Source organism: Ptiloglossa arizonensis, chromosome 8 (genome assembly GCF_051014685.1).
Source record: "Ptiloglossa arizonensis isolate GNS036 chromosome 8, iyPtiAriz1_principal, whole genome shotgun sequence".
Taxonomy (NCBI): Eukaryota; Metazoa; Arthropoda; class Insecta; order Hymenoptera; family Colletidae; genus Ptiloglossa; species Ptiloglossa arizonensis.
Window position 1 is genome coordinate 1482540 of NC_135055.1, and position 256633 is coordinate 1739172.

At 39.1% G+C, this 256633-nt stretch overlaps 6 protein-coding genes and 3 long non-coding RNA genes across 15 annotated transcripts; 8 read left to right on the forward strand and 1 right to left on the reverse strand.

The window, feature by feature from the left end:
- Positions 1–45458: 45458 nt before the first annotated feature.
- Spn-f (C2H2-type zinc binding domain-containing protein spindle-F) lies at positions 45459–47698 on the forward strand. Its single transcript, XM_076318268.1, has 5 exons — positions 45459–46397; positions 46480–46717; positions 46800–46891; positions 46969–47158; positions 47227–47698. The coding sequence occupies exons 1-5, from the start codon at positions 46167–46169 to the stop codon at positions 47526–47528; spliced, it is 1053 nt and encodes a 350-aa protein (XP_076174383.1). The 5' UTR covers positions 45459–46166; the 3' UTR covers positions 47529–47698.
- Positions 47699–47725: 27 nt separating this feature from the next.
- On the reverse strand, positions 47726–48974 carry Mrpl32 (mitochondrial ribosomal protein L32). The gene is made up of 5 exons (XM_076318269.1): positions 48881–48974; positions 48450–48704; positions 48217–48359; positions 47967–48117; positions 47726–47875 (listed from the first exon to the last, which is right to left on the reverse strand). The coding sequence occupies exons 1-4, from the start codon at positions 48969–48971 to the stop codon at positions 47998–48000; spliced, it is 609 nt and encodes a 202-aa protein (XP_076174384.1). The 5' UTR covers positions 48972–48974; the 3' UTR covers positions 47726–47875; positions 47967–47997.
- Positions 48975–49430: 456 nt separating this feature from the next.
- On the forward strand, positions 49431–112132 carry Qless (decaprenyl diphosphate synthase subunit 1 qless). 5 transcript variants are annotated; one of them, XM_076318263.1, is made up of 9 exons: positions 49431–49739; positions 76626–76687; positions 89235–89382; positions 94850–94983; positions 97654–97795; positions 107797–107886; positions 109001–109132; positions 109196–109390; positions 109874–112132. In XM_076318263.1, exons 1-9 carry the CDS (start codon positions 49434–49436, stop codon positions 110093–110095), a joined length of 1431 nt encoding a protein of 476 aa, XP_076174378.1. In that variant the 5' UTR covers positions 49431–49433; the 3' UTR covers positions 110096–112132. The 5 variants fall into 5 exon arrangements, with proteins under 5 accessions (XP_076174378.1, XP_076174380.1, XP_076174379.1 ...); XM_076318265.1 differs by having other exon boundaries at positions 109196–109437; positions 109874–110007; XM_076318266.1 differs by having other exon boundaries at positions 49683–49739; positions 89230–89382; positions 109874–111771.
- Positions 112133–113716: 1584 nt separating this feature from the next.
- Positions 113717–124027, forward strand: LOC143150052 (dnaJ homolog subfamily C member 9). The gene is made up of 4 exons (XM_076318052.1): positions 113717–113883; positions 114022–114336; positions 114424–114590; positions 123542–124027. The coding sequence occupies exons 1-4, from the start codon at positions 113790–113792 to the stop codon at positions 123788–123790; spliced, it is 825 nt and encodes a 274-aa protein (XP_076174167.1). The 5' UTR covers positions 113717–113789; the 3' UTR covers positions 123791–124027.
- On the forward strand, positions 115261–117383 carry LOC143150051 (uncharacterized). Its single transcript, XM_076318051.1, has one exon. The coding sequence runs from the start codon at positions 115468–115470 to the stop codon at positions 117124–117126; it is 1659 nt and encodes a 552-aa protein (XP_076174166.1). The 5' UTR covers positions 115261–115467; the 3' UTR covers positions 117127–117383.
- Positions 117409–120321, forward strand: LOC143150055 (uncharacterized). Of its 2 annotated transcripts, none has more exons than XR_012992930.1 (2): positions 117409–119166; positions 119879–120321. It is a non-coding gene; the product is annotated as an uncharacterized LOC143150055 (long non-coding RNA). The 2 variants fall into 2 exon arrangements; XR_012992931.1 differs by having other exon boundaries at positions 117419–119398; positions 119879–120320.
- LOC143150054 (uncharacterized) lies at positions 120491–123037 on the forward strand. The gene is made up of 2 exons (XR_012992929.1): positions 120491–121312; positions 122438–123037. It is a non-coding gene; the product is annotated as an uncharacterized LOC143150054 (long non-coding RNA).
- Positions 124020–126102, forward strand: LOC143150053 (uncharacterized). 2 transcript variants are annotated; one of them, XR_012992927.1, is made up of 3 exons: positions 124020–124093; positions 124238–124297; positions 124380–126102. It is a non-coding gene; the product is annotated as an uncharacterized LOC143150053 (long non-coding RNA). The 2 variants fall into 2 exon arrangements; XR_012992928.1 differs by lacking the exon at positions 124020–124093 and having other exon boundaries at positions 124172–124297; positions 124380–124620; positions 124695–126102.
- An 18647-nt stretch (positions 126103–144749) lies between these two features.
- Hh (hedgehog signaling protein) lies at positions 144750–235038 on the forward strand. The gene is made up of 3 exons (XM_076317890.1): positions 144750–145133; positions 227875–228136; positions 232315–235038. The coding sequence occupies exons 1-3, from the start codon at positions 144750–144752 to the stop codon at positions 232995–232997; spliced, it is 1329 nt and encodes a 442-aa protein (XP_076174005.1). The 3' UTR covers positions 232998–235038.
- Positions 235039–256633: the final 21595 nt, after the last annotated feature.

Sequence of the window (256633 nt, forward strand, 5' to 3'; positions counted from 1 at the left end):
CGGATTCGTCAATCCGTTCGCCAGATATGTGAGTTTGGAGTTAAGAAATGGTTGCGAAACGATCAAAATTTTTGCAGTTCTGATGCTCGAAACGAATATCTAGAATGGCCTAGGGGAAAAGTACACATACCGTTGTAATCGGGCGAGTTTCTGCTTTCAGATGCAACAGAAATTTTGCGGATTCGCAATCCGTTCGCCAGATATGGGAGTTTGCAGTTAAGAAATGGTTGAGAAGCTATCAAAATTTTCGCAGTTCTGATGCTAGAAACGAATAACAAGAATGGCCTAGGGGAAAAGTACACATACCGTTGTAATCGGGCGAGTTTCTACTTTCAGATGCAACAGAAATTTTTCGGATTCGTCAATCCGTTCGCCACATATGGGACTTTGGATTTAAGAAATGTTTGAGAAACTATCAAAATTTTCGCAGTCCTCATGCTCGAAACGAATAACTAGAATGGCCTAGGGGAAAAGTACACATACCGTTGTAATCGGGCGAGTTTCTGCTTTCAGATGCAACACAAATTTTGCGGATTCGTCAAACCGTTCGTGAGATATGGCAGTTTGGAGCTAAGAAACGGTTGAGGAACTAGCAAAATTTTCGCAGTGCTCATGCTCGAAACGAATAACTAGAATGGCCTAGGGGAAAAGTAAACATACCGATGTAATCGGGCGAGTTTCTACTTTCAGATGCAACAGAAATTTTTCGGATTCGTTAATCCGTTCGCCAGATATGGGAGTTTGGAGTTAAGAAATGGTTAAGAAACCATCAAGTTTTTCGCAGTTCTGATGCTCGAAACGAGTAACTACATTGACCTAGGGGAAATGTACACATACCCTTGTAATCGGGCGAGTTTCTACTTTCAGATGCAACAGAAATTTCTGCGGATTCGTCAATCCGTTCGCCAGATATGGGAGTTTGGAGTTAAGAAATGGTTGAGAAACTATCAAAATGTTCACAGTTCTGATGCTCGAAGCGAATAACTACAATGGCCTAGAGGAAAAGTACACATACGGTTGTAATCGGGCGAGTTTCTACTTTCAGATGCAACAGAAATTTTTCGGATTCGTCATTCCGTTCGCCAGATATGGGAGTTTGGATTTAAGAATGGTTGAGAAACTAGCACAATTTTCGCAGTGCTCATGCTCGAAACGAATAACTAGAATGGCCTAGGGGAAAAGTAAACATACCGATGTAATCGGGCGTGTTTCTACTTTCAGATGCAACAGAAATTTTGCGGATTCGTCAATCCGTTCGCCAGATATGTGAGTTTGGAGTTAAGAAATGGTTGCGAAACCATCAAAATTTTTGCAGTTCTGATGCTCGAAACGAATAACTAGAATGGCCTACGGGAAAAGTACACATACCGTTGTAATCGGGCGAGTTTCTACTTTCAGATGCAACAGAAATTTTGCGGATTCGCAATCCGTTCGCCAGATATGGGAGTTTGCAGTTGAGAAATGGTTGAGAAACTATCAAAATTTTCGCAGTTCTGATGCTCGAAACGAATAACTAGAATGGCCTAGGGGAAAAGTACACATACCTTTGTAATCGGGCGAGTTTCTACTTTCAGATGCAAATAAAACCTTGAGGATTCGTCAATCCGTTCGCGAGATATGGGAGTTTGGACTTAAGAAGTGGTTGAGAAGCCATCAAAATTTTGGCAATTCTGATTCTAGAAACTAATAACTAAAATGGCCTAGGGGAAAAGTACACATACCGTTGTAAGCGGGCGAGTTTCGACTTTCAGATGCAACAGAAATTTTTCGGACTCGTCAATCCGTTCGCCAGATATGGGAGTTTGGATTTAAGAATTGTTTGAGAAACTATCAAAATTTTCGCAGTCCTCATGCTCGAAACGAGTAACTAGAATGGCCTAGGGGAAAAGTACACATACCGATGTAATCGGGCGAGTTTCTATTTTCAGATGCAACAGAAATTTTTCCGATTCGTCAATCCGTTCGCCAGATATGGGAGTTTGGATTTAAGAATTGTTTGAGAAAGTATCAAAATTTTCGCAGTTCTGATGCTCGAAACGAATAACTAGAATGAGCTAGGGGAAAAGTACACATACCGTTGTAAGCGGGCGAGTTTCGACTTTCAGATGCAACAGAAATTTTGCGGATTCGTCAATCCGTTCGCCAGATATGTGAGTTTGGAGTTAAGAAATGGTTGCGAAACGATCAAAATTTTTGCAGTTCTGATGCTCGAAACGAATATCTAGAATGGCCTAGGGGAAAAGTACACATACCGTTGTAATCGGGCGAGTTTCTGCTTTCAGATGCAACAGAAATTTTGCGGATTCGCAATCCGTTCGCCAGATATGGGAGTTTGCAGTTAAGAAATGGTTGAGAAGCTATCAAAATTTTCGCAGTTCTGATGCTAGAAACGAATAACAAGAATGGCCTAGGGGAAAAGTACACATACCGTTGTAATCGGGCGAGTTTCTACTTTCAGATGCAACAGAAATTTTTCGGATTCGTCAATCCGTTCGCCACATATGGGACTTTGGATTTAAGAAATGTTTGAGAAACTATCAAAATTTTCGCAGTCCTCATGCTCGAAACGAATAACTAGAATGGCCTAGGGGAAAAGTACACATACCGTTGTAATCGGGCGAGTTTCTGCTTTCAGATGCAACACAAATTTTGCGGATTCGTCAAACCGTTCGTGAGATATGGCAGTTTGGAGCTAAGAAACGGTTGAGGAACTAGCAAAATTTTCGCAGTGCTCATGCTCGAAACGAATAACTAGAATGGCCTAGGGGAAAAGTAAACATACCGATGTAATCGGGCGAGTTTCTACTTTCAGATGCAACAGAAATTTTTCGGATTCGTTAATCCGTTCGCCAGATATGGGAGTTTGGAGTTAAGAAATGGTTAAGAAACCATCAAGTTTTTCGCAGTCCTCATGCTCGAAACGAGTAACTACATTGACCTAGGGGAAATGTACACATACCGTTGTAATCGGGCGAGTCTCTACTTTCAGATGCAACAGAAACATTTCGGATTCGTAAATCCGGTCGCGAGATATGGGAGTTTGGCGTTAAGAAATGGTTGAGAAACTAACAAATTTTTCGCAGTTCTGATGCTCGAAACGAATAACTAGAATTGCCTAAGGCAAAAGTACACATACCGTTATAATCGGGCAAGATTCTACTTGAAGGTGCAACAGAAAGTTTTCGGATTCGGCAATCAGTTCGCCAGATATGTGAGTTTGTAGTTAAGAATTGGTGGAGGAACTATCAAAATTTTGGCAATTCTGATGCTCGAAACGAATAACTACAATGGCCTAGGGGAAAAGTACACATACCGTTGTAGTCGGACGAATTTCTACTTTCAGATGTAATAGAAATTTTTCGGATTCGTCAATCCGTTCGCCAGATATGGGAGTTCGGAGTTAAGAAAAGGTTGAGAAGCTATCAAAATTTTCGCAGTTCTGATGCTGAAAACGAATAACTAGAATGGCCTATGGCAAAAGTACACATACCCTTGTAATCGGGCGAGTTTCTGCTTTCAGATGCAACAGAAATTTTTCGGATTCGTCAATCCGTTCGCCAGATATGGGAGTTTGGAGTTAAGAAACGGTTGAGAAACTATCAAAATTTTCGCAGTTCTGATGCTCAAAACGAATAACTAGAATGGCCTAGGGGAAAAGTACACATACCTTTGTAATCGGGTGAGTCTCTACTTTCAGATGCAACCAAAACTTTTCGGATTCGTCAATCCGTTCGCGAGATATGGCAGTTTGGAGTTAAGAAATGGTTGAGAAACCATCAAAATTTTTGCAGTTCTGATGCTCGAAACGAATAACTAGAATGAGCTAGGGGAAAAGTACACATACCGTTGTAATCGTACGAGTTTCTACTTTCAGATGCAAATAAAACCTTCAGGATTCGTCAATCCGTTCGCGAAATATGGCAGTTTGGAGCTAAGAAACGGTTGAGAAAGTATCAAAATTTTCGCAGTTCTGATGCTCGAAACGAATAACTAGAATGGCCTAGGGGAAAAGTAAACATACCGATGTAATCGGGCGAGTTTCTACTTTCAGATGCAACAGAAATTTTCCGGATTCGTCAATCCGTTCGCCAGAAATGGGAGTTTGGATTTAAGAATTGTTTGAGAAACTATCAAAATTTTCGCAGTTCTGATGCTCGAAACGAATAACTAGAATGGCCTAGGGGAAAAGTACATATACCGTTGCAATCGGGCGAGTTTCTACTTTCAGATGCAACAGAAATTTTTCGGATTCGTTAATCCGTTCGCCAGATATGGGAGTTTGGAGTTAAGAAATGGTTGAGAAGCTATCAAAATTTTCGCAGTTCTGATGCTCGAAACGAATAACTAGAATGGCCTAGGGGAAAAGTACAGATACCGTTGTAATCGTGCGAGTTTCTACTTTCAGATGCAAATAAAACCTTCAGGATTCGTCAATCCGTTCGCGAAATATGGCAGTTTGGAGCTAAGAAACGGTTGAGAAAGTATCAAAATTTTCGCAGTTCTGATGCTCGAAACGAATAACTAGAATGGCCTAGGGGAAAAGTAAACATACCGATGTAATCGGGCGAGTTCCTACTTTCAGATGCAACAGAAATTTTCCGGATTCGTCAATTCGTTCGCCAGAAATGGGAGTTTGGATTTAAGAATTGTTTGAGAAACTATCAAAATTTTCGCAGTTCTGATGCTCGAAACGAATAACTAGAATGGCCTAGGGGAAAAGTACACATACCGTTATAATCGTGCGAGTTTCTACTTTCAGATGCAACCAAAACTTTTCGGATTCGTCAATCCGTTCGCGAGATACTATATGGGGGTTTGGAGTTAAGAAATGGTTAAGAAACCACCAAGTTTTTCGCAGTTCTGATGCTCGAAACGAGTAACTACAATGACCTACGGGAAATGTACACATACCGTTGTAAGCGGGCGAGTTTCGACTTTCAGATGCAACGGAAATTTTGCGGATTCGCAATCCGTTCGCCAGATATGGGAGTTTGCAGTTAAGAAATGGTTGAGAAGCTATCAAAATTTTCGCAGTTCTGATGCTAGAAACGAATAACAAGAATGGCCTAGGGGAAAAGTACACATACCGTTGTAATCGGGCGAGTTTCGACTTTCAGATGCAACGGAAATTTTTCGGACTCGTCAATCCGTTCGCCAGATATGGGAGTTTGGATTTAAGAATTGTTTGAGAAACTATCAAAATTTTCGCAGTCCTCATGCTCGAAACGAATAACTAGAATGGCCTAGGGGAAAAGTACACATACCGATGTAATCGGGCGAGTTTCTATTTTCAGATGCAACAGAAATTTTGCGGATTCGCAATCCGTTCGCCAGATATGGGAGTTTGGATTTAAGAATTGTTTGAGAAACTATCAAAATTTTCGCAGTTCTGATGCTCGAAACGAATAACTAGAATGGCCTAGGGGAAAAGTACACATACCGTTGTAATCGGGCGAGTTTCTACTTTCAGATGCAACAGAAATTTTTCGGATTCGTCAATCCGTTCGCCACATATGGGACTTTGGATTTAAGAAATGTTTGAGAAACTATCAAAATTTTCGCAGTCCTCATGCTCGAAACGAATAACTAGAATGGCCTAGGGGAAAAGTACACATACCGTTGTAATCGGGCGAGTTTCTGCTTTCAGATGCAACACAAATTTTGCGGATTCGTCAAACCGTTCGTGAGATATGGCAGTTTGGAGCTAAGAAACGGTTGAGGAACTAGCAAAATTTTCGCAGTGCTCATGCTCGAAACGAATAACTAGAATGGCCTAGGGGAAAAGTAAACATACCGATGTAATCGGGCGAGTTTCTACTTTCAGATGCAACAGAAATTTTTCGGATTCGTTAATCCGTTCGCCAGATATGGGAGTTTGGAGTTAAGAAATGGTTAAGAAACCATCAAGTTTTTCGCAGTCCTCATGCTCGAAACGAGTAACTACATTGACCTAGGGGAAATGTACACATACCGTTGTAATCGGGCGAGTCTCTACTTTCAGATGCAACAGAAACATTTCGGATTCGTAAATCCGGTCGCGAGATATGGGAGTTTGGCGTTAAGAAATGGTTGAGAAACTAACAAATTTTTCGCAGTTCTGATGCTCGAAACGAATAACTAGAATGAGCTAGGGGAAAAGTACACATACCGTTGTAATCGTGCGAGTTTCTACTTTCAGATGCAAATAAAACCTTCAGGATTCGTCAATCCGTTCGCGAAATATGGCAGTTTGGAGCTAAGAAACGGTTGAGAAAGTATCAAAATTTTCGCAGTTCTGATGCTCGAAACGAATAACTAGAATGGCCTAGGGGAAAAGTAAACATACCGATGTAATCGGGCGAGTTTCTACTTTCAGATGCAACAGAAATTTTCCGGATTCGTCAATCCGTTCGCCAGAAATGGGAGTTTGGATTTAAGAATTGTTTGAGAAACTATCAAAATTTTCGCAGTTCTGATGCTCGAAACGAATAACTAGAATGGCCTAGGGGAAAAGTACAGATACCGTTGTAATCGTGCGAGTTTCTACTTTCAGATGCAAATAAAACCTTCAGGATTCGTCAATCCGTTCGCGAAATATGGCAGTTTGGAGCTAAGAAACGGTTGAGAAAGTATCAAAATTTTCGCTGTTCTGATGCTCGAAACGAATAACTAGAATGGCCTAGGGGAAAAGTAAACATACCGATGTAATCGGGCGAGTTTCTACTTTCAGATGCAACAGAAATTTTCCGGATTCGTCAATTCGTTCGCGAGAAATGGGAGTTTGGATTTAAGAATTGTTTGAGAAACTATCAAAATTTTCGCAGTTCTGATGCTCGAAACGAATACCTAGAATGGCCTAGGGGAAAAGTACACATACCGTTGTAATCGTGCGAGTTTCTACTTGAAGGTGCAACAGAAAGTTTTCGGATTCGGCAATCCGTTCGCCAGATATGTGAGTTTGGAGTTAAGAAATGGTTGAGAAACTATCAAAATGTTCACAGTTCTGATGCTCGAAACGGATAAGTAGAATGGCCTAGGGGAAAAGTACACATACCGTTGTAATCGGGCGAGTTTCTACTTTCAGATGCAACAGAAATTTTGCGGATTCGTCAATCCGTTCGCGAGATATGGCAGTTTGAAGATAAGAAACGGTTGAGAAACTATCAAAATTTTCGCAGTTCTGATGCTAGAAAGGAATAACAAGAATGGCCTAGGGGAAAAGTACACATACCGTTGTAAGCGGGCGAGATTCGACTTTCAGATGCAACGGAAATTTTTCGGACTCGTCAATCCGTTCGCCAGATATGGGAGTTTGGATTTAAGAATTGTTTGAGAAACTATCAAAATTTTCGCAGTCCTCATGCTCGAAACGAATAACTAGAATGGCCTAGGGGAAAAGTACACATACCGATGTAATCGGGCGAGTTTCTATTTTCAGATGCAACAGAAATTTTTCCGATTCGTCAATCCGTTCGCCAGATATGGGAGTTTGGATTTAAGAATTGTTTGAGAAACTATCAAAATTTTCGCAGTTCTGATGCTCGAAACGAATAACTAGAATGGCCTAGGGGAAAAGTACACATACCTTTGTAATCGGGCGAGTTTCTACTTTCAGATGCAAATAAAACCTTGAGGATTCGTCAATCCGTTCGCGAGATATGGGAGTTTGGACTTAAGAAGTGGTTGAGAAACCATCAAAATTTTGGCAATTCTGATGCTAGAAACTAATAACTAAAATGGCCTAGGGGAAAAGTACACATACCGTTGTAAGCGGGCGAGTTTCGACTTTCAGATGCAACAGAAATTTTTCGGACTCGTCAATCCGTTCGCCAGATATGGGAGTTTGGATTTAAGAATTGTTTGAGAAACTATCAAAATTTTCGCAGTCCTCATGCTCGAAACGAGTAACTAGAATGGCCTAGGGGAAAAGTAAACATACCGATGTAATCGGGCGAGTTCCTACTTTCAGATGCAACAGAAATTTTCCGGATTCGTCAATCCGTTCGCCACATATGGGACTTTGGATTTAAGAAATGTTTGAGAAACTATCAAAATTTTCGCAGTCCTCATGCTCGAAACGAATAACTAGAATGGCCTAGGGGAAAAGTACACATACCGTTGTAATCGGGCGAGTTTCTGCTTTCAGATGCAACACAAATTTTGCGGATTCGTCAAACCGTTCGTGAGATATGGCAGTTTGGAGCTAAGAAACGGTTGAGGAACTAGCAAAATTTTCGCAGTGCTCATGCTCGAAACGAATAACTAGAATGGCCTAGGGGAAAAGTAAACATACCGATGTAATCGGGCGAGTTTCTACTTTCAGATGCAACAGAAATTTTTCGGATTCGTTAATCCGTTCGCCAGATATGGGAGTTTGGAGTTAAGAAATGGTTAAGAAACCATCAAGTTTTTCGCAGTCCTCATGCTCGAAACGAGTACCTACATTGACCTAGGGGAAATGTACACATACCGTTGTAATCGGGCGAGTCTCTACTTTCAGATGCAACAGAAACATTTCGGATTCGTAAATCCGGTCGCGAGATATGGGAGTTTGGCGTTAAGAAATGGTTGAGAAACTAACAAATTTTTCGCAGTTCTGATGCTCGAAACGAATAACTAGAATGAGCTAGGGGAAAAGTACACATACCGTTGTAATCGTGCGAGTTTCTACTTTCAGATGCAAATAAAACCTTCAGAATTCGTCAATCCGTTCGCGAAATATGGCAGTTTGGAGCTAAGAAACGGTTGAGAAAGTATCAAAATTTTCGCAGTTCTGATGCTCGAAACGAATAACTAGAATGGCCTAGGGGAAAAGTAAACATACCGATGTAATCGGGCGAGTTTCTACTTTCAGATGCAAAAGAAATTTTCCGGATTCGTCAATCCGTTCGCCAGAAATGGGAGTTTGGATTTAAGAATTGTTTGAGAAACTATCAAAATTTTCGCAGTTCTGATGCTCGAAACGAATAACTAGAATGGCCTAGGGGAAAAGTACACATACCGTTGTAATCGGGCGGGTTTCTACTTTCAGATGCAACAGAAATTTTTCGGATTCGTTAATCCGTTCGCCAGATATGGGAGTTTGGAGTTAAGAAATGGTTGAGAAGCTATCAAAATTTTCGCAGTTCTGATGCTCGAAACGAATAACTAGAATGGCCTAGGGGAAAAGTACAGATACCGTTGTAATCGTGCGAGTTTCTACTTTCAGATGCAAATAAAACCTTCAGGATTCGTCAATCCGTTCGGGAAATATGGCAGTTTGGAGCTAAGAAACGGTTGAGAAAGTATCAAAATTTTCGCAGTTCTGATGCTCGAAACGAATAACTAGAATGGCCTAGGGGAAAAGTAAACATACCGATGTAATCGGGCGAGTTTCTACTTTCAGATGCAACAGAAATTTTCCGGATTCGTCAATTCGTTCGCCAGAAATGGGAGTTTGGATTTAAGAATTGTTTGAGAAACTATCAAAATTTTCGCAGTTCTGATGCTCGAAACGAATAACTAGAATGGCCTAGGGGAAAAGTACACATACCGTTGTAATCGTGCGAGTTTCTACTTGAAGGTGCAACAGAAAGTTTTCGGATTCGGCAATCCGTTCGCCAGATATGTGAGTTTGGAGTTAAGAAATGGTTGAGAAACTATCAAAATGTTCACAGTTCTGATGCTCGAAACGGATAAGTAGAATGGCCTAGGGGAAAAGTACAGATACCGTTGTAATCGGGCGAGTTTCTACTTTCAGATGCAATAGAAATTTTGCGGATTCGTCAATCCGTTCGCGAGATATGGCAGTTTGAAGATAAGAAACGGTTGAGAAACTATCAAAATTTTCGCAGTTCTGATGCTAGAAAGGAATAACAAGAATGGCCTAGGGGAAAAGTACACATACCGTTGTAAGCGGGCGAGTTTCGACTTTCAGATGCAACGGAAATTTTTCGGACTCGTCAATCCGTTCGCCAGATATGGGAGTTTGGATTTAAGAATTGTTTGAGAAACTATCAAAATTTTCGCAGTCCTCATGCTCGAAACGAATAACTAGAATGGCCTAGGGGAAAAGTACACACACCGATGTAATCGGGCGAGTTTCTATTTTCAGATGCAACAGAAATTTTTCCGATTCGTCAATCCGTTCGCCAGATATGGGAGTTTGGATTTAAGAATTGTTTGAGAAAGTATCAAAATTTTCGCAGTTCTGATGCTCGAAACGAATAACTAGAATGAGCTAGGGGAAAAGTACACATACCGATGTAATCGGGCGAGTTTCTACTTTCAGATGCAAATAAAACCTTGAGGATTCGTCAATCCGTTCGCGAGATATGGGAGTTTGGACTTAAGAAGTGGTTGAGAAACCATCAAAATTTTGGCAATTCTGATGCTAGAAACTAATAACTAAAATGGCCTAGGGGAAAAGTACACATACCGTTGTAAGCGGGCGAGTTTCGACTTTCAGATGCAACAGAAATTTTTCGGACTCGTCAATCCGTTCGCCAGATATGGGAGTTTGGATTTAAGAATTGTTTGAGAAACTATCAAAATTTTCGCAGTCCTCATGCTCGAAACGAGTAACTAGAATGGCCTAGGGGAAAAGTACACATACCGATGTAATCGGGCGAGTTTCTATTTTCAGATGCAACAGAAATTTTTCCGATTCGTCAATCCGTTCGCCAGATATGGGAGTTTGGATTTAAGAATTGTTTGAGAAAGTATCAAAATTTTCGCAGTTCTGATGCTCGAAACGAATAACTAGAATGAGCTAGGGGAAAAGTACACATACCGTTGTAATCGAGCGTGTTTCTACTTTCAGATGCAACAGAAATTTTGCGGATTCGTCAATCCGTTCGCCAGATATGTGAGTTTGGAGTTAAGAAATGGTTGCGAAACGATCAAAATTTTTGCAGTTCTGATGCTCGAAACGAATATCTAGAATGGCCTAGGGGAAAAGTACACATACCGATGTAATCGGGCGAGTTTCTACTTTCAGATGCAAATAAAACCTTGAGGATTCGTCAATCCGTTCGCGAAATATGGCAGTTTGGAGCTAAGAAACGGTTGAGAAAGTATCAAAATTTTCGCAGTTCTGATGCTCGAAACGAATAACTAGAATGGCCTAGGGGAAAAGTAAACATACCGATGTAATCGGGCGAGTTTCTACTTTCAGATGCAACAGAAATTTTCCGGATTCGTCAATCCGTTCGCCAGAAATGGGAGTTTGGATTTAAGAATTGTTTGAGAAACTATCAAAATTTTCGCAGTTCTGATGCTCGAAACGAATAACTAGAATGGCCTAGGGGAAAAGTACATATACCGTTGCAATCGGGCGAGTTTCTACTTTCAGATGCAACAGAAATTTTTCGGATTCGTTAATCCGTTCGCCAGATATGGGAGTTTGGAGTTAAGAAATGGTTGAGAAGCTATCAAAATTTTCGCAGTTCTGATGCTCGAAACGAATAACTAGAATGGCCTAGGGGAAAAGTACAGATACCGTTGTAATCGTGCGAGTTTCTACTTTCAGATGCAAATAAAACCTTCAGGATTCGTCAATCCGTTCGCGAAATATGGCAGTTTGGAGCTAAGAAACGGTTGAGAAAGTATCAAAATTTTCGCAGTTCTAATGCTCGAAACGAATAACTAGAATGGCCTAGGGGAAAAGTAAACATACCGATGTAATCGGGCGAGTTCCTACTTTCAGATGCAACAGAAATTTTCCGGATTCGTCAATTCGTTCGCCAGAAATGGGAGTTTGGATTTAAGAATTGTTTGAGAAACTATCAAAATTTTCGCAGTTCTGATGCTCGAAACGAATAACTAGAATGGCCTAGGGGAAAAGTACACATACCGTTGTAATCGGGCGAGTTTCTACTTTCAGATGCAACAGAAATTTTTCGGATTCGTCAATCCGTTCGCCACATATGGGACTTTGGATTTAAGAAATGTTTGAGAAACTATCAAAATTTTCGCAGTCCTCATGCTCGAAACGAATAACTAGAATGGCCTAGGGGAAAAGTACACATACCGTTGTAATCGGGCGAGTTTCTGCTTTCAGATGCAACACAAATTTTGCGGATTCGTCAAACCGTTCGTGAGATATGGCAGTTTGGAGCTAAGAAACGGTTGAGGAACTAGCAAAATTTTCGCAGTGCTCATGCTCGAAACGAATAACTAGAATGGCCTAGGGGAAAAGTAAACATACCGATGTAATCGGGCGAGTTTCTACTTTCAGATGCAACAGAAATTTTTCGGATTCGTTAATCCGTTCGCCAGATATGGGAGTTTGGAGTTAAGAAATGGTTAAGAAACCATCAAGTTTTTCGCAGTCCTCATGCTCGAAACGAGTAACTACATTGACCTAGGGGAAATGTACACATACCGTTGTAATCGGGCGAGTCTCTACTTTCAGATGCAACAGAAACATTTCGGATTCGTAAATCCGGTCGCGAGATATGGGAGTTTGGCGTTAAGAAATGGTTGAGAAACTAACAAATTTTTCGCAGTTCTGATGCTCGAAACGAATAACTAGAATGAGCTAGGGGAAAAGTACACATACCGTTGTAATCGTGCGAGTTTCTACTTTCAGATGCAAATAAAACCTTCAGGATTCGTCAATCCGTTCGCGAAATATGGCAGTTTGGAGCTAAGAAACGGTTGAGAAAGTATCAAAATTTTCGCAGTTCTGATGCTCGAAACGAATAACTAGAATGGCCTAGGGGAAAAGTAAACATACCGATGTAATCGGGCGAGTTTCTACTTTCAGATGCAACAGAAATTTTCCGGATTCGTCAATCCGTTCGCCAGAAATGGGAGTTTGGATTTAAGAATTGTTTGAGAAACTATCAAAATTTTCGCAGTTGTGATGCTCGAAACGAATAACTAGAATGGCCTAGGGGAAAAGTACACATACCGTTGTAATCGGGCGAGTTTCTACTTTCAGATGCAACAGAAATTTTTCGGATTCGTTAATCCGTTCGCCAGATATGGGAGTTTGGAGTTAAGAAATGGTTGAGAAGCTATCAAAATTTTCGCAGTTCTGATGCTCGAAACGAATAACTAGAATGGCCTAGGGGAAAAGTACAGATACCGTTGTAATCGTGCGAGTTTCTACTTTCAGATGCAAATAAAACCTTCAGGATTCGTCAATCCGTTCGCGAAATATGGCAGTTTGGAGCTAAGAAACGGTTGAGAAAGTATCAAAATTTTCGCTGTTCTGATGCTCGAAACGAATAACTAGAATGGCCTAGGGGAAAAGTACACATACCGTTGTAATCGTGCGAGTTTCTACTTGAAGGTGCAACAGAAAGTTTTCGGATTCGGCAATCCGTTCGCCAGATATGGGAGTTTGGATTTAAGAATTGTTTGAGAAACTATCAAAATTTTCGCAGTCCTCATGCTCGAAACGAGTAACTAGAATGGCCTAGGGGAAAAGTAAACATACCGATGTAATCGGGCGAGTTCCTACTTTCAGATGCAACAGAAATTTTCCGGATTCGTCAATCCGTTCGCCACATATGGGACTTTGGATTTAAGAAATGTTTGAGAAACTATCAAAATTTTCGCAGTCCTCATGCTCGAAACGAATAACTAGAATGGCCTAGGGGAAAAGTACACATACCGTTGTAATCGGGCGTGTTTCTACTTTCAGATGCAACAGAAATTTTGCGGATTCGTCAATCCGTTCGCCAGATATGTGAGTTTGGAGTTAAGAAATGGTTGCGAAACGATCAAAATTTTTGCAGTTCTGATGCTCGAAACGAATATCTAGAATGGCCTAGGGGAAAAGTACACATACCGTTGTAATCGGGCGAGTTTCTGCTTTCAGATGCAACAGAAATTTTGCGGATTCGCAATCCGTTCGCCAGATATGGGAGTTTGCAGTTAAGAAATGGTTGAGAAGCTATCAAAATTTTCGCAGTTCTGATGCTAGAAACGAATAACAAGAATGGCCTAGGGGAAAAGTACACATACCGTTGTAATCGGGCGAGTTTCTACTTTCAGATGCAACAGAAATTTTTCGGATTCGTCAATCCGTTCGCCACATATGGGACTTTGGATTTAAGAAATGTTTGAGAAACTATCAAAATTTTCGCAGTCCTCATGCTCGAAACGAATAACTAGAATGGCCTAGGGGAAAAGTACACATACCGTTGTAATCGGGCGAGTTTCTGCTTTCAGATGCAACACAAATTTTGCGGATTCGTCAAACCGTTCGTGAGATATGGCAGTTTGGAGCTAAGAAACGGTTGAGGAACTAGCAAAATTTTCGCAGTGCTCATGCTCGAAACGAATAACTAGAATGGCCTAGGGGAAAAGTAAACATACCGATGTAATCGGGCGAGTTTCTACTTTCAGATGCAACAGAAATTTTTCGGATTCGTTAATCCGTTCGCCAGATATGGGAGTTTGGAGTTAAGAAATGGTTAAGAAACCATCAAGTTTTTCGCAGTTCTGATGCTCGAAACGAGTAACTACATTGACCTAGGGGAAATGTACACATACCCTTGTAATCGGGCGAGTTTCTACTTTCAGATGCAACAGAAATTTCTGCGGATTCGTCAATCCGTTCGCCAGATATGGGAGTTTGGAGTTAAGAAATGGTTGAGAAACTATCAAAATGTTCACAGTTCTGATGCTCGAAGCGAATAACTACAATGGCCTAGAGGAAAAGTACACATACGGTTGTAATCGGGCGAGTTTCTACTTTCAGATGCAACAGAAATTTTTCGGATTCGTCATTCCGTTCGCCAGATATGGGAGTTTGGATTTAAGAATGGTTGAGAAACTAGCACAATTTTCGCAGTGCTCATGCTCGAAACGAATAACTAGAATGGCCTAGGGGAAAAGTAAACATACCGATGTAATCGGGCGTGTTTCTACTTTCAGATGCAACAGAAATTTTGCGGATTCGTCAATCCGTTCGCCAGATATGTGAGTTTGGAGTTAAGAAATGGTTGCGAAACCATCAAAATTTTTGCAGTTCTGATGCTCGAAACGAATAACTAGAATGGCCTACGGGAAAAGTACACATACCGTTGTAATCGGGCGAGTTTCTACTTTCAGATGCAACAGAAATTTTGCGGATTCGCAATCCGTTCGCCAGATATGGGAGTTTGCAGTTGAGAAATGGTTGAGAAACTATCAAAATTTTCGCAGTTCTGATGCTCGAAACGAATAACTAGAATGGCCTAGGGGAAAAGTACACATACCTTTGTAATCGGGCGAGTTTCTACTTTCAGATGCAAATAAAACCTTGAGGATTCGTCAATCCGTTCGCGAGATATGGGAGTTTGGACTTAAGAAGTGGTTGAGAAGCCATCAAAATTTTGGCAATTCTGATTCTAGAAACTAATAACTAAAATGGCCTAGGGGAAAAGTACACATACCGTTGTAAGCGGGCGAGTTTCGACTTTCAGATGCAACAGAAATTTTTCGGACTCGTCAATCCGTTCGCCAGATATGGGAGTTTGGATTTAAGAATTGTTTGAGAAACTATCAAAATTTTCGCAGTCCTCATGCTCGAAACGAGTAACTAGAATGGCCTAGGGGAAAAGTACACATACCGATGTAATCGGGCGAGTTTCTATTTTCAGATGCAACAGAAATTTTTCCGATTCGTCAATCCGTTCGCCAGATATGGGAGTTTGGATTTAAGAATTGTTTGAGAAAGTATCAAAATTTTCGCAGTTCTGATGCTCGAAACGAATAACTAGAATGAGCTAGGGGAAAAGTACACATACCGTTGTAATCGGGCGTGTTTCTACTTTCAGATGCAACAGAAATTTTGCGGATTCGTCAATCCGTTCGCCAGATATGTGAGTTTGGAGTTAAGAAATGGTTGCGAAACGATCAAAATTTTTGCAGTTCTGATGCTCGAAACGAATATCTAGAATGGCCTAGGGGAAAAGTACACATACCGTTGTAATCGGGCGAGTTTCTGCTTTCAGATGCAACAGAAATTTTGCGGATTCGCAATCCGTTCGCCAGATATGGGAGTTTGCAGTTAAGAAATGGTTGAGAAACTATCAAAATTTTCGCAGTCCTCATGCTCGAAACGAATAACTAGAATGGCCTAGGGGAAAAGTACACATACCGTTGTAATCGGGCGAGTTTCTGCTTTCAGATGCAACACAAATTTTGCGGATTCGTCAAACCGTTCGTGAGATATGGCAGTTTGGAGCTAAGAAACGGTTGAGGAACTAGCAAAATTTTCGCAGTGCTCATGCTCGAAACGAATAACTAGAATGGCCTAGGGGAAAAGTAAACATACCGATGTAATCGGGCGAGTTTCTACTTTCAGATGCAACAGAAATTTTTCGGATTCGTTAATCCGTTCGCCAGATATGGGAGTTTGGAGTTAAGAAATGGTTAAGAAACCATCAAGTTTTTCGCAGTCCTCATGCTCGAAACGAGTAACTACATTGACCTAGGGGAAATGTACACATACCGTTGTAATCGGGCGAGTCTCTACTTTCAGATGCAACAGAAACATTTCGGATTCGTAAATCCGGTCGCGAGATATGGGAGTTTGGCGTTAAGAAATGGTTGAGAAACTAACAAATTTTTCGCAGTTCTGATGCTCGAAACGAATAACTAGAATTGCCTAAGGCAAAAGTACACATACCGTTATAATCGGGCAAGATTCTACTTGAAGGTGCAACAGAAAGTTTTCGGATTCGGCAATCAGTTCGCCAGATATGTGAGTTTGTAGTTAAGAATTGGAGGAGGAACTATCAAAATTTTGGCAATTCTGATGCTCGAAACGAATAACTACAATGGCCTAGGGGAAAAGTACACATACCGTTGTAGTCGGACGAATTTCTACTTTCAGATGTAATAGAAATTTTTCGGATTCGTCAATCCGTTCGCCAGATATGGGAGTTCGGAGTTAAGAAAAGGTTGAGAAGCTATCAAAATTTTCGCAGTTCTGATGCTGAAAACGAATAACTAGAATGGCCTATGGCAAAAGTACACATACCCTTGTAATCGGGCGAGTTTCTGCTTTCAGATGCAACAGAAATTTTTCGGATTCGTCAATCCGTTCGCCAGATATGGGAGTTTGGAGTTAAGAAACGGTTGAGAAACTATCAAAATTTTCGCAGTTCTGATGCTCAAAACGAATAACTAGAATGGCCTAGGGGAAAAGTACACATACCTTTGTAATCGGGTGAGTCTCTACTTTCAGATGCAACCAAAACTTTTCGGATTCGTCAATCCGTTCGCGAGATATGGCAGTTTGGAGTTAAGAAATGGTTGAGAAACCATCAAAATTTTTGCAGTTCTGATGCTCGAAACGAATAACTAGAATGAGCTAGGGGAAAAGTACACATACCGTTGTAATCGTGCGAGTTTCTACTTTCAGATGCAAATAAAACCTTCAGGATTCGTCAATCCGTTCGCGAAATATGGCAGTTTGGAGCTAAGAAACGGTTGAGAAAGTATCAAAATTTTCGCAGTTCTGATGCTCGAAACGAATAACTAGAATGGCCTAGGGGAAAAGTAAACATACCGATGTAATCGGGCGAGTTTCTACTTTCAGATGCAACAGAAATTTTCCGGATTCGTCAATCCGTTCGCCAGAAATGGGAGTTTGGATTTAAGAATTGTTTGAGAAACTATCAAAATTTTCGCAGTTCTGATGCTCGAAACGAATAACTAGAATGGCCTAGGGGAAAAGTACATATACCGTTGCAATCGGGCGAGTTTCTACTTTCAGATGCAACAGAAATTTTTCGGATTCGTTAATCCGTTCGCCAGATATGGGAGTTTGGAGTTAAGAAATGGTTGAGAAGCTATCAAAATTTTCGCAGTTCTGATGCTCGAAACGAATAACTAGAATGGCCTAGGGGAAAAGTACAGATACCGTTGTAATCGTGCGAGTTTCTACTTTCAGATGCAAATAAAACCTTCAGGATTCGTCAATCCGTTCGCGAAATATGGCAGTTTGGAGCTAAGAAACGGTTGAGAAAGTATCAAAATTTTCGCAGTTCTGATGCTCGAAACGAATAACTAGAATGGCCTAGGGGAAAAGTAAACATACCGATGTAATCGGGCGAGTTCCTACTTTCAGATGCAACAGAAATTTTCCGGATTCGTCAATTCGTTCGCCAGAAATGGGAGTTTGGATTTAAGAATTGTTTGAGAAACTATCAAAATTTTCGCAGTTCTGATGCTCGAAACGAATAACTAGAATGGCCTAGGGGAAAAGTACACATACCGTTATAATCGTGCGAGTTTCTACTTTCAGATGCAACCAAAACTTTTCGGATTCGTCAATCCGTTCGCGAGATACTATATGGGGGTTTGGAGTTAAGAAATGGTTAAGAAACCACCAAGTTTTTCGCAGTTCTGATGCTCGAAACGAGTAACTACAATGACCTACGGGAAATGTACACATACCGTTGTAAGCGGGCGAGTTTCGACTTTCAGATGCAACAGAAATTTTTCGGATTCGTCAATCCGTTCGCCACATATGGGACTTTGGATTTAAGAAATGTTTGAGAAACTATCAAAATTTTCGCAGTCCTCATGCTCGAAACGAATAACTAGAATGGCCTAGGGGAAAAGTACACATACCGTTGTAATCGGGCGAGTTTCTGCTTTCAGATGCAACACAAATTTTGCGGATTCGTCAAACCGTTCGTGAGATATGGCAGTTTGGAGCTAAGAAACGGTTGAGGAACTAGCAAAATTTTCGCAGTGCTCATGCTCGAAACGAATAACTAGAATGGCCTAGGGGAAAAGTAAACATACCGATGTAATCGGGCGAGTTTCTACTTTCAGATGCAACAGAAATTTTTCGGATTCGTTAATCCGTTCGCCAGATATGGGAGTTTGGAGTTAAGAAATGGTTAAGAAACCATCAAGTTTTTCGCAGTCCTCATGCTCGAAACGAGTAACTACATTGACCTAGGGGAAATGTACACATACCGTTGTAATCGGGCGAGTCTCTACTTTCAGATGCAACAGAAACATTTCGGATTCGTAAATCCGGTCGCGAGATATGGGAGTTTGGCGTTAAGAAATGGTTGAGAAACTAACAAATTTTTCGCAGTTCTGATGCTCGAAACGAATAACTAGAATGAGCTAGGGGAAAAGTACACATACCGTTGTAATCGTGCGAGTTTCTACTTTCAGATGCAAATAAAACCTTCAGGATTCGTCAATCCGTTCGCGAAATATGGCAGTTTGGAGCTAAGAAACGGTTGAGAAAGTATCAAAATTTTCGCAGTTCTGATGCTCGAAACGAATAACTAGAATGGCCTAGGGGAAAAGTAAACATACCGATGTAATCGGGCGAGTTTCTACTTTCAGATGCAACAGAAATTTTCCGGATTCGTCAATCCGTTCGCCAGAAATGGGAGTTTGGATTTAAGAATTGTTTGAGAAACTATCAAAATTTTCGCAGTTCTGATGCTCGAAACGAATAACTAGAATGGCCTAGGGGAAAAGTACAGATACCGTTGTAATCGTGCGAGTTTCTACTTTCAGATGCAAATAAAACCTTCAGGATTCGTCAATCCGTTCGCGAAATATGGCAGTTTGGAGCTAAGAAACGGTTGAGAAAGTATCAAAATTTTCGCTGTTCTGATGCTCGAAACGAATAACTAGAATGGCCTAGGGGAAAAGTAAACATACCGATGTAATCGGGCGAGTTTCTACTTTCAGATGCAACAGAAATTTTCCGGATTCGTCAATTCGTTCGCGAGAAATGGGAGTTTGGATTTAAGAATTGTTTGAGAAACTATCAAAATTTTCGCAGTTCTGATGCTCGAAACGAATACCTAGAATGGCCTAGGGGAAAAGTACACATACCGTTGTAATCGTGCGAGTTTCTACTTGAAGGTGCAACAGAAAGTTTTCGGATTCGGCAATCCGTTCGCCAGATATGTGAGTTTGGAGTTAAGAAATGGTTGAGAAACTATCAAAATGTTCACAGTTCTGATGCTCGAAACGGATAAGTAGAATGGCCTAGGGGAAAAGTACACATACCGTTGTAATCGGGCGAGTTTCTACTTTCAGATGCAACAGAAATTTTGCGGATTCGTCAATCCGTTCGCGAGATATGGCAGTTTGAAGATAAGAAACGGTTGAGAAACTATCAAAATTTTCGCAGTTCTGATGCTAGAAAGGAATAACAAGAATGGCCTAGGGGAAAAGTACACATACCGTTGTAAGCGGGCGAGATTCGACTTTCAGATGCAACGGAAATTTTTCGGACTCGTCAATCCGTTCGCCAGATATGGGAGTTTGGATTTAAGAATTGTTTGAGAAACTATCAAAATTTTCGCAGTCCTCATGCTCGAAACGAATAACTAGAATGGCCTAGGGGAAAAGTACACATACCGATGTAATCGGGCGAGTTTCTATTTTCAGATGCAACAGAAATTTTTCCGATTCGTCAATCCGTTCGCCAGATATGGGAGTTTGGATTTAAGAATTGTTTGAGAAACTATCAAAATTTTCGCAGTTCTGATGCTCGAAACGAATAACTAGAATGGCCTAGGGGAAAAGTACACATACCTTTGTAATCGGGCGAGTTTCTACTTTCAGATGCAAATAAAACCTTGAGGATTCGTCAATCCGTTCGCGAGATATGGGAGTTTGGACTTAAGAAGTGGTTGAGAAACCATCAAAATTTTGGCAATTCTGATGCTAGAAACTAATAACTAAAATGGCCTAGGGGAAAAGTACACATACCGTTGTAAGCGGGCGAGTTTCGACTTTCAGATGCAACAGAAATTTTTCGGACTCGTCAATCCGTTCGCCAGATATGGGAGTTTGGATTTAAGAATTGTTTGAGAAACTATCAAAATTTTCGCAGTCCTCATGCTCGAAACGAGTAACTAGAATGGCCTAGGGGAAAAGTAAACATACCGATGTAATCGGGCGAGTTCCTACTTTCAGATGCAACAGAAATTTTCCGGATTCGTCAATCCGTTCGCCACATATGGGACTTTGGATTTAAGAAATGTTTGAGAAACTATCAAAATTTTCGCAGTCCTCATGCTCGAAACGAATAACTAGAATGGCCTAGGGGAAAAGTACACATACCGTTGTAATCGGGCGAGTTTCTGCTTTCAGATGCAACACAAATTTTGCGGATTCGTCAAACCGTTCGTGAGATATGGCAGTTTGGAGCTAAGAAACGGTTGAGGAACTAGCAAAATTTTCGCAGTGCTCATGCTCGAAACGAATAACTAGAATGGCCTAGGGGAAAAGTAAACATACCGATGTAATCGGGCGAGTTTCTACTTTCAGATGCAACAGAAATTTTTCGGATTCGTTAATCCGTTCGCCAGATATGGGAGTTTGGAGTTAAGAAATGGTTAAGAAACCATCAAGTTTTTCGCAGTCCTCATGCTCGAAACGAGTACCTACATTGACCTAGGGGAAATGTACACATACCGTTGTAATCGGGCGAGTCTCTACTTTCAGATGCAACAGAAACATTTCGGATTCGTAAATCCGGTCGCGAGATATGGGAGTTTGGCGTTAAGAAATGGTTGAGAAACTAACAAATTTTTCGCAGTTCTGATGCTCGAAACGAATAACTAGAATGAGCTAGGGGAAAAGTACACATACCGTTGTAATCGTGCGAGTTTCTACTTTCAGATGCAAATAAAACCTTCAGAATTCGTCAATCCGTTCGCGAAATATGGCAGTTTGGAGCTAAGAAACGGTTGAGAAAGTATCAAAATTTTCGCAGTTCTGATGCTCGAAACGAATAACTAGAATGGCCTAGGGGAAAAGTAAACATACCGATGTAATCGGGCGAGTTTCTACTTTCAGATGCAAAAGAAATTTTCCGGATTCGTCAATCCGTTCGCCAGAAATGGGAGTTTGGATTTAAGAATTGTTTGAGAAACTATCAAAATTTTCGCAGTTCTGATGCTCGAAACGAATAACTAGAATGGCCTAGGGGAAAAGTACACATACCGTTGTAATCGGGCGGGTTTCTACTTTCAGATGCAACAGAAATTTTTCGGATTCGTTAATCCGTTCGCCAGATATGGGAGTTTGGAGTTAAGAAATGGTTGAGAAGCTATCAAAATTTTCGCAGTTCTGATGCTCGAAACGAATAACTAGAATGGCCTAGGGGAAAAGTACAGATACCGTTGTAATCGTGCGAGTTTCTACTTTCAGATGCAAATAAAACCTTCAGGATTCGTCAATCCGTTCGGGAAATATGGCAGTTTGGAGCTAAGAAACGGTTGAGAAAGTATCAAAATTTTCGCAGTTCTGATGCTCGAAACGAATAACTAGAATGGCCTAGGGGAAAAGTAAACATACCGATGTAATCGGGCGAGTTTCTACTTTCAGATGCAACAGAAATTTTCCGGATTCGTCAATTCGTTCGCCAGAAATGGGAGTTTGGATTTAAGAATTGTTTGAGAAACTATCAAAATTTTCGCAGTTCTGATGCTCGAAACGAATAACTAGAATGGCCTAGGGGAAAAGTACACATACCGTTGTAATCGTGCGAGTTTCTACTTGAAGGTGCAACAGAAAGTTTTCGGATTCGGCAATCCGTTCGCCAGATATGTGAGTTTGGAGTTAAGAAATGGTTGAGAAACTATCAAAATGTTCACAGTTCTGATGCTCGAAACGGATAAGTAGAATGGCCTAGGGGAAAAGTACAGATACCGTTGTAATCGGGCGAGTTTCTACTTTCAGATGCAACAGAAATTTTGCGGATTCGTCAATCCGTTCGCGAGATATGGCAGTTTGAAGATAAGAAACGGTTGAGAAACTATCAAAATTTTCGCAGTTCTGATGCTAGAAAGGAATAACAAGAATGGCCTAGGGGAAAAGTACACATACCGTTGTAAGCGGGCGAGTTTCGACTTTCAGATGCAACGGAAATTTTTCGGACTCGTCAATCCGTTCGCCAGATATGGGAGTTTGGATTTAAGAATTGTTTGAGAAACTATCAAAATTTTCGCAGTCCTCATGCTCGAAACGAATAACTAGAATGGCCTAGGGGAAAAGTACACATACCGATGTAATCGGGCGAGTTTCTATTTTCAGATGCAACAGAAATTTTTCCGATTCGTCAATCCGTTCGCCAGATATGGGAGTTTGGATTTAAGAATTGTTTGAGAAAGTATCAAAATTTTCGCAGTTCTGATGCTCGAAACGAATAACTAGAATGAGCTAGGGGAAAAGTACACATACCGTTGTAATCGTGCGAGTTTCTACTTTCAGATGCAAATAAAACCTTCAGAATTCGTCAATCCGTTCGCGAAATATGGCAGTTTGGAGCTAAGAAACGGTTGAGAAAGTATCAAAATTTTCGCAGTTCTGATGCTCGAAACGAATAACTAGAATGGCCTAGGGGAAAAGTAAACATACCGATGTAATCGGGCGAGTTTCTACTTTCAGATGCAAAAGAAATTTTCCGGATTCGTCAATCCGTTCGCCAGAAATGGGAGTTTGGATTTAAGAATTGTTTGAGAAACTATCAAAATTTTCGCAGTTCTGATGCTCGAAACGAATAACTAGAATGGCCTAGGGGAAAAGTACACATACCGTTGTAATCGGGCGGGTTTCTGCTTTCAGATGCAACAGAAATTTTTCGGATTCGTTAATCCGTTCGCCAGATATGGGAGTTTGGAGTTAAGAAATGGTTGAGAAGCTATCAAAATTTTCGCAGTTCTGATGCTCGAAACGAATAACTAGAATGGCCTAGGGGAAAAGTACAGATACCGTTGTAATCGTGCGAGTTTCTACTTTCAGATGCAAATAAAACCTTCAGGATTCGTCAATCCGTTCGGGAAATATGGCAGTTTGGAGCTAAGAAACGGTTGAGAAAGTATCAAAATTTTCGCAGTTCTGATGCTCGAAACGAATAACTAGAATGGCCTAGGGGAAAAGTAAACATACCGATGTAATCGGGCGAGTTTCTACTTTCAGATGCAACAGAAATTTTCCGGATTCGTCAATTCGTTCGCCAGAAATGGGAGTTTGGATTTAAGAATTGTTTGAGAAACTATCAAAATTTTCGCAGTTCTGATGCTCGAAACGAATAACTAGAATGGCCTAGGGGAAAAGTACACATACCGTTGTAATCGTGCGAGTTTCTACTTGAAGGTGCAACAGAAAGTTTTCGGATTCGGCAATCCGTTCGCCAGATATGTGAGTTTGGAGTTAAGAAATGGTTGAGAAACTATCAAAATGTTCACAGTTCTGATGCTCGAAACGGATAAGTAGAATGGCCTAGGGGAAAAGTACAGATACCGTTGTAATCGGGCGAGTTTCTACTTTCAGATGCAACAGAAATTTTGCGGATTCGTCAATCCGTTCGCGAGATATGGCAGTTTGAAGATAAGAAACGGTTGAGAAACTATCAAAATTTTCGCAGTTCTGATGCTAGAAAGGAATAACAAGAATGGCCTAGGGGAAAAGTACACATACCGTTGTAAGCGGGCGAGTTTCGACTTTCAGATGCAACGGAAATTTTTCGGACTCGTCAATCCGTTCGCCAGATATGGGAGTTTGGATTTAAGAATTGTTTGAGAAACTATCAAAATTTTCGCAGTCCTCATGCTCGAAACGAATAACTAGAATGGCCTAGGGGAAAAGTACACACACCGATGTAATCGGGCGAGTTTCTATTTTCAGATGCAACAGAAATTTTTCCGATTCGTCAATCCGTTCGCCAGATATGGGAGTTTGGATTTAAGAATTGTTTGAGAAAGTATCAAAATTTTCGCAGTTCTGATGCTCGAAACGAATAACTAGAATGAGCTAGGGGAAAAGTACACATACCGATGTAATCGGGCGAGTTTCTACTTTCAGATGCAAATAAAACCTTGAGGATTCGTCAATCCGTTCGCGAGATATGGGAGTTTGGACTTAAGAAGTGGTTGAGAAACCATCAAAATTTTGGCAATTCTGATGCTAGAAACTAATAACTAAAATGGCCTAGGGGAAAAGTACACATACCGTTGTAAGCGGGCGAGTTTCGACTTTCAGATGCAACAGAAATTTTTCGGACTCGTCAATCCGTTCGCCAGATATGGGAGTTTGGATTTAAGAATTGTTTGAGAAACTATCAAAATTTTCGCAGTCCTCATGCTCGAAACGAGTAACTAGAATGGCCTAGGGGAAAAGTACACATACCGATGTAATCGGGCGAGTTTCTATTTTCAGATGCAACAGAAATTTTTCCGATTCGTCAATCCGTTCGCCAGATATGGGAGTTTGGATTTAAGAATTGTTTGAGAAAGTATCAAAATTTTCGCAGTTCTGATGCTCGAAACGAATAACTAGAATGAGCTAGGGGAAAAGTACACATACCGTTGTAATCGAGCGTGTTTCTACTTTCAGATGCAACAGAAATTTTGCGGATTCGTCAATCCGTTCGCCAGATATGTGAGTTTGGAGTTAAGAAATGGTTGCGAAACGATCAAAATTTTTGCAGTTCTGATGCTCGAAACGAATATCTAGAATGGCCTAGGGGAAAAGTACACATACCGATGTAATCGGGCGAGTTTCTACTTTCAGATGCAAATAAAACCTTGAGGATTCGTCAATCCGTTCGCGAAATATGGCAGTTTGGAGCTAAGAAACGGTTGAGAAAGTATCAAAATTTTCGCAGTTCTGATGCTCGAAACGAATAACTAGAATGGCCTAGGGGAAAAGTAAACATACCGATGTAATCGGGCGAGTTTCTACTTTCAGATGCAACAGAAATTTTCCGGATTCGTCAATCCGTTCGCCAGAAATGGGAGTTTGGATTTAAGAATTGTTTGAGAAACTATCAAAATTTTCGCAGTTCTGATGCTCGAAACGAATAACTAGAATGGCCTAGGGGAAAAGTACATATACCGTTGCAATCGGGCGAGTTTCTACTTTCAGATGCAACAGAAATTTTTCGGATTCGTTAATCCGTTCGCCAGATATGGGAGTTTGGAGTTAAGAAATGGTTGAGAAGCTATCAAAATTTTCGCAGTTCTGATGCTCGAAACGAATAACTAGAATGGCCTAGGGGAAAAGTACAGATACCGTTGTAATCGTGCGAGTTTCTACTTTCAGATGCAAATAAAACCTTCAGGATTCGTCAATCCGTTCGCGAAATATGGCAGTTTGGAGCTAAGAAACGGTTGAGAAAGTATCAAAATTTTCGCAGTTCTAATGCTCGAAACGAATAACTAGAATGGCCTAGGGGAAAAGTAAACATACCGATGTAATCGGGCGAGTTCCTACTTTCAGATGCAACAGAAATTTTCCGGATTCGTCAATTCGTTCGCCAGAAATGGGAGTTTGGATTTAAGAATTGTTTGAGAAACTATCAAAATTTTCGCAGTTCTGATGCTCGAAACGAATAACTAGAATGGCCTAGGGGAAAAGTACACATACCGTTGTAATCGGGCGAGTTTCTACTTTCAGATGCAACAGAAATTTTTCGGATTCGTCAATCCGTTCGCCACATATGGGACTTTGGATTTAAGAAATGTTTGAGAAACTATCAAAATTTTCGCAGTCCTCATGCTCGAAACGAATAACTAGAATGGCCTAGGGGAAAAGTACACATACCGTTGTAATCGGGCGAGTTTCTGCTTTCAGATGCAACACAAATTTTGCGGATTCGTCAAACCGTTCGTGAGATATGGCAGTTTGGAGCTAAGAAACGGTTGAGGAACTAGCAAAATTTTCGCAGTGCTCATGCTCGAAACGAATAACTAGAATGGCCTAGGGGAAAAGTAAACATACCGATGTAATCGGGCGAGTTTCTACTTTCAGATGCAACAGAAATTTTTCGGATTCGTTAATCCGTTCGCCAGATATGGGAGTTTGGAGTTAAGAAATGGTTAAGAAACCATCAAGTTTTTCGCAGTCCTCATGCTCGAAACGAGTAACTACATTGACCTAGGGGAAATGTACACATACCGTTGTAATCGGGCGAGTCTCTACTTTCAGATGCAACAGAAACATTTCGGATTCGTAAATCCGGTCGCGAGATATGGGAGTTTGGCGTTAAGAAATGGTTGAGAAACTAACAAATTTTTCGCAGTTCTGATGCTCGAAACGAATAACTAGAATGAGCTAGGGGAAAAGTACACATACCGTTGTAATCGTGCGAGTTTCTACTTTCAGATGCAAATAAAACCTTCAGGATTCGTCAATCCGTTCGCGAAATATGGCAGTTTGGAGCTAAGAAACGGTTGAGAAAGTATCAAAATTTTCGCAGTTCTGATGCTCGAAACGAATAACTAGAATGGCCTAGGGGAAAAGTAAACATACCGATGTAATCGGGCGAGTTTCTACTTTCAGATGCAACAGAAATTTTCCGGATTCGTCAATCCGTTCGCCAGAAATGGGAGTTTGGATTTAAGAATTGTTTGAGAAACTATCAAAATTTTCGCAGTTGTGATGCTCGAAACGAATAACTAGAATGGCCTAGGGGAAAAGTACACATACCGTTGTAATCGGGCGAGTTTCTACTTTCAGATGCAACAGAAATTTTTCGGATTCGTTAATCCGTTCGCCAGATATGGGAGTTTGGAGTTAAGAAATGGTTGAGAAGCTATCAAAATTTTCGCAGTTCTGATGCTCGAAACGAATAACTAGAATGGCCTAGGGGAAAAGTACAGATACCGTTGTAATCGTGCGAGTTTCTACTTTCAGATGCAAATAAAACCTTCAGGATTCGTCAATCCGTTCGCGAAATATGGCAGTTTGGAGCTAAGAAACGGTTGAGAAAGTATCAAAATTTTCGCTGTTCTGATGCTCGAAACGAATAACTAGAATGGCCTAGGGGAAAAGTACACATACCGTTGTAATCGTGCGAGTTTCTACTTGAAGGTGCAACAGAAAGTTTTCGGATTCGGCAATCCGTTCGCCAGATATGGGAGTTTGGATTTAAGAATTGTTTGAGAAACTATCAAAATTTTCGCAGTCCTCATGCTCGAAACGAGTAACTAGAATGGCCTAGGGGAAAAGTAAACATACCGATGTAATCGGGCGAGTTCCTACTTTCAGATGCAACAGAAATTTTCCGGATTCGTCAATCCGTTCGCCACATATGGGACTTTGGATTTAAGAAATGTTTGAGAAACTATCAAAATTTTCGCAGTCCTCATGCTCGAAACGAATAACTAGAATGGCCTAGGGGAAAAGTACACATACCGTTGTAATCGGGCGTGTTTCTACTTTCAGATGCAACAGAAATTTTGCGGATTCGTCAATCCGTTCGCCAGATATGTGAGTTTGGAGTTAAGAAATGGTTGCGAAACGATCAAAATTTTTGCAGTTCTGATGCTCGAAACGAATATCTAGAATGGCCTAGGGGAAAAGTACACATACCGTTGTAATCGGGCGAGTTTCTGCTTTCAGATGCAACAGAAATTTTGCGGATTCGCAATCCGTTCGCCAGATATGGGAGTTTGCAGTTAAGAAATGGTTGAGAAGCTATCAAAATTTTCGCAGTTCTGATGCTAGAAACGAATAACAAGAATGGCCTAGGGGAAAAGTACACATACCGTTGTAATCGGGCGAGTTTCTACTTTCAGATGCAACAGAAATTTTTCGGATTCGTCAATCCGTTCGCCACATATGGGACTTTGGATTTAAGAAATGTTTGAGAAACTATCAAAATTTTCGCAGTCCTCATGCTCGAAACGAATAACTAGAATGGCCTAGGGGAAAAGTACACATACCGTTGTAATCGGGCGAGTTTCTGCTTTCAGATGCAACACAAATTTTGCGGATTCGTCAAACCGTTCGTGAGATATGGCAGTTTGGAGCTAAGAAACGGTTGAGGAACTAGCAAAATTTTCGCAGTGCTCATGCTCGAAACGAATAACTAGAATGGCCTAGGGGAAAAGTAAACATACCGATGTAATCGGGCGAGTTTCTACTTTCAGATGCAACAGAAATTTTTCGGATTCGTTAATCCGTTCGCCAGATATGGGAGTTTGGAGTTAAGAAATGGTTAAGAAACCATCAAGTTTTTCGCAGTTCTGATGCTCGAAACGAGTAACTACATTGACCTAGGGGAAATGTACACATACCCTTGTAATCGGGCGAGTTTCTACTTTCAGATGCAACAGAAATTTCTGCGGATTCGTCAATCCGTTCGCCAGATATGGGAGTTTGGAGTTAAGAAATGGTTGAGAAACTATCAAAATGTTCACAGTTCTGATGCTCGAAGCGAATAACTACAATGGCCTAGAGGAAAAGTACACATACGGTTGTAATCGGGCGAGTTTCTACTTTCAGATGCAACAGAAATTTTTCGGATTCGTCATTCCGTTCGCCAGATATGGGAGTTTGGATTTAAGAATGGTTGAGAAACTAGCACAATTTTCGCAGTGCTCATGCTCGAAACGAATAACTAGAATGGCCTAGGGGAAAAGTAAACATACCGATGTAATCGGGCGTGTTTCTACTTTCAGATGCAACAGAAATTTTGCGGATTCGTCAATCCGTTCGCCAGATATGTGAGTTTGGAGTTAAGAAATGGTTGCGAAACCATCAAAATTTTTGCAGTTCTGATGCTCGAAACGAATAACTAGAATGGCCTACGGGAAAAGTACACATACCGTTGTAATCGGGCGAGTTTCTACTTTCAGATGCAACAGAAATTTTGCGGATTCGCAATCCGTTCGCCAGATATGGGAGTTTGCAGTTGAGAAATGGTTGAGAAACTATCAAAATTTTCGCAGTTCTGATGCTCGAAACGAATAACTAGAATGGCCTAGGGGAAAAGTACACATACCTTTGTAATCGGGCGAGTTTCTACTTTCAGATGCAAATAAAACCTTGAGGATTCGTCAATCCGTTCGCGAGATATGGGAGTTTGGACTTAAGAAGTGGTTGAGAAGCCATCAAAATTTTGGCAATTCTGATTCTAGAAACTAATAACTAAAATGGCCTAGGGGAAAAGTACACATACCGTTGTAAGCGGGCGAGTTTCGACTTTCAGATGCAACAGAAATTTTTCGGACTCGTCAATCCGTTCGCCAGATATGGGAGTTTGGATTTAAGAATTGTTTGAGAAACTATCAAAATTTTCGCAGTCCTCATGCTCGAAACGAGTAACTAGAATGGCCTAGGGGAAAAGTACACATACCGATGTAATCGGGCGAGTTTCTATTTTCAGATGCAACAGAAATTTTTCCGATTCGTCAATCCGTTCGCCAGATATGGGAGTTTGGATTTAAGAATTGTTTGAGAAAGTATCAAAATTTTCGCAGTTCTGATGCTCGAAACGAATAACTAGAATGAGCTAGGGGAAAAGTACACATACCGTTGTAATCGGGCGTGTTTCTACTTTCAGATGCAACAGAAATTTTGCGGATTCGTCAATCCGTTCGCCAGATATGTGAGTTTGGAGTTAAGAAATGGTTGCGAAACGATCAAAATTTTTGCAGTTCTGATGCTCGAAACGAATATCTAGAATGGCCTAGGGGAAAAGTACACATACCGTTGTAATCGGGCGAGTTTCTGCTTTCAGATGCAACAGAAATTTTGCGGATTCGCAATCCGTTCGCCAGATATGGGAGTTTGCAGTTAAGAAATGGTTGAGAAACTATCAAAATTTTCGCAGTCCTCATGCTCGAAACGAATAACTAGAATGGCCTAGGGGAAAAGTACACATACCGTTGTAATCGGGCGAGTTTCTGCTTTCAGATGCAACACAAATTTTGCGGATTCGTCAAACCGTTCGTGAGATATGGCAGTTTGGAGCTAAGAAACGGTTGAGGAACTAGCAAAATTTTCGCAGTGCTCATGCTCGAAACGAATAACTAGAATGGCCTAGGGGAAAAGTAAACATACCGATGTAATCGGGCGAGTTTCTACTTTCAGATGCAACAGAAATTTTTCGGATTCGTTAATCCGTTCGCCAGATATGGGAGTTTGGAGTTAAGAAATGGTTAAGAAACCATCAAGTTTTTCGCAGTCCTCATGCTCGAAACGAGTAACTACATTGACCTAGGGGAAATGTACACATACCGTTGTAATCGGGCGAGTCTCTACTTTCAGATGCAACAGAAACATTTCGGATTCGTAAATCCGGTCGCGAGATATGGGAGTTTGGCGTTAAGAAATGGTTGAGAAACTAACAAATTTTTCGCAGTTCTGATGCTCGAAACGAATAACTAGAATTGCCTAAGGCAAAAGTACACATACCGTTATAATCGGGCAAGATTCTACTTGAAGGTGCAACAGAAAGTTTTCGGATTCGGCAATCAGTTCGCCAGATATGTGAGTTTGTAGTTAAGAATTGGAGGAGGAACTATCAAAATTTTGGCAATTCTGATGCTCGAAACGAATAACTACAATGGCCTAGGGGAAAAGTACACATACCGTTGTAGTCGGACGAATTTCTACTTTCAGATGTAATAGAAATTTTTCGGATTCGTCAATCCGTTCGCCAGATATGGGAGTTCGGAGTTAAGAAAAGGTTGAGAAGCTATCAAAATTTTCGCAGTTCTGATGCTGAAAACGAATAACTAGAATGGCCTATGGCAAAAGTACACATACCCTTGTAATCGGGCGAGTTTCTGCTTTCAGATGCAACAGAAATTTTTCGGATTCGTCAATCCGTTCGCCAGATATGGGAGTTTGGAGTTAAGAAACGGTTGAGAAACTATCAAAATTTTCGCAGTTCTGATGCTCAAAACGAATAACTAGAATGGCCTAGGGGAAAAGTACACATACCTTTGTAATCGGGTGAGTCTCTACTTTCAGATGCAACCAAAACTTTTCGGATTCGTCAATCCGTTCGCGAGATATGGCAGTTTGGAGTTAAGAAATGGTTGAGAAACCATCAAAATTTTTGCAGTTCTGATGCTCGAAACGAATAACTAGAATGAGCTAGGGGAAAAGTACACATACCGTTGTAATCGTGCGAGTTTCTACTTTCAGATGCAAATAAAACCTTCAGGATTCGTCAATCCGTTCGCGAAATATGGCAGTTTGGAGCTAAGAAACGGTTGAGAAAGTATCAAAATTTTCGCAGTTCTGATGCTCGAAACGAATAACTAGAATGGCCTAGGGGAAAAGTAAACATACCGATGTAATCGGGCGAGTTTCTACTTTCAGATGCAACAGAAATTTTCCGGATTCGTCAATCCGTTCGCCAGAAATGGGAGTTTGGATTTAAGAATTGTTTGAGAAACTATCAAAATTTTCGCAGTTCTGATGCTCGAAACGAATAACTAGAATGGCCTAGGGGAAAAGTACATATACCGTTGCAATCGGGCGAGTTTCTACTTTCAGATGCAACAGAAATTTTTCGGATTCGTTAATCCGTTCGCCAGATATGGGAGTTTGGAGTTAAGAAATGGTTGAGAAGCTATCAAAATTTTCGCAGTTCTGATGCTCGAAACGAATAACTAGAATGGCCTAGGGGAAAAGTACAGATACCGTTGTAATCGTGCGAGTTTCTACTTTCAGATGCAAATAAAACCTTCAGGATTCGTCAATCCGTTCGCGAAATATGGCAGTTTGGAGCTAAGAAACGGTTGAGAAAGTATCAAAATTTTCGCAGTTCTGATGCTCGAAACGAATAACTAGAATGGCCTAGGGGAAAAGTAAACATACCGATGTAATCGGGCGAGTTCCTACTTTCAGATGCAACAGAAATTTTCCGGATTCGTCAATTCGTTCGCCAGAAATGGGAGTTTGGATTTAAGAATTGTTTGAGAAACTATCAAAATTTTCGCAGTTCTGATGCTCGAAACGAATAACTAGAATGGCCTAGGGGAAAAGTACACATACCGTTATAATCGTGCGAGTTTCTACTTTCAGATGCAACCAAAACTTTTCGGATTCGTCAATCCGTTCGCGAGATACTATATGGGGGTTTGGAGTTAAGAAATGGTTAAGAAACCACCAAGTTTTTCGCAGTTCTGATGCTCGAAACGAGTAACTACAATGACCTACGGGAAATGTACACATACCGTTGTAAGCGGGCGAGTTTCGACTTTCAGATGCAACAGAAATTTTTCGGATTCGTCAATCCGTTCGCCACATATGGGACTTTGGATTTAAGAAATGTTTGAGAAACTATCAAAATTTTCGCAGTCCTCATGCTCGAAACGAATAACTAGAATGGCCTAGGGGAAAAGTACACATACCGTTGTAATCGGGCGAGTTTCTGCTTTCAGATGCAACACAAATTTTGCGGATTCGTCAAACCGTTCGTGAGATATGGCAGTTTGGAGCTAAGAAACGGTTGAGGAACTAGCAAAATTTTCGCAGTGCTCATGCTCGAAACGAATAACTAGAATGGCCTAGGGGAAAAGTAAACATACCGATGTAATCGGGCGAGTTTCTACTTTCAGATGCAACAGAAATTTTTCGGATTCGTTAATCCGTTCGCCAGATATGGGAGTTTGGAGTTAAGAAATGGTTAAGAAACCATCAAGTTTTTCGCAGTCCTCATGCTCGAAACGAGTAACTACATTGACCTAGGGGAAATGTACACATACCGTTGTAATCGGGCGAGTCTCTACTTTCAGATGCAACAGAAACATTTCGGATTCGTAAATCCGGTCGCGAGATATGGGAGTTTGGCGTTAAGAAATGGTTGAGAAACTAACAAATTTTTCGCAGTTCTGATGCTCGAAACGAATAACTAGAATGAGCTAGGGGAAAAGTACACATACCGTTGTAATCGTGCGAGTTTCTACTTTCAGATGCAAATAAAACCTTCAGGATTCGTCAATCCGTTCGCGAAATATGGCAGTTTGGAGCTAAGAAACGGTTGAGAAAGTATCAAAATTTTCGCAGTTCTGATGCTCGAAACGAATAACTAGAATGGCCTAGGGGAAAAGTAAACATACCGATGTAATCGGGCGAGTTTCTACTTTCAGATGCAACAGAAATTTTCCGGATTCGTCAATCCGTTCGCCAGAAATGGGAGTTTGGATTTAAGAATTGTTTGAGAAACTATCAAAATTTTCGCAGTTCTGATGCTCGAAACGAATAACTAGAATGGCCTAGGGGAAAAGTACAGATACCGTTGTAATCGTGCGAGTTTCTACTTTCAGATGCAAATAAAACCTTCAGGATTCGTCAATCCGTTCGCGAAATATGGCAGTTTGGAGCTAAGAAACGGTTGAGAAAGTATCAAAATTTTCGCTGTTCTGATGCTCGAAACGAATAACTAGAATGGCCTAGGGGAAAAGTAAACATACCGATGTAATCGGGCGAGTTTCTACTTTCAGATGCAACAGAAATTTTCCGGATTCGTCAATTCGTTCGCGAGAAATGGGAGTTTGGATTTAAGAATTGTTTGAGAAACTATCAAAATTTTCGCAGTTCTGATGCTCGAAACGAATACCTAGAATGGCCTAGGGGAAAAGTACACATACCGTTGTAATCGTGCGAGTTTCTACTTGAAGGTGCAACAGAAAGTTTTCGGATTCGGCAATCCGTTCGCCAGATATGTGAGTTTGGAGTTAAGAAATGGTTGAGAAACTATCAAAATGTTCACAGTTCTGATGCTCGAAACGGATAAGTAGAATGGCCTAGGGGAAAAGTACACATACCGTTGTAATCGGGCGAGTTTCTACTTTCAGATGCAACAGAAATTTTGCGGATTCGTCAATCCGTTCGCGAGATATGGCAGTTTGAAGATAAGAAACGGTTGAGAAACTATCAAAATTTTCGCAGTTCTGATGCTAGAAAGGAATAACAAGAATGGCCTAGGGGAAAAGTACACATACCGTTGTAAGCGGGCGAGATTCGACTTTCAGATGCAACGGAAATTTTTCGGACTCGTCAATCCGTTCGCCAGATATGGGAGTTTGGATTTAAGAATTGTTTGAGAAACTATCAAAATTTTCGCAGTCCTCATGCTCGAAACGAATAACTAGAATGGCCTAGGGGAAAAGTACACATACCGATGTAATCGGGCGAGTTTCTATTTTCAGATGCAACAGAAATTTTTCCGATTCGTCAATCCGTTCGCCAGATATGGGAGTTTGGATTTAAGAATTGTTTGAGAAACTATCAAAATTTTCGCAGTTCTGATGCTCGAAACGAATAACTAGAATGGCCTAGGGGAAAAGTACACATACCTTTGTAATCGGGCGAGTTTCTACTTTCAGATGCAAATAAAACCTTGAGGATTCGTCAATCCGTTCGCGAGATATGGGAGTTTGGACTTAAGAAGTGGTTGAGAAACCATCAAAATTTTGGCAATTCTGATGCTAGAAACTAATAACTAAAATGGCCTAGGGGAAAAGTACACATACCGTTGTAAGCGGGCGAGTTTCGACTTTCAGATGCAACAGAAATTTTTCGGACTCGTCAATCCGTTCGCCAGATATGGGAGTTTGGATTTAAGAATTGTTTGAGAAACTATCAAAATTTTCGCAGTCCTCATGCTCGAAACGAGTAACTAGAATGGCCTAGGGGAAAAGTAAACATACCGATGTAATCGGGCGAGTTCCTACTTTCAGATGCAACAGAAATTTTCCGGATTCGTCAATCCGTTCGCCACATATGGGACTTTGGATTTAAGAAATGTTTGAGAAACTATCAAAATTTTCGCAGTCCTCATGCTCGAAACGAATAACTAGAATGGCCTAGGGGAAAAGTACACATACCGTTGTAATCGGGCGAGTTTCTGCTTTCAGATGCAACACAAATTTTGCGGATTCGTCAAACCGTTCGTGAGATATGGCAGTTTGGAGCTAAGAAACGGTTGAGGAACTAGCAAAATTTTCGCAGTGCTCATGCTCGAAACGAATAACTAGAATGGCCTAGGGGAAAAGTAAACATACCGATGTAATCGGGCGAGTTTCTACTTTCAGATGCAACAGAAATTTTTCGGATTCGTTAATCCGTTCGCCAGATATGGGAGTTTGGAGTTAAGAAATGGTTAAGAAACCATCAAGTTTTTCGCAGTCCTCATGCTCGAAACGAGTACCTACATTGACCTAGGGGAAATGTACACATACCGTTGTAATCGGGCGAGTCTCTACTTTCAGATGCAACAGAAACATTTCGGATTCGTAAATCCGGTCGCGAGATATGGGAGTTTGGCGTTAAGAAATGGTTGAGAAACTAACAAATTTTTCGCAGTTCTGATGCTCGAAACGAATAACTAGAATGAGCTAGGGGAAAAGTACACATACCGTTGTAATCGTGCGAGTTTCTACTTTCAGATGCAAATAAAACCTTCAGAATTCGTCAATCCGTTCGCGAAATATGGCAGTTTGGAGCTAAGAAACGGTTGAGAAAGTATCAAAATTTTCGCAGTTCTGATGCTCGAAACGAATAACTAGAATGGCCTAGGGGAAAAGTAAACATACCGATGTAATCGGGCGAGTTTCTACTTTCAGATGCAAAAGAAATTTTCCGGATTCGTCAATCCGTTCGCCAGAAATGGGAGTTTGGATTTAAGAATTGTTTGAGAAACTATCAAAATTTTCGCAGTTCTGATGCTCGAAACGAATAACTAGAATGGCCTAGGGGAAAAGTACACATACCGTTGTAATCGGGCGGGTTTCTACTTTCAGATGCAACAGAAATTTTTCGGATTCGTTAATCCGTTCGCCAGATATGGGAGTTTGGAGTTAAGAAATGGTTGAGAAGCTATCAAAATTTTCGCAGTTCTGATGCTCGAAACGAATAACTAGAATGGCCTAGGGGAAAAGTACAGATACCGTTGTAATCGTGCGAGTTTCTACTTTCAGATGCAAATAAAACCTTCAGGATTCGTCAATCCGTTCGGGAAATATGGCAGTTTGGAGCTAAGAAACGGTTGAGAAAGTATCAAAATTTTCGCAGTTCTGATGCTCGAAACGAATAACTAGAATGGCCTAGGGGAAAAGTAAACATACCGATGTAATCGGGCGAGTTTCTACTTTCAGATGCAACAGAAATTTTCCGGATTCGTCAATTCGTTCGCCAGAAATGGGAGTTTGGATTTAAGAATTGTTTGAGAAACTATCAAAATTTTCGCAGTTCTGATGCTCGAAACGAATAACTAGAATGGCCTAGGGGAAAAGTACACATACCGTTGTAATCGTGCGAGTTTCTACTTGAAGGTGCAACAGAAAGTTTTCGGATTCGGCAATCCGTTCGCCAGATATGTGAGTTTGGAGTTAAGAAATGGTTGAGAAACTATCAAAATGTTCACAGTTCTGATGCTCGAAACGGATAAGTAGAATGGCCTAGGGGAAAAGTACAGATACCGTTGTAATCGGGCGAGTTTCTACTTTCAGATGCAACAGAAATTTTGCGGATTCGTCAATCCGTTCGCGAGATATGGCAGTTTGAAGATAAGAAACGGTTGAGAAACTATCAAAATTTTCGCAGTTCTGATGCTAGAAAGGAATAACAAGAATGGCCTAGGGGAAAAGTACACATACCGTTGTAAGCGGGCGAGTTTCGACTTTCAGATGCAACGGAAATTTTTCGGACTCGTCAATCCGTTCGCCAGATATGGGAGTTTGGATTTAAGAATTGTTTGAGAAACTATCAAAATTTTCGCAGTCCTCATGCTCGAAACGAATAACTAGAATGGCCTAGGGGAAAAGTACACATACCGATGTAATCGGGCGAGTTTCTATTTTCAGATGCAACAGAAATTTTTCCGATTCGTCAATCCGTTCGCCAGATATGGGAGTTTGGATTTAAGAATTGTTTGAGAAAGTATCAAAATTTTCGCAGTTCTGATGCTCGAAACGAATAACTAGAATGAGCTAGGGGAAAAGTACACATACCGTTGTAATCGTGCGAGTTTCTACTTTCAGATGCAAATAAAACCTTCAGAATTCGTCAATCCGTTCGCGAAATATGGCAGTTTGGAGCTAAGAAACGGTTGAGAAAGTATCAAAATTTTCGCAGTTCTGATGCTCGAAACGAATAACTAGAATGGCCTAGGGGAAAAGTAAACATACCGATGTAATCGGGCGAGTTTCTACTTTCAGATGCAAAAGAAATTTTCCGGATTCGTCAATCCGTTCGCCAGAAATGGGAGTTTGGATTTAAGAATTGTTTGAGAAACTATCAAAATTTTCGCAGTTCTGATGCTCGAAACGAATAACTAGAATGGCCTAGGGGAAAAGTACACATACCGTTGTAATCGGGCGGGTTTCTACTTTCAGATGCAACAGAAATTTTTCGGATTCGTTAATCCGTTCGCCAGATATGGGAGTTTGGAGTTAAGAAATGGTTGAGAAGCTATCAAAATTTTCGCAGTTCTGATGCTCGAAACGAATAACTAGAATGGCCTAGGGGAAAAGTACAGATACCGTTGTAATCGTGCGAGTTTCTACTTTCAGATGCAAATAAAACCTTCAGGATTCGTCAATCCGTTCGGGAAATATGGCAGTTTGGAGCTAAGAAACGGTTGAGAAAGTATCAAAATTTTCGCAGTTCTGATGCTCGAAACGAATAACTAGAATGGCCTAGGGGAAAAGTAAACATACCGATGTAATCGGGCGAGTTTCTACTTTCAGATGCAACAGAAATTTTCCGGATTCGTCAATTCGTTCGCCAGAAATGGGAGTTTGGATTTAAGAATTGTTTGAGAAACTATCAAAATTTTCGCAGTTCTGATGCTCGAAACGAATAACTAGAATGGCCTAGGGGAAAAGTACACATACCGTTGTAATCGTGCGAGTTTCTACTTGAAGGTGCAACAGAAAGTTTTCGGATTCGGCAATCCGTTCGCCAGATATGTGAGTTTGGAGTTAAGAAATGGTTGAGAAACTATCAAAATGTTCACAGTTCTGATGCTCGAAACGGATAAGTAGAATGGCCTAGGGGAAAAGTACAGATACCGTTGTAATCGGGCGAGTTTCTACTTTCAGATGCAACAGAAATTTTGCGGATTCGTCAATCCGTTCGCGAGATATGGCAGTTTGAAGATAAGAAACGGTTGAGAAACTATCAAAATTTTCGCAGTTCTGATGCTAGAAAGGAATAACAAGAATGGCCTAGGGGAAAAGTACACATACCGTTGTAAGCGGGCGAGTTTCGACTTTCAGATGCAACGGAAATTTTTCGGACTCGTCAATCCGTTCGCCAGATATGGGAGTTTGGATTTAAGAATTGTTTGAGAAACTATCAAAATTTTCGCAGTCCTCATGCTCGAAACGAATAACTAGAATGGCCTAGGGGAAAAGTACACATACCGATGTAATCGGGCGAGTTTCTATTTTCAGATGCAACAGAAATTTTTCCGATTCGTCAATCCGTTCGCCAGATATGGGAGTTTGGATTTAAGAATTGTTTGAGAAACTATCAAAATTTTCGCAGTTCTGATGCTCGAAACGAATAACTAGAATGAGCTAGGGGAAAAGTACACATACCGATGTAATCGGGCGAGTTTCTACTTTCAGATGCAAATAAAACCTTGAGGATTCGTCAATCCGTTCGCGAGATATGGGAGTTTGGACTTAAGAAGTGGTTGAGAAACCATCAAAATTTTGGCAATTCTGATGCTAGAAACTAATAACTAAAATGGCCTAGGGGAAAAGTACACATACCGTTGTAAGCGGGCGAGTTTCGACTTTCAGATGCAACAGAAATTTTTCGGACTCGTCAATCCGTTCGCCAGATATGGGAGTTTGGATTTAAGAATTGTTTGAGAAACTATCAAAATTTTCGCAGTCCTCATACTCGAAACGAGTAACTAGAATGGCCTAGGGGAAAAGTACACATACCGATGTAATCGGGCGAGTTTCTATTTTCAGATGCAACAGAAATTTTTCCGATTCGTCAATTCGTTCGCCAGATATGGGAGTTTGGATTTAAGAATTGTTTGAGAAACTATCAAAATTTTCGCAGTTCTGATGCTCGAAACGAATAACTAGAATGGCCTAGGGGAAAAGTACACATACCTTTGTAATCGGGCGAGTTTCTACTTTCAGATGCAAATAAAACCTTGAGGATTCGTCAATCCGTTCGCGAGATATGGGAGTTTGGACTTAAGAAGTGGTTGAGAAACCATCAAAATTTTGGCAATTCTGATGCTAGAAACTAATAACTAAAATGGCCTAGGGGAAAAGTACACATACCGTTGTAAGCGGGCGAGTTTCGACTTTCAGATGCAACAGAAATTTTTCGGACTCGTCAATCCGTTCGCCAGATATGGGAGTTTGGATTTAAGAATTGTTTGAGAAACTATCAAAATTTTCGCAGTCCTCATGCTCGAAACGAGTAACTAGAATGGCCTAGGGGAGAAGTACACATACCGATGTAATCGGGCGAGTTTCTACTTTCAGATGCAACAGAAATTTTTCCGATTCGTCAATCCGTTCGCCAGATATGGGAGTTTGGATTTAAGAATTGTTTGAGAAACTATCAAAATTTTCGCAGTTCTGATGCTCGAAACGAATAACTAGAATGAGCTAGGGGAAAAGTACACATACCGTTGTAATCGGGCGAGTTTCTACTTTCAGATACAACAGAAATTTTGCGGATTCGTCAAGCCGTTCGCGTGATATGCGATTTTGGAGCGACGAAATGGTTGAGATGGCATCAAATTCTTCGCATCAATTTTAATGTATAGTATTCCCGCTTTAATCCTTCCTCGATTGCAATAGAAATATATTTCCTTCTTTGTACATTTGCTTTAAATATGTCTCTTATTTTTGTTACAGTTGCTGATTTTAATTTGAAAGGAGTTCGTAGCAGTTGACAGGACAAGACGTGTCGAGAGACGCGCGAGCATAGAAGTAATTGAGCATTAATTTTCTAACATTTAATCGTGTCCAATCGTTCCTAATACTCTCGTTACTTCTTATCGGTGTTTCGTCTAATATTCATACACTTTTAATTATAAATTCAATCAATACGAGCGAAACAAATCGTTTTTGTGTTTGTTCTATTCATTATAAAGTCCGGATCTATATAAATCAAATCGTATCTCGAATTAAATTGTAATTCTCGGGAAAATATTTCGATTTCACTTATTCCTTAATTATAATACAACAATATTTATTTCGATAAACTTGTTTTACATTTATAGTTCTTTTTGTTGCAGATTACCAATTGTTGCGATTGTGTCGTACTACAGATGAACGCTGCGATATTTAAGGATCAGCTAGAGTGGAATTCATGGATTGTTGGTAAAATTTTCCAAGTAATAAGAATGACAGATTATATTCCTCTTTATTCATTGCATATTTATAACATGTATATGTACATTTGATTGTCATTGTTTGTCACTTGAGTGTCGTTTATCGCGAGCATATGTGATTTGCAGAAATCAAATAAGAATAGATTAATTCGAATCTAATTTCGATAGTTGTATCTATTTGATAAGTACATGTACGCAATGGTCGCCAGCCATTGTCAGACAATTTCAGGAACTTGGTATATACCCTTAGAGTGTGCACGTTTGATAAGCTCGGGTGTCGGAGGCGTCCCGGGGACGCCTCCCTAGATTAGGCTCATTGCACCCGGGCGTTATGAATGAGAACCGTGGAGTGATTGTGTTTGAGAGAATGCGTTTTGCCATTTTTTAAATATAGGGCCAGGTAGGTTAGGTGACTTACCTTCTGGTATGTGTGCTAAGAACGGTTAGGTAGGGCCAGGACAGGTCGTCACATTCTCAATTTGAGTAGGCGCATTTTCGCGTGACGTACCTGCACCTGTAGGACAATTCGAAGAATTGATGGCGAAGCTAGTGCAAACGATGAATGTCGTTTGCATCTGGCGTTGCTCTCTATTCTTCGGGTTTCTCTGCTTTATTTGTTCGCGGACGCGGTCGCGTCGATTAGGGCCTCGAAACGAACGTTACGCTCGAAATTCCTTTTCACGCGTGCATTGCACGACCAACGGTTTTCAGAATCGTTTGCACGGTCGCACGCGTGTTGTATAGTACGCGGTTTTCGCGAAACGTAGGGTTTCAGATCGGGCAATGCCGCCCGAAGAGAGAAGAGGCTGTAAGCCGAAGGGGCCCTGGACAAATTCTCTCAAGAGTGGGCTGCAACGAATGGCTATCCATCTTCGGATATATCTATCCGAGGATGAAAAGTCATTACTATTACTATTTTGTCACTGTACTCGCACATAGTTTTGTAGTAGTTAGTTTCTTTGGCACGGGTACACTCGTGTGTACCACACGTGCCGTGGCACCTCATCCCCCAATGATATCGGGCAATTCGCGGTTCAAATTAGCGTTGCGAACAAAAAACGATCACGGTTCGAATTAACGTTGCGAATGAGGAAAAATCGTGACTGCAATTAGATATACGGACGAGGAATTGTCACGATTTTAATTAGGTTTGCGAACAAACGATGATCGCAATTTGAGTTAGCGTTGCGAATGAGAAAGAATCGCGTTTGAATTAGTGTTGTGAACAAATACCAATCGCGATTGCAATTAGCTGTACGGACGATAAATCGTCACGATTTGTATTAGTGTTGCGAACAAATACCAATCGCGATTGAAATTAGCTATACAAATATAGTAATTATAGTTTACATTAGTGTTGCGAACGAATATCGAGCGCGTTTGCTTTCGATTTTGCAAGATCTGAATGTAGATTGCATCTATTTCCAGAATAGCGTTGCGTTCGATGAGTACTTACCGATCGCGATTGCCTTTAGTGTTGCGAACAATGAATATTTAACGCGGTTGTATTTCTATATTCAATTAGCGTTGCGAACGGTTCGCGGCCTTTATTCAATTAGTGTTGTGAATCACTGTTGGAATCACGAAACAGCTGAATCAGCTGTCCAACGTGTGATTCCCCGCAGTCAGGAATGACTGCACTCGACTATTAAAGTTAGCGTTGCGTATTATTTAACACACATAGGTGCACGGTATTCAGTTAACGTTGCGAATCATAAAGCGCCCTAATGTGGTTTCTTTCGGGAGTTTTTTCATTTTCAATTTTACATATATACATATATATATATATATATATATATATATATATATGTTGCGAATAACGAAGCACTTCGCGCGATTTTTATTGAGAATTTTTTTCATATTTTGATCAGTTAACTTCGCGAATATGAAAGCAACCTATTTGGTTGCTCTCGGGAGTATCTTTTTTTTTCATTATTATGTATTTAATAAAGTAGCGTTGCGAGAAAAGAACGGTCCACTCACGGGTTTCTTTGCATATTTGCCAGTGGACCATATTGCAATGAAATTGCAATCGTCGCGTCGCAAGTCGAGCGTTTGTAACAGAAAATATTGCTGAAACGTAGAATCGTATCTGAAATGTAATTTCTACGAATTATACATATTTATTACACATTTGGCGTATTTGTATAATAATTCTGGTACGGTGCCAGTAAAACGACGATGATGATAAATTTGACGTATTATTGTAACTTCTACAATAGAGGGTATTCGTTGTTAGGTTTGCTACGGGATGTACTATTTTTGCAAGCGCAGTTGATTTACAGAAAAATTGGTGTAACAAAGTAGTGTATTTATTTTATAAATATTCGAAGCTCTTTCAATTGATCAAAGTCGACTCGCGATCGTTGCGTAATTTAATGAACAATTGAGAGACTCGTACCGAAAAAATACGCAAGCTGCAATTCGATAGTTTCTATTGATAATAAATTTTCAATTAGAGATTACTTTTTCAAAAGTAATTTAGATTCAATCCAGTAAAATATGATTATTCCAACATCAATAACGTGAAAAATATTTTTAAATTGGTGTATTCTCGTAAAATAATATATAAAATAAAATTGAACGAATGAAAATGAAATGTGTAGATTGTTCGGTCGTAAATAGTACGCGCAATGAAATTTGTAGTAACTTTCGTTTATGTAATATTCGTGTTGTGCATCTCGTAAATTCAATTTCTATGTAACGAAGAAAAAATTACAGTTTTACTTTTTTATGTTATCATGTTTAATACGAAATACCTATTTTGACTGTGCATAATTTTGTTTTCTGTCTACTAACAAATTTTATTTTCAGCTTTTTTATTTTTTTTTTTATTTCTATGTCTACTAATCCATGAAATAGGTTTTGTTTTAGGGTATGTGTGTGTGTGTGCATATTTTGAATTGGGACTATAGATAAGCGCAAAGAAGAATGACAAATGTAAAGAAATCGAAAATGGAATGTGAGAAATTCGGAATGGAACCTAATATAGCCAGGAGGAAAAAATGGTAAAACTTGTAACATTGTGTCTAATATCTTTCAATTTATGTTTCAGGACAATCTTCGTGGCACCGATCACCAAAACAAAAAGGAAACATACAATGTTTCCTTGTATTTTTCTAGATATTTTTATTAGGTTGGATGCGAATGAAATTAAATGTTTAGTTAGGTAGGATGTGAATGAAATTAGATATTTAGTTAGGTAGGATGTCAATCAAATTAGATATTTAGTTAGTTAGGCTCTACTGGTAATTTAACATTAGCTTTTATATAGGGAGGATATTACTATTAAGCGCAATTACTAGGTTAGGTAGGAATAATTAGAATTTAATTAGGTAGGTTTGTGTTCCATTTTGCATCAACTTGTGCTCCATTTTGCATCGACTTGTGTCATAGTTAGCCTTTTCAAGGCAGATTCTTCTGAAAACTGTAACGGTTGTTGGTTCTTCAAACAACGATCCAAACACGATTATTGCTGAATCGTAAAATTCTGTGTAAATGGTAGGGTTAGAGCGGGTTTCCAAAAGCAGCAACCTCCACGTGGTGAAACCTGGGCAATGATATTGTTTTTTTATGTAATTAATCATCGCATTATGAGTAACATCGTGATGCAATAATTAATTACATAGCAAATAATATTAGCGAATAGGCTGCTATCGTACTTGTATTGTTTATTGTTTGATGAACTCGTTTGTAGCATATGTAGGGTAGGCTACGTTTTATTCATTTTATTAGATTATGAAGAAGTATGTGCACAGGTTTCGTGGAAGGTGTGATATGTATTTTTAAAATGCCCGTTAAATCGATCTCGGTTTTAACTATTTTTGAATAGGTATTAATCGGCTTGTTTAGGTTTAATTTTTATACATTTCTGGGTTCAAATTTCACACATTTATGAGTCAATTATGATGGACGCGACACTGAAATGGCAAAGGGACACCAAAACTTCCTAACACGAAAAAGCATTACCTGCAATATCTGATTCATATATTGTGACTAGAACATATTTCTGAACACAGTGCGTTACAAATCATTGATTCTATTGATGTCGGTATAATAGGTAGTATGATCTGAAATAGTACATGTAGCGCTATTTGTGGCTACTCGCCTAAGTTTGTCGAGGAATAATTGCTGTTTTAGTCGCTAGATGCCGACACAAGAACTTTATTCACTTTCCAGTAGTTTTAAATCGCATTTTTTGAAATATATAAATAATTAAAGTACGTCCGACGTTAAGGATGAATCACGTTCTATAGAATTACTAGTAATTCAATTATTTCCATAATCGAACATGAATTCTTCTATTACATTAAAAATTTATTCGACGTTAAGCTATTTGTCTTATTCTTTTGTGTAAATTATGTAATATTTAAATATAGTAATATTAATGCTTCAGAGCTGAAAGACAAAATGTCTTGAACTCTTATTCTGAATATGTTTAACCATACATTAAACAGAAAATAACCAAAAAATTGAACAAAATTATTTTACTTTTATTTTACCGCAATAAATAGGGATATTTAAAGCATTCTATATAATGTAAAACGGTGCTCTGATTATCTTATGTGATATCATTTAAAAATAACTGTCAGTTTCATGTCGATAAAATACTCGTAATACTCGTCGGCATGTTTATTTGTTTCCTAAATATGAACAAAAAAGTGAAAGTGTATTACTGAATAGTAATTATGCGTCGTATGCTCTTCAACTATTACGATACAATTTCTCAACAAGGGGATTCACCAAAAATACGTTGTTCTATTTGAAGTGTATTGTTGTTGATTATTGTCTAATTTATTGTTAATTGTAACAAACACACAAGACAGTTGCATAAGTCAAAATTTGTATACTAAATGTAGTGAAATATGTCATTTATATCAAATTACTGAAATGCGTAGCGACTTAACCTATGTAATTCAAACATCTTGTGATAATCATTAATCTGATTATTATCCATTGTGGAACTTTTTTACACTTCATGTGTAATGTTTTCTTCGTTGAAATGTAGATAAACAATATCGACATTTATTTTCTACAGGTTGTTTATGTTTCTTATGCAAAGCATCAAAATTCCAATTATAATTTCAGTGACTAATAAATTGTGAAATTGTGTTTTTACTATTTCCAACTATATTTATTTATTATGAGTGACATGGATCAATCAGAGAGTCCGAACAATGATAAACAGGGTTCATATTATGCATTATTAGTTGCATTAAAAACCATGAATGAACGTTGTCGACAATTAGAAACAAGATTAAATACTGTTGAAGAGGAAAATATGTGTTTACGACTTGAATGTGGCAAAGATGAGTCTACAGCAATTATGAAAATTAATGATAATAATGAAAAAACTATTGTACAAACTTTAAAGGTTTATATATTTATTTGAATGTAGTAAAATTCTTGTATTTTATATTTTTATGTATTATATTTTAATATAATTTTGTTAACAGGAAAAAGTAGAAGAGCTTACAAAACAAAAGTCCCAACTTACTCATCAAATTTTTATGGTAGCAGCAGAAAATCGTCAATTATGGACAAGATTAACAAAATTAACAAGAACTAATAAATCATTAGGAAGCCATTTAACAAAAATCTCTGATACACTTAAACAACATTCTCCATCGCAACCGTCGGATATTGTGGCTTATAATTTTCAAGACATTTCCTATTCTGCTAAACAGGAAGATGGTAATAAACAATTAATAATAAATAATGGTTTGTATTCAATTATAAAAGCATACCACACTTTAAATTGTACATGCACTTTTAGGGGAAAGGAAACAAAGTTTAGAGGAAATATCATTAAGGCTTATAAATAGCATTATGTTAGAAAAATCTGATCTTGAACAACAATATGCAGAAGTAAGCAAACCATATTATAATAAGCATATTATATTTCGTAAGTTATAACTATTTATATTTTATAATTACATACATAGATGGTTGAATTGCAAAATAATACTGAATTGAATTTGCAAAATGTTGGTTTCACTTACCCAGAGGATTCAGATATAGAATTAGAATTACTAAAACAACACGATACTAGATTGACACAAATGAGAAATACTTTATTAGCACAACAAACTAAATTAAAGAGAGCAGTGCAGCATTTTAAAAAGATGAAAGAAGGTAAATAGTAATACTTGATAGGTATAACAACACTTTAAAGACCTTAATTTTATATATTAATTTCACAGGAGCAATGTGTAATATTTGTCGTGTGAATGCAAACAAAAAAATGTGTCAAGCAGGTACACAATTTGATTCCGATGAAAGTTTTAAAGAACATGGTGCAACTCAAACCAGCCTGCAAACTTTAAGCCTGTGTTTAGACAAGAGTTCAAATTTGACAGATAGTGTAGAACGGGATAATAAAATTTGTCCATTATGTGGATCTTTTTATGGAAAAGCTACTTCCTTTGCAGATTTTCATGAACATGTTTTAAATCATTTTAGTACAGAAGCATCTGAAGAGGGATTTGAAGTCGTTTACAAATAACTATTTGAAATACAGGTAATGGTTGTGATTTTACAAGTTTGATTAGGAAATTGTTATGTATCTGTTGTTTTGGAAACAGAGAGGAAATGTAAATAGTACGTATATTGTCTAAAAGTGTATTAACCTTAATAGAATTGAAAGTGATTTTGATTATTGAATTTTTTAAACCATTCTAGATAAAATCTAATGGTAGCAATTATTATACATAAAAATGCAATACAAATAAAAAGATTTGATTTATCATACAAATAATGAATGTGATTGTAGCACGTATTTATTTTTATAAGTTATGAAGATACAGGAGAGTTACAATATTGCAAAATTACCTGCAATTGTAACAACAGATTCTAGAAATAAAACAAGAAACATTTTATTTTTTATATCTGTGATTTTCAGTTTATTTTGTCCTTTTAAACCTATTTAATATAAACAAAATACCTTGTTAATGCAAATTAATCTTGATCTTTATTTAAGATATGTTGTTAGGTTTCACATCTTTCTTGTCAGATGGTTCTTGTGTCGATGACTGAAGTAAATTTTGATTAAACCACTCAGGCCTCTTTTTGGGTATTTCAACAACTTTTTGGTTCTGTAAAAAAGTAATCGATTGTACATTATAGATAAAACATACATATTAGTTTTTGTGTTATATACACAATATGATTGATAACATAAATAAATTGAGTACCTTCCAAAACTCATGGGACTTTTCTTCTTTTTCTCCATCATATAGTATTACAACATCTTGCTCTACAGGAGATAATTGTAATTCTTTTTGTATTATTGTTTGTATTTCTTTTGTTTCTACTTTTATTATTTCGTAGCAATAACCTATAAAAGTTTGAAAAAGTTTAATATGTCAAAATTAAATCACACAACAAAAACCTAAATTAATATTTTCAAACATATTAAACATTTTACCACAAAGTACACCAGCTTCATGATTATGACCACATTTTCTACACATTAAAATATTAGTTTTAGGAACATGTGGTTTCCAATTAAGCTCAGGGATACCAAATCTTCTACACAATCGTTTTTCTAACGATCGTCTTTTCTTAGGTACAGCCCATAAAAATGCATCATTCATAATGTCTTTCAAAGAAGATTGTCCAGGCCAATTAATAGGCTGTGCTTGATTCATAACATGGTTACATTCAATTACACAGAGTCCTCCTAATTAAATATAAATAATACTCGTTGACATTGGAATTTTAAATCACTTTTAAATAATTACAATTTTGTATACTTTTTAAGAGGTTAAGAAAAGTTGAACACGTAAAACATTTTAGTTTCAATGTGTTATTACACAATCATGTGCAAGCGTAGCATAAAAACATTTTTGCCTTTACCTGAAGGAAAACCCCGACCAAAAATAATGTCAATTGCTTGCTCAAATGCTTGAAAAGCACGAGATAATTTACACAACAGACCATTCGCCATATTTAAAATTTACCATAGAATAATGTGTTTGCAACAAGTCGAACTCAGGGCCGATACGTGAGTTTAAGGATCATTTTCATTAAGTAGAAATTTATAGAAAATATTGTGTTATTTATTTAAGCTATAATTGCACATATGTACGTTAGTTGTGATTGTAACAATAATCATAAATATTTCACAAATTAATTTTGATTACAACATTGAAATAAAATTATCACAAATTTCTTGATTAAGTAAGGTTAATATTAAAACGGTTTTCAATAATAAATACTTATATATAGTTAAAGTTTATTCTAAATTATGAAGAAGTAGATAAACAAAAATTTTGTTGCAGATTCCAAAGAAAAAGAGGTCACTACAAGCGTTCGATTTGACATTTCTTCGAGAGTCTATCCATATTTTCTTCGGAAATACTCAATGACTGAAGTCATTTATATTTTGTAGTACGTATTGTTCGGATTAATGCTGTGCACAGCAAGTGTATTTACGAGTGAAGAAGGGAAAAGGAAAAGTAGGTGGGGGAGTGATTTTGAAGTATTGGTGGGGACTAGTGGAACTCGAAAGTCTCCACGAGTCGTACGTCGTACGACTCGTCTCACTACAGTTTTCGCTATGGCGTGTATAGGGTCGAGTAGGCTCTGTGCTCGTGCAGAGAAATTGTGCCAGTTCGGACATTTCGCCCAATTACGAAGGAAAGTTTCAACGACATGTGTCAAGTCACGACCCAGAATCGACCAGCAGACCAGTACTTTGATTCAACATTGTCAGGTACGTTGATTTCGCTTTTCGGTGTTGCCACAATGCACGAAAAATCTTAATTGTGGTCAACTTAGGTTTGGTGCTAAATTTGCAAATTTCTTCTACGCTTGCATAGCATCAGTATTATGCGATACACTCATATATTCCTCCTATTTCATTCATTTTTAATCGAATATTACAAGCAATTCACGTGTTGTTACCGACATAACCTATTCTCGCTTCAAATTTAAGAAACATTTTACACCATTATTCGTGGTATCATTTGGTGTGCCACGTGTAGTTCCCGCAGACATTTAGAGAGAAAAATATAAGATAATCGCCAATATTAACGAAACATTCGGCACGGACAATTAAATTCATTTTTCTGGTCTGTACAAATTACATAATGCTCGTAAAATGTGTCGGTAAATCGGCGTCACAGTATTGGAAAAATTAAGTCTTGAAAAGTAAATAACTGTTTTCCGTATGTTTATTTGTGCATTGGTATTCTAATGATAGATCCCCGTGTATGTCAGTGGAATGTCATTTATATAGATTATTTACTTTAAAATTTGTAAAGCATGTTTTTGTCCGGCTGAGCTGTCAGCTGTTCCCAGCAGACGACCTAGTTGGCGTCTGCTGCGGACGTAGTTCATATTAACACCATAAAACATTATTACCGTACAAATGTTAATAATTTCTCGAGAAGAGGATTTTCTAAAATAAACCTCCAATTATGAGTCGCTGTTTTTGTCATAATATTGCCTAATTGTGTTTACAATGTCATTTAATCTTTCTATTGACTGATTGAGCGACGCTCGACCATTGAACGCATGCGCGGAAAACAAATATGAACGTATTCCATACACTGTGTACAGCACGTGCAAATACTGGAATATAAAATTTCATTAAATTGACATCGTAGCAGCGAAAGAGAAATAAATTAATTGTTCGAAATAATAAATAACTATTCGTTATTATCCATTCGGTTATAGAATATTAACTTCTCGCCAACAATTTCTAATTCCATCTGAATTTCTAAGCACCTTAATGGCTTCTAACGAAAGTTTTCCATAAATTGTTCGGCGAACATCCAAACGAATTGCAGGACTTTCACTGCTGGAAAGTGACACAGAGACCGGATTTTGAAATCTTCTTTCAATAGCTCGCAATTCGTAGACACTGGTTCGGCACATCGGCAACGGCTAATCGTCGTTACTTATTACGCAAGACTTAGGTAAACGATGACTCGTTGGTCGGGCGTTGCTCGACCAGAGATTCTTTTTCTCTATTTCAAGACGATGGGTGGTTAATATTATCGAAATCAGCGAGAACCGGTCGCGGGGACAACGCGACGAATTTCAAGTCTCGCTTCTCGTAAGTAGGCTAACTGGCCCGTGAGATATCCTTCTTCGAGCATGGTTAACCCATGGTATCCACGCTCTTGACTTTCTCGGCTTGTTCAGCTGTGCTCTGCGTGTATAGATCTCCGCTCTTACTCACTGAATCACCTACGAATCGAGAGTTATTATAAAGCCTATACGTTTTCTACGGTTTTCTATCAATTTCTACAATTTAAACAGTACTACAGAGTATTTGTAACAAATAAATAGCACAAAGTGTTGTTTTTAATTTTTGTCGCTCACACTGTCGTTTATTATCGAGAAATTTATATTTTTGTTAAAATTTATCAGACGTAGTAAGACGATTTATGTGTAGTTTGTACGCGTCATTTTATCAATTCGTTGTTACAATTCATTGTCAAAAGATACGTCAAATATCGCAACCTAAGCATTTGTCCGAAGACAATTGTCTAGTACTGTAATTTGAAACTTTTTCGTATGTTTCTTCGTTTTGGAGAAATTAAAATTTGAAAACTCAGTCAAGCGTACGTGCACACATTCGTTACCTATATAATTTATCATATCTATCTCTGTGTTCTGTTATATAGCGGTATAATTTCTTTTCTACCATTACTGTCTTTCTGAATTTTCATATTTCTCAACTCATTAGAATATTACGATTAAATATTGGGTGAAACTATTTCCGATGATTGGGAAAAGCAACTTCGATCACTTTCTCTCGGATTATTTTCAGTATAAAAGAATCGAAATGCTCGCATCAACAAATCGTAAATCATTTTATTAACGACGTAGCTATTTTTATTTCATAAAATCGTGGACACGAACATTTATACGAACACCGTTCGAGCAAAATTTCAATGCATGATAGTGGTATCATCGCTGGTCTCGGAGCGTTAACTCGAATAAAATGGACATCGAAGGAATATTATAGCGTTGTAAAGCTCTTCTTTGCTATAATGAATTGTTCTATACGTTAATAAACGTCAGTCTGGGATTCTAATCGCTCAGTGCGTGTTAAAAACACGACGATGAAGGTAGTGTCAAACTCGTGACGAAGAACGTTTAACATTGATTTATTAACAGCTCGTAAAATTAAGTTTGCTATTATTGTTAATGTAAATTAAGGTCATCAACACTGATTTGCAAGTTCTGTTTCATAGCCGTCACTCTCCATAACTCGCATACTGTAAGGAAGATTTCCTTCATTGACGCACAGCGTTTGTGCTTTTGGTATGTCAATCCTGTGAACGTTCTACGTGTGTACGCACGCATAGGAATGCGTGAATAGTTTTACAATGTGATTATTATTAAATTACTGCGTACTGTATCCGATGAGGCGGCTCCGTGAATTAACATAGAAGCCCCGCGTTGGCGTTTCTGAAACACTCAGTACAGTTTTACTTTAGAGACCATTGAAAGCTAACCAGCGATGTCGAATTATTCCTTACATTGAATGCAGTTAGTTGCACCATTATATCGAACGAAACTCATTTTCATAGTGTTCAGAATTGTTGGTACAGATTTGAACGGCGAATAAAGTTTATGAAAATAAAATCAATAATTGTCAGTATAGTTTCGAGAAGTTATTTCTTTGGTATAAAGCGCAAGTTATCGAGGAAGTAATAAAGTTTATGAAAATAAAATCAATTATTGTCAGCATAGTTTCGAGAAGTTATTTCTTTGGTATGAAGCACAAATTATCGAGGAAGTAATAATTGTTAATATATTTGTGTCAAGTTATTTGTTCGATTGTAAATAATATAATAGACGTTTTGCATAAGGAAGTGATGTCTTCTGTGATCAAAATTTTCGATAGAATATTTTTATATAATTTTCAGCGTGTTCTAACTATTTATTTCCCATTGGTTTATAACAGTTACTAGGTCATACATTAGCTGTGTCACGTTGAGGTCTCTAGACGTTGAACATTGTACAGTATACCCGTAGTATATACGGAATTGTTTTCATTTCTTACGTAAAATGTGGAAAAAAAAAGGTATACATTATTGTTCCATTTTAATGTCACTATTCAAAAGTACAAATCTTCGAATATCATTCCAGTTATAGAAAATGGAGAAAATGGTACCCTATTGTATTGCTTTATTAAAATACTTAAAAAAAATTCTGTTATCTTCAACAATTTTTTTTATAGAAACTCGCTGACACTTTACGCGACTTACCTGGTGTGTTATCTGCACCGTAGTCGCGAAGCAAAAAATTGAATACCTCTGTAATGATTGATCTTCATTTACATATTTATGAAGACTTTTTGTTCACTTCTGTGATTTTTATTAGCCAGATGAGTCTCCGTAGCTATAATTCTGATACACTTTGTACAATCAGGTGAAACATTCACATTGCTCCGACAGTCACCTAGCCACTTTTTTTAGTATCGTATCCGGTTACTGGCTTCTGACGTTTCATCGAACACACCGTGCTCTCAATGCCATTGCAATTAGGGTTATATTTATTTCTCAAGGATATTTATTTAGTATTTTCTCGTCCGAAATACTTTCTCCGGTAAACGGTTGTATCGTTCTCCAGGTCATCCATTTCAAATGACCACGAACATGTACTCGTGACATTTACGAACCTTCACTTCGACGTGAATTTTTTCTTTGCAAGTTAACCTTTGACTACTTTTATACGTAATTTTTATGCATAATACGGCGCCAATTCAATCGTTGCCTTCCTTTGACCTTAATTTATATATATTTATGGCATTACATTAAATAAATAATTATATTTTAGCAACACACGTGCAGTGGTTACAATGTAAAGATCGTGTCATATTATTACATATTTCAAATTATTTGCTTTGGTCGTCGCGAGAAATCTTTAAGATGATGTGGATATTCTACCACTTTACATTATAACCGTTAAGAATCCAAAAGTAGGATTTTTGAAAGAAAAATTTTCCTGTTTCTTTTTTGGTTTAAATCGATTGTTCGAGTAGACGTCATTCCTACACGTGTTTAAGCTCATCGGCCAATAGAGACAATTTGGTGTTCAATGAGACGTAGTGTTGAAATTGAGAAACTAGAAGGGAAAAATATTGGTAAAAAAAACTCCTAAAATAGGAAAAGAAAAGATAAATTAGCCATTTCAGAGAATGCAAGTAGGTTGTTAAAAATGTGTGCAATCAAAGAGATTGAACGGTTACGGATTTTTCGGAGCGCTTAAATCTTCATCCGCGTTCTCCTCACGAGCGCGTAACTGGCGCTGAAAGAACGGAAATCCGTTACGATTTTAGAGACCGCGCGAGGTATTTGAAACACAAGGTAAAATTGTTCCGTTGTGGGAGAACCGGTCTCGCGTGTCCGATTTCCACCGGTTTCTTTTTCTCTCGTGTGCGAGCAGTAGTTCATACGAGAAAAAAGAATCGTGGCTTATCGATAGGCTGAAATTAACGCCACGCGTTAGGCGAAAGAGATTTGCGTTACGTGGCGTTGATTTTCCACCCAACCTCGTAGCGTGGAAAATTTGTAACGCGTGTTGTTGCCCAATGGAGATTAATAACTGTCCACGCCAACGACTAATTAGCAGGGCACTCGCCAATTACCATACGAGCGGAAATATATAATTTAACTCGCACGTGTCGTTAAGTATCGATAAATAGATGTGTTTTGTTTGTATCCAATGGGCACGGTTTTTGTGCCCATTGACGAGGTAGGAAACGGGGGGAGGGAATCGATCAGAGATCACCCAGAGGCTACCGACACGCTTCAACCTACATTCTACATTTTTATACTCCTCTTCACGGCGATCGTTCCTGGAAGAAGTCGAGTAGACAAAGAAAAAGTTCGTGCAAGCTTACATTCGAAACATCTGTACGAAATAGTTACAAACATTCGTACAATTACAGACAGAATTGTCGATTAAAAAAAATTCAAAAATCGTAGGTCAACGATGGATCGAATCAACCAGTTCTGGATCTGAACCAGTTTCATTCTGCTTCAGAAACTATTAATGGATCTGTCATTTCTTTCCACGATATTCATGGGTGACATTCTTTCCATGGTATTCATTCGTCAATTTTTGATGAGCGTGTCTATAGGAATCGTAAAAAACTTAATAGAAATTGAAAAATTATTTTTTTTTATCCCTACAGACTTTTAGATTAACAATCTTATTCGTAATTTTTGCAAAACGATTTTTCCGTCTGTTTGGAGCAGCGGACAAAACTCTCTGCTCGAGATGAGGAGGGATTCGATCAGAGATCACCCAGAGGCTGCCGACACACTTAAACCTACATTCCGCAGTTTTATGTTCCTCGATCGTTTCTAGATCCACGAGGCTGCTCTCGAGAGCCTATGGCGAATAAAATGATCGACGTACATCGTGAACGGTGGATCGTTTCGCAAGCGCGACAAATTATTGCGCGATGGTGCTGCCGAACCATAATGCCGGTTTATTCAGGAGAAGATCGCGTTTCTTCAGCTCGTTCTTGCGACAGGAGGATTACCTCTTCACCTGGCAGCGCCATCAATGTATATACACACTGTCCCTCAAAAATCTTGAGACACATGCTTGTTTTCGAGAAAACTCGTCCCGTGGAGTGGATTATGAATTTTAAACTATATTTATTGCCTAATAGAATACGTTCATTGTTATTCGTTTAGTACAGGAATGATCGGTTTAATAATTGAATCATAATATGAGGGTAACTTGATCGATCGAGGAGTAACTTGAACTTTTTGAAAAAAGTTTTTTTTTTCGAATTTTTGAATTCCCCTTATTCTTGTCGTATTTAAACACATGGAAAATGAGAATTTCCAAAAGTACCTTGTATTTCATCCGGTTGGGTGTATATCACCCTAACCTCCTAATCCCAATACGCGATATAGAGATTAATATCTCTATAAAGCTCTCTCGATCGTTTCCTTAATTTATGTAACGGTTAACGCAACTGAAGGAATTTTTTTTTCAGTGCACACAGAATCATATTTCTCGAGCTATTTCCTTTCGCCTCGTGCACACACCGACGTCATCGGCGAACGTCTATCTAGTTCACACATTGTCGAATAGTACGGTTACCAAATATCGCGAAAACCGAACGAAAACAACGTAATCGCCGAACAATTCAGAAAAATATTATTCTACTTGTTGTATGTGTACATTAAACTATAAATTTACAAAATTTTATTTTCCTTCTTGGAAAGAAAGAAAGAAAGGCAATATTTTGTATTGTTTAACGGTTGCATGCAGAAACAACATTCTCCTTCAACCTCAATTTTTTCTTGAATAAATTCTCGGAAGAACATCATTAAAGGAATTATCGAAAACCGGTCAGACAGAATTGAAAACGTCAAGTGTACTTAATTAGCAGTTTCTAAGGATACAGAGCACTGTCAAGTACAGAAATCCTGTTGTTAGTATTTATTTAGTTATTGTTAGCACTGTGGTCATAAATACTCATCAAGTGTCAATTATAAGAATTCTTTATTTCGAACGATGTATTTTTAGTTACGGAAGAAGAAAAAGATTATTACCCAAGAGTTGTTTTACAATCAAAACGACGAGTTAAGAATAGTACAAGTCCAAAATTAGCCATTTTTAAATCTCGAATTTACATATAAATGCGTAAAACTGCACACTGGTATCAAGAACAGTCTAAAAGAAATACCCGTGTTTAACGAGTGCAAAAATGTTGTTTCTTCAAATGTCTTAAAATTACTTTTAGGTACTGTTTTTCAAATCATCGATTCAATTTAAACAAAAACTAGAATTTATGGAGAACTGTTTCAAGGTCCACTAAATACTGAATAAAGCATTTTCGTAAATGTGTAATAAGGAGATTGAGAATAGTAGATATTCGGGTGTAAAATATTTGTGATTCATCTAGACAATACGTATAGTCGTTTGGTATAGTCATTTTGGAACGTGGTGCATCAGATTACCATTCTTCTGCGAAAAGAAAACATAGCGTGTTTACATTTTCTCCCCTCCCACGGTCCATCGCCGCTTGTACGATCGCAAGCAAGGATCCTCATTGGTCGAGCCATTGGGTCGGGGGAGTGGCAACGAATACGGAGGAGCGAAAATGTAAACACGCTGTGCCTTCTTTTCGCAACCGAATGCTACTTTTCCACTTCGCCGCTTATATAACACGGTTGTTGTCGCTGAGCGTGAAATTCGTAGGATTGCAATAATGTACATAACGGTGCACAATATAAAATGTAAGTCATCGATTTACCAGGCCTGATACTTTTGCACCGTTTAACACACCTTTCACTCCTTGTTTTTACGCGAACAGAGGAGCGGTTAGACGACAACGAGATCAATGTCCACCGCGTCTGCGAGCACGAGTGATGTCTGCGACGACCGCTTAGATAACAGGGGAATGGACGATATCAGGTTGCTCATCAAATTACGCAATAATATATGTGCTTCTTTGTGAAATAATTGACGTGACAAGTCTTCGTTCCAAAGTTTTGCAGTAAACTATCAGCGACTATTAATTCTGAAAATTCTACTAACAATTTAACGATTAGGTATCAATTATCTTGGCTATACAATATTTGGATTTTGGAGATACAAGCAGTAACGACTTGTAATACATTTTTGAATCTGTACGTTTTTGAAGTTAGAATTAGTAATATCATCGAAGTTTACGTGTACTTACTAATTAATCTTTAAATGAATATGGTTGTAAAACTAGAATATATTTATTCTTTGTGTACATAAACGTTAGTAGGTGCTAGCGTCGTGTTGTGAATTTTCACAACATATTGTTATTAATTTTCATTTATTTCCCAGCCAATAACTGTCCATTGCACCGAGTAAAATAATTTCTTCTCAATTTTATTTGTAACTTTGGAAAAATGTATGCATTTAGGATTTAATCCGTAAAGGATTAAACAGTGTAGGAGTCGAACATTATTTTCTTAGAATCGAGTAATACCTGTAAAAGTTAACGATAGGAATGGTTATGTATAAAAGTTGAATTTTATAGTAAGTATCGAGTTTCCAGGAAATAATATTTGAACCTTTCTAAACTACGGAAACCATAGAATGTAGATCCGGTTGAAGAAACTCAGTTCTCGAAGTATTCATACAGACTAGACAAACTGCGTACAGGTGTACAAAAATATTGCAGTAAAAATTTCACAAGTTTTGAAAATATTCTACCGTTTACTGCATTCCATTATTTAAATATTAATTACTTTTAAATATAGGCATATACAAGTAAACACGAAACGTATTGATAGTGACATAGTTTTACCTTGCGCGTGTATAGGCGACTCATTACACTGCAGACGTTGAATTTACTTGCAAACGTTCTCGTATGTTCGAAATTCGATCGTTACTTCGTAATCTCATGCATTTAAAATGTATCTTCTATATTTATATTCAAGGTAAATTCAATTTATTGTCAAATATCGACATGCTGGATTATTTATCGATTCTAGTTATTAGATTCATGCATACAAAACGTCATCTTCTCAATCATTAATGACGGAAATAATCTGCGCGTGATTTTTGTTTACTTTTTTCAACGATAGCTTCATTATTTTTCCAAGAATTCATTTCGTGAAGAATAATCTAAATGCTTAAACCAATAAGGAGTATGTTGTCACACAACAAGATTTAATATAACAAAGATCTAATTGGAAACCACAAAGAAAGAGCATTCAAAGGTGCGAATTACGCAAATTGTGTATCTGATTGTGTTGTACAACGAATGTAGAATTTTTTTTGAAAGTTATGGAACTTTTTTCGTTTTTAAATCAACGTCTAACAATTGTCGATGAAATGTAATTTAATATTCTATTATATTCAGCCATTTAACACACACGTTTACCTTGACTCACCATAACTTATAGCTCAAAGTTCATGGTGAAAAATTGTTCGAAGGACACTTTATCGCGTAACTAGGCGATTATGTGATCAATAATCTATCTAACGACGAGTAATTACGTGAATAGTTTGAATGATGAAATATACCGTTATTAACCTAATACTTCCGATTAACTTATCCAGTCTTGTGTTGCATGCGTCCGAGTGAAAAGTTTTTTTTAGCTTGGCAATCATTTGATCGGTAATCTACATAATGACGATTAATTACGTAGACACTATAAATGGAGAATCTCGGTATATGCATAGGAAATAACCTATGGGATATGTGTGATTGAAGACAGAGTAAAATCTACCTAATAAAATTCCAATTAGGTGAACAACCAGGTGCAAGAGAATTGCTCGGCGAGGCCATCAGAGAAATGTTGACTAGCGAGCATCATTTCCTGCAGATCGTCATTATCGCGGTGTAATTTACAAATACGTAAGCTTTGAGGTCGGCCTTTAGGTAGAGACATAATTGAAGAGAACGGCCGCGATGTGCAGAGGAACGTGACACTGCTGTTCTAGGTATCTACGAGAAACCGGTATTAATGGTACACTAATCGAGTTAAAGAATCTGCTCCAGTTGCAATTATGGTTCGATCAATGCCTCTACTCGGATAGCTTTATCTAGATCCCATGAGAAAACTTTTGAGAACTGATACGAGATTATAGAACTAGTTGAGTAATTAGCGGTTGGTAGCTCCTGATTAATTTTATTTCATATTTCCTAATCTTTGAATGAGTCGGCAACTCATAGCGTAGTCACATTTCCTGTAGGATTTTTCAGATAAATATTCAGATGGAAAGAGTACATTGATTCGGTGAAATCTTGTTCATTAAGAGCAATTTCTGGAAAATAAAGTATAACGTCGCGGTTAAATTAGCGACAATTGTTTTCATTTTAATAAATAATATTTTCCCGAAGAAAAATTGTTCTTAACCCGGAGAAAGTAACTCTTGACGATCAAAGATTAAAGAAATCCATTTCGATAATATTCGTAGGATTGTTAAGAGCAAAAATTTAGGATTAATTGTGCTGATTAAAATGCAATATCGAGTCCAGAATGAAGAATTGGCCAAGTTTGCAAAACGAGTATAGATGTATTTTACCCGTGTCTTGAAGTTTAATTTTATCACGTACATCTCACTATTTGGAACGAGACACTTCTACATGTTCTCTTAAATTCTGATACGCACAACCGTTGGAAATTAACAGTTATCGAGAGAGAGAGAGATAGATAGATAGATAGATAGATAGATAGATAGATAGATAGATATATAGATAGAGAGAGAGAGAGAGAGAGAGAGAGAGAGAGAGAGAGAGAGAGAGAGAGAGAGAGAGAGAGAGAGAGAGAGAGAGAGAGAGAGAGAGAGAATAATAAGAGTCCCTCGAAGCAACAGGTTCTAACCGTCGAAAAATTTGACGGGGCTACCGTTATCAGGATCACTGTCGAAAGGAGATCGGTACGTGATAGATTCTCCATTCAGGGAGTGTTTGTGATTCATCCACGGCTCAGTGTGCGTCAATTGAAACGCTGCCTGCATGAATGAACGCGGATCGTCTGAATTCGTTGGTTGTCGCGCGTCGCGAACGAAGGAGCTATCTCACGCGTAACACCCGCATATCAATCAGACACGCACAGCATCGTGATGATTGCTGAATACTGTTATGGAATGCGGTCTATCTCTCCGCGGATCGTTTAACCACGCGATTTTTACATAACGCGCGCGATGCAGCTGCTTACCCTATCCGTGTGCATTACTATTCATTGTACGAATCATTCGAGGTTTTTTTTTTTTTACTTAAGAAATCGACCAAGCGTCCCGTTGTGGCGACACACTTCTTGTCGAGTCAGTTCGTGCAGCTATCTCTGCAGTCATAGGAATTTCTGAATAATTCTTCTATGCACATATTACTCATCAATATGACACCCTAGTTACGTGATGTGTTCAACGCGTAAGCGGTTTTTTTTTTGTCCACTTAACCGTACCCATCGTATCATTGTAATATACCGATTGTGACTAGTTAAAGCTATTATAATAAATACAGTATTGCATTTCCTTAATCGGTTCATTCTATTGTAAAGTTGAAAACACATTTTTTGTCCAAAGAGACTTTGAGCGTACACTCGAAAAGAAGAATGTTTTAAAGTTAAGTGTATTTTTTTAGTTGACAATGTTTGAAACATTCTCCGTGGAAATTGTCTAGTCTCGTTTAATAGAATCCTAACCATGTTGCCTAGTATATAGACAACTCCAGGAATCTTTAAACATCTGAAGAAGATTCAATGAGATACGATACTTAAGGCTTTCACGGTTCCTGCTCTTGCAGTTAGGTTTGTTAAAGGCGTCCAAGTGTTAATCTTGTCCTTTTGAAGAAGGATGGACCGATGCCAACGTCTGTTTTATGGTTGTTCGTCTACCCAGGTCATCTGTGTTCATATGACGGATGATCGATCATCGACTATACTGTTTAATTGGTCAGTAGATTAATTGGGTGCTCAGTTGATAGCTCAATGGAAAGTGAGTTCTTCGGATGTTATTAAGTTCTCCAATTTCTTTGTTTTATTCGTACAAAAATTTTTAATTTACTCTATCTCGCTTACCATTGCTTTTACAGCGAAAAAGCACGTAAGAAAAGTTGTTAAAAATTTCGAAGCTTTTTCATCCTACACAAATTTTCGATAGGATCAATAACAGCCGAGAGATCGACCTTAATTTTCCTCCCTCTAATATATATTATACTTTATAAAAAGATTGAAAATATATTAAAACAATATTTTAGCCAGTTAATATATATAAATAGAGTTTGGGGTCTTGTATTGAACGAATGGAAGTCTACCTTGTTGCAGCAAGTAAAGCTTTCGAACATTTATTATAACCGTCGTAACAATTGATAATAATCTCTGAACGTTTGTAACATTTCGATGAAACACTTTTGGATGTAAGTTTATGTGAACTATTTTTTATTTACATGACCTCGTTAACGTATCCCTGACCTTTCCGGACACCCTGTATATCGCTGCCATATTTAAATATTATACACACCTTCTTTTCGATGTCCTTCCGCGCTTCCTGGAGCTCGCGATACTCAAGCGAATAATTTCATTTCCAAGAAATTCTCGAATTCTTCCGTTACGGTCTCCTTCCTCGCAAAAAAATTCATCAGTCGCGAAGAATTTTATCGCGAATAACGAGCAACCAGTCGCTCGTTGGATTTTCTAAACGGTTTTTTTCACGACAGGTGGCGGTCATTCATTCCAATCTTACGCAACCGTATCGCGGGCTGGAATTCGGCACTCATCTTGATTCCTAAATGTCCCATGGACATAACGGGACGATAATGGCACGGTCGTGTCGGGATTACGAAGGGTCGTCTGTGTTCAGCAATCGATTGAATTTTTTCAAATCGTACGATTAGAATATTCGAATCAACGACGTTGATTCAATGGATACAATCTCTCATTCACCGTGCGATGATGGTCAATGAATGCTCCTTTAACTTTACGAACGCTATTCAATCGATGCTAAAATTGCACAGATTTTTTTGTATGTGCGGCTCGTGCTGAAAGTTGAAAGATCAACAAACGAGAGAGGAATGAAGGAAGACAAGTGGGATAAAAAGAATGAAAAGCTATCTGTTGAAAATTATTTATCTTTATTGCATGGAAATAAAGTATTATAAATTAATGATAAGTAATGATTAAGAAAAATTTATGATCGATACTAATGCCAATGAATTGTAATGACACACTGGTTAAGGTACGAAAGAAACAGTATTCGTTCGTTACAATCGTTGTAAAAATTATTATTGCTTCAATAATTTTTTTATTCCCTCCGATGGACAAAATTATCGTAAGTGTAATGGGGTTTTTTAAATCATTATCTACCATTCATCTGTTTCACTTTATTTTCTTTCTTTTTTTTTCTTCCATCCCCTATTTCTTGACCTCTTAAGGTCAGACTAGCTTTCAGTAACATTTTTAATTTATATTTTCATAATTTTTGTAACATTTACTTTCGAGCTGCGTAAAAAGATTTGCGCGATTTTAACATTAATTGATTAGTGTTTCTTGTTTGTTTATTCCTCGGGTTTAAGGAATAGTTTTTTGTCTCCTCGCGCTCTCACATTGTATTAATTTTTTATAATTAAGTCTGTAATAATAGATGCGGTTTGATGCTCTGGTATTCCTTCAGTCATGCTATAAAATTAGAAACCATCGTACTAATAGTTTCATATATTTGAAACACTTTTGTTTGTACAGTCGAATGGAAAAACGCTTTAAAATTAATTGTTTTTGATCCTTTGTGATTCATTTATTTGCACGTAAGAAGCTGCGGTCGTATACCTGGTGCACACGTGTTCGGAAACCAGAATTCTAAACATCGTTTTGTTTGCCGTGGGCTAAATATATGCGCACAAAAAATTAATACCGTCTATTTATATACGCGTATTAATCATGCGCGTTGTTTATTTTTTAACCGTGTAGAACGTGATTTCAATCTCCGGTTATGTACGAAAGAAACCCAATATAAATTTTACCGCGATTTAGATAGCCTAAGATACCTGGAGATTCCTCAAACAAAAAAAGGTTCCTAAAAATTCAGGTGGAGTTCAAATAATAGAAACAAAAAAAGGATTATTCATCTTTATCGAACGTTTTGGCGCGGTGTTGGTGTACATATGCGTTCTTTTAATCTAATCTCTACTTCCGGCTACATTCACGTTCTACTACATCATTGGAACAGAGTAGGTTAGCACTTAGCACTCGTCACGATTCTAACGCTTCTATTCCTTGGAAGAATTCCTTCACTATTCTCGGCTATGAGAAATCGTCTGTGTTGGTCTATTTTAAGTAGTACGGGGACTACTTGTCGAATTTTTTCTATATTCGAATACTCGAATACTTTGGACATTCAGGTTATCGGCAAATATAATTCGAATACTACTTGAATACTTGAAAATTCAAATATTTTATGCACTGATCAAGCATTTGAATACTGCCATATGGATTACAAATCAAATAGTCTTGGTTCAAGTATACGAACACTTCTTTGTTTGAATAATGGTAAAATATTCGAAAGACGATAAATTGATTATTCGAAGTTAATTCGTAATATTGAAATACTCAATTACTCGAAGTTATTTCTTTTGAAATGAATAAAAATTCAGTCTGATATTGATTCGTAAGATCCATCGATTTTGTGAGATCGAATACACATAAAGATAAGATGTAACTAAAGTAAATATGTGCGTAAGTTACGTAGTTACGTTTTTAGTAGTTACGTAGTATGTATACGCAAATTATAAGATATTAGCGACAGGAACAGGTAGCATTGGAGAAATAATTCAGATTTAACGTTTCAGAAATTTTCCATTTTCATTGTTGTATTATTAAAACGGGCATAAATCTTATTTGAACTTTACAAACAAAATAAGGTCGTAAGAAATATTTACGGTGTTGGTATAGTGACACTTTGTAATAATAAAGTTTTCTCGACTAGTTTAACTTATTTTATTCTAACTTTTGGGCTATTTAAATATTTTGTATATTACACCCATTTGACAGTATACTAAACGAAGGCAAAAAAATCAAACAATCTTGAATATTCAAAATTACTCGAAAACGTAGACACGTGCGATAGATACGTCATTTATTTCACGCTCACGGACAGTGTCCTCTAATAGCATAAGCTGCAATACAAATTACAAAGGTAAACAGGAAACAGGCTCTGTTAAAGCAATAGTACCTGCAAGATGCAGGTGCGAAAATCCATGAGAAGATAAACGTTATATACAAAGAGAAAGCATATATAACTTAAGTAACAAAAATAAAGTAATAACAATGGAAATAAAAGTACAAATAATAATAGTACGCACTAGTATCCCCGAATAGGTTAACGGAGAGTCATCGAGATCCTCGCGGGTGTCCTCCACATTGATCGTTCTCCTTTGTTCGATTTAATGTTTGAAACTCATGTCCACGTGGTTAAAAAAAAAAAAAGAAAAAATAAGAATCAACCCGCCTCGATTCCACGTTCGTACCCTGCCAAACTCTTCCGCATTTTTTTTTTTTTTACAAAATGCAAATAGTCGCGAGTGATCTGTGCGACGAGTTATCTGGTAGGCGTTGAAGGAGACCTTGCGTCGCGCATACGCGATCGTTCGCGAAATCTCATTCGTAGTCGTACAGTGACTCGCCATCCAAGGTCCAAGGAGTTCTCTGTCACGTCCTGTCTCGTCAATTTGTGCGGTATGTCCAGAAATACATTCCTTTAGGGGCTGCGCGGAGGGACGGGTGAAAAGTGAACTCCTTGAGCGAAGTCGTTTGCTCGAAAGATCTCAAGGTTTGCTTTCGGTTTCGCTCGATTTGCTATTAGCTTGTCTGGGAACCATTACCGCCTTTAGCACCGGACAAACAGGGTCCTCTTGCCCTGGGCCTGGTACTCAAGGGGCCTCGCGCTTGTTAGTTACTTCTATACTTTATAAGAAATAAATGAACGATATTGTACCAGCTGAGGCATCTATTTTCTTTTTTAACGTTCTTTTAGAACAATTATATATTATTATTGGAATAAATTTGAGTTAGGAATTAAAGCGACAGGATTGACACGTAAAATGTAGTTTCTTGAAAAATGTAGGTTTTTGAAGTAATTATTACTGTACACTAAAGGAATCAATGCTTAAAAATTTGTTAATTATATTAGAATAAGAATTGTGGGCCCTGCGATCTCTAGTTGCCTCGGGCCCCAGAATCTCAAGGGGCGACACTGGTCGAGACGATGCACACGCTGGATGCGTTTCCTGACGCGATTTAGCCTGGTTTTTCCCCGACGAGTAGCTGCGTGAAACGTGTTGATATTTCGATGGTATCCTTTTTGTTAGCATACTCCTCATCGCCCGCGATACAAAGAGCCGTTGCTGAAATAAGAACGAGACTCCCTATCACATGATCACCAGCAGAATGTTTATTATCGTAACTTCTTTGTTACACACTTAAAAGGATGTGTACCTATTTTTAGCTACGTGACGCGTACTATGATAGTACAAAATCTGGATACAATCGACTTATTTTCATCAGGAAACGAAATTAGTTATCAGTGAATTATCAGTATCATCGAGTGTGGCGATCTATTTAGAAATTATTTGCATCGGTAATCTAAATGTGCCTCGAACTATCCATGATATCGATATTCGGTCGTCAATTGGCTTTGTTGACAATATCAAATTTTCGAAATTCAAATGGGTTAATGACACAAAGGGACAAGTTCTTTGGATGGAAGGTCGTGTCTTCGAAATTTGGTAAAAATTCCAATGGATTATTTGTTATTAAATTCGGAGCAATTTATGTAAGAGGTTGGAAAAGAATTAAAAGCAGTCTAGATAAATGTAAAAAATATATGTAAAAAGTATAGATTCCTGATGATGGCGCACTAATTAAAGAAGAAATAGGTTCTTAAGTATTATGAAAACAAGATACAATTAATGATACAAAATAGCAATAATAATAATACGTTGGTTTTCTTTTTTTATATACATATGCGACACGTTTCTGGACTAACTTTGTATGTGTAACACTTATATTTTTATTACACATACTCTTTCAACTTCTTTCTTCTCTTCCTACTTTCTCCTTCTTGTCGAATACATTCAAAAGTTGTCGAGCGAAACAAAAATACAAGAATATTTTATGTCACACACCCGAACAACTTTCAAATATCTTAAGAATAATTTTGTTTCGTCGAATATATCGATACTATCTATTGATTCTCGAGAACCGAAGACGGGGTAAACTCGCCATTTTTAATTTCAAAAAGAGACTCTGTTAGGAAACTTTCAACATAATTCAAATTTTTAGGTTACCAAACCCTCCTTCGTCGAACGTTCGCGAATCGATTTCATGTCATCGTGCCAGCAATTATTTAACATTGTTGTGTAATTAGGTTAGTCGTTTGTCCAATCCTGAAATAGGACTTTTAGACTTTAGAGGAAAAAAGGAACTGATCGCCATGATTGCTTTCGGCCATGTTGTAAAATGCAACAAGTCCATCAGACGAGTAGCGTTTCATTCTTCTTCCCGTCGACACAACATGGCGGTTTCACCGACACGGGAACGGTGTGCAGGTGCCCTCGATACCCAAATCTGAATCGCGGTAAAAGTTGAACGTGATTACGTGCTATGTACTTACATTTGAGCGTCTAACAGTACGCGTTCTTGTCTGCTCTCTTTCCTCGCGTTATTCTTTGGCTGGAAATTGGTGATCGTTGTCTCGAAAATCAACGAATTCTTACCTTGAAATGCGATAAGTGAAAATTATCAGTATACTCCCCAACCGATGACTACTTGTCGCTTTCTCTCAATATTTGGCGTCGCTTTTATGTTCGATCGGTGTCACAAGAACGGACGATTGTCGGGACACCTTGGGAACCAGTTAGAGACGCTAATTTCTGATACTAATTCCTACGCTAACAGTCCTGGACCCTCTTGAACGACAAATTTTTATTGCTCATTAAATGATCGACTAAGATGTGTCGTGTAAGAATAGTGTTTTTTTTTTTTTAAGTTTTTTAAGCAATAAATACGAAAAATAATAAATTTTATTTTCTCTCCTCAAAAATTATAAAATAGAAAATTGACCTGTTCCTAAAAAAAGAATGCAAGTTGTATATTTTATTTAAAACGTTGAAGCACGAGAATTAATAACATCATCAAAGACATAATGGTCATAATTGATCATCCTCAGAAAAAAATATGTAACGAGTAAAAATGACGTTCAATTATACGATCTTATACTCCCATACCTCGAATAAAATTTCGAGTTAAAAATGTTTACAATAAAATCAAATTTATAGTTTATGAGGGAATAAATTCTACAATTTGCAATTTTCGTGTATAAATTTCATTTATTCGTAGGAAAAAAAATCTCGAACTATCAATTTTCAAAGAATTCATTTCATTTTCGATTCAGTTTGGGACACACCCGTGTATTTTTGACAAAGAATAATGGAGACGTCAGGTAATTCGTGAAACGATGAAACTGAATTCCCATCGTGTTCGTGTATATGTATTAGTTACGTACGAGAATGAATTAAATTTGCACGTTTTGAATATTGAATTCGAATTTGTGTCCGAAAACCGTCGCGACGGAAAGGTGGGTACGATTATTTCCTGCCGCCTCTTCCTTCGACCGTCTTTCGTGAAAGGGGATTTCTGATATGCCAAGGTCGTCGAAGCTTATTCATTGCCATGTATGTGTGTGTGTCAATTTCGGCACGTACGCCACTTTCTCATAGCAATGAGTCGCGTCGCGCCGTATCATTTGCAAATGTGTACGAAGTATCGCGGAAGTAGTAGAATCCGATAAAGATCAGACATCTGTCAGTTTACTAGAACTACTTGCATCTTTCGTTCGCACGCGCTGATTAAACAGATTAGTGTCTTCGCTTTGAATATTCACAACATTATTTAAAAGCGATACCAGGATGGGTAATTGAGCTTGTAGTTACACGGAAAATATTTATTCAATTTCTTGATAACCGTGCTTTCGAAACGCAGTCGTGTGCTATTCGGTTACGAAAATGATTGTGTATTCGAGATAATCAAACTATGAAAGGAACATTATAAGTTTCGACACGAAATATTTGAGTAATACGTTACTATGATGGTTTCGCATTATATAATGATCGAGACGTTAACTTTCAGCTATCAGTTATCTAGAGCATTTTTTCTTTATTCATATCGTTGAAGTTACCGAACAAACGAAACTTTTTCTTCCAACGAGGTAATTTTATCGATTACAATATCAGAATGGACTTAAAATTCTGATATGTACTGCGTCCATTATTTTTATTATGCACGCTACTTGTAATTGCACGATTTTATTAATTTATGGTTTATTGAAACTTTTGGTTAATATTAACCCTTATTTCGTGTTACTAAATACGAAATATGGGTCTCAGGTTTATTATTAGAAAATGTAGTACTTTGAAATGGTGTGTATAGATTTGCTCTTGATACTTATTGTGCACGTATGTTGCTAATAAATTGTTTTTTGTTCGGTTATGAAGTCTTTCACTGTTTTATTACTTCTATTACATCCTGTATAAGGCGTTCCTATCATTTGACAGAAATTATGCTGAAAGCTAATAACGTGTTAATGTATCATCGGTTATACGATTTCTAACGCTTTAGATTATTTTTAGAAACAAAAACTTGTTTTATAGCTTATAAATTAAACGTTTATGAACTCGTGAAATATCTTTTATCAGTTTAATGTTACCAGTCTGTCTCTAAGAAAATATTTTCTTGTCTCATAAAGTAACACTGTTTGAAGTGGTAAATTATAATGGAATATTAAGTAATAATCTGTCCCAATCGTTCTTTCTTTAGTTTACTTTCAGAACGTATAGTGAAATTCTATACCATGAATTCCGAATATGCTATCAATTCACGAGTTGGCATATGGAGTGAATTTTTTGAAAAAAATACTAAGAGTTTTTATATCCTGAAAAACAACAATCGAAAACGTCTAATAAATTGCTTCTATCGATTAAACGATTAGATTATTTTTCGAAAAAGTTATTAACCATAAAAAAAAACTTGTCAGATTTATTTCCATTTTTTTTTTTTTTCAGAAAAAAAAAAAGATTTGTTGGAAACTTTTATTTTGGTCATATTTACGACAAATTTTCGACTTTTGAAGCGAAAGTTCTATATTTCACTCCGCTGGCTTCGAGTTTGTTAAATTTGGCATCGGATTAAGAGTCGAATCAAACCCGGCGTTACGGATACAAATAAACGTGGACATCATTGTAACGCAAGTTACCATTTATTTTTGCGTCGTATCAGTTTTTCATAATTTAAAGAAAGACTCGTTCGATATTTGTTCATCGAAATAACATTTCCTTTTTTTTTTTTTGTACAAATACCTACTGAAAGAGTTTCTTGAAGACGCTCCTCGGATTCCTCTCGAGCGCTCGGTGCCATTTATCATTCTCCCCCCCTTGGAACCGCACGAAACTTTCTTTGAACCTGTTCACCAGCCCCCCCACCATGGTACACGATCGTCGAATCGTTGAACGCCAAATATCGACTCCCTAATATACATACCTACATCCGGTCAAAGACCTTCGTGCCCTTCGTGTCGCTCGAAAAATCAGGGTCAAGGATGCCCTTACGTTGGAACACCTGTGTCCCCTTTTGTCGCGCGACGTTATTTCACTTTCCTTCGTTAGCCTATCGCCTCGAAATCTGTGTCAAACGATATTATCCTTACGTACGATTCGTCTGGTACAACCGATCTGGAAAATCGGTCAGAAATCGTGAGAGAAAAAATTGATTAACATATTCCCGATATTTAAAGTTACCCGTATACCTGGCGCGCACTTTTTGTCCCCGATGTTCCGTTTCCTGGATCCTCGACGAGGTTGTTGTCCTCGTTCAAAAATGGAAACTCATTGCCAATCGAAAGGTGCACATGAAAGACACAAAGACCCCTGAAGGACACTTTACAATCTCTGTTCGTAACCCTGAAAGCTCGTTCTGGGTAAACACAATCCGCTCGTAAATGTCTGTAGGTGCAAAAACCTCGTTAAAGTCGCTGAACTCCCGTTTGGCGAGCAACGAATACGTAGAGGTGGTTCAGTTCTTCCTGGACCATTAAACGGCCAAAATAATGACACCTGGATTTTCGTGAGGGCTTACGAAGAACTATCGGGTTTCGATGGTTGCACCCTTTGGGCTCAACGGAGACCATTGCACGCGAAATGAGAAAGTGGCTCGTTTTCGAGCATCCTGCGCGGAAAATAAAAAGAAATTTAATGGTACCATCCTAGTGGTCATCCGTGTACGCTTTTTTCCCGTCCATTCATCGTCGTCGTCGTGCTACTTGTTGGTCGGTCTGTTCGGAGAAGGAAAAGTGGACGACGACGATTGTTGGCTACGATAAAATGCTCGTGGAAAGTTGTCGAGGAATGCACGTTGACCTTGATTATTCGAGCAGTTCGCGGTGTTATCCGTGGCACAGCTGGTCAATGGTCTTCCGAGCGTCATCGATCCTCTATTAGTTCACTGTTGATAGTTCGTTCCATTTGGAGCTGTGGCAACACACTGGGACTAAATCCTTCAAACAAGTGGTCGAGATATATATCATTGTGAAATTTATTGGACCAAAATCGAAGATAACATATATATTTCTCGTTTAAGATTACTTAAAACAAGAGTCGATAATCGATAACTATATTTCTTCTTCTTTGATGGAGAACATAATTTGTCACTGGGAGCATTGCTTAGGGTAATACCAACGTAATCGTTACTGGATATTAAATATACATAATTTAAAACAAATCATGATCCGATGTCAGTAGAGTAAAATAAACAGATAGTAATTAATTACGTTAATTATGTGGTTAATTGATGCTAAGTATGTAGTTAAATCAAATGCTAATTGTGTAATGAAATTAAATATCTAAAACCATGCAGTAAAGACTTGAAATGCAATTGATAGTAACATTTATTATCAGATAAATTTGTTTATCTCTGAGTTGCAGCTCTTAGAGTTGAGAGATTAATTAACTGTTGTGAGAGTACCAAACGATATCTGAAAGATATAATTTTATTCAACTACTCATTCATTAGTCTGCCATTGTATTACATATTAACCGTGTAAGGAAGTCGAAAAGAAAGGTTTGAAATATTACCGTTGAAATTTCACTCTGAAAACTTCAAGCAGATACAAACGAGAATCTGTTCAACATGCTTCTTATTTCGTCATACTCTATTATAAATGATTTACATCTTCCTCCGCGTCGCATGAAAAATAGCTTTCCACGGAAGCTTCTCCTCTGGTGAACGTTATGTACATAAACGATGTTTGGGTGAACCGTTGACAAATGTTTGAAGATACAGGTCAATACTCGAGACTGAAAGATAAAGATATTCAAATTGTTGGCCAAATGCCAGCATATCTGACAGTTTGACGCAACAAACAGAACAATGAATTGTGTAAATGATAATTATGCAACGAAAAGTATTGCACTGTGTAAATAATATTAAAGAAACGCTTCTTGACATTATTCTGAGAACGAGCATTTTGGTCCCCCCGTTTGAAACAATATATAATTAAAAAAACACAATCTTAATAAATTAATCTCCGTTTTTCAAATCATCGAGTGCAAAATTATTAGCAGAACAAAAATAAATGTTTATCAAACGGTGCATAATTATCGTTGATATTATCAAATTTCTATAAATTAATATCAATAATCGTGTCGTGTGTATTTATTGATTCGTTTTGCTAACGATTAATAATACGTTTATCATTCGGTATTAAATTATTGTAATAGCAATAGTCGTTGATAAATAATAATTATTAGAAAATGAGATTTATCTAATCTCGATTCATTTTATCTTCGCTGTTGGAATTGAACGTCGAACTTCGGTAGACGCACGAAAATACTCGGATACTGTCGTGAGAGCGACCTTGATTCCCTCGGTCAGATTTATTTCGCTTAGCCGCTAGAGTACAGCTGGAAACGTTCACCGACGGTCATCAGCATCCATGAACGTGGCGAGTGATTCCAAAATGTGGGTCGTTCGGAGTCTTCGGAGAAAGTGTATTTTCCCACTCCCGTGCCTCCTGGCATTCGATATCGTTGTTCGAGAACGCGTAGCCACGTTGATCGGTGCAGTTGTACCCGCTGTTCACATGGAGGTCCTGCCCTAACGTCGAGGAACACGATATTCGATAGAATAGATTAAACGTTGATAATTATTCGACGATAGTGAATTTATCGTAAACCGATTTCACCATTTCTTTCATCCACGAAACTTGAATACTCGATCGCTACGAAATTATTCAAACGGGATAGAAACTATTGAAAAATAGAATTGTGCTCGGGAGTCCTGGTTTTTTCTCTGCCGTATTTTTCTTTCGTACAGCGCACATTTTTCTTTTCACAATCGCGATCAATCTTGCCGTGAAAGTTTCAGTAATCTGTAATGCGCGAACGAAAACTTCCAGGATAGAAAATTGTTGTTTATCTGCAGGGCATTTTAGAATTGTTGGTTTCGTTTCGTGACTTTTTCTTCGGTAATGGTGAGAATACATGGAAATTTACTCGGTGAGATATCCATTTCCTCGGCCACGTTATTAGATCTTGATGTACGGGACCCTCTGGGTGTTGGGTGTTTTACAGTATGGTGTATGTGTTCACCAGGGGGGCCTAGTTTAATCTATCCGTGTGTATATTTTGGACAGAACAATAAACTGATAAGAATTGCGTTCACGAGGATACAGAGTTTCGAGGGAGACTACTGTGCGCGCTAAGAGACAGGTGACTGAGTGGAGGAGTCAAGGTCATTTCAAGGTCACTGACGTTTTTTTTAACGGTACAAGTTATATATTACGACAATTGTTAAAATGATAAATTTTATTATAATGAAATAATAGTAATTTTTCAATTTTACGATTATAAAACTATTGTGACCAACAACAAGTTACAGAGACAATAAATCTAAATATGAACAATGCTCTATAATATATACATTTAAAAGTAAATGGCTTATATGATTGAAGAAGATAACTATAAGAAACGTATTGAACTACATATAAACGTGTAAAAAGAACATATACTGTAGTCTATTGAAAAAATCTTAGGGACCTTGAAATGACCTTGACGTTTCCATCTAGTTACTTTTCTCTTAAACCATTCAGGTACTTCCCTCAAAGCTCTCTATCTTCACGAAAGTAGTTTTTGTCAATTTATCTTGATTTTTTAAATAAATGTATTTGTAGATTTCACGGGTCCCCCTGTACAATCACAGAAATTCACAGATTAATAAAACGATTAATTTTCGAACTTGTATTTCTCAATAGTTTTTTATTCCTTTTGGCGACCTCTATCCCTAATCAAGCAAATTTCCTGGAAATATAACCTTATTTAAAAAAAAAAGTGACATTCGTTTTCTCATAAATATTGAATTTTATACAATATCGTTAAGAATTTGTCAATCGATAAAAAATTTACCAAACTTCTGCCGATTGACCAACTTCGTTTTTGAAAGATGAGGCTTCTGGTAGTTTCTTCGAAGATTATTTTTATTATTAATGAGAACTTTATTATTGGTAGAGGAGTCGAAATGCCACATTATTTGCATCACGTAGTATTTTGGGATTAGATTTTTTGAAGTACTTAATATTGATACTTCTAGATGATAAGTGAAAGAATTTCTATTACTTTTTCAATTGAGTATCATTGGGTTTACGAATGTTCTGACTCTAAAATTTTAAACAATAAAAATTAGAAAATGTACCTAGTACTAAAATGTTCAATCCTTTCTTTTATTTTCAATTTTTAATCCGTGTTATCGCCACGAGATAGCCATTATTTTTTCCATTTTTTGTCATCGAACTTGATGTTGTTCTACAATTTGATTCGTTGTTCCACGCCACTATAATTGTGCTGCATCTCTTCTGTTATTTTGAATCAGTAATAAGCAAAATTTTGAAAATGACTAACTTCTGTTAGCCATCTAAATCTTTTAGACGTTCCGTAAACAGAAGTTGGAAGATACCTAATCGTGATGAAAGTTGCAAATGTTGCATTCAATGGAAGTTTGTCCAACTATAGCAGTAACGAGGTAAAAGGCAAAGGTCTACGGAATGAGAATATCAAGTCGACTAATCGTAGTCGTGACATCCATGCATGATGATACGCATCACTGGGAACGTTCCGTAGATTTTGCGCATATCGTAAAAATCCTACTGGGTTTCACAACCCATGATTTATAAGATGTATTTGCATTTTAAGATGCGCTCGTACGTCCGTTTCTTGATGTTTCTAAAACGTCGATTGTTCAATGCTATGGAGGACAGACATTTCGTCCTTTATTCTAAAGATGGCGAACAATATGGCGGAATTCAATATGACAGAAGCGTCCGCGATTGTTTTCTCGAATCACGATTAGGTAATTGGAAATCGGACGACAAAGTTGAATTTTACGTTTTTGTTCGGGACGGTTTATCCGTGTTTCTTGGAGACATTCTTCTGTAAAGGAGTGAAAGTGTTTCTGCTAAGCAAACAGGCGCGACTGCTTGTATTCTGAAGATTTGGCAACGACACGGTTCAAGTGTCGAAGACTGCTTGCTCTTCGCGGCTTGGTAAAAAAGAATTTCCCTCCTTGTGCTCCCTGAACCGTTTCTTACCGTAAACTTTTTCGATCATTCTTTACTTTACAAATCACGATCGCTTTACGAAGGATATAATAATTCGAAAAACCATGTATACTCGTACAATTTTCTTTCTTAACATTATACTTCGTGTAATTCGTTTCAGTTACTCTAACACTTCTACTTCAAAGTCTTATCAACTTAACTGAACGACTAAAATTACATTGAATGGCTAAAACAAATATTACGTGGTTCAAAGATGACCTATAATGCAACTTTTGCTGGTTCGTTTTAACTATCTCTTAGCTTTCAAGATATTAAGATTATTTGCAATAATGTCACATCGTTCAATCTTTCTTCAGTCTTCGGAGAAAGGGTACAGAAATGTATTAAGGTTAGGTTTAAGTTAGGAACAATATTTTTCTTTAACAAAGACTGTAGATGCCAGACAGGCAACTTTGGATTGTGTTTAAAAATACGATATTATTTCATTTGTTATCATTCTTCGAAGACAAAATACGGAAATGCATTGAGAAAGGTGAAGGTGACCTTGATATTTCTAAATGCAACTTTCTAACATGTTTTATTCATTTATAGCCGTATCGTAATACTTTGTGCGCAGGTTGATGAAAAGAGTCGATTTGTATGAAAAATTATATACGACTCTATTTTGAAAATCTTCGTTGTTAAGTTCGAACTTGTCATTATCTTAAAGTGCATGTGCTCTCTAACTAGATTTAACGTTTAACAATGTGCACGAAAATTAGTTGGCGCATCGACTGTTCAGCCCTCGAGTGAGTATCATCGAAAATACAATATAATGTAATGCAGTTGAGCATGCAGCCTGTTTGCAAGGTTAACTACTTACCTGGTTCAATGAAACGGATCCTATATTTGGAGGCCACAGGGATGTTGGTACATTATAGTTTCCACGTGATTGTCATTATGATCTTTTTCCCTGTAATTACACAAGAAAAAATTTCCCGTATTTAAATATTTTATCTGATTCTTAAATTTGATAAAAACACGAAAGAAAATAATTACAGTAGAGTTTTGAAACATTTGTCCTTTGCCAATTTGAACCAAATTCAATTTTCATTCAATCGTATAGAAAATAAAGTTTCTGTGTGCATTATCGTGGAGGATATTTTTTAATGCTTTTATAATATAATGACAATATTGAAATTGTCAAATTTCTTTCGATAACAATAACAATACGATCCCAATAAAACGTTCGTACGGACTATATTTTCCCTGTACCTAGATTCCTGTAGTCCACTGTAGAATTTCTTTGCGAAATGTAACTTTTCTGTAAACAAGTACCCGGTAATAACTGTAGAAAATTGACGAATGACAATTAAAGAAAGATTAAACGTACTCGAAAGTATGAACTTAACCTTGGCGAGACGTTTTTCGTTCCACTGAAAGTTAACGCACGGCACTGCTTCTTGCTCGAGTTAAGGCTTGCTTTCAGTTTACTAAATTTTCGACGTAATGCTTCCTTAAACATCGCTGTGGCTCATACCCCTTTTCGTTGCAGAATAAACCGCGAATAAAATCTCATTTGAAGCTCTGCGTTGGCCTGGTCGCATGGACCATCAGGTAAATTTGAAAATAAAATTCAACCTTACTGAGCACTTCGTTAAACTGCGTTTCCATGTGCAACGTTTACCTCGATCGATTGCTGCGCATATGGTGCAATTGCATCATGTTTAATTAATCACGATTCCTTGCGAATAAAAGACGTACTGTTCCATCAGGTGTTTCGTTCAAACGGAGAGAAGAATGTGTCGCAATGATAATCTTTCGCGTGTACGGGAAAAAGCAAATGCACGCGCGTGACAATAAATATGTGACATCCATTTGAAAACGGGATTGCAGCGATTGCGGTGAAAATTAATTTCTAACGGTGCGTTTACTTTGGCTGGTCAGGGAATATTTATGAACTTTGAGGCACTCGTGGGTTTCGTTTCTAGGTAAATATGCACTTCGATCACCGTTGCATGTTTCTTGCATCCTTATTTTCCATAATTTTCTGTTAACAGAATATTCGATTATTCACTTGGGTAATTTCTGGTTAATCGACACACTTGTTACTCATTCATTCCGGCAAGTTTTTTTTATTATTAAATACACTATAGAACATTTTTATCAATTTTCGTTTTCAATCGTTTTGTAGTTATAAGTTTTGTAAGTATATTTTGGACTAGGACAAAATTTTAGGAAGAAATGTAACTTAACTGATAAACATTTAAAATGTTTACCGAATAATTCACTTTCAAAGTGGAAAACTGTATAGACAAAGTTGAATGGTAAATTGGGATCGATTATGATATTTCTTGAGTGTTAGACGTGTTACTTTTTAGTCACATCCGACAAATGATTACGACTCGCACCACCATTAAACGTGAATTTGACGTATTTATGTGTGAAGTAAAATAGTCAAGTTTATTTCAAACTTTCTGTTACAATGTGGCAATAAACGTAAATCTCGCGAGCAACGCGTATAGTTCTGTTGCAAAGTTATACCAGTTAAAATGTATAGAGAATGAACTAAATATGAAAAGTAGAAAGGACTATACACACAGTAGAATTTTTTGCCGAAACATTCATTACTGTAACATAAGTGACTTTCAGTATTCCAGTCACCTCATTCTATTAGTCCTTGAGATTGTGCGACTTAATACCTAATTATACGCAACATTACGTAAAATAATTAATAGTCTCATAAAAGGTATCGATCAGAAAGGAGAACTTGTAAAAAATAACATATAAATAACTTCTTTATAACTTAATAGAAGTGGAACATTCAGAAGTTCAATAATAGAATATATAGAATGTGTATATTGTAAACATCATGTTTACACTCAGTAAGAAGTCACTGGATTTCGGAATTTTTACTTATAAAAAATTCAAACTTGTAAACTGCTTCTACCCGTATTATATACCACTTCGTTTATCTCAAAAAAGATTCTGGAAAATTAGAGATGAGAAAATCTCGTCTTAAAATTTGTATCGATTTGAATTTATTCTTAATGAAAACTGAATGTCTCTCGACATTCTGTAAGAAACTCTTCGATCTCATTCCGATCGAGAAATTTCCATATTTCGTTATATCTCATAGTTGTAGGATATCGTATGTAATACATTCGAGGCTTGTGCAACATTTTTGTTATCCGAAACGCACTATTTGGTATTCATATTTCACCTGGAATAAAAGGATCAAAGCGTGATCATGGGATACCCGCAGCTCCCCCCGGATAGTTGTCACAACTATACTTGGCCAAGTTTACACCACTGTCGATCAGCTTTGGGTTGCTACAACCCACCTTGCTGTGTCGAACAGTCTGGCCATGTAACCTCACTTTCTCCTTTTACAGAAAGGCCGAACTGGCCACATATATTCGATTTAAGACGATCCCGCTCCGCCCAGCCCCGCGTTCAGTTTATAATCGCGTAACGCAAAATCATGAGTGATGCAATTTCACCAACGTGGACAGTTCGAAGTGTTATTTAGCAGGTGGTTGTATTGTGTGGATTCACGCGCGGTTGAAAGTGAAATTTTTTGTAGATCGCGAAGTTGAGATAATCCTCGGTCGGTTATCCGTACTCTGTTTTACATTTTTTTTTCGATGAAAGTACTGTTCAAGCGGGATAGGAAAAACTAAACGCTATATACCCCTGTTATTTTTCGTTCTAGTCCGTTAATATTTTTATGGTATATTTTTTTTTTTCTTCAATTTTTAGATCATGTACGATAACGAAAATGGTAACTCGTGAGAAGTGGTAGAGAGGATTTGAAGAAGAATGACTATTCATTGAGTTGTAACATAAATTCTTCTTTAGTTTAAGCATCGTGTTTCTTTTCTAAAAATCGATTGTTTATCTTACTATTACGAAATCTAACTGCGATAATGGTGATTCTAGGACTGTTATTTATCAAAATTTCGACAAAGTATTTGTATACTGAATTTACTTTTGTTTTTACGCTATATAATTATGGGTAATTTAAATTATTATAAATTCTATATTCTAAGTTTCCTGAAGAAAAGGAATGTTCATATGGAAGAAATATAGGAATTAATGGATACATATTTATTAAATATATATGACAGTATGGTCATTCACACTCTGTTTACAGAAAGATATTTATCAGATACTATTGCTATTAATAAAGCGGATTGCTACGCGTAAAATGATATCTATTTCTTGGCAGCACAAGAAATTCAGGTTTTTATCTCTGATACTAGTTTGTGTTACACGCGAACGATACTACATTTAATAAATATAGAGATAAATATTCATAATGTCATTGAAATGGAGCACCGCTTATACGTCAAAGGTGTATCGAAGGTTCTTATTTCAATTTTTATATTTCTAACGACGAAGCGATTTCCTAAGCAACGTGGGTACAGCTGACATATTAATAAGAGAATTGATCGTATCGGTCGCAGATACGATTGATTAGGTTTCCATTTAAATATATTTTTACGACTGGGTATAATTTTGTAATACTTTCGATTCGCGTTACTTAAGTCAACAAAGTTACCGTACCTCAAGTTTTCACTAAAGTGCGTGCAATTTACCACATTGACGATGTATACCAAATTACATTTATCATCACTGACTTTAAACCTATATTTTTTTTTTCTGGCTAATCTCTGTTTGGTCGATTGTCTTTTCACTTTTTCTGCAAATATCCTTTTCACTTCCTTTCTTTGTTTCACGATACAATAATCAATTCAATCAAAATACATTTTCGTTGATCGATCGATTTCTAATTTTTTCTACGAATATAATTTTCCTCTCTTTCTTTTCTCAATGGTCCAATCTTTGTAATCTTTCGGTCAAGGTAGAGACATTTTCGTCAATGCTATTTACGAACATTCTTCGAGTTCCTAAGGGCATTCCAGTAACTTGTATGATTTTTTCGCGCTTCTTATAGTTCCGTACGTACAGTAATCGCGAGATACCAGTCAAGAACGATCTTGCGACAGCAGCACTTCCACGAGAAACATGCAATCTTACGCCATCCATCGTAGACATTTCTTCAGATCATCGCCGCAAGAAGTTCTTGTTCGTTAAAAAAAAAAGCAAACCGTTAAAAAATATTTCTTAAACGGTTTCACCATCGTACGTGTACTTGAAATAGGCTCCCCCTTTTTTTTTACCCGTGTAATCGAATATAGTAACTATATTAAGAACAGTAACTATTCTCAATGCAAGTATTAATGTTCGCGCAAGAAGATGGGACAAGGTGAAGCATTATGAAGTATTCATCGGAACAAAAAAGATTTAACACCTTGCATCTTCGCACAGCTATCGTAGATTTGAACGCATCCTTATCTTATCTGTTGTCGTAACTTTTAGTAAGAGTAATTCAGTTTTTATCATAGACTTCTACATATATATTTTCAATTTTGCCGCTAATCTTGCTGGAAACTAGGTCACCAAAATATTAAAGAGCATAGGTCAGGAAATTATTCGTTTTAAAATCATGGGACATTTACATAATGTAAACAACGTACAGTGTGGTTTAAAAGGTTTGGCTAAGATTTGAAGGAATATTTATGCTTTATTTAATAATGGTAGGGTAATATTGGCATAGGCAGCGAGGAATTAAAATCTTTTGTCGTTATTAAGACGCTATTTTATCGGTATTGTTATTCATTTATTTTCCAGTTACAATCAAATGTTGATATTATTTCTTTGTCTCAAAAGATTCTTCTTTCGATTCTTTCGATTCTTAAATCGAGTACGTTCACCTTCATAAGCAAACGAGAACATGGTCGTTTAATTATGAAAACTTTTCTAAAAATTTTCTCTGTCGTTAACATTCATTTCCGATCGATATCGGTTAAGCGACGGTCGATAAAAATTTCTCGTGCCTCAATCTTGATTTTATCTTACTTGAGGCGCATTTCGATCCTGTAGCAACGCGGCTGCTAATTGTAATTAACGTCTCGTTCCTTCCCCGAAACAACGATGAATATTGAGGAATGTTAATCATGTCCGTTCGGTATAAAATTAACAGCGTCAAGGTTCGATATTATTCTTAAATTGCATCAACAATACCATCGTAAACATGTGTTTGAATCCTAAAAAATATAGTAACAGGGAAAAAGTACGATACTTTTGTGTATATTGGTACGTTACGCAAGTTCTCTTCGATTTTGAATTGTTCAACTCTAATGAAACGTAACACTAGTCGTAATAGAGATTTCTAATCTATAGTGTCGTATTCGAGTTACGTATTCATTAACGCGTTACGTTTGAATTAATTATCATTACTTAGAATAATTAATCGGTTGATCAGTGCACTGCATGCGGCAAACGCTTGCAGGCGTTCTGCGAGTATACATAGTGAATGCAACTACGAGATTTTCGCACACGGTATGTCGCGAGTGTAATAGAAATTACAAAAGCAGCATAATTTTCAAGAAAATCGAACTCCGTTTACCGACGAAATTCTACATTAATTAAAATCGAAACGTTTTTCATCGTACTAGAATTATAATATAATTACGTGGAAATTACGAAAAAATGAAAACATTCGGGACTGAGAAGCATATAAATAGTTATTTCATGATGCAATCAATGAAATAAAAATGGAAACTATTTAAATTATACTTGAACCTGTGGAAGGAATAATACATAAGCTAAAAATACGTAAATCCTATTACGAAATATTAATTTCTTTCTATAGAATTCTTCATTAAAATGAAAGGAAATTCCATTTATGAAATTCTAAATAAGTTTAAAAAATAACCTGATCATTGTCATTCGCAGAAATCGAACGAAAAACGTATTTCGTGTCCCATTATGTCATCGTATTTGGTTACGAAAGATGTAACACTATGTGTTCATCGATCATCGTTCTTTGAATAATAAGCCACACTTGTGGCGTTAGAGAAATACACGTAACACCTGGTTGATTTTATATCTTCAGTTGACTTCTTCACGATCCCTTATATTTATTAATACATAACGTACAACATGAAAACTACGTTACGAAATTAAAATTGTGGTTATCAAGTGTATTCGTAATGTACAGTTGCAAGTTTTCCGGGATCGTAATTAAGAAAATGAAGTAATGAAAATCCGTAGGTCATTAGCCGAAATCATCGAAGCGGAGTCGCGAAATTACATTTGTACCACGTGTTACCCAAGGTGTGTCTTCGTTTCTATTCTCGAAATTCCGAACACGTGGCTGATCCTTGACTTTTACACCGAATAAATTATCTATAAGCAGTGGACGGGCCAAGCGAAGAATTCAATGGGCCGTTTTTACCGTATCCAGTTTCTTCGAGCTATATTTCCTCGCCAATAACGGTAATTATGAAACAACACCAGCGTTTATAGGACAAGGAAGAAAGTGGAAAAACTAATTACTAATTACTGAAAGAGATCCAGTAACCGTTTGAACTAGAATGTCATCTGGAGATCAGAAACTATTCGTCATATACTTTAGAGTTCTAACTAAATCGGTTTCTATTAGAATCTCAAGTCACGAGACGAAAAACTAAATTCAGGGAAACTTCTGTTCGGCACTGTGAGCAGTCTTTTGAACAGTCCATTTTCAGGAGACCTGTTCCAGCGAGTAATAAATAAATTAAAAGGAATGTCTCGTACGAACTTTCGCTGACGTAAGGTTGGGCGACTATACGGATGAACGAGCGAATTTCATTTTAAAAATCGTATTAACGATCCATTAATTACTAAATTATATTTAAAATTCTTTTTCTTTCTTTCTTTTTTTTTTTCTTTTGAGAATTGATTATTACCTATAACAATTTTTCATTAAGTTAAATTTCCCATTCCTTAAAAATTTGTCGCTCTGCGTACGGAAAAAAAGAAAGGACTGTTCTTAGAAACCATTAGGATTTAACTGGAATTCGATTTGAATACCAGTATGGCTAAACCGATGTTAATTTGCATGAAAGTTTCCCATTTGGAATTGACAGGAATTTTATTAAAAAATTTTGCGAAAGTTCCGACGAATGAGAGAGAGGTTCATTACCATTGGCTCAAGAGTTGTGCGAGTTGAACGTTACGCACGTGATGTGCCTCGTTCCAGGGGGGATTTCATAACTGTTTCACCACCCTTGACGATGGCCAACTTTTACTTCGTTTAGTTCATGGGTTGCTCTTCTTCCAAAAAATTGCTCGATCCGCAACAACGAAAAGTGACCTGAACATCGAATTTCGCGAACGGAAACACGCAGTATACGTCACTGGTGACATGATTATCGGGATTACATGGATACGTTATTGGTGGCACGTGATAGCACCTCGAAACGATTCACGTACTTTCACATTCTTCGAGTTCATCCCACTCTTCGTGACCAGGAGACGAGATATCGATTCGTCCAATGTATCGTATCGCTATTAGCAAAATTACTTTGTACGAGATTCTTTGACACATTCGGTTCCGCCTTGGAAAAGGAGTCCGAGCAACTCGAGGAACTTGATTCGAGGGAATACTAATCTTTCGTGAAAGCTCATTAGCATACGTCCTTGCCAGCTACACGGCGATAATTAGAAATTAGAAGAAAAGTATATATAAAGAACGTGTGTGAAATTTTCAGCCGGTTTATAAAAAGAATTGTTGAATAAAATATAACGCGACGTAAATCCAATGTCTACGGATACATACACGGACTTGACGCGCAATATCGATCACTTGTTTACACGGAAAGAGATTGAATACGAATTCACTAGACACGGAGATTCGTTTCACCGCGTGTTCGATTATCTATCAGCGCCGTATATCTTCTTCATCTAAGGAAAAACTATTTTACCGTGTTTGTATCGAACGGGAAAAATTAATTACATCATAACTAATGGGTGAAAGGTTTAAAGTCGAGCTGAGATTACATTGATTTATAGTCTACATTGGCACTATTCGAAGGTTACAAGTATTCGGACACCCGATCGATGCATAAAATTATTTAAGTAGTCGAACAGTTTTTCAAATATTCAATATTCGAACAATCGGGACAATCGCCTCATGGCATTCAATTAGAACTCATATAATCAAACATTCGAATAATGTTCAAATAGACTAGCATTCAAATACTCGAGTATACGAATAGCATTCAAATATTCGAGTATTCGAATAGTATTCACATAATAATAAATTTTAATAATACTCAAATAGTCGCACATTCGAATAGTAATCAAGTAATTATATATTTGAATAGTATTCGAACATTCGAATTGTATACACCGAATATTCAAATACAGAAGAGTTCGTCAAATAGTCCCAACTCTATCTCGAAGTATAATATAATTATTGATGCAGTTTACATCCTAGACTGTCGTAGATTCGAAGACCCACATCAACTCGATACTTTTTGTCCATTTTGACGAGTACTAAATATCAGTAACTTATTCGACCTTATTTTTAGATCGCCCAGTATAATTAAGGAAAACCGTTTTCCCGTCGATTAACAACGAGAAATGAACCGTTGCGAGCAAAACAAACATATTCCACGGTGCTCTGCAAGACTGTCTAATATAGTGCTTCATCTTGCACAAGTGAATTATAATGACACGTACGGTTTGTGCGCTTGGAATACAAATATGTGACGGGAAAACGGAAATCGGGCACCGATGCGCTCAACGTTGCTTTTCGATCTTGTTGTTCGATGCGTTATTTTCTTGATCGCTGACCTTGAGTAACAGAGCAATATGCGTGAGGTAAAAGTGGGGTAGTGAACTTGCCTATTGCCACTAAACTAGTTATCCAAGAATGTAATAAGCGGACACCGGAGCCGTGGAAATCGCATGACACGCATGGACACACATCGAACACGGTCATTGCTCAATGTTGCATGTCCTCCTATAAACATACTGACCGTTTCGTTTTGAGCTGACCTGCCGGCACACGTCACTGCTATTAAGCGGACGTTGATCGCCCCTAGATCTCGATGATCCCTCGCAGCCTTATACACGCGTTTCAGCGTGTTGTGTTCAAAGCTTGTTTTTATGGGTAATTACACTCTAACGGGGAAAAAAGAAGGCGACTGTAATTACGAAGAGTGAGTAATTTCGATGTTGCACGAGAATGCTCTCACACCTATAACCGGTGGTGGATTTCAAACCGTTTGGAACAACCTCGAGTCTAGTAGCGAAACTCTTAGAGGTCTCGAGACTGTTTTGCACACTGTTACAATTGAAAGTCTTGCAAATTCTTGGGAGACATGAAAGTCTCGAATACCTTGAAACTGCTAAAGGTGTTAGTTAAACGGTAAGAAAAAAAAAGAAGAAGGTGAGAAATATTTATCGAGAATGTGAGAATTATTTTCAGTAAATTAATCAGTGTCTTTGTTTGCGTCTAGTTAGATGAAGATGGTAATTCCAAATGTATTTCGCTCCTCATTGTTACTGTCCCTTTGTATCTATGTAAAACGTGATTGCACACATAGTCTCTAGAAGAATCGTAAACAAAGCCTCTGGACGATTGTTTCGTCTTTTCACTTTTTAAGAATCACAACTTTATCTTGAGAAACAAATAACGCGGAGAGTGGCGTTTCGTCCTAGATCAAGTAGGACTTACCGAGTAATAGTTTAACTATTCCGTAATGATTCATGGTGCTAATTTTAAATCTTGTAGTGATCGATGAAAACCTTTTAACAAACACTATTGGATGGTAATTGGCACCAATCCCGCGGTTTTTAATGAGCAACCACTTCTAATTGTCCATACGAATCAATTGCTACATCTGGTTGCGTTTGAGTCATTGTTTGTTTTGGATAAGTCTCACTGATAAGTCCTAGGAAACACTATTCTTTTTTTTTCAGGAGACATTACAATTTAAAACTTCATAGTTGCATAAGTATATAGGTCCAGGTCATAATTTAAATTTTATGTAACAGACTGAAACACTGACGCTAGTTTCTGATATCAGATAAGAAATGACTGGTTATTTAGTTTATTGTTGTATGGAGAAATATTCAATTTTCTACAGCACACTGAATTTTCTTTTTCTTTCAAACTCCCACTATTAATTATTTTCTGCTGGTTGGTGGTCAGTGCCAGGTAATGAGGTACGAGTTAACTCGTTCTTGCTTGCCAGCGCGTTAAATCACCGTTTGAACTATTTCACAATTGCAGACTATTTGAATGTTGAAATTTTCTGTCAGCGTAGGTTTTTCAATGTTTGTAACTCGTAGATAATGCATTTGCTGTGTTCCTAAGACATTTCTTCAATACGATTACCAGAACATGGTTAAGTTTGATCGAACATCTTAAAAATACATATTAAGGCCATTAATGAATGCTTAGTCTCAAATATTCAGTCGATGTAGCTCAATAATAATACGTTTCTTAAGTGTGGTTGCCACAATGTTAGGGATTCACGGTGTCCCAGGTGTTGAAAATCTTCATCTCCTTCTTGACAACGTCTTAAAAACATCTTAACGTAATATAAAATTTATTCGGATATCTTCCGTTGACATCTTAAGGTCGAGTATACAAAAACTTATGTCCAATCTTACATAAAAATTTAATTCATTGATTTTACTTCAACTTGGTTGCATAAATAATCTTCAGATTCTTATCTATCAACTGATTCTCAGTTTCTTCTCTACTCGTATTCATAATCAAAAGATACTCGTATCGTCTAAGATATTTATACAAGCGATATTTATACATTCTTTCACAAAACCTATTATTTGTAACAATCGCGAACAATCACACCTTCGATCTTTACGTGCAAACTTTCAAACTTGTTCGTAATTGTTTCAATACGATGAAAAGGACCAGCCAGGGTAAAATTTTACTCGTTCAGAGGTCAGTGTTCGAAAATGGTTCTTTCGCGGACAGGTATATATTTCTACATTGTACGGTGAACGACGCCTGATGACGCTCGCGCGTTCATCGTGGCTAACGTCTCTACCAAGTCGCGGCATTATTTACTTGCCGTGACCTCAATTAATCCGCCGTCAAAGAGGCGAACTTGTGAAACGACGTTAGTGCCATTTACTGCATCCTGACATGCCCAATCCACCGGTGCTGATCTCACATACTCGTGGTCAGCAACAAACCGTGACTGGCAAGCGTTCGCGCGTCGCGGTGAATGCTAAGAAATCGCTGGGAATCAGAATCAAGTTTCGATGACGAAAGTGAGGATCGGCGCGCACCAGCCACGAGGGGAAGGAATGTCGTCTTGGCACTGGGAGCCAGCCTGAAGTGCCGACAACTGGGAAAGAGACGCGTGGTTGAACGTCGACCAGCCATTACGTGCCCGCGAAACATAAACGGTCATACGAATGATAGATTTTGTAAATAACTGTTACCACTTTGTGAAACGTCTCATTGGGTATTCCGAGTGTACCTCGCTTATCGATACGAAATCACGACGCGACGGTTTCCATGGAAACGCAGACTGAATCGAAGAATGTACCTGAGGGGGATGTACCTGAACTGTTTGGTCAAACTTTGGCGTACTGTATCGAACATTCAGCTACGGTCTCACGTGATAGGAACTCGCGCGTGGATCATTACAAATGCGCCACTGCTGCGAGCTATACTGTCCTTCAAGTTGTCACGTGGTATCTACGCTGGGACTTCCTGGGACTGTAAGCTCTTGTGTCTTTTTCTGAGAAGAATTATAATATTCCTGTTTTTTTTTCTCGTTTTTATTGCTTCTGAGATATATTATAGTTTTCGATTCTTCGAGTATTTGTATATATAGTTATCTTAAACGATTTTTAAATCTTTCAATAAGTTGTAGCTGAGTCCCATGGTACTGTATCGAGTCGAATTACTAAGGTGCATATAATTCCATAAACTTTTGAGTCTTCTTTGGAAAATAAATATATCAATATCTAGAAATAAAAATAGAAAGTAAAGAATTAAAGAGACAGAATTGTAACTATAAAGTAATCGTATACTTGAAATATAAAGTACGTATTATAGAATGTTCGTTCACGCTAATGTTATTTCGAGAATTTGTAATAATACTTTACTCTAGTACTACGTATTGATTCTGAAATTAGACTGTTACGCAATCTTACGTGAAATTTTTAAGTAGTTAACGACAAATTCGATCGTAATTTATTCCGAAACGATCTTCACATGAATGAAACATTTCTGAAATACCAACTTTCACATTGCTCGTGAAATAAAAACACGAATACTCATTCCGTGCATTTCCTGCAAGTAGTAAACTCGATAATACGTCAGCCGTAACGTAACGGGGAAGTAGTGGGCGACAGTATATGACCAGACTAAATCAGTAGTAAGTGACGGGTTATTGTCAGACGGTATGTTCAGTAGATACATTCAACACGTTCGTAAAGTAAATAATACCACCGTTTACTTTACTCGAGGTACTTTATTTCCAGTGATTAGTTATAATAATAGTTGCATACTTATCGATCGACGTCATTCTAAATCGAATAAATATCATTCTCTTGAGTTATCGGCAATATAAGATAAAAATTATGAGAAATTTGCAAACGTAGTTTTATCTCGTGTGAAACTTTAAATTACAAAAGAATTTTAATGAACCGAATCCCTAATTATGAGATCAAAAAGCTACTATTCTGCGAAATGTTTGATTAGGATAAATAGCAATGAATACCAAAATCCAATTCTACAACTTTGTAGCAAGAATTCAAAATTATTATAATCAATCACAATTAAGTCAAATCTATATTATACTCAAATTTCGATTGAACTTTACTTCACTTCAAAATGAACATAAAAGAATATTACAATGGTGATTGACTAAAATTAAATAATTCAGATTTGAGTAATAATTTTCCATCTTAACAGGTAGTTTCAATCATAGGTAGTATAATTATAGATTCAATTAATTACCCTATACTCGTTTAATCGTAAATTAAATACAAATAAAGGATTAATTTATAGCAATTCGCAGTTATTTCGATTTTACATTCGACTGCAAGATTTCGAAATTAATATTAATTTATTCAGCATCTCGAAAGTGGTATTGAAACTGAACAAAGATTAACGTGTTAGCTCAACAGTCGTCAAAGTTTGAAGGAAGAATTTCACATAAACATATTAATTTATTAAGTTATACTGATATCTCCTTCGTATCAAAGTCACACTTTCTACATCGCGTATTTCTTCCTTTCCATTAATAATGAAGTCTTCTTTTTCCTTGCAGAGTAGAACGAGCACGCTGGACTACAGGACGAATGTCACAAGGATGATGAGTTCTATGCAAACACAGCTACCCGGATCCTTGTACGATTACCAAGTCGATCCTTACCGGCTCCTAGAGGATGACCTCAAGGACATCTACGAAGACATACGAGAGGTCAGTCTACTATACTTATCCACGATGAAATAATCTTCGCGAGTCACACGATAACGTCATCGTTTCACCTCGGAAGCGTTTCGTTCCTTTTAACGAAATGAACTGTCCCACACGTTTCGCTAGTTCACTTTCTACAAAGCAATGCGTATATCTGCGCGTAAGGACCAGTTCAATTACGTGGAAAAATCTAGAAGTCGAATTCCGTAAATAGAAGTATCGTGTGTCTTTTTACAGTTCCGTACCAGGAACTATCGAAGAGAGTCACGTGTCGAAAAGGTCGCGCCAACAGAAAGCGATGTAAAAGATAGCAATGAACATTTAATCAGGAATGCTACGCGAATCTCGTACATTCTGCTATGAAAATTAAAGCAATATTCGGTATTAAAGCCAGAAACTAATTTCGATTTCTATATAAAATAGATCAAAAGGTGTTTGATTTAAGTCAATCGGTATTCAAATTAAAATATTTAAATTCATCGATTAATGATTAGATTTTAATATACATACTAATTAAAAATAAAGTTAAGAAATCAAAACCGTGCTGAAGTTACTCGAAGATTATCAATTGAGCCATTTCTCTTGCTTTTTCTAAACGTGGACATAGAAACGTATCCGTTTCTTGCTGAAAGCTACAATCATTAGTCATTTCATCGCCTTAAACAACTGTTTACGTGACAGCATTCGTTGTGATAGTTTTCAGCGGCATTTAGGCGATCTTTCAATAAAAATAAAAGAAATATCTCTTTTCCTAAGTTTCGACTGTACAATCGTATAATTAAATATTTTGACATTAAAAATCAAGTAACAGTAGACTTTGACTCGTAGAAATCAGCAAAGAAAGTTACATTCTCTAGCAGAATCAAATTTCAAGCAATTTTCTAATCTTACCGAAGACTTTCAACACGGGATAGCATCCTTGATAAACAATCCTGCGTTAATTGCAAGAGTAACACCTCGATACATTTTATAAACAAAAATTGTATTAAACCCTTACGAAATGTGTTATTCTTTCCAATCGGGTGGGAGGGAGGGGGGGGGTGAAACGGGTTGCGAATCCCGCAACAATTACAAGAGTAACACCTCGATAGATTTGAAACAAAAATGGTGAACTATGTTGAGCGCGCGTGCCGTTATAAGGTTGCTTCGGGGCGAAATCAATTTCCTGCTGCCGTTTTCGGTGCAACGCGCACCGATTCGAATCGCCAAGTACTTCCGTCAGGTAGTTTCAACAGGAAGAGGTGGACCAGATCCGGAAGGAAAGACGCGCAACGTCACGGTGTAATCCCCATTGAAAGCGGCACAATCGAAATTCATCGATTTGCGTCATCGTTGCTTTCGTGATTACGAGACATCGCGTAGACTTCTGGTCGCCACTGAATTCCTTCGTTTTTTTTTCTCTTTTTTCTTTCTTTCTTTCTTCTTCTTCTTCGTTCGTTCGTCTTATTCTTTCTTGGCTACCGTCTTGTTCACGGCGCGTAATTGTAAATATTTATGGCGAGGAATGCCGTTTTCACGACGAGGCGCCTCCGCTTAAGGTGGCTCGCGCGCCTTAGCGAAAGCAGCCCGCGACTTCACGGTCTGCATATATGGCCAAGAGTAGAACTTTTACTCACGGTCGCGTACCAACTACAATTGTATTTGCGTATGCGCGTGCAAACGCGTTTAGAAAGCACTTTTCTCGTTGCACCATGGAACGCGATAACGCGGATCGTCACGCGCATTACGTGTCATCGGTGCCCGCGTGTTCGTCCTCGGTTAATTAGCTCGAGAATGGTGCCGAGTCGTTGGTGGAGGAAGGACGCTCACGTGGATACATCGTTTTTCTATGGTTATGACAAGACGTGTCATTTCAAGGGGAAAACGATGGAAGAATTTTTCAAATTGAGCGACACGACCTCCACGGGGGTGTTTAGAATTCAAGGAGGACGTAGTAGAAGGTTTTCAACGTGGACGACTTAGGGTAGGAATAACACTTTATATATTACTTGCTTAATAAATTCTTCCCTGGACGTAATAGAAGATTTTCAACGTGGACGACTTAGAGGAGGAATAACACTTTAAATACTACTTGCTTAATAAATCCCTGGACGTAGTAGAAGATTTTCAACGTGAACGACTTAGGGGAGGAATAACACTTACTTAATAAATCCGTCCCTTCAGTTTTAGTTGGAGACAATTAAGCACGCACGTTTTCGAATTTTGTCACATTTCTTTGCGAAACATAGTACAGTGTATACCATTTGAGTTTTGTCTGATCATTGTATATGGTGCGGTAAATATCATTTATTTATTAACACGAGAGTTTTAGATTTGATCCAGGGGTTTTTCTAGATAATTCTTCCTGTTCAATGGGTAAAAGATTCGATCTGGATTTCGAATTAATTAGAATGAATATAATAATAAATTTTTGTCTGTAGATCTCGAGCGCAAAAATTTTCTTCTCGTGTGAAGGAGACACCTTCTAAAAAAGAGGCCACTGTTTTACAGGATTGTGTTTTTCTTGAAGGAAGAATGACTGTGATGGTAATTATGAAAGTGTCCTAAGTAAGAAATCTGGAGAAATTGATATTATCGCTTATTTTGCCAGTGTTTCTCAAACGATGATCTGCGAGCTGTTACAAGAAAAAAGAATCATATTACAATGAAATTGTTATACGAACAAATCTGTTCTTTGTTAATTTTATCAGAGTTTGTTTCACAAAAATTTACAAGAATTTTACGAATACTTTGTATGAAATTTTCACCAAGAAACGAAGAACAGAATATCTATCGACTAATATCAGTTTTTAAAAAAGTAAAAACACATCGAGACACTGAACGAACAATTTGCATGATAAATTAGCATATATAAATAAACAAAAGAGATTGACCGATGATCTGTCAGGTCGACACCCTAATAATACCAAGTGTCAATAAATTGTAAAAAAATTATAATTTAAAAAACGCTTCTGAAAGAGTTACATTATCCAGTGCTAATTTGTTCTTGCAATAAAAAAGACAAGACATCGATATGTTAAGAACACGAAAATGAGTAAGTATTATGAAAGCATTTTGAAGTATAAGCTCGTGATTATTTACTGTGACAACAAACACGAGTATTAAATCAGAGAAAATAAAGGAAGGAATTGTTATCTTCGTTCTAGGTGTCGTTATTTTAGAAAATTTTCTCGTTCTATAAGATGGTGACATTCGCAATTAAGATTATTGATTATGTATATCGTGTAAGGACAATTTTGAAAACAAATTTGAACGTTTTATCTTTTTTGAAAATTGTGTTCTAAGAGAAGGAATATAATTAATTTCACAGTTGTAGATCCTCTAATTCTGACGCGTCAAAAGAATGCGACTTTTCGTTTCGCTCTACTTTTCTCGGGCTATTCTACAGAGATATTAGATTCAGTATTTCGAACTATCACTCCGTAAGTACCCATTAAAAAGTAAACGTCACAGTTGGGGACCTTTGCTAGTTAGTACAGTACGTGGAACTTTTTACACACAAAATACCTTCGCTGAGCGATAAAATCGTTTGAGCGATCCTCTAATCTTGAAATTTCTAATATTTCTCTAAAATTATCAAATAAATGTCCATAGCAACCCAATTTATGTTAAATAAGAGAAAAAGAAATGAAAGAAGTCTCATATGGTATACAATATGAACAAAAATATAATATAATAATATGTAATATAAACAAAAATATAATATAGTAGTATATAATATGAACAAAAATATAATATAATAGTATGTAATATGAACAAAAAAAAATGATAACCAATTATAATTAATCATGATATCAGACTAAGAACAAAAGTGTCACATAATTTTGAATGTAATACGAACAGTTAGGACGACGACGTTGGTTCCAATCGGTCCCAAGTGCAACGGTCTCGTTACTTCCGATCACGTGGTTGAAACAACTATACGGAAAGTGTCCCTGACGTAAGCTCACGGGCCAAGTTACTAACGGGCGTTCCTTTAGACTTTGGCCAAATTCCAGAACGAACTTTCAGAAGGTGTCGCGGCTAGAATTCAAAGCGTCCACGTCGACGTCGCTTTTGCTTCTATCGCGCTTGCAACCGACACCCATTCGTCACGTACGCTAATCATCATCATCACTTTATGGACACCTATTGTCTGTGCGTGAGCAACCAGCGTGTGATAAATCGGTTTAGAATAAAATATGTAACGCCTGCATTGAATTGAAATAATACGTCGGTTGATCTAATTTGTACGAATGTAACGGGTAGAACGGTACTTTGAATACTATAGTTAACGCGCGACCGTATTCTCCTCGGTGACGACAAGCAAGCTATAAAAGAAGGACGAAATTTTGGAGCGGTAAGAGAGTATGAAAAAATTTTATGTAGAATCACGCCTACTAACGCAACCTTTTCGTATATGGAATGGTTTATTTAAAGTTTTATGAACCGAGAGATTAGTAAGAATTAACATAAATATTTTTTTAATATATTATTATAATTATTATTATTATCGTCATCGTCATCATCATCATCATCATCATCATCATCATCATCATCATTATTATTATTATTATTGAGTTGTTCGAAGTCATTTCGTTTTCCAAAATGGAGAATATATAATTTAATAAAATGTTTATACAATCTAAAAAAATCTTGTTTCATTTTAACCAAAAAGAAACGAAACGACTTTCCGAAAAAGCTAATATCATTGCTTTATTATGGGAGAGCCTATTCAGTTTTTTTTTCTTAAATTGAATAACTTAACGTAATAAATACATACTTAAAAGTTCAATAATAATTGCAAAAATTAGAACGATTGTAAAATCACTTCATAAATATTTTTAAACTTGTGTTTTAATATAATTCAGTTGGCTCGTTTTATACAATTATTTAACTCGTAAAATTTATATAGTAGGTGATCGAAGTAACCGATCGAATTATTTCAATTGTCTATTGTCACTACTCCTTTTTCTTTTCGCTTTCAATTTCCTCGTTGCTAAGTGATCATCCCTTCCACCTCTAGCTACACTTGTCGCAAAGTAATTACTTTTTCCACTTGACAATACTACGTAATAAACGAAATTCTTGTGCGTTCATCGGAATAGCATTTATCGAGGTTCTACTCCATTTTAATAAAACCATAATTTGATTAACGTACAAATCGGACGAATTAAATCACGAATCGAAACATAAGTTTCAGAAATATTTGCCCAACATTTGGACCGATTGAACAAATACCACCGATCAATTTACCACCGAGTAAAGTTCCAAATCATCCCCCTTAGTGTTCGTAGCGTGTGAAACTGTACGCGAAATTAACGTTCTATGGAAATCGTACGAAATGTTCAATGAAGAGATTACACCATAACGAACGTACGCTGATTTTATTCGATATAAGATGATGCACGAGCACGTCGCGCTTTTCCTAATAATAATGAGAATTCCGTTTCACCGCTCGAAGTCAAGGTTACGTTTGCCATTGTTCCAGGTACTCATCAGAAACACCACGCAGAACGAGCTGCAAACTATAGCTACGTACTACTTCGACGGCAAGGGAAAGGCAGTACGGCCGATGGTAGCAATTCTCATGGCACGGGCTATCAATTACCACAAGGAAAGAAAGTGAGTTGTGAGAGGCACGCCTGTACGGATTCTTTCAAGTTCGCCGTCGATAAACTTTTACGCTTTGTCACGATTAAGGAGTTATTGTCCATTCGAATGCTCCCTTCGTTCTGATCGCGTTTGCGTCACGGGGAAACGAGCCCGTGCACCGTGTCGATGAAGCATGTAGCAATTAACAGTTTAGAAAGGCCTGGGGGACGAGACTGTTTATAACAAGGAATATTTAATAAATGCGTGAGACAACTGGTCGAGCATTCGCGATACGTGTCTAGTGGGTCGTTGGTGATTTACGACAGTCGCTTCGTCCAGGTTTATACTTTGATTATTATCAATCGTTGAATGGTCCGGAGTGATAGATCATCGATGACTCGGGGGAAATGTATGTTATAAATTTATGTTTTGATCGTTATGAGACAATCATTAATTGTTTTGTATAGCGGGTTATTCGTTGGTGATACAAGGAGAATGTACCCTATGAATTTATATTTTGACTATTACTAAACAATTGTTAAATATTTTTTCGTAGCGAGTCGAAGAGACCCATGGAGGATGTATCTTGCGCGTTTGTATTTTGACTATTGCGAGACTATCGTTGGAGTAAAAATGAAAGCAATGTTGTCGCATTGTGGGTCACCGATTACCCACAGAGTATCCTTCGTTTCATCGGACTTCAATATTTTTTTATACTAGGATCTGCCGTTTGTTTTGAGAAAAAACACACGAGACAAAATTTCAATCTAGCTAAATAATTAATATTTCTTCTGAACTTTAGATACAATGGAGCAAATTTATTTATTGTTCTTGTAATGCACGAATACAAATCTACGGAAACGCTGTTGTATCGTGTCACTAAATTACATAAAAAATTCAATAATTCTATTTTTGTTCTTGAAAACCTACGGAAACGCTGTTGTATCTTGCCACTAAATTGCATACAAAATTCAATAATTCTATTTTTGTTCTTGAAAACATTACGCGATAGAACGTTGTAAGTATCGCGCATACACGCGCATGATTTCCTTATTTTAGGCATTGAGGACATTCGATGTTAGTGGGATCGGGATAACAATCACGACGATACGAAGAAATCTTTTATTTTCTCTCCGAACCCATCCGTCTTTTGAAATACAGATTTTGTAGAGGAAGGTTCAAGGTATAAGATGGTATTTTTTTATTATCGTTTAAATTATTTTTATCTGCTCGTAATTGTCCGATATTCCGCGATTCAATTTGTACGAAAGGTAATCCAATCATAATTACAACGCGGTAAGACGAAGGTGATCGTTGATTCGCTGTTAGACGCGAGGAAAGGACAGCTTTGTAATATTTAGAAAGCAAGGTCCGTTTCAAATTCACCGATCGCTTTAAGTACAATTATCCGATGAATATGAATGAGAATGTTCAGTGAATGAGAACTAGTGTACGTTGTGTCGTATATGCTCGGCGAATTGTAAATAGTAGTAAGCTTGACGTCACGATTCGAAGAGCGATGGAGATAATCCTCCGGTGACAAAGAACCGTCAAATATCTGTCAACGACCATGCAAGGTGCCAAATTCCTCGATTAGTTCCTTGATCTTCGCTTGGCCAACACAGACACGCATTGAGCAAACAATCGAGAAAGGAACGTTTATTCATTGCAACGAATGTCGTTTAATCACTTGCATCTAACGATGGAATCGAGACGCGTTTCCGACACTATCGATTAATTTGCATTTAAAATTGATATTCTCGCAAGTTGGCAACGAATGTCCTTAAAAGATTAGAGACTTATCAAGGCACGCGACTATCGTACCGATACTTATCGATTGTATCGATTTAATATCCGTTTGATCACAGTTTGAACTCGTCGTAAATAAAAGAAGCGATGAGCAACACTCGGTCATCGGTAAATATAAACGAACGACAAATACAATTAGTAACTTTTTCAAGATAATGTAACGTAGGGACCAAGGCTTAATTCGTATATCCAATATCATGCTTGACACGTCATAAACGATAAGTATAATACGAATTTTGCGAAAAAAATTTCTCTCCGAACGGTGATTAGTCCTCGTAACTAGATACGCATAGATATTGTTATTACTTTAAAATATAACTACTCTTTTATTGCTATTTTTTACTTCATTTTTCATCAACGATGCTCTGAGTTACCATCGAAACAAAATTGGGGGATTGGTTTTCGATGCTAAAAAATCGCAAATATATGTGAAAAATATTCGATTGTTTAGATAAAAATTGATTCAAAGTTGCCCGATAGATACATCGTTGTCTCGAGATCTCGATGGCGTTACAAGGATTGACATACCGAGTACTTCTTACAAAATCAACGATCACTTATTTCACTATTTGTTTCGATAACGTAATACTTGGGAATCGACGCGTATCGGTACTAATGAGTATGTCGATAAATTCATTGCCAACCGTAACTGTAAACTGAATCTTATCACATTTTTCCGCAGCGTTCGTGATCGATAAGTCGCGTCTAGATCCCAGTGAAATCTACATACACACGTGCGTCAATCACCGCAGCCATTATATTATATTTATTGCGTCTTTTATTTCCATGTTTCTCCTACGTGTCCTTTCTCTTCCAATCGTGAATCAACGACCGTTCACACCCAACAAATGCACGATTGGCGATTAATCGATAGAAATCGTTCCGTTTCAGTGATCTCTTGGCATCGCAGCGACAGGTGGCGATGATCTCCGAGATGATCCACAACGCCTCGTTAGTGCACGACGACGTAATCGACCAACCCGACTTCCGCCGTGGAAAACCTTCGGTGAACGTCGTCTGGAGCCAAAAGAAGGTAAGGACCGCCTCGTTTCTGGTCAAAGTCCGCGGCATCCGAGGTTCAATAAATTTCAAATGTCGCCGAATCGTATAACGATCGACGTCGATGACTAAGTTGTTCTTCGGAACTGGTATACCTTGAGAGATCCAAAAATAAGAAAGAGAAAAGGTATTCACGGTGCGTCCACGCTTCCGCGTACGCTAACGTCAGAAAATGTATATGGACAGTTGGTGAAATTTAATCGAGACGATTGAGAGATTGTCATCGTTGTAATATAATTGACACCAATCGATGTTATCGATATTGTATGTAACCGAAGATACGTTGCATAAGATGTTCGATTTTAATTTATAAATGCGAATTACAGTCGCACTTCGATTATCCGATCTAACAGGGATAAAAGATTGGGTAATCGAAAGGATCGGAAAATCGGAGGATTTATTTTTTAGAACAACTGGTAGGTGTATATAAATACATACTAGGTTGTTCGATAAGTTTTGTCGTTTTTTCCAATGTAAAAAGATACTATGACACTTCAACTTTGGACAACTGTGAATATACGAACGAGTCGATGGATCTACATGAAACTTCACACATATTCATCGAACAGTAATATCGTCTTTAGAAAAATAAAACAACGAATCTAATAGCTCCATTTTTTATCGAACGACAAAACTTATTTAGCAATTTATTACATCGGCATAATATTATACATACCGTTTCTCAGGTATAATATTATACATGCTTTGTTTAATGTACATTTATTGGGTTGTTCGGAAAGCCATTTCGTTTTCCAAAATGGAGAATATATAATTTAATAAACTGAGATACAGTTATACACTCTAAAAAAATCGTGTTTCATTTTCACAAAAAAAAAAAAAAAAAGAAATGACTTTCCGAACAACCTGATACATAACAAATCTCACGAATATTTATCGAGTTGAATTTTGTTTAGAAATATAAATAGGAAAATAACGACATAAACATTATTTATTTATCGCAATAATGTCATAATCCCGATTTACAACCACAAAGCAAGTTGATAAACAGTTCAAATTTACAAGTTGTGTATTTTTAACTTGTATTGCTACTGCAGCTAATGAGTTTTTTGTTTTACGTTCGGGTGGTCGGAATTCAATTCCTGCCTGAACCACTTTTTATACAGCGAGTAGTTTACCAGTAATTCGCATTTATAGATTACAATCGAACATCCTGTATAGTTAAAGTCTTACTGCAGTATTTTAAGTTTATTATTCTCCTCCAATTGTTTCAAATAGGCCTGACACACTTTTACAGAGTATTTGAGATCGTTGTCTTGCATAAAAATGAGGATTTCTCCTGTAAGTATTTTCCCTGATTACACTGCATATCGTTGTAGGTTACTCATACTATTCTTTTTGAAATATTCTATCTGTATTCACTAAATACGCTTTATATTTCGCACTAGAACTATCTTCGTGTTCAACCATGGGTGTAAGATATTGACATACGGTAATTCCCGCTTTCAAGTGACTATTTTTATATCAGATTCAAGTGATGGGAGACGATTCCATCACTTGTTAGTCAGCATAGAAAATTAAAATTTATATACTTTTCACTACGACAATATTATCAACGGATCGGTGAGAGTTTCCCGGTGAAAACGAGTACAAACACGATCATATTTCGATTACATTTAATCACGCATAAAAAAAATTACTTCCTCATTTTGAAAATACGTTCACCATCGAATGAGATATTGTATTAGGTTGTTCGGAAAGTCATTTCGTTTTCCAAAATAGAGAATATATAATTTAATAAAACGTTTATACACTCTAGAAAAATCGTGTTTCGTTGTCACCCCCCCCCCCTCCCAAAAAAAAAAAAACGAAATTACTTTCCGAACAACCCAGTATTTGGACTCGACTAACCAGGAAAACCTTGCCAATTCATCGAATGGCTATAACATGGTAATAATATAATACTTTGACAAATACACGACAAAAAGTATAAAAATTTTCATTTTACATTGCGCGATCAACACACTCAAGTTTCGTCAACACACGACATCTAATGCGAGAATTGCTCGTTGTTGCTCTATCGTTCGCTATAAAACTCGCCACCTACCCCGCTTTCGAGCCAACTGTAGCCCCGTCGCTCGAAACCGAGGGGATCCTCGATTAACTTTTCTCGTACATTTCAACGCACAAAAACATGACATTTGCTCCCGAACACATCGAATACCGATTCATCTGGCCACGGTACTTTCTCCCGATCGGATATTGTTCAATCTTTACGTTGTCCATCGAGGTCCCTCTCTACTTTACTTCCTGGCGTGTTAAAAGTGGTATTTCAGGTTACGTTTCGAGTTATTACTCGCAACGCGTTCCGTGCATCACCCGTATCCACTAGTAGCCGAATATCAACGCACATCGGGTAATTCTCAAGGTGAAATTGACGATCGATTGTCGAATAACGATGTTTCCTACCCTATTCCTGTTTCTCTGTTTAATAAACGTTCGTAATCCTCATTCGCCTCAGCGTCGAGGCGCTCATGTTTAATCGATCGCCGGGCATCATCGACATCTCGGATTTCTTTCACCCGATGCACCGTGAATTTCGATACAGTCTCGATCGTCCGGCGCGTCGATCGACGAAGACTGAAAACTCTCTCTGAAATACCGAAGGAGGAAGGAGGCTAATGCGATTCACGAGCCGCGCGGCGCTGACCGTGCACGCTTTCTTGGCTTGGAACCGGAAACGGGCAACCGGCGTTCGGTCTTGCCGCGCTGTGTCACGCTTCGCGTGTTTTCGAAAAAGGGAATCACTGAAACGGCCTCACCGTCTCGGCTTAGCTAGAAAATCAGTTTGCACTGATTAACGGTGCGTTAGAACGAACGAGCGGCATGAAATTGCCTCGAAAGTTGATGATTCTGCCAATTAGATTTCTCGGTACAACATTTCTCGAAGACAAGGCGCCACGGACCGAATCACGTAACGATCGTTTGTTTCAAAACAGTGTCGAACTTGTTCCCCGTTTGAAAATCGTGGTGAAATTTGACAGATCGTTCGAAATTCAAATACGAAACACCGAGACACGGGGATTGAACGTTATTCTATTGCTACATCGTGTGATTAGGCAATTGTCGCGTGAGAGTTTCCGGCCAAAAGAGAAAATGTGGACTAAGATCTGTAAAAAGTAGTTTTATGAATGGAAATCACGTAACAGATGTTTCAGTCCATAAACCTGGATTTGGTATTAATAATGTCTCGGTAGAAGATGCGTGCTGTCTGTTACATGCAGTCGAGATGAAATTGAGATTTAATTGGCTCGAGCGAGATGAATTTCGTGATACGTTTGGAAACAAATCCGAAGAACATAGATCTTTTATCGTTTATGAATTATCTGTGCTTTATTCGTTCTACTTTAAACGATGTTGATGCGTTATTTAAGACAAAAGTAGAATATTATTTATTGTTTTATTACTTTGTTACTTTTTTGTTTTTCACATTTAACGGGACCAAATGAAATGAAATCTGATAATTTTATCAAACTCTTTCGGTACACATAGAAATTATGGTTTTGTAAATTTGTGAAAATTTGTCAGAAACTTTTCTGTTACATCATATTTCTTCTGTTGCGTCATATTTGCTCCTTTGAGAAATAAAGGAAAACAGAAGGTTTCGTATTGTTGGAAATCTTTTGAAATGGAACATAAATTTAGTAAAAATTGCTTAAAAACTATGTTTATTAGGGAGGGTTAACTTTCCCTGTGACGTTAAGGTAATTTTTTTACGAAACTCGTGCATAGCTTCTTGTTTCGCTACCAGCGAAACTCGATGTCTAAAAATTTCTGAGCACACATATCCTGCTAAGAATGTAACATTACGTGTGATTATGGGTTGTTGCAAAATATGTGAACGGAAAAAGGTCGCCACTCGAGACGCCCTTGAGCGTTAACAATACAAATTACTACATTTCCATGATGTAAATTTTAAAAACTGTACACTTACACCGGTACATCTAATATTGTTATTTCAACATTCTTATCAGCTAATGTAGTAAATAAGGTCATGCTTGAGTTTCGCTCACAATAATTATAAATATTGGAAATAATCGATTTTGCGTTTTAGAAATTTGGTCTTCATTTACCATATGTTTTATTGCTTATAAATTATTATTTTTATGAATCGTGTAATCAAATATCTCCAAATAAACTCCAAAAAATGTTATTCTACATTTTCGACCTACTTTTTCTACAGCATATACTCTTCGTTCTCATTAGCATACACGATCAGTGTTCTTCAACGATTAATTTCGTGTAAGGATATTTCTATTATTGATGGATTTCAGATTTCCATTTCTAAATAATCATTTAAACACCACAAGTGTCCTGTCTATCGGGTTATTTTATAAATCTTTGGTCATTTTACAAACCGTACTTAATTCACTTCTTTTTAAAAAGCAAAAACAGACAGTAGTCTGAACTACTTGCACTACTTACACATATTGAAATTGACATTTCACGAAATAATTCAGAGACAAGTAGAAATAATACAAGAAAATGACATTTCTATGAGCAATCAAGGTTGTTTTGTGTACACGTGAATGATTCCTTTGGGTACAATTGACCGAAAGGAAAATGTGGGAAGATTTATAAAACGACTCGATGGTTATATTCTGTGTAATTTGTGTTTCTCGGAGGATTGCAAAGTGAAATGATTTGAAATTAATTGGTCGAGGTTTGAACACATTCTCGATACAAACGTGTGCTTCTGATGTAGTACACGTGATTCGCAGAAAGGCTTGAAAAGTGTGACGGCCTTGAGGAACAAATTAGCGAGTTACAAAGAAATGGAAAGCCGACAAATAGCCACGAAAGTCTCGCGTCAAAGATTGGAGGGAGCACTGGGCTAACCAATTGTGTAACAGCACCGTATTAACGCGACACTAATTGAGCGAACTCTTGCTTATGTATATATAATAGTTATCGTTGGGTTACGCGCAAATAACAAGGCCGTGAACGAGCTAGGACGTAACTGGAAATTCCTCTTTATCGAACGATCACCTGTTAAAAGAGCTGAGATCATATTTGATTGTACAAAGTGTTTCTAAATTAAAGGACCAAACTGTCCAAATATATTTCGCAAATAGAAATCGGGGGAAAATGTTATATAAACATAGAACCAAAAATCCTTTATTAACAAACTATATTATTAGAAATATACTTTCTACGAACTATTGGTTTATTCATTGAACAACCAATGAATATACTTGATAAATCAAACGAGTGAATAATAAAATTATTTGTCCTATACTTATAGATTTATGGTGCACTTATTTGGTAACGAAACCATTAAACACGAATAAAGTAATTTCAAGCTGGCTGTTGATATATTATGTCGTAAGATTAGGTTGACAATATTTATTTTATGTTTTTATGTGAATTTTGTTTACTTTATATCGTTAAAGACGATTAATATAATTTCTATTCATCGCTTATGCGCTTATCAATTCGAGGTTGACTTTGTTAAAAAATTGAATCGCCTCTTTCTTTTGTTATAACTTTTTAAAATAGTAATTTTCGAACCTATATAACACATGTTATTCATCTTTGCTTACAGAATACATTATCACAGTCTGATATTTAAATCTAAAAGCAGCCTGTATGTAAAAGCAATTACGATCGATGATTTCGCACGGAATTCTTTTTGAACACTTTTTTGTCGTTTACAATAATCGCTCAAATAATAGAGAGAATACAAAAAAAAAAAAAAAAAAAGGAAATCGTCTTTAGAAAATCGTTAGGATTTATGTTACACGGAAGCGAAATCAATTACTCAACTGATTATCTGTTCGTAAAATTTCCAAGTACATTCGAAAGATTTGATTCGTAATTGAATCGCTAATGCCTTCCTGAATATTGTTATTGTTTATTTTTGAGCTTACCGTTCCTAACATCCTATTTTCCCTTTTGTTAATATCCTACTCGTCTATCGTAAACTCGTATCGGTTTCAAGAAAACGTCTTGTTGTAACACGGTAAATTCTAATTACAAAATGTAATAATTTAATTCGTTGTTGTTTTAGAAACAGCACTTTAATCGTGTCTTGCCTCTCTTGCACAATTATCAACATGTATCACTTGTTTATCTTACATCTACACTTTTACACATACGTGAAATAAAATACAAATTTAAATCATAAATATTTAGTTTGAATTTTAATAGTTAACTTTGTCCTACAGTAATAAAAATTAACTAACACTGTCGTGTGTTAATTGATCTGTGGTCCAGGTACGCGTACCTTGCCATAAAAATTCCATGGTCGCGATAAACCTTCTCGTCACTTCGATCCGTATCATTGATCGGAAGTTATTTTTCAAAGGCGATCATGCTCTGCTCGTGCGTAATCATGCTTTTCGCCGATCGGAGCTGCACCCTGTTTGCTTGCCGCGCTGATTCACACGCGTTTTGCGAAACCTGGATCTTTCGTAACGTCGCCGCCAATTTCAATAAAGTATCGTGGCTACGAAAACGACGTTTTCGAAAGGAAATCACAGTAGCGCGTCGTTGCACTTAACGCGCGTGAAAACGAGACGGTCGACGATACCGGATGTGAAACTCGAAATGATGAGCAGCCAGTTGTCGCGCGAGACAACGAAACGACGCTTCCAAGCGTGTTCTTAAGCAATAAACGAAACAAGTGAATTTTTACCGCGGCCAGCCTTGAACGACGAATTTCACCTGCGAAGTTTCTTCCATTTTCCGCGATGAAAAATGGTGTAACGAAAGGTATCGAAATTATTTACGGTTAACTTCATTTCGAGCGATGAAAAGTTTGACGTTTTTTCTTTTAACGGTGCCCATTGTTTTTAAATGGAAAAGAGGAAACTTTTTCAATCAAAATTTTTGGACGTTTGACTTCGTTAGTTGAAAAATAAGTTACGTTCGTGTATTTTCTCGAAGTTGAATTTCAAAATGGGGGCGTTTATTGAACGAGATACGCGATATATATAAATATACATATATAATAGAAACTTATAAAAGACACTGGTACATACGTGTACCTAGGCTTATTTTGCCAATTGTTTTAAGTAGTCTAATACCTAATCCTTATAATTGAAAATAAATATTCATAATTAATTTCTCGATGTTAAAATACCTACTTTTGGTTTTATCTGGGTTATCTATATTTTTCTATAGGAAATATTTTAAAAGTCTTCCCCTCTCCTCCATGTAGAGCAATGGAGTACTCCGTTTGGGCAAAACGTTTCGTAAATGTATTTACCTTAAGATTTACACCTTGTAGTGAATGGACTTGGAGCAATGGTGCTTGGGATAATTTGCATTTCACCTACTCGAACAAGACGACCAATATTCTGAAGATTATTCATTCCATATAAAATTAATCATTTATATGCTATTATATTAATCCATATAGAAAACGGATTAAATTAATACGATTTGAAGGAAAGATATTAAACAAATTTCTCGGAATCACTTTTAATATTTTAATTTAGTGATCAAAGTTTAATTTTTATAAATCAGAAAGTAAGAAAATGTAGTAGCTTTCGATGAAAGTTAATGTAACACAAGGGAATTTTGTTAATTTCAATGTGTGAAATTCATCTGATAAACCAACTTAAATTAACAATCATAACGTGCAATGGATAGTTGATGAAATGATATATTAGATCATTAGTACTTTCCAACGGACGGTTACCGATTTCGATCGCACAGTGTTTGGTGTGTTTAATTCAATCAGATCACAATGTTTGTGAAATTCTATTATCGCAACAATTATGACAGTTACAAAGATACTTGTTACGATCGCTAATCGTAATATAGTAGAGCAATGTAACTGTCAGTCATCAATATTCGGTAGAGCACAGTTGTTGTATACTTGACTTGCTTTTTACTGGTTTCCGGCTTCATAACATGAATCGAAATAGCCAATTCTTCGGTGTTTGAATTTCATCCTTTTACCTTAAAGTTTCACAATTCACGAAAAAGCGAGACGAGAGTTCATTAGTTATGCCGGAACTGGATGGTGTGGGAACATCTCTCCTAAAATAGATTCGAAACTATAATGTCACTGTATAAAATATTCGACGCGTGTCATTTTTACACGAGGAAATTCTCGAACTTTGAACATCATCGAATGATAAAACACACTGAAATTATCACCAAACATCAACTTCACCGTTCAAGTTAAACTAATTAAACAATTAATAAAGCATATTTTTCAAATTTTACATTTCTCCTGAAAAACCTACAGTAATGCAAATTATTTTTCATCTTGTATCTCTCTTACCTTACACGAGCAACATATCAATAAATAGAAAGAAATCAATAAATTAATATTTAAGGTTACAATATATTATTAGACGAATGCTACAACGATCTATATTAAATCATGGTTGAACAAAATTTTTAATTTATCTCTCGAAGAATTTTTACATTTTATTTGTTTATGTCATGTATATATGAATAAAAGACAACGACAAAGTGTAAAATAAATTGCCTATCGAATATAGAAATAAAAATGGAGACCATGAGCCTGGTGCAGTCGATGTTGATTACGTATTAAAGGAACTGTTTAACGTATTTGGGATATGAGATTCAGTGACACTTGGAAATCATCGTCAGAGACGGTAGCACGACGACGTTAAAAAGCCATTAAGAAATTGTGGTTTCAGCGTGTTACACCTTGCGTGCAATGTGCTCATGAAATGCATCAAATTGCCGTTCTAACGCCAGAAAACCGCAAGCACATGCGTCGAAACTGAATGGCTGATAGTCGTGAAGCCTTTGACGATCTATTCTCCTTTGCAATATAGTCGCGGTTACTTAACTCGTTCCCATCAGTCTAACCCCTATTTGCATGTGCAGTAACTTTCTAACAATACTGCTTTGCATTGCCAATCGGACTAAATTACTATAAAATTCGCATAATGAATTAGAAAAAGTGTGTTCAATTTTTGTGTTCTTTCATTTGAATCAATACGTTAAGTAAATAAGCTGCTTTTAAATAACAATGTTTATCTTCGGATTCGAGTGACAGGTCATTGTATTCTCACTGTCATTCGCTGAGAGTATTACCAATGAATTGATGAGATTCTCCCAATGAAAATGAGTTCAAACACAACCTTCTTTAAATTATTTTTAATTGTATGTAATTAACTTTTTTGAAAATGTGACTCGAATATTGTGTATTTCGAAATAGGCTGAGTGTGATCGTGTTTGGACTCATTTTCATGGAGAAGATTTTGTCAATCCAATGACAATGTTTTCATATGGATATGCAGTTGAACAACGATTATCAGAAATAATAGGGAGATCGAATAGAATTTTCTATAAACGAATTTTCCTATAATCGATCAATAAAGACATTTGAGCAGGTATAATTTATGTTACCGAATATAATTGTAATATTGTATTAGTACGTACAATATTATGCTAATGCTGAGACTCGACTGGAGATCAAAATCGCTACCTACCTCGGTTTCAAGTAAACCGATAGTCCCCATTTGGTCACTAGAGAGTGGGAATGACTACTATATAACGCGATATAACTGCTCTGAAAAGTAATACAAACGTTTCAAGTTTTAAAAAATTCGCATGAAATGTATACTGTTTTGCTTTTTTTTTATATCATAGTATTCTCTTCTCTGTCGAGAAAATATCGACAGTTTGGAATAAAATCAAACAGCCCGAAGATTGTTATCGTAATCGGTTAATTAACGTGTAAACACCATCTCGTACACAAGAATGTCTAGTACCTCCTATTTAGAAAAAAAAAAAAAAGGATGAAAGAACGACTATTTGCTTGCTTTAAGTTCATCGGTTCTATTTCGAAAGATGCACGGTGAAAGGTAACGTGTATCTTAACTGTACGTAGTCATTTTACCTTTCCTCGTCAATGACTTCGAACGAGCACTACAATTTCATTATCGATAAAATTACCGACCTCCGTTGAACAATTATTTATCGATATTTCCAATGTTCTCAAACACTCGTATTTCCTGTTTTCAGAACACGATGGCGGGAGATTATATTCTGGCAGTCGCGTCGATTATGATTGCTCAGCTTCGAAACGACAACGTCACCCTTACCCTCAGTCAGGTAAAGTTCACGAGTTTATTACCGAACAGGATTGTCACCTAACTTGACTGCTTTAAATTACTTAATAACTATTGCAAAGAAAAATGCTGTCTTTCTCTTTTTTGTAATTGTGAATATTGTAATTGAAATTTTTCTTTCAATATAGTTTCTATATTCTAAAAAGAGTCCATACAAAAGTGTCGAAGTGTATTTTACTTAAGATGACTATTCAGGATCTATCCTTTTAAGTTAAGAACCATTTCTTAGAAATGTTCACTAAACTTATTAGTTTGAAAGTCCTAGTCTTATTTTTAAATATGTAATTTGATTGAAGTAAAATAATTTTCCATGTTAACATTTCTGTTGATCGAAGCTATATTTTTTAATTGAAGATCACCTCAAAGTCGTTGAAATATGGTGCCATAAATATTTTTTGCTATTTTTAATATTCAAATTTGTAACTGATCAAAAACTGACTAACTTTTATCGAAAATTTTTCTTCGATAGATTGAAAATGGTGGTCAGATTTAAAGTATGCACCCTGTATATGCGTAAAAAACCTGTTCAGTGAAAAGTCGATATACAGGTTGGAATATAATTCATGACACAATTAAAATGCAGATGCTTCTTGGTTCCAAGAGCTCGTGTGTCACCTTTAATACAACTTTCCATAATAAATTGATTCCAAAGCTTGTATCCAGTGAGGGAAAAAATTTCAATTTTCTTTGCAAAAATTAATGAGAAAGGAGGGAAACATGAAATATAAATGCAACATTTAGTTGAAACAAAAGTTACTTATCATATCGAATAAATTAGAATTCAAACAAGCAGTTTACAAGTAAGGTGAATCATCCTGTTTCTTTTAGCAATACATGATTTCCACTATTAAATTTCTGAATATCATTGGAGTAAATATCAGTAAAGGAATTTTCATTTTTACTCCAGTGATAATATAAATAGAAGCTTTGTCTTTATTAATGTATTATTTCCTATTATATCTATACGTTACATGAATGTCTGCGTTTTTTTTTCCCATTATTATTATTAATTCCACGCGCGCGCAAAACTATCCACGCGCTCTAGGATCCTGATATAATCCTGATGATAAGTATTGACCAGTCCAGGTGCTTTCCAGGTCGTGACGGACCTGGTGCAGGGTGAATTTATGCAGCTCGGCTCTAAAGAAACGGAGAATGAGAGATTCACGCACTACCTCACGAAAACGTATCGCAAGACAGCCAGTTTGATCGCCAATTCGTTGAAATCTGTAAGTAGACGATAATCTTCATTTTTTATCTTATTTAAACTTGTATTGATAAATTTTCCGTAGGTGGCCATGTTAGGAGGTGCTGACGATCAACTGGTAGAATTATCTTTCCAATATGGTAAAAATATTGGCTTGGCGTTTCAATTAGTTGATGATCTTTTGGATTTCGTGTCATCTTTGGCCGCAATGGGCAAACCTACTGCAGCTGATCTTAAACTTGGTCTTGCAACTGCTCCAGTTCTTTTCGCGTGTGAGCGGGTAAGGATACAGTAACTGGCATAGGACATAGGAAATGCAAATGAAATGTTAGTAAATATTTAGATATGCCAGAAAGAATATATTCAATAACACATTAAGAGTAAAATGACAAAGGAAATACAAAAATATACTGTATCATCAATATGACAATCACACATAAAATCTTACTGTTAAGAAAACGAATATGATATAAATAAATATAATGCTAGATCTGCATAATTAAACGTCAATTGTTATTGTAATTACATACGTATATATATTCATAAAACATTTGAAATATTCAATCACATTACTGATACAATCAATACCTTCTTTGCTATCATTCTTAGAGGTAAATATTAATACCAACAAGTATCATTTTGGAATCACAAAATGAGTAAATATTGTATTAATTTCATCGCCCAACAATGCCTTAAAAGAATAAACAGGAATACTATTCACTTACTAAATTTGATTATAATTGTGTTTCTTCGTTTATTGCAGTATCCAGAATTAAATGCAATGATCATGCGCCGGTTTCAAGAACCAGGGGACGTTGAAAAAGCTTTCGAACTTGTACACAAATCACAAGGTCTTGATCAGACGAGATTTTTAGCTCGAAAACATTGCGTAGAAGCTGTTAAACTCGCGCAATCGTTAGCCGAAAGCCCATACCAAAAAGGTCTGCAAGTAGTCTGCGATTTAGTACTGAATCGCATGAAATAACGACGTGAGATATTATTTCCATGTATGAAAGAAACACGAATGATGTAGTCGTGAAGAATTACTATTGGCAGTGGTTGTAACTAATGCCAATAAAAATTTCATTAAACGAAATGTAATGTACCTCCGTTACAACAGATTATACTAGTTAAAAAGTAGGACGAACATTCAGAGAGATCAAGGTATTTTTTTTTTAAACACTTTGCATGCATTCAAAACTCGTAGTAAATTGTGTTTGATTATTATCATCGAAAGTACTTGAGGTTCTGTTTTAAATTAAATGTTTGTAATATAGAAGTTTTAGATGTTTATCACTACAGGTTGGAAAAGAGTTTATTCGATAGAAACGAGAGATCGGCATCGAAATAATTTTTATAAATATGGTAACGCAAAGAGAATCGCATCGTTTTATGATGATCATTGTCTTTAAGACAGCATTGAAGTGTGAAGAATGTTGTTATGAAATATTCGAACTTAATGACTTCGATACTTTTTGAATATACTTCCATGTTGGCAATCTGAATTCGAGTTTTAATGAATAAATTATATAAGCGAACAATCGCTGACCAAATGTCTAACTTTACCTTGCAAGAGAGAGAAGCACCATATAAAAAATGTAAAAAAAACGAGCGGTAATGTTTACTTCGCTCCATAGCACACATATTACCTGATTTTTATCGATACTGTCAATTGTAAGTGTAAATAAAATAACGTGTAGAGTAGTTATATTATATTAGAATTGGTAACTCTTCCTGATTGTTCTCTTAACAATTTTTATAATGAATCATAATTCAATAAATAAATAAAGTTTCTGGTATAACGATATTACAACTACATAACTTGATTAATTCTAATCCTAAAAATTACATAGTTCAAGATTAAAATAAATATGTGCTTTTCGTTTAAAACGTGCATATTACAATTAATTACTATTGTTATTAATTATACATAACTACTTGTTAAATCTATGAGTATTTCTGACACATTTAACATTCTCAAGAACAACAATCGCAAGGGTACCAGTACTAATTGACAGCATAATTTAATATTTTGTTTAAAATGTGCGAAGAATACCTACCAAAGAAGACTTTATGGTCTTGATTCTTCCACTTACGTTGTGAAAATTAATTTTGGTTTGTCGAATTTAATAAAAATTATCAAAAATTGGAGTGTTATATACAATTGGATAATAACATTTTGATATTTTCATCAAATTATTCATATTATTTTTATTTGAAAGGTGTCTAATAAAGTGGAATACCATCTTCCATAATCTATTATATTCATGTTGAATAGAAAATCTGCTCAAAATATTATTTGCTACATAACTGAACATATAGATATAAATGTATAATAACTTATATTTATAACATGAATTAATGTATATAATTACTCTGTAAGGTAACACAAATCACCGCTGTAAGATTATTAATAAAAAAAATGCAAACATGTAATTACGATCAAATGTATATTTATGTTAGGGTAAGAATATTCAATTGGTTCAGAAAAAAAAAGATAAATGAAGCTCTCGATCTCCTGCACATGTTCAAACTATTATAAACTATTATTTATAAGTACAACAGAATTACACTATTCATTTGATCTATGTATATTTTATCAAGAATTGAATTGTTGCAAACTGTAACTGAAAAACAGCTCATATACATAATTTATTTATAACTTTGGTTTCTGAAGTAACAAATTAATTTAACAATTATTCGTAAATTTAAATAGATTTGACAATTGTCCTATAAACGCGTTGTCATGTATAAATGCACTGGCATTAATTAGAACAATGGAATATTCTTTATATGTAAACATGCGATTGTAAATATGCGATTCTTTATAAGTACATCCTATATGCATAACTTCCAATGTTGATAAAAGAGAAGAATTACAGAATTGTAATATCAAAATCAAATATCTCTAACTTAGATTGATTAGCTTCATTATTATTAAATTGTAAACCATAAGGTTTAGTATCTTATTTGTTGTGTTGGGATCACTAAATTCATGTTATATAATTCCTTTTTAATATAAACGTTATATTAAAATTCAAAAACCGACTTACTTCTTTTAAACTTATTATGAGATATTACATTCAGAAATACTTATTACAAGTTTTTACTTTTTAATATTTTCCTACAGAACAAACAATATACTATTTGAAGATTTTTTAGAAATAAATGTTATTGAAAATCTAACCCATAATTATAGCTACATATTTGTTTAATGGCAAAAGAAAATGTTACTAACTAACAAAGTACAACAGAATTACAGATTTGTATTTAAATCATAAAAATTAAACTAACTACCCTAACACCTAACTAATAATTCGTCCAAAATTCGTCTATTACTAGATTCTACTTAACAGTATCTTGTACTTTAAGAGAGAAAAGTTTAATCTTTCTTTGCTTCATAATTTAAGATCGTATAAAGAAAATGAAAGTAAAATGGAGAAAGAAAGAAAAGCTATTTGTATTACAAAAGTTTGATGTTTATGTATTTTTCAAACTTTAATGTCACAGTATGCATGTTATTTACGTATTACAAATTAATAATTAGCCTATTTAAATATATTTTAATTCAGTTTTGAAGTAGAAAAATAGTTACTAAAAATCTTAAAATATGGAAAATAATATTTATTATGTTCTACACATTAGTATGACATTTCTTTAATTATTTTAATTTGCATAGTATATATGAGACTTACAATTTCCACATCAAATTTCATTTCTCTTGTAAGAACATAGTCTTTCTCTTAGACAGATAAATTAATTTCAAAGACATATTTTACAAGAATATTTAAAAAATTTACATTTTCGTTTTGTGTAAAAGAGTTAAAATCAAGATTTAATTTCTTTTTTTTTTTTAACAGAAAAGTCATTGCCAATAACAATTCGAGTCGATTATCGATCGGAAAATTTCTGTGTGTTATATAAAACGTATAATAAATACGAAGCATTTAATTTTTATTCATGCATCATCTAAATAAAAAAAAATTATTAATGTGAAGGACATTTTTTAACATTTGAAGCAAAATGTAGCTTTGTTTGAATATTTAAGAAACACTTTCGCAAAATTTTCATTTACTTTAATTAGACTATTAACTGGAAAAGAGCTGTAATTTTCTTTTAGTGCTTGCATCACCTGTTTCGAAAATTATAGTAATCATGCCAAAGTTTTCTTCCTGAATTTTTATTTAATTTGAACCGATGTTAATCGGAATATAGAGTAATGATCGTTAAAAAAAAAAGAGAGTGACAAGGATATTATGCGAGTAGAGTAAAAAGTAATAAGTTTATTGTTCATTGAACATGAACATGAAAATATGTTCATTATACCTCGATATTAACAAGAATATAGAATGATAGTAAAGGTTGTTTAAAACGAAGATAGTAATTGCTTAAAGCAAATAGTGTATAGTTGTGTTTATTTAATTAAATTGGTCCTTCGATTTATGGTTAAGATTTTAAAAGCAATAATTCTTTCAACAATATACATTTTATAATTTATTGAACATTGATAATGTAGATATTTCTCTACGCTTGAGAGCACTTGTAGATGTCGCTCTCTGTTCATTTCAGGTTCATTGGAACCTAAATAAAAATAAGCGCCAAAACATACAACATCTCGTTCTGTCATTCCGGCTTCTCACCAACAAAACTTATCGGTATTTAGTTAAAAGATTGAAATTATGGCAAGTTTATTAGATCTTTGTGAACAGTACTTTGGAGCACGTGATTTTTATGAAGTTTTAAATATTCCAAGAACTGCAAATGACAAACAAGGTAAGTGTACATAACCTGTACTTAAGAATTCGGTCTTTTATTGTCTATAATTTTCATATGTTACATCGAATAAAAATATTTATTACTTACAAACTCTACAGTGAATATTAAATAATAGTTCTATTTATGTTTTATTAGTAAAAAAAGCATATCATCAACTATCTCTACTTGTTCATCCGGATCGTGTTGAAGAAGACATTAAGGTAGAAGCAACAGAAAAGTTTAAAGTTCTTGGACGAATTCATTCAATTCTCAGTGACAATGAGAAAAGGAAAATTTATGATCAGTCTGGTCAATATGACGAAGAAAGTGAAGAAGTTATGATGCGAAATTGGGCTGATTATTGGAAAACTCTGTTTAAGAAAATAACAGTTGAAGATATTAATAATTATGAAAAGGTTTACAAAGGGTCTGAAATAGAAATCAAAGATTTAAAACGTGCTTATATGGACAGTAAGTAAATTTATTTCTTTTTTGCAATTGTTCGTAATATTTATTCATCGAATAAGGCAAACATATGGTTTTAAATGGTTTTTATAGGCAAAGGAGATATGGATTATATCTTAGAAACTGTTCCATTTACGAGCTGTGATGATGAACCAAGATTACATAGTATTATTCAAAATCTCATAGAGAAGGGTGAAGTACCAGAATATACTGCCTTTACACAGGAAAGTGATAAAAAGAAACAACGTAGAAAGCGTAAGGTAAGTGACAATCAAAAGGAAATAATAAAAATATTTGAAAAATATTTATATTCATAAGGTTTATAACTCTACCCTTAAATACTACTTTTCGATATTCTGAATTTGTTTACATTGTGTTTGTGAAACTGTTTTTTATTAAAAAATTTTAGATTTGATAATTATTATATAAATTTTAGAGGAAACTATATATAAAAACAATAAAGTATAATGGACATAAAAAAATCTTTAATGATGTAGAATAAAATTAACAAATGTAACAGAACATGGAGAAGCGTACGAATGTAACAGTTTCTAGTCAGTACTGTGAAGTTCGATAAAATTATGATTCCTTATATATTTTTAGATGTATATTTAACAATTTGACATTTGCACATTCTTAGCACGCATTTCGTTTCCTTATAACATTGCAATATTGAACGGGAAATGTATCGGACGCGCGTAAGCGATGATGCACTCATAAATTTGAGCGTGATTTCTTCCTTCCCCTTGTTTCTGTTACACATCACCTCACAGATCTCGCGAACAAGTGAGCAGCGTGCTATTTTCAAGCTTCTCTATTTTTATCAATAGATAGTACTGCTTCATGATTGGAAGTAGTAGTAGGAGGCGGACTAGTAGTACGAGGAATAGAGGAGGGGGAATACTAGTAAATAAGTAAAGAGGGAACGCAAGAGCGGATTCAGTCCACAGAACAATTAGACCGGGTCTAACCCACTTCTAGATGCACGGTAATTTTTAGCTAAAATCCCTACCATAATGACCATTGAGCCATTGAAAATGTACGCGCAATAATGATACGGGTCCTCTGTTACGGCCGTATCGTAATTAATAAATTGCACAATCGTTGCGACGATTTTACAAATAATTGAACGATCTAATGATTAAAATGGGTGCTACTGCTGGGCTGTTACTGTTGACTCTTCTGTGTGTCAGTGTCGGTGGAGTGCGAGGCGAGTGTAGACATGTGGACAACGACGACATGATCGAATACTATTGCATAGGCGGTGATCCATCCGATTTGAACTATCTCCCAGAATCGACCGGAATGATTCGTATCGAAAATATGCCAATTCCTCGGATAACCAGAACCACATTCTCAAGGTTCGGCCCGGATCTCTGGGTCCTCGGTTGCTCCCACTGTGGAATAGTAGACATAGAACCGGATGCTTTTCGACATCTTGAAAATCTCCAACAGTTGCGCCTAGACAACAACTACTTGACCGCCATCGAGGAATCGTGGTTCAGAGGTTTGAATTATTTAACGTATCTGGATCTGAATTATAACAACATACGTATCATCGAGAACGGTGTGTTTAAAAATTTACCCAGCCTCGTGGAATTAAGGCTTTCCGGTAACCGGCTGGAATGTTTGGATCTCGAGGCTATGTTGCAATTGAAGGATCTGAAAAGAATGCTACTCAGCGAGAACTCAGAGTTCAAGTGTCCCAACGCTGTTAGCGCCTTTCTCGAGTTCCGCGGGGTGAGTTTCGAAAGAGACCCAGAATGGGACAAAATTCCCACCGATTTGATCACGGTAGAACTGCCATACGAGTACGAGATCGAGTACGAGGATGAAATCACTTCGGTACCAACAACACCGATACCAATAACACCAACGACACCGGTACCAACGACACCGGTACCAACAACACCTATACCAACGACACCAGTACTAACAGCACAGGTACTGACAACACCGTTGCCTACTTATCGTGAAAGACTACATCTCGCATCATCGACTTCACATTCCCCTATGGAATCAACGTCGTATTATACACCACCACGGTTCTATACAACCGAGGAAGTCGTCTATCGCCCAATGTACGTTACACCAGATTCGGCCACTTCGACGGTTATTCCACCTGTTTACACGACAACGGATTCGTCGTACGTCACGAGACAGTTCGACAACTTGGACGAAACGTCCTTGAGAACTTGGCTAAGATTCCCAGAATCTATCAGCGCCAGGCCCGAATCGCCGCTTTATACACACCATGAGAACGAGGACAGTCGTTACGAACAACCGTATCACTCGAGCGAAGCCACTAGCCCGTCCTCTTTGGCATCTGGCCCGGGTGATCGACACGAAATGCCAACTTTTGTGGAATCCGTTGTTGATCAGACCACCGGTACTCACGAGATCACCTGGACAGAGAACACCGTGGCTTGGGAACTCCCACCTGTCGTCAACAATAGACCCCCGGAGTACAGAGTCCCGCCAACGGTCCCACCAACGGTTCCAACTCACGTTGTTCAAACTTTGCCGCCAACATCGCCGGCACTGATTCAACCAGGTTTGCCAGGTGGTTACGGGGTGCCATATTACGAGCACCCCGTTACCGTTCACTCGCCTCCGAGCTATCCACCGGACCAGGGAGTAGCTATCACGGTTGCCACACCAATTTTAACAACCACCGAGAAACCGTTACCCAATTGCTCACATAATCAATCCTCGTTGATGGAGCGATCGTTTGCTGTACTCATCGTCTCGCTTCTCCTTGTTTTCATGGGGGACGTCTTTGTGGAGGGATTTTAGCTAAAAGTTTATTAAATCAACGTTAACGGTATCTCGTTAACGCGAACCTGTGCGGGCATTTACGTCTAGCGTTGTAATACGAATCGCGGAGCTAATGGAATATAGACTGACGCCTATTGAAACGATTAATCGCGGCAGGGATCGGAAGTGGGTGATTGAAGTGCAGCTGGTTTCACCGTTTTCTCTTTGATCGTGAACCAATCTCCAACCACTGAGTAGATGATTGGTTCTTCGTATACCACAGAGCCTGCAGTATTCATAGCGTACGTATACGTAATTAATGGGATGCGGGAGGGGTGCCGATCTGGACGAGCGCTGTCTAGAGAGTTGACTGAAAATATACACTTTGCTCGGGATAAATAAGTATTGGGATATTAGCTATCGATAGTCGATCATTATTATGAAAAATGTTTTTCAATATTTATGTCTACTTAACTTGAGTAATATGCGACTCGTTTCGATTCGTCACGATAGTTTTTACTCCTGACGTACTTACTCGGTATCGACATCACGAAGTATCTGGACTCGGCTTCGAATCCTGCAGAAGGGAGGATTAGTAAGTAAATGGGAAATAAAATTTGACAATGTAAGGGATGATGGAAGAATTCAAATTTTTTTAACGAACTCACTACTATATATTTCAAATTCGATTAATACGATATCTGTGCAATTTCTTACAATACGGAATAAAAGACGCTTTCCCTTTTTCTACGGATAGTCAAATCGTTCTTGAACTACATTTTAAACTAAAGTGTGTATAATGAGTGTGTTACATATGCCGAAGTAAATTTGGAAAATCGGTCCAAGGTTAACGACAGATGTACCGCCGATGTGAATAACTTATTGTACATGTAAATCTGTAAGAGTTCTATAAATATAACTGCTCGTTATACATATCGTGAATAATAATCGTATATAAATAGTAATCGTACAGAAATAGAAATAAATGACTATACTGTAAACAATCGTATAGAAATAGTATTATCAACTTCCAAATCCAATTTCTATCATATTTAAGTACTACAAATTGAAAATTATAAAATTATTTAAAAGAAAAGAAATCAAATTCCCGTTGTATAGGGTTCGAACCCCAGCTTCCCAGTTGGTAGTCCAAGTTCCTCGCACCTTATCGTAGCGGTAAAAAATCAGTGAATTACTCGGCGAGGTTAAGTAGACACAAATGTTTAAAGTCGTTTTTAACAAAATCGATGGCTAATAAGATCTAAGCTTCGTTCTGTTCAAAACGTGCGCGTCTTGGTTGTGACCCACGTCGGTTCGATGTTCAAATCGGTAACTGCATCAGCAGTCCGTTCGTAAATTCATGATCGGCGATAAGAATGCCGCCTGTGTTTCTGCAACATTGTTTGCGAAAGCGAGAAACACCGAATAGGATTTCTGTGACCATGCGATGCTGAATATCAATTGAAAGTAACAAGCAATGAGGGCCACGATGTATCCGGTGTGATAATGAAATAATTACTAATGTCGTCCAATCTAATGCTGGGTGTTATGTAACGACCTTGACCAGCGCATCTGATCCAGATACACTGGTTTCTGTGATATTATGGTTTGTCGGCATCGCTGGACGACGGATGCTCTTGTTACACGCGCAACGAAGCTGTCGCCGTCTGATGTCAAGTTCGCGAGGCTCCCTGCACTTCCACTCGCAACAGGTGCACTGTTTCACTGCTCCGGTCGATCGGCGGCGCTCGTGCCAACGATAAATAACGGACAAGAATTCGAGCGACTCTGCGGCGGAGTCACGAAGTGCATCGATTGAAAGGGTTTCATTGTGAACGAAAGACGTAACGTCGCTTATCCGCGGATCTCGTCGCGCGTGTCCTTAACGCGTATAATGGAGTACCGCGCGGGTTAATTTGCGCGAAATTCCACGGCGATGACACGGTATGGAGAGAATTCGTTGCGCAACGACCGCCTCGAACCCAATGGACTGTTTCAATTATTTCGTGATTCGGATGATTTCCGGAGCGTCAGGCTCGCCGCCAGATGTGTCGCTCGGTCTGGCCACCGAAAGACGAAGTAATTCAAGGTTGCGGAAGCGCATCGCTCCGTCGTCGCGCGAGTATGTTACACACGGGCACACGTGTGTGCATACCAGTTGAGCGTAGATATTTTGGCACGGCTCTGATTCGTAAATAGCCCGCCTTATAGAAGACAATGCACGTAACATTATAAGGGGGACGAGATGGAATCTGAAACGAATGATAAATATAACGGAATTAGACGTACCGAGGGTCGAATAGTTGCAAGGGTACGGAGAACGACTTGCAACATTGTCAAATAAGTAAAATAAGTAAAATAAGTTGGGGTCGAAACGTATTTGCACATCGTAGATATATGAGGTTATAGTATGCGTATATTCGAATATGAATGGCGATATAACAAGAATAGATGTTTATTTCTCCTTTATAGAAAATATATCGATAATTTTGCATTTGAGCAAAGTACGAATTAGTAAAATTTAAATTACGTGTAATAGTATTATATTAAAATGTATTCGATAATATAAGGTGTAATTCAATTAGAATTTCTTAATATCCGATTACTACTAATAAGTATTATCTAGTATATCTCATCTGAACAACAATTTATTGTAGGTTAAAAAGTAAACTAAGTTCAAAATATTTTTATCTTAAAATTCGTTTCTTTTATTTACTACATATAATTTAAAGTTTAACGCTATCTTTTCTTATGCATATGTAATTGTTGTCACATATTTATTTATTTTTAGTTTGCTTTCTTGGAAAGTGCCTTGGACAAATACTGAAACGTTGAATTTTGAAACCGATGGAAAACATACATTCAGTCACCCAGGTTGGAGTGTCACAAGAAAGAAACTGAATAATAAATGATTTTTCAGTTTTTTTTTTCTACTATTAATGTGCTGCACACCTCTTCTATCGAATTAATTCTGTTAGAATCGTCAAGTCTCTTTGACATAACTGTGTCTCCATTTTTATGCAAGTATTTAATCTTTCATAAGAAGTAATTTCTCAACGTAAAGCTAATTATTTTCTTTATTTGTGCATCAATTTGTATACACATGCTTCATGTATTTGAGACATAGTTTAGTTTATTTTGGCAATGAAATGATATTAGTAATTAATGCTTTTGTACTTAGAATTTACAATCTCTAAAATTAAAATTTATATGTCACTAATAAATGAATGACAACAGTCGTTTATCATTACTATTACTTTCATTGATTGATTACAAAAATAACTATAAAATAATCAACCTCTGTCCAATTCTGGTACGGAGTTCACACGATACAGGTTCTAAATATTCCTTCTATCTTTGGAAAATGAATCAAACTCTTCTGCATTATACGTTAAAGAAACAATTTTCAGATGTGACATGTTAAATGTTCTCCAACAAACGATTCTTACCATCATTCCCTTGCCTTAAGAATCCCCTGTATAGTTAGGGTATTTGAACGCTTCCATGTTGAAGGGTTAATAATAGTTTCACTGGTGCTTGACATTTGAATCGTGTAGATCATACAAATAGATAAACGACCATATAATTGACCGTCTATTTTACATTTTTTAATTGCAATCGAGATTTTGAAAATACCAATGTTATCCTTCAAAATTAATCATTATAGGTAATACAAATAGGTGAACGATCGCATAATTTATTGTTTGTATTATATTTTCGAATTGCAATCGAGATTTGGAAAATATCAATGTTTCCTTTAAGACTCATCGTTATGCATCATATTTATAGATCAAAGGCTAGACCGCGTTAACTCACGCTTGCCCGACGAAATGGGCGAGTATCCCTCACCGCAAAATACCACGTATCTATTTAACGAGGAATATTGCTTTGCATGTTTGTTTCAAAATAATAATGATGTCAACACAACGAGAATAAATTTCGCGTCGGGCTGGCCGTTCTTGAGGGCAGGTGCCATCCAGGTTCGAAAGTTGATAAATCACAAAGGACAAACGAGAACACGGTCAAGCGAAAGGTATCGATCCCTCGACATCGAAAAAGCTGGTTGGCTTTCTGTCATCGTGTCTCGGTCGGAATCGTGATTCTAATAACCGGGTGCATTCAGGATTTCGCGAAGCGTTGTGCAACAACCTAACATTAGGATACCTCTTAGACGTACTTGCCAGAAATTATAAATAACGGAATTTCCTCAGCGCCGAATTATGGAGTAGGTCACTAGGAATATGGAACATAATCATTCTAGGAGTATATTTTTCTTGTATAATTTTAACCTCCTCAGGGACGAGTAATTCCGTAGAATGTAAATTAAATTTCTAACCGATATTGACCGGTAAATTTAAATATAAACATTTTATTCGCAACCGTGGCGTTCATCTTCGCGCCGCGATATATTAAAATAACTTGGAAACCGAATTTTCGTGTACACGTCAGTACATCAACTCGATATTTGTTTTCGTCTCGCGTCATTTCGGAAGACTTACTGCATTTCTGTTAGATAATACATTTTGATATCAATAATCCTCGGTCTCTTAATTTTTAACGTAACGTAAGTCACGTATCGGCGAGATGTTTGTAATTAAACGAAACAATAATTTTCAAAAGCAAAATAAGCTATAAATAACTTCTAGAAATGTCTGGGGTCACCTGAGACCCCAAGAAGTCCTAGGGTCTAGATATCATGGTCCTTTTTGTTTTTAAATTCATCCATATTTTTTTTTTTTTTTTTTTTTTTTTTGTAAATTACTCGAATAAACTTTTGCTAATCTCAAATGTGTAGAGATCTCCGTAGGTCGTGTGTCGAACGATTTTCACGGGCATTGAAATAGAATCCGCTGAATCATGAAACCGAGCCTCTATCGTATTTCATTTTAGATTGTAAAATCATACTGCTGGCACGTTGCCTTTGTTTCTTTAAACAATACGTTGAGAAAGCATCGAGCGAATATACGGTGGTGTCGAACGTCTATGGAATCCACGACCCCCTCGTTAAAATTAACTTCTCTTAAACGATCTGCAGCGAGTTAGTAGCGTCTGATAATCTGGAGGATTGGCGCATGGCTATCGACGAAAATAGAGTTACGCGTGTCACGAAATGATAGTAATTAATTACATTAATAAGAGTGTACGTGAGCTGCAGCCCCCTCAACTTCAGATTTATTGATCTCTTCATGTTATCTACTACGGCTAATGATCGAATTCCTCCTTCATGTAGGTCAAGTGTGTGTAGTACTAACAACTCGGATGGAAAACAGTCTGCAGAAGTTGTTGCACTTTATAATGCACTTTCAATAGCGGGAGCCATAGATGTAACGTTTGTTTCTTTTTTTTATAGAACAATTTGTTACAATTATCGTTCACACTACTGCTCGAAGGATATATTTTGAGGCGATCATCTTCGATTCATAAGAAAAGAGTACACGAGACGTTCTTTAAAAAAAAAATTATGATCTAAGTGACCAAAGGGAGCAGACATTGTGTATTTTTTGTACGTGATTAATTAGAGCTTTAATAAAACTTGTAAAATAAATAAATGAAGTTAAACGCTTCGCAAGAAGGGTATATAAACTGTTAAAAAGTACAGCTGGTTATTTTACGTATGACTCATCGTAGAATAAATCTAGGGATCATAAACGTTTATGGTCCCTATAACTTGTCGTTAAAAGGCCATATTTTTACCACGATAAAAACTGGCTTCGCAAGATTGAATTTCATCCAATAATGTAAATTGAAATCTTTATATTTCTCATTGCATATTCATGAGTCGATTGCCAATGAATTGGCGAAGTTTATTTGTTAAAAATAAGCTCGCGCACGGCGTTAATTTAGAGTATTTTTAGTTGAAAGTTTTTCAAAAATGTTTCCTATAACGTGTAATTAAATCGAGTTGAATTGAGATCGTGTTCAGACTAAGTTTCGTTGAACAAACCGTAGGGAATCCACTGTTAACAAATAATACTGCAAGAATTTCTCACTCTTGTTGTTAAACCAATGTTTTCCTATTTTTACATTCAGAATTTCTAAAAATTAAAATTTAGACGTTATTCCTGAATGAATGTCACGGTACTCAATTGATATATCAATCATTCGTCAAACGAATAAAATGGTTTCAAATAATTGCCCAATAATTTTACTTCGTTTCTTCTTTACGGATGTTAACATCTCCGGGGCTGTTAGCATATGCGTGTACTCTTAGTTTTAAAGTTCTTTTAAATGAATTTATTTCAATTGTTATAGCATGAAAATAATCGTTAAAAATGTGAATAAATATTCCGATGGTAGAACAGGAAATAGCGTCACAAAATTGATAGATACGAAACAATGTCATTCTCCATATTTATGTATTTCAAACAAAACAGTTTGTTGCTGCAAAGGTTGATACAAAGTATCAGTTTAACGTCTAATAGTTAAATAAACGATATTTTCTTCTTCTTTGCAGTGGGCGAAAGAAGCACAAGAGGCTGAACGTCTGGAAAAAATGAGAAAAATCGAAAACGAGGAAAACGCAGCTGCCAACAATCTTGCACTGGCGATTCAGAGTCGCAACGAGGCTCGAGCGAGTCAGTCGGATAAGTTCTTCGATTCTTTGATCAACAAATACGCGAAGAAGGCAGAGAAGGCAACGAAGAAGAAATCCATGCCCCCAAGAGCTGCGAAAACCACGAAAAAAACAAAAAAGAAGGCGTAGAATAGTGCAATTTATACAGGACTCTCCCTCCACATCAGAATGTTCTCACAATTTTTGTAACTTAATTATTAATTATCATGAAACGCGTATCATCGTACTGTATACTTATTTTTATGAGAAAATGGCCATATTTAAGATTTGTAAATTCATCGTTACGTAAATCAATAGTTAAATTCTTTGTATTTACGTAGTTACATCACGTTCAAATATAATTCTCGAATATACAGGTTTATTTGGTACGTGAGTTTCATTGCGTGATACTCTCTTCATCGAACGAATGAGGAGAAGTAAATCGTATCGAAGGTTAGTAATATATTACACAAATTTATAAAGCCGAAGAAAATTTCTATTTCTTAATGTTCGAACAATTTTATTTCGAGACAACTGTTTTTATTCCAACAATCGATATACAAAATGTTTCTAACCATTTAATGATAACATTTTCAGGGTGTCTCTGCCTTACCTACTAAATCAAAACAACGATTCCTGCAGTACCATGTGCACATGGTAAAATATTTTCAGTAATTTTCATTTGTCTGTTTAAAATTGTTTGTAAATTAAATTTTCACGCGTAATCGTCGATTTGCAGATAACGAAGTTGCGTCAAGATACAAGAAAAGAAAGAGTCAAACAGCCATTATTACTATTATTAACTAATTTACTAATAGATATTAAAAGGTACAAGGTTACCGATTGTGATATAAACAATTGCTATTGGAATAACGGTTACGCTTTCAACAGTGTCTTAACACTGTTCGTGTGTCACAGAGTTAGTCCCATCATTAGTCATTTGATCACTTACCATAGAATCGAAAAACAGCTAGGAAAAGGTAAGCACGAAAATCGAAAGAACAAATAATGGATACAAGAGGGCGCTAGTCTATATTCTTTCGCTCCTTTCAAGCTCAAACTTGATAAGTCAGATTAGTGATGGCAGCAAAGATGGTGTTGGCGTTTTCAATCGGTGTTGGTAGACATGGTGTAAATCGGGCACCATAAGTGGCCACCTCGTACGGTCAGTCTCGTGTTACGTCTGGGCTGACTTGAAGAACAACACACCACACATCGGGTGACACAGTTTTAGGTAAACGGTACATCGTTATTTTTCGTAACGCAATACCAAATTCTCGAAGAGGTTCGAAATTTTAACCAGTGTTATTAACATCGAAAAATCAACACCCACCATTACGTATCCGTTGCAACGATATGCACGACATATCGATAGATAACCACGAGGCGATGAAAGTAACTTCGAAACAATCTGTAAATAGTAGAAAGAGAAATAGGTTTTCAAAATGTATGGAAATTTACAGGAAATTATCTTGAAAGGAAGTAAGGTAAATACCAAGGGCTCTTTAATTAAACTACTAAAAGGCGATTGACATGCATAATATTAATTTATTGCAAAGTATATTACTTAGCATTTTCACATACAGGAATCGTATAAACAGACACTGAAAATTGCAAGATGAAACAAAACGGTAATAAATTTTCGAAATTTATAAAAGCCTGTAGAAATGTTCATAGTGACAATTGAAACACGTTACGGAACATTAATGTGAATAACCTCCGAAAAAGCACGAATGTATCTGCATATTTTCTTTCATTCTGTTTTATGCTTTCTCAGAGATTATTCACAAAGTATTGAAATCTGTATTATTTTAGAGTGGAAAAAAATTGATCAACGGTCGAATATTTATTTAAATTGTCGTGCGAGAAGGTGATCCATAATTGCAATTGATCCTCGAGCAAGTTGTTTCGACGCGAATTTTGAACGCGTCACCCGTTGTACACGTGATCGACGCACAGTGTCGCGCAATCACGCGTGAGCGACCATCTTATTACGGTCGCGCGGTGCAAACATGGGTAGCAAAGTGTAAACTACCATCATTATTAACAAGACGTGTAATAGGAGGCCGGGCCCAGGTTCGAGAAGGAGTTGGAACACAATGGGGCATTCGCAGCACGGCTTGGAACAATATTTTTCAACGGTCGGCTAAATAGCAATTAGATCCAACCCCAATGTTGTACTTACAAAAGCCGAGCAATTCGCTGGACAGCCGATTGTGTTCATTGGCGTCGTACTGTGGAAAATTTAATTCGATTACCTGGACGAAATCGAGATTGTTAAGTAATTGGACTAACACTGGAATAAAAGTAAAAAATAAAATGATAAAATAACTAACTCGATTAAAAGTAAGAAATTAAAACATTGTAAAGTAACGAACTAGAGTAAAATTGATGTAAAAACAAAAAAATGAAAATATTAAGTTAATTAACTGAAGTAAAATTAGTTTAAAAATGAAAAATAAAAGAAGAAGAAGTAAGAAATGAAAACGTTACAAAGTAAATAACTGGAATAAAATCACTTGCATTTACCAAGATAAATCTGTCTTGAAATTTTTTTAAATTTATTATGAAACATTTATTTATATTTAATTATTATGCCAATGTATAATACTAAGAAAAATAATTAAAAGCACAGAGTAATATATAAGTAGCTTAAAGCACATCTTTCATTTTTTTTTAGGGACAAACCTGTAGATTTTCTTTCCTGTCATATATGTAGCAGGTATTAACTTGATATCAACAAGCTATAACATGACATTCAAATTACCTCGAATGCAAAGTAAATAAATAAGTAATTTTACTTCGGATGGTACATCTGATATATTTTTCGTAATTTTATATCAATCTCCTAAAAAATTACGCAATCGTTAATATTCCATTCGTTGTAATATTTACATTTCTCAAATGCTACAATCATCGTGAATTTCAAGAAAAAAAAAAAAAATTAAACTGTAGGAGAACTATTTAAAAATATTCTGTTTTTAATTTTGTCCGTCTAGATTCCTACAACTGATCATTGTGGCGATTCGATCTCAATGAAATTGCAAAGCGAATCAGGAATGTTCGCGGCATGCGCAAAACATCTTGCAGGGAATGGTCAACGGAGCAGAAAATAAAACATTGTTCATGGTACTAATTCGCGGGAAGTTAATCAAAGACGGATTTAACAGTTTCGACACCATGTAGAATTGGACGTTCCGGATGAAAGCGTAAAGACAGGTCAAGTGGTTACATTGTGGTAGCCGATTGTGTGAAATTGTTTCAAAGTGCTTAATTTTTGTAGCACCGTCTTCGTTCTTTATGTTATTAGCAAACGTTCAGACCCAACAATTACAAAATCGAAACATAGAAATTCTATTAAAAAAAAATCTTTGAAATTCAAATAATTCGCGCAAGGGTATTACGTTGCTCTTTAGGAACAAATTAAAAGAATATGAAATTTTTTCAGGTAGGAGAACATTCGAATCTAAGAGTTCTGATGTAACGTATTGTCATTGTTGCTTGCAATCTGTGAGTACGGTGGTTGTGTACCCCTTGGCTTCGAATTTGTTGAAAGATATTTTAACCACACAAATAACCACCGTATGCAATAAATGTACGGTAGCAAAACAGGTACCGATGTTCGTCAATGAGAGAACAGTGACAAAATTATGTCAGGATCGGCTAAGAAGTTTTTGTCATGTAAAGTGATGTAATCAGCGAGCTATAAAGAATTCATGGTCGTAAACCATTGTGCGTGTCTCACTCAACGTTTAACTCTCCTGTGATTCGCGCGTAGTTTCTTGTTTATGGATCAATAAATCTGGCGTCGCGGAGAGGAATGGAGGGATAAATGAAATCTAACATCGGCCCTGACATTTAGTGAAGTCGCGCATTAGAGGCTATCGGTACAATTATAACGTTTTTTTTTGCGTCACTTTAACTGACTCTTCTGCTGGAGTTTATTTTACACGCGGAGCAAAGGACTCAATTTGCGATCCGGAACTACACATTTCGAGGGATTGTAAAAATATACCGAAAGGGAAATAAGTAAACGAGAAGGTACGAAGGTAAATTTCAAAAAACGTTTGAAAATATATCCTAAAAGTTAACTCTAGGACGCATATTGCACCATTGTATACAGGTGTGGCAAAAAATAACAAAATAATATGAATTTTAAGAGATTTGGTGTAAGGATAACAGTATCGTCAAAAAGTACACAAATGGAAATAAAAATAATTTGCAACGAATTGAAAAAGGGATATAAATAATTTTTAATCGATATAAAACGCCTATGTTGCTGAGTCCAGTTTGATATAATGATATATACTGTACGCAATTGTATATAAAATTATCATTTTATATAACTGCTTGGATAAATGTCATACTTTTAAATTCCGTATATGATGGCTGCACGCAGTGTATTCTATTTCTTATAAAAATATCTAGACGTTAGTCGACTCTGTGAGATTTGTTTACAGGTGACATCCTCACCTATATTTCGCAAGTCCGTAAATAGCGAACTCCCCTTGTAAGAACAAGATGGTTCTCCGTGTACACCGACCAAATAATGCCAGTGAATGCATTGAATCAGAGGTTCTCAACCTTTTAACCACGACACGAAATTACAAAATATATTGCTATTCTTACATTTACACACAGACGAAATATTTGATAAAACGTGAAATTCGGAAAAGGAGACAGTACTTTCAAAAATGTTCCGTCTCGTTACGAGAAATACCATCTTCGACACCTTGAAAAAAAGAAGAAAAACTAGTCCTCCTCGGTAACCAGAATTTTCATAATTTCCTTTCGAGCGAGACGATCGTCCCAACGATCGTTTACCACATATCTCACGACCCAGCGTGTTGGCAACCCGTGTATCGAACGACAGATCGAGTGCAACAACGAATGTAAACGAGGATCGCAACGAGAAGTGCGTGCCCGGCAATTCCCAGACCGTGGCACCGAAAGATCTGGCCAAAAGGAGGCGCAGGGATAGCAACAATGCTTAGCCCAGGATCAACGCGCCAATATTTTAAACCCCGGGCCTTAACTTCGCAGGTCCTCCTTTTCCCATATGCACTCCTAATCACGAGTCGCATCGGCAGATATAGCGTGTACCACGATGCACCCCGTTAAATCTCGGGAGGGAATCGAGAGGGAGAGCGAGGGAGAGACGACAGAAAGTGGGAGGAGAAGGACGGATGCTCGGGAGCCCGGGGTTGCAGCGATGCGTTAGAGGGAGAGAGGACACCGGGGAGAGCCCGAGGAGAAACGCCGTGGCAACGTAAGAGGAGGTGGCGGGTCGTATCGGAGAAGGTGGAGGAGGAGATGGTGAAGGAGCAGAACAGAAGGAGAAGGGGAGAGCGACATTCCAGAAGGCGGCGGCGGCGGCGGTGGTTCTCGTGGGAAACCAAAGAGAGAGAGAGGAGAGAGATCTCGTCTCAAGGAGAGGTTGCGAGCCTTAAGGCACCGTTCTCATCTACCAACGCGCGACAAGACCGCGGAGACTTCTAGTTCAGGTGCTGCCGACAGTCCTCGCATTTATGAATTCGCGAGGACAATTGGTAACCGGCGAGCGTTCGTGTCCTGTTAGTGCGAGGACCCACGGAAAGATTGGGAAACACTCGGCGAGATCAGGGAACACACTTGGGGAGATCCTCGTGGATCTGGACCACGCTTTCGGGTTCGAATCCTTATCTACCTACTTCCCCCAGGGTAATAGGATTTTGCGCAGGACCCTCGTGTCACCTAGCTGTGAAAACGCTGGCAGAAAGGAAATTGGACACCGCGTCGTGTTATATCCAACCGCTGCCGAACGCTTTTATGTATATTCGATACGTATATATCAACAGCAACAAACGATAAGGTACACTACGTTTTCGTTCGCGTCGCAAACCTTTTTTCGCTTACGCTCGTGGCATCGACCGTTGCATTGTTCTTCATCGATAAAGCCACAACAATGCATCGGGTCAGTGTAACCCGAATCTCCTCAAGAAAAATCGATAGGTGGCGATTCTGATAAACAGACACGATTCCGTTGACACCGCATGCGACTTGGAAACTCGAACGATGGCCAAGTGGATGAAACTTTTTTGGAACGTGACATCGTGACACGTAGGGTGACCGTTAGGATTCTACGTGGGACAATTCCTACTGGAAAATAAGGGCAGATTGCCTCTGTTCCTGGAGGCGGGTGTGTTCTTTCAACAAGCGTGGTCGAATTAGGCGAATCGTCGTGCAGGATCTCATCGTGGAACTTGGCAGGATCTCCTCCCGGATGCTTTGTGAATCGGCCCTTAGGGTGAATCTTCACGAAGCTAGGGACAAGTGATTTCAAGCCCAACGAACACACGAGAAGAGGATGATGTTAAGCCCACGAGGTTTTGGATCATCGCGAATGATTAAAGCTGACTTGTCTCCGCACGTTGGAAACTAGTGTCACACCTCTTCGGTGTCCTCCTTTTTCACGGAAGATGGTAATTAATTAAATTGGATGCAATGGGACGGGAAAAATTGTCGCGGAAAGTGAACGTAATTCGTACAACCGTGTGTACAGCCGGGTAATTAATGGGAAACGATAACGGAGCAAGCAACCGGGACTTTTTGACCGATAATCTTCTTATCTTTCGCTCGGTTGCTCGCAACGCCAACGAACAGCGCCAATGACAATGGCTTGTCGTCGTTGTCGTCGTCGTCGGATGGTATATGATGGCAATAAAGTGTCTCATTATGATTATTACCATCGTAAGTCAGCACGGGCGTCCGAATGCGCGCAGTTATAACACGATAATCGCTCAGTGTGCACCGGTATCGGCAACGACGTACACGCACTTGGTTACGCAAAAGGATAACGTCCAATTAAACGGCGCTCAGAAATTCAACACCGATTCACCACCCAAGTATATCCATTTCTCTGACCGCTGACGACGCACTACCGTACTTCGAGCCTTGATCCTTACTCTCGGCCACGGATCGCTCGAATTTCCATGGGAGATTTGCCAGTGGTGTCCTTACATTTGGCATGCGGTTAATCTAGAATGCCAACAACTTCGCGTACCCGAGTTTCAAAGGCCTCGTTAAACCATAAAACGAAAGGAAGATTTAAAACGTTAAATACTGAAATATTAATCTCGCAGCTCGTAGAACGTTCAACGGCCAACACGGTCTGTCCAATGAAGTGTTGTACAAGGATTCGCTCGAGGTGTCTCTAGATTTAGCACGTGGATAACCTAAAATATCGAGAAGCCCGGGCCCGTGAGTCTCGAAGACTTATTAAACCATAAACGAAAGGAAGATTTAAAACGTTGAACGTTGAAGTATTAATCTCGCGGGTCGTAGAGTGTTGTTCAACGGTCACAGTTTGTACCCAGGAATTCCTTAAGGGTGTCTTTGCGTATGGTTAATTCAAAATACTGTGGAGTCTACAAGTTTCAAAGACACTACAAACCATCAATGAAGCGACATTAAAGGAGGAACCGACTACTTCGAAAAATAAAATATTCATCTCTGTGTCAGAAAATCGATTAAAGATAGCAATCGTGTGGCCTTTCATCGAACCGTGATTGGAACGACGAGAAAAGAAAATTGAATTACAGAAAAGTCCAAGTATGAATCGTCCACGAGGAATAATGTTCAACGATCGTGTTCCCCGCGAATGGTCCACGACACCCCGTGAACGTTAGGCACCGAACAGATCGCCAGTGGGACATTTCACCGAGACAAAGGTGTGTCGGTGATCGCGCGATGAAAATTTTCGGCGGTGCACGTCGTATGCACGCGCGTCCGGAGGAACACCCTGTATAAGGCAGGGGGCAGAGGCACGCCGGTTCGCGAGATGAGAAGAAGAAGGAGGGAAGAAGGTGGAGAGTTAATTGAATCCGAGCAGCGTATAAGTGGAATGGCCTATTCCTCCTCCGGTTCGCTCTTCTTATTCTTCTTTCTTCCCGCGTGCCTTTTCTCCTCCCATGCTCTCTTCCTCTTCTACCGTGTCTCCCTTGCCTTGCCTCGCGCCGTCCTTCGTAGCTCCTTGTACCCCCTTCGAACGGGGTACCGAGGTGGATCGGTAGGTGGAAGGACGCCGGAGGATTGGAGGGAGTAAGCATTCCTTTGTCTCTGCGCGCACGGACCTAGATCACATAGTATATAATGTGTATAATGTGCATGCGGATGTGCGACTACGCGTACAGGAACAGGGGATCGGTACATTACGCGTGCCTCTTTGCATTAGAAGGATAGAGAAACGACCGAATCGTTCTGACAAGCCACGAGAGTTTCGACTTTGGACTTAGTTAACGCGTTAGGAAGTTACAGCTCGACGAGTTTCATAAGATCCCCGAGGTAGTGGCTTTAGCCTGGAGAAACGAGTAAGGAAGAGACTGGACGATTATCGCCTAGGCCCGTAGCGTTATCCGTTTAAAGGAATACTGTGGAAAGATGACAGTGACCAACGTCGTACCGTCCAGTCCGAGGGATTTTATTCGACTCTTTGAGATCTACCTCTGGCTTGGTCGACCAGCTGCTCAACCGACGTTAAACAATGCGCTTGGACGAAATTAGTTAGTTAACGTTCGTTAGAATTCCGGAGATACGACGGTAAGACACATCGGTATCGCCAAGTGGCGAGTGCACGGCACCGAGAATCCCAGTGGTGCGCACGTGCGCATGCGTAGGCATTAAAGCTGTCCTGTCGCGATGTACCCTTGACGGGAACCCCGTGGAAGTCCTGTGGCCCGCTCCGGCGCAAGATTCGATTCGATTCCGTGGTTCGTTCGGACCACGGGGTATCCGAAATCCTCGTTTCTTCGGTAACCAGACGCGAGATGATTTTCGCCGATGACAGTCGGTTGGGTTCTCACCGCGGGTGCGCTCACCGGGCACCCCTCCGCACACACGACTCCGCGTATTTGCGTACCCCGAAATAGCTGTACTCTCCCTCCCTCCCTCCTTTCCGCGTGAGACGGCGGGAGGACAAGGATGAGGATGGTGAAAACGAAGACGAAGGGACGTGGAGGGCTCAGGGGTGGGGGAGGGGGAGGGAGGGCGAACGGAGCATGTATACCGCAAAACCAGTTCGCTGGTGAGTAAACAAAAAACGAGAAGGAGCCAACGCCGCGGCGCGGCCTCGTTGTCCGTTGCGAGGGGAAGAGAATCGCTGCTTTATTGCTAATTCGAAGACATTCGCCCGGCAGAAATGAAACTTTATAGTCCCCGTGCCGAAGATCCGCGCGGAGGGGGTGGGCGGGTGGGAGCGTAGCAGGCGGAGGGGGGGAGGTACGGGGTGGGCCTAACCGCGCGCGTCACCGAACATACGTCGAGGCCCGATACAACAGGCGCCCGAACCCTCGGATACGCTCCTGCCCCGGGACAAATGCCTGCGTGGATCACTTTGGAGAATCCTTCGGGTTTCGAACCACCAACAGCGGGGCTCGCCAGTTTTCGCGTATGTACTGGCACGTGAACGTTTCGACGGTCTCCTGGGGTACCGGGTTATTACGGCAGTGACAGTGTTCGGCCGAGTTTTCAATTTCCCCACACCGAGGCCGTTCCTCCGTACCGGGGATTATCGAAATCGTCACGGTCCGGCACGAATTTTGCGTGTCGCGACGCCGGGCCGTGACCGAGGGACCCGGGGAATCTTCGAATTACTCTTGGGTTAGGGGAGGTCGGGGGGTTGGCCGATTACCGAGAAATCCGGCGATTATTTTCTCCGAAATGGTTCTCGGTTTCCAGCGCGCTCTCCGGTGGAGGGGTAGGGGGGGTAGAAGGAGGAGGAGGAGCGTGGAGAGCCAGCGGGTGGCTCGCGTCACGAGAATGCAGCTCGCAGGCGGCTCATTACGGTGGTGTGCGCGCAAGAATTTCGTACACGCGATGTAATTCGCGACAGTGAAACTGACCGCGGTGAATCACGCGTGGTCGGCGTTACCCGGTCGTGAGAATCCATCGCGGGGTCGTTTCCACTCGGGAAACTTCGGATCGTACGTACTGTGCAAATTGTACATCCGAGAGTACGAGAAACGAAACGAGGGAGAAAATAAAATGAAGAAAGAAAAAAAAAAAAATAGAAAAAAAAATTTATTTCGACAAAAAGACGAAGAAGAAAAAAAAACGGCACGACCGCATCGATAAAAGGAACGCCGCTGTGTCTCGAGCGTCGTGGAAAGAACGGGCGTGCGCGTTTGAATCGCGGCGAGAAGATCGCACGGAGATTACGTCGCGTACGGCAGCCGCTCAAGTGTCGCAGTTGCACGTCGTTAATGTGAGGCAGGTGCTAACGCGGAGAGAAAGAGAAGACACGGAGAAGGTGGCGGTGAAGGAGAAGAGAGAAGATGCGCCCGGATCCCGTCCTCCCCCTAATTGACAAATTGGAATCTTATTAGAAGCTCGTGATGCCGGAGGTACCCGAGGCAGGAGGAGCCTCGAGGGTCTCTCGACTCGGGCGAGAGAAAGACAGAGAGAGAGACAGGTAGCAAGAGTAGCCGTGAAAGACGAGGAGAGAACGAGGGGCATAATGCGCGGATGGTACGACACTAACAGGTTGTACGGCCCACGGTGGAACGGAGAGAAGAAATACCTTACGCTTAGCCTGCCGGCCGGCAGGCGAATGCCACCCAGGAAGCGTTCGCGCGTGCGCGATCTGTGTGGCCTCGGCTGGACTCGACCACCGGGCCCAGCCGAGGACGCACGAGCTGGCCCGACTCGGCGCGAGGACGCCCGAAGCCGACGTGTGCTGGCCCACCCGGTAGAGCGCGCGCGTGCCGCGTCCTGTGTGGTCTTACGCTCGCTTCTTCGCTCTTCCTATTCTCCCTTACTGCTCTTCTGTTCCCTTTCTTCTCTCGCTCCGTCCTTTTCTTCTCTCGTCTTATGCACGTCCATTCCCTCCGTCCTTCTTCCATCCGCGCTTCTTTTTCTACGGAGCATTTATTCCTCGTTTTTTCTTTCGTACCTTTCTCCCATCCCCCCACCCGATCGATTTTCCAGATGTTTCCCGCTGCGAGTGAATCGCGTTTTCCTCTCTCTCTCTCTCTCTCTCTATCTCTCTCTCGGATTCTCCACCTGCTCGTCGAAACTTTCTCAGCTTTGCTACGTATCCTCGGCGAGTCCAATCTACGGAGATTCTCGGCTACGTATCTCTCCTTTCTCCCGGTTGGAGCGCAGTTTCCTCCTCCCTGCAACACGGTCCGCGCCGTCTCCTTGCCTCTGTCCGGGCCGCGAAGATGAGGTGGCCCAAAGACGAACAGCAGAAGGTGGAGGTGCTGACAGTGGCGTAAGTAACGAAGGATCGTGTAGATCGCGCGATATTGCCGCCGACAGGACCGCGAAATGGAATTCTAATTAGGCGACTGTTACGGGCATAAAACGGGAGGGAGAGAGGGAGGGAGGGACGGCTCTCCGGCTTGGGAATCCGTAAAGGCCGAGAGCAATTTGTACGCGATACTCGAGGCCCGTGCTGTTTCACGGATTCCCTCTATGTATAAAACGGTTCGTCGATAATGGAAGCCTCTTTTGTTGTTCGTCGGGTCTCTCGGTCCCGGTTGGTACGGTTTGCTCTAAGGTGGTTTTATCGGCGACCAAAACGATCCACGCCAGACGGTCGCTTCAAAGGGCCCCAATGCCTCTGACCATTATTACTATTCGTCACGAAAACAGTCTCCGGGTGTCACGTTCACGAGGGCCACGTAGAATTTTATCTACGTCAGTGACCAAAGAAAGGAGATGAGGTGGTAAGCCCACTCGACCCGTTTCACCTCTCCTTTCCCGCTTCTCGGTTTCCTTCGCACGGCTTGACTCGACCACGTGCTAACTTACGAGCTACGATCTCTGTACCCTTCCACTTTTCTTTCTTCATCGCTCGTCCCCTCCCTCCCTCCCTACGGGTTTCCAACTCCACCATCGTCCACCGTCCATTCTCTCTCGCTCGCTCTTCAACTCGCGTCGTTTCTTTTCTTCTTTTTATACCCGGTTGTCCTTTTCTGTCTCCTACGGTCTCTCCTTAGCCCGATTCGGCGCTGCATCGTCTCGCTTTTTCGCTTCCCCTCGAGTTCTCCTCGGATTATTAATCCACCGACGGGAGAGGATCCGTGGCGTTCGCGGAGATTACGGGCCGAGAGCACGGTCAAGGTGCTGCTACGTTAACAAGCATCGATAGGCTTACGGAGGGGGTGACGGAGGAGGGATCACGGGGACTGTGATTCCGAAGATAAAAGATCGCGCTTTGCTGCTCCTCTCTTATTTGCGCGACATCTACGATGGAATCGAACCGCGGGACCAGAATTTCGGCGACTCGGGGAAACTGATTAGGATCCCGTCGAACCTGTACCAAGATACCACAAAGTGGAAATCCTTGGCGGCTTCAAAGACACCGATTTTTCTAAGCGGTCCTCGGATATTGATCTCGTAACGGAATCTAGCCGAGCAAGCACACTTTCTTTCCAATCGCGGAATTCGAACGGATGGGGATCTGAACTGGGGCTGAGGCTACTCGAGTATTTCGTTGGGTATTCGAACAGGACGAACAAACTTGAAATACTTCGAATACGCGAACAGTAGGAATTCCATAAGTAGTGTATTCGAGTAAGAACATGGAATCTAATACACTTCGAATGTTTGGGTATTTGAATACGATTATTCGAGCTCGAACTTGGTTGCAATGAGCACAGAAATAAAGACATTGTGGCTATAGTGAGCAAAAATATACTTATAAATATTATAGGGATAAACATAGGTAGTACAAATTTTCTACAAATTACGAAGCTCCTTTCCAATACACGACATTCTTGTTCTCTCCTAGTTTAGAAACTTTAATAAAAATATTGTATAGAATACCGTTAGTAAAATATCTTTACTGAAGAGACAGTTTAAAAAAGAACAAGTAACTTTCAATAGTTTGTTTACAGTTCATCTCGCACTGTTCAGATGACACAAATATCCAAATATTTGAACATTGTACAAAGTGTTCGAACAGTATTCGAATAATCGCGTTTCAATTCGAGTAGGTATTCCATAACTCAAGTATTCAAATAGGTATTCGATTATTCAAATATTCGTGTAGGTATTCGATAACTAGAGTGTTCGAGTCGACATTCGATAACTCAAGTATTTAGGTAGCTAATCGATAATCCAGTTATTGTACTAGGTATGCAATGATTCAAGCGTTCGAGCGGATATTCGATTACTCAAGTATTCGAATGATAGGGTAGGTAATCGATTATTCATCGAGTATCAACAAAATTGAGTAGTTATTCAAATAGTCAAGTAGAATTACCGAAGGATTCGAAAGTCGTTCGATTACTCGCGAGTGTTCGACTATTCAAGTGGTATTCCCGAGGTGTTCGGATACTCGCGTATTCGATTACTCGGATATTCGAGTAGCGTTCGATCGACGTTCGCCGAATATTCGAATTGCCGTCGCGTCCAAGTACCCGAGTACCGAAAAATTCGCCAAGTAGTCCCCAACCCTGATCTAAACGCCCGTGGATAGGAACAGATACATCCCCGGGATGCCGGGGGCGATCGGTGCGGCGCGATCGCGCATTTATCTCAATCGCGAAAACACCGTGCGCGTGTGACGTGAAACTGTCGGGTGGGGGCGCGATGATTGGGGCCCGCTGTCCGTAAAGCGTATTTTCGCATGTAAAATGTAAATGGCGCGGCGCACCGTGTTCCTGAGGCCGGCCAGTTTCCCGTCGCGTACGTGTGCGTGCGCGAGGAGGACGGGATCGAGGAAAGGAGAGGAAAAAGGAAAGAGAGAAGCGAGCAGGGTTCAAAGAGCCGACAGTGGTTAAAGAGCCTTCTTCCTCTCTCCACTTCGACACGCACAAGTACGAGGCGCAACCTTTCGAGCTACCCAGAAGAGTATCATCCTTCTGACTTGTCTCTCTCGCTCTCTTACACGCTGTCCATCTCCGTCGTTGCCTCTCCGTCTACCCGGCACCTCGATCCTCCTCGTTCCATACTCCGCCGGCAGAGCAAATTTATTTCACGTTCCTGCCTTTTCTGGACCTTTCACAATATTTGGCCGTGCTTTGGCATCCAGCACCGGCCGCGGCGGGCACCGGTCACCAGAAGATACGGCTTTGAGCCCTCGGTGATGGATGGTTCGCTCTCCAGCCCGCCACGAATTGCTGCTTCTACTCTTTTGTCCCTCTCGTTCCCACTTTACGCTCTTTTTCCATCTAACCGTGGTTCTCCTCTCTCGCTCGCTCGTCTCGCCCCTTTGCCGGGTCCTCTTCTCCCTGTAGAGGATGCTAGACTACTGCTGATGGGGCCCAGGGCCGGTCAGTCCCAAGGTATACACACGCGAGGTTCCTACGTCGAGATCGGGCCGATTTAGCCAGGCGCCGAATGTTTCGGATATCTTGCCAGGGATGTTTACGCTCGGTTCGTCGTCCTTTGGGATCGAATACGAGTCACCGAGAATGACCACGCGCGTTCGCGTGTCCAAGGGCCTACTCAGCGATCGCGTAATCCGTCGGGGACCGAATTTCTGCTGGATGTTAGCTTCCACGAGTACCGATCGCGGCGGGCACGCGGAGACGAAGAAGAACTCGAATCCTCGGAAGAATGACCCCGGCGTTCGGGTATCGCAGAGAGCCGTCCCTGGGTCCGTGGACCCGCAGCCCCGGGACCGTTCCACTGAGTTCGTGCAGGTATATAAATTCTGGTGCTATTATTGGGGTTTGTGCCTTCTCACAGAGCCCTCTGGGGCCCGCGGCGGCCCCTTTGAGCTACTCGTTCTGCCTCTCTCGTCTTCCCCGGCATTTCTCTCTCTCTCTCTTTCTCTCTCTCTCTCGTTTCGTAGCCTCCACTGTTTCTACTCTCTCGACTCCCTGTCCTCTCTCCACCTCGACCTTATCCTACTCACCGCCTCCTTCCCCTTGTTCTTCTCATCCTCCTCCACCCCCACCTCTGCCTCACCCTTTGACTCCTCCGCCCTCCCCCCGCCCTTCGTCCCATTCTCCACCTCGGCGGCGATTCTACACCGCCCCTGACTTGTTTGTTTTCCCTCGCGTCGTCTTCCGTTTGCTAAACGCACCTTAAATTACGCGGCCGATGATAAATATTTGAGCCGTCCATTACGCGAAAGGGTCCCCCGAACCCCCTTCCCCTGGCCGCTTGTCCCCCTCCTGCCACCCCACCAGGGGACCCCTGTCCGACCGGCGTTACCTCCTTGAGCCGACGCGGGTTCCTCGTTGGATCGTGTTACTTCGAAAAAGGGACACCCGGAGGTGAGCTACACCGAGAAATGGTGGCCACTGCACCCGGGGATTTTCTTGGACGATCACCGCGGGAGAGAGAGAGAGAGAGAGAAAGAGGATCCTTCCCTTACCGTCTTAGCGCCTTCTACTCTCTGTTCGTTCGTCGCGACCGTCTAGCGCGAAATCGGGGTCCACGGGTCTGGGAATAGGACTGGAACTACTTGTCGAATTTTTCTGTATTCAAAGATTCGAATATTCGGCGAATGTAATTCGATGATGATCGAGTACTCGAATATGTTGGTCACCGATCAAATGTGTTCCGAGTATTCGAGTGATATGGCTCGACAAGTGTATCGGGGAGATGGAGAGATTGTCTCTAGGTGAAATTGACGACTTGAATTTTTTGAAAAGGTCACTACGCTGGTAGGATTTGGTGTCGCGTGAATTAACGATCAATGGCATCGGTATCGCGGTGAATTCAATTTATTAGCTAAAGGAGGGATTTCTATCACATCGTGAGGATCGCACAGGGATACTTGAGAACTCCCAGTCCTTATAGAAGTAGGATCAATTCGTCGGTAGTCGATCAAATAAATACGACAGTTCGAGGGAGTTATATGAGACGGAGGAGGTATGTACTTCGTGAACGAAGAATGTTCAATTTTTAGCACTCTTTGATCGCGTAAATTGAGTAGTTGGAGGTACAATCAAGTTGTAGTAGATGGACATTTGCGAAAGATGAAACATTCCGAAGAATGATATTTGAATAGCGATATTCGAATATTTTAATATACAAGCACTGTCATTCGAATAGTCCAATATACATACGAATGCTATCATTCAAGTAGTCCAATATTCGAATACTATTATTCAAATGCTCTAATATTCGAATACTACCGTTCAAATACTCCAATATTCGAATACTCCGATTCAAGAACTCAAACATTTGAATGCTATCATTCAATATTCAAATACTGCCATTCAAGTACTCCAATATTCGAATACTCCCATTCAAGAACTCAAACATTTGAATGCTATCGTTCAATATTCAAATACTACCCCTCAAATACTTTAATATTCGAATACTACTGCTCGAATACTCCAATACTCAAACAGTTCCCAACCTTATCCCGAAGTGAACGCAGTCCACGGTGTTCCGAGCAGTTTAACAATCGGCCGATCGGGAGGACGATCCTAAGTAGATCGTTCCACATGGTATCCGATCAGTGTCGACCGATAATCGATAAGCAACGAATCTCGCGTTTCAAGCGTGGCTCTCCGTACAGACGCGACCGGCGTTACACGGTACGGCAACGCCGCGCTATTACTTGCACCTCGATAGCGGAGTTTTATTTCCGCTCCGCGCCGCCGCAGTCGCCACAAAAGTCAGAGTGCCTCGTAACAGGATTATGAAATGTTCCGGAGTAGCGTTCCGCGGATGTTTACAGCCCGCGAATACTCGTTATCTTTTACTGCCACGGGTGTTTCAGCGATTCTGGCATCGGCTTCGTTAACGAGCGACGTTTATTCGCTCATTGGTTCGTAACTCTACCCCCACCGCCGACATTTCGCGTATCCCGCACGCACCGATCGTAATGTAACCATTGTTTTTCCCGCGCCGAATCTTGCGCCTCGGGATAGGTTACCACGGTCTCCGTCGATTCACCGATTCGCTGGTCGCGCCGCGGACGCGCGAGTCGTACCGAAGCCAACGCTCCGAAGCGGTGTTCAAGCAGTCGGCGGGGTTTTGTTTGGGGAACGCCGTTTTTATCTCCGCAGGTCAGCAAGACTAATCTCTGATTTTTCTGCTCGCTTGGCCTTTGGTTGCCACATCGCTCGGGACATTCGAGAATCACAGTGGTTGAAAATTTTACGTCTCGATGAGAATCTGCTTTTCTCTTCGGCGACTCTGTTCGACTCTGGTGGATTCCTCGGGTCCCTCTCGATCCATCGTCTTCCGACGGTGTACCGTTTCTTTGTAATTAAAATTATTGTAATAGACGCGACCGAATTGTACTTCCTCTTGTATTTCCGTAGGAAGGATAAGAGGTGTACGCGTTTGGGACATTTTTTTTTTACGAAAGACTGTCTGAGTGCGTGGAAAAACGCTTTAAGGTTAACCCTTCTGCTGAAATTGCAGAACTACCCTTTTCAAGGGAACTTGAATTAAATTGACTCGATTGGTGAGTACTTGAATGTAACGTATTAGGAAAAGTTAATTCATTATTCAATTTTTTACATTATTGTAGGATACTTGAAGCTTTTTATGTATAGATTTTATTGAAAAATAGCAAAAACATTGGTTGAAAGAATGATGACGAGAATCTGTATTCTCTTCTACACTTTTTTGATAGCTTCGAAGATGACTACATAAAGGATTGGTTAAAAATCAGAAAGAAAAATAATCAGCTTTATTTATAATAATGTAATTTTTGAAATTTTTATCTAAAGTATTCCTGGCTTAATGAAAATTCAATAAATTTAAAATGAACCGTGTTTGACAGAGAATTTGCTAGTCAATGTATCCAGTAATTGGATATGTCTAATACTTTATGACAAATTAAACAAATTAACAAATATTTAACAAGACTGATGGTAAAGAACACCGTTTCATTTATGTTTGCATGTTCGGTTAGCAATCAGCTGATTAAACATACCCGTTTTTGTTGTTTCATTAATGCAACGCATTGTCTCTAAACTTTTCCGATCATCGCCTGGTATATCAAAGAACGATGCATAAATACAACGACAGAGCTGTGCATTATTGTTACACAGTCTCGTACTTTCAAAAGAATGCCTCCGTAATAAATCATTATTCTTAACAATGTCATCTAAACCGATCTCGTAAGGTAGCGATCAAAGTTACACGAACAATAATAAAGCACTGACAAACTAACGAGTTGAGATCTAACGAAACGAAATTACATACACCAAAGAATCAACAACACTTTATTTTAACAGTCTACGATAATGTTCCCTTGTGTTCCCTTATCTATTACATTATTTTCACTCGAATTGGATAAAACAATATCTCAATATCCGCAGTGGGGTTAATCGTTAATTATCTAACCGATACGTATCGCAGAACCGTCTAGCCATTAAAATTCATTCTCCTTCGCAAAAGTAATTTCCGTCTCTCTCTCTCTCTCTCTCTCTCTCTCTCTCTCTCTCTCTCTCTCTCTCTCTCTCTCTCTCTCTCTCTCTCTCTCTCTCTCTCTCTCTCTCTCTCTCTCTCTCTCTTTTTTTCCGTTAACGTTCCATTACCTGCTACACTATTTCCACGTAATCCTCCGTCCCAATATCTCAATATCCGTGGAGGGTTTAATTGCTATTCAACGTTCATTTATTACCCCAGCAGGTAGCAAATGCTTTGAGCAACGTCGTCGTCAGGCGCGTTGCGCGAGCAAAAACAGGGCGAGTATACGCTCCGATACCGTTCGCAGAAACGAAGCGAGAGAGAGAGAGAGAGAGAGAGAAAGAAAAATGTTTTCCTTAGCGCCGTAAAGTTCGAATTGTTCCCGGAATTCCAAGGACCCCGACTTTGTTTATACCGTGTAAATCGGGATGCGTCAATGATAGATTGCCCGCGGCCGCACGGTCGGAGAGGGTGGGAGGGGGCGGGGGGCGGGGGCGGGGGGCCAGCCACGCATTCACAAAAGATGTTTATTATCAGTAAACCGAACACTTCGGTAGGCAGCTCTTCGGTCCTCCCCTCCTCGTCCTTGGTTAGGCTTCGACTTTCGTATCAGTTGGCCCGTAGCTGCGACTGGTGACGTTTCCATCGTGTGCCGCTACTCGTGTCGCGTTCCTCGCAGCAGAAATTCCCCAGACGGTCTCTCGCGGTGGTGTAATTATATATCGTGGACGATCGCGTCGAGTAATCGGCGGCCCGATAAACGTAGCGCCACTTATAAATAACGATCGACGTCTACCGAGGTGGGTCGATCGCGATCAATTGCGCGCGCATTCGCGCCGCGTGAAACCGTCTCCCCTTCTCCCTGTTCCTCACCGCGCTCGGTGGTAAACCTCCGACGCGAGGCCGGACGAAAATCATGGGAAAACTGGAAAACTGGTGTCCGCGTATGCTCGACGTGGAGTTCGGTGGCGTCCCGAGACGTTTCGCTTAATAAAATCCAGCGGTACTCCCGACACGGTGCAGGAATGCGATAAAAGTGGGTAATCGGGGAGCGGGGTTTCGCAGAAAAAGCAAAATCGTAAAGAAGAGCGAAACTTGACGGCTGCCGAAGTCAAGGTCGGCTCACCCCACCGTTCAGGCCTAGGGTACGTGCGCACGGCTCGGGGGTAGACGGTCATTGAGAATCTTCTCGCAAACTGCTGGCCGGGTACTCGGCGTAAGGATCACGGGCGAACGAGGGAACCTCGCCCGCGTGAGGAGGAGACGCGAGGGACGGGGGAGGGAGGCCAGCAGCAACAAGGTAAAACGTTGTAACGACGACAACGAAAACGACGAAGAGGAAGGATCAATCGGCAGCGAGGTGGGGACCCCCGGGTGGACGCGTAAAAGGAAGAGGGTACGCGTAGACGGGGCGAGGAGCGTAGACGAGGGAGACGGAACGATACCAGAGGGGAGAGAGAGAGAGGCCCCGAGCCCCGATCGAACCGAATCGAACGAGGAGAAAGCTAAAAAGGTTTTTATCCTCTCTCCCTACCGCCCTCTTTCGTCTTTCTTCGCGAGCGTCTCCGTTCCGCGTCGCGCACCTGTCCTCGTTCACCCAGCGCACGCCCCGCCCCGACCAATGGAGTCTCGTCGGGCCCGGTGACGTCAGCGCCGCGTACCAGCGCGGGCCGTAGCGGTGGGGGACAAGATCGTCCACCACCACCTTCGGAGGCCGTGAGAGCCCCACGGGGGCCAGCAGCTTGGCTGCAACCAGCGCCAGCAGCCCGGCCGGCCGTTTGGCCACGTTGGTGGGGGCAGGAAGAGGGGCACCCTGGACCCAGACCCAGGCCAAAGGGAACAACGCAGGGTACCCACCGAAACCCATCACGCATTTCCCACCACCGACTCGTCCGGAAAACGTGCACTAGAGAGCTTCCGGACCACAGCGCTCGCAATATCGAGTTCAGTCAAGTGAGTCGGTTCGATCGGGCATACCTTCCTCCGAAACAGTCCACCGGCCACTGATACGCGGGCCACGAGTTCGACGAGGTGCGCGGGGGCCCCCCTCGGTTCTAACGATCGTACGGAGACGACGTCACGGTACAACGATAGTAATCCCGACCGTTTCTCGACGGATAAAGCCGGTTCGAGGTCGTAACAACGTGACCGATCTCCGGTGACCACTCGTTAATACCTAGATCGTCCGCTATGTAGGGCAAACACGTCGATCAGGGGGGAAAACGAGCTTCGATTACGTTCGAGAAAATCGCGAGGACCGTGTTGGTCGTCCCGTGATACGTGTTATTCGAACGATTCCCGTAAGACACGAACGAGATATATAATCCCGGAATCTTGGGTGACCCAAGAGGCGCCGATCGGTTTACCGGTTCGTTCCCGCCGATCGTCGTCGATCTCGATAAGAGAGTGCACCTACTCTCGTCGTATCGTTTTTGGGGCTTCCGCGGGTGGCGTACAACTCCGACGCAGCCTACGACGGATCGCAACGGTGATAAGAGTGCGTGCAGGGGGGGTGTGTGATGCCCTGGTTATGGTTAAGCGTGAGTGAGGTCAGTGGCAAGAGGAGGAGAAGAAGGACCGGCAGGGGCAGCACGTCGTCCAAGTCGTCGTCGTCTGGGTCATCGTCGTTCTGTCAACCGGGGAGGAGGAGGATCGCCGGCGGCGGTGGTGGTGGCGAATACACGCTGGTACCGTCGACGTGCTCGACGTGTTCGACGACGGTTGAGGCAACGCGCGCGAGGATCGCCGACCAGTGACCAGAGCGGGGTCGTCCTCGTGCAAGAGCCGCGTGATTATGGTGCACCATCATCATCGTCGTCGCGGCCTCCAGGCGAGCCATCACTGCGTCCTCAGGAGGCGAGGCGCGACACCCTCGCTACTCCAGGTGTTGTTGCTTATACTCGGTCTTTGGCTACCGGTGCTGGACAACGGTGGCCTGGTACTCGCCTGCGGACCGGGCAGGGGCGGTGGACGCCGACCGATCCTCAGGAAGCTCACGCCGTTGGTGTTCAAGCAGCATGTGCCGAACGTCAGCGAGAACACGCTGCCGGCCAGCGGGCTCAGCGAGGGACGCGTGTCCAGGCACGACTCCAGGTTCCGGGACCTCGTGCCCAACTACAACGCCGATATCATCTTCAAGGACGAGGAGGGCACCGGCGCCGATCGTCTTATGACACAGGTGAACCGATAACCAAATATTTCGAGCCTCCTTGGCTTCTTACTCTTTTTTTTTTTTACCATAGTCACGATCCAGGCTACCGTCACTTACTCGCGAGATTGTTCACGTGCAATTAGCGCGTTATCATTTCTTCAACAGTTGTAACGTAGAAGACGATTCGTTGTTCCATTCCAATTTCATCCGCGGACCATTTGTCACATTCCTCGAGAGTGGGTTCTCGTGGTTTCAGAGCGATATCGTTTCGTCGATTCTTGTAGTGTAGACCTTTACTGTTCCATTGTAACCTCGTCTACGGAGGATCTGTAAATCGTGGATTTTCGTGGATTCTGTTCTTCGTTACCATTTTTACCATAGACACGGTGTAGACCTTTACTGTTCCATTGTAACCTCATCTACGGAGGATCTGTCGTGGATTCTGTTCTTAGTTACCATTTTTACCGTAGTCACGGTGCAGACCTCCTTCTTTACTATTCCATTGTAAACTCATCCGTGGAGGATCTGTCGTAAATTTTCGTGAATCCTGTTCGTTACCATTTCTACCATAGTCACGATGTAGACTTTCTTCTCAAGATCGTAATTTCGTCCATGGAGTATTTTCGCGGATTTTGTCTCCTCGACGTCCTTTTCAAAAGCTGCTCTCCAGAGAGAGTATTTTACCAGACGCAGCTCCTCGTTACCATTTCCTCAGCAGTCGCGGTGTAGAACTGTCTCGTTAATTCTTCCATAATTTCGTCCACGGAGGATTCGTCATTGCTCGCGGGGGTGTTTTGGCGCAATGTCCGACCTAAGAGATAAAAACGGTCGTCCTTGAAGTCATTGGTGAATCATCGCGATATTTCACCGACCTGGTGTCCGGGTATCGTGATCTCTCACGATCTCTCGATCCTAAGAGTCGAGCGTCTCGGAACACGATTTCGCGTAGCGGTAAGGAACGCGAGCAAAGAATGCTAGAAAGAGTGCAGTCAGTGACCTTTACATCCGATTCCGATAATAGTAGCGGTGATTCACGCGCGAACAATATACCCAGAACCATCAGGTTTGTGTACACGCGTAACGCGCGCCGGGATCGAACGTTTCTACGTCACGAAGTTTGGTTACTCTGCGGAGTGATACACGGCGGGTTTTATTCGAGGAAGTACACCGTGCAACGAGTTCCAATCGGAGTACAGGGGATCTCGATTCGGTTTATCGCGTAACACGATTGTTACGGCTAAGTCGTTGATTGACTCGTGTCGATAAGAAAGCGAATTTCATGACTCGTTTAATACCGTTGCGCAATACCGTGTTCGCTTCGTATAGAGTCTTACGTTAGCCACGAGCCATTCATCGACGGTATACCTCGATAAAAATCAACGACCGTAGAAATGTCGGGCGAGATTCATTGACAGAGACCGGCTCTTAGCTTTTAAATAGACATCGTGTTTGTTGTTCCAACGTGGTAGATATTACACGCTGATTGTTGCTTTTACGTGGTTTTAGATCGATTCCACGGTTCGCCAGTTTCTCTTCACGATACTTCCGATGTTAGAACGAGCACGAGTGGGGTGATACACGGGATTCTCGATTCCGAGGAGATTGATTGCGTTTCGCGTTTAAAGTACAGCCTGACGGGCGCGTTAACCGCGGCGACGCGTGTTATTGCTTCAACGCATGTCACTGTGCTCCGCGGCCGTATGACAAATTAGCTACTGCATGTCGTTAAACGTCGTCGGATGATTCACGCGAAATACTATCCGCCCGATAAGAGGCCCCGATCGCTCCTGAATACGTTTCGCGTGCGCAGGGCCGACACTTGAAACCCGAACAGGTCGTAGGATTTCTCGGGAAACTGTCGCGGTCTGTCTATCTTATCCGTTCGACGTTGATCGTCAATGACGATGCAGAAACGATCGAAGAATTTTTTCAATTCGTTGTCGAGCGATTTTGCGCGAAAACCACCCGCGTGTCCTCATAACGAGGAGGATCGTTGTTCGTGGTTCTCGCGATTCGACTCGGGGGCAGAGTGTTTTTTTTTTTTTCAAGTAAATTTTAAAGAATCTGGTGTACGTAATCGATAATTTGTTGCAAAGTGGAGCTTGAATGGTGTCGTCGAGAGATATCGTTGTACGCGGTTCTCGCGTTTCGATTTAGGATAGTAGAAGGATTTTGTTTTTTAAATATGTTTCACAGGATGTAATTGATAATTATGGTTGAGTTTACCACTTTGTGAACGGAATATTGTTAGGTGTATGGCGACAATGCTGTTGTGAGATCGAATCTCGATTCGCGATGAAATTTATGAAGTTTAGCGTCAATTTGTGAGAGATTGATCAAACCTAACATTAGTTCGAGATAGAACTGGTCAAAGTTAATTTTAATTTATAGTAGAATTAATTAAACTTAATCTTAATTTGTGATAGAATCGAGTAATGTATTATTTTGGCTCTGTTGCGATCTATCAGTTAGTTGCACGTGCGATAGTATTTCTGACTATTCGCAGTAGAATAATTTGTTCCTTATTTCTTCGTTAGAAGAATAATCGCAATTTTAAAAAATAATTCACCTTTTTGAATCATTTTTCCGTTATTGTTACGAGATTTCAGGGTATGTGTAGAGACTCGTGTGGTACATGCTGATTCTATTTCGTCGTTGTCAGTATTACGTTAACACACGATGACTGGCCACGTCACTCGCACTTGAGTGACTCAGCCACGGAGCTAAAACACGAACCCTTAAGGTGAGATGTGAAATAAAATAAATACAGCTAGGATCCGTGAATTTCAACGAGCTTAAAGTGGTACATACCCGTGTCGAGTTATAGAGTTTTCAATTTACAGAGGACTGAGTTTCGTCTCAGTGAGAAATTTCTCGAATGTTGATCTAGCGATCAACGGGTTAAAAATTTAGATTCGTGAAAACAAAAGTTCTAAAGCAAAATATATAAATACTATTCAATCAGTATCAGTTTCAATTTTTCCATTGATTCTACAACAGAAAGTAGAGACCATTCGAATATTTCGTAGGTATATTCGAGTAATCGAGTATCCCAACATCGTAATTCAAATATTCTTATTCGAATGCTACGACTAATCAGAGTATTCAATCGATGCGCCAAATACTCGAACAATATTTGTCTAAAATTCCATCGGTAAGAGTTAGTGTTCGGGGTACTCTTGTTAGAACTTTTCGAATATTTCGTAAGTATTCGAATCCTACGAAGAAACCGACTTGTTCCGCAACGTTCGTTCGAAATTCCCCAAATAACCGAACGTACCAAATCTTCTTAGCAAAAGAGAAAACTCGCGTAATATCCTCCTGGTACTCGTAAATCGAAAAATTGCACAGGTTTCGTGGCCCGCTCCGCGGCCTCCATTTTGGAGCGCGCCAGAAGAGCTCCACCAATCGCTCTCGACGGGCAAATCGAGGGATTAGGAGGCAAGGAGGAATAAAAAGGAATGGAAAACAGTGATCTTCTGTTGTCGCCACCTGTACCGGTCTATAGTCGTTCAGGGTACTCCTCGATGTTTATTCCCTGTCCATAGAGCGTCCATTAGTGCTTTATTCATGCAGTTTTTATCGGTGTTTGCCTTCCACTTGGCGCCTCCGCGATGCGTGAAACGATTCTCCTAACTCCGGGCCCGTTGTATTCCAATTTGTAAGTCCCACGTTCGTGGGACGCGGCGAACAAAGGGGCTGCGCGCGGCGCCGGTTTCCGCTCGTAAACCATCCCCGGTGAAGGATCGCCAGCCGGCGCGGCGGGTATCCCTCCGTTGGGCCGCGTGTTTACTCGCGTTTCGCAAAACCTGGTGGTAGGGGCAGGGAGGGCCCACTTTTATCGATACACGTGGCCCCATAGATGAACGTTGAACCGGCGCCGATTCTCTATCGTCCCCGTTGATGGGTTTCGCTCGTTCAAATATTGTTCCAAGATCTGCCCGTTTAAGATAAAGGTGTCGTCTTTTCGCGGTTATCCAATGGACGAGCTTGATTATTGCACCAAGTTACTTCAGTCTTCCACGAAGAAAGTATTTCTGAGCTAACTGTCGCGCTAGATTCGCAAAATTAAATCTTCACGGATGTAGGAAAATAAATCGCGAGCTTTCGCGGTTATCCAATGGGCGAGCTTGATTATTGCACCAAGTTTTTTCAATCTTCCACGAAGAAAGTATTACTGAGCTAACTGTTGCGCTAGATTTGCAAAATTAAATATTGACGGATGTAGGAAAATAAATCGCGAGCTTTCGCGGTTATTCAATGGGCATGTTCATTTATGGCACCAAGTTCCTTCAGTCTTCCGTAGAAAGTAAAAATTAAATCAGTATGAACGAGTGGGAGTCATTAGGGTGTAATTAATGGAAATATTGAGAGATTTCGTAAGTCTTTCCAGGTGTCGGGTGTTACCCTGTGTAATCGTTAAATGTTACTGATTACAGTTGTAATCGATAAGTGTGATTGCCATTAATTACATTTACAATTACGGTTCAAAGATTTTGAATGTTCAAAAATGCAGTATTATTAACAGTTACTATTACAAATCCAATTATTAATTCCATTAGAAAATTACCCTGTGTAATCGTTAAGTGTTACCGATTGCAATTGCAATCGATAAATGTAATCCCTATTAACAACGCTTACAATTACGGTTCAAAGATTTCGAGTGTTCAAAAATGTAGTATTATTAACCGTTACAATGATAAACCCAATTGTTAATTCCATGAGAAAATTACCCACCGTAATCGTTAAGTGTTACCGATTGCAATTGCAATCGATAAATGTAATCCTTATTAACTGCGTTTACAATTGCATTTCAAAAATTTCAAGTTCAAGATCAAAAGGGAAGTACGGTTAAGCTTAAGTTCGTTAATTTTTATCGAATAAATTTCGATAGCTGGGGTAAAAATGTTTCCAAGTGTCCTATCGCTGGTAATGGATCAACGTTGATTACGAAACTGAAAGTGGTCGGGGAAAATAGAATGGAACGAGTTGTAATTTACGAGCCGAGACGCGGTTTTAGCTCGCTGGACGTATCGATCGGCTTCGGCTGGTGTGTTCGCTTGTTGTGGCGCGTCGTCCAGGCGTCGATGTCTCCCGAGCGGAGGGATCCGTCGCTGACTTGCCGGCGCGCTCGTTAACGCCGTGTTTTGCGAGCATGAATCTCGTGTCAGACGAGAGTACGGTTCATCCGCGCGATCGTAAAGCGACGGTACCCCTCGGCCAATTAGCGGGGAGCTCGGTCACAAATTTAAGCGCAACGAGTAGCGCAACGTTTTTGCAACTTTCGCAAAAACATCCTCGGCGAACGGTCGTCGAGCGCAAACGACGCGCAGCTCTGGAAATCGGACGCGTTTAGATGAGTACTCCCGTTGATTTACGATCGATTCATCGCGGAAAATTCATTGTTATCGAGAGCAGAAGATTCAGAGAGCACGTGCGACGATTACTCGCTAAGAGTTGAGAAATAACAATTAATTCGTGTCGGTGATTATTGTTTCAATTAAATTTCGTATACAGCGCGAACGCAGTCTCGTGTATCGATAATTGCACCCCTGAGATACTCATTAGAGGAATTAACAAGGGTTAGTTGGAATCCTTCGGAGTAGGATAATGCAGAAATACGATTATGGAATTACGGGGTAGTGCTTCGAATAGGATTGTTGGGTAATGGCAATTCGTGTGTTTCGTATGAAATTGGTATTAGAGACATAGGGTCGTGAATATATACGGATCACATTATCGAGTAATGTTGAGAAAATTGAGAAGATGAAATTAAATCGACGTTATTTTTATAAACGGGATTTCGACTTTTTCAGACTGGAAAATTGTATCGGTGTAAACTCCTTATATCTATGCAAAGTATTCAATTTATACGTTTTAATCTTTAAATGCGTACGGTTAAAGAGCTCTGAAACATAATTATTTTTCGTTTATATAGATCTTGTTCGAAGACTTTTCTTGCACTTCTATTAGATATTTTCGTCAATTTTAATTTAGGTTCCAGACAATGTTTAATATTCAAAGTATAGTATTTTCAATTTTTCAAATTCCACCTCTTCTCAGGTTAATGCCATTAAAACTCGAGGCTTCGCGAAAAAGTAAAACAGAGATCGACGTATTTAAATATTCGAACTAGAGTACGATACAAAGTCCTATAATATTGTCAATCATTTGAATTTCACTGGGAGCTTAAGACTGGAAACATTAATCTCAAAGTGTCTTTGATATTGAATATTCTCAGAATATTTTTATATATAAGAATTTATAAATATTCTTATATATAAGAATATATAAGAGAGTATATAAATATTCTTATATACAAATATTCAAATATTATAGAATATATAAATATTCTCATATATAAGGGAATACATAAGAATATAAAAATATTCGAAAATATTCGGTATATTAAGAGGTTTATTCCGAATATTTTTCGGAAATATTCCGAATATTTTTTAATTATTATAATACAGCGAGAGGATCAAAGTAATCACAGGAGCATTCAGTCGTGTCTGTTGCAATAGCTTAATTAAACGAACAATGTATTGCAAGGACGAGATGGGTCGAGAAAGACACAAGGAACTTGCCAGAATTTAAGAAAACGTAACGAAAGAAATCGGCTTTCTTAAATTCTCGAACTAGGCAAACCTCTCGAGTGATATCAAAGACGTCGTTGAAAACATCCCGCAAGAAACCAGCACCGGTAGCAAATTGCCCCCAGCTCCTCAGGTTTGGTATTTTCGTCCTCTTCTCCATCGTGCTGCTGTCCTCGTAATCGCGGCACGAGTAGCGCAGGTCGCGCGGAATAAATAGGGGAAAAAGCGCGTACCGCGCGCCAGCTCTAAGTGATTGTGGGTAGGTTTATGGCGGCCATAACCGGTGTTTGGTTTGGCGCGTTAAAGCTCCCCCAATTACGGCAAATAAACCTAATGGCTGTGCTTCTCGTTCTTCCACCCCCTCTCCATCTCGTTCTCTCTACCACGACGACGAAACCCCCCCGCGCTCGCGGAAACTCGAAAAAACGTAATTCTCGATATCGATCGATCTGTCGTCGAAATCGATCTTCCCCGTTGCTCGTTTTTTACCGTGAGAAAGTTCACCCGTGGATCCCCGGAGTGATGAATGAAACGATCGCGCTCGGACGATCAATCAGAATTCAATATACACGGCGTCATCTATCAATTATATCCATCTGTTGTACCATAACGAGTTAATTGTCCGTAATTAAGATTTACTCCCGATTGGCGCGTGACGGAGGCGTCGGATGAGCGATCAACGCTGACCGAAAATATCGGTTCAGTGTATTCGAGCGCGTGTATTAACCGAAAATATCGGTTCAGTGTATTCGAAACGTCTTTCGATTGTGTTTGTGAAATTTACAAAAATGACACGCACCGATGTGAATCGATACGTCAGTTTAGCGAACACGAATGTAGGTCTTTCAATTGGGTTTTTGCAAACGTTAAGTGACAGAATTAAGAGATTTTGCAAAATGGTACTTATTTACGATATGGCTCGAGCAGTGAGTAAGGAGAGAGACTTTGGGTGACTAATAAACTTCGTAGACATTCATCGACAGATACGTTCGTATCTGTGCGTAGACTTCCTCGTGTTCTAAACGTTTATTTAGGTCTTGGATATTTACCCAAAATATCAAAATATTTATGATTTGTTTGGTATAACAAAACATCGAAGCAATAAAATAAGATATTACACGTACACGAGATGTTGGAAATTTGCAAGAAAATACTTTAAGGTTTATACTTACGTGGATTTCAATATGGTGGATAGATATAGCGAAAGTCTTGATCTTTGTTGATAAAACTCTTGAATTTTAATATTTCAAATTCATTTTCTATTGAAGAAAATTCTCCGTTTCGTTTTAAAACCGATTGGTTTTCGATCAATGACGTCGTTATTTTCTCCAATCTGAGCCTCGTAATTCGTAAACTGTACGAATAGCGTTCGTTTAGGGGTGCGGAGCTACAGAGCTGTGAACTTCTTTATTCGTACGCTACCGTTGCTCAATAACGTTATTTTTCCGAATTTTCCGTTAATTGTTTAGTCTCGTATAAATGACACAATTTCCATAGAAAGCCTTGCGACATAGTACTCCTTCGTAGCGCTCGAGGCGTCCTGCCCGATGACTACTCCCTTCGAACGACTGCCTGAGGAAAAGAACAGCTCCTTCATTTCCATTGAATAGTCTTCAGCCCGTGACACGTCGCGCTTCAACAGTTGTAATCGAGCGGCTCGATGACCGAGACGATCGCAACGAGATAAGGAATAGCGCACGGGGGCAGATCGAGGTTGCAGCCGGTCGCAGTGACTTACAACGGGTGTCCGATGACGGGCAATGACCAACCGGATAACCCGATAAGCGCACGTGGCGCCACGTGATACGTTTCTGACCCCGCAGAATTAACCGGCAATCGCGTCGTCGACGGCGTTATCATTTCCGTCGACGTATCTGGAAACAATAGAAGCAAAGTCAAGGTAAACGACGTGGGGAATCCGAAACGCGAGTAGTTGCTTTGTCGATGATTGCACGTAGGGCTGCACAACTAGGTGGTCGTCAAATACTAGGTACTCGAATATTCGACCACTTCGGTAATTTAAGTATTAAACGAATTTAATTCGAATACCATTTGAATATCATTTGAACACTTTAGTATTTCGATATTATTTGAATGTCTTTCAATTGACTATTGACTATTCGAATAATATTCAAGTAGTTTTTCATTGTTCGACTATTCGAATACGGGTTGACCATTTGATTATTCGAATAGCATTCGAATACAAGTTGAACATTTGACTATTATAATAGCATTCGAATACAAATTGAATATTTAACTGTTCGAATAGCATTCGAATACGAGTTGAACATTTGACTATTCGAATAGCATTTGAATATAAAAATCAAGTCTTTGAAAATATTTGAAATAAGAATTTTAATAATATTCATTCAATTTCTTGAAAGAAAAATTGAAGTAAAACTTTTTGCACGATACATACATTTTTTAAGTATATTTCTCGCGTTTTTTTCTATATTTTATTTACGACTCGTTGATATTAGGTTCGCGTAATTACTTTATTTAAATGAAATATCTCTCACGATAATTCGACCGATTATTTGATCATCATTTTTAAATAGGAGCTAATTGCGCAAAGATTATGCGGTAGATACATATATTTTTTAACGTGCTCCTCGCGTTTTTTTTTTTTTTATATTTTATTTACGTCTCGTTGATATTAGATTTACGTAACTGCTTTATTTATATACCTACTACTGGTTTTTTTCTAGGCATAATATAGTCTTATCAGCAGCTCTTTTTATATCTGATGATGACCTGGTTAATGGTCGAAAGCGTTTACATCCGTATTGCGCAAACACGTTCTATTTGGAGATGAAGATTAAACGTTTGCTTAAATTGCCAAGAAAAAAACCTTCATTCAAGTTCCTTGAATTTTTTGTTCTTCAATACTTATTTGTATTTAATATTCGAAAAGTCAAATACTCAATTTTTTGCTACCTTCTATCATCCTCGAATAATGTCTAGCTCACCAGGGGTTTGTGAAATACAGAAGTTTCTTATCTACCATGAGTATCTATAATTATAGAAAAACAACGTTTTACGAGGATCCCCGAAAAAACGTCTCGAGGAACGCATCACGATTAAAAAAAGTGCTTTTTAAAATATTTCCTCGAATTTCACAAACTAAAATTTTTTGCCACTTTTACGACCCATCAAAAAATGTCTGGCATACCAGGGGATTGAGAACTCATGTTTTATAGCATACGATTCTTTAGAGATATTTTTGAATGTTTTGATTTTAAAGAGAAAAATACTAGTAAAAAAGTGGAAATAAAAAGGATCAGCAAACAAAAGGTGTTCGTTATACGCGGTAAATTTGCTATTTTTGAATAATCCAAAATACGATTAATTACGTGATATACTTCCAACAAAGAAACAGAATTCTTAAACATTTAAATAAATCCCCTTCCGTTTCTATTCGAATAGCGAAATTTACGATGTCAACAAAAGGAAGAGGAAAGAAGGAAAAAATAATAATATGGGACAAATAATAGAAACATTGTTAAAAATTATTTATCTCTATTACCCAAGAATAAACTACATTATTACATAAAAAGATATAAGTAACAATAGTGCATAAAGTACATAAAGTACATAAATAACAATAATGAAATCATAAGTGAGGTTAATTGTGCATTACATATGAAACAATCTCGTCGATCAAAAGGACTAAATAACCACGATCATTAATTTCCACGATCGTGCAACTAAATCATGGGACTAAATAACCTACGATCATAATTTCATCGTAGGACCAACTTCCATTACATCGATTCACATTATCGTAATCTTTGAAATCCGTTTCTTTCGAAATCGTTTGAAAAATTGATGAAATCTTTCCACCGATACGACCACGTTCCTCGTTGTTACACAACCACAACAACGTGCACACGAATCCCAACATCGGAACGATCACTTGAACGTTCAAACGGCAAGTTTATCGGTCGTTCGTCGTCGAACTCTAGCGCCGTTTTGTCGCAATTTAATTCGACAACGGCTTATTAATCGCGAACGGGTGTCCCCGATCCACTGGTACCGTGACAGCCGATGAATCATTCCATGCACTCGTGGAAAAACGAGCACCAAGGAAAACTAAGCGTGGCATCACGTCGCCATAGAGGCTCAGACGTTTCGCGGCTCGCGCGACAATTTATTACGCGCATTTAATACAACCGATTGCACGTTACGACTATTTATTTTCCCAACCGGCGGATAGGTGTACCTACGCTGTCCGCTGGACAATCGCGTAACGATTTATCAGCGAAATAGTGGCGTAACGCAATCGTTATGGCGTACGCGAGCGCGAGATTTCTCGCGCCTCGGAAGAAACGGCGGAGAGGAGGGGTGCCTCTCTCCTCTGTCTCGAGATCGACATAATCTTGATGGATGGTAGTCCAGAACATAAACGATATATTTCGCGCCCGTTAGACGTGTCAACCGGCCCCGAGCGATTGGGAAATATTATTACCCCTATTTCGCGGATCGGTTTCTACGTTGCATCGTGAGTCGTTGCCGGCATTGAGTTATGGCCAGAAATATCGCAACGCGGGCGCCAAATGGCGGCAGTTAATACTCTAAGTGGGTACGATTCTGTTCTGGAAATTTAATCCGACGAGTGGTTCCGTAATGTCTTTTGAAATATTGTACTTACCGCTTAGTACACCGCGGCGCGGTGTTGCGCGAAACGAGGATAACTTGAATGACATTTAACGAGGCAATTTTGAGCAAACGGTTTCGATTCTACGCTTTCGGGGTGCTCAATGGTCGGATTTGAGTATTTAACGTGCAGGTGCGTACGAAAATGTACAGCTACCAACGTATTGGGTTATTCGGAAAGTCATTTCGTTTTCCAAAATGGAGAATGTATAATTTCATAATTAAATATAATTTAACATTTAATGTTTATACACTCTAAAAAAATCGTGTTTCATTTTCACCAAAAGAACCAAATGACTTTCTAAACAACTTAATATGTACTTTCTTCTATTCTCGAATCAATGTTTTCTAAATTAAATAGAGGCGTCTCAAAATACACCTTAAGAAGAAAAATCAGAGGCACTATAGTCGTTTAGTTACACGCTGAAAAATTTTCTTAGACAACAAAAACCATCGGTAAATTATCGGTAAATTATCAAATTACTGTCACGGTATTTTTGCAAACGCGTCGAAATTATTAGCATTAATTTGTTTAGAATTTTTGGAGAGCCGAGAATAGGAGAGGGAGGTAGGAAGAGAATATTTTTAATCCATGAAGATGTAGATAACCGAATACATTTTTTTATAAATACATCGATCATCGAGATACAATTCCAAATTGAATGAAGTATATTTTTCCGATAGTAAATTACCAGACGATAAGTGATTCTTTTTAATGTATAAAAATAACAGATAAACGAACTAAATATTCAAACCTAATTCGATACATTCGATTCTACGTAACGAAACTATCGATGGAAGTAATATGATTAAAATATCGATTTTGTACGATCTAACTGAATTTTCTACCTTTCTGTGTGTATAATTGTATTAGAGTCGATTGAAAATTGAATTATTTAACCAGTGAACGATTGGACTGGGTTAAGTAAATGTACGTTGGCACGTTGTTTCCAGTTCTGGCACAAACAAATGACGACGTACTTGCATAGCGCGTCGTTCCAGCGCAAGTGGTTGAGCGACCGTCTTTAAAGAATCGTGGCCCGGAACGCTCTTACCCTGCGATTTCTCTTTATCTGGTGATCGATCAGGCGAACCGGTCCACGGGTGAAAAGTCGATACTCGATAAATATCAAAGAGGATCCTGAAAACGCGGTGGCTCGACGATGTTTGACGGTTAACATATTGCCCGCCATCCGTGCCACGGTTTACTAATGCCCGTGCGGGATTAGCGTTCGCCTTCGAATCCATTGCGTGGAAATTTCTGTGCCGGAAGGGTTTAAATGCGAGTGTGCCTTTATTATGCTTCATTTTATGGAAATAATCGTACAGTGGTACTGAAAACTGAACTAGACTGTACCTAATGGATGAAAATTGAGAAATTTTCTCTCTAAACCGTAACACCGAATAGTTTAAACTTTTTAAAAAAGTGTAAAGAAAGAGGAAGAAACAATTTCTTGACTCGTGAAATAAGACCAGGTGTAACCTCTTCAAGGTTGAATCATTCTGTCCGAAACGAATAAAGATACAGACCGATGTCGAGCCGTGTTGGCGCATTATATCAATGACAAATTTTATTGTGCAAATTTACTCGCTATTTTAGCGATTACTCTCGGTGTTACGATACTTTAAATAACTTGAAGAGTAAACGGACGACCCGTCAGGATTCTTGCATAATTGCATAATTCATTTTTTGGTCGGAAATCGAGAGTCGGTAGCTGAATTGTGATAAATATTGACTGCACCGATCGCTCCAGTTACAAAAACGTATCATACATTGTTAGGAAATTTCGTATGGACGAAATGAGAAGACCTCTCACGAGGATGAAAACGTCCTTACATTCTTTTCGAGGAAAAATATTGCATATGTATTTAGCAATTTCAAGTATTCATTGTTTCGTTGACTGACCTATTGCCCATTACTCACGGAGCATTTTTAACTGTCATACGCGGGATTAACGTTCCCCTTAAAGTGCCCGCGCAACCGCAGTTGCTTATTCCACTTCGACGCGCCATTATCTTCCAAGCTCTAACCTCGAAATACTCTCGTTGCTTAATAACTAAATATACTTAAAAAAATCTATATATAGTATACTATCTATATAAAGTATACTTCAAAAAATCAATTTTTCGATTTAGAGAAAGAACTTCTAAATTTCTCAACGGTGGCATAATTAATTTTTAAGTTAGAAATCGATCCTTTATTTTTAGGATTACAAATCGATCCTTAATATTTAGGTTAGATATCGATCTATGATTTTTAGGTTAGTTATCGATCTTTGATTTTTAGATTAGAAATCGATCCTTCATTTCTAAGTTAAAAATCGATCCTTAATTTCTAGGTTAGAAGTCCTTCCTTTATCTATAGAGTTGCAAATCGATCCTTAATATTTAGATATCGATCCTTAATATTTAGGTTAGATATCGATCTTTGATTTTTAGGTTAGAAATCGATCTTTCATTTTTAGGTTACAAATCGATTCTTGATATTTAGATCAGAAAAATCGATCCCTAATTTCTATTTTAGATTTATCAACTTCTATTCGAAGACTCTCGTGTCCTGGGTGTTCGTGTTTCTATTGTGCGTAACTTTTGCAATCGGGAGCGCTACGAGAGGGAATCCTCGAAGCGCAGTGGCCGATGTTTCGACGGTTAACTTATTGCCCGCCGTTCATGCCGCGTTTTTAACGCGCACGCGCGGGATTAGCGTTCGCCTTAAAGCCCCCTTGGCTTCTTCTTCCTCTTGCCGGCGCGCCGTTATCTTCGAAGCCGTAACCTCGTAAATCCACGGGCATTTGTTTCCTGCGCCCGGACGTCGGGGTTACCTCCGTTAACCCCGATGCGATCGTTCATGCGTTTACAGCGACAAATCGCTGCCTCTTTCTCGTTTCTTCTCTTCGAGAGGACTTCTCTCGGCTCCTCTCACCTTCACTCCTCTTTGTCTTTCGTTCCTACGGGAAAGTCGGTTCACGCCGCTGTTCTTGAAGAGATCTTCGACTTCATCAACGCGACACGAGCCATCGGCGATGTTTCGAATTTCAGAAGATTTCGTAGAATTAATAGAATGCTCGATAATCTCGTTCGATAACGAAATTGTCGATAATAAACTGCCCGATACCATTAGGGAGATTAAAGAGCGTTAAGTTTTGTCGATTTCGTACGGAGCTAGTCCAGGTTACGTAAAGTCGTTGAAATGTCGATTCCTTTGGAGTGTTTTTCCAATTCTTTTGTCTTCGCTTGTTTTCTATGTTGTCGTTCGATTCACATTTTGGTAACTTTTTCATTGATTTAATTACTGCTTCGTTTCGAATGGGAAGATTACAAACAGGTGTCTCGAGGGTTTTGAGAGGCTCGATAGATTGGGGATCATTTGGGTTCAAAATATTTACACGATTGCGTGTGCGTGGGATTTAAATAATACACGCATCAATGCATTAAAGTTTTTACAAGTAAAACGATATAGTGAAAAATGAAATAAATGTTTACTTGATTGTTTTCAATGGTCGCTTAGAATCTTCAATTTACCATCGCGTTTCTACAACACATTTCAGCCAAATTTAGCTCGTTCGAGAGAGTATCTACTCGAGTCGAGTGTTTTTTTTTTTCAATTTTATTTGTGATTTTCGAAAAAGAAAAACATCTATTTAACGATCGATACCGAGGCGGAGTACTTTACATACCCTAGTACACCAGGTTACTCCGCAGAAACCTACAAACGAGGTATTGCACCCCAGAGCCAGGGGTACGTTCGGTCCCCGGACGATGAGTCATCATCGCGTATCGAAGAAACAAATTCGTATCTCCATAACCGTGTACCGTCGCGATTTCTCGCTGTTAGTCATCAGCCAAATCCAGAGGTGTCTCGGTGCAAGGTATGCCTATCTCGATGTGCACGGTGCTTAAAGTAGAAACCGCAGACCAGGATGCGTATAGACACCAAAGGAGCACGAAGCGAAAGCCTTCGGTATCCTTGCCTTTCTTTCTCCTCGCCTCTTTCACTGCCTCTCTCTCTCTCTCTCTCTCTCTCTCTTTTTCTTTATCTTTCTTTCTTTCTCTCTTCCTTCGCGGCATGTTCGATTATATGTGGGATAATACGGGTGAGAACAAGAGAGACAAAGAGGTCCACGGGCGAGGAAGAGCCTGATGGAAAAGGGACGGAGCGAGGGCAGAGAGCAAGTGAAAAGGGGAGAGAGAAAGAGAGGGACGTAATCTGGTTGGTCCACCGAGTTTCAACGGGGAAAGGATGAAGGAAGGGCCGAGGGCCCCCGAGGCGGCCGCCATAATGCATCGTGAGAAGTGTGCATGGGGTCAAACGGGTCAAAAGAACGTCATGGCGCTGCTCGTTCCTATGGCGGAGCCCGCTTCCACGCGTTGAAACCCTCGTCGATGTTCGCTTAACGTCGAACCCCACGAGTACGTGACGCCGGGACGACTTCATCGCGATTACGCCGGACCTTGAATCGTAAAAATGGTCGACTGTTCAGCGAGTAGGTACTCTGACCTTGCATCGTGGTAACACCCTTCGCGTGTACCATGGTAACACCTTTGAATCGTATCACGCGGCCACGATGGACGTCTGGAACACTGTTAGCGTTGCACAGTCGAAGGATGTGCGTCTCTATATAGAGAGGGAAGGAACGAGGGAGAGGATTGCCTTAATTGGATCACGGTCCAACAAGAACCGGTAGATCTAACATTCTCGAGATTTAGATTCATTTGAGATGACTTTCGGCGGCCATTGTTCCCCGATGTCTAACGAAATCTGAACGGAGTGAATAGTAAGAGCATGTGGTTATTGACTCTCGTTGTTTGCCAGCTGGTATACACTATGTAATGTAGCAATTTTCAGTGTGCAAATATTTGATCTATTAACAGTGGTTCTGCGGAGAGGATGTAGGTAGATAAAGAGTATTTACAGTATTGCGTGTACGGATTCCAATGAGGAAACGTAATATTGAGTGTGTGACATTTGTGCCGTGTTTCTGGACCAAATGTATGATAATATGGGAACGTGTGTATTGTCGATGGTTTGCAAACATTTAAGGGACAAGTATTGGCGATCTCTTTCAGGAGGCAATATTAACCGAGGATATTCGTTGCGTAGTGGAAAAAGGGCCATTTTGAATATCAAGGGAGATTAGAGAGAAAAAGTACCATTTTGAATATTAAGGAAGCTGATCGTTTTCATAAGTCGATAATTTTCAATCGTATTAATCGTTTGGAGTGGCATTAATTTATAACCGGTGAAATATGATTGTCGGTATTAGGTTAGATCGATGACAGTATACAAACGTACTTTTACCTTTTTATCGTAAAATATTTATTTTTGCATATTATTTTTCTTATTTAATATCCGAACTAATATCTGAGAGTAGCGTACATATTTGAACGAGTACGTTTTAAAGTACAATATAGTTATATAGGTTATAGGCACAATATTTAGAAAAAAAAGTATAACAATAATTTAATAATATTCTTCGTTCTTCATTATTTCTATTACAATATTATATTCAGTACAGGGTTATTTTCAGAAACATATTTTTCTTCATTTTTGTCCGAAACACTTCTGGTTTATTCTTAAATATCACCAATGAACGCTTTTTAACTTGCTTGTATAATTCTATAATAGTTTTACAGATAATTATACGATACGATTAAAGATAATTATGCAAGTAGGTTAAAGAGCACTATGGTCGGTGATCTTTAAATATATCGGAACTTACGAGACTCCGAAGACTTCGTTCTTTTTAAAGTAGCACCTTTGCTTTCTATGACTTTTGAAAACACAAATCCTACACAGTTTTATCGAACGCTCGAATATTTTCTATGTTCCTAATTCATGGAAAAAATAAATCAATAATTTCATTAGGATGTTTCAATATAGGTACGTGCATCCGTGTCACTAAATTTGTTTCATTCTCTAGATCCATGTTTTTTAAAGTAGAACCATTGATCATTAAGATTCAACAACTGTAGGAGTAAGTACATATATTGTTAAACCTACTAGAAGACACCAACAATTTTAATTTCTTTTTAACCTTCTCCGAAAAACACTTTGAAAACTACTGCTTTGGATAAAAAAGAGACAACGAAAGAAAGTTCGTAATGTAGAAAAACGTGTATGACACACATAACCAAACACCATTCTGTACATACAAGAACCTTCATACATTGATCATTAAGATTAAACAACTGTAGGGGGATATAAATTTTCCAGCCCACTTTCCAAAGAAAATTTAAAAACCACTGCTTTAGATAAAAAAGAGACAACGAAAGAAAGTTCATAATGCAGAAAAACGTGTGTGACACACATAACTAAACACCTTGTTCTACATTCAGGTACCTACATACATTGATCATCAAGACTCGACAACTGTTTCGTATACATTGTGAAAGCCGTTACGGGGCGCCAGAAATATCGAGACGTCCCCTCCGGCGAGAATGAAAATTTCGAAACCACCGCTTTGTATGAAAAACACGGCGATTGTGAACGACGACCGCGTCGAGGATACTTCCGCGATAATGGCCAGACGAGACGAACGGTACGTATTTCCATGGCAGACGGGTTAAAACCGATCCGTGGGGAGACGGTGTAACCGCGAAATTTCCGCGCGGGGCGCGAAGAGGGAACGCGCGCGGCCCCCCCTGACGATTTGTCGTACGCGTCGAGGGACAGCGTTCCAGACGTTCCTCGTATGTACTCGGTGATCGCGTCGCGCGCTGCATCGTCGTAGTCGTAGTTGTCGTCGTCGTCGTCGTCGTCGTCATGGTCGTCGTCGCGATGAGGACGAGGTCGTTGCCGTGAATGGGGTAGGCCGACGCGGAGAAGAAAGTTTTGCAAAATATGGGACGGTCTTCGTTGTAAAATGATCTTCCCGACCACTTCCTTCCTCCCGTTGCGACCGGGGATCCGATGACCAGTTTGAGGTCGGCGATGACCGACGTGGGAAAGGATCGTCACTGCCTGGTCTTCCTTTCGGGCCCTCGTGCTCTTACTTCTTCCTTTTTCTTTTCTTTTTTCTTTTCTTTCCTTTTTCCTTTTTTTCCCCTTTCTTCTTCTTCTTTTTTTATTCTCCCTTTTTTTTTTCCTTTTTCTTTCTTATTCCCCTTTTTCATCCTTCTTATTGTTTCTCCTCGCTCGCTCGTCCACCTCTACCACCGCAGCCTTTGCTCGGTGATCGTCTTCTCGGTTACACCGTCCCCTCGTATAACTTATCAATTCCTTGTCATTATCGCCCTCGGGGGAGGGCGGCATACCTTTGTTAATTTTGCAAATTCGTTGCACCGTGAGTCGGTGACGCCGGTGGTGGTATACCTCGATCATTTTGTAATTTGCTCCCCGTCTACCACCGACGAGGGAAAAGCTCCCTGGATCGGTTCCTGGATTGATATTTATATTTATAACGCTATTACACGCGTCCCATAAAAATCGTCGTTCTTGTTTGGTTATCAGCGCGGCGATCAGCTCCGCGACGCTGTAATGCCCGTGGAAAAAAAGAATCATTTAAAACGAGCGTCGACGGAGGGCGGGACGTTAAGTGTAGTGTTTGGAGAGAAGGTAATAGAATGTTTCAAGCGGAAGGATCGATGCGGCGATCAACGTTTTTGACGCTCGCGTGTAATAATGGGCTATAAAAGCTCCGCCGTAAAAATTGATTATGAAACAGAATTCCGCGGAATTTCGTGTACGTTCGTTCGTCGTCGATCGTTTAGCGTACAGACGAGTGCCCCATCGGTGAAAAATGATTAACAAGAACCGCTCCCGGAACGCCGAACAAATTATCGGGGAAAGTCTCTCTCGTTCGCTCTTGGGCTTCATTCATCTTTTTTTTTCCATTCTTTCTCGTTCGTTCCTTTTTCATCCCCGTTGGCTCGACACTCGCAAATTGCGCCTCGCGGTCGCGCTATCGAATTTGAAATTCATGCGTGTTGCCAGAAGTGGCCGAGCGACACCTCTTATTTCTTCCGCTCGTCGTTTGCCGCGCCGATGACGTTCCACGGGGTTCGCATCGCAAAAAAAATCCACACCGAAACAATTTACACTCGGGGCGTCCTCGACGACATTCTTGCAGAATATGTAATCTCCGTTTACATCAAAATAATTTACGATAAATTACCGCGCACCGGCGACCTTTAATTTGGTCGCTGCCATCTTACCCCGTCGACGGGAGTGTTTTGGGAATCGCGGGTGAAAAAGACGCTTTTTCTTTTTTATAATGTAATACGAATACGCTATTCCTTATATAAGTATACAACGAATCTAAGGAATGGTTGTACAAGGAATTTTTGATATTTCGTTGCGAGCAATTTTGTTACATCGAAGAGGAATCGGGGGAAATTTCTTTTTTTCGACAAACGTTTCGGTTTCGTATTATTTTGTATTGTATCGATTTATTTCGGGGATTAAAATCGGTAAATCAAACGGAGACTACGAGCAAATATTCAGTTCAATTTTTAAGATAAAGTACGTTAGTCTTGAAAAAAAGACTTTTAAAATACTAGTATTTTTAATATACTTTCTTAAGACAGTATTTGTAGATGTATTTAATTATAGGGTTCTACCAGGAACTTTGTTAATTTGATTTATTTTTAGAGCTGTGTGAAGTGTCAGTGTGCATTTTGTCGGTACACTTTTTCACAAAATTGTTTCTACATTTTGACAACAAAGTATGTAAAGTTTGCGCGTAACTAGCGATTGGAAGACAAACTGTCTACAAGGCGATCTAAAGAAAGTGGTTTAAGAATGTATAGATACATTCTACTTGTAAAACATATTCGGTCAACGTGGATCTTCCACTTGTAGAAAAAGCAGATAACAGACATATTTATTATTATTAATTTTATACGTATTTATGAAAACAAATTGTATACAAATTACGATAATTGCTCGACACGTTCAATCTTATCAATATAATTCTAATTCCCTGCTACAGAGATGTTAAGTCTGCGTTAAAATGGAAGCTACACACACGGAGCTCCTTTCTGAAAAGTGGAAGCAAAACTTGAAATAACCTTTTTTTTTTTTATATTCCTCAAGCTCGATACTCATATTCATCGAACACTATATTTAAGATCACTCTGTGCCCCTAGATAACCCCCCCTCTCTTTTTAAATCGCCCTGTAGCGGTACCGATAGTTTTACATCGCGGCAATAGCGTTCGAACTAATGGATTCTTTTTAGTAGGACAAAGCGCGACCCGTCGGTTAATAAATAAACAAATAACTGTATAATACACGGTACAAGCCTATTGTGCATTGTACAGAAGGCAGTTCTACTCGCCGAAGCAAGGGCCCTTACAGTAACACAATGTCCTATCTGTTGCAATGCATTATGGCCGAGGGGCCCAATGCACTGGCCCAAGTATGCGTATTACACGTAGCGCTACAGGTACGCACAGAATTATTTGCATTATGCGATCGTTATACAACGCGCACAGGAGTAGAGTATTCGTTGGACGAAGAACGGTTTTCTAACCGTTTCTCTTCGGCTAACTCCGACAGCGATATTACAAGAAACATATTATCCTGTTCAAGTAGGAAAACGAAGTCAAATTCCAGATTTTGCCATAATTTAGCCACGATCTATCGATAAGTTACTTCTACGTTACAATATGTAAAGTAACTTTCGAAATTAGACACACACATATAGATAGCAGCATTCCTCAAGAGGTTGTAGAGGTCAATCGAGTCGCTAAATATCTCGTAAATTACTTAGAGGTTAGATCGACTGTACTTCAGTTCCCAATGCATCTACGAAGTTTATTAACCTCTTCGAGAATACTATCTTTTAGCTATTTTGTATATTACCGCGTAGAAGTAATCATTAAAAATTGGGAATAAATATTGAAGAATAAGTTTCCCAATTATGGAGCAACATCGTTATTAGATTGTTGGATGTCATGGATCGATATCAGTTTGAAGTTTTGTGTATTTTAAATAATAGGCTCTTGAAGAACTCAATATTAGTAGACATCACATTGTCCAGGAGTCTATGCATTACATTAAATAATTCACGTGATACGAGATTAATAATTGTGTTCTGGATGCTTCTATAATTCCTCGTAATTTTCACAATTGTCCTTCTATTTGTTACACTAACCTCTCGTTACATGTGCAACACGAGGACCGAAGCACCGAGTTGGGACGAGATAAATTGGCCGCTCAAGGTCACCGAAACGCTACACCGTATCTATAACAAAGATACGTAGCCATCGAGTCTGCAATACACCGTATACTTCTAAAAGAAATATAAGAAACATACTCCAAAAAAGAATAACTTATTTCAAACAAGTTTATACGTTCAAAAAACACTTAGCCAAGAACACAGTGTATTGTAAGGCGCAACATCTCCGTCTCTTTTTCTCCTTCACTTCCAATATAAATTACGTCCAGTAACAATCGTTCTACTGTTTGAAGTTAGATTTAGAAACAATACTTCACTTTCACCACTTCTCATTTTTTCACGTGTCTAGTCTACCACAATAAACGAACGTTCACCCCGTTAATATTCATCCATCTTCCGGGCGAGTCTCGTTATTTCAAGAACTCGTTTTAGTCCTCGAAGTGACTTTTAACACTAGATTCGGCAACCAGTTGAAATGACTGGTCCTAATTGCTTTTACAAAGAAATTTACTTTTAATTCCATTTTTCAAAAGACGTTATGATTTTTTCTATTCTACACATGTACAATCAATTTCATAAATTTTTCCTTTTTTTAGATCATCGATTTTCCTGAAAGAGATACAAATAACACACAGCATATTTTCAAAAAACATGATTTTTTCTATTTTACACATGTACAATCAATTTCATGAGTTCCTCCTTTTCCTCGATCATCGATTTTCCTGGAAGACGTACGAAGTACACCTTAATACACCGAAATCGTCGGTAGTTGTAGCGTTGATCGCCTCGCGTTTCAGTTTCAAGGGTTTCAACGTGCCCCACTCGGGTCCACTTGGACCATCCTGTAGAAGTTCGATCACAGTCTCGGTTTATGGCGCGCACGCGTGTTCGGCGTAGGTGGGCAAGTAGGAACAAGCGGCGAACAACGCGCTTATTCAAATACATTCAATTAATTTCCATAGGAAGACAACAATGGCTTCCACGCCGTGTAATCGTCCTCGCCGATATGGCTCGGCTGGTATATGCCTACGTTTCGTGGGACCGTACCTAACGGCATTAAATCTTCACCGTCTTACTTATCTCGAATCTGTTCGCGAAATATTATCCCCCCGCTCGCGTCAATAAACCACCGACCCGCGTCGTTTGTAACTTTGTATGACACGAACGCTGGGAGAACGGATATTTTCAATTTTATCGCCGCGCGCATCGCACGCGGAATTTGCTTCCAGCGGATTGCGTCGTATTGTTTTTAATCGCGTCGCGGAGGATATGCAACCACCGCTGGGAGAGTTTCGTCGTGCAATGTTCATTGTAATTTTTCGGTGAAATTTTACCTTTCACCGTGTACATCTCGTGAAATATTACACACGACGCGACTATTATCGCTGTAGCGGTTCTTCTTTTTGAAAAGAATTATGTTTTCTTGTTTTTTTTGTTTTATATAGTTTATGTTACATTTATGTAACATCGATTCTGCTTAAATGTATTTGTTGGGATCTATTGTTGGGTCGTTGGAGAGATTTTCGAAAACTTTATTCGACACTCCAGATATTTTCTTCGGAAGGTTAGTATGGAGGAAACAAAAATTTAACGTTTTTTTTAAATGAAAATATAGAAAAAACAGTGCTATTGATGTACAAGTTTTTAACTTTAACTGTATGTGTGTGTGTGTTTTTTTACATTTTTATGATATTCACCATTGTTAAGTATTATTTTCTCACATAATGCGTTCTGCTCCAAAATTTCCAAAATTTCCAAAATCGAAGAGACGAAAGAATCTCTACCTAACCTACGACTTAAACATTACTATCCCACTACTATTAGACGCGAGTTCGATGAATAATTGAACAACACGTTTATCGATGTCCTATCCACGTGTTACGTGCAGCAATTACGCGAAAAGTACCATATACCGTTTTACTCGACGATTTTATAAAATACCCAACTGCAAACGATACGATAGGTACCATTCGGGATGTAAAAATGGCGGACGAGGTGAGCCTCTCCTTCACCCTGTTACAAGTTAACTTCGCCGACCAATGGAAAGCGATTAATTCTTTGAAACGATCGACAAAATTCTAAAACGAAATACAAGAGATCGCCCGTGTAAAAAGATCGTAAATGTTTCGATATCGGGGTGGGTGACAATAAGCGCGGTGCTAAAGGAAGCCGCGAACAAGATTCGACAGCCAACGGGTCGGGTGTCCCGGTTTACAGTCGACACGCCGATTAGCCGCGTAATTGTAGGTAATTCGTAATTAACTCCGTTTTTCTCTGGTCCGGCCGTTCGATATAATTAATCGCTCGTTGGAAGTATCCCGAAGGTATTCCACGGTACATCGGGACGGTAAAAGGAGAAAAGCAGAGGCGAGGACAGAGAGAAAGAGGGGGAGAGATATCGGCGTAGCAAGCTGTGAATGGCTGCGCCCTTGATGGAACGGAAGAGGAGCAACGGGAGGGGAAGTACAAGAGGGGCGGTTAATTAATGGGGCGGCAACCGACCACTTCCCTTGTGCGTTTTCTCCTTCTACCTCTTTCCGGCTAGCTCTCACCTTTTCCTTCTGATTAGCTCTCTCCCGGCGTCTTGGATTTTCGCGCTCTCCACTTCGTCTTTTTACCTTTTGCGCTCTCTCGAACCCGCGTGCACGTATCGTGAAAATATCGATGATTATTTTTATTCTTTTCTTTTCTTTTTTTTCGTTTTTAAATTTCACCTATCTGTACAAACTGTGAACCTCGCCGTTACAGTAGAAAAGTAGTCAGTTTGCAAGTAATCTTCAGTAATGTTTAATTTTCAATTTAGTTGTTCATTTCTTACCTTTTCCCGACTAGCTCTCTCCTGGCGTGCACGTATCGTGAAAATGATTAAAATAATCGATGATTATTTTTATTCTTTTTTTTTTTCGTTTTTAAATTTCACCTATCTGTACAAACTGTGAACCTCGCCGTTACAGTAGAAAAGTAGTCAGTTTGCAAGTAATCTTCAGTGATAATTTTCAATTTAGTTGTTGATTTTTTGCATTGCTTCGTGTCTTCGAATTTAATTCAGTAGTAGATTTATTCTATCAGGTTGTTCGGAAAGTCATTTCGTTCTTGTTTTTTTTTTTTTTTGGAAAATCAAACACGATTTTTTTAGAGTGTATAAACATCTTATTAAATTATATATTCTCCATTTTGGAATATGAAATGACTCCGAACAACCTAATAGTATAATTCTACAATGGAACTCCACGAAAGGAGACGGTTCGATTCAATCGTGCGTATTCATTTATTTAACCGGGCAACTTTGTAAGGCGTACAATAATATAGCAATAATCGTTACGCTGCAATACACATATCCGATAAATTGGGTAAAGTAAATACACACTTATGTGGCGTGTGTGGCGGACATTAGCGATACTTCGAACGAGTACAGTGATTCGCTAAAGAAGTTGAAATTGCAACAGAACTCGTTTGTAAAATTATACGTTCTCGTCGCTGATTGTGCCCGAGTTTCGAAGCGTATAACTTTGCAAGAAAATAAGGATTTCATTTTTACCTTGCTCATTTACCTTCCGAGGTATACAAGTCCCTTATAATTGATTACATCGCCAGCACATCGGTAGTCATTCCGCTTCGGAACGTGTCAACTTTCCATTTTAAATAATTAATTTTTTTAAAAAAGAAAAGTAAATCCAACGAACACAAGAGCTTCTTTAATGTACTTCTTTAACATACTTCTAATTTAATTCCTGGTATCGCTCGTGTAGTTTATACTTAATTAACAATACGTAGTTATACACCAAAGAATTCGAATGTTGTATTATTCTAACAATCTCCAATCAGAAGTTGGCCAGTTACGAAATCGATTTTCTCGTGAATTCTTCAGAAAACATATTTATCCCACTTTTTCGATTTATTTTTGCATCTAGAATTACATCCCTTTTCTCTTGCACCACTCATTGCAAGACACCCTATAATATAGGGTCTATATAATGCTGTATGGTTCGTGATGGTTTCAAGGTAAGATCGTGGCAACAGTCGATGATTAAGAGTATTAAATCTCTCCGGTACCGCCTCCTGTTTTTTCCGTCACTTTCGAACCTCTTCTTCTTCTTCGTGAGTCTACTACCCTCGAAGGTGACGCCTACGCTGACGCTGCCGCGTCGTTATTTGTCTTCGAAGATACACCGATTACTCATCGAGGACAAACGATATTAAATCGAAGGACTTTTCTTTCGCTTTATGCCCCACTCTACCACCGACAGATACTCTGGCGTTAGTTTCGTTTGATCGTCCCCGGTAATTTAAAATTGAAAATTATCCAACGTGAATGTTTCGATACTTTGGAATCTTGATCTCCGGTAATTGCAATCATTCATTTTTTTCCTCTATTTTGTTTATTCAGAACAGTCCAGAAACATGGTAATCTACCGTATTAAATAATCTCGGTTGCATGAGTTTTTTTTTTACAATTTTATTAGTACGAGTGACGTATGTTATTTGATAGAATTGAAGCTGCCAACAGATTAGGCAGACTGGGTTTCTTTAATATTCACGATCACCGTTAGATAGGTCGATATAATACGGCGCTTTCTCGTAAAATGTATCAAAAATACATTTCCCACGTGATACCTAACCCAAGAATGCTTCTATCCGGTATCATCGGACTCCTCTAGATCCTCGATAACGCTCGAGGAATCCAATGCACGGTAATTTGTTTCAAGATGACTTCGAAGTCCATCGTTCTCGGTTACCAAACTCATCCGCGACGACCCTCCGGAATCTTTCGAATTTACATTCTTTCGAGCAAACGGACGCGTCCATCGAGACGGTCGAAAATTTAATAAACAGTTTTCCAGGAGGTTTTATTAACTGTTTTTTTGAATCCTCGTGAATCGATGGCAAATATTGACGTTCGAGCTGGAAACTTCCTCCGCTCTGGTCGTATTTTACTTCCGATAACCGCGAAACCAAGAGATAAGAATTTAGCCAAGTTCTTTGAAATCGGGAGTCTATTGTTCAATATTCCATGAAAACGTCTCTGTTTATTTCAGCGGCGTGCAGCATTGTCTAGCATTACTCGGAGATAATACTTTTCGCTCGAATGGAAGTTTATTTTATTGTTAATTTATACTCGGTATCGTCGATTTTTCATGAGAAAGATACACAATTATTATATTCGACGTAAATTTGAAAACAATAAGATTTTATAGATAAGATGTTCCTGGAACGTACAAAAACCTAAATTTTCACAGGAGAAGCAAACATTAAATTGTTTTCAATTTCTATGTATTTAGAAGCGATGTACTTTTCACGACAAATTTTTTAAAATAAATTTCTTTTCTTATTACGCGTCCGTGGTGCAGATGTTTCGATATTAATAGACGAAAAAGCGAAGAAATGGGACAATTGCGCCAAAATTGGGACGGCTACTTCAACCTAACCTTGCAAGCTATTAGATAGCGTCTTTCAAAGAGAAAGACATCTTGTAATCCAAAGGGTGCCAAACCTAACTTCGTAATAAAATCAATACAGATATTTTTATCGCGAGAACCGTCAATTTATAAAACCCAAAAATTATTCCAACATTCTAACCTCACATTATTTACGCACGCTCTCACTCATTGTTTACACTCGTAGAAAATTTTCAATCTCGAGAGCAATCAATTTATTCGTATTGTACAATCAAATGATTATATTTAAAAAACATTCGATAAATAAATACCAATCGTATACATTCTAACCTCATTTTATTCATTCGTTTATCGATGTACAGTGTCCACGATTCATTCGAAATAAAAATTCGTTCTCTAACCTCACTTTATTCATTCGTTTATCGATGTACAGTGTCCATGATTCATTCGAAATAAAAATTCGTCCTTTAACCTCACTTTATTCATTTGCTCATCGATGCACAATATTCATGAGGCATTCGAAATGAAAATTTGTCCTCTAACCTCACTTTATTTATTCGCTCATCGATGTACAATGTCCACGATGCATTCGAGATGAAAATTCGTCCTCTAACCTCACTTTATTCATTCGCTCATCGATGCACAATATTCATGAGACATTCGAAATAAAAATTTGTCCTCTAACCTCACTCTATTTATTCGCTCATCGATGTACAATGTCCACGATGCATTCGAGATGAAAATTCGTCCTCTAACCTCACTTTATTTATTCGCTCATCGATGCACAGAGTGTTCACGGTGCATCGTTCGAGATGAAAATTCGTCGTCGATCGTCGATCGTTCCCCAAAAATTTTCACCCTCGAGGACGCTTCTTGCGGTCGTCCATCGACAGTCGATGTCGTCGGGGGTCCAAGGAAAAATCACCGCGGTCCCAGAGAGCCGCGCGTTCTCCAAGTTTCTGGTCCGCGAATTCTCGGCGCGCTTTCTAAAAACCGGCCGTATTTTTCGCGGTACAGGCGCGGTACACCGAGCCGGGGGACGGCCTGGAATTCCACGATGCGAAGCCGCCAGGCCCCGTGGGGCGGTTTTTCCCCGTTCACCGGGGGCCCCTTTATTCGTGTTGTCCTAATTCGAAGCGAGTCATCGGAGCGCGGAGGGCACTGGAATGCTCGCTGGCATGCGGTGCCACTCGTTCTGCTCCGGTCCCTTCTCCTTTCTGGCGCTGGGCCTCCTGCTCCCTCCAGCTGGATACACCGCTCGGAACCCCGGTAATTAATTTAACTTCTTGCCCCGACGATGGCGGCTGCTAATGGTTTTCTTGTACCCTGTGCGAAACTCTCCGCGTCGTCTCGCCTTCGCCTTGCTCGGCCACCAGCCGCTTGCGACAACTTGAAATATTCTTCGCGGTTGTCCTCGGTTTTCGGTGCTCCGTTGATGTTTCGCTCTTTTTTTACACTTTCGCATGGCCAAGACGCCCTCTTTTACCGAGGAAACTCTAACGTTTGGAACTTGGTTCTTCCGTTGGGGTTGGTACCTCGCGATGAAGTGCAGGATACCCTATGAACGGAAGAGACATCTTCGGGTGGGAAGTGATATCGAAATACAATGATACGATAGGTAGATTCTTCTCGTTTTATTACGTTCTTATAATTATGAAGGTTTTACCACCTGGAGCTTACGGTGGAGCGTAGAATCTAGCTTATTTCGAGACTCCCCTACGAAAGGAAGGGATATGGTCTTTGGATGGAAAGTGATATCGAAATACGACAATACGATAGGTAGATTGTTCTTATTTTATTGTATTCTTTTGATTATGTGGAAGGATCTCTGTTTGGAATTAGGAGAATAGAGAGGCCTGTTTTGAAAATCTTGTCCGACATTGCTTGTTACGATGTTTTATCACCTGGGACTTAGAATGGACTGCAAAATTTGAGTTACTTCGGTGAAGGATCTCAGGTGGAAAATAATTGAAATTTAAACTGTACCAGCGTTATTGTGTTCAATGAATCATTGAGGTAAAAAATTACTTAAAAGGAACAATTAGAAGCTGAAGAGAACGACTCTGAAAAAAATGTGAGTGTTATTGGTTAGATATTTTACTACTTCAAAGACCTGCTTAGTGTATATTGGCTGACATTCAAGAACGTAATAGGCTGACATAAAGACATAAATAGAATATTTTATGAATAGGACACTGTATTTCTTTTTTTGGTAGTAGAATATACTACTGAAATTTGACTAAACAGTTCAGGAACATTATACGAGCTATTGTTAAGAACTCGAGAGATTTATCCCTAGGTTTACCACGAAGTAACTGCTTCTCGACTCTACCTGGCGACTTCCTTATGTCTACCTTAGTAGTTATCAGTTAGAAAAGAATCCAACTTCAACATAGACCAATAGATTTCTCTTAGCAGGTGTCGTTTAACAATAGCTAGCCACACACGAATACTCTTTTTGCGAGGAAGATGCAGCATCTTTCCTTTGGTAAAGTTCAAGGAATTATCCTCACGTTATCATTTACTGACTCGAAAACTTTCCTGTCATCTTTTCTCGTATTTTCTCATCTCTATACGAAAGAAGAACTTATGTTTGACTTATGATGAATTTATGATGAACTTATAATGAACTTAGATATTATTATCTAGCATTATTTTCATACAGAATCCATTTTCCCCACAGAAGGAATGCCAATGTGTGCACGAGGGGTAGCTATTGTCTCGACGCGTGAAAGTTTCGTTTCACTGTATTTCGTAGGGTATTTTCGATCGGATCGATCAACAACACTACTGAGAGTGATATTATCATTGAATACCAGGTAATACTATTAAACGATACACACTTGTACTGTGAAATTTATTTTACAATCCACAATTTGATCCACGGATAATTTCTCAACCGTGTCAATTATCATCACTGTCGCGAGTGACATTATTACATAACAATAGACAATATCGTTAAATTATACATATTTATTTATTACATGGCAAGTCAACGATGTCCCAAGAAGGATTTTCCATTTCGTAAGCTCATTTTCTCCATTGACGATCATAGTCTAAAGCAATACTTCACGCTACCAAGAAATTTGCACACACTGTATCATATTATGGATCATTAGTGACCTACGAAGGATTTTTCTTATTAGGTCCATATCATTCCAGTTAAGTCGATTATCGCGTTAAGAACAATATAATAGGTGTTCAATATGTTTGTCGTTCGATAAAACTTATTGAACAGTACTACACTGAACAGTACTGCATTGAATAGTACTATACTGAACAGTACTGCATTGAACAATACTATATTGAATAGTACTACATTAAACAGTACTATTGGGTTGTTCGAAAAGTCATTTCGTTTTTTGTTGGTGAAAATGAAACACGATTTTTTTAGAGTGTATAAACATTCTATTAAATTATATATTCTCCATTTTGGAAAACGAAATGATTTTCCGAACAACCTAATACATTGAACAGTACTATATGGAACAGTAATAAATTGAACAGTACTGCATTGAATAGTACTACACTGAACAGTACTACATTGAATAATACTACATTGAATAGTACATACATTGAACAGTATTACATTGAACAGTACTGTTATCGAACGACAAAGCTCATTGAATAACCTAGTAGATAACACCTCTGTAACGAAGGTGGAGTTAAACGTTTCTCCCCAATGGGAGCAGAATTCCTTTCCAGTGAGTTCTCTCGGACTCGTACGAGTACATTTGTCTCGATCGTGCGATCGCGTGCCCCGATAAGTGGTCTTCCACGCGCGGCAGCGGACATCGGGGAAAGCCTGGAGCGATCTGTAACGAAACGCGTGAAATATTTTCCAACGGTTGGAGAAAACCATCTCCGTATCGCGGTTTTCCCTCGGAACTATTCTCTCGGTGTTCCTCCGCGTCCGGAGACCTTCACCTTCGAACGGGGGGAGGGGGCCAAAGGCGGCCGGTAAATAGCTGTGTGTGCAACGTCCGCTCTGGCCGCGAGGCGTTAACGAGGCGGGCAAACACGAAGAGGACGAGGCAGCACCGGAGAGGGTGGCAAGAGGCGCGCAGGAGGATGGACGAAGGAATCGGCGGAGTGTGGAGAGGCGAAGCGAAGCGAAAGGGAGCGGAGAACGCGAGGTGGAAGGAGATCGTGTAGCATGTGGGAACAAGGATCGAAGAGGGAACCGCGAGATGGGAAGAGACGCGAGGAACGGAGAAGGAGACAGGAATGGAACAGGGCACGAAGGCGCCTTTTCAAGGCGAGGTGTGAACTCTGCCGCCCTTCGGATCCCTCTATCGGTCTCCTCTTCGTGCATCCACCGGCACGAAAGCGCCTCTTTCCACCTTATTAAGACCCCCGACCCTGCCAGCGTACAACAACCGGACTCTCTCACGACTCCTCGCTCTCTCGCGTTTTCTCTCGCGCCGCTTCTGGCCTCTAACTTCGTGGCTCCTTCCACCACCTCGCTAGGCCTCCTTTTCTTCTTCTTCTTCTTCTTCTTCTTCTTCTTCTGCTTCTTCTTCTTCTTCTTCTTCTTCTTCTTCCTTCTGTCTAGTTCGCGTTCCTTTGAAGTTACACGTGCGCCGACCGATGTACGTACCGATGTAACCGCCGGGATTTGTTTCTCAACTCTCGCAGACGGTCGATGGTTAACCTCGATCAGATTACCATTTTGGGATTCTAATAGGTTGATTCGATAAGTTTTGTCGTTCGATAAGAAATGGATCTATTAGGTTCGTCACTTTATTTTTTTGAAGATGATACTATCGTTTGGATGAACATGCGCGAAGTTTCCATGTAGATCCGTCGACTCGTTCGTTCGACGCTGTTCAAAGCTGAAGTGTCATAGTAATTTTTATTTTATAATGGAGAGAACGACAAAATGTATCGAACAACCTAGTATAATTAATGTTGTCGTGGACGATAGCTTCTCGAAGAATCTACAAAGTAAAATTTGAGTTTTTTTAAGTTCTCGATGATGTTTGAAAATTGAATTGTGTTGGGGTTCCGATCGACGAGTGAATTGAGCGACGCTACGATTCAAACGATGCAAATCCTTCCGTCGGTTAAACATTTGATACGATTTATCAACGGAATGGAATCTTCGCTTTTGGTTCATCGATCTTTGCTTTGATTCGTCAATTCTTTCGTCTTTGCTGATTTTTCCAAGCATCGTCAATCGAGGATAGCCATTAGAGCCTCTAGTAAGAGAAGGTTGGGAGAGACCGTTGTCTCGAAATTTGAATGTTTATTTTTGACAGGTTTCGCCTCCAGGTTTCGTTCTTGCCGTGGATCCCATTTAATAATGTACAGGGTGTCCCAGAAGGAACGCTAAGAGCTTCACCGATGTATTTGGTAGGTAGTTCTGTATGGAAAAGATTACTGCGCGCACTACGGGTCTTGGTTCGATTTTTGAGAAACGAACCAAGTTTCTTAATTGTTTATTTTACCCAATTATCGCGCAAAATGCGAGCCAAGAACGAGTAATAGATTCTTGCAGGAAACGTAAAAAACTGTTACTGTATTCCTGTTATATAGTTACACCGTAGAATCTATTTTTTCTAATGAATCAAGTGACTCAAAATCCATAGTGTATGTGTCCTTTTCTATTCAAAAGGACCTACCAAGTGTACTGGTAAATAGTTTGGAATCAATTTTTACACAAAAGTCTGTATTTGTGACCAATCAACCTCAGATCGTTGTTTTAAACGAAAATTAACATTAATTAAAAACACATTAACCAGTTTTCCTGTATAACAGGAAAATAAATTTAAAACCGAGAGTACAAGCTACTATGCAAACCAGAAGCGATTAGAAATTACGTACCAGTATGAAAACAAGAAAAGTGCCCATGAAATTGTATGAATATCTCAACGATCTTGCTATCGTAGACTACCTCGTAATAACATCGTAAATTGATGGTTATTACAGACACCAGATTGCGATTGACAATGAATAATTATACCTGTAACGACCAACCCCTGGCGACAACCAGCCTCAATCTCTTTTACATAAGAATCATCTCTTTGAAAGATGATTCAGAGAGGGAAGAAGAGTATAATTTTATTACGTACGTAAAATACAATGTAATAGGTGTTCGAAACAGTATATTTTTATTTTTTACCAACTCCGTTCGGAATTGTAGTTTCCTTTTAAAAAATGGTTCTTATAATACCACATGTAGACAAGAAAAAAACTTTCATCGTAGGAACTCTCTTGAGAACTACTTTTGTGCAAAATATTTTGTAACTCTTATACTAGAAATTCTACAGAAAACGGTTTGTTTAACTTTTCTATCTCTGATATAAATAGTAAGCATAAAATCGTGGATGAAGTTACACCGGGTATACTTTTACATAAGTATTCTCAATATTTCGTTGTTTCTTTTCAAAAGGAGTGTATTTCTTCTACTATGAGTGAAAAGTAAGAGTAGTGTAACCTTACCCCACGATCCCGTTGTGTGCGACGGAAGAGAACCGCGCACGATCCACCTCGAACACCGGAAATTTCTGTTGGCTCTTTCTTATCTTCGCGGTCCGTTTAAATAGGCGTCTACGGAATGTTCCCCGTTTTCATCGCGCGACGTTTCATAGACGCCGAGATTTCTCCTTTTCTTCTCACCTGTTCTTTTTCTATTTGGCCACGCGGTGGAATGGAGCCGGATGAAAGGACACGGGGCTTTCACGAGTAAACGTTATTTATTGAAATAAGAGAAAAGTTTCGTGACCGTTCGTCATGGTACGGCGGACTAATTCTTTCGCGGAAAATTCGAGTCGAGTTTCAATACGTTCCAAAACGTAAAGGTTTTATCGTTCGTTAAATTTTGCTTCGAAAATTGAAAAAGAAACTGAACTCCGTTACCGCTGTTATTTATTGAAACAAGAAAGATTCACGTTTGTCATAGCACGGCGGATAAATTCTCTTGTGCCAAATTCGAATCCAATTTACAGTAAAAAATTTGTTAAAGAATACTTTCGCTCATATTGTCGCTTATCATTGAAATATCTATATAGTTGTTAAAAATTAATCGAACCTACCAAGACGGTTTATTTATACATCGTTTTATCGATTTAGCGACAGAGTTCAATTTGAAATATCATATAATGTTATCAATGATACCTATGTAAAAGAAATTCGACAATCATAATTTTTGGCGCGAATTTCACTCCATTATGAAGTTTTGAGGTTATTGTCCCTGACGCAATCAGCATCTGCTATTTCCTTTATTTATTGTAAAACGAGAAAACTCGTATTTCATTAATCCTATTCGTAACAGTATACTACCTCACCTGTACCAAGTTGTTAATTACTGCAAAAATTAATTTATCGATGTAGTGGTAAAATTCGATACTTCGAGCTTAACAATGGCAGAATATGGAAATTCAACAAAATTATCGCTATAATAATCTTTGCACCAAAAGATTATTTATTCAAGCAACCTCCATTCGTGTTCAATTCTTTTTACAGTATATAACACTTTTTACGAACTTACAGAAATGATTCCACAACAGTTAATAATTTCGTTCTTATGCAAATGGCACTTCCTACGAACTTACAGAAATAATTCCTCGAGAGTTTATAATTTTGTTTTTATGCAAATGGCACTTCCTACGAACTTACAGAAATAATTCCACGACAGTTGATAATTTCGTTTGTACGCAAATAGCACTTTCTACGAACTTACAGAAACAATTCCACAACAGTTAATAATTCCGTTTTTATGCAAATGGCACTTCCTACGAACTTAGACAAATAATTCCACAACAGTTTATAATTTCGTTTGCACGTAAATGGCACCTCTTACGAACTTACAGAAATAAATAGTTTATAATTTCGTTTTGTACACAACAGAAATAATTCTACAACAGTTAATAATTTCGTTTTTATGCAAACGGCACTTCCTACGAACTTAGACAAATAATTCCACAACAGTTTATAATTTCGTTTTACACGCGAATGGCACTTCCTACGAACGTACAGTACACTAAAATGATTCCGCAACAGTTGATAATTTCGTTCGTATGGAAACGGTTCGGGGACTTTTCGTTCTTTGGTTTCCAGAGTCACGACGTTTAATCGGAACGATCGGTCCGCGCAGGGAAATCATTTGTCTCGGCAGGTAGACGAAATAAAAATTCAATCGATCCGGTTGTTGTCGCGTGAAGCGAACACGCGGGGATGGAAATAAAATGAAAGGAAGCGGGTAGAGGGTACGAGAAGCGGTGAGAGCAGCACCTTGTTTATTTTAATCGGGTCTCAACGTGCCTTCGAGATTGTTTCGTCTCGCGGCACCACGATGTTTAGCTCGCCGTTTAATCGCCGTTAACGAGCGGTTATCGTTCACCAACTGGAAACACGACGATGCTAACGAGGCGATCGGCCGGAAGCACGAGCCCTTTCGCGTTCACTCGCCACGCAGGATTCTTCTTCCTTTTTCTCGCTCGTTCCTCCACCTTTTTCCCCCCCTCTGCATCCGTATTCTTATCGCGTATTTCAACGTGCGTTGGGACTCGATTCTTTTCACCCTTGAAAATTGCTATTTTATACCGTAACTCCGAGGTTCGATGGATTCTACGATCGTATTCGATTCGAAAAAGTAGAATATATCGCTTTTTGTAAATTAATCCCGTCTCGGGGCGAGTAATCGATTTTCGTGGAATTTTCCAATTTATGGGATCGGGAATTTTAATCCCCTCCTCGACGGCCAGATGGTCGATTTTTAGCGAATTTTTCAATCGAGGAATTTTCCCAAGCTTTGGACGAAATTTTATAATAGAGGAGGAAACTTTAACAATTTAATAACGTTTAAAGGGGGCCGATTTCGTGTTGGGTTGAATGGAAAGGAGAGTCGATTTATTTATTATGATGTAACATATTTCAGCACAGAGGGCTATTAACAGCGCAGCAATTAACATGTGCTTGAGTCGAGTGTGATCATTTTATAATTATGACGATTAGTAGATATTTTATTTTTGAGAATAATAAGTAGCTTGTTCCTTAGCTTAGTGATTTCAATGCGTGGATACTCGATTCCGTGGTACAGGAACCTTTCAATATTTCTTGGTACGCTTCCTATTAATCGAAACAATTTTCTAATATATATTTTTATTAAACCTACAAAAGAATACGAACCTAAATTCAATTAGAAATTAAACTATCACTGTCGTACGGGAATAAATTTAACGTTCAGTTTTACGTGGAGTTGTCAAAGAATACTGACAACTACACTGTTAATCAAGAAACAAGAACAGTGTCGATCGAGGTGAAACGTAATACGTCGAACATAAAATTGAAAGTAGACACTCGATAAGTTTTGGTTAAAAATCGAGAGGACGGGGAGAAACGTGTATTATTGTTTTTTCAAGGTGCAGGTACGTCCCTTGTCAAAAATTCCTTTTAAAAATAACCTTCGGTCTTCGAGTGTGCACATCGCGGACAGCTGACCGATATTTGAAGGTCGTTTTTGTGCCCTTTCTCTTTCAAGGTTTCCAGTAGTCGACCAGTCCTCCGTTTGCAAAACAGAATTCGCGTCACTTCGTAACAGAAAGGGGCGCCAGGTCTGGCTCCCGTTTCAACTGGATTTTCACTCGGTTGTTGGTCCCTCTGTCGAAACATACGTCGTAAATCACGGAAAGTGACTGTTTGGGGCGATTTGTTACGGAAAACAGTGGCAGTATTGCCGGCAATAAATGTGGCACGGTTGTAAGATCAGCAGGGGTGAGAAAGGAAAGGTATTTCGAACGAAACATCTATGCAAATTCTCTTTAAAATTTCTTTATTGCACTCGTAATTTTCTCGTTTACTTTCTATCTAAAATAGTTACTTCTAACTCGAATAGAACAGCGGGTAATAGTCTGTGAGGTTCTGACAACTTCGTGCTCGATGTTTCGTCGAGCAAACAATTTTTCATAGGAATTTTATAATGACAGAATTTGTTAAATTCCATGGTTGGTAGACAACGGTAGATTTGTTTTACGGTTACGTAAAGAATATAGATTATAATATTTAGGGATGCAAAGCTGGTTTCAATTTTTACAAAAATTGTTCTCCGTTCGTAGTTAACCTCCTCAGAAATATTAACGCTTATGTACACCTTTAATTTCAATGGTAGTGGAATGACTAAAATTGTGACTAAATATTTTAAATTAATTTTAGTAACGAGTACGACAACATTGTGAATTTTTCTTCATTTCTTAACAAAATGATTCGCCTCTCAAGAGGTTGAGAACGTTTAACTTTCAAATTAATACGCAACAAAAGTATCGCACGATTCTTCTGATTCAAAAACGTGTAAAATTACGAGAACGAAGTAACGTGAATTGTCCTCGACTAATGTCTTCATTACGCTCGTTACAGCGACGTCATTGGTCTAACATCCTTATTATTATTATTATTATTACACACCGTGCCATTCTTCCGCGACACCCTGCAAACAATACGCCCCATAAAAAAAGGACAAACGAGTTTCTCCGATGCGAAACAAAACTTGAAAGAACAAAGGTAATGGGACAAATTCATCCTTCATCGACGAATCATAAAATTATACAATTCCCGTATACCGGGGGAACCGAAATTTACGACTCAATCTGTCAAAAGCGGAATGTCCTTATTGTTCCTACGGGAAGTATTCTATTTTCCATCGAGTTTTTATTCGTCACTTATTTACCGAGTCGTGAACAATGGTCCCCTTTCCCTCGTGGAGAACAAAAAAATCTCACGGAAAAATCGCGACGCCGTGACCGACGCGGCCGGTCACGGGGCCTTTTTCACGGTCCCCTTGCGTGCAGTTTCCGCCGGAGTCGGGGTGGTGGGGGTACGCGATTCTTCTTCCTCTTTGGCCAGGAAACGTTCCGCGTTCGTTTCACTCGGACGCGCGACTAATCGGGCCGCACAAATATTTAGGGCGACCCAACGTAGGTCCCCGCTTCTGTTTACCGTTCGAGGAGGCCCCGGTCGCACAGTTGGGCCGTTTCACCCTCGACGGGGCCCGTAACCGTGGAGAATCGCGAATCTGATTGCGCCCACTACGTCGGGACACCCTTTTGAGGCCCGTGACGACTTCCCAATAAATCTGCCTGCTCGGAACCAACCGCTTCCGTCCTGCTGCCGGAATCCACGGATTCGTCTCACCGCCACGCCAAAAGATTCCTCCACATTCTGGGCCTTGAAGACCCTTTGTCGAATGTTTCGATTCTCTGTGCGAATCGACCTTCGTTTTTCTACGGGGAGGGGTTGTGAAAGTGTTCGATGTACGATTTCTCTGTGTCGAGGTCAGAGAAGTAGAAGAAACGAAGGTTATTTACAAAATTGGGGAAAGGTGTTGATCAATCGGTTATTAAAAAAAAGGTATTCACATAGATTTGTCCTTTAAACTATAGATTGTAGATCATGAGTAAAAATACTTTAGAAAATCGTATTTGGAATACGGTTTCTCCAAGTCAAGGACGCAGAAGTATGAAATCTTGAAGCAAGGTAATTTTCAAAATTGGGGAAAGGTGTTAATCACTCGGTTATTAAGCAAAAGGTAGACGTGTCCTCGAAACTGTAGATTTTAGATCACGAGTAACGATACTTTGGGAAAAGTTAGTCGCGTAAGTTTAAGATGGAGGGGTTGTGAAAGTGTTCAATGTACGATTTCTCAGTGTCGAGAAGTATGAAATCTTGAAGGTTATTTTCAAAATTGGGGAACGGTGTTAATCTGTCGATCTTGACCTTTCGAGTATTTCTTTGTTCTTCGTTGTTACGAAAGGCGAAGGAAAACTTTAGAATGGTTGAATTTATACTATCTTATTTTGTGTAAAAGTATGTAGAAAGCTTCTTTCAATCTATTGCCAAATACAAATTTTTTTATTTCGATATTACTTTGCGTATCCTGATATCTGACTAATCGAAGAATATTTACAATGAAATTGTGAAATACACAAAATGGTTCGAAGAAATAGATAATAGAAATATTACTTTTTATCGTACATTTCATACTTGCCAAATTGCTCCTTGATAAAGATTGAAACTAATACTCCATTAAGAAACAAACACTAACGTATCTGCACGTATCTAGAAATTAACCACGAATACAATTAACCACGTTAGAGGACGTTGTATTTCGAGTAATCCAAGTCACGTAACGTACTCTATCAAACCAGGACTCCAAGACTCTAGAATTCTAGAATTTTCGGACTCTGGAATTCTAGAATTTCAGGACGCTAGAGATCCTAGTTACTTAGTCGTATAATCGCGGACGAAGCTCCAGTTACTCCCCGCTTTCAAGAACAAAAAGTGTTCCTTTCAACGGTCAAGTGGCCCCCGGTCTCTCTGGGCGCCAGAAAAAAAATAAACATTTATATTTATCTTCGTCCTTGGTAATATTTGTCCGAGAGACACGTTCGTGAGTAGATCTCGAGCCTAACCAGGCTGAATTTACAGAGACCCCGGGCGCAACCGTTGAAGAGAGGTCCCCGTGGTCTTTGCCAAGCTGTCCAGCCAACAATAAAGCCCCGGGCCCCGTTATGACCGCTGTAAAACCTTATGGCGATCATAACGCGATCATGATGTGCATAACAGCCTCACCCATTTCGATCCTTTTCCTCCTTGATCCTGTTTAGAGCCATTATCCTTTGTATCGTTGTTAATCGACGACGTACCCGAGACCGTAACGATCAGGTGACAGTCGCGTCTTGATTAATCATTAAAAGTGTTACATCGGCGACCGAATCGAATTCACATCTCAATGAAACGACCCGTATATCCTCCTCCTCCTCCTCCTCCTCCCCTCTCCCGTGTATACACACACGTGGACACATATCCAGCTCGTAAAGCAGGGAGCACTAATCTGTTCCCGCCTTTCGCGTAAATCAAATCACGCGATAAAATCGACCTCAAGTTCCCGGGACTGATTTGTGGATTCGCGTGAAAGGAAAAGTGGGGGATCGAGAGACACGGAGAGGGGGAAGCGTTCTTTGATGCCACAAGCATAACCTTTCGTCCATTGCGATGTTGACTGTTGAAGAAGTACAGAAGCGAAGGGACAAGCGGAGTAATTCTGGATACTTGAATAAGAAACGGTATAAAATTTGAACTCGTTACATAGTTGTTGGTTTCTTTTCATGCCTGACGATAGCTCCAAGTGTCTAATTCGTGCTAGTTTAACCTAGAAAACATGTATTTAAATCTGCAAGAAAATTGAATCCATAGTGACACCGAAACAAATCATTTAGCTGATTCTTGGCCACCTTACTGAAAGGAGGTTGAAAAAATTACTTTGAAACTTCGATTAATTATCACCGACACAATGCTTCGAACAGTATTTGAGGGTCGATGACATCAATGGAGGGTTGCAAAATTAGTTGCAAAATTAGTGTATTTCTTCCTCGATCGAACGAAACGTTATTGAACTTTGATCAATTAATACCGGCGCGAAGACGATCGATTTTTCAGAGATTTGAGATTCGACGACGTAACGGGGGAGGAGTGTTGCAACTTTGTGTAATAGTTCGCGTATTTCCTCTCCGATTGAGAGAGCGAGAGAGCAATTGAACGAATGAAAATCACAGGTGAAACGACACCGTGCAAACATGGCGCGACGACAGTCAATTTTTCAAGCAAGAATCTGAGGGGTTCGACGACGACAACGACGAAGGGATTGGAAGCTTCGGGGTACGACGAATTTCTCCCGTGGTCGTCGATCCGGCCACACGACCGTCATTTTTTTATTTACACGTACGTCACAATGGTCCGGGCTGGCAGGCATGATAAATCCCGGTAATGGTTGGTCATCAATCTGGCAGGAATTACGCGCACCGCACGTTCTCTTCGACAATGGGCCCACACCGAGCTAGTACGAGAATGGGCACCCGGTCCGACAATGGGCCCTATTAATAAACCGCCATTATTAACAAACAAACATGGCCCGCCGGTTATTAAACGCCCTGAGAGCGTCTGCCACGTTCCACGACACTATCGATCTCTCATTGATTTGTCCGACCTTTCTTCGAGGTCTTAATCCGTTTCGTGGCAACGATCGACGTCGCTAGACATTAATCTTCGGATTCGCTGAAACGGAACCGAGGATTTCGGTGTTCCAGTCGAATGTGTCGATCCTCTCGTTTACGAAATTCGATTTTTCGTGGGGTGTCATCCCTGAGAGCTGATGGAATCTTTAGGAGAGACGTTATAAGTTACACGATCAGCTCTGTACGTTGATTTATAAGTTACAAGTATTACGATAGGGATTTTCACCACCCTGGAATTACACGAGTAATTGACGTCTTTTTAAATTTTTAATTTAACTTTGCACGGTTAGAAACGAAAAGCAGGGTCGAAAGATTTAACGGAATAAGACTGTGCTTTGATTTTTAATTTTGTGGTATTATTGTACAGGATTATGCTGGAATGAACCTACCTGTTCATCTTGAGGACGAAAGAAACGTCGTGCGAACATTGTAGAAACTTTTCGTAACTTTGGTTCAATTTTTTAAGGTTACTCGAGATTGACAGAATGTCGAAAATTAACTTACCTTACCGTCTTGGCTCAATTCTTCAAATTAATTCACTTTCTTCAGTCATTTCAGTTGCTTAAATTAGCTCGATTCTCTTAAGTTAACTCACTTGTAGCAACTTAATTGCCTGAGCAGACTAAGAATCTTGAACTTAATTCCTTAAAGTAATTCAATTCCCTAAATTAACTCAACCCTCCATTGCATATGTCCGTTTAAGAAACCGATTCGCTTATAATCTCTCCTTAGGACAATATTTAATGTATCCGAAGGTCTGTCCATTCGTTATTTATCTCGACTGTTAATCAACCCACAGACACATAACCAACAAACAAATACCTCTTTCCAAACACAAAATAAATCTCACACAATAGACGGTCTAGTCTATCGCAATTTGATTCTCAAATTTGACTCAATTCCTTGAATACCTACGCGTTATATCGCACCGTTTAAACGTACCCTAACTCACCGAATCGATCAATCTCGAGCACCCATTTAGATTTCGAAAGTCCCGCCGTTACTCGTCGCTCCACGGAAAAATCTCAGCTCTGTCTAAACGCCTGTCTCGATAAGAGGCTCTTTCGCATCCTCCGCGCCGGCTGTTCCCGAAACCGAACGAATTCCTCGACTCGTAGCCTCCGCGTCGAATTCCCCTAATCGGAGCCAGTCCACGTGTGCGTGAGTCGTTGGCGCGTTTTTCGCGACGCTATTGGCAGTCGATCGATCCCGGGCTTTACCGGTGCCGAATGGTAGCCCAAGGTAGGAAGCTTGAGGCGAGCAAGGGACGAGAGCGGCGGGTATAGAAGCAGGTTGCAACAGGGGAGAAGAAGCATTGGCCTGGCAAAGTGTTTAAGAGCGTTATCTTCCCGGCTATTAGTCTTTCTTGGTGTGTGGCCTCCGGTCTCATCGGTCCTCCTGGCCACGGAGAGCACGAGCTCGAGCAAGGGTTAAGTTTAAGTAGCCCCCCTATCTTGGCTCACCATCTACACCCCGAGAGATTCATGGAGAGGATCGAGGAGGCCCCGGAGAGAATGGACGGGACGAGGCGCGAAGATCGACGTGAATTCCGTCGCGGTCTCCCGTGCCGGGGATGCCTTTGGGTTCGATGAAAATTCGCGGATCGCGGTACCCTGCGTGCGGAATGCTCCCGGGTGAGAAATTATTGGCCTATTCGGGACCACGTTCTCGGGTTGCTCAAGTGCCGGGTCATTTCATAAGTCTCGGTGTATTTAACACGTTCTTTTTCGGGAGAGAAAACATTTTTGCCTCGAAAATAATCGACACTTTTTACATTTACGTTTGACGTAGTTGGAGCCAGTTTGACGAACATTTTTCGGGGCATTTTATACAACTTTGCGCACTTAGCGCGTTTCTTCCAGGAGAGAATGTATTTTTTCCTTTGAAGTAATTGATACTTTTTACATTTACGTTTGACGTAGTTGGAGCCAGTTTGACGAACATTTTTCGGGGCATTTTGTATAACTTTGCGCACTTAGAACGTTCCTTCCAGGAGAGAATATATTTCTTCCTTGGAAATAATTGATACTTTTCATATTTACGTTTGAATCAGTTTGACGAACATTTTTCGTCGAAAAAATATTTTTTTCTTGGATTTATAACAGTCTGGATCTAGATTCGCGTTTGATATAGTTGGAGCCAGTTTATTGAAAAGTTTCTGCGTATTTCAGTTCGTTTCAGAAGAGAAAATAGTTTTGTGTTAAATTGATATTCTTTATATTTAAATTTAACGTTGTCGAGTTCTGAAAAAGAATGGGTCTCGGAAAGTAAATACTACCTTGATCAAAAAGTTCTAGGACTGTCCCCCGTGTGTCGCTGTCAATCACCCGATTGTTTCTTTTTTTTTTTTGTTAGGTTACCATATCTGTCATTAACACTTCCTTCCAATTTCAGCATCATAGCTTGATATTTGTAAAAGTTACGTTGTACTGAGCACATCTCCTTTGTTCGTGTCTTCGATTTTGAAAATGGCATCATTTGAGCATCAACGAGTTTGCATTAAATTTTGTGTAAAAAACGGATTTAACGGTCCGCAGACCTTGGATATGTTGGAGAAGTGTTTCGGCAACGATACTCTTTCGAGATCAAATGTTTTTCGATGGCACGAACGCTTCAGAAGTGGTCGTGAGTCGGTCGAGGATGACAAACGCAGTGGCAGGCCGACAACGTCGAAAACCGATGAAAACATCGATAAAATTCAAGAAATGTTGTCCGAAAACCGCAAATTGACCATCAGAGAGCTGGCAGAGGACTTGAACATTGCTTATGGATCCGTTCAAGACGTTTTGGTTAGTGAATTCGTCAAAAAAGGCCAGATTTGTGGGCAAACAACTCGTGGATTTTGCACCACGATAACGCACCGGCGCACAATGCGATCCTTATCCGCGAGTTTTTGACGAAAAACAACACGAACACTATCTAGCAGTCTTCAAATTCACCAGATCTGGCTCCCTGCGACTTTTTTCTGTTCAACCGAATTAAAAAACCGCTTCGCGGAACGCGTTACAGTACCCGAGAGGAGGTCATGACAAAATCGAAGACGGCTCTGATGGACATACCGAAAATTGAGTACCAGCGGTGTTTCGAGGATTGGATCAAGCGCTGGCGCAAGTGCATTGCAGTCAATGGGGACTACTTTGAAGGGGACCATATCCATTTGGACGAATAAATTTGTATTTTTGATTTTATGAATAAAGTCCTAAAACTTTTTGATCAAGGTAGTAGATCCCCACCATAAGGCCAAGAAATGGGTAGCGGTAATCGTGTAGCCAGCAAAGTAAATGTACTTCCAAAGAGGAGGACCTGTTGGAAGCAAGGAAGTCAATTTACTTCCTCAGTAACGAACGTGTTAACTGTGCGAAATCTTGGCTCCATGTAAGCACACTTAAACGTAGTTCTATCAACGCAAGACGTACGTATATGCTTGGTATACAATCCTTCATTGAAATAGGTTTCATCAAAATGATTGATATTTGCAGTTAAAAATAAACCTATGCAAAATTCATATTCGATTTATGTTTGTTTTCCAAATTTGATAAAAGAGAAAATACGATGTAGATTGATACGACTTAGCACATTTAAACAAAATTCTTTTCTTAAATAACATTATTTAATTTCCTTAAAACTACTTGACATCGTTTTGAAGCTACTGGAACTTCACGTTTTTTGTGCAATCTTGAACGAATGTTATTTACAAAATTGAAGAAAGGTGTTAATCTTCTAATCTGCGTATTGACCTTTCGAGTGTTTTGTTGGTCTTCGTTATTAAAAAAAGTTATTCACGCGGATGTGTCTTTCGAAACATAGGTAGTATATGAAATACTTTACATAATAAAACAGAAATAAATAATGAAAAGGTCAGGCGCATCAGTTTAAAAGAAGAAATAAATAACTTGGTTTAATGCATTCGTATGAAAAAACAACGTTTTTACGCGTTGTGTCAATGCGAGGTTAAACATCCATTATGTCATTAGACGCTATTATGTGAATTGACTATTAACGTTAGATAGAATCTTTTCGTAAAAATTTTCGGACACAATACTCGAAGAATTATTTCTCACGTTTGCTTTTGTTCGAAATTCTTTCAATCGTGACAATTTTCGTTTCTGTTTATACACGAATGTATCGTTACACTTATTCGATCAAACTTTCTTCAAATAAGAAAGATTAAGAAGTAAAACGTATCCGCCATATTGTAGTACTCCGATAAAAGAAATTCCTCTAATCATGGAATCAGTGGACACATCAACTTCTTTGTACAATATTTTCCTATACATTTTTTATGTATGCATTTTTCATCTATACATTCTTTATGTATGCATTTTTCATCTATACATCTTTTATGTATACAATTTTTATCTATAAATTTGTTATCAATTCGCCATAATCGTCTCAAGTCGTTAGACAAGTTGCCAACAATTTGAAATTTAATCATTGTTGTCGGTGATGTAAGTTGTCCAACGTCTCGTGCGGTCAAATCACACGGACTTTCTATTGGCTTTCGTTTACTGAAATTATCCTCAGGTTATTTACACGTTAACGATGCAATTACGTGCATATCGGTTTTACACCACTCGAAAGACGTTATCATCGTGACTGTCGCTTACATCGAATTACGCAGTTGTGTTTGCGTTCTCAATTGGCGCGGTACTTTTAATTACGATATCGGGAAGAATGGCAGGAATTTCGGTGCACAAACATTGGTCCCACTGTTTCTGCATATTCTAATTGGCCACGGCGTGCCAATGCAATTAGCGCCGTCACTGGAAACGTTTAAATGAAATCGATAAATAGTCAAGTTTACAGGCACGATACAGCTACCGTGCACGGTTTACTGCATCGTTCGGGCTCTTACACGGTAGCTTATTGATCGCATCAATTAACGTTGTTTTTGAAAGTAAATCTCGAGTCCATTAATGATCCACGGACTAACCGTGGAATCCACCAGCACCGCTAAAGCGATAAGTAACGTTCGACTAAATAGTACAAGCGTGAATGTGGCATATGTGAACTTTATCTGACATTTCGTGCCATCCGTTGCCCCCGATGAAAAGGCTTAATTAATAAACTGACGATCGAATAGCGTGAAATTCCGATGTAATTGAATTTATTCGTTTACTTTTGAACTTTTCACCGTTAAAATTCTATTCGAAATACGAATATCATCTCGTTCGAATACGAATATTAGATAATTGAAAATAGCATTTGACGTTATATTTTTTATTCAAAATAAGTTTCTTCGGAGAAAGAAAATGAACAAAGTTTTGGATTAGATTGACTCCGCATCACCTTGAACAGAATAATGTCAATGAGTGGTATAAATACCACTCGGATACCTGATATTCGATCAATTTGAACGGTTAGTGTTGTATTTCGAGGTAGAAGAACCGTTGAAAAATTCTCAGCGATGTAATTCACGGTACTATAATTACATATCCGTGCTCCATTGAATTGGAGCGTACACTCCATAAATAGAACGTGCAATCAAATCCCAAATTGCTAACAAGGTCTCGACTACGCCCTTTGAAGCATCCCCGACAAATTCGTTTCGCTCGTACGTTAATTCGACCTTTCGCAACATCGACAGTTCGCGCTGAAGGGGAGCTTCGTTATAATTCCGTGGAGCTCCGTGCGAGCAGCATTAATTCAATTCTTCACACTTGTACAAGCAGGCAGGTAGCCGCACGTCTTGTCACGGGGAATTAAGATTAACATTCAGAAGTACCGTGTACCGGAGGTCGTTAGCGATATTTACAAGTACGTACGACCGAGCAATAAACTCGTTGCTACAGTTATCCCGGGCAACTGTAAAGCAATAATCGAGTCGTTATCCCGGTTGTAGGTGAGTACCACAACCTCGTCTTGACGTAAATGTGCTACTATCGATTAACGACTAGGGCTCGAGCTACTTGAATAACTCAGTATTAGAATATTTTGCCGGTACTCGAATATTCAACTGTTCGAATATCATTATTTCAATATTAAATACTATTCAAATATCGTTATTCGAATATTATACAGGTATTCGATTATTTGAACGTTAGAGTATCATTATACAAGTATTGAGTACTATTCAAATATCGTTATTCAAATATTATATAGCTATTCGATTATTTGAGTATTGGAGTATCGTTATATAAATATTGGGTACTACTCAAATATCGTATCGTTCGATTATTCGAGCGTTAGAATATCATTATATAAGTATTGGGTACTACTCAAATATCGTTATTCGAATATTTTATAGGTTAACAAATATTTGAGTATACGAATATTATTATTTGAATATTAGGTAGTGTTCGATTATCGTTGTTCGTATATTATCGGAAACATCTTTTACGCGTCAAGATTCCATTCTTATTATTAGTCGCTCACAAAGGCTAGTGCTTCAAATCGGTCCTTACGTCATTCATCTATACGTAGGTTGGCTTCTGAGAAAAGAAATGAAAATAAACTCTCCATTTCTATCGAATCGGGAAACATTTACACGCCTACTTTGATATCTCCTTCAAAGAGTTATTCCCATCTGGAATTAAAAAGCAATGTAACGCGATTTAACGATAATTGTTTCTTTAGTTAACATCTTTCAATCGGAAAGAAATTTAACGTTAAAATTACACATGTCTGACCAATCCGATCTTATTTTAGACTCGGCCACGATTAACGGGAAGCTTAAATTTATTTCCAGGAATTGTTTCCACCCTCTATTTACGAAACTTGACACGTTTCTTTCCAACTCGACCATTAGGCTCGCCAATACGACCAACTTAGCACACTTTGATCTCATACCCAATTAGGTTGTGCATCTACGCGAACAACCAACCAACCGAATAAATTTAAGACTCTCGTGTTGGAATAAATTTGTTTCTTTTTTTTTTTTTTTTTTTCTCAAATTCGAAGTGAATCACAGCTACCACGAGGTAGCTCCTCGTGGTTGTTGTACTGAAGTACCCTCACAAATCTGTGAGTCACCGTGTGTATCACTTGTAACCGTGCATTGTGAGGAACACCGAGAACAAAGATGGCTATCAGAGCCACGAGTGAAACCACGTTTCGTTTCAACCGTAGCGACATCGTCCTTACTGTACAAATACAAAAGCAACAGGTGGTGAGTGGCTTTGGGTTTAGGTTACCGGTTCAGCTATTCAGTTTTATTCATGACTTCAGAGACAGAGAGTGAGAGGAGGGTGGGGAGCCGGGGCTATGGGGTAGAGAGAAGGAGAAGAGGTCGTACATACAAATCCACATCCGTGGGCCAGTCGACCCCTCGAATTCCTTCCTTGGTCGACCTTCGAGGTCTCTTCGCAGGTTGTGCACCCCGTTGTAGTCCCTTCACAATGGAGTTAACGATGGACTTACGGTGTGGAGTGCGGTTGACATTACGCGAAACTCGTGTGAGCAATCGATACCAAGTGACGAAACCAGAATTTCAGTGTCGTTGGAATAAACGTAAACCACGAATGGTACCAAAAGTTGAATCCACCGTGACGAGAATTGCTTCTAGAAGGGTTAGTCCGGCTCTAAAATGAGGAGTTGTAAATTAATTTTGGAAATTTTCTTCCCGAGTATGGTATGCAATTTTGTGAAATATTCATTATTTAAAGTGTCGTTAAATTGCACAACTTTCCAAAGTTTTTATAATCTATATAAATTCATCAAGGTTTCACACAAATCGGACATTTCTATCAATTGTGTACTATCGCTTCTATTTGTAAAATTGCTATTTATCAATTTGTACAGAAGTTCGTTACCAAGAGGGCTCACGAAATATTGTTGTAACGATGAATACACTATTCTCAACGACTAAAAATACAAACTCTTCCTGAATACTAAATAAAATATTAATTCCTTAAATACCGAACAAACTCCGTATTACTATAGATCAGTCACGTGTTCACAGCGACACCGATTCTTTTCCTTTTTCGATCCCACTTCCTCGTTCAGCGTATCGATGAAAATTGACAAAGCCAGAATCAAACTGCAGGAAACATTCTCCATAACTAAGGTGAAAGGACGATGTTCAGCGAATACGACCGCCCCCGTATTGTAACTTAACCCAAGAGATTGCAATATCGTCGCAAAGACAGAAACATCGACAATCTCTATCCTAATGAACATAAAACTCTCCATGGTTCCCCCATGGTTTCAATACGATATCCACCGCCCTAAGAAAAAGACACATTCAGAAACCGATCCTCGATGATCCGTCGAAAACGGTCCAGAAAAGTTCCAACAGATTTTTCACGTTAGGGCCGTCCCCAGTGGCCGTGAAGTAACATGATCACGGTCCCGACATAATTAAAGTCCTCCATCATCGCTATCTCCGTGCATCGGGAGGGGGGGTTGGTAGTAAGGTGGTACCTTTTCGTTTTCGTAAATTTTCGATCCACCGATCCATCCAGCAGCCCGTTGTTCATTTTCACCGCGAAATTACCGATTCGGTCGTGTCTTCGACCATGGTCCAACACAGAGAAATGAATTCATCGTAATTACACGGGCTGGAATTTTATGCCCGGGATTAACATATTTATGCGGTGTTCCATTCACGCGACCGTGCTGGGCAATTACGAATGCATATTTATTGTTACAATAATAGTCGTACCGTTAACCGAGGAAACGCGCGCATTATAATTTAATCCTTCGTTATAACTGCACCGTGAATAATGGCCGACATCACAATGAGCCATAAAATACATCGGGAACTATACGCTGGAGAAATGCCCGATACACTCTAACGTACGACTGAAATCGTCCCCGCTGTTCAGAGACAGGGGTGCACAACTGAAGTTCCGTCACGGTTCAATCGCGATCGTAATTGAATTTATGACTAATACTGAGCCGCGCACCTCGTGGTTCAATTGTCCAGGTACCCAGTCGATTCGAGTCCGTTGATTTCGAGATTGCCGGACTACATTTAAACTATTTTTACATTACGTTGCAAAGAGTCTTATCGTGATCCCGAGTATTGAAATTTCACCTGCATAGGTTTCCATTGCGTTTTAATTCGAGCGAATCGTTCCACGTTGGTTCGACCCTTAATTGCACATTTTATCGTAGATATTTTATCGTAGATATTTTATCGTAGCTTCTGACGATGATCGATACTTTCTCGACATTGTTCAGGACATGGAATTTTTGAATTTGGAATTTTTGGACATGGAATTTTTGAATATGTAATTTTTGGACATGGAATTTTCCAAAGTAAGTAAATAGAAGAATCATTGTTGAACATAACGAATACTCGAAACACGTATCGATTGATTCTCGATTCGAGTCATCTCGTTGGGGTCAACCCTTATCTGGGAATATTTTATCGTAATTTGATAATAATCGATAGTTTTTTGGTAAGAAATTTAAAGAGGGATAAAATCAAAAAGAAGATACTATTATTCGGATTTTTATGAACAATTATTGTTAAACTTAAAAAATTCTTAATGATATACGTTTTCATTGTTTTTTGCCTCGAGTCCTTTGTTATATCAACCTTTCCTCATTATGTCAACCCCTAGTCGGGAATATTTTATCGCAGTTTTTGACGATAATCGATACTTTTTCGTTACTTTCCAATCGATACTTTCAATCGAAATTTTCCGAACAAGTAAAACAATTGTTAAACAAAAATAATCCTCCAGTAACATAATCAAGCTTTTTTTTCGTCTATGTTCCTGTTTTTATATTTTTCATTATTTTCTTTTCATTATTATAATTATTCTCACTTTGTTGAAGTAACACATTTCTCTGTGCGTTTTGCACAAAATAGTATTTTCTTCTTCTATAGTGTTACAAAGACATAATTATTACGCTTACCATTGCTCCGAATATCAAAATTCAATTTCGGTACAACTTTGTAAGAAAAATAGCCCCCTTTCGTTGTTAACTCGATTCAAGACTATTGTTTTTGAAAAAGATCAACGATTCGAGTTTATCTTTAAATACATACGCCCTAAGAGTATTTGTTAGCTCACAGAAACTAATGCTAATTAGCTCGACCAGGAAGAATCAACGATACTTTCCTTCTTAACAGCGACGTAGAACGTATTAACCAACATTGCAAAATAGTAATATTCTTTTTACCACCAGTGTGTTCCACATTGACTGGAAAGAATATTAAACAATTTAAACGACGAAATTAACGTGTCTTCTCACCTCGGTTCCTCAATGATCAATTTCATCGTTAAACCTACCTAGATTGAATCGAAAAACTATTATTAGATATTTACAAGAGGCAAACCTCAGATTTAATATTCTACTATTCCGTGTTGCGTCATGCAGCTCGGTATCGAGGTCGTTTCCTGCGATTCAAATCGTGTAAATAAACAACGATAGCCGATACGTGACGGAATTCAAAATAACGAGGAGATTCAATCGGTCCTTATCTAGAATCGATTTGAAGAGTTCTCGTATAAACTTTCGGCTAATGCTCGTTAGCAAACTCGATTAGAGTTGAGAACGGTGCACAGACCGACCAATGGAACAACTCGCGTACACGAGATTACTCGAACGATCGAGAGACTGACTGCTGGATCTGTACTTACCACTGTTTAGCAGGTAGATTACATGCTCGATTAGAGGCACTCGCTGTCTTCGTTCGTTTCGCGCGCGATCGCGATAGACTTATCTTCGATCTCGATGATCGATCGAGACGGAATAACAAAGAATAAAAGAAAAAAAATACATGGGAATTGGACGACGTGGAAGAGTTCGGTGCTTTTGATCTAAAAATATATCGATTCGTTGCGTCAAGTGTACATTAAAGGTTACCGAGGGAGTAATTGGCGTTGCTCCATCCAGAAGATGGGATTGGGTTTTTCCAGATCGCGTATCTCCACGAATTATACCCTCACGTGTCTGTCGTTTGTTCAATTTTTATAGGTATACGAAGAACAATTTACCGTTCTTCGAAACTGTCGTTGGTGTCGATGTTATCTTTAATTTTGCGGAGAATGTACTATATATCAGAGCAGAGTAGGCTGTTAATTGGCAATTTGTTAGTAGAAAGAATTTACTGTCGAGACTTCGTTACGAAATTCATTATTACTTCAAGTGTTTAGTTAGATATAGTTGTTTGTGGTATATTTAGCAAAGGACTCGATTTTAAATTGTAATTTGCGTGGTCTATCGATTTTTAGCAACTATTTTTAAAGAATCACGAGAATGTTAGATCACTTGGTTAATATTTATCTACTTCGTTGCATCTCACCTTCAACGCTACATTTTCTGGAAATCGAATTTGCACTTTTCTAATTTAGAAAATATACGTACATCTGTACAGTAAACAAGTCGAGCTGAAAATCTCACTAAATCACAGATGGTGCCACTGCATCCGATCGAAACACCGATTCTCAAATTCTACTATTTTTCTAAAATTAAAGCTTTTACAAAATATGCAACTGAGTGCTCCGGTATTTCCTTAGTCACGTAACCGTTTTACAAAATTAGAAACCCAAGTTTCACTCATTTCCTGTCCTCGAGACTCTACGAGTATAGTCGAACGAAGGAACACTTTGAGGTTAAGTTTTAGTTACTTTAGCTGAAACTGTGATCTCCCTAAGTCCTCTAGAGTCAGTTCTTCGAAAATCTCACCAAATCACAGATGACGCCACTGCATCCGATCGAAACACCGATTCTCAAATTATACTATTTTCTAAAATTAAAGCTTTTACAAAATTAGAAACCCAAATTTCGCTCATTTCCTGTCCTCGAGACTCTACGAGTATAGTCGAACGAAGGAACACTTTGAGGTTAAGTTTTAGTTACTTTAGCCGAAACTGTGATCTCCCCAGGTCCTCTAGAGTCAGTTTTTCGACCTACGATGAGAAACGACGTTACTCACGCGATGACCTGATATTTTTCTTCCCCAACGTCTGAGAGAGCAAAGGAGTTTCCCGGAGCAAGCGGCCAACAAATCACACGGGGGTTTATAGTTGCCAGTGGAATATGCGCGTCGTAGGCGGACGATTATTTATCTTGTCGTTCCTGTAATTACTTCGTGGCTATGGCCCCGTGCTTCCAAACCAAGTGACTGTGAATCACGCTGGTTTCTTCCTTGGAGTCAGGATCGACGCGAGTAGGGGAGCGGCGAGCACGGGAATCGTGAGTTCGAGTGTCATATCCGAAGCAGACCCACGTCCACTAAATCAATCAGCCGTCTCACGGCTCGGCCATGCTAATTAACGCTAATTGACCGCTGGTCGAGGCTAGGTCTTGAATTCCGCCCGCCGCAGCCGTGCCGCCTCGCTGGGTTATTTTCACTTCCTGTTGCTGTATCCCGAACGTTCGGGCGATACATGCCATTGGCTCCGTGAACGAGCCTACGTCGCCGTTTCTGTCGAGTAAAAATAATTACCGTGCAATGGATAGGTAGCCTGCAAGAGTTTAACACATCGTGAACAGAGGTTTAGAGAAGACGGAGATCATCTTTTAACGCCCAACCGCTCGAAATAGTTGTGCAACGCACGGAGACAGTTGTTGCGCGAACGAATGATCCACGATCGGTAACGAAGATTCAGAAAATGAAGCGGGTATCGAACCAAGTGATCAATTTAGGGTCTAGATGCTGTAGGTTCTAAGGATTTTGAAGTAGGTGCGAAGGTGGTAAGATGGGACAGGGTTTAAGATGTGTGTCTTTTATAGTTGTTGGTTCTAAGGATTTTTGAACAAGGATGTGAAAGTGATAGGACAGAGGAAGGTTTAGGACATAGTCTTTCGGAGCCTGAATCAGGATTTCTTGGTGTAGGATTCAAATCAGTTAAAACTTGGGTAATGTAGGAAAGGGATCATTTGGAGTAGTAAATTATCTGGATAATTTGGAGGATTTTGAAGTAGGTGCAAAGGTGGTAAGATGGGACAGGGTTTAAGATGTGTGTCTTTTATAGTTGTTAGACTCTAAGGATTTTGGAACAAGGATGTGAAAGTGGTAGGACAGAGGAAGGTTTAGGACATAGTCTTTCGGAGCTTGAATCAGGATTTCTTGGTGTAGGATTCAAATCAGTTAAAACTTGGGTAGTGTAGGAAAGGGATCATTTGGAGTAGTATCATCCTGGAAGAGGTTGTAACGAAATATAAGAACATCAATTGGGTGACGTAATAATAGAATAAATAATCTAGACAAGAATTAACGATTTAGAATCTAAACGTCCATTATGCAATTGTTTAGAGTTCCATAGATCAAAGGGTCGTATCCCTGAATTGTGTTAAATCCCAGCAGTAAAAATGACCCAAGAGTAAAACATAGTTGCAACCGCAATCTGTGGTCGTCTATACCCATTCTCGATGATTCGAATACGATGAGAGGTCCAGTTATTTTGAGCCAAACCCCCTCTACCAGAGGTGACTATTAGAGGGTAGATATTTTTAGTTTGTAATATTCGACCAATGAGATCAAAACCAAAGTGACCTAGATACTCGTAGGTTCTACTGTGTGGAATTTAAAAAAAAAAGAGGATACAGATCAAGCAGAGTTTCAGAACGTATTCTCTCGTATCACGAACCAGAATCTAGTCGATTTTGTGGCACCTGTTTGCAGTTTTAAGGATTGCAGCATAGAGCTAATAGATTAAAGGAAGTTTGGGGATAGATTCCCTTCTACTTTGAACATGATCACAATTCGGTTAACGTAGGATTCGGATACCATAGAAATACCTCGGGTAATGGAATATTTCGCTAACAGGGTCGTCAAGGTACAAGTGCATTTACTTAATAATTATTATAATTACGTTTACGCGCAAAACGTTCGCCTGAAGATTGCCTTCAGCTACGTACCCCAAGAAACTCGGTTAATGGTGCCGATTAAGTTCAGCGAATGGTCCGTTGTATCATCAAGTAAACGACTGCATTAAACGCAGTCGGTGTTCCCGGTTGTTACACGGCATCGTTTATTCGCGCGAACAAGAGTCGCTCCTGGCAATTAAGACGTCAACCATATTGCAGGGACAGTTACGGTCCTTGTATCGGCTCTGCACACCGACACGACTAATTGGCTGGCTACCAATTAATCGTTTGGATTAATCGGTCGTTAATTCCCACGTTAAATCGCGCGCTTAAGATAACCGTTCGCGCGACACCGGCGAGTTTTCGAGGAAAATCCGTAACGGGTATCCATCAAGCAGGTTTCTGTTCTACTACGGTTCGACCGGAGGATGACGTTGATCGAAGGTGCAATCCGTCCTCATGGAATTTTCATAGTCTGTGATACTCTGGTTCTCTATATCAGACTCCTTCGATGTTTCTCCGTCAGTGTTGTTCCAATTGTTACGAAAGGGTAAATGAGCAAACGAACAAAGAGCTCTAACTATAACTCTTGTGGCTACCTAGACTACTTAGCCTCAAGGATCCCCTGATGGAATTGTTCGTCGAACTTCAACATCCTCCATCAATATTGTTCCAATTGTAACGAAAGTGTAAGTGAACAAACGAACAAAGAGCTCTAACCACAACTCTTGTGGGTACCTAGGCTATTTAGCCTCAAGAATCCCCTGATGGAATTGTTCGTCGAACTTCAGCATCCTCCATCAATATTGTTCCAATTGTAACGAAAGTATCAGTGAACAAACGACCAAAGAGCTCCATCCATAAATCTTGTGGGTACGTTGGCTACTTAGCCTCAAAGATTGCTTGATGGAATTGTTCGTCGAACTTCAACAGCCTCCATCAATATGGTTCCAATTGTAACAAAATTGTAAGTGAACAAACGAACAAAGAGCTCTAACCATAACTCTTGTGGGTACCTGGCCTCAAGGATCCCCTGATGGAATTGTTCGTTGAACTTCAACATCGAGAATGACTCACGAGTGAACATCCTTCCAACTGCTGGAAACTAGAGTCCAGGTTCTTCCGTACTCTAGAGAAGTCTAATTAATCTGGGTCAAATCTGCTAGGAGACTGGTTGTTTCTATAGTTTGAAATCTTTGATCAATGAGATTATAAGGGAAAGTTTTGGTACCCGAGACTGTTATTTGGCTGTATCGAGAGCTACCTTGTCCTCAACTCCATTGATCGAAGATCACGAACTATGTACATCTACCCTATGGTAGCCATTTCTATTAAAGGGTGTTTGAGTTAGTTATTCTAATTGATGGCTAAAAATATCTACACCTTAGTATCCATCTCTACTAACCGAGATTTAAATTAGTTATTTTAAAGTTGAGACTCTGGTCTCCAGCAGTTGTAAAGATGTTTTGCTGTTGGGTGATCTTTGCTGCAAAAGTTTAACATCGCTCCACTTGGAATATGACCCAGTTGTAACGAGGGTAGCAGAATAAGCATCAGTGATTCAGGTCGGTGCTTCACGCGACAGAACGTCAAAGGATATAAGTGTATCATGTGAAATCCCTATTTGTGAATATCTTCGTAGATAAGTACCAAAGAAAAATGTTTCCAGGGAAGATTGTACTAAACGAACCAAAGCCAGCGACAAACGTACGAACCCAATTCGAATACGTTCAAATCTGTCGAAGCTTCATATTAATTAGTGTTTTCGCCTATAGTGTTCTTACAGATATGTAGAATTTCGAATTCAGTGGAAACTATGCATTGTTTTTATTCGTCGTCGTTTATTCGACCGAAATGTTCGAAACTCTGTTTTACACTATCGTATTGTTAGATATGATCAGAGTATCGTTTCGTAGTAATTTGTGCAATTGGTCACATTGGGTTAAGTATTTTTCTGCGCATCTCTACTACGCAGCTCTCAAGCGCCTTGGCGCGCGATACGAAGGAGAAAAGTATCGCGAACTGAGCTACTTACCTATACAATTAGGAATTAATTCGTATCGCCAGGTGTACAGTCTCGGTTACAATCGTAATACCTTCTACAATACCTAATAAAAGATCTCACGAGTGAAAACGAAACGTAAATAAACGTCACTGTTCGCGAATGTGCAATCACAGCCGACGGGTCAGCGATCTCGAAATACCTCGCAGTTGATGGACGACGTCGACTAAGCGTCGATTATTTTCTCAGTCCATGTGAGCATCGAATTCCGCCACTCTAAATTTGACTGTTAGATAAGCAAACAGTGCCATCCGCCGTGAACGAGGCGCATAAATACAGCAGAACTGACCTTCGTTCGTCGAGTCGAAGGCGATGAACGAAACCGAACGCTGACTTTGACCTTCCACGAAAAAGAACCTCGTGGCCATTGATCAAATCGCGCATTTAGAACACGCCATTGTTCGGTATCTGATTCTGAATACTGCTTTTTATACGATCTCGTGCTCCTTCTACCTCGCGATCTCGAGCAATAGGTTCCTTTCGATTATTTATCAGAAAATCAATGCCTGTTACTATGATTATATTTGGTCTAATCAGGTATCTACAGGGTTTCTGATACGGTGAGATATCTTACGAAGAATCGAAGGTAAGAAGAATTGTTTGGAATGGATCGATTTTTCCATCCTGTTCCTGTTAAATAACATTTACAAGGACATTTTTTGTTATATCATCGGTTGCTCGTTGCTATCTACACAGAAGACACCTTGTGTAGATAATTCTGTTGTGTGATGTTTTTTTACTTATTTTTCCATTTCTATCTTCCAAGAAATATTTTTTCGTGAATTTTCCGCTGGTACGAATCGAAGAAATTGCAACGCGAGTATTCGATCAGGGTTGGGACTTTTGAATAATTTAGTAGTCGAACGTGTAGTAGATATTCGATTACTCTGTTCTTTGTATTTATTTTCTACTTTTTCTATATAATTGTTCGTAGTAGATATTCGATTACTATATTCTTTATATTTATTCTCTACTTTCTCTATATAATTATTCAAATACGAAACTCCTCATATACTTGCAGTTATGCTGGGACTACTTGTTGAATCATCCTATTTACATACCACGAATTCAGATACTATCATTCATACACAAAGTATTCGAATACTTAACTGCTCCAATACTCAAATATTCAAACGGTACTTGAGTACTTAAACATTCAAATGCTATTTGAGTACTCGAATCTTTGAATAGTACTTGAATACAGTAAAACCTTCGTTACGTGAACACACATTCAACCGATACAAAAATTTGTGATACATAGTACTGATTTCGTTAAAAATAAGGATCGAACCATATTGTTTCTTTATGATTTTGTATTCTATGTAAAAAATTATCTACAAACAAATTATACATATTTCGTTTAATTTTCTCTCAAGTATTAAATAAACTCGAGGACTAATCGTTTGTCGTTCCATTACACGAACACTTTCCACCCACAATTACTTCATACAACAAAGGTTCTACCGGTGTATTCGAGTACTCAGGTATTCGAATGGTGTTCGAATTATATTCCCCGAATCACCGAACCGTCCGAATATTTGAATAGGAAGGAAATTCAAAAATTCGTACGTACGAGCTAGCAGAGGAGGAAGCAGTCACGATTCGTCGCGCGTCGTTCCCATTATGACACCCACGACGAATTCGCATTATAAATCGAGGCTCACGGTGGCGTTTATGTGAAGCGTCCCTATAAAATTTCGTAATCCGCGCGACGTTTGCGAATACCCGTTCGAACCACTCACCTCCCCCTCACCCGACGCGTTTTCGCGCGCTTTCTTTTTTTTACGGGCAACTCGAAAGCGACCGAATTTCACGTTCGTCTCGTAATTTGCGTTAGGACGACGGCGCGCTTTTACAGCAATTAATAACAATCATCGCGTCGCTCGACAAGGAGAAAACACGCCGGTACACGCCGGTACACGCCACTTGTACGCCGCTTGTAATTCGATTAAATCGTCGCGGTACGTGCATGTAATTGCTCGGTGAGTTTTATCGTTCTGATTTGTGGAACGATTATCCTGTTAGGATACTCGATGTAAACGGCACCAGTTTTCTTTTTTTTTTTCTTTTTTTTTCTTTTTTCTTGTTGCCGCCACGAAGCACTCGATTAAATAACCAGTCAATGCGGAGTCCCGGTCGATATATCAACAGGTAAGACTGTTACTTTCACTGGAACATTGATTTTCTCTGCACAACCAGCTCGCGGTTTAAATGCCATCACGAGAGTAATTTGCAACCTTGCTCTGTTATTTCCATGTTTTGCACATGGGAGATACATCGGCGTAATTTATAGAAAATATTGATATATACGGGGTGAGTCACGCAGCTCGTGAGGATTATAGTTTTTGCACGGTTGACGCGGAGGGGGAGGGGGGAGTGACAGACGAAGAGATTGCACCGCACGAGGATATTTATCTTCGATCGTACTCTTTTATCGAGTGCAAGGATGGATGCATTGTAAAAGTGCAATTGCACTTTTTTCTTGTAAGGACACCGACATCGTTCTTCGATAAATCGTACTTCATTTTTATTTTTATTACAAGTATCGTTTCATTAAACTGTCTAGTTACTGGACCGTGTTTTATCTAGCACCGAAGGATAAATCTGACAGTGATAAATAAACGCACGAATAAATAGTATTTCACTCGGGATTTACCTACAATATAACGTCGAGATTTTACTTTATGCGTGCAATCAAATTACCAACGAAACTTTGCTAATACACAGGGTGGGAAATTTAAATGAATGCTCCTTAACAGCTCTGTTGCTCCTGAATATATGAAAACACTGTCCAGGATAAAGTTAATCCGTTCGAAGGGATAAATGCAGTGATGGAAAATTAATTTCTTCTAATGCAATTTTTTTCGACATTCCAATCTTCGAATTTTTCAAACTGGAACCTTCTTTTTCAATCCATCGAATCTTCCCGTTATTCTGTCACGTTTCCATATATTTGAACAAGTATTTTTTCTGGTTATACAACAAATAAAACGATAAATCCATTCGATACACTTAACCTTAAAACATTCTTCTGTTTCTCTGTACTTCAAGTTGTTGGGTAAAAAATCTCTCGAACGTACAAAATTCACGTTCTTGATTTCATAATCAAATCGCATCTATTATAATAGCTCCAATTACAAAAAAAAAATAATATATGACAAGACCGCGACGGATCAAAGAAGATCCAAGGAAGGCTTTAATCAAGATTGAAACTACCAAACAATCGTAAAAACAAAACACTTCACGCTAAACCTAACCTAATAGGTTGCTCGATAAGTTTTATATCGTTCGATAAGAAATGGAGCTATTATATTCGTCGTTTTATTTTTCTAAAGATGGTACTACTGTCTGGATGAACATGCGTGAAGTTTCACATAGATTCGTCGACTTGTTCGTATATTTACAGTTGTTCAAAGTTTAAGTGCCATAGTAATAGGTTGTTCAATAAGTTAAATCGAATGATGAAATTTATTCGTATATTTACAGTTGTTCAAAGTTTAAGTGTCATAGTAATAGATTGTTCAATAAGTTTCATCATTCGATGTAACTTATTGAACAGTACTGTTCAATGTAGTACTGTTCAATGAAGTACTGTTCAATGTAGTACTGTTCAATGTAATACTATTCAATATAATACTGTTCAATGTAGTACTGTTTAGTAAGTTTTATCGAACGACAAAACTTATTGAGTAACATAGTTCTATACTATTCAATAAGTTTTATCCAACGACAAAACATATTGAACAACCTAGTACTGTTCAATAAGTTTTATCGAACGACAAAACTTATTGAGCAACTTAGTATCCTTTTACAATGGAAAAACCGACAAAACTTATCGAACAACTTAGTATACAAAAAGACCGAACCGTGTTGAACAAGGTCGACGAACTGGCCCAAACTGGCCCAAACTGCCCCAAATTGCCTCAAATTGCCTCAAACTGCCCCAAACTGCCTCAAACTGTTCCAAATTGCCCGAAAACTCCAACAAAGTCCCCTGGAAGCCATTTTGTAAATCGCATTGGTAACGCGAACGGTAGAAAAATTCATCCGGCTGGACAAACGGAAACAAGGAACCCCTGGTGAGGGGGATGTCGAACAGTCTACTGGTGGGTGATATAATTTTCTGATTTAGGGGCACGTGACACCGTCGTCACGTGTCGTTGGACGTCGAAGCGACGATTAAAAGCTCGTTAAGTCGGACGCGCACCAGGCATTCCTCGTGCTCCGCGAGAGATTTAAGGCCCGTCCACAGGGTAGGTCCCAAGGGCTCGACGTAGCCGTGGCACGAGATAGGATCAGGCTGCTACATCCTACAGGATCGTGGCGAGCCAGCCCCGAGCCACGGTATCTAATCTGGCCACTTTCGGAGCCGCGGGTAGCCGTGTTTTGGCCGGGGATCGTGTTAAGGGGATTTACATTCATTTCGATCCTAATAACCCGATCCCTCTCGGATCCCGATTTGGAACACGATATCCGTCCTCTCCGTGTACATATGCCCGCCCTTTCCACTTCTTCCCGTCCTCGCTTTCTGCCCGTTTCTTCGTTTCCTTCTCTAATCCCCTCTACCTACCTTCTGCGTCCACCACGGTCAGCGCGAGGAGCTTTTAAGTTAAGGACACCCGACGTCCTACACCTTTCACCCACTTGCGTGAGTTATTTCGTGACTTTTCGGGGCTTCCTCAGGCCGCCGAAAGCTGTTGAAAAGACCGGACGTTACGTCGATTTTATTTATAGACCTCCACCACCTCTCCACCACCACCATCACCATCACCACCACCACTATCACATCGTTCTCTGTCCTCCTTCTTCGTCGAATCGGACGTACGTATCGGGTTGGGTCGGGCGAAGCCTGTGTGTTTTTCAGAACGCAGCACTTCGTGTCCGCTCGCGTACGAACGACCCTGTTGATTAACGTTTTTTATCGGCTGAATCGAGACGTTTGTGCCAATAAACGTCAATGCCTCGGTAATCCACTTTTATAGAGTCCCCGAGGTTCTAGGTCGGCGAGTCTTTTCTTCGTCGAATGATCGCCCGAGCGGAAAAAGTGGTAAACGAGGGAGGATGAATCCGGGAACGATGAATCGCTGTCACTGCGAAACGTGACACACATGTTTCAGTGTTTTCGTGATTCATGTAGCTGGATAGAAGTCTTTGTTCGGCCGGAGGTGGGTTTGTTACTCTCCTTCAACTTTTGACGAAAGACTCTAGGTTACTTCACGTGTGACCGTACGGTGGTTTCCTACTAATACGTTTTACCGAGGGTTTAGAATAAATGAGAACGATTCAATTATTAATGGTTTTATCGTACTTGGTTTGTACACGTGTTTGTTGTTACGAACACTCGTACTTCCACACCTGATGCATAGATGGTAAAGACAGGGATGTTACTGATCCACAGTTGATGATTCTAATTGTATTTTTTCACACTCACGAACGAGGAGTGTATTCGTACGAGTGGGCGATTTAAAATTTTAAAGTGCTTGGATTCCATTGTTTAATGCGGAATTAATAACAACGTTTGATTAAACTTGATACGTGTGTACTTCTGGCTTTGACAGGAGTTGCGAAGAAGTGTTAAGTTTGGACCAAATGCTCGTGACTTCATCCTTATTGCAGTTGGATTCACCAATTCCCTATAGTGTCTGAAAAGTATCGCTTTTAACTCTGTTCTACTCTGAGAATTTAGGCACATCTAACACAGGTCTGCTCTCGTTTTTCTGGCTGCATCAGATGTAATTTACATCTTGGGTTGTGTCTTACCAGTTTGTTAAGTCTTGCTGAGTTAATGGTACCTGGATATCCAAGGTAACTTCTAAACTCGTTTCTTCATTTTATGACTAACCACAAGCTGAGATCCAAATCAATTTCACCAATTTCTAACTACTACTATTGGTTTAGAAAGTAATACGACTGATCTTCGCGTCCAGTAACTCTGGATTTGGTATAGATAGGTCATAACTCGATATGGTTTCTGAACTTGTCGCTTCCTTAACCTGCAAATTTTATTAAGATTTTCCATCAATGTTTCTTCTACAAATTGCCAAGTGAATGTTACTTACAATATTCTAGTCGTATAGAACAAAATAGCCTATAGGTACAAAGTGGGCTAACTTTAACGGATACAGAAAGATCATGGTGGTTCAGCAGATGGTTCTGGTGCCATCGTAAAGTGAATTCCAGCGTTTTTCCAAAGCAAAGACAATCTTCGTCCAAGAATAGAAATTGATCTTGAACGTGATTCGCGCGTGCATGCGTTATTCGTAATTAGCTTCGAGTGGACACTCGGTGTGACAGCCTAATGCTTTCTCACGGTTGGCCTCATTCCTCTTGTACTGTTTAGATTCTTTCGTGTTCGAGGTTTGTGCCTTTGACCTTTACCCTCGTCAGTGCCGTTACTTGTGTCAACAACATCACGGTTTTCCTCGCAAGTATGCAAAAAAAACGCTCTGTCTTTAATGGTCTTCTTGTGTCCGTTTGTTTCGACTTTATTGCTTCCCTCGACATCTTCCGTGTCTGTTTGGAGTAGGTTCCACCACCATGGTAGTTGTTCCCGTAAATCTATTCTACTTTGCGATTCGCCTCCGCGTTCCGCCTCGACTGGTGAAAGTCTTCCAAAGAGGATACGCGCATTCGTGAAGCGAAGTAAAAACATTTTCGCGCGAATAGTCAATAATGGCTGAACGTATTGAGAGTGCTCGACGTAATTTGAAAGAGTTTGCGCGAGAATAAACATTTGCGACAACTGGAGTAATCGTGACGAGTCAATGGTAATGTAGTTTCGGAGGTTTTCTCGAGAAAGAAATTTGTAGAATCCTTGGAATTCGAGGTTAGGTTCGAAAGCAACCTTGTTGCTGTATCAACTGTACATTTACTCAGGTACATGTACACTTTCACCTAATTTGTCTAATAAACGTGCGTTTACATTTATCCAATATTCAAGTTTGGCAATTATTTGAACACTAAGCTGTTAGTTAGAGAAAACGGCAAATAAGTAATAACAATTTCTACTTTTTACTCATTTTAAAAGCATCGATAGGTTAACCCCGCACTCAAGACACAGAAGTCAACGTTTCAAAGAATTTAGGTTAGGACCATAGTGAATCTTGAATTATTACTAGGTACCGTTCGTTCGAAAACATCAAATTCTCGTGAATTATTAAATCCTAATTTACGTACAAGTTTCATTTATCTTTCTCAAGTATAGAAATCTTTAGTACCAACTTGTAATTTTCAAATGTTAGGTTAGATTTGAAAACAACAGCTCAGCTGTACTTCGTCTCTCTTTATTTTCTTAAATCTCAACTTTTACTGCAAAATAGTATCGCAACATTGTGCAACAAACAAAAGTAACGTTAAAAGGAATTGTACAAAATTATCCCAATTTTATCGTTAAAAAAAGTGCACTCCTCTTCGTTGCATCGTTCACAGTGGACAAAATTCGGTCTCGTTTGTTGACTGTGGTTCGTCAAATAGAAACGTGCCTTAACTCTTCGAGGATCGGTTGTTAAACGTGTGAAATGGTACAAAATAACTAAATGTAACAAATAGATTAATTAGATATTGAATTGTGAGATGGAATATTAACATGCCCACCGTTCAATTTGTATGGAATTATTTTAATTTTTCTTTATAGATTGAAAACTATCCTACTATGGATATCAGGGCATCAAAAAGGTGCGGCATGTTTCAACCCTCTGTACCCCAAAGAGTTAACGAGAGATCCATGTAACGTTGGTGAAGTGATATAAAATAATTAAAACTAACGAATAGATTAATTAGATACTCAATTGTGAGATGGAATATTAACATTCCCACAGTGGAACTTTAATTATTCACGATGGATTGAAAATGGGTATCAGGGCATTAAAAAGGTGGGGCGAGTTTCAACCCACTGTACCCCAAAGAGTTAACAGAAAATCTACGTAACGTTGACGAAATGGTAGAGAACAACTAAATATAACGAATAAATTAATTAAATATTGAATTGTGGGATGGAATATTAACATTCCCACCGTGGAACTTTAATTATTCACGATGGATTGAAAAATATCCCACCATGTGTATCAGAGCATCGAAAAGGTGGGGCATGCTTCAACCCACTGTACTCCAAAGAGTTAACGGGAAATCCACGTAACGTTGACGAAATGGTACAAAATAACTAAATCCAACAATAGAATAATTCAATATTTAAATATTGAATTGTGATACGGAATATTAATATTCCCACTGTGCAACTTTAATTATTCACGATGGATTGAAAAATATCCCACCATGTGTATCAGGGCATCGAAAAGGTGGGGCATGTTTCAACCCACTGTACCCGAAAGAGTTAACGGGAGATCCACGTAACGTTGGCGATAAGGTCGAGGAAACTGGCGTCGAAACATCCGGCTCCGGGCCGCCGCCGCCGCCGCCGCCGCCGCCGCCGCCGCCGCCGGTTAGGAGGTAGCCAGGCGGCGAGAAGCCAGCGCCTAATGCGACTCGATGAGAAATAAATGAAAAGGTCTGTCGAGGAAGGAGGAAGCTGCGAGATTGAGTGCCGAGGCACTGGAAGCGACGAGGCGTGCTTTGATCGCGGTGGACGAGGCTTCATCACCCGTGGTCGCCTTCGTGGATCTTGTCCTGTCGACGACGGGCGTGATGTGCCCCGGGGCCAAAACAACACGCCCCTGTTCTCTCCTTCTCTCGTCAATCTCCACGCCAGCTAACTTCACTCGCCTTCGCCTTCCGCCGCGGTAATCCCGTTCCCACAGACAAAAGGGCCTCGCGGCCCGTCGACTTCGATCTTCTTCCACCACCTCGGCTTGCGTCCTCGTGATCGTGTCCACCGTGCAGGTATGTAATAAGGATGTAACCCGAGCTCCTCGGGACACGGGACCGACTGCGATCGGTTCCACGACAAGTTCGAGGCTCCTACTCGATCGCGGACGATCGATCGCCGCTTCTAGGAAAAGCATCGCGTCGGGAACACCGAGCTGAAAATTAGCCCCTGGTCGCCTTTCGCGGCCCTGTTCTGTCTCCGGCGATCCGCGAATTGAGCCTGATTCCCACTGGCGGCGCTAGTGGTGCGCTCGCGTGATGCGCGCGCTCGATGGACGAAATGATTATAACCTCGTTCTTTTTTTACACACGAGCATTCACACCAATGGGAACGCCCGATGTACCGTGAGCAATCGCTCGCGATAATTACGCGTTCTCGTTTGTTTACACCGTGTACTGCGAGTCCTAGAGAGATTAGGTTCTTGTAAACAACATTTAGACCGAACTCACTAGGTTGTTCGATAAGTTTCATCGAACGACAAAACTTTTCGCACAGTACTAGGTTATGAATAATTAAGTTTTGTCGTTTGATGAAACTTATCGAACAGTACTAGGTTGTTCGATAAGTTTTGTCGTTCGATATACTTGGGATACGAACTGTTGCTAATACGAGTAATTGGGGAGCTTTCTGGGGAATGAGTCCGTAAGTCACGAATTGAGTTATCGGGTGGGAAGTTTCTAGCGTTTTTCGTAAATATGTAAACTTCCTTGAAGTATAAAATATGAATTTATTACTCACGATTGTGACGTTTGAATAGAATTGTAAAAGTCGTAATACAATCGGGCACAATCGGGCACAATCGGGCACAATCGAGAGGTTAGAAAGTGTTAAGATGTTAGGAGCAAAGATTGAAAACGATAGCAGGAGAGAAGAGGTAGAGTATCATCTAATGATGGATGGTGAGAAAAAAATAATATTTAACGTATGAAATGAACGATCCACAACTTTTTGTGTTTTATGTCCCAAATATGAAAGTCTGTCCCCAATCATGGATTACATAATATTATACATTATTCTTATTAAGATGTTGGGAGTAAAGATTGTCAATAGTCGAAAGAGGAAAAAGGAGAAGAATTGGTACACCTTTTTATTGATGACAAAACAAATATTGTTCAATACATTACATATTTAACAATCTAATACATGAAGGATCCACAACTTTTGGGAAACGTATGTCCCAAATATGAAAGTCTGTCCCCAATCATGGATTACATAATGCATAATGATTATTAAGATGTTGGAAGTAAAGGTTGTCAACAGTAGAAAGAGGAAAAAAGAATAATTCAACACATGGAAGATAAACAACATTTTGGAAACGTATGTCCCAAATATGAAAGTCTGTCCCCAATCATAGATTACATAATGCATAATGATTATTAAGATGTTGGAGGTTAAAGAATATCACCAGTAGAAAGAGAAGAAAGGAGAAGAATTGGTACACCTTCTTATTAATGACAAAACAAATATTGTTCAATACACGAAGGATCCACAACATTTTGGAAACGTATACCTCAAATATGGAGGTCTATCCCCAATCATGGGTTACATAATACATTATAATTATTAAGATGCAGGGAGTAAAGATTGTCAACAGTAAAAAGAGGAAAAAGGAGAAGATTTGGTAAATTTTCTTATTTCTAACAAAACAAATATTGTTCAATACATGAATGATCCACATTTTGGAAACGTATGCCTCAAACATGGAGGTCTATCCCCAATCGTGTATTACGCAACGCCTTAGGGATTGCACAATCAGGCCAGGCTCGAACAGATTCGAAATCCCGTATCTCGTTGCGAATTCACGATGAATTATTTATTCGCTGATCTAGGCTTGTCCGCGCAACGTTCCAGGATCCAATCCTCCGCGACCGCGCTTCCGTCTCCCTGTCGCACCCATTCCCTCTGTCGCGTCGGTCTGCAGGTATGCAACGTGGCTGTAACCCAACCCAACGAAGGCGTCGAAGACACGTCGCCAGAGTTCACGAGAGCCCGAAAATTCCACGTTCGAGAATCGCGATGCCCACCGAGGGCTTCCAGGAAGTGTCGTCTCGCCCGTTGGTTTAATTCGCCCGCGGAGAGAGCGAGTTCGCGCCAGACCGCAAATTGCGACATCACGAGAGTTCGTTCGCGTCCAAAACCCCAGGGGCCCCGGCTTGTGCCCCCTGAGCCTCGACGAACAAAAGAACCGATCGCGACCGAAACGTCTTCGTGGTAAAACTTCTCATCGAGGTCCAATTTTTTCTCCGGGGTCGGTCCGACTTTTCTCCGAGGTCCGACTTTTCTTCGAGATCCAACGTCTTCGAGGTCCATCGTGTGTTTGCACTGGCGGATACGCGTCGTGCACCGAGCAAATGAATGACTGGGAAAGAGAAGAGGAGGAATGAAGACGAAGAAGCGTGAGATAGGTCGTCCAGGCACCGGGGTCGCACTCTTCAAGGCTCGCTCGGGACCCATCTAGAGAGCTCGATAAACACTCGACGCGAGCTCGCGTGATTCTCCTTCAAACCACGGGGCCCCATTGTTGCCGTGTCATCTCTTCGGTGCCCCTCGGGCCGTTGTCCTCTGACGCGTTACCGATCCCTCGAATCGATCTGTCCGTTCGCGGACTTTCCGAACGAGAAACTCGTATCTACCGAGATCTGTTTATACCCTCCCCCGCACCGAAGTGTTTGAATCTTCGCGAGTGAAGCTCGTAGGATGCGAAAAAAAAAGGATGAAGGTAAAGGAAAATCCAGGACATCTCACTGTCTGAGAATTCGAATTCCCGAAGATCAGCGGGTCGATAATAGGCGACGTGTCCACGGAGATGCGTCGAGGGATCTGTTTCCATCGAAGGGGAAGCGACTTCCTGGGAGATCAGCTGACGTCTGGGCGGTTCGTTTCGGGGGAGGGGGAGGGGGGCCGGTGAATGGAATATCAAGAGCAGAGCAGAGTTGCCCGCTCTCTCTTCTGGGCCCCCTAAATGTGGTCAGCGGCGGAGAGGAGGTGGGGGAGGTGACGAGCGGGACCCGAATGGTGGGGAGACCGTTGCAGGGGCAAGAAAGAAATCGGAGGAGAAGGTGGAGTGGCGCTGGAAGAACGAGGGAGAAGGAGAGGTACGAGCACGTTGAAACAAGGAGAATGGAATAAAAGGTTGGTCTGGCCGCGAAGGTGAAGCTGAAACGGGACGGGGGAGGAGAAGGACTCGAGACGAAACCAGCGGGGCGGGGCCCGAACTCTGGATGCTGGGATGGAGCCCAGTCCTCCTTCACCATCTTCGTTCATCTCGGACCCAACCCCCTTTTTCGATCAGAAGGAGGCCCATCTTTCGCTTTCTCTTCTCATGCTGCTGTTTCTTCTTCTTGTTTTCTGCTCTTCTGCTTTATTCTTAACTTCTTCCCTTGACCTTCTTACCTTTGCCCGACGTTTCCGATTATACGTGTCGTTCAGACGGTGTGCCTTTTCTTTTTTTTTTCTTTTTCATGGATAATTTTCGCGGACGTGTTCCAGACTCCGTTGGAATCCGTTCGATGGCCACGTCGAAGACTTGGGACGTGTTTGAGGTTAGAATTGTTTATTTGCAAATGGTGGAGGGGAGCCACTCGAGCGTGAGAACTTTAACACGATTGCTAAGGTTGCTCCATAAGTTTTGTCGTTCGATGAAACTTATCGAATAATACTATTATTTTAAGACCATTTTTCGAGTAACTTGTATATTGTCAGCCTATGCCCTTATGATCAGGAAGAAGCAATAGATACGTCGAAGGAAATTTGATTCCTTGCCACAACTATTTGCCAGATTGCATAAGCTGGTAATATGATCGGTGTGTCCAGGTCGGGGAGTATAGTCGTTTAGGTGTAGACTCAGGTGATTGCCTTTCCGACGCATTTATAATATATTCGTTTACTTGGGAAATCTGACGCTCGATATGTTTAATTAAGAAGTCTGCAAGGAAGAGTTAGATCCGATGTCCTCCTTCTGTGTTTATTAAGATATTAAATAGTAATGGTCAAGGGCAGGAAACAAATAATAAATTCCACGTGAGGGAAAACTAGAGGAAAACGATAACATTGTAAGTTTGTGTAGGTTCGTCAAATACGTTATGGTTCTTTGTGGAAAGTTATTTATAACCCCTTTGTTACGAAGAGGTCGTGAAAATTCGTTTAACATTCGTGAACATTTAAAAAATTTGTCGGGATGCTTTGAACAATAGAAAGTCATTGTATAAGGTTCATTACGATTCGACTAACGTTCCTATCGCGCAATTTACTATGAAGAAGAACCGGGCTGTCATATGACACGAATAATGTCACACGATGCGAAGAATGTCACGGGACGCAAATAATATCGCGCGACTGTTCCTTTCATCGCTGCTATTTGGTCTTCAAAATCCAACACACATGTGACAATAAGTATTATTTCGTTAGGAATATTCTAAATTTCGATTCGATATGTGAACTATTATTTAAAAATCGTCGATAAATCGTCCGAAGAAAGATTCAAATGGTACGAGTTTAAAGTTCGTTTAAATTAAATCTTAGTGAAAATATTTAACCGAAGATTAATTAAATTGAAAAGAAAGGACTAAGGGAATGAATAGAAGGAGAACGTACGTACAAGAAAATTTAAAGACGATACGTTGTTCACTTTAACAATTAAAGAAGCAATTGATACAATAACATACGCTCTTCTTTCAATTTTGAAAAATAAATAATAATCCAATAACGAGAAAGTAATTTATTAACTGCAAATACAAAATTGGAAATACAAATCATCGTCTTCGTCACTGATTAACATGATAAAAATATAACTGAAAAATGTGTAGCATATGCCCTCCTACCAGTCGAACCATTTTCACAGAACACTGCCATTTTATAATTGACTTTCGAACATATATAAGTCGTGAATGCCAATCGTTCTCAAATACGGACTATATAGGTCACGTGTGTCCATAAGACACTCAAAGGTTAATTAAATTCCGACCACTGTTCGGCTACCCTTTCACCAAGCTTCTCCCAAGAATCTCCAGACTACATCCGTGGTACCCAACAAAACCTTCATTTCATTTCGCGCGAAATTGAGATATCCAATTACGCGCTCGTCGTTCCATCCGGCTAGACGTACTCGTCCCGATCGTTGCGATTCGGTGCATCAGGTGTTGAATTTTCAATACTAATTATCAGATTTTTTTTTCCAAAAAAAGTCTCAAAACGATTTTTGTTGTCGTTTGAAATCCTCAAAGGTATGCTCTCAAATGACTGAATAATCGTAACTTCGGCCGCCATGACACCGTTTCAAAGTGTAGCGTGGACACGTGTTTTAATTTCTGGGTAAATTCGATTCTTCTAACTGCACTAAGGATTGTGATGGTAAAATTTGATATGTACGTTGAGTCCATGTGTTAAGTGTACTCAGAGACGAAGTAACAAGGGTTGAAAATTAAATCTTCTTTCTGTGTAATACACAGGTCGATGCAAAATTCCAATTTGGTCAGACAATTGCTCTGTAGGTATGACGCGATTATGAAAATTGGTTACGATAAAGCTTTCTCTACAGATCCTCCCTGGTTTGATATTCACCTATCGACAGATCCCCATGCACGGGTTCAATTGTCAGATCCATAACCCAACAGGGTCGCTCCATTCGACAGATTCTCGTACTCTAAAAAATCCTTTTGTTTGTATAATACCCAAGTGAATGCAAGGTTCCAATTTGATCGAGCAATTGCTCCTTGGACCCGATCATAAAGCTTAGTTTCAACAAAGCTACCTCTAGCACATCCTACCTCGTTCGATTCATTCGTATCAGCATACCCTCATCAACGATAAAATCGATTTCCTTTTATCGTTCTCTCTCAAAGTACACGTCGTCGAAAATACGTCTGCAAAAGGATTTGTTCGAATTCGTAATATTCGCAAAGTCACAGCCATTCGAAGAGCACAACCGTCAGACTCAGAACGCAATAGGATTGCATCACCCAACCGATTCTGTAGCACGTCCTGTCCTCGTTTGATACTATGACACTTTATCAAATCACTAAGTTCAAACGTCAGATACGGACTGAGACATGATTGCCCTGCCAACCTGATTCTCATACTACCTACTCCAAGCGCAATTTCCTCAAACTCGATAAAAGCACCGATAGGACCCCACCTAGCCCTCCGATGTATTTCCATAAAAGACTCATCGGTACCGCCCACTCGATGATCGATCTATCACAGAAAAAATCGATTCGACTTTCGCGCGATAGAGGATCACCGCCACGTGAAAAGGTACCTTAAGTCCAATTATCGCGGTCACCTCGGCCCCAGATCGTCGTACCTAAACCGGTGCTCGCGAATTCCAATGCAGATGAACCACTGGTTGGAAATATGGAATTGAAATTGCCGTGGCATGGTTAACCGTGGCGGTCAGCGCGAGGATTAACACCGGGGCCGGTTGCTGAACGAGATAAGATACGGTGCATGTAAACGAGGTGTAAGTGATAGACGCTCGATAATTAACGGGTATCGAGGTGAGAGATGAAGCGGAGATAGGCTGCTCGAGCCCGAGAGGACATTATACCTGTCGCGTCCAGTCCATCATCGGCCAAAACTAGTTTGCTTTTTGCCTTTCATCCGCCTTTCGTGACGTTCCTCGACGACCACGGTGAGACCGAATTCCATCGTGTCGCGGTGTTGGAAAATTCTTCACTTTATAGATGCCATAGGCGCGACGATTTATTGTACAACGACCCGCCGAGTTGCAATAGCATGTCCCGGCACGGCATCGTATTACCCTCGCCGAGCTGCTACACGACCGTACACGTTGTACGACAACGCTGGACACTTTGCAATTATCGTTCGAACGAGTCGTATCAACCACCGTTGTACAACTTATCGCGCGATAAATCGTTAGGTCTGGTGGGCCTCTATTATACCTGTCGCGTGGGTTCACGCGTGACTGGAAATCAATCGCTGATGACCGATGATTGATATATTAAGGTGTAAGGCGTGGAAACGTTCAAGCGTTTACTTTGGGATACATTGTATCGAGGTATTGGTTACGTAAAATCCATGCTCTTTCGTTTCGAAACGTCTTGGAACTCGCACTCTCTTTGAGCGTTCAGGTGAGTGAGTATCGGTGGGAACTACGGATGCATAATATCGGGAATAATTTTTTTTTTTTTACTATTTAATTCCGGTGAGAGAATTACAGTTGCAACTTGTACGTTCGATAGTCAAAATTTACGCAAATATTCAACGTTGTTGATGGTTGTAGAACGCGGTTTGATAATCTTCGATATTGCTTATATACAGTGGACGAAATTTGTATAGGGACAGTAATATTCTTTAGTAAAAATAAAAGATAAGTGTTCTCTTAATAGAATTAAAAGTCGGTTGGATACATGAGGGAATGATTATAAATCAAAAGGCAACGAACAAAAATGTTTCTTTATTTTCTTTGTAAACAATGTACAATAATAAAACACATAACTGTACAGTGAAATTTGCCTAGGGAAAGTCAATTAAAATATTATAAGAAACAAAAATATTGTAATACTAATATTTAATATTTCCATCTTTATGGCTAATTACTTCGAATATTCTATCCTTCGTGCTGCAAACAGGTCAAATTAAATCGTTTGGTAGTTCTAATATCAATCCTCGAATAGTTGTTTCTTTTCCAGTCGAGTATGTACTCCAGTGTCAATTGCAGGTATCGTTTGGTGAATTTTAAATATTAGTTGCCATTTACCTGTTGAAATTATTTTCGTGTTCTTAGTACGTTTCAATGCCAGTTTCGGCCACGGAAGACTGTTTATGTACACGAAAAGTTTCAACAACATTGGAAGTTTCAACCTTAAACTCGCTCGGTCTGTGCTCGAAACTATGCGTAGTATCAACGTAACTTTGGGTGGGGGAAAGGACCAATACACGGTTGCCTTTCGTCAGTAGCTTCCTCATTTCCTTCCTGGTGATAGCAGGCTCAACATCGGAGAACGCAGTAAACCTACGAGGACTTACCTTCCAACGTGGAAGGTGACAATCCATCATTCAAAGAGCCTAACTAGAGGATTTGTAGAACGTCGATAACATTCGAACAAAATTAGTGAAGTTTAGCAGCTAGAGAAGTGGATCGTGAGCTGAACCAGGACCAGAGAAATCAAGGAAATGTGCTCGGTAATTCCAACGATCCGTTTCTGCATTCGAACTGCAGCACCATTTGCATTCTAAGAAAGTTACGGTGATGGTTTTTACGGTAAGGGTTATCCACCGTAATTTGTTACAAGAAAGAGAATCAATTACTGTCGAATCCTACCGTCGACCTCGTGAGCCGAACTAGACGCTCGGTAATTCTAACGATTTATTTCTGCATCGAACTGCATCGAACTGCATCGCCATTTGCATCGCAAGAAACTAACGGTGACAGTTTTGGAATCCATGATAGGTGTTATTTATTGTAATTTGTTAGGAAGAATATTATCATTCGTGACAAGTTGAAAGACAAATATTCTTACTATTAACGAATAGGGTCCCATTCTCTCGTGAAAAAAGTCTTGTGAACCAAAATACGAGGATTTAGCTCGTCCGCCATATTTACCAGACCTAACCTCGAACCAGATTCGGGGACCAGACCCCGAACCAATTTTCTAAGAGGCGTTTTTAAATAAAGAGGTAACAAAACATGTATTTTCCAAGACACTTTACGTTACGTATACGTAGATGTCATTACAAATAACGTGGATAGTTAAATAAAATACTTCGTATTAAACGATACGTGATTCGATTAATTCAACGATTGTGGTTAAAAGAATCAAACGACACTTAATTCGATTAATTCAACGATTGTGGTTTAACGTGGTACTTTGGCGAAAGAAATAAACATTTCCATATGTTACAACATAATCGCATAGTTACGATTGTCGAACGCGTGTTAACACATGGGGGATCGGATGTCGCTAAGCACGAGTCCACGCTCGGTCGACTTTGAGGCTTCGAGCTATCTGAAACCTATATAGGACTTTCACTAACCTTTTCGCAAACTCATTTTTGCCCGTATCGCGTTTCATCCCGACAGTTGTTGCGGATAAATATTAATTACTTAGACTTTCTAATACATCGTCAACTTTGACTCTTGGGCAACGATCGACCCAAGAGAATGAGTAGGCTTAGCTTTCCGTGAAATAAATTAAATTTAAATAAACGGACAAATATAGATAGTTTACATCGTTAATAATTTACATCGATTGATTTTATAATTGCAATATCGGCTTAAAATAATTACAGATATTGAGCAACGTTCGATTTAAGTGAATAAGTAGATTGCGCGAAATGAATTAAATTAACGGATAAATAAATTTAGCATTATTAGTTATTTATTTTAATATATTTAACGTTTGACGAAGTCTACGTGGCACCGTTGGTTATTCAATAAATCTTGTTACTTAATTTAGTTTCTTCTTCAGGATTGTTTAGAAACCTCTTATTACCATAAAATGGTGTAAATGGTACCAATGTACATTTCCTTTAATTAACGATTGATGAAAAACAGTACGTGAAACATATAAAAAAAATTCATCGACGATAATAGAAATTCTCGTAACATTTAATGAAAATTGGTGTACGAGGTTGTTCAATAAGTTTTGCCGTTTTTCCATTGTAAAAAAATACTATGACACTTCATCTTTGAACGACTGTAGTTAGAACCTAATAGCTCCGTTTCTTATCAACAACAAAACTTATTGAGCAACCTATTATTCATTGGTGTCATTCATTTACGTTTCAAGAGAAAATTACATAAAATAGTAAGTAGAGCTAGATCAGGTAATCAAACATTTTTATTTTGTCACTTCAAAAAGAGTACATAAAGTTTCAACGAATGAGTACCAAGAATCCATAGTAGTTCTTAGAATACGATTGGTACCACTGCATGACACATAACTTTTCACTCCAAAAGATTTAACCGAAAAGAGTTAATCCTAGTGTTAAAGGAAGTAAATCTAGAAAGATTTCTGAATTTTCTATTTACAAGAATCAGTATTAGACAAATTTTAGATCACTTGCAGTACAACAGAATCTCCCAAATCCAAACTAATAAGACGTATAAATATCATAACGATCACTCTTCTGATATTAAACTTTATTTATTCGAGTAGGAACGAAGAGAATCGACAATTTATTCAAATATTCGAGCATCCTACGTCTCTTCTTAATTACGTAAATAATCGTAACAGGTTGTTCAATCTGTATTAACCGTTAACGTAGGTTGAACAATCTAGTATTTAACCGTTTGCAATAAATTGTCAAATACAAAACGTCACTCTACTATGTCAGTATTTAATCTCAATTTTGCAATTACACAAATAATCGTATGTAGAGTATTCTAATATGGAAGTCTCCATTATTTATCGTCCGAAGACAACATTTTAACCTTGTGGAAAGCTTCACAGATATCGGACCCGACACTCAACCAGTTAAGTTGTTTTCGACCGTTTATTTACAACGATTCGCTCATGACTCCTGCACGAAACTCGCGATCCATTTTGAGGATATTTCGCGCGCGGCTTTGTGGCGTGTCCTTTTATTTTCCTTTTTTTTTTCTCTTTTTTTCATCCCTGTCTCTGCCTCCCTTCCGCCCTTGTGCCCCTAATGGATTACGGGCCAGGCCATTTTTCACCCGAAATGGATTTTCATAAGGCCCGACATTCTCGACTTTGCCCAACCGCGCGCATTCTCTGCCCATTCTCTGTTTCACTCTATCTCCGGTCCGCCAAAATGTTTGTAAATAGATGTAAAGTCTGGGAGGGGCTCAGGGGATTCCCCGCTGGGTGAACAAGGCGCCCCATCGTGCACCACGGTCGGTAAGTACATTTCTCGGGCTCTTCACCATTCTTCCCTCTCTTTATACGAAGCTATATCGGCCACCCTTTGTATTTCTTCCACCTCCTTTTAACTCGTCTTTCTCATCCTCCCACTCGTCTTCGTTCCCATCCGTTCTCCTCTTGTTCTTCCCCACCTATCCTCTTCTTTTTCTTCATTATTAGTCATCCCGTTTTTTCTCCCCGTCTTCTTCGTAGTCAGACTCGCACTTTGCGAACAGAAAGCTCGATACAAAATTCGAGACGACGACATATCAAAAGGATCGAAATTTCGAAACGATCGACATTTGAGATTGCACGACACCTGTGCACGAAATTCCTTTTGAATATTTTACATCTATTTAAATTATTCGAGAATACTGGCACGAACGGTCAGTTTTTAACTTACTTTAAATGTAACGGATAATGTAAAGGATTTACTGTAAATGTAAAGAATAATGTAAAGGATCTACTTTAAATGTAAAGGATAATGATACGTCTTTGGAAGAAACTGAATATCGTGTGGAAAAATCAAATTTCTGTGTAAGATGTGTACGATCGGTACAAAAGCGAGATAAAATTATACATTGAAATTGTTACGAAAATTGGAAATCAATATTCGTAATTTGATTTCCTCAATTATGTAAGCCACCTTTTATTTCGATTAAAATGAATTATTTCCCGAGGAGGAGAATAATTGAACTTAATCTAATGGTGCGAATCAATTTCTTCGATACGGAAACCAAATTACTTTTTCGTATTTCGACAAAAGTAATTCGACAATTCATTTTTATGAAAAAATAGAGAAAGAAACAATTCTTTCCACTTTGGTAACTTTTAAGAAGACAATTATACAGGGTATACTAAATGTGAAATAATTCGGCATGCAAAAATGGAGTAGACTTTATTTCCACTAGTCTTCCTTTTCGAGACAATCGATTTTAACGATGTTCGGGGCACACTAATCGCGGAAAATTAAAAATTAGCACTTAACGTGTAGAAGTAACGATTTACCGACACTCACCAGAAACATTGTTGCACTTCAGAGGTTCTTTTATAAATTACAAAGGCATTTTCGCTGAGCGAAAATATAATAATATAAAAATATAATATTATTGTATATAATATATAAAAATATATAATATTATATTTTCGCTATATATTTTCGGTAAGCGTAAAAATACAGACTGTGCAAGCAGAGAATGCGAACAAAGTGTTCTCCCCTCAGCGTAATCCTTTATTCTTTCCTTCGAAAAACCAACTGTTTCCCTATGTGTTTGACGCCGTGCTCTAGCATGCCTGATTGTTAGCAGTGCAAATTATTATCACCCGTTCAAACACCGACTCCCTTCGGAAGCGATGATAAATCATCGGTATGAAAACACATTGTGTTTGTCCTGGGCACATCTTCGTTGTGTAAATTTGCGCTGGATCTCTGGCCAAGTACACCGTGCATACGCGAATTCGTTGGAAATCGTCGATAACTGTGAGAACGAAGTTAATTTCTAACGTCGGTTGCACCATTAAAGTCGCGATTCATGGTGACAAATCGGTCCCCAGGGACCTAACGTGCCTCTTCCGTATGTCGAACCGATTATCGTTCAATGATGGCGCGACTATTTGGAAATGTGTAATCCATTCGACCATATGGCACTTTTGTGCCAAACCTGTAGTTCGTCAATAAAGAAAGAAAATAGTTGGGAAGATAAAATGGGAAAAATTTGTTTAAATATCGATTCTTTAAAGCTTACCGATAGTCAAAGGTTAACATTCTATTCCGTAAACTATCCTAATAATATTTATTACAGACTATCGATGAAAATTATTTTTAATTATTTAAAAACAAGGAATTAAATTCGCGAGAAGTGTATGCCTGGTTTCAAAGAACAAGGTAAGAATGGACATTATAATAATTCTCTCTTCGGTTAAATAACGTAAATATTGTTCTGGAAAATGCGCAAGTTAAACTCTATCGTTCGTATATTTTCGTGCTGTTACACGTACTTCCATATTTCTTTCTCCGTTCGATTTACTATAGATTGTTCAATAAGTGTTATCGTTTCTTCCATTGTAAAAAAATACTACACTTCGACTTTGAACAACTGTAAATATACGAACGAGTCTACAGATCTACATGAAACACTTCACACGTGTTCATCGAGACAGTAGTATCATCTTTAGAAAAATGAAACGACTAACCTAATAGCCCAATTATCTTATCGAACGATAAAACTTATTGACCAACTTATTGTTCTCAAAGTATCTCTGTCGTCGGATATAGAATTATAAAATACAGTCCATCGTTGTTCACGTAATAGTAGCAAAAATTAAAACTTTCGTTCGTAAGTACGTATCCCGGGGAATAACCTCTTGCCAATATGGCGACCGCCGGCGGTCACGTGGTATTGTTTGGACCCGGTCCGCCACCTCGCGGAACGCGTTGCGTCTCATAGGTGCTGCGAAAATGTTCACGAAGAGAAAAGGACGAAAAAAGAAACAGGAGAATGGCACGATGGAATTAAGGCCGTCTATTGACCGCGATATAGCGACACCGCGATTACGCGTTCGTTCGTTCGCAGACGAGCAAACGACGCGGTTCATTCAGGGGCCTCGGGGCTAACCTTAATGGGAATTCATCCGACAGCCGACGGCCGTGCGATTCGCTTGTGGCGATCGCGTGCACGTGGCCGTGACACCGCGTACCGTGGAACGGACTCGTTGCTTTTCATCCGACGAGGATACGAAAAGACTGGTGAGGGGGTGATAGGGAGGGAGGTTAGGAGTGAAAAGAAAAGACCGAGCGAACGACGAAGACGGAAGGAAGAAAAGGCGGGACCGGTCCCTCGAGCTGTCGTGCACGGCTCAATAGGGGCTAATTGCCGCAAGGAGAGCTGCAAATTCGTGGTATTGTAAGCCTCGTTTCGTTTCGTGCCCGCTGTCGAACCGAGTCGCATTGTCGGCCTTCGCGGACCGCGGCGTTACATACGTAGCGCTCGCCGTGGCTTAAGGCGGAGTTTCAATGGATAAGGACGCGGGGCGAAATTCAACGTGGCACAATGGACCACGCCGGTGCACGGAATTAACGAGCGTGGCCCGCGACTTGGACCGGTGATGTTGAAAGAGATCGTCGACTGTGTACGATTCCTCGGGAAAACAGCAACAGCAATTAGCATCCGGGATTGAGCAGATGTTGAAGCTGTTCTTCAACCACCGGACACTGGTTTATCGGATGTACAGGTTAGGATCGTCAGTTTGGACACTCCGACGAGTGGTTAAACAACGTACTATTGTCTTTGAATCGAATCCAAATCCATTTCGAAGCGACGACACGAAAGATTACGAGTAGCTGATCTGACTTCACTTACTGTTTGTAGCACAGGTTAGGTCGAAGAAGTAATTTGTGGCAAAATTGGCTTACAGTGTAGTGTGGATACTTGCTTTAATTTCTGGGTCAATTCGATTTTTCTAACTGCACTAAGGATTGTGATGGTGAAATTTGATATGTACGTTGAGTCCATGTGTTAAGTGCACTCAGAGACGAAGTAACAAGGGTTGAAAATTAAATCTTCTTTCTGTGTAATACACAGGTCGATGCAAAATTCCAATTTGGTCAGACAATTGCTCTGTAGATATGACGCGATTATGAAAATTGATTACGATAAAGCTTTCTCCACAGATCCTGCCTGGTTTGATATTCACCCATCGACAGATCCATAACTCAACAGGGTCGCTCCATTCGACAGATTCTCGTACTCTAAAAAATACTTTTGTTTGTATAGTACCCAAGTGAATGCAAGATTCCAATTTGATCGAGCAATTGCTCCTTGGACCCGATCATAAAGTTTAGTTCCAACAAAGCTACCTCTAGCACATCCTGCCTCGTTCGATTCATTAGTATCAGCATACCCTCATCGACGATAAAATCGATTTCCTTTTATCGCTCCCTCTCAAAGTACACGTCGTCGAAAATACATCTGCAAAAGGATTTGTTCGAATTCGTAATATTCGCAAAGTCACAGCCATTCGAAGAGCACAACCGTCAGACCCAAAACGCAACAGGATTGCATCACCCAACCGATTCTGTAGCACATCCTGTCCTCGTTTGAAACTATGACACATTATCAAATCACTGAGTCCAAACGTCAGATACAGACTGAGACATGATTGCCCCGCCAACCTGATTCTCATACTACCTACCCCAGATGTAATTTCCTCAAACTCGATAAAAGCACCGATAGGACCCCACCTGGCCCTCCGATGTATTTCTAAACAGCACTCATCGGTAACCCCCCCCCCCCCCCCAGTCGATGACCGATCGACCGCAGAAAAATCGGTTCGACTTTCGTGCGGTGAAAAGACCCCAGGGGCAGGGAATTAGCTTCTTCCACGCGCCCGGTCGAGAATAAAGCAGGGGGGGGGGGCAGAAGGCAGCGGCGTCAAGGGAACCGCTTGTACGGGCTCGTCGAGGCATGACACGGCCCTGCGTAGGCGATTACCCCTCGAAAATCAACTTAAACACGGGCCAGGTTCGCTCGAAGGGGTCCCTCGACAATGCCGCCGCGCGGCTCCGGTCAATGGGGCCCCCTAACCGCCCGGCTTCTCGCGCCCTCGATACGTAGCGTTCCGGATTAAACGGGGTTTACACGGATCCGTGCTGCCTCCCGTGACACGAAGTCAGAGGAGTATCCCTGTTCGTCCATGTTTCCTCGCGCGCTCTATTGACCGATGCCCCCGGGCGCCTGAGTATCGGCCAGGTAGATGGCCAACAGGGAACCAGAAAAAGAGAGATAGGTGTAGAGAGAGAGAAGGAGAGAGAGCTGAGAAGAAAACGAGAAGAGGATCGCCGTGACCGAATGATCCCCCGACACCGGTCGTATTTATACTCCTGTTTGCCTCCTGATTCGCCACAGGCTCGTCCCTTAAACAGCCCCCTCGGATGGCTCCCACTGTGTCCGTCCTGGTCACCGGTCAAAACACGCATCCGTTTCCCGACACCACCTCTGGTGATTCCCTCTCCTTCCCTCCAGTCGCTGGGGGCGTTTACCTGGCGGTGAGCAAGTTTACGCGCGGCACTATGCCCTTTTTCCGCGCCAGCATCCGCGTGAAATCGACGAATTTTTGTCCTGGCTCCCTCCACTCGCACCCCCTGGGACAAATCGCGTTAAGCGGAACTTCGTGGAAGACTCGGGGTAGTGGCGGAGTTCAATGGGAAGGGGAGAGATTCCTCGGTCCCCGGAATGAGAAATTCATCGAGGATTGGATTTGTATCCGGTGGTGCCTCGTAGGAGCATTGTGGAGTATTCGAGTCTGAGACCAGTGCGGACACCGCCCGGTGTCAATGGGGTTGGCGGGAAACTGTGGTGCTTTGTTTGGAGCGAGAAATGCGAAGCGATTCGAAAGTCTTCGGGTGTCTCTAGGTTTGGGGCGAATGATTGGAACGTTTTCTTAGTGTTCGCATCGATAGGGACAATGTTTCGAGAGTATTTGTAAATGGAGTATATCCTATGGGCATATCAAGTGTGCCAATGGGACTAATAGTGACTGTTGTCTTTAGGTATTAGAGTTTTGAATCATATTGTGGATGCAGTTTCAAATAATTGTTCTACAACACTGATAGTGATTCGAGAGTCTTCATAGATGGAGGATGTCCTCTGAACGTCTCAAAACGTGCTGATAATAGATCAGGTAATAATGGTAACTATATAGGGCAATGGTAGATCAGGTGATATTGGGAGGTACAATAGGTCAGTGATACCTAGTTCAGGTAATAGTGGTAACTATATGAGACATGTTTTACTAATAGAAACAACTTTCCTTAAATATGGTTTTAGTAGTTTTTAATCGACTTGCAAGTGCAGCTTTGAAAAGATTTCAGTTTCTATGCAGTGCTTTCCCGTACATAGAAACAGGTCTTCAAGAGTTTTCATAAATTAAAGACATCAGTGTCCTAAGGACATCTTAAAAAGTGTTAGTCGTAGATCAAGTAATAGTAGTAGCTACACAGGACACGTTCTACAAATCTAATGAACACTTTTCTTAGGTGGGATGAGTTCTGAATCACTTTGTAAACGTAACTTTAAATAATTCTATCTCCGTGTGTAAAAATTTGGTAATAAAGATTTTAATTTTATCATTTCTTCAGAGACATTTGTAAAAATATTTTTAAGAAGATTTCTAATGTCTCACTATTCCATCATTGATACTCACATTATACTGAAAGACAGTAGTTTAATTGTTACACAGTGCTGCGGTAAATGTATCCCGATCTAAAGATTTCATACCAGAGTATACTTTGTCGCTGTGACTACAATCTCGTATGTTCCTAGACTTCTCACTAGATAAGTTAGCAGGAATCGAAGCTACCAAACAGAATAATAAAGCGTTCTCTAAAATATTAGACCGTACCAAAGATTCAGTGACTAGATAAATAATATTACCAATAAGGTAATCACAGGGTCACAGAGTGCATTGCATACATTGCAGTATGTCCTGCGCTTTCAAGTGCACGGTATCCCAACGTAACTCCATCAATCGATCCGTGTTATTAATTTAATAACCTGGTAAGTGTTATGTTGCAGAGATGCAAGGAGAAGCTGAACACTCTCGCGATCTCGGTAATGAACCAATGGCCGGGGGTGAAACTGAGGGTGACAGAAGGCTGGGACGAGGAAGGGAAACACGCGACAGATTCGTTGCATTACGAGGGACGTGCCGTCGACGTGACAACGAGTGATCGGGATCGCTCGAAATACGGAATGCTGGCCAGGCTCGCTGTCGAAGCTGGTTTCGATTGGGTCTACTACGAGTCCAGATCGCACATCCACTGCTCCGTTAAATCTGGTCAGTATTTTCATTTGTTTCTCATTTTTTATGCGTCTTTCACCCATGCGAAACGACCCCGCGACAAGTGACCAAGCTTCTGAAAGCTCGTCGTGCGGTCAGTAGCAACATTTTATTGGGGGAAATCGTTCGTCGCGTTAAAATTACAATAACTTTATCCGAAGTAATTAGAAAACTGTGAAAAATATTTTACAATTTTTTAAAGCATTCGTTTCGGTTTACTATATTCTCAAAAATCTACTTCCAGTGGAGTTTTTAAAGCATTCGTTTTGGTTGACTATATTCTCAAAAATCCACTTCCAGTGGAGTTTTTAAAGCATTCGTTTTGGTTGACTATATTCTCAAAAATCCACTTCCAGTGAAGTTTTTAAAGCATACGTTTCGGTTGACTATATTTTCAAAAGCTCCGAAATTTCTGTAATTTTTTATTTTTACTTTCTTGATTTACAAACATAATAACATACGTAACCAATACTGTATTTAACTTTCAATTTTGATTATTTTAACCAGCAAATCTTTCAGTTCCAAATATTAGAACACTCGTTCGAAAGTATAGCAATAATTTTATCCGTAACTGTACTTTGAGTATTTCTGGAGATATCTCACCTGTGTCTTTAGCTTGAGACATTTGTAAACTTCTATATGAGTGCAATTTTGCAATCTTCGTAATGTTCTCGTTTAAGATGATCGACGCGAATGCAATAACAATTAACTATCGATCGAAGAGGAATGTCGAGAGGCTTCGGTGGACGTTCCCATGTAAATTGCCATTACGTCGATTTAATTCGATAGCTGTGGTTAATTTCCGCGTAAATTTCAATTATTTCCGTTTAAAGACAATTTAACTTATCAAGGACACCAGTGTACCAACATTGCAGAAGTCAATCGGCATTCCGCTGTTCGTCTTCTCGTTAAAACATTGTACAGTGCAATTTCACCTTTCGCAATAAAAACTTATCGTCACTGCTGAAAGACATAACTGCAATAGGAGAAACGTTTAAGCAGTTTATTAAACAGTAAATTCAGAAACAAATTACGGGACAGGAATAATATAAAAATTATTAACGTCTGCAAAATAACTGCTAATGGACTTGGTTGCGATTCAAAATATGCAAAAAATGATCAGTGAGGAGAATTGTAATTAAATAATTTGTCACCGCATAAATATACTTTGCAATATATTAAATTTAAATGATTTACCGGTGAAAGTAACAAGACAGAAATAAGAGTAAAATTAACGGTAAAATATTATTAGAAAAATTGATAAGAATATTTTGATATTTTTATCGATCAATATATTTATGAATTTTATTTTATCGTTTAAACTCCCTAAAAGGAATTTGTTTTCGATATCGAAGCAATTTAGCGATCCATCCGTAATAAATTATATTATCGCTGTTAATCCAGATACCTCTAGTGTGGCACATTTTAATTTCTCGCTTCGTCACGATTTCTTCGTCCATTATCTATCGAAATATTTTTAGCTAGACGCTAATCGAATCACGTATCGATTTTATCGTGGACTGGTTGGCCACTTAATTTGTTGAGTAGATGGTAAGCAGATATCGACTCTTATTGATCCTCGACGATTACGATACGAGTTGTAGTTTTGAAAACGATGTCAACAGATCCCTTGCATTACGCGAGTGAAATAAACAATTTACAAAAGATATCGCAATTCTTAAACACGAGAATAGCAGAATAATTAACAAATATTGTAAAATTACTTTTACCCCTAACTTCATTATTACTTGTTAGAAAATGAAAATAATTCCGGATAAAATATTGTAGAATTACAGTACAATTCTAAATTAGTGAGCTAATATTGTAGAATATTTTATTAAGTATTATTTATCGATTTCCTTTTGCGAGAATTTTTTTAATAGAGCATCAGTCCTTCGCAAAATTACTTTGCCCGCCGCGCCTCTGGCTCCTTCGATAACAGGAAGTGATCTGTTTTACCGACTTTTCTAGACCTTTAGGATATCGTAGAAAATGATCATCAATTATTTTATATACATATTCCATGGACTCTCAGTCGTATGTGTCAGTACGAAAGAATACTAAACTTAAATATTTTGTTTAAAAAAATAATTATAAGACTAGGTTATACAAGAATTATTTCATAAGGTTTTTATTCCATTATGAAATTTACATTTTTAGTTTCTAATAATTACAATACAAAGTAGGTACAGTTTGTATTTCATTTATTCGTTCATTTGTACAACGAAATTACAATGATTGATACAAATTAAATAAATTCTAAACGCATTCAATTCTCACATTTTCATAATAATTGAGACTTATTTTGGACATATTATTACTACTCTCGATATACTATTGTTTTATTTTACAACTCAAGTGTATAAACAAACTGTGTAACTAATCTCGCAATATCGAAATCAACAGTTCATTCGTTACGTTCATTTCGCAAACATGCCTGAAACGTTAACGTACAACGAGGAAAGCGTTCGAGGTCGAGAGATCGCTCACGTCCTTCTCGTTGCTCGCGAACAGCTTGAAAAATATTGAAAAATGTTTTGCGCGAGCGTACGGTTCGTTTCGTCGTCCGATCGTGGCTCGAGTTTCAAAATAAATGTCGATAAATCTAGGCGCGCCCGTCGACTCGAATTAGATTCCAGCGCAACGATCGCCGCGAAATCGATACGAGCCAAAAGAACGATATTCGGAGACGAGCTGAAGTGGCCTGGAGGAGACGAGGTATCATCGATGGACACGAGTCACGATTTCGACGCGTGGTCGATCTTCGATCTCCATCGACGATCCTCTCGTCAAACAGCAGCCTTCGAATTATCGTGGAAATACATTCGCAAACAAGTTCACCTGGTATTTTCACAGGAGCGCAAATAAACACCGATAAACACTAAAACGCTTTGTTCTCGCGCCACGTGAGTACACAGATCCACCAAAGCTGTAAAATCGCTTACGGAACGCTCTCTAGTGTCACCCACGTGATCACATAACCTCTCAATTCTAACCCTTTGTCTCGTACCGCTTGCCGAATACAGTGATCTTTACAATTACGATATTCGTGATTACGAGATTTTATAGCACTTCGTGCACACACTGTTTCCTTCGTGAACGATTCCCCTATCGTTTGCGACTAACGATCCACGAACGGTCGTCTCGACAGAAAACAAGATGCGTCGAACGCGAGCTGATCTGCATAGTCACGTGACGTGACGTTACCACAGTCGATAATAAGGTTTCGAAGGTGACCTTTTTCGAGCGTTTCGCGTACGATATGCGTATACGCAAGTGGAAACGTGGCCTTAAACGCAACAAAGAAACACTCGACGGTAAGTCGGATCGATGGCGTCACGCGAGAGGATTTAAATTCAAATGAGGCCCGCCGTCGCTCAATCTCGTCAGCGTGATACGGTTCCCGGGGGAAATCGCCACTATTCGCGGGGAACTATTGCACGAAGTACCATCGCAATGTCATGTCCCAGAGCCACGATTACCACGAGTTTCTCATGGTTACGGCCCGTTTCGCGCGGAGTGTTTTCGTTCGTGCTCGTTCGTCTCGGCGACTGTTCCGATCGATGGCGCCGCGTCAACAGATCCGATTACTCGGTCCAACGATCCCATCTCTTCCAATTCGAAGCCTCCAATCACGGACGAGAAACAATCTAAACAAAGAGAAATTTATTTCGTAATTTTGTCGACGTTATCGTCTTCTCTGCAATACTGCCCGTACTAATTGTTACAACTTTTTCGAATTGCGTATATTTTCGTCGAGAACTATTCCTCGAGTAAAGAGGAACAGAATATTCCTTTACTATTTTGCGATCCGAAGCTTCGTTATCGAGATATACGCAGTTGAAGTTTCCATTTACATCCCGATCAGCTGATCGTGCGGTTGCGCATGCGCACGCGACAGAACGTAACGTTTGCACGCGAAAAAAGTTTAACCGCTCGTACCTCGATAACGAAGCTTCGGATCGCAAAATGGAAAAGGACTTTTCGCCTCGCATTTGCAAGAGGAATTGATCCCGATGAAAAGTTCCAGGTATAAGTAAAAAAAGGGTATTGTGATACAAATTTTCATCGACTTGTGTCTCCATTGACTCGGCACTTGGTACTCCATTGAATATTCGATCACAAAGCATCCCACCGATACCACCTAACCTAACCGATCGATTATCTGCTTTCAGAGTCCTCGTCCGCAGCCAAGTCCGGAGGCTGCTTTCCAGGCAGGAGCCTGGTGCGACTGGAAGACGGCCTGGCGAAAAGGCTGGACCAGGTGCAGTTGGGTGACCGCATTGCCGCTTTGGATTCCCGCGGAGATATCGTTTACAGCGAGGTGATCGCGTTTTTGGACCGTTCTCTAACAGAGAGGAGGCAGTTCGTACAACTGACCACAGAGTCTGGCCGAGTGTTGACACTGACGCCGGCCCATTTGGTCCCGGTGGAGGGCAGGTCGTCGATCTTTGCCGGTAGGGTGCAACCAGGGGACAAGATCCTCGTGAGGGATCCTGCGGACGAGAACGAGGTGGAACATCGTCTGCGATGGGATACGGTCGTGGACAACCGACTGGTCCTCGAAGATGGCATCTACGCACCCCTGACGACTGAAGGCACCCTCCTAGTCGACGACGTGGTCGCTTCCTGCTACGCCTTCGTGGACAGTCAGGAGGTCGCCCATTTCGCTTTCCTACCCTATAGAGTTTGGAGCAGCGTGAAGTCCTTCTTTGCAAGGAGGCTGACCATCGAGGACACGAGGCACCTGGACGTCAGGCAAGACGGTAGAACGATACAAGAGGGTATACATTGGTACGCCTCGTTTCTGTACTGGGTGTCGTCGTACATCACGCCCACCAGAATGCTTTATCAATGAGGGTCGATCCAGGAGGATCGAGAAACTTAGTTGTATAAAACGGACCGTGAAACGCGTCCGGGTGTTAGTCACGTTGCATGGACGACCTCGAAGGACGAAAGGATTCGAGCATCCTCGAGGAGAAAGGTGGAACGTGTACAGATTGAGCAGACGTCGAGGAAATTAGAGTACTCGGGCGTCTTCGAACCGATTGCGGGAAACCCCTGTGCATCGTACGCGGTTTCTGTTGCTTTGCGACCGCTCGGGTAGGATCAAAATCAACTGGCCGTTCAAGGATACTCCCCCCACCGCGAATCGGACCAGTCGCAACTCCCACTTTCGCGGAACGCTCGACCCTCCATGGGATTTATCCGCGGGTTCGCGCGAGACGACGGTAGGTGGAGCGGTGGGGGTAGAGAAACGGGTGGTGGTAGAGAAACGTGGTGGGGATAGCGCCTCGCTGACTTCGAGCGGCCAATTAATTTCGATCAGACTACGGTCGGTAAATTGTATCTAGTTGGAGAGGGGACGAGAGAGAAGTACTTTTCTCTAGGTAATTTTTTGAAGAACGTACTCGATACGCGGCCAACGTTTGAAGGCGAAATGTTTTAGAGGTACTCGATGTGTTTTGTTGGCCGATGACCCACCTCCGTTCACCGAGTGACATGTAGTATACTAGGTATGTAGGACGAAAATAACGAAACGAAGCTTTAGAGAGGATCAGAGCTTTTCTCTTAATATTGTAGCGTGTGTACAATACGAGTATATAATATAAATGTTCTCCTTCCTCGTTCCTTGACGAATGCGCGAGCATCGTGTTTTCTATGATGGATCTGCGACAGAGCCCGGTTAAATGTGACTGAGAATCGAACAGTCGAGTCGATAAATCGATGGAAACGGAAGTCAAAATGTGCACGGAAATTTTTCTCGATGCTTCTCGTCACCGACGAAACGTTTTTAATTGTATAATTCTGTGTTTTACGTTCGTATTTCCACTGGATTGAAATATTTATATATCGCATGTGGCCGTGTTTCATAAAACGTTGGCGAAACTTTTCTATTGACGCATTTTTTATATACCGAAACGGCAAAATCTGCCAGCACTTGGCGAATGTTACCGATTTTATCGAAACGCTTTCGCGCGTTTTGTAAAATATAGTTTTTATTCACGTACGCGCAGTGGCGTGCGAAATATTGGAAGAATATTTATAACGTTTTTCAATCGCGTATTCTGTATATACCGTGAGATGTTTGCAACGATCGTTGGTAAAACGCTTAACAGAGACTGCAAAACATCGCGCGGTGCTTGGTTAAATTGTTTACATCGTAATTTATGCGGTTCCACGAAACGTTCGGGGGAAAAAAATAAATCCCGACGGTGAGTTTCGTATTTTCTTTATTTATTTTTCATAAATGGTAACACCTGTTCGGTCAGATCGAAGACACGTTCGCGTTCGCTGCAACGTACTGTACCTCCCTTTCTAATCGCTACTCACCCTCGCTTCAAGATCGATCTTGTAGCGTTCGACGTTGCCTCTCGTCCGTTTCTAATGCCGCCACCGTTAGAGAACGTTAATTTATAGAAACTCCTTTGAATCCTGACACTCTCGTCGCGTGATGCTTTTCCTTCCGCTTTCTTTTTTTTTTGTCCCCCTTGCTTAGGTAACCAGAATCTATAACGACGGATAAAAAAAAAAAATAAGTATTACGTCCCCTGTCACCTGTTTCAAGCGACCCAGGCGAAAGGAAATAGATTAAGCGCGCTTAAACGAAAAAAAAATGAAAAAAAAAAGACGGAATCAATTATTGTACATAGTCCGTTATTCGCTTTCGTTTTTCTATCCTTTTCGTAGAATCCCCCGAAAAAAATTTCGCGACAATAACGCTGTCACCCCCGACTGGTTTTAACCTTATCCGTATCCATTGCTGCATTTTATGCTATTCATAGACGGAACATCGAATTTCCCCTCGCTGTATAGTAATCCCAGCGTGAAGATCGCGTTTCGGTTCGATCATTGAAATCCGACAGGAGAAGAGAATTAATTTACGCTAGAGCGGTTGCTACATTGACGATTAAGTTATCCCCAGAAATTTATATATTTTATATTATTATATTATAGTAATTATTATTATTATTATTATTAATATTATATTATTATTATTATTATTATTATTATTTGTACGTAGCGCAAAAAACAAATTATAAATTATGTATATATACCATCGATAGATTGAATTAAATCATTAAACGGAGCAGTATGGGGTGTCGTATGATTGGTGTCCTTTTCTGAGGGTGGTTTCCCGGTGGATCTTGCGATAGTTAATTGCAATTGCATTTCGATACTTTGATACGGATCTTTCGTAACAATTAACGGTAACGAAATATCGCGACAATTATTTTGATCAATTTAGAATATTAAATCGACGTCTGGACAGATTTTGTAAACACGGCGTAGAATCAAGTATAGGTAGCTATTTAAGAACAGATATCGATGTATAAATGTTACTCTAGATTTTTAAAAAGATTTTGACGAAATTTTTAAGAACTTTTAAGAAATAAAAATATACAATCGACCATTCGTTTAAATTATACAATTTTCAATCGTGTAAAATATATATATTTTATATATGTATATATATTAAATGATTATTATACAATAGCTCCGATTGTACACTGAAAGACAATCGATTGAAATTACTCGAAACATTCCGCGCGAGGAGTTACCAAAAATTAAATAAAAATTTTATCACTCGACTTTTCGTGATAACATTAAACACATCAATTTATCCTTAAACAATTCGTCAATAATTCGTGTTCTAATTCCGTCGAGTATCTATAAGTACCGACTACGAAGAAAGTATAAAGTAGTATAGAGTGAAGTTAACTGGGTTATTCCATTGAAATTTCAATTTTCGAACATCAACTCTTCGGTTAAAAAACGAAAAAGAATTGTGATGAAATTCACTCGTTTCGACGTTTTTCTGTTGCTATATTTCTCTGCGAATCTCGTACGACTTGAATCGACGATTTATCCTGCAAAATAAGCTAAAGATCCTTCTCTTAAAAGTTAATAGACAAATAATGCCAAAACATGCTTACACTGTCGCAAGAGGCCTTTTTACGAAAGGTGAGTCTTTTCGAATTACAATTCTCATAGGTTAAATACGAAGCGTTATGACATTTCTGAAAGAATCGTGACAAATTTCGTTATCGTTCGTAATTAATTTTTTGAGAAATTTGAGAAATATTACAAATTTAAATTAATAGATGGATGACTTATTTATCGATTTCGTAACAATTTACAATCGATTTAATAAGAAGTAATGTAAATTTTATACAAGTAACAAGCAGCAATTTTGTAACAATTTTTTATCGATTTTTAAAATATGTAACGTGACTTTTGTATAAGTAATAAGTAGTAATTAATTTAGCGAGAATTTTTAATTGTTTTTTTTTAACACGTAATATCAGTTTTGTAAATGTATTGATTTGTCAAATGAATATTGTAAAATTGTAATGCGTATTTGTAACAAGTTTGTCAATTTTTATATTTCAACTAACAAGTTTGTCAATGTTGCAGCAATCCAGCGTGATGATCCCTTTCTTGCAAGAACTGGAAAAACATTTCTTCGATCTGGTCGACGCAGGAAGTGTTCCCGAGGTTAGGCAATTTCTTCAGATAAATTCGAACTTCAACATCAATGTCACCAATTTTCAGGTAAAATTTTATTCTTCGATTAATTATAGGTAATTGATTATTTTAAGATAGAAATTGCATACGATAGAATATTATTCAACTACATTAAAATATATTCGTTTTATTTATGGAACACTAACGACAAAAAATTAATATATATCGTTTGTTCTAAATATTGCAAACTCTTGGTTTCGAAATCCATTTATTCGTAAGGAACAATGAATACAATTTTTTAATCGTACTCGTTTGAAGTTAGAACATCGAAGAGGAAAACCAGTAATATTTATACGTTTATAAAATATAAAAATGAAAGGAAGTACAAGTGTAAAACTTAAGTGCAATAAAGACACAATGTAATGATTCTTAGAATATATATTTCGAAAGAATATTTAATACATTTTGCTAAATTGATATAAAACAATACAACACACACCATTTTAATCGAAAACTCTCGTTACAATTCTAAACATCTCGTATCACTGCCCATAACTAATTTTCCAATATAAAAAAGAGTTTACGCCGTAAACAATAAAAAAAAAAAAGAAATACAATCCAACTCTTCCCCTGGCAGCGGAGTCGTTAACATCAAACACAATCTCATCACCCCGATCGCTAACAGCCACCCATGAATGATTCGCTAAAGCGATTCCGTGAACCATTATTAATTAACAATCTCTAACATCGAGCCAAGCCCGAAATATTCAAGGGCAGTGTGCCGGTTGGCTCGTAAAGATTCCTCCAAATTTATCTCCCATCACCGGTTTCCCACAACATAACCGTAAGTGGTGTCGGCCGTTTACTTTGATTCACCAGAAGGTCCAGGTAAACACCAAAGCAACCGACTGTTTTCCTCTACCCTGTGCCGAATCCACCGGTTCTGTCAACCCCTTTTCCGAGATCATTTCCGACCGATGATTTACACTGGACTGTCCACCGGTGTCCTTGGGTTCAAAGAGCAACGCCGTCTACTCGGATCGCGGAAGATACCCAAAAGAAGAGAATCGAATCCGACCAAGAAGAAGAAGAAGAAGAAGAAGAAGAAGAAGAAGAAGAAGAAGAAGAAGAGAAGAAGAGAATAAGAGAAGGAGAGAAGAAGAGAAGAAGAGAAGAAGAGAAGAAGAGAAGAAGGGAAGAAGGGAAGAAGGGAAGAAGGGAAGAAGGGAAGAAGGGAAGAAGGGAAGAAGGGAAGAAGGGAAGAAGGGAAGAAGGGAAGAAGGGAAGAAGGGAAGAAGGGAAGAAGGGAAGAAGGGAAGAAGGGAAGAAGGGAAGAAGGGAAGAAGGGAAGAAGGGAAGAAGGGAAGAAGGGAAGAAGGGAAGAAGGGAAGAAGGGAAGAAGGGAAGAAGGGAAGAAGGGAAGAAGGGAAGAAGGGAAGAAGGGAAGAAGGGAAGAAGGGAAGAAGGGAAGAAGGGAAGAAGGGAAGAAGGGAAGAAGGGAAGAAGGGAAGAAGGGAAGAAGGGAAGAAGGGAAGAAGGGAAGAAGGGAAGAAGGGAAGAAGGGAAGAAGGGAAGAAGGGAAGAAGGGAAGAAGGGAAGAAGGGAAGAAGGGAAGAAGGGAAGAAGGGAAGAAGGGAAGAAGGGAAGAAGGGAAGAAGGGAAGAAGGGAAGAAGGGAAGAAGGGAAGAAGGGAAGAAGGGAAGAAGGGAAGAAGGGAAGAAGGGAAGAAGGGAAGAAGGGAAGAAGGGAAGAAGGGAAGAAGGGAAGAAGGGAAGAAGGGAAGAAGGGAAGAAGAGACGAAGGGAAGAAGGGAAGAAGAGAAGAAGAAGAAAAAAACAGAAACGGAGCTGAATCGTAGTAGGAAAGCGAAAGTAAGACGAGGTCTCGTTATCTGGGATCTTCACCCTGCAGAGGTACACGTACCCCCCGTGGAATGTTACCCCCTCCTCCATGTTCGTGCTGGTCGTGTCATCCTCCTCTCTTCGGGGTTCCCAAAAAGCCCAACCCTCGTTTCACTTTGTGGCGCAGGCCGCCTTGAGCCGGGCTGATCCCGAGGAGAAGAGTGCGGAAGAGGGATGGCTGGAGGAAGAGACAGGCCAAGGAAGAGATGGGAAGGAACACGAGGGAAGACAAGGAGGTGGTGGACGAAGCGAGGGGCGAGTTGGTGCGAGTGAAACGGATCGTTTAGGAGCTGGCTGCCTCCGTGTATCTACGGCCATATTTCAGGCCGTCCTTTACAAGACAATGGTTTCAGCCGAGGACCGATAGAAATTATTCAAATGACTCGTCCCGCTGTAAATTCCATCCGGGAATCCCCTTGCCACCGTCTTGGCCGCTAGCTGTCCTCCCTTCAGCTTCGCGTTTGCTCTCGTTTTCGGAGGCGAACCAATATCCATCCACCGGGACGTGGTCGTTGAAACGCGGTCGAGTTGATCGTCGTTGTTGTTGTTGTTGTTATTATTGTGGCATTGTGCCGTGGCGTGTGGATAGTACACAGCTCCCCCACGGAGCATCGTTGAAAAGCCAGGATATCACGGAATATTGTGACCGTTCCCGATGCCAACAATGGAGCCAGTTCATTGTCGGGGACCGCCTCTATAAGCGCGCCGCAGATGGGCGACAAACGTCGTCGTTCCATTCTTCGTGCAAAAAGGGATACAAGAGAGGGGAAGAGAGAAGAAAAAAAAAATAGAGAGGCGGATGGAAGTTCGAAAGTCGATTTCACGAGGACAGAAAAGTGCCGCGAGGAATTCCGTGATTCTGGAAAGCCTGGAAGCCTTGGAACCGTGGATCCTTCTTCTTTTTTTCCATTTTTTTTTTCTTTCTTGCGACCCGTGCAACTGGCTGGAAAGTTTCGATCGCGAGATCGTATCAAAGCATAGAAAATGATAGGATACACCCTTGGGAGTTTTGTCTCGTAATTAATCCTTCATAGGTTTAACCGTTTACCCACGAACATCGATGTTCATTCTTGGAAGAACTCTGACGATAAGAAGGAATAAGATATTCCAATATCTCTCCTACGAGAGATATACCTTCCACTCTCAGTGTTCCCCAAAATTAATCCTTCATAATGGTATTCCATCTATAACGTGGAGAGTAGATCTTCGATTCTAAAAGGATTGTGTTTACGGACCCACAACGTCCAGTGGGTTATACCCTCGGAGACCAAGATCGAAATTTATCGTACATTTGTTACGAATAGCGATCCCGTTTCGTGTTTCGCGAATCAGCTGCTATTAACGCGTTGATTTTGCAGGGTGTCACCGCACTTCACGTAGCAGTTCATAATCGGAACATCGCGATGGTGGAGTACCTGTTGTCCTATCCTGACATCGACCCGGGTGACACGCACCTCCACGCCATCAGGGACAACGATTTGAAGATCACTAGTCTGATTCTAAATAAATTGAACGATCTGAGGCCAGGTCTCGAGTATGTAGGTGTCACGCAGAGCACAGACTTCCCTGACGACACAACTCCACTCACAGTAGCTGCACAGTATGGTCACTTCGAGTTGATTGGTTTCCTGCAAAGAAGATTTCACACCATTCCGAAACCACATCCGCCGAGTTGCAACTGCGACGAGTGCAAGTACGAATTTTATTTATTTAACCAATTTATCGTACCGTGATAAAGTCGGTTAGTTAAGGTTAAGTTCAACAACTGCTGCTGTTTAACTTAACCCTACTTTTTTTTACATGCGTGTAAGTATTATTCGACTAACTTTAATAAGATCCCTTAGGGAGTGACCTGAACGAGAATATGGGAGACAGTAGTGCACGGCCAAGAACTTTCCACAAATTATTTTCGTAACGTGCAATTAAAAGTAATCCAAACGAAGTTGTGTTTGGACTCATTTTCATCTCGTGAGAACATACCGAAAAATATAAATTGCTCTAGTTCTACATAATGTACCATAGGATCACTAGCAGGACATTTAACCGATACAGAAATAATGTAAAATGTCGAAGCAAATGTCTCTTACCGTTAAAATTAACCGTACTGTCTTTCGACAGCGCAGAACCGAAAGAGAAACATCTGACTTGCTGACAATAGAAAAAATGCGATTATACACGTACAAGGCGATCGCAAATCCAGCGTACATTTGTCAGACTGTCAATGATCCAATTTTGGAAGCCTTCAATTTGTCTCACGAACTCGAAAAGGCAGCCTCCTTCGACAAAGAGTTTTATCACGAGTACAAAAATCTTTCCCAGGTTCGTTGACGTTTGCTTCGATAACAATGATCGTCAACGAAGAGCATCGTTTGTTTCGTAGGAAGTCGCTCAATTTGCAACCAATTTGATCGCCTGCGCGCGCACCGTCGACGAAGTGGAAGTGATTTTGAAACAATCAACCGGATTCGCTCATTCGTCCAAGTTCATTTACCCGCGATTGCTCTTCGCGCTTCACTACAAGCAGAGGACCTTCGTGGCTCACCCTAACGTGCAACAGGTTCTTGATTCGAACAGTAATGCCCGCTTTCAAGTAATAAAAAAATCCACCGACTCGCTCGAAAACGGGGTAGGTAGCGATTTTGATCCCGTACCGAGGTCAACTGGATCTTCTTTGCTACACGAACATAAGAATTGTTACTTGAAAACGACAATTACTGTACATTCTTCGCGCAGAGTGTTCCTGGAACGACTAGTCAAACTTTCGAAACCTATTCGACTCATTCCAAAGATGAAAAATAATTATCTCCAAATTGGTTTGGAACATTCGTTCTTTCTCACTTGTAATGTTTGATCATTTACTTCAAAAACACTCTGTACAGAGAAACCTCGATAATTGCTCGAGAACAGTATTGACAATTCGAAGGGATGGTCACTATGCAACAAGTAAAGTTGGAAATGGAAGCAACAGGTGACCTTCTCGTTGGATTTGTTACCTTCGCAAGCAGCCTCGATGTTCAATTAATATATTCAAATTTCAACGAAACATTAAACGAGTAACAACTTGCTTAAACGTGTTTCCAGTTAATCGAAAGCAAATGGATCGACGGTTGGTACGAGTGGAAGATCATGGGAACATGGTTGAAGTGTTTGTACACGATAGTTCGTATCTTCACGTTGCCGGTGATCCTGGTGGTCTTGTTCTTCGCGCCATACTGTCGCAAATCGAAGTTCTGGCAGTCCCCCGTTAACAAGTTCATCTCGTCGACTGCAAGCTACTTCGTGTTCCTATTGTTCGTTTTCCTCCAGTCTAGCGCCGATAAGACCGGACAGCTTCGTGGACCGCCCAACACCGGTATACAAAACAATTACCTGACATCAACGTATAGAACAAAATCGAACACGGTTCCGCTTCGACTTCTGACCCCAGGGATGCTTCTTCAGTGTACATCTGGATTCTGCTCGTCTACATCCTTGCGTATATCTGGTCGATGATTCGTCTCTGCGTAATACACGGCCCAAAGAAGTTCTTTTCCACACCTCGATATTGGTACGATCCCAAGTACAGCTTTCACCACTAATTGTCACTACTTCTCCTTTGTTAATTGTAATCACCTCCACCACTTGACCGAATCTTGCTTCAATTCTTAAAACAACTGCCTTCCTCGTTAACTGTCATTCCTTCTCCCTCGATAATTGTCACGTAGTCATGCCCTACCACTTTTCAGTATTTTAGTATTCATTTTAGTATCTTTCCAGTACCTCAAAAAGTTTCATAACACTCCTGATTTAACATCGATCCTTATCATCCTTCCAGATTCCTTTTTAACAGTATTAGAAGACACCCTCTAGAGAGGTTGTAGGCTTAGACAATACTCGCTTAGTTTCTGATAACGACATAGTACAAGCACGTTATTTTCTAAGAAATTCTAAATATTCTTTACACATATAAGAATCCTAGGTTTAATCCTCTGTTGCATAACTATTTCGAAACTTTTTATTTTAATTTCTTTTGGGAACATTTAGTGTCTCTGTAGGTTCATACCGTGTATTAATTAAATTATCGACGTATAAATATCCAAGCAATAATTCTTCTTTATCATTTCTGAAACGTGAATTACAATTTACGCAACAGAGGGTTCGTTTGATCGTAGAAAACACATTTTGCGAAATATTTGAATACTTTTCTAGCAATCTATGTACGTCACACTGTGGGAGTTTAGCAATATTGTAGAAATTATTTATTATCGGTAACGAGTCAAAATATAAATGATTAGATTCCTTTTTATTAACGAACTTGTAACCAGAGAAGACAACGAATTCGTGATCGCAGAATATTGACAGGGATTTCTTTTCTGTAGGTTCGAGATATTGATAATATCTCTATTTTTGCTGACCTTTCTTTATTGGATAACCGCCGCCGTGGACGTGACATTATACGGACAGTTGGATTTGGAAAGGAAATATTGGAACAAGTATGATCCTACCCTGATCGCCGAAGGGATGTTTTGTCTGGCGACGATCACAGCATTTCTGAAACTGTTAGACCTCTGTCAGCTAGACTATAATCTGGGTCCTCTACAACTATCTCTAGCTAAAATGGTCAGAGACGTTAGGAAATTCATCATCCTTTTCAGTATTATTATCCTAGCTTTTACTGCGGGTAAATATCCTCGATTTTCCATTTATTTTTTATAAATTGTTTCAAGGATACATCGTGACTCACGTTACAATGATACAGTAACCTCTCGTTGAAACGTAAATACACTTTCGAAGTCGTTCGAAACGTTCGAAGGGAGGGGTGATGGTAGTCAATTTGTTGTTGAAATCGACCTTCTTATTTCCAATCGAGACTCAGTCACGTACAGCTCGTCCAACAAGGAGAGTTAACCAGACACAGCGTATTACAATCGGTAAAGCAACTTAATTACCGTTTATATTTCTCGTTGTACCTTCGTGGTAACGTTTTCAATAAATTGGCAAGATTCTTCCGGTGAAAACGAGCCCAAACACGACCGTTTCTGGACTACTTTTTTTTTTATGTCGTACAAATTATTTTTGAAAAATTTTGAATTTCATATAAGTAAACATTATCCGAATATAGTCGTGTTTGGACTTGTTCTTGACGAGACGACTTCACAAATTTATTGATGACACTCCCAGAAAGGTACAATGAGAAATATAAAAAATTTTAATTTATATTGATAAATTTTAAAATCTATATTTTAAATCTATCATCTGTAAACTTTAAAATCTAGAATATATTTGCTTGGGTCGCTCGAATTGAAAAATATAAACTGTAGTGGGAATGTTTCGGTATGTTTTATGGAGGGACAAACGTGAAGTTTTAACGAGGGGTTATTATACTTTTCTGTTTTACAACTATCTCAGAAGTGTTAACAAAATATCTTTCATTGTTCTTCAGGTACGTGTAGACTTTATCAATATTACAACGAGATGGTGCAGATCGACGATGAGTCCAAAATCAAGACCCAACAAGTCAGCTCGTTCGTGGATTTTAAGTCCTCTTTGAAAACTTTGTTCTGGGCACTCTTTTGCATGAGCCCCGTCGAAAGCGCCGACGTGATAATTGAGAATCTTCCGGGTGATTCGGAGCATGAGACCGTCATCAATCGTCACACGTTCACCGAGATTATCGGCTACATATCTTTCGCTGGTAAAATGCAAATCTATTTTTTGCCCCTTTTACGTTAGAATCTCCTTAAGCTGCAGCATCTTTATACAGAAAATGCATTCGTACAAAGATTGTCAATTTTGTACTTTCTATCGTTTGAAAAATTCTAGACTTATACTTTTAATTAATATATATTATTTGAAGAATATACATGTGTGTATTATACAACATGTATGTGATATTTGAAATTCATTTAGAATATAAAGGTAACAAAGAAAATTGATGTAAACATTATGTCCCATTTAGTATTGTTTTCAATTTGCAATGGTTCCCAGTTAATATTTCACACAATTTTTGTTTATTTTGTTTATGAATTCGAATAATCAAAAATGTTAATACTTTTCCAGGATTCACGTTCATCTGTGTGATAGTGATACTGAACATGCTGATCGCCTGCATGTCGAACACAATGGCAAAAGTCACGGAGAACCTAATCGTGGAATGGACGTTCAGTCGAACAGAGGTATGTGCATCGAACAATCACGTCGACAAAATTAATTACAGTATTCCTACTCAAACAGATCACAAAGAGGGGCCATTTCCTTTTTATTTTGTTATCCACTAATGAAAATTAACCATGTTATATTATTCATTTTATTTTTATAAAAACATTATCAATACCAATAGATTAGCAGCGTTTCCCTGAACAAAAAAAGTCCAAACATAACTTTATTCACACAATTTTTAATTATATAATTATAGCGGTTGGATTTTCTGTCATCCACCAATGAAAATTGACCATGTTATATTATTCATTTTATTTTTATAAAAACATTATCAATACCAATAGATTAGCAGCGTTTCCCTGAACAAAAAAAGTCCAAACATAACTTTATTTGTACAATTTTTAATTATATAATTATAGTGGTTGGATGTTTTTCAAAAGTGATTCAAAGAAATGTGTAATTAAAAATAGTCAAAATAAAATTGGGTTTGGACTCGTGTTCATCGAGAAAACCTTGCCAATCCACTGGTAATACTTTTGTGGATATATTATATAACGATAGATGTAACAATTAGTCTCTAGCACTGAACAAATAGAATCGATGTTAGGGATGATACCGGTTCGGTTATCGAGAAAAAATTTTGATCAGTTAGGGAGGGAATGATGTACTGCTCTGTCGATTCAGAAGATCGATGTCGAGAAACATTTTTTTTTTTGTTGTATTTTCAGACTTACGTCGACTTTATGCTTGCAACGGCCCTTCCACCGCCATTTAATATTATTCCAACGTACATCGGACTGCAGCCAGTGATCGAATACATAAGAATATTGTTCGCGCCGAAAAAGGACAAATTACCACGATGGGATATGAACCACTGCTGCTACATTGTTAGTACATTGTTAGTTACGGATAACGTACAAATATTGCTATCACAGGATGCCCAAAGAGGTTTGCGAGTAAAACATAATCGATGTATGAAAGAAACTGTACAATTTAAACACTAACCAGATTTTTATATAAATAGAATTCCTGATATCACTCATCTTAACGAAAGTACAAAAATACAATAACTCTTGCTACAGTCGCGTCAATTCGTTTATTCGAATATTTATTCCAAGAATTGTAACATAAAATCGTTCATAGATTCTTTTAATTTAATTATTTAATTTATTTTTAATCACTTAAAAAATTGTATAGTACACTTGTGTGTTTATATAAATTAAAATAGAATTTAACAATACGATTGAACCTCAGTGAATGCAACCTCGATTATTGCACGAGAGCCTCGTTTGTTGCACTCTATTGACTAGTGGGAGGGAGTGGTCACCTAGCAACGATTAAAGTAGAGGTTAGGTAACAGTAGTGACCATAGATAATAGAGATACACTCGTTCGAGGTTAGGTTTTAATAACGATTCTAGTTACGTCACGCCTTTTACTTTTACTTCTTTTATACTTGCGTACTAACTTCGTTTAATTTAATTATTGTACAGTGCAATTATCGAGGTTTCCCTGTAATCGATTTCGAAATTCTACAAAAATAAAATATTCTACAATAGTACTCGTGAAACAAGCTCCACGCTCATATTTATGCGAACGCTATTTATTATCTTCATTTACATACGAATAAAAAAAAAAACCCCCGTTCCCCGAAAGGAACTTAGCCCCAATTTCACAATTCTCTTTTCCAGTCGTGGTATTAAAACGAATCAATTGTTTGTGTCCTTTAATAGGAGTCTTTAGAATCCGAAAAGAATCTCGAATTCTCCATAGTGATGGCGCAACTGGTGCAACGTTATTTTCGGAAAAAGGAGAAGGAGGCGGATGAGAACGAAGTCGAGAGACTGAGAAAAGAAATCGTAGAACTGAGAAACGTGCTAAGGGACGCTTTGTCCAACGAGTGAGAGAATCGAAACGTGACGTTTATCACGATTGTACTTTTCAATGAATTTCGCAAAAGTCACGAGCTCTTTAATGCTAAGTAAACGACGAAGACGGTTTCCTGCGTTTATCCCCTTTTTTGTGCAATACTAGTCCATGGAAGAGTGAAAGAAAAAAAAGAAAAGAAGAAGAAAAAATATTGAATAGGAAACAGTTCTCGACGAAACAATACCATCCGTTGTAATTACCTTCGTCAAAGAGAGAATAATAGCTACTCGCGGAGCACGTGGACTGTTTTCCAATTTACGACGAGAGAAAAGGGTTTTCAAGGCAGAGCAAATCGCGCGTCAAATGGCTTGTCAAGAAGCAACGAGTATTCCTGAAATACGGGAAAAAGATATTTATCCAGTTGCTAGAGGGTGTCTCGGAAATAAGTGGACCGAGTTTTGAGAGTTGAGTTTATTTCATGCAACTTTCAAGATGAAAAAAGATCGTACAGTTTTGTTCCCTTCTCGAGTTACGATCGTGGTAAACGTTATCTTAGCTCGCAGAGACATTCGCAGAGTGTCGACCTTAGGGTGACTCAAAAGGAATTGGATTCACTTTCGTGAATCGATTTCTTCGTAATGAAATTCGTCTTCGAATTCGACCGTAAGTGACCGACAGTCCATTAAGTGTGAATCCTTAAGGAGATATTTTCATTGTCGAAAAATAAATTTTGAAAATTGTTCGATTCCTTTCGAGTCGTTCTGCACAGATTGAGGATTTATGCATTCGCTTGCACGCAGAGACTCGTTGCTTCGTGATGCAACGTGCAATTTGAATTTATAGTAAAGTGTCTGTTTTGTTTACAACGAACATAGAGAAAATATGATAGTAGTGCTTGTATCTCTATTTTTGGTCGGATACACTTTACTCGATCTCGAAGTGAGCAGAACGAGCTACCAATGTCTGGTTATTTATTTCTAGGGCATGCTATATGTTTTCTCGAAAGAAATTTGTCGTGACCTTTTCGTGAATTTATGGTACAACAGGCGTCACATAAAGTGTTAATAGAAAAACATTTTACCCTCTCCGGGAGCTCTCCGGTCAACTTTTATAGTTCAATTTCGATCTTTCACGTAGCGTTAGCACGACGTATAAATATTAAACAAACGTCGAGTATTATCTAAATTGAAACGATTTGAAAACGTGAAATTCAAATGTTAACCAATCGAATATTCATTTCGTAAATGCATAAAGTGTTAATATTCCATTACGATTATCGTACGTGTGGATTTTGCTAAATGTAAATTTCGCATGATCGCGCAACGTTTACGTATTATGCAAATATCGAAAATGTTGCAACCCTTCTGAAATTGGCTTCGCTGCGACGAAAACGCAAACTTGTTTGATATGCAATATAATTTTGTAACAGTATCAGTAAACAACGAATACAATATGAACGCGAACAATTTTCCTTACTACGCCAATAACAATATTCACGGTTATTATTTAAGCTGTACAAAATGTAAAATAAAACATGCGAAGACTACAAATACAGACTTTCCATTTCACATTGTACTTATAGTAAATATATATACCGTAAAATGTTCAAAATTAATCAACTGCAAAATAATTCACGACTCATTTACTCAAATACAAACTATACTCCTAAAATCACAATTTGATCAACTTCTTATTTTCAATACAAAGAATAATATAAATTAATATAAGATAATATAAAATAATATATATATAATACAAAATTTCGATAAAAAGAAATCGTCTCAAGTTGTGAAAAAATAAAATACAATACATTCGCCTGTTTAATAATTTCCCTGTGAATAATAATCTACTTACAAGGAAATTATTACCTGTCTCATTATTTAATGCTTAATGAATATATATAAAAAAAAAAAAAATTGTAAACTGCGCTAGCGTGTATAGATATAATTTAATTCTGCGTACAATGTATTTATAAAAATGGAATTTTACGTTTAATCATTCGCAGCGACCCAATCAATGAAGCGATTAAATTTTAATAATTAAATTAGTCTAGAATAAAGAATTTAATCTTGTTATCGAGGAGTCAAACCTACTTCCTGTGATGACTTGGTGGGTGAAAGAAATCAACTCCCTTTTTGTCGTATATACACGAAGCAATAACAAGCTGTACTATTTGCTAGGGATTTCTAGTAACTTTTCCAATAAGACGGTTAACAAACCCTCGTAAATCTACGGTACAGCATAACAACAATTTTATGCCAATCCACACTTACGGTTTATTTTGAATGGATAAATAGATAGATAAATCTAATAGAATATTGAAAATACAGGGAAATAAATGTATAAGCAACAAAACAGAATTTAAAGTAAAGATTTATTAATACAAGTTACAAATAATTTTACAGGGCTTATATTCTGTAGCTTTCTAATCTTTGAATATCCTATCGTATAGCATTTAAGGATTTAATGGACTAAGTATTACATAATTTAAAATATCGATACTTGCATAATAAATTCATATAAAAGTACATAAAGATTTATCAGTATAAAAAATCGTATCAGTATACAAAACGACTTACGATGAATTTCATATGAAATAAAACAAGATGAGATACGAAGCAAATTTTAAATCCTTAAAGAAACTTATTTTAATATGATTAAAAGAATCTGCTGATTAAGTTTAAACGTAATAGTTTTCAATTTTCTTTCAACTTCGCGGAATCCTAAAGTCTAAAGTCTGCTTCGTTCATTTTTGTGGTTATAGAAACCCTAACAGGGAGCGAAATTCTAATTTATAAAGTTTACAAACTTAATAAAAGTTCTTACCAGATTCATTAAATTTCCTTTTAATGGTAAAATTGTTTATCAGGCTGGTGTCTAGAGCAGCAACGTCGTCGCTGGTTCATTTCAAATTCATTTCCACCGTATTAAAAGTGTCTCGACCAGATGAAAATCAATGTTAACGTTTAAGGTAGATACCACTAACAGCAAGATATTGCAGTCGTTTGTGAAACATTTACCAACGAACGAACGCAAATTGAAATTAAATTAGAGATTGAATCGTAACTGAATATTGAGGAATTGCAACGACGCTAATCAACGAAATTAGAAAACGATTTCATTTACGGTCTATTATTGTTGCTCGTACAGAACGTTGCAATTTGAACTTTTATTTTTCAAAGTGAAACAATTTCCAAGAGTTGAATTAATTCGAATATAAAATTCAATGTTTTTAGTAATAATTCTTCTTAGCAAAGAAGAAAGATCGACTCTAAAAATAATTACAGTATTGCCTCTCTAACTGATGGAACTTTGCCCTTTCTATCTGAACGAGATTTATCCCCTTTAACTGAACTAGCTTCATCCCTGCCATTGCTGTTCTGTACTCAGCGCGAACATCTCAAGTCGAGAATGGCAGAAAGGAGATACAATTATCCAGATCAGCAGTTAAAGCACTTAGAAATTCCATAATTGTGTAGAAAGCGGCGATCAATAGTAACAGACAGTTGCGTATCACTATTAAACAGCGTAATATGAACAGATTCAGCAGCAATAATTTTTGACGTCATCCGATCACAAATACCTTCCTTCCATCGTCATTGTTTGCTTCATCGATGGTACTTTCACGACGAGTATATGATAGATTTAACACAATTGTAAAACTCTAAACAAACAATTCATTTACTTTTTCATCTCTGTAGCTTTTGTAATCCCAAAAATTTATACCGAACCGCGTAGAACTTTTGATTATAACTCGAACTTTGAAAATATAGCAAAATTAAATCAGATGATTGAACAATTATGTATTTATTAATTCATTTAATTTTATTCGTAGATAATTACATCTTTGAGTATCGTGTGATCCGGATAACAAAAGTTATCATGACTTAGAACGACATAATACAGTGTGAAACGTCTAGAGAGAGATAGAGAAAAGTCATTGGCGTCATAGATTAATCCGACGTACAAGAGGGCAGTTTTGCATAATCCACAAGTAATTATAATTTGAATAACGTAACTTTGCATAAAGTCAGTAGCTTCCAAACGGACGGTACGATGAGAAAAAACAATATTAATCAGTCATGCGTTGGATTGTTGAAATTTACCTCATAGTTGACGTAAAAATTTATATCAGACACACCCAAATTGCGTTCCATGGATCGCTGGGTCCAACACTATTGTTCTTATAATACTATGACTGTTCGAGCTATTTTCCTACTACCAATCCCAACATTACTATCTCCTTTCTTAGAAAAAAATTATAGTTTTATATATTATACTTAAATATACCAATAATAATGTACACCACTCTATAACTCTGATTTTGGTAAGAAAACATACTTACAATAAAATAAAATCCATTAAATTGAATGATACGAGTCTTATTTAATTTTCCTTTGCCCTATTATTTCCTCATATCACTTAAAATATTACGAATTCCTTTGAAATTCCCACCAAGTTTCAATCGGCGGAAGTTCTACGTCATTTCCACAAAGAGATATCTCCTCGAGTATCATGTTCTCCTGATACGAAAGGAAAACGGCGAAAAATTGTTGCAAAAGTTCGACAATTCGTTTAAAATTCCCGCCGAGATTCAACACGAGAAACTTCCTGGAAATGACGTCATTTCCAAGAATCGACGGAATTGTGTGACATCCTTGCATATCATGTTCTCTTGATACCAAAGTCCCGAAATCAGCGAAAAATTTTAGCAAAACTTCAGAAATTCGAATAAAATTCCCGCCTCGGGGAAATTCTCCGAAATGACGTCATTTCCAAGAAGTGGCACGATAGAAATACCTCTTCGATTATCATGTTCTCCTAATACCAGTCCCAAAATCAGCGAAAAATTTTAGCAAAACTTCAGAAATTCGATTAAAATTCCCGCCTCGAAGAAATTCTCCGAAATGATGTCATTTCCAAGCAGTGACATGATAGGAATACCTCCTCGGCTATCATGTTCTCCTGATACGAAAGTCCGAAAATCGGAGATTTTCTAAAATTTTTGCCCGAAATTCAGACATTTCTTCGATTCTTCAAGTATTTAATCAAATGTTAAATTTATATATCTAATAGACAATTATTACTTTCCATGTTTTAAAATTTTACGAAACACGTTTTTACATCGAATCTCGATCAAAATTAATTTCAATCGGCTAATTAATCATTTATAATTCATAACTAAGACGCATATTTTATCACTTATATTGGGAATATGCGTAAATGTTAACAACAAAGGTTTTAAGGAAGAAACATTCACTGAAACCGTTCGCCTTCGCAGATTTCGCAATATCTGCATAATTTTTTATCGTAATTATTAACAACCGTTGTAGGACCATAATTTACACAATTATTAACAATATCCTAGTAGAAATATTGGCTTAATTTATCATTTTCTTGAAGTATTCTTCGTTCACGATGGAATTTTTCATTGAGGTCCAACCGACATTGTCAAGGCTCAGAAATTCATTCAAAAATCCCGCAAACTCTCAATTCACGGAAATTCTTGGAATTTGACGTCATTTCTAAGAATCCGCGAAATCGTGCCACTTCCTCGTATAGCGTGTGCTCCTGATACCAGAAATCTCAAAATCGAACATTTTCTAAAATTTATGTCCGAATTTGAGACTGTGGTATCCGGAGAACATGGTCGCCGAAGAGGTATTCATTTCGATTCTTCGAGTATTAATCAAATGTTAAATTGATATATCTAATAAACAATTATTACTTTCCATGTTTTGAAACTATAAGAAACACCTCTTTACTTGGTAGCTGGATCAAAATTAATTGCTATAGGCCTATCAATCATTTTTAATGGATAAATAAGGTGCATATTGTAACATAAATGTTCGGAACATGCATAAATGTTAATAACAATCGCGTAGCGGAGCAAACAATCACTGGAACCATTCGCCTTTACAGATTTCGGAATAATTTGATGTCTATCTACCATGATAAATAACAACTACTATAAGACTATACTTTAAACAATTATTAATAATGTCCTAGTATAAATAATGTCTTAAAATATCATTTCGTTGAAATATTCTTTGTTCGCAAATGAATTTTTCGTTGAGAACCAACTGACATTGTCAAGGCTACACGTATCGATTATCGATTCACAAGTATCTATCACGATGATTTTTCAATCTAGAAAAGCGATTAGTTGAATTTCGGCGTTTTTAAGTAAAAAATACAACTTCTACGCGTATTGTGTAAATTATGAGAATTAAACAAATGTTAAATTAATGTACCAAATAGACAATTATTACTTTCTATGATTTAAAACTTTACGAAACACGTTTTTACGTCGAATCTCGATCAAAATTAATTTCTATCGACAAATTAATCATTTTTAATGCATAAATAAGATACATATTGTATCATAAATGTTCGGAACGTCCGTAAATGTTAATAACAATCACAGAAATGAAGAAGCATTCACCGAAACCCTTTAACTTCGCAGATTTCGAAATATCTTAATGTTTATTTATTATACATATGAACAACCGACGCAGCACCATAGTTTGAACAATAATTAATAATGTTCAAGTATAAATAATGGCTAAGAAGCCAACAATTTCTCGAAATATTTGGTTAAATCGAACAAAGACAGATGAAGTAACGGTAAGTGACCTTGTGATGGGTATATAAGGAGCCACCGTTGCCGAAAATTTCATTCCACGGCGAACACGCGAGGTGGACGGATGTCTCCATTTTACGTACATGAACGCCGGTTGCCTCTTGGTAACCGGTACTGACCGCCGATAGGTGGTGGTCAATATTAGCGACCACTCTCTTAATCCTCTTCTTCTCAACTTTTTCTTTATTCAATTTATTTTATTTGTGCTCTGACTTTAATTTGTACTTGTTTTTCAACGTTTATTATCTTTGTTACTGCATGACTGTACTTAATCACTAACCAATTTAATTTCTATCTTCTATCATGCCTTGACTTTAGGTTTCTCTTAGGTAGGTACATCGACGAAACAAGAAAGAAGAGGACACTTTCATCGCAGTCGCCACGGAATCTTTAGTTTTAAGCTCAAGCTAAGTTAATTTCAAGGCCACCGTGTACAAATACCTGTGCTCTGCCAAGCAATTATCCAATCTTTAGCTTAATTTTGCTCGCTTCCACGTTCCTCAGTCCGGTCACCACTGCTTGTTGTCGAAGCAAGTGACCGGCCGTGTAGGTGGTCCGAACGGTCGATCGTCGTCTCTTCCGGTATGTCCGCTTCCAGAGGGGACATGTTGCGAACACAGGAGCAGGCATTTTTGCCGCGACCTGCAGAAGCCTCCAGGATAAGATCCTCTCTTTGTGAATCTTCCGTGAGTCAGGTCCACGCTTAGCGGCTGGTTCCGGAGTTGGGAGAAACGGGGCACTCCTCTACGGAGTGGATGGCGTCGCTCGTTTTCTGTGGAATCGGACCCACTGAGGGGAAACGGGACCGACCTAGTAGGACCAGCTCCACGGTTCGCGTCGCATCTTCCCCAATTTGTTTTGTTCCCCAATTCCTCGTTTTGTTCGTCGATATAATTGCTTGGCAGAACTAAACCGGGAGATCGAAGAAACATTGATTCTTTCTATCTCCATGGTTTAGTAATTTCGTTTGTACTGCGTATCAAGGGAGATCGATGGAACATTGATTCCATCTATCTCTCTCCGGGTCTCCGCTCGCAGCAATCTCCACGTGGTGAGACCTGGTAATCGGTATTACTCGCAAAGAACGATAATGATTCGTCGCGGGTAGTACCGAGCTAATTGTAGTAAGAAGATTTGCATATGATATTTAAAATACGAAGGCGAAAAGTAGAAATATGATTGTATAATAATTGGAAGCAATATGTATGTTAGGTAAAATACGTCGGTTCCAGGAAATTTCGAAAATTCTCAGAAATGACGTCAACTCCAAGAAATTCCAAAAATTCTCAGAAATAACGTCAATTCTAGGAAATTCCGAAAATTCTTAGAAATGACGTAATTTCCTAGAAGTGGCACGATACGAATACCTCCTCTGCTCTCGTGTTCTCCTGATACCAAAGTGTGAAAATCGGACAAAAGTTTTAGAAAATTTCCGATTTTTGGATTTTTGGTAGCAGGAGAACATAATACTCGAGGAGGTGGCACGATTCCGTCGATTCTTGGAAATGACGTCATTTCCAGGGATTTCCGCGAATTCTATCTCGGCGGGAAATTTAAACGAATTGTCGAACTTCTGCTAGAATTTTTCGCCGATTTCAAGACTTTCGTATCAGGAGAACATGTTCGCCAAGGATGTATTTCTATTTTGCGGATTCCTTGGAAGTGATGTCTTTTTCAAGACATGCAGTGAATAAAAATTTTCAAACTTTTGCCAGGAATATTTAGCTAATTTTTCTCGCATATAATGTCGCAAAATCGTACCATTTGTTTGAAAATTTTTATTTACCAAATTTTAGGTTTGGTATATTTTGTAAGGGGAAAGGGAGAGGTAAAATGCTGGGAAAAAAGATTAGAATTATTTCGTATAAATATTTATTCGACCTTGAATTACATTAATCAAATACATGAATGCGATAATGATAGTAAATTACTCTATACATTACAATTACAATTTTATTCGATTACATTCGAATTCGTAAGTTGTAATTCTGATCTCTCGTGCAATTCAATCGTAATGCGATTACAAAGTAAAGGATTGAATCAGAATTACGAATTAAAGGGCAATTTAATAGAGAGCCACCTAATAAGTAGTGAAAGTAGGCTAGACCATTCTTTCAGACAGAAAGAAATTATTGTCCGTAATGAACAGTGTGTTATTCGTAACTTCCTAACACTTGAACAAAAATAACCCTACGAATCACTGCTGGATTCCTGAAGTCATCTAGACGTTAAGGTCATTAGGAGCCTCCATCGATGTCCAAGCATTCCGGTCACAGACTCCGCTCGTAAAATCGCCATCGATCGGGAAGAGTACGCTCGTACAATATACTACGTTTCCGATATCGTTTCCTGAAGTTTCGCTCACACGCCCTAAGTCCTAATTCTGACCCCACGGTGCCGAGAGCACTTCTCCACCCGGAACTTGACTCCGACGAATATCTCTTTCGTGGAAACGATTGCGCAAAGGGAACGATGGCCCGACGGTTAGGGAGGAGATGAGCTGCTCGTTAAACGGCTGACAAACCATTCTCGAAAGCAGAGAATTTCATCCAGCCTTTGGAGAGGAACGGAAAATTTCAATTGACTGTTCAATTCCTGGCAAACGACGCAAGGGCAGCATAATCAGAGACGATGTCTGTTTCGGGAAGGCACTTGAACGAGTTTCCGTGAAATTTGCTCAGTGAATCATCTTCGTCGTAGGAAACTGAAAACATAAAAAAAAGTCTGGATTAGATCATGAAGGATCGATCGAATATTTTTTGAATACTTTAATTCCCGCTTTCAAGCACATATTGGCAAAATTTTGATTTAGATAAAATTCTCGTGTTATGGGTAAAAGATGAACATCTTTTCATTCGTTCCTGATTGAGTGAAAGTTATTATTTTAATCATAGAATATATTATAAAATATTTTATAACAAAGAGGTAAAAATATCACACGTCAAGTAATAAACGAGGCCAGTTTGCTTGAAAGCGAGGAGGGTAGTGATTTTCATGTCGAGAGGAGATCGAGAGACTCGAGTGCACTGACGAGAATAGTCAATGGAATGCAACGAGAATGAGTCTCTCGCATTGTAACCGTTAGTGAGAAATGAAATGTTTTATATTTTTCATTCTATGTAATTTAAATAAAATTTTGTATTAGCATTACGTATAAGTTAGAAATAATATGATTGTATTAAATGGACTAGTTTCAATAAATGTTTTGGAAACAATTATGAGATGTTGTTATTGCATTATTCTATATTAGAAAATAAAAATTTGTATTATATGTATTAGACAAAAGTACTGCACTATTGACATACTAATTCTTGCGAAAAGTACAAGAATAATGTAAGAAAAGTTTATGTTAAACTCGTGTCAGTAGTCATTCCTCGTATTGTTCCAACATAAAGATGCCCATTAAAAAGAGCCAGTAGTAATGGAAAGAAAAAGTCAGACCAGAAAACTTTTCAACCCAACATTACCAACGATT

What these genes read in the sequence shown, in the direction of transcription:
- Hh (XM_076317890.1), top strand. Translation starts at nt 144,750, where the DNA reads ATGGTGCACCATCATCATCGTCGTCGCGGCCTCCAGGCGAGCCATCAC. An exon ending in CCGATCGTCTTATGACACAG is followed by an intron (nt 145,134 to 227,874) that starts GTGAACCGATAA and finishes GTTATGTTGCAG; the next exon opens with AGATGCAAGGAGAAGCTGAA. An exon ending in CCACTGCTCCGTTAAATCTG is followed by an intron (nt 228,137 to 232,314) that starts GTCAGTATTTTC and finishes ATCTGCTTTCAG; the next exon opens with AGTCCTCGTCCGCAGCCAAG.
- Qless (XM_076318263.1), top strand. Translation starts at nt 49,434, where the DNA reads ATGCTGTGCACAGCAAGTGTATTTACGAGTGAAGAAGGGAAAAGGAAA. An exon ending in CTGGTCGCATGGACCATCAG is followed by an intron (nt 76,688 to 89,234) that starts GTAAATTTGAAA and finishes CTTGCAGAGTAG; the next exon opens with AACGAGCACGCTGGACTACA. An exon ending in TCTACGAAGACATACGAGAG is followed by an intron (nt 89,383 to 94,849) that starts GTCAGTCTACTA and finishes CCATTGTTCCAG; the next exon opens with GTACTCATCAGAAACACCAC.
- LOC143150052 (XM_076318052.1), top strand. Translation starts at nt 113,790, where the DNA reads ATGGCAAGTTTATTAGATCTTTGTGAACAGTACTTTGGAGCACGTGAT. An exon ending in AACTGCAAATGACAAACAAG is followed by an intron (nt 113,884 to 114,021) that starts GTAAGTGTACAT and finishes ATGTTTTATTAG; the next exon opens with TAAAAAAAGCATATCATCAA. An exon ending in AAAACGTGCTTATATGGACA is followed by an intron (nt 114,337 to 114,423) that starts GTAAGTAAATTT and finishes TGGTTTTTATAG; the next exon opens with GCAAAGGAGATATGGATTAT.
- Spn-f (XM_076318268.1), top strand. Translation starts at nt 46,167, where the DNA reads ATGAGTGACATGGATCAATCAGAGAGTCCGAACAATGATAAACAGGGT. An exon ending in CTATTGTACAAACTTTAAAG is followed by an intron (nt 46,398 to 46,479) that starts GTTTATATATTT and finishes TTTTGTTAACAG; the next exon opens with GAAAAAGTAGAAGAGCTTAC. An exon ending in TTTTAAAAAGATGAAAGAAG is followed by an intron (nt 47,159 to 47,226) that starts GTAAATAGTAAT and finishes TTAATTTCACAG; the next exon opens with GAGCAATGTGTAATATTTGT.
- LOC143150051 (XM_076318051.1), top strand. Translation starts at nt 115,468, where the DNA reads ATGATTAAAATGGGTGCTACTGCTGGGCTGTTACTGTTGACTCTTCTG.
- Mrpl32 (XM_076318269.1), bottom strand. Translation starts at nt 48,971, where the DNA reads ATGGCGAATGGTCTGTTGTGTAAATTATCTCGTGCTTTTCAAGCATTT. An exon ending in TGGTCGGGGTTTTCCTTCAG is followed by an intron (nt 48,705 to 48,880) that starts GTAAAGGCAAAA and finishes ATATTTAATTAG; the next exon opens with GAGGACTCTGTGTAATTGAA. An exon ending in AGTCCCATGAGTTTTGGAAG is followed by an intron (nt 48,118 to 48,216) that starts GTACTCAATTTA and finishes ACTTTTTTACAG; the next exon opens with AACCAAAAAGTTGTTGAAAT.